A 271,733-nucleotide genomic window follows, 5' to 3' on the forward strand; every position below is an offset into this window, starting at 1 on the left:
TCTGGCCTGGAGAGTCCCATGGACTGTATAGTCCTTGGGGTTGCAAAGAGTCAGACACGGCTGAGCGACTTTCACTTTTCACTGTTCTCACCACTTGTATTCAGTATCATATTCAAGATTCTAGTCGGTGCATAAAGAAAAAGAAATAACAACCATACATTTTAGAAAAAAAGTAAAACTGTCATTTTGCATAGGTAACATGATTACTTTTACAGAAAATTCTATGGACTCTACTAAAAAACCACTAGACTTAAGAATTTTGTGAGGTTCACAGGATACAAGATCAACATGCAAAAATCAACTATTCTTACATTGGATTGGCCAAAAGTTCACTCGTTTTTTTCCATAAGACCTTTTCGGCCAACCAATACATTAGCAAAAATAATCAGATGTTGCCACCCAGCACTATAACTGAGTCTCACTGTTCTATCAAACCAACTGCTTTTAGATGGTAGAGAACATGGTAAGACCAGTGAATTCCATGAGCATAGACCCACTGCTGGACTTAATCTGCTGTGAAATGAGTTCCTTGATCAGAAGCAATACTATATGGAATCCCACAACAGTGGATTAAACATTCTGTAAATCCATGGACGGTCGTTTGGGCAGAAGCATTGTATGCAAGGAAGGAAAAATTCATATCGAAGGTATCTATTCCAATAAAAACAAAATGCTGCGCCTTCCATTGTCCAGTGTATTCAACCTGCCACCAGGAATCTGGCTGATCACCCTGAGGAGTGGTGCCATAGTGGGTGCTCAGCAATGGCCATAGTCGGGCTGGCTTTGGTGAATGGAAGTCCATGTTGTTGAACCCGTGCATAACCTCCACCCCTGCCGCCATGGCCACTTTGTTCATGAACCCATTGAGTAATTACTGGAGCACCCTGGGAAGGAAGCTGACCGATAGCCCACAGAATTATTAAAATCCTCTGCTGAGGTCATCCTTTGGTGACCTTTCACAAGGTACACAGATATTCCAACTTTTTTTCTGCCTATTCAAAGAAGTCTGAATACATAACTGTGTTTTTCTTTCTTTCTTTTTCTTTTTTCTTTGGTTTTAATTTTTTGATTGGGCCACATGGCTTGTAGGATCTTTAGTTCCCTGACCAGAGATTGAACCCAGGTCCACGGCAGTGAAAGCACTGAGTCCTAACCACTGGACTTCCAGGGATTTCCCTGTGTACATACTTCTTCCCTAAATTTCCTTGTCCCCAATTTTCCACTCATGTTCTTTCCAAGTCCCTGACCTCCTGGCCAAACTATTAACTACAGCCCATAAATCGGTATATAATCACATGCCTGGCCATTTCTTCTTTCAAGCATAGTGAGCAACCAGGTGTACTGCTTTGAGTTCTGCCCACTGGGAGGATTTCCCTTCTCCAATGTCCTTCAAAAATATTTCTGAAAGGGGCTGTAATACTGCAGCTGTCTACTGCAGCCTAATGCCTGAATATCACGTAGAACTATCTGTAAATCAGGCCTGCATCTCTTCCTTTGTCAAGTCATCACAGGGTACTCTGGATGAGGCCATAGTTTCAGGCTGGGAGAGAGATGGCAGTGCAGCAGGAGTGGGGATCATGGGCATTTGGGCCACTTCATATAACTTACTGTGCCCTCAAGGCCTGGTCAAGCCCAATCTCATATTTGCTACTTCCATCTGACAATAGAGTACTGCTGTGCACACACAACTTTCTCACTTAGTGGGCCAGATAACACCCAGTTCATGATGCTGGGCAGCTGAGGTTACATGTAACTTGGTTGCTCAGTGATAAGGATTCAGTCTCTGGAAAGGTCCAATAGCAGACCAAAAACTTTCTCAAAAGGAGAGGATTTATCGGCAGAGATGGAAGGGCTTTGCTCCAAAATTCTAAGGTGCTATGATGCAATTCACCAAGAGGAGCCTGCCAAAAACCCCAAAGAGCATATACACAACTGGCACCAAGCACTGTTGGGTCTGCTAGATCATGTGGCCAAGTGCAAGAGCAGCTTGCCCGAGACCTGTTGCAGAGCCTTCTTGTGTTCTGGGCCCCTCCCTCCAAACTAGCAGCTTTTGAGTCACTTTGGAACACATCCAAAGGAGAAATATGTTGCCTCCAAAATTCAAAGAGGCCCACACTAAGCATCGTTCCTCTTTATTGGTTGCAGAAGGGGCCAGATGCAACAACTTACCCTTCATCTTGGAAGGGATATCTTCATATGCGCCACACCACTGGATCCCTAGAAATTTCACTGAGACTCCCGAATTGTCAGATTTATTTCCCACCCTCTGCCATACATGTCTCACCAATAAATCTAGAATAGTTGCTACCTCTTGCTCACTACATCTGTAAACATTCTGTCAATGATGAGATGAACGAGTGTGATATCTTGTGGAAACAAATGACCTTCAAGATCCCTGTGAACTAAATTAAGACATAGGACTGGAGAGTTAATATACCCCTGAGGGAGCACAGTGAAAGTGTATCACTGGCCTTGCGAACTTAAAGCAAACAGCTTCTGGGAGGCTTTGTTGATAGAGAAAAAGATATTTCCCAGATTAAGAGTTGTGTGTTAATTTGCTAAGGCAATGAATCTACACCTCCTGCAGTTACAATTGGAGTGATCACCAGGTTAAGCCTATCCATTGTCATTTTCCAAGATCTGTCTGTCTTCTGCACAGACCAAATAGGCAAGTTTTATGGGATTATGCATTCTGGAACTGGGTAAATAAGCACTGGATGGGTTTGGGGAAACACTGGGCCTACTGTGAGAAGGACCTGAGCTAAATCTCCATTGATCACCTAACTTCCTACTCTGACTGGTTGGCCACAGTGATGTTTGTGTTTGATCTGAGTTTCTTGAAATTAATGTCAATTCAGAGTCAAGGCACAGTAGTCCCTGAAAGGTCTGATTATTTTCTTTTCCCCAGTGCAGTCATCCTGGTAAAAGGTTTTAGGTCTCTTTGGGGAAGGATGAAAGAAAGATTAACAGTATGAAATTTTTGGTAGTGTACCAGGGTGCTTCCTCAAGGGAAGGAACACAGCCTCCCCTTCATTCAAGTGGTCCCAAGTCTGTAAAGTAGCTCAAGTGTGGGAATTGATTGAAGGGCAATGACTCTCTGTTTTTAGGACCCAAGTTATGTCTTTGTTTGCCTTACCTAGAAATTTTCTCCTTGTACAGCTCAAGGAGGAAACTTAGTAGGCTTCTTATCTATTTCACTTCTAGGAATGTCATGGTCAACTAGCCAGCGCCGTAGGTCTGGGAGAGTCAGACTATTCAGACTGCTGCTTTGACTCTGCTATTCACTACGGTAGCTATGCCTACCTTGCCTTTGGTGTTGAGTGCTGCCACTTGGCCCCTGCCACCCCAAGATCCAATTACTCCCATCGCATTTAGGTTTCCCAGTTCAGTGACTGTAATGCCCACTGTAAGGTCTGGCCTACAGAGAAGAGTGATCACAGATTCCAAGGATTCTGGGGCTCCCTTCACAAATTTCTCATAGTAGTGTTGAAAGATCTGTCTTCTGGGGACTACCCTGGTGGTCCAGTGGTTGAGAATCTGCCTTGCAATGCAAGAGACACAGGTTCGATCCCTGGTTGAGGAACTAAGATCCACATGCCACAGAGCAACTAAGCCCACACTCCACAACTCCCAAGCCTGTGGGCTGCAACTGGAGATTTCAAGGGCCACTATGGAGGGTTTTAATATTTTTAAAAATGTATGTCTTCTGGATCCTCCCACTATGATTAAGTCTTAAATGACAAATTCAGTCTACTATTCCAGTTTCCTTAAGCCTTTGAATCCCTTTTTCTACATTAAACTAAGGCATAACTGGTTACTCTAATTTGCTCACTGTGGGTCATCTTTTGGTCCATATTTTAGACAACCCACCAAAGAATTTGTTACAATTCTTTCTAATTCCCGTTGCTGCAATATTAAATGCAGACTCTCTGCTTAGTGTGGCCCTGTCAATGAATTTGGCCTGATCCAACTTTAGATTCCTTCCACCATTATCCCACGCCATTGGTATATGTAGTTCCTAGCTTTCTGTCTGCCTAAACCAAAAAATGCAAGTAGTTCTTCTGGAGTATAACACACTTCCTCATGAGTCCACTTGTTATCTCATCTTCAGGGGTCTGCTGGGACTTGAGTTTAGTTACAGGTCCAGAAGTAAAGAGAGTGACAGTGAGTCTTGAGGAGAATCAACCTTGTCTTACACGGCGAATGCCTCAGGAGCAATCATTACAGTTTCCTCAGGCAATGTAGGATTAGCCCCCTCAGATGAGTATAAGAAGACCCAATACCACTGTGTGTGGGAAGCCACTTCTGCTGGGGGTGGGGAGGTCTCCTCACTGGCAAAGAAGACTCATCAGAGTAAGGGCTCAACATCCTTACCATCATCAGGTTTTCCCACCTATCCCCATCCCATCTTAAAGGACCCCATTCTCTCCCAATCAATGCCCCACTTTAACAACAATACTCTGCAAAGCTGGGAATTCAACTTGAGTTGTAATTCAGCTAGTCACGGAATGAAATTCTGGATTTGATTTTCAGCAGTCTCAACCCAGCTTCTCTGAGACGTAAGAGTCTCCTTTAGGGTACACATAGAAGCCTTCAGTCTTATATGTGGTGACTGAACTGAAAACTTTAATCTCGGAGCTCATCCTTTTCTTTCCATGCTGTCCAGTAGCAGGAGCAATCAGGCATTTTCATTATATTTGTTAGTTTTCTTGAAATGTTTGCCATGTGTAAAATAGACAACTAGTGGGGAAACTGCTGTGTAGTATAGGGAACTCAGGTTGGTGCTCTGTGGTGCATCCTGCCCTCTTAAGGTGGGATGGGGGAGGTGGGAAGGAGGTTCAAGAGGGAAGGGATATATGTATACAGATGGTTAATTTACTTTGTTGTACAGCAGAAACTAATAAAACATTGTAAAGCAATTACACTGCAGTAATAAAAAATTTTAACTAATAATAAAAAATGTTCGAGGTATCACATACACAGTCAACCAGCTTCTTCTTTCTCTTTTTTTTCAGTCAGGCTGTGCATATGGGATCTTATTGTTGTGTGTGTGCTCAGTCATGTCTGACTCTTTGGGACCCCATGGACTGTAGTCTGTCTGACTCTTCTGCCCATGGGATTCTCCAGGCAAGAATACTGGAGTGAGTTGCCATTTTCTCCTCCAGGGGATCTTCCCGGTCCAGGGATCCCATCCATGTTTCCTGTATCTCCTGCATTGGCAGGTGGATCTTTACCACTGTACCACCTGGGAAGTCCTATGGCATACAGGATCCAAGTTCCCCAGTCAGGGATCCAACCTGTACCCCCTGGAGTGGAAGTGCAGAGTCTTAGCCACTGGACCACCAGGGAGGTCCCGCTCCTTGGTTCTTGTAAGTAGTTGATTAGGAGTATCTAATGTAGATATTTTGCATATGTCTATTGACAGCTGACATCACAAATTGTCAGTGCTCACTTTCCTATTAGTAATAGAATCATTCTGCTAAGTCACTTCAGTCATGTCCGATTCTGTGTGACCCCATAGACGGCAGCCCACCAGGCTCCCCCGTCCCTGGGATTCTCCAGGCAAGAACACTGGAGTGGGTTGCCATTTCCTTCTCCAATGTATGAAAGTGAAAAGTGAAAGGGAAGTTGCTCAGTCATGTCCGACTCTTGGTGATCCCATGAGCTGCAGCCTACCAGGCTCCTCTGCCCATGGGATTTTCCAGACAAGAGTACTGGAGTGGGGTGCCATCGCCTTCTCCAATAGAGTCATTAGCATCTATCAATCTAATCAGATTAAAGAGTCAGTTTCAGAAACCCCAGAACCAATTCAGAACTCATCCTTAACTTTCTTTTTTTTTTTGCTATGCTGTACAGCTTGCAGGATCTCAGTTCCCCAATCAGGGACTGAATTAGGGCCATGGCAGTGATCACCTGAAGTCCTAACCAGTAGGCCACAGGAGAACTCCTTCATCCTTAGGTATGAGATTTATTATAAGATGTATTAAAATAATTCAGTACCAGTAATTTGATTATTTGTTGATTTATTATAAATAAATAAATAATTGACTCATGCAATTGTAGGGGTTATCCCACAATCTGCTTTCTGCAAACTGGAGACCCAGTCCAATGGTGTAGTTTGTTTCCAAATTCAAAGTCCTGAGAACCAGGAGAACAAATGGTATAAGATCCAGTCCAAGTCTGAAGGCCTGAGAACCGAGAGCGCCACTGGTGTGAGTTCTAGTCCATGTGCAGGGGAAGGCTGATATCCCATCCAGAAAACAGAGCAAATTCTACCTTACCCAGTGTGTGTGTGTGTGTGTGTGTGTGTGTGAGAGAGAGAGAGAGAAAGAGCTCAGTTGTGTCCAACTCTTTGCAACCCCAAGGACTGTAAGCTGCCAGGCTCCTATGCCCATTGGATTTCTAGGCAAAAATACTGGAGTGCCATTTCCTTTTCTAGGGGATCTTTTGACCCAGGGATCAAACGCAGGTATCTTCTTTGCCATCTGAGCCACCGGAGAAGCCCCTATCTTACCCTACCTTTGTTTTACTCAGGCCTCTAGTGGATTGGATGAGGCCTGCTCACGCTGAGGAGGGCAATCTCCTTTACTCAATTTACTGATACAAATATTAATCTCATCCAGAAACACCTCACAGATACACCCAGAATAATGCTTAATCAAATATCTGGATACCGTATGTCCCAGTCAAACTGACACATAAACTTAACCAGACACAAATCAAGAAACTGGATTTCATCAAAATTAAAATCTTTTGTTCTTCAAAAGACACTGTAGGGCCTCCATGGTGGCCCAGTGGTTGAGAATCCATCTGCCAAAGGAAGGAACCTGGGCTCAATCCCTGATCCGGGAAGATTCCACATGCCATGGGGCAACTAAGCCTGCAGACCTCAACTACTGAGCCTGTGCTCTGGAGCCCGCAAACCTCTACTGTTGAGCCCGTGTGCCACAACTACTGAAGCCCACGTGTTCTAAAGCGCCTGCCCCACAAGAGAAGCCCCCACAATGAGAAGCCTGAGCACCGCAACTAGAGGGTAACCCTCACTTCCCACAACTAGAGAAAGCCCTGTGCAGCAACGAAGACCCAGCACAGCCCCCAAAATAATTTATTAAAATTTTAAGAAGACACTATAAATTAAAAAGGAAGGCAAGCCACAGACTGGGGAGAAGTATTTGCCAAACACATAGCTGAAGAAAGATTTGTATGTAAAGTATTGCAAATAATCCTCATAACTCAAGAAGACAAACAACCTAATATTTTTAATTGGCAAAAATTATGAACAGATAATTCACCAAGAAGGCATGTAAATAACAAATGAACTCTTGAAATGATGATGAACATCACTAGTCACTAAGGAAATCCAAATTAAAACCACAGTGAGCTGCCACCACACACCTCTTAGAGCCAATGGAACTCTTAAACACTCTTGGTGGGAATGAAAAATGATATATTCAATTTGGAAAACAATTTGGAAATTTCAAAAAATAAATCACATCTAACATATGATTCGGAGAAGGCAATGGCAACCCACTCCAGTACTTTTGCCTGGAAAATCCCATGGACGGAGGAGCCTGGTAGGCTGCAGTCTATGGGGTCACTAAGAGTCAGGCACGACTGAGCGACTTCACCTTCACTTTTCACTTTCATGCATTGGAGTAGAAATGGCAACCCACTCCAGTATTCTTGCCTGGAGAATCCCAGGGACAGAGGAGCCTAGTGGGCTGCCGTCTATGGGGTCGCACAGAGTCGGACACGACTGAAGCGACTTAGCAGCAGCAGCAGCAGCAGCAGCAGCAGCAGCAGCAGCAGCAACATATGATTCAGAAACTCCACTCCTAGGTATTTCCCAAAGAAAATGAAAGTATATGTTCACAGAAAGATTTGTACACAGACTGCAGTGTATCTAAATAATGGAATGCCGCTTAGCAATAAAAAAGAATGAACTGCTGGTACATGCACCAGTATGGATGAATCACAAAACAATTATGCTGAGTGAAAGAGTCTAGATTTCTTAAAAGAGTATATACTGTATGATTTTGTTGTACAGAATTCTAGAGAGTAAAGGGTCATCTATGGTAATAGAAAGCTGGCCAGAGGATGAGTGGGAGTGGAACTTTTGGGGGTGATCTTTTTCTTGTTTGCTTTTTAAATTTTTTTATTGCACTCCATGTCTTGTGCAATCTAAGTTCCTCGATCAGGGATGGAACCCAGTTCCAAGCAGTGGTCTTATCCCCTGGACTGCCAAGGGATTCCCTGGGGGTGAACTTCATGTTTATTATCTTGTTTGTGGTGGTGGTTTCATGGGTGTATACATCTGTAAAATTTTATCAAATTGTATCATTTAAATATGTATAGTTTATTTTATATCAATTATACTTCAATAGGGCTATTTAAAATATAAATAAGAATATAAACTGATATAAAGTAAACATATTAATAAATCACAAAATATTCCAGATACAGACACAACTCTACCTATCAGTTCTTCCCCCCTCCTTCTTACACACACATTATAGAAGTTACTGTGTATCAATCATGTGCATTTTTAGACTTTTATAACAAATGTAAATATCCAAAAACCATATATAAATTGTACATGATATCATTTAGCACATTAAATTTTATGATTATAAACAGCATTTTTTTATGCAGTATTTTTTTTTCAACTTGCTTTTTTCACTCAACAAAAACATGTTTTTGAGACTTGTCCATCTTTGTAAGTGAAAGTGTTAGTCCCTCCGTCATGTCCGGCTCTGTGATCCCATGGATAGTAGCCCAACAGGCTCCTCTGTCCATGGGATTCTCCAGGCAAGAATACTGGATTGGATTGCCATTCCCTTCTCCAGGGGATCTTCCTGACCCAGGGAATGATCGTGGGTCTCCCGCATAGCGGGCAGTACTTTACCATCTGAGCCACCTGGGAAGCACCCCCATCTTTGTAAATGTGAATGTTATTCATTCATTTTAACTGCCCTATGGTAGTCCATTTTCCCCTTGAGAGAGAGTTTCCAGCAGTGTAACCATGAACATAGAATACATGCCTCCTTGTGCACAAGAGTAAATATTTCTCTAGGGAAGATTCCTCCAACTGAAAATACTAGGTAATGGACTATATGTATCTTCAGCTTTATGAAATATTGTCAAATTGTTCTCCAAAGTAGTTATTCTTAACATTCCCGCCAACTATATTCTTACCAACACTTACTGCACTTCTCCAAGTTTTCATCTGGCAAATGGTATGAGATGGAATCTCATTATTTTAATTTTCACTTCCCTGATATTAGAGAGATTGAACATCTTTTTAAATGTTTAGCATCCATTTGGGTTTCCTCCTCTGTTTTCCCCTTCTTATCCTTTGCCCAGTCTATTTTTGTACTGTGGTGTTTATGCTTTTTAAAAAAACTAATCTCCATGGACTTCCTTCGTGACACAGTAGAAGAATCTCCCTGCCAACACAGGGGATATGGGTCCGAACCCTGGTGTGGGGTGATTCCACATGCTGCAGAGAAATTAAGCCTGAGCACCGCAACTTCTGAGTCAACGCCAGAGCCCACAGGTCTAATTACTGAAGCCCACACGCCCTAGAGCCTGTGTTCTGCAACAGGAGAAGCCACCGCAATAAGAAGATGCTCACCACAACTAGAGAAAGCCTGTATTCAGCAACAAAGAGCCAGTGCACTCAAAAATAAAATTTAAAAAATTAATTTCTAGCAGTTCTTTATATCTTCTCTATGCTAATCCTTTATGTGGAGTGCAAATATCTTCTAGTTTGTGATTTATCTCTTTACTTTCTTTATGTTATCTTTTGATATAGAGAATTTAAGTTTTTTTAGTCTTTTACTTTATGGGTATGCTTCTTAGCTTTCTTCAGGATTCATTCCCTGGGGTTTCCTCGGTGGCTCAGCAGTAAAGAATCCTCCTGCAATGCAGGAGACTCAGGTTCAATCCCTGGGTTGGGAAGATCCCCTGGAGGAGGGCATGGCAACCCACTCCAGTATTCTTGCCTGGAGAATTCCATGGACTGAGGAGCCTGGCAGGCTGTAGCCCATAGGGTTGCGAAGAGTCAGAAATGACTAAAGCAACTGAGCACATACACAGGATTCAGTCACTATCATGTTGTCATAAAAATATTCTCCCATATATTTTTCTGAAGTAAATCCCAGCTCTGTTACTTCAGTTCAGTTGCTCAGTTGTGTCCGATTCTTTGCAACCCCATGGATTGCAGCACTCCAGGCTTCCCTGTCCATCACGAACTCCCAGAGCTTGCTCAAACTCATGTCCTTTGACTCAGTGATGCCATCCAACCACCTCATCCTCTGTTGTCCCCTTCTCCTCCTGCCTTCAATCTTTCCCAGCATCAGGGTCTTTTCCAATGAGTACACACACAGGATTCATTTGCTATTGTGTTGTCATAAAAATATTCTCCTATATTTTTTTCTAAGGTAAATTCTAGCTCTGTTACTTACTACTATGTAATCTTGGACAAGTTTCTTAATCTTTGTGAAACTCAGAGTTCTCATCTTTAAAATGAGGATGGTAATAATGTCTACTTCGTAGGGTTGTTATTAGAATTATTCATCTGTATGGGGCAGGGACACAAAGAAACAGATGTTACTTTTAAATTAGGATGATACAAGATGGGTTTATTTACAGAGATATGGATAGGTAAAGGGGAACCATAAGAGGTAGTACAATATCCTGAGCATAGTAATAGCAGTTACAACACTGAGGCCCAAATGGAGGAATAGGGTAGGTGGTGGTTATTGGAAAGATAGTGATCTCAGATCTAGGCATAGGGTAAATCTGAAGCAATTTGGCAGGGAAGAGCCTGTGAAATTGATACTCTGATTTTGCTGTCCTTCCATCCTCCAAATGTCCCTCCTCCTTCTGCACGGGCTGAATCCAGAGGGCAAAGGAGTCCACTGATGTCCATACTAGACACAGAAAAAGGTACAGAGCGGATCTGGAGAAGCAAATGAAAGATAATGACATACTGTCAACCAGAATTTATTGATTGCCAACATGAGCCAACTGTTCTAGGCACTAAAGATAGAAAAATAAACTCCATAACAAAGTCCCTAACTTTATGAGCTTACATCCTAATGGGAGCAGAAAAACAATAAATATGAGTAAATATAGTGTCAGGTAAGTGCTAGGAAAATATAAACCAAGATGAGGAGGATAGAGTGATGGGATATGAGGTGTAGAGTTGTCAGAGGAGCATCTCTGAGGAGATGTCATTTGAGTCATGATTTGAAGGAAGTAAGGGAATGTGCCTACCTGGTAGAAAAATGCAGGATCATGCTTGGCAGTCTTAGGAAACATGAAGAGGTGGTGTTGTTGGAAAGTAATGAATGATTAGAAAGGAGAAGGTGGTGATGATTGGTGGCACCCTGGATATATTTTGAAAGTAGAAGATTTTTTGCCTCTACAGGATTTGTAAAGATTTAGGATGTTGAGAAAGACAGACATCAAGGATGACTCTAAAGAATTTGACTTTAAAAGAATTGGAAGGAGTGACATCAGCAAAAACGGTGGAATAAGAATCTCCAAAAATCTACTCTTCCATAAAAGCAATGAGAACACTGGCATAATTGTCAGGATCAACTTTTCTCAAAACTTTGGAAATTAACCAAAAGTTTCCAACAATGAAGGGAGAGTTTATGCAAAAAGAAAAAGACTGAATCTCAGTAAGAACAGTGAATTATGTGGCATTTTAATTTGTCCTATTCCCACCTTCACCTTCTCCAAGCTCCATGATAACCTTGAAAACCAAAATCCTGCAACCGTGGTAAAAACCAGCAGCCTCATAGCCTCGTGGAGGGGGCAGAATGGTGCTGGAGAGCCTTCAAAGCCTCATCCTAAGAGAACTGTCATTATTCGAACTGCTTAGTGGTTCTCTGGAAGATCCACTCAAAACTATCTTTATTTGATCTGACTCAGAGCTTTCCTCGTGCAAACAGCCTATTTCCTGGAGGCATTTGTTTAAAATAATAAGAGGCAATTTTTCAACATTACAGCTGCCTGTAGTGGTGGACAGCAGTAGAGGTAAAAAATAAATAAATAAATAATAGGCTACCAAAAAATTTAAAAGGAAAATCTGAGGATTATAATATCTGCTAGGGCTTGGAATGTTCTGACATGTTCCTAGGAGTCTAGGAGGCCATGCACATTCATAAATTTGGGTGCATGGTCAGGAAAGACTAAACTTAAGGCTCTGTACAAGCAGGAAGTGAAGCTTAAGGTAAGAGTTGTGAACTGACTGGCTGAATGTTGAAGACAAACCCCAATATGAATTCAGAGTCCCTTGGCAAAGACATGTTGGTTCCAGGCATTTAAGAAAATCTCTGTCAATTAGTTACTTGACTGCTAGGCTACTCTGCAGAGGCTTCAGAAGATACACATGACAAAGAATACAGAATTTACAGAATTATTTCAGAAAATCCTCTAAAATTAACAACTATCAACACCAAGCAGCGTCAAAACAGGCCTTGGGGAAGGGGAAGAATCTGATTTTTATTGTTGCCACATTATATTAAATGTCCAGTTTTCAACATAAGATTATGAGATATTCAAAGAAACAAGAAAATACAGATTATACAAATTTAAAAAATGTAGCCAATAGAAACTGTCTCTGAGAAAGATCAGATAATGAACTTATGAGACAAACACTTTCAAGCAACCATTTTAAATATATTCAAAAAACAGATAAAGAACATGTGATACACACATACACACACACGATGGAATACTATCCAGCCTTTAAAAAGATGAAATCTGCCAAATGAAACAATATGAATGAAACTAGGAACAACAGACTGGTTCCAAATAGGAAAAGGAGTACGTCAAGGCTGTATATTGTCACCCTGCTTATTTAACTTATATGCAGAGTACATCATGAGAAATACTGGGCTGGAAGAAGCACTAGCTGGAATCAAGACTGCTGGGAGAAATATCAATAACCTCAGATATGCAGATGACACCACCCTTTATGGCAGAAAGTGAAGAGGAACTAAAAAGCCTCTTGATGAAAGTGAAAGAGGAGAGTGAAAAAGTTGGCTTAAAGCTCAACATTCAGAAAACAAAGATCATGGCATCTGGTCCCATCACTGCATGGGAAATAGATGGGGAAACAGTGGAAACACTGACAGACTTTATTTTTGAGGGCTCCAAAATCACTGCAGATGGTGACTGCAGCCATGAAATTAAAAGACGCTTACTCCTTGGAAGAAAAGTTATGACCAACCTAGACTGCATGTTGAAAAGCAGAGACATTACTTTGCCAACAAAGGTCCGTCTAGTCAAGGCTATGGTTTTTCCTGTGGTTATGTATGGATATGAGAGTTGAACTGTGAAGAAAGCTGAGCACTGAAGAATTGATGCTTTCGAACTGTGGTGTTGGAGAAGACTCTTGAGAGTCCCTTGGACTGCAAGGAGATCCAACCAGTCCATTCTGAAGGAGATCTTTGGAAGGAATGATGCTAAAGCTGAAACTCCAATACTTTGGCCACTTCATGCGAAGAGTTGACTCATTGGAAAAGACTCTGATGCTGGAGGGATTGGAGGCAGGAGGAGAAGGGGACGACAGAGGATGAGATGGCTGGATGGCATCACTGACTCGATGGACGTGAGTCTGGGTGAACTCCGGGAGTTGGTGATGGACAGGGAGCTGCGATCATGCTGTGATTCATGGGGTCACAAAGAGTTGGACATGACTGAGGGACTGAACTGAACTGAACTGTGGGTATTATGCTAAGTAAAATAAGACAGATGGAGAAAGACAAATACCATATGATTTCACTCATATGTGGAATATTATACATATATATATGAATAAACCAAACGAAAACAAACACATTGATGTAGAAAGAACAGAGATGGGGGTGCTGGGGGACAGAGAGCAAAATGGGTAAAGGGGGTCAACTCTATGGTGACAGTTGGAAACTATACTTTTGGTGTGAGCACACTGTCGTGTGCAAGGAAGTCAAAATATAATGTTGTACACATGAAACTTATATAAAGTTGTAAACTAATGTTACCTCAATTAAAAATAAATAAAATACATTCAAAGAGCTCAAATAAACCATCTCTACAGAAATAAATGAAAGAGAATGTCTAACCAAATAGAGAATATCAGTAAAAACATAGAAATAATTTTTTTAAGAAGCAAATAGAAATTCTGGTGTTTAAACATGCAATAACAAAAATAAAAACATTCACGAGAAGGACTCAACAGCAGATCTGAGCAAACAGAAGAGAGAGCAGTGCATTTGAAGGCAGGTCAATTGAAATGATCCAGTCTGAGGAACAAGCAAAAACAATGAAGAGAAATGACTTGTGATATGCCATCAATTCTACTGCAGGATGAGAGAAGAAAAAAATTACAGAAAAAAAATTTGAAGAAATAATCACCAAAAATTTCTCATATTTGATGACAAAACTTAATGTACATATCCAAGAAATTCCACAGATTCCAAGTAGGAGAAATTCAAACAGATCCTTACTTACACACATCATTACCACACTGTCAAAAAGCAAAGACTGAATCTTGAAAGCAGCAAGAGAAGAGTGACTCACCACATACGTGGAATTCTCAATACAATTTCTCATCAGAAACCTTGGAGGCTAGAGGCAGTAGGGTGACATACTCAAAGTACTGGAAGAAAAAGACTGTCAAACAAAAATCTTACATTCAGCAAAGCTTTCCTTCAAAAATGAATAAGAAATTAAGACATATCCAAATAAACAGAAGTGAGACTACTTCATCACTAGCAAGCTTGTCCTATAAGAAATACTAAAGGGAATTCTTTAGGCTGAAGTGAAATGTCACTAGACAGTAACTCTAAGTCACGTGAAAAAATTAAAAGTAGCAATAAAGGTAACTATTGCTACTTTTACTATTTACCTAAAGGTGCACCCCACTCCAGTACTCTTGCCTGGAAAATCCCATGGACAGAGGAGCCTGGTAGGCTGCAGTCCATGGGGTCACTAAGAGTTGGACACGACTGAGTGACTTCACTTTCACTTTTCACTTTCATGCATTGAAGAAGGAAATAGCAACCCACTCCAGTGTTCTTGCCTGGAGAATCCCAGGGATGGAGGAGCCTGATGGTCTGCTGTCTATGGGGTCGCACAGAGTCAGACACGACTGAAGTGACTTAGCAGCAGCAGGTAAATGTAAAAGATGGTATAAACATAATTTTAGTTTGTAACACTGTCTCTCCTATAGTATTTAAAAGATAATTAAATAAAACAATAATCATGAATCTATATTAATAATCATACTAATGCTGGCAGTGAAAAGCTAGAAGGACCTCAGTTCTCGTCTTCTTTGAAGAAAGAATTCAGCAAAGAGACCAAGATTGTGAAAAAGATAAAAGTGTTTATTAGAAGCATAGTGTGTGCGGAAGAACACATGGACAGACTTGGAGTCAGTTATCCACCATAAGGGCAGCTTAGATTGCTTATAGGGGGCAGTTTTCCGGGTTGTTTCCAGCCAATCATTTCCATATTTGGTCCTGGTGTGCATGCTAATCTCTCAGCTAAGATGGATTCCAGTAGCATCTTCTCCCTCCTTTAGTCCTTCCCCTAGACTGAGGGCCTTCGCTGAGCATGTGTTGGGCTGGAAAATCCACAAGAATGCACCCAATCAGGACCCAATGCTCCCACTGTTACACTATCTTGAAGCATCAGCAGGAGACCAGCTATAGCGGTTCAGCCTGGGGAAACTAGTTGCCCTGTTTGGCCTATCTATCCCCTACCTCAGTACAATGTGGAGAGATGTAATTTGTATGACAACAACAGCACAAATAGAGAATATCAATGAAAATGTATATGATTACAACAACAAAAGGAGAAAGGAAATAAGAGCAAAGCTACATAAGAGCAAAGATTTTGTTTGCTATTGAAATTAGGTTGGTATCCATCCAAACTTGATAGTTATAAACAAATAACCCAATTAAAAAATGGGTAAAGGACTTGAATAAACATTTCTTTCAAGAAGATGTATAAATGGCTAATAAGCACATGAAGCAATGTTTAGCATTATTAGCCATTAGGGAAATGTAAATCAAAATTACAATAAAGTACCATTTCACATCCACTAGGACTGGAAAAGGTCAGTTTTCATTCCAATTCCAAAGAAAGGCAATGCAAAAGAATGCTCAAACTACCGCACAATTGCACTCGTCTCACATGCTAGTAAAGTAATGCTCAAAATTCTCCAAGCCAGGCTTCAGCAATACGTGAACCGTGAACTCCCTGATGTTCAAGCTGGTTTTAGAAAAGGCAGAGGAACCAGAGATCAAATTGCCAACATCCGCTGGATCATGGAAAAAGTAAGAGAGTTCCAGAAAAACATCTATTTCTGCTTTATTGACTGCCAAAGCCTTTGACTGCGTGGATCACAATAAACTGGAAAATTCTGAAAGAGATGGGAATCCCAGACCACCTGACCTGCCTCTTGAGAAATCTGTATGCAGGTCAGGAAGCAACAGTTAGAACTGGACATGGAACAACAGACTGGTTCCAAATAGGAAAAGGAGTACATCAAGGCTGTATATTGTCACCCTGCTTATTTAACTTCTATGCAGAGTACATCATGAGAAACACTGGACTGGAAGAAACACAAGCTGGAATCAAGATTGCCGGGAGAAATGTCAATAACCCCAGATATGCAGATGACACCACCCTTATGGCAGAAAGTGAAGAGGAACTAAAAAGCCTCTTGATGAAAGTGAAAGAGGAGAGCGAAAAAGTTGGCTTAAAGCTCAACATTCAGAAAACGAAGATCATGGCCTCTGGTCCCATCACTTCATGGGAAATAGATGGGGAAACAGTGGAAACAGTGTCAGACTTTATTTTGGGGGGCTCCAAAATCACTGCAGATGGTGACTGCAGCCATGAAATTAAAAGACGCTTACTCCTTGGAAGAAAAGTTATGACCAACCTAGATAGCATTTTCAAAAGCAGAGACATTACTTTGCCGACTAAGGTCTGTCTAGTCAAGTCTATGGTTTTTCCTGTGGTCATGTATGGATGTGAGAGTTGGACTGTGAAGAAGGCTGGGCACCGAAGAATTGATGCTTTTGAACTGTGGTGTTGGAGAAGACTCTTGAGAGTCCCTTGAACTGCAAGGAGATCCAACCAGTCCATTCTGAAGGAGATCAACCCTGGGATTTCTTTGGAAGGAATGATGCTAAAGCTGAAGCTCCAGTACTTTGGCCACCTCATTCGAAGAGTTGACTCATTGGAAAAGACTCTGATGCTGGGAGGGATTGGGGGCAGGAGGAGAAGGGGACGACAGAGGATGAAATGGCTGGATGGCATCACTGACTCGATGGACGTGAGTCTGAGTGAATTCCGGGAGATGGTGATGGACAGGGAGGCCTGGCGTGCTGCGATTCATGGGGTCGCAAAGAGTCGGACACGACTGAGCGACTCAACTGAACTGAACTGAGGATGACTAGAATCAGAAAGATGAATAAAAAAGTGTTGGTGTTAGGATGTGGAGAAATTGGGATCTTCATATAGTGCTGGTAAAAGTAAAATGTTGCAATTGGTATAGCAGTTTCTCAAAAAGTTAAACATAGATATAGATATGACCCAGTAAGTCCATTCCTTGGTATATATCAAGAAAATTGAAAACAATGTCCCTGTAAAAACTTGTAAATGAAAAAAAAAAAAAACTTGTAAATGGATGTTCAAAGTCATATTATCATAATAGCCCCAAAGTGGGAGCAAACCAAACATCCATCAGCTGATAAATAGATAAACAAAAATTGGTATATTGGGGACTTTGCTGGTGGTCCAGCAGTTGAGACTTCGCCTTCCAATGCAGGGGGTGTGGGTTAGACCTCTGGTCAGGAAGCTAAGATCCCACATGTTTCTCATCCCAAAAAACAGAACATGAAACAGAGACAATATTGTAACAAATTCAATAAAGGGTTTTTTTTAATGGTCCAAGTGAAAAAAAAATCTAAAAATATTGGTATATTCATTCGATAGAATATTACTCAGCCATGAAAGATATAAAGTACTGATTGATACACATTACAACAAGAATGAACCTTGAAAACATTATGGTAAGTGAAAGAAGTCACAAAAGGCCACACATTATATTCTTCCATTTATATAAAATGTCTGTAACAGGCAGATCCACAAAGACAGAAAGTAGATAGCAGACTTGTGGTTGCCAGGGTCTGATGGAGGTGATGGGGAGCAACTGCTAGTGAGAACAGGGTTTCTTTGGGGAGTGATGAAAATGGTCTAGAATTAGATATTGGTGATAGCTACATAATTTTGTGAATATACTAAAAATTACTGAATTGTACACTTTATTTTTGAAATATAGTTGATTTATATGTACACTTTAAAAAGATGAATTTGGGGAGTTCCCCGGTCGTCTAGTGATTAGGACTCAGTGCTTTCACTGCCATGGCCTGAGTTCAATCCCTGGTGAGGGAATTGAGATCCCACAAGTTGCACAGTACAGCCAAAAAAAAAGATGAAATTTATGGTATATGAATTTTATAAAATAAAAAAATACAACTGGAATGGTAACTTTTACTAAGACAGGGAAGATTAGGGAAGAGGCCCATGTGGGAGAGAAAGGAAGACTTTGTTTGGCACATGATAAGTTTGAAATACCAAACTTAGACATCCAAGTCAATCTGTTAAGTGCTGCTGCTGCTGCTAAGTCGCTTCAGTCGTGTTCGACTCTGTGCAACCCCGTAGACGGCAGCCCACTAGGCTCCCCCGTCCCTGGGATTCTCCAGGCAAGAACACTGGAGTGGGTTGCCATTTCCTTCTCCAGTGCATGAAAGTGAAAAATGAAAGTGAATTCGCTCAGTCATGTCTGACTCTTAGCGACCCCATGAACTGCAGCCCACCAGGCTCCTCTGTCCATAGGATTTTCCAGGCAAGAGTACTGGAGTGGGGTGCCATTGCCTTCTCCGAATCTGTTAAGTAGGCAGTTGGAAATATTAGTCTGAAATTCAGGGGAGATGTATGGATTGGAGATATACATTTGGAGAAAAATGAATACATGTAATACACATAGAATGGTGCCTGGAACATAGTAAGATCTATAAACATTAGCTAATATATTATTTTGTATGTGTAATCAGTTGGCCTAGCATAACTTGTGGAATACCTTCTCTGATTGGTAATGCCACCTCTGTTATACATAAATCTTCCATATACATTGAGGGTCTGTTTCTATCACTGCATTCCTTTAAGCAGGAATTGTTTTAGGATAGAGTAGATTGAAAGCCAGAGCTTCCCTGGTGGCTCAGTAGTAAAGAATCCACCTGTCAATGAAGGAGATACAGGTCAATCCCTAGGTCAGGAAGATCCCCTGGAGAAGGAAATGGCAATCTACTCCAGTATTCTTGCCTAGGAAATCCTATCGACAGAGAAGTCTGGTGGACTATACAGTCCATGGGAGTTGCAAAAGATTTGGACATAACTTACTGTCTAAACAACAACAGATTGGAGCCAAGACTACTCTCAACTTTTCTCACTTCACACGAACACAAGTGACTGTACGTTTGTTTCACCTTTGTTCAGTTGCTAAGTCATGTCTGACTCTGCGATCCCATGGACTGCAGCACACCAGGCTTCCCTGCCTTTCATTATTTACTAGAGTTTGCCCAAATTCATGTCCACTGAGTTGGTGAAGTCCCCCAACCATCTCATCCTCTGTTACCCCCTTCTCCTCCTGCCTTCAATCTTTCCCAGTGTCAAGGTCTTTTCCAATGAGTCAGCTCTTCACATCAGGTGGCCACAATATTGGAGCTTCCGCATCAGTCCTTCCAATGAATATTCAGGGTTTATTTCCTTTAGGATTAACTGGTTTGATCTCTTTGCAGTCTAAGGGACTCTCAAGAGTCTTCCCTAGCAGCACAATTAGAAAGCATCAAATTTTCAGCCTTCTTTATGGTTCAACTCTCACATCCATACATGACTGCTGGAAAAACCATAGCTTTGACTATACGGACCTTTGTCAACAAGGTGATGTCTCTGCTTTTTAATATGCTATCTAGTTTTGTCATAACTTTTCTTTCAAGGAGCAAGCATTTTTTAATTTCATGACTGTAGTCACCATCCATAGTGATTTCAGAGCCTAAGAAAATAAAATCTGCCGCTGTTCCCATTTTTCCCCATCTATTTGCCATGAAGTGATGGGACTGGATGCCATGATCTTAGTTTTCTGAATGTTCAGTTTTAAGCCAGCTTTTTCACTTTCCTCTTTCACCTTCATCAAGAGGCTCTTTAGTTCCTCTTCGCTTTCTGCCATTAGAGTGGTATCATCTGCCTATCTGAGGTTACTGATATTTCTCCTGGCAATCTTGATTCCAACTTGTGATTCATTCAACCTGGCATTTCAGCATGATGTACACCACATAGATGTTAAATAAGCCAGGTGATAATATACAGCCTTGATGTACTTCTGTCCCAATTTTGAACCAATCCATTGTTCCATGTCCAGTTCTAACTATTGCTTCCTGACCTGCCTATAGGTTTCTCAGGAGGAAGATCAGTTGGTCTGGTATTCCCATCTCTTTAAGAATTTTCCACAGTTTGTTGCGATCCACATAGTTAAAGGCTTTAGCATAGTCAATGAAGCAGAAATAGATGTTTTTCTGGAATTCCCTTGCTTTTTCTACGATCCAATGGTTGTTGAATTTGATCTCTGGTTCCTCTGCCTTTTCTAAATCCAGCTTGTACATCTGGAAGTTCTCGGTTCACTTACTGTTTAAGTCTAGCTTGAAGGATTTTGAGCATTACGTTGCTAGCATGTAAAATGAGCACAATTGTACAATAGGGAGAAATTACCTGGATTCTGTCTACCTTTCAGAGGCTAGGAAGATAAATGAGATCCTAGGCATGAAGTTCAGAAATTTGTGTAATATACAGCCGCAAAAGGAAGTTTGAGAGAAAACAGATTCCATAGGTAATATTTTTTGAGTTAACTCTCTTTATAATTACATAACATTTTAAAAGTTGTTTTTTTTTTTTTTAGTTGTGGTTAAAAAAAACCAACACAAAAAAACTACACAATATAAAATTTACCACCTTGGTAACAGCATGAGAAAATTTTAAATATAGCCTTTACATTTGATGCCACAGCTGTCTCTTCATAGTTCAACTCAGTACAAAGGTTACTTCTTCAATGAGGTCTCTCAATACAGAAGTAAAGTTGCTTTCCTACTCTTGGTCACTTTCTGTCTCATTACCTTAAAGCATTCTTCACTAACTGAAATATTTATGTTTATTAACTGTCTCCCCCTCCCCACGGAAGGGCTTCCCAGGTGGCTCATGGTAAAGAATTCGCGGGTTATAACCCTGGGTGGGGAAGACGCCCTGGAGAAGGAAATGGCAATCCACTCCAGTATTCTTGCCTGGGAAATTCCATGGACATAAGAGCCTGGAGGGCTACAGTCCATGTGGTCTCAAAGAGTCAGATGTGACTTAGTGACTAAACAACAACAACCTCCTCCCCGCTAAAACTGTAAATTCTACCGGAGTAGGGAACTGGTATGTCTACTCTTCTTCCATGCCTAGTTCTTTGCACACAGTATGTTCTAAGTATTTGTTTAAATACTTTCTGAGTAATAAGTATAGTGCCTTTTAATACCAAACAAGTTTCATATAGCTTATCTCATTTGATTACTACAACTCTGAGTAAAATGGGATTGTTGGCCCCACTATAAAGATACTCAAAAGAAAACGATAGAACTCCCCACCTCCATATACAGCAACACACAGAACAGAGACTATGGCTACGGTGATGCTATTCTAAGTGCCAAGAAGAAAATGCAACTACTCGACTGTTTGGAACACTGAATCACCTTGTGTAGCTGTCTCGGGTTTTCCCCCACTTTAAAAACGATTTTTTAAAAAAAATGTTTTTTTTTTTTGGCCGTCCCGCAGGGCTTGCAGGATCTTTGTTCCATCCCCAAGGGTTGGAACCCGTGGCCCCTGCAGTGGAAGCGCGGAGTCCTCACCACTGGTAGGCCAGGGAATTCCCTTCCCCCGTTCTTTAAAAAAAAAAAAACAAAACCAGCTTTATTGAGGTATATAAACTTGTCTTGTTTTTAAAGTGCGCTCTTTTGTAATAATCTAATTCTTTAGTATGAGAATACTTTGGATCTCCATTACTACAGGCACTTGTAAGCATTCCTTCTTTTTCTTTTTTTCCCCTTACACTCTGCAGTCGAACACGTGCGACCAGCGCCTCGGGAACTCGCTCAGCCTCCCACCCTAGTCCTGCCCACCGAAAGTCCCGCCCCTTCTTTTTCCGGAGCCCAGCCCCTCGGCTTCTTTCCGACCTGGCTCGGCGGATCTCGCCCTTCCTCCAACCCCTCTCTACATCTCGCGAGAAGTGAGAGCGCCTGGCCGGACGAGAGAAAAGTATCTGCTCCGCTGAGGGGGGGAAGAAGGAGCTGGAGATAGATTGTGGGACCGATCGCGGGCGGGCGGGAGGCGACGGAGCTACCAGAGGGTGAGTCCTGTTAACATTAACTAGTCCATGACCTGACGGGCGTCTCCCCGTCAACTCTGGTCAATCCCAGCGTCCCAGACCGGGGTCTCCCCTCCCAGTATGTGTTGGACGGGGGCGCTGAGGCGGTGGCCGGGCCCTGTCTGAGGAAGAGGGTGGGGCATGGACTAAGGCCGACCAATAAGAGAGAAGGAAGCTACGATTGGCGGCGACGAGCACTAATGGGAGGTCATCTTTACCTTGCGGAGTGACGCCCCTCTTCTCTCCCTCCTCCCGCCTCCTTCCTTTGGGGGGGGAAGGCGGGGCCAGAGGCCTGGAGTGTGGGGAGAACTTGGGGTAAGTAGCCCCGGGGGGCACAGGGCGTGGCAAGGAGAGGGGAGTTGAATCCTGAGGGAATGGAAGTCTAGTGGAGCCTGGAATGGGGTGGAATGGGAGAAAGGGGAAGGGTACTAAACTGGTTGAAGACGCTGGACTTCTCCAAAGAGTGGGGTTAGAGGCTTGGCATTGGAAGAGTTAGTGGTAATAGGCAGGAGGTAGGGTTGAGTAGGTGAAAACATAGCATTTGGTTTTGCTGGGAAGATAGGGAGGAATAAGTGTAAGTGAGAGCGTGGCATTCCGATTGAGTTATAAGAAAAACTATCAGGGACAAGATATCAGAGGAAAAGTATGGGTATGAAGAAAATTAAGTGAATGAGTTTAGGAAGATTTACTAGGGATGGGTGTAGTGGCCAAAAGGCATCACTTTGGGTAGGGTATGGGGGAATCCAGAGGGGTAGGAGAGGTATTTGGTTGGGAGACGGCTGATAATGGACAGGTGTTTAGCTTAGGTATCAGAAGAAGTCTGAGAAGTGATTTTAGAGCTTTTGGTGAATATGGCATCCAGTCTGGTAACCAGCCTGCAAGAAAGCTATGATAGTGGTAAAGAGAAAAATAGAACACTTTCATCACTTCTACTCTGATTTCCTTTCTCCGTCTCTTCCTCTTCCCGACTTCATCTGTTCCTCAGCTCAGGGATGGGTGCTTGGGACTTCGGTGGCCAAGTCAAAGCCCCATGGGGAGTTATATGTTGCTCTGAATTGCTTGTTATGTTCTCTGACTTGGGTGTTTACTGCCCAGGGCACCTCCTACCCAGATTCCCGCGTTGCTACTTTCCTGACTCTAAAGTTTGTTTTCTACTTACCAGAGGGTGTTTTAGTACCTCTGAGGGTTGTGTCATAGTAAGTGTAGTTTTGTGGGGGTACGCAGAGTTTTCTCCACAATCTCACTTGATTCCTATGTTTAAAAACTTTGCAGTAGTGTAAGTAATTCTTGCAGAGACATCGGTTTTTTAGGTATTCTAAGCACAGAAAAATGTACTATACTGAAGTTTGTTTTGTTAATTGTTTCTTTCCCACTTGAGTTGCTAAATGGATGGTTGCAGTTAGTTTTAGCTAGCTTATGTTTTTTTTTTTTTTTAAGTGGTGTAAATAAAATGGACACGTATTTCAGGAAAGTGAAAAATTTTCAGTTTCTTCTTTTGTGTCCAGATCAGAAAGCTAAAGATATGTCATAATATCTTGGGGGCAAGGGTTGGGGAAATCAAACACAATTTGTGCTTAAACATGGAGGATATAAGGTAAGTGGAGACTGTTGCGAAATGTAACATGTCAGTAATAAAAGAAGCTAAAGAAAAGTCTGTCAGCTATACTAAGTAGTCTTACCAGTTCTTAATTCTGTACAAAAAAGGGACAAGTCTTTGCCCTTTGTTTGATATTTGTTTATTATTTGGTAATGAGGTAGTACAGTCAATTAATAACCTCTTTGCTGTTGCATAGATTTGTCTTTTACATTCCTTTTCTTCTTTTACTTTTGGAAGCAAAATGACATCTGAAATACTAGTAACAGTGTTATATGAAGAGAAACCCAGAGTGTGTTGCTTCGTATTAACTTTTGGTTTTCAGCAACCGTTTATCCTCCTGGCCAGGAACTTACCCCTACAGCACATTGAGACTAATTAATTACTGTCCTTATAGCATTAATTACTTAATTGGGTTCCAGTATTTCACATTCAGAGCATTGCTATTGGATATTCAGACATTTTCACAGTTTGCCTGGCAGTAGCACAAAGAAATATCCAATGAGAGGGCAAAGTTCCTTGTTTTATTCTTCCATTCTAGAATTTGTGATGGCTTTGACTTGAGCACTGTCTCATTAGTGTTACCACCTAGCAGAAGGCTAGAGAATAATAAACACTGCTCATCTTTAAACTTGTGGATCAAAGGGTACAACCTGTGATAGTTTCAGTGTTGTAACTTTTAAGCATTTTTGCTTACCATGGCTTTAAAATGTTGATAGATACCGTTGTATATCTCCGTTCTCTTCCCCGTCCCTTTCCTCTCCCTCTTTCTTCGCCTTTCCTTTCTTCCAGTTCAAAATTAAATTTGTTTTTTCAACCAACTCTCAAACTGCTGCTTTAAGTCCCTGGCTCTGCCTGAACACAGCTGCTCTGAAATTCTCACAAGTTATTGTTTTGTACACGTCAAGAATGAGTTTTTCCTAGGCTGCAGTTGAAGGGAGTCAGTGATACAGCAGCCTCCTATCCATGTCTGAGAGGAGGAACCTTTTTGAAAGGAAGTTTTAGGTGGAGCAAATAGTATTGCCATATAAATGTCTAATAAAAACAGCTCTCTTTTTGAAACTAGTTGGCAGGCTGGCATACAATTGTCCCTTATCCCATGATAAAGGTACATAAGTTACGGTGCATATGTTGTTTCTTTGAGAAAAACAAATGCAGCATTCATTTAAAAAGAAAAACATTATTTCTTTTGTTGTTGGTTTCTCTGATTGTGGTACTGTGATTTTAGAGTTCATGGGAGAAAGTCTTCCATTTCCAGAAACATGACAAAATGATTTTTAATATTCTCATTTTTGAATGTTGCCTTCCCCTGGCAGGCCTATTTTTAGGATCAAGTATATTCTTGAAATGTGGAAATACATCATTTTTGAATGTTTGGCGGATGATCTTTTAACTTCTGAATGCTGTAAGGAAGCGATCCCTACTTCATAGATACCCTGTTCCATTATTGGAGCTCTACTTTTAGAACATTCTTTACATTGTGGTGCTCTTTACTCCTGCCATCTGAAGCTACAATAAATAAACCTAATTTCTTGTCAACATGGTAGCCCTTCAGATGTTTGATGACAGTTATGTCCTGTTAAAACTTCTCTCTTGCTGGGGTAAATATCGCATATTCTTTCAACCATTCCTTAAGTTACGTTTAATAAAGTTCAGCCTCCTTGTCAACCTGCTTGAGTTTTTAGAATTTCTTATTTAGATCTGAATATAACATTTGATATAATCTGATCAATACAAAGTACAGGGGCAAGTAGGGCTTCTTTTTTCACTGCACTCAATAGTTCCTTTTTAAAAAAAACACACAACATTGATTTTATTTATTTATTTGGCTGTGTAGGGCCTTAGTTGTGTGAGCTCTTAGTTGCATCAGGTGGGATCTAGTTCCCTGACCAGGGATCACACCCAGGCCCCCTGCTTTGGGAGTGAGGAGTCTTAGCCACTGGACCACGAGGGAAGTCCCAATACCTCTGTTCTTAAAGCCTAAGATCCCATTAATTTATATAAGTAATTTTTAAATTTCAGTTGAGGAATTTGCATTTATCCCTGTCTACGTTTTATGTTTGAAATAAACTATAGCACTTGTGAAGAAAAAATGTACACATACATACACATATATATGTATATTGTTGTTTAGTTACTAAGTCGTGTCCAACTCTTTTGCGACCTGCATGGACTGTAGCCCACCAGGCTTCTCTGTCCATGGGATTTCCCAGGCAAGAATACTGGAGTGGGTTGTCATTTCCTTCTCCAGAGAATCTTCTGACCTAGGAATCGAACCTGTTGTTTCTTACATTGCAGGTGGGTTCTTTACCACCGAGGAAGCCCATATATGTAAATACATATTTAAATTGCAGTCTATTAGTATGGTGGTTTAAATTTGTCTTGCTATGTTCTGTAGGTAAAATGGTGCTTATAAATGAGATAAAACATCAGAAGACATCTCTAGGGACTAAAGACTTTATGTTGGTAGCCAACAACTTTCTTGTGTGTTAATTTTAGCCTGATAGTTGAATTTATGTTTGAGCAATTTTAGCTGATAAATGCAATTTTAAAGCATCTTCCTCTTTTGGGGTTTTAATTTTTACTTTCATTTTTAGCAAATTGCAAATTCTGTATGGAAATGTTTGTGTGGAATAAAGTAGCATGCTGTTAGGGACAGAATACATTTTCTTCTGAATACATTCTCATCCATCTAAGACTGTAATTATGAATTCTCCTAGAAAGCAGAAATATGGACTTGATGACCCCTCAAAGTCCTTTCCAGCCCCAAAATTCATAAGTAGAGGCTCAGATCAAGGAGCTTAGTATTGAAGAATCAAGAAGAAAAATAGAATGTAAAGAAAACGAAGTTGAAATGGTTCTACTGACCCAGTGGGAATGGATAAACAAAAAGCAAGGAACATAAATGACAAGAAATAATGATTCCTTTGAGCTGAAAGCAAAACAAAAGTCATCAACAACAAATATTTTGCATTGGGGTCATTTTATGTCTTAAAATATTTTATCATGACATTTTCTCTTCAGAATTTCCCTGGTGGACACTGTGTTGAAAGAATGTGGTTGGTTTTGTTTTTTTTTTTCTTCTGTTAAATCATAGTATTTTGTTTCCTTTGGTTCTCTTGTTTGTCCTTTTGTTGAGAAACTTAAGGGAAAAAAAATCTGAGTAATATATTCACTGCCTGTATACAGTGAAGGAAATTTCAGTTCAGTTTTGAAAGTAAACATAAACTCCATGGCTTCCTTGGAGAGGAAGGATGAATGTTAAAATACAGGAGAGGTTTTATGAAAAGACAAATTTACTATTCAGTTTTTAAAACTTTTTAAGCAGACATCTAGGAAAGATTCCCAACTAAACCAAAGGTGAGCTACTACAGTAGTGTCATGATGGAAAACAAAACTCATTACAAACTCACAACTTTGTTAGCTTCTTCTCATCTTTTGGTGAATTTAATCCTAAATGTTTTCATGTATTTGAAACCTGACTGTGCAAAAAGTTTCTCTAATTCAGTACTGCATTTATCCTTAATAAATATCAATTTGTGAAAGTCTAACAAGAGCCAAGATTTAGCTTGAGAAGTTACTTTGTGAGTTTATGTCTTGGGCTTCCCTGGGAATAGATTTGTTCTGCCATAGTCTCACCTCCTCACAAAACCCAACTTGTTTTCTTTGAGTGAAGTTATTTACTAATATCTTCTTATCTGGTATAGTGCTTCTTTCTGACCTAGCAGACAGAGATTTATGTTCTAAATTGGCCAGTTTTATTTGGGGCTTAAAATTTACCATGCAGGAGAAATATTACTTTTTTTCAGATTAAAAAATAGAGTATAACCATTCTTTTTGAAATAGGAATATGCCTGCCTTTATTATAAAAACAGGATGATTTATTGAATATAACACGATTGTTATAAATGATTTGTGTTGTCACCAAGTTTCTTGCCAGTAATTTTTATTTAAGCTTTATCAAACTTAAATAAAACTAGGATTTAACATGATTTTTCTGGTGTTTCTGGTACTAATATGTCTTTCATAGCACCATTTAAGTTTTGGTCAAGCAGTAGTTTGCTAATATTTTACATATCTATGTTAGGGACTTTTGAAAGTCATTGAACATTGCAGTACCCTAGATAGGTAACTGTGTTGCCGGTATGTGGACAGTATTAGAAAATAGATTTTTTTCTTGAGAACTTTTGAGAGTCTCCATGATTATGATTGTGGGATATTATAGCTATTTCCTATCTGGGACCAAACTCATACTCAGGTTTAATATTAAAGTCTATCAGATTTGTTATTTGCAGCCTATTTAAGTCCATGAAGATTTAAAATTTATCCTTAAAGATCAGTGTTGGCCCTTTGATTGCTATTGCTTTGTTGTTTCAGGGAACACACTTTATCTGAAAATGAGTAGGAAAACAAAACACAACACCAGATTTTTGACAGTCTACCAGTTTCCAGGAATTTTTTTACTTCTAAAATCTTATTGAGGCCAAGCATAGATAGGTATAATGTTCTCTAGTTGTTACTACGGAGAAGGCAATGACACCCCACTCCAGTACTCTTGCCTGGAAAATCCCATGGACGGAGGGCCTGGTGGGCTGCGGTCCATGGGGTCGCTAAGAGCCGGACACAACTGAACGACTTCACTTTCACTTTTCACTTTCATGCATTGGAGAAGGAAACGGCAGACCACTCCAGTACTCTTGCCTGGAGAATCCCAGGGACGGGGGAGCCTGATGGGCTGCCGTCTCTGGGGTCGCACAGAGTCAGACGTGACTGAAGCGACTTAGCAGCAGCAGCAGCAGTTGTTACTAACTCCGCTTCCTGCTATCACTTTAGCAAGTTACTTCTTCTTTGTTTTTGCTTTATTAACCTTCCTGAGAGTAGCTCAGAATAGTTCCTTGAATCCTCCAAAAGCCTGGAGAGGCTTTTAAAAAGTTCTAGTCTAGTTAATTGCCTGTATGAAGCTGCTTCCATATAGCTTCTAAGCTTTGACCATGTGTTGCCTAACTTATGATTCAGCCTAATTCTCACTCCCATCTGTTTTCAGTCATTTGCTACAAAACTATTTGGTCTATTTAAACTGGCTCCTTTCTTTGAAACCTGTCGCTGCATGTCTGAGCCTGAAATCCAGAAATTAATTTTAACCTTCTCTTTGATCAATTCAGGGCACTCTACTGTTTATTTCTCAAACTGTGGGTCTCAAACTGCTTTTGGTCTTAGTACCCACTCCTCTATACTCTTAAAAATTATTGAGGACTCCAGAGAGTTTTTGCTTATTGTAATTGTATCTACTTGTATTTACCATATTAGAAGTTAAAATGGAGAAAAATTTAAAATCCTTTATGTACTTATAACAGTATAAATGTATCTATAGTTTTAAAAAGTTGGGGAGAAGAACATCAAATGTCTGGCTGATAGAAAACATCTGTATTCTCATATCTGCTTCTGCATTCAATCTGTTAACAATATGTTGTTTGGTTGAAGTATCTGAAGAAAACCTGTGCTTACACAGATATGTAATAGGAAAAGAAAAGATTCTTTTCAGATAACTGTTGATAATCTTTCTTCTTTGATACTACATCAAAATCTGAAAAGTGATAGCTTCTTAAAAGTAGGCTGTTGTATAGAATCTGATACCACATCTGTGAACTTTTAACACCCAGTCTTATGTTGCGCCTTAAACAGGTCTTTTGCCCATGTATGTTCTGAATACCCATGAACCCTCTGAAAGGGTCTCAAGGACCTGTAAGGATCCCTCGAGCCCTCTTTGAGAACCAGACTTGAAAAATACAGCTGTTTATCATGTAGGAGGAATATCCATCCATCTTAATGCTTCTCAAAGGGTGGGTTACTGACCACGTGCATCCAAATTATGCAGGGTGTTTTTTAAAGTGTCGATTTTTGGACAACAAAGCCAAGAGAATCCAGGGGGCCCGGGGATCTGTATTTTTACAGTGTCTGCATGAATATGCTAAAGATTGAGAACTGTGGAGATAGCTTAATCATATTTTAAGAAAATCTATTTTCTAAATTTTAAGAAGTCAAATAAAAAAATTGGTACTTGAATAGTCCTAATATAAGTCCTTAGTATCAAGCAGTCTGACATTTGTCATATTTGGGATATCTTAACCTTGTATTTTAATTAATAATAGTTATCATAATACCAGGAGCTTGCAAACTAAGGCCTCTTGGTAAATACGTTAGGCTTTGAAGTCATGAGGTCTCTGTTATAGCTACAGCTCTGCCACTGCAGCACAAAAGTAGCTAGCCAGAGACAACATGCAGAGAATAAGCATGGCTGTGTTCTCATAAAACTGTTTATGGACACTAAAATTTAAATTTCATAAAATTTTCATGTCACAAAATTTTCTTCCTTTGTTTTTTTCCAGCACTTTGTTTTTTAAAAGCACTCATAGCTGTGGACCAGAAGAGACCGAGTGGCAGGCTGGGTTTGGCCTATGGGCTGGAGTTTGCCAGTCCTTGATGCATACTGTGACTGGTTTATGAGTTTATAAGTTATTATGATAAAACATACTTATTGTTAAAGCCATAAGCATTATTTAATTTTCCTAGACAAAAATAATGCTCCAAGAAACTGTAGTCCCTCACAGTCATGTTTCTGGACATTCATTTATATAAGAAACACTTGTGTGTAAACTTGGAAATGTGCTATTCAGTTGAAAGTAGTCATACAATATGCAAGTTACCATACAACTTTCAGGTATTACAGAAAGATACAGTGTCCATTTTTATATCTTCTTTGGGATGTGTGAGAACAGGTTACTAGGATTTAGTCCAACTTCAACTACTTGACTCATCTTTTGCCAATTTTTTTTTAAAATTCTCTACCTCAGTTTTCCAATTTGTTAGCGAAGTGCCTTATAAAAGGCTAATTAAGTTTATAGAAGTATACATGCTTTTTATGTAATCCTTTTGGGGCATTTGGTTTACCTGCTAATGAAATAATGTGTTAAACTGTTGTTATGCTAAATAATACAGTGGAAAATGAACCCAGATTTTATGAACAGAAATTTCCCTTCCTAAATAATCTACTGTCTAGTTAAACTTGTCTTCTGTGGTGTCTGGGGTTAACATACCTTCACTATAGTCTCATATGTTTATCGGAATCTTTTCCTTAAGTCAGTGTTCTAGGTGTAATTCGAGTCATAGCAACACAGTATCCTACTGTGTGGAGAATAAAATGTTGAGACTGCTGTGGTGGACCCCTTCAGTGTTTGTGCTCTTTGCTTAGCAGCAGCTAAATTATCTTAGAATCTGAAACTTAGTAACCAGAGTTATGTTCTTAGAAGAGAACTGTGTATAATTTTTTTCTTTTCAGTATCATAGGGGCACAGAGCCTGTAGAGCTCTGTTTGGGTGTCTAAATGTTTTCGCTTGTTTGTAGCTCTCTGAAAGATATTCAGTACCTTGATTTCAGCTCTGTTCCCTTTGTGATTAATGGTTGGGCAATTTCTAGGTGTTTTAATATAAGTACTACTTTTTATTGTTAGGCAGCATTCGTGGGTTTCTGAAAATGGATCCTTGAGGGTAACAAAGAAGGAATTATCTTGAAATGCTTGATTTACCCTGTGTATCAATCTGAGTTTCTACCACATCTATTTCTATTGATATATGATGCTGTTAGTTTGTATTTTTAGAAAGCTTTTTTGGTAGTCCATTTTGAACTTACCAGTTGATTCTGTGGTTCTGTTGCTTTGTAGTGTAGAGTGAACAACTTTGTATGATTTTTAAATACTATACTGTTAGTGATTTAGAATAGTCTAGCAGATACAAGCCTTTTTAAAAAAAAAACTCAGACACTTTTTAGTTGTGCAAATCAGTATTCTTTTTGTTATTAAATTATATTATTATTTGATTAATAGAAGCAATCTATGATCATTGTAAAGACTTTGGGAAACACTGCAGGTAGAAAGAAGAAAATACTATCATCTAGACTACTACTGTCCAGAGATAACCATTGTTAACATTTGATGTTACTTCCCTCATCTTGTTCTGTGCTTATTGTTTTGTTTGCTCTTTTATAGATTTGGAATTATGGTGCATGTGCAAGTTTGTATCCTAGTTAATGTATAGCACTTAATGTATAGCATTTTCTCATGTTGTTAAATAGCTTTAAGAAATGTTATTATTAACAACTTATATATATTATAAGACAGTGTTTCAATTTATATTTTTCCATCCTTTGTAAATATTTTGTTTAATTCCTTTTCCTTTTTTTGTTATAAATAGGACTGTGGTGAACATTTTCATATATAGATTATCCATGTTTCTGGCTTTAGCCTCAGAATAAAGTCCCAAAAGAAGAATTATTTGTTCAAAGGATATAAAACATTTTAAGACACTTAATATAAACATTGCCAGATTGCTTTCCAGAAAGACTGTCCAAATAATGTACTCCCCAAAGTCTCATGTTAAGGTTCCCTCTCTGCTGCATCCTTGATTAGCAAGCATTCTTTTATACTTGAAAATGTATCTTAAAATATGTGGTCTAGGTTTTGTTTTCAAGGGTCAATTAACTTGATGAATACCTCTCTTCTCCCCATTTTTAACACTCTAAGCAAAAACTGTAGAACTTCTTCTATGTTATTTGTATGATAAGAACATAGAATTTATTGGGTGTAGTCACATAAAGTTCCTTAGGCACAAGGTAATTGTAAGTATGTATTTAAGATAATGTCTTAAATATATATTGCTTTAACTACATAAATAATCTACATCGCAGTTGTCTTATGAACCCAGCAGCTTTCTGCAAAACTTGGAAAGATAAGTGTAAAATTTCAGCAAAGTATACTTGAATATTGACTTCAGATTAAATTAATAAACATGTATTGAACATCAACTGTGTTAAGAAAGGAAAGGCTTCCAGAAGTTTTAAGCTGGATTCTATATTCTACCCCATTTTCCTTAGGTCACAGATAACACAGCCATTTCGTTTTTATTCATGAAACTAAGTAGTCCACTCCTTGTTACTAACACAGTACCATTGCATTTCTTTTATAGCAATTATCTGTTATTAATGTGAAATTATTTTTGTGTTTGTTTCATCTTTGTAGACTCTTAAGTAAGCACTATGAGGGCAAGTATTTTGTCTGACTCATTGTTGAGTTTTGGAGCCTAGAGTGTGTGTTAGGCACTGAATAAAGGTGTTCAGTGAATTAATGAATTTTTTAATTTTAAAAGTAAATTTAATGTATAAATTTACTTTTTGATCCCAAAGATGAATCTTAGTTACTAGTTTCATACATCTCATTGTCAAATATTTTACCAAGACCTAACCATCTCTTTTGTGCTCATGTATACTCTGCAATTGCTAGCAAAATAATTTGATAAATGATCTTAAGGAATAGAAGAAATAAGAGATCTAATATGTACACTGATCAACCTATGACTAATTGAACTTGTAAATTAAGCCATCATTCTTATCTTAACTTGGCATGTTTCATGCTAGATAATAGGATTCTTTGCCTGGCTAAACTTTAGTCAGGCTCCTGAACCTTCTTTTAGGCCCATCTCCCTTGTAAAATTGAATTTTAGCAAGAACCTTGCTAAGTCAGTTTACCAAAAACCCCTTCCCCCTCAAAATCTGTTCACCCTTACATCTGATTAGGTTCTTCATCCTCTACCATCCCTCAGGTGATGTCTGATCACCTTGGCCTGTCTTCAGGAAGAATCTTGTTAGGTTAGTTTAACCAGACTCTTCCTTATCCCTTGTGTTTCCTCTTGGTAATTTTCTAGTCACTGACCCCCACCCTATACTTGGCTATAAATTCCCACTCACTGATGATATATTTAAAACTGAGCCCAGTTATGTACTGAAGTCTCTTAGCTTCTGTTGCAGTGCTCCTAAATAAAATCTGTTTTTTACTGCTTTAACTACTGTCTGGTAGTATAGTCACTAAGTCGTGTCTGACTCTTGCGACCCCATAGACTGTAACCTGCCAGGCTCCTCTGGGATTTTCCAGGCAAGAATACTGGAGTGGGTTGTCATTTCCTCCTCCAGAGGATCTTCCCGACCCAGGGATTGAACCCGGATCTCCTGCATTGCAAGCAGAATCTTACCTACTGTGCTACGAGGGCAGCCGTAACTACTGTCTGGTTCTGGGTTTTTTTCACACAGATGAAAGATTCTTTTTTTGCAAAGGACTGTTGTCTTTATTTTTATGTCTACTTTGCCTGGCACTTAGTAGTTTCTTAGTAATGTTTTTGAATGAATACATGATAGTTAGTCTGAACTCCTTCTAGATTTTCATGAATCTTTGATGTTTATGGTGTATATGCCCTTCTCATTTTTTTGTACTTAGCAATATCTGCTTTTTGTTATTAGGAACCTAAAACAGGCCCTTGGGTGTGTTTGTATGTGGCTTTTATTCCTTACCATGGCTTGTATTGCTTACCTAAAGTTGGGGCATCTTATTAACATCTGTTGGTTACTAAAGAAATGATCATATTACCACCAGTTCCAGAGAACTGACTTTGTAGACTTCAGTGACAAACTCCATCCTCATTCTATTTAAAAAAAGAATAGAAAGATATACATATGTATACTTATGTATATACATTTTAGGGTATATTTCTGGCTCTGATAAAATTATGTAAGAAAGATTCTATTAAATGACCCCAGTCATTAAAAATCATTCTCTAAACCTAGGATTTTCTTCACTTTTTTCTCTGTCAGCATTCAAATAACTTTCTCTCTTTTAAGTGAATACCAGTTGTTATCATTCGTGCATTGTGGTGAATCTGAGTGTGTGAGCCTTTTTCTTGGCCCCTAGGACAGCCCTTTTTTGCATCTTTGTTTTCCTGTTTGAGATCTCCATTGAGAGCGTTTCACTTTTCCTTGGAAATGTTTCTAAATATGTGTATCCTCTGTCTGTTATTTATTGCTTAGTTCTGTAAAATGCTTGAGTTTCATCCTGAAGAATAGATTGAGAAACAGACCACAGACTTGAGTGCCATGCCTGGACACGTGATCTACTTGTCAAGCAGTACAGTTACAGATGGGCTGTGAGTTAAATTCTAGTGAATGACAGCATCATCATTCAAGAGTTCACCTTTTGTCTCAGTCTTTGTACTACAGAAATGTGTTGCTGTTTGTTTTTTGAGAGGGCATCAGTTTGACCTTTCATAATTAGAGATTTAAGTATCAAAGAGGAATAAGCAGTGGCATTCTTTATGTGCAACAGTTGATACAGCAGATTGGGAATGAAAGAGAAATTTTTTAAAGGATGCTAACTGGAAATTCTTTTTTAAGTGGGGAGACAGATTATTATTGTAGTTAAATATTTCTGAGAGATATCACTTTAAAGCTAAAAGCAAGAATGATGGAAATGAAAGAAGGCAAGAGACTGAGGGAATGAATTGTAGGGGGATTTCCCTGGCAATCCAGTGGTTAGACTCCATGCTTCCAGTGCAGGCGGCGTTGGTTCGATCCTTGATCAGGAAACTAAGATCCCACATGTGTTGTGTCGCAGCCCAAAAAGAAGAAGGAGAATTGTAGGTATTTAAGAGAGAGGGCCTTTTTCCTCCCATTGTGGTCTCCCTTTGGTGAAAATGGCCAAACAAAAGCCAGCAAAATGGGAAGGAAGCAGGAAATCCTAGTTAGTGACTGTCAAATTTGAGTATTTAAGAGGCGTGAGAATTCTTGCTTCTGTTACATTTTAATGCTTTTCCCCCAAACTTATTTTGCCCTTTTCCCCACTTTTAGAAAATCATAGTTTTTCATCTCTATTTTTTAGTAAGGGTACAATGAAATAAAACTTGAAAACCATATATTGTGATGTGACTGTGCAAAATCAAAAATTTTGAATTCTGTGGTTTGAGGAAAACCATTCCAGTACTGTCCCATTCCTCAGCCAAGACCCTTTTTTCCCTCTAAATCGGTAGAAAACTGAGAAAACTTAGCCTCCGAAAACAACCAAGGTAAAAAATTAGGAATCCTGCCTGGTTCTTTATGTTATATCTATTCTAGACCTTGTAGTTTGCTTCCTAGTTAAAAATATGTTAGAGGATCTTGTTGGAATAAAATTCTCCTTTAGTGATTATATTAAGAAAGCAGGTTCTGGGACTAAGAAGTAGAATTATCTCTAGCATAGCAGTTGTTAGGGATTTTTCCGGAGATCAATTGCTTTCCAGAAATGTTCTGAGTTTTCAGCCATAGTGGCATTGGTCTTTGCATTTATTTACGGATATATATTGATATCTGTATTTATTTTTTGCACTATGATGTAGTTGTAGAAAGTGCTAAAAAATCATCATGTATTTAAAATAAACAAACAAATCAGACAGCCGTCTTGTCCTGGGGCTATGTGAAGAATAAAGCTCTCATTTTCCCAGTACCCAGTCATCAGCTTGAACTGGCCTCTCCCAGGAACAGAATTTATTGAAGCAATTTATCCTGGCTAAATGTGATATAAATCTGTGTACACCTGTGTACATGCAGGCTCTTTTCCATTACAGCAGTGCTGCAGCATCAGTTTCCTTCATGCTTAGACCCTGTTCCTATCACACTGAAGGATTACTAAGAAGCCCTTTCTATTTTATGGGGCACCCCACAATTTTAAACACCGATTCGTTGTGGAGTTACTGATCAGACTACCAGAAATATGGGCTTCCAACCCCAGAGTGAGTCTTAACAGAGTAGGAGAGATGGTTCCACTCCCATCTGAGTTTGAAGCGTGTTTTTAAGTTTCTGATTGTCAGATTCCATCTAGCACTTTAATATTTTATTTTGATGTAGACCTGACTCAGGTTAACCTGACATTTTGGTTTATCTTCAAGATAAAAATTCAGAGTTTGGCTATAGTTCTGAAATTTCTGAAATCGTTTCTAGGCATATTCAGATTATAGTTCTTCTCTTTCATCTTCCCTTGTTCTTGTTCTTTCATACAGCTTTCTCTCTCGTAGAAGGATGTTTGAAAATGTCATTTAGGGGTTTTATTTTAAAAGACTATTTTTGTGACCCTCCCTTTTTTCTCTTTTACTCCTTCAAAATATGGTATATCTTTTAGGAATATTTTTACTGTGATTTACATTTCTAATCTATCCATCTCCACCTCTCTTTTTATTCCTAGTTAGGATGTGAGAAACTTCCCCCAACCCATTCATTTGAAATTATTCTTTGACAAAGAATTTTGATCAACATTTCAAGAATTTAGCTCCAATAATTAAAAAGCAGCAACAGTATAAACCCTGTTAATTCTTCAGAGAAACAGAGAGGATAGATGGTGATGCCTTTTAGTGCCATTTCTTTTATCCCCTGCAGCAGCTCACATCTGTTGGCTGCAACAGAGCAGCCCAAGAACTCTGGCCGAGAGCAGCACAAACAGCCGGAACATATTCACCCAGTAAACCCCCAAAGAGTCGACATTTGTTTTATTGCTGCTTTTAAAAACCTAGCCATAAATAGAATCAGGGGGGAAGGGCACCGATATTTCTCCATTTGCCACAGATGATTGGTGGGGGGAGAAGGAGGCTCCCCGTAGGGAGAGAGAGGTTTTATTTTTATTTTTTTATTAATGAAAATCATTTCCCATGTAGCCCAATAGGATGGGTGCTTTGTTTTCTTTGGCAATAATCTGGGATAAACGGCCCTTGCCAACAGTCTCATAGTTTATACACTAGGGAGCCAGATTATGGCCCTGTAAAATGGAGCACCCCTCCTATAATCCCTTAATTAATTAAATGACAAATTTTGGTCTTCTCTAGTTCAGAAATATGGCTTCCGCATCAGGCGTTCAGTGGATTTATTGACGTAGGAAACTACACTGGTTGTAATTCAGCAGACTGGAGAAGTGTGTTATATACTGTAGCAGAAAGAGGGAAAATCTAGCAAAAGGTTTGAAATTCCTTGACTCTTCAGGTCTACATTTTCCTAATTAAAAGTTTCAGTTGAGGCACAGTAGATCATAGGCCACCTGTCTAATGGGTCTCCCCAAAGTAGCCTGTGTTTACAGCATTGATAGACAGCATTCTTGGAACACCTGTTTCTGGGCTTGATATTTTTGAAGCACTTTTTTTTTTAAACTCCAGCGTATTTAACATAACTTTTCCCCCTACCTCCCCCTCCTCAGCTCCGCTCTGCTCTATGAAATATGGGAGACGACAGACCGTTTGTGTGCAATGCCCCGGGCTGTGGACAGGTACGTTTACAATATACTTTATTGTGAATGTCTCGTTGTGAATCAAAGTGGCTGTTTTATCACTAAGGCAAAGAGTTTAAAGCCGGTGTTTTACGTGATCACTGGAGGTAATCAGATCAGAGGATTTGCAGTGTGTAAATCCAAGTTATGAGGAAGTGTAGGCTCTCTACTGTAATGAAATCTGCCGTGCTCTCTTCCATATTGTTATTCTACTGGTGATTGTTTCCCAGTACACTGTGTTTAGGAATACATGTTGCTCTTGCACCCTTTCTAAAGCTGTTTGTATAAATACAAAGCAAGTTTAGAAATATCTTCTCTTCAGCCTTCATGAATATAAAAGTCTGTTCAACATATTTGGATAAGTAGCTGAAAATGCACCCATTCATTGTGAACCTCTATTTGGCAGAGCCTATTTTGGATTTTGTAAATAAGGAAAAAATAGTTTCTTTTGATTGTTGACCCAGAAAATCATTGTTAGCAGCTAAGGCAAATACCTGTCCAGGAAAGACAAATCCAACATAGAACCCAAGCTCTCACAGCAATATATAAACACAGGGTTTCTCAGCCATTTTCCCTGTCTGATGTTGTTAGATGCTTCCTATGTGTTAGCTGCCATGCCATGGTTTGTATGAATAGCATTATGTATCAAATAGTTTTTCATCATGTACTTTTTAAATAATTTTGTTGAAACTGCCTTTTTTTTTCCATTTTTGTATTCAATACCTTCTTAACTCTTATTCCTAGACCCTCCCCTTCTGCCATGTTCCATAAAGGATGAAGAAAGGAATACAAAGAAAGTCTTATCAAGAGAGTTTTATTTCCCTCATGAGTTGATTTTCTGGAGCCTGAAGGGTTGAATTTCTGTTCAGTTAGGAATATGTCCAGAGTTTCCCTGATAACTAGATTGTAAATAATCTGCCTGCAGTGCAGGAGACCCAGGTTCAATTCCTAGGTCGGGAAGATCCCCTGGAGAAGGAAATGGCGACCCATTCCAGTATTCTTGTCCAGAGAATTCCACAGACAGAGGAGCCTGGTGGGCTACAGTTCACGGGGTCGCAGAGTCAGACACGACTGAGTGACTAACACACACAGGAATATGTCATGTGACTGTCCAGTGACACTTACAGGTGGTATGTGAGATTGCAGACTAGTTCTTGTAAACATTGTAAATACTTAGAAAAGTATAAAAAGAAAAGAGTTAAGTTCCAGAGGTTCCTAAGAATTAGAATTTGAGAGGGGGATGGGGTGCGTTGATAACAAGAAATAGTCAGAAGGGCAATTCCAGATTCCAATAAATGCTAAAAATTTCATAAAAGACTAAGAAAAACCAATATATTCTGAGTATTTATCATTGTAAGGTTTATATAGATAAATATATAATTTTTTTTCAATAGAAGTCACTTGGAAAATTAGAGTAAATTTGTTTCGCTTTTCAGATGGCCTTATTGAAGTACACACCTAAATCTGATTTATCCAAATTTTTGTGTGTGAATTTGTTGATAATTGTACTTACTGTGACTCCCATAATTGATACCTGGTACCTTTTTTTACAGTACTTCTTTCACTTGCTTTAAAAGTCTGCACTTTTGATGAAAAGATTATTTTTCTTCACTGACTGTTTAAGCTGCTCAGTGCCCACGTAGATGTTGTATGCTTAGACTACCCAGACAAGGACTTTAATAAATAAAAATGGAAGATAAAAATAAAGGAATACATAGGAAGAGCATCTCTTAAACTCTCTAAGAAAGAAAATATAACAATAGGGTTTCTTCTGGCTGTCTCATCAGAAAAAAGTAGTTTGCACTGAGATTTGTGAGATCCCAGAAGGGTTTTTTTTTTGTTTTTGTTTTGTATTATTTTTGAACTAGGGGTAGGAAAACAGAGACTCTTTACTTTAGTTCTTTCTTGTGTTGTCGGGTTCTGTTTACCGTAAGCCTTTTCCTTCTCTTACTCCTCCTTCCCATTTCTGAATTGTTTGTTGGTATTTGGGTTATTAGGATTCCTGTAACCTCTGGCATAGATTCTGAAGGCTTTTTTTTCCCCCTCAGTGCATGTCGAACTGAGGGAGATTGCTACCTTCTTTCGGGTTCAAGTTGCTTGTTTCATAGAAACAAAGGATAGAAAGCTGTAACTTAAGGCTTTGGGGTAGCGTGATTCATCCTTTACCTCCTTTGCGTGTCAAAACTGTGTAGTCATGTGAGACTGCAGTTCTGTAGTTATGTTTCGTCTCCTTTCAAGTGTCCCCCAATATGTAGTAATAACTCTAGAGAGGTCTCTGTAAGATTTACTGTGATTGCTTTATGTTCTATAAAATAGTGAAAATCTGGCAGAGAAGATAAATTTGGTAAAGTGAACTACCCTTGGCTCGTTGTTCCAGCTTCCTTGTATACCTTGAAAATGGTTTCATTCTGGAGCCACCTTGAGGCCTTCAAGCCTATTTATAATCGATCGTCATTGATTCAAAGTTGTTACTCCAGAAATGGAAGAATAATAAAAACGTTATATAAGTCCCAGGAGAGGTAATAAGGACCATGGTAATTTTCACAAGGCATGTTTAGAACTCAGCAACCATAGAAACCTCAAAAATCAGTGGCTTCTACCAGTTAGAGGAAGCAGGAATGAAAGCAAATTATAATTCAAGAGAACTATGCATAAAACAAAACTTGTAGGAATCTTGTAATTATTTAAATACCTGCTCTCTGCCCAGGTTTTACCCTGTATACCCCTAAACTCAGAAATCATCTTACACTTTAATATTAAGGGGAGGTGAAAGGAAAATTCACCTAAAATAGACTAGTGGATTATGCTGTCCACCATATAATCAAAACCACCGGGCCTTCAGTGGATACGTAAACATGTTTTGGTTGCTAGGTCTTTAATGGCTGTTATTTTTGGATTCTGTTCATGACCCACTTCCCAACAGTAAGTCTGATGTGGCACAGCTGAGTTCTAAATGCGCTACACGTGCTTTTTAAAGAAAGATGGTTGCTGAAGGTTGTGTTCTTTGCATTCTTATCTGAAAGGACAGGTGATAGGGTTTTCTGAGCTCTCTCATTCCTCTTCTCCTAGAGAGTCTCTGTTTCCTCTGAGCCCTCATCACCCTCATGAAGAGGAACTTGGGAAAGTAATATCCCTGCTAATATCTCTCTCTCTGGAATGTGGTAACAGTAATAGTTAGTAGAACTGCCTTTAGAGAATGGGTTAGTGTTGTTAAGGCAACAGAGCCCCAGATACTACTCTGTGGTAAACGGCTGGTTGAATTTGAGGTGTATGGGTCTTAGACATGTTTATAAGATAGCATCTATTTTAAAATTCTGTAACTGTAAATAGCTTTGCCTCTGTTATTAAAATAATAGGAATACAGTTTGATGCTGAATCTAGGAAGTCTTATAAGTTTTTAAAGCTTTGAGGGGCACTTTTACTTGAAAGTGGATTATAAAATTGTTCTTATTGCATGTGGAAGCAGGAAAAATTACTACTGTGTCAGTAATCTTGAATTTGAGGTGTTACTTCACGTGGATACGGTTAGATAACCTAACCTTTTGGATACTTTCTGTCCACATTTTTTTTTTTTTCCCCCATGCCTGTGGGATTTTAGTTCCCCAACCAGAGATTGAACTTGGGCTCTTGGCACTGAAAGCATGGGGTCCTAACCACTGGATGCCAGGGAGTTCCTAGTCCAATTTTTTTTACCAAATGTCAACAATTTCTGTATTCCTATACCTCCCTCTCAGGCACATGACGCTGGTTTGCAGTACAAATTATGCAGATTTAAGTAGCCTTTCCCGTCACCATAATCAAGTCTTTGAGCAGAACCTGGGAATGTCTGTTTCCTTAAGAACAGGAACACAGTTCCTCTGAGAAGATATATTAGTGGATAATTAGTATCATCCCATTATTAGCCATTGAGAAAGGTTTCTATCATAACCACTCAGTATCAACTTTGTCCTTTTAAGGAAAAATCCTTTGATTGTTTCTCTGTCCATTGTGACCCTGAGGAGCTGTATTTCCCGCCCCCCACCCTCCTTGAGGATATCTACTACCAGATCTTTTCTTCTCCCAGAGAACATTTAAGTACAGGTTGAGATTCTGTTCATATCTTTCTGAGACATGAAATGTATAACTAGTTCATAGACCTCCAGGGCTTGCTTTCTCTTTCTGAGGCCAAGGGTAGCAGCAGAGCCCTAGTTGTGGTGGGATGGAGGGCTGCTTCTTTACCTCCTTATCTTGTCATATAATAGGAATAATGTTTATGGTGCTGTAGTCCTGGCTTCACTTGGCATTTAACCAACCTCCAGTGCTGTTTATTGCTTTGTATCCTCTGCCTCCATGAACATTATCCCTTAAATCTCTATTGCTTTGTAATATATGAGGCAACAAATAGCTTCTATGATTGGTTAAATGCTGGCATGCTACAAAGGTGTGTATTTTATTGCCTATATAACCCACATCTATAGAGATTGTTCCTGTTATCCCAGCCCTCCCATTAAGTGGGCCCTACTGGTACTATGGGACTCTGGATTTTTAATTCTATCCCTTTGGCAAGTTTTCCTATTAACTGGCATTGGCACAAAAGAAAAGCAGGGAAGAATGACTGGTGCTGTTTATTAATTCTTTATGTTAGAGGAGCATCTTGAATTAGAGAATAATATAGGAAAAAATAGCTCTGGTACATAAATACCATTTGTGGTGATACGTGCTATCTTTACATGCTTCGACAGGTGAGGACAGTTTCAGGCAAACAAATAAGCCTTTTTTTCTCACCCCCTGCCAAGAGTTTAAAAAAATTCAAATTTTTATTTAATAATTCATATTTCATTCAATAATTCATCCAGTTCCCATCTGGTAAGAGTGCCTGCATGCTGTCAGGCTGCTGAAAATACACTGCATTATACGCAATTAGACCAAATGCTAACCTTGTTTTTTGTAATAATATGTTGATTTTGCAGTAACTTTCAGTCCACTCTGAGAATGCTGCAGTTTTATGTAATCTTGTAATAGAAGTAGACCACTGTTATACATAGTAAAGAAGAAAACTGGGACTGGGATGAAAAAAATGTAGACATGTTAGGAGCAAGAAATTAAACCCTAGATTTTTCATGTCAGATCTGGCACTCTTGACACTTGCCCTTAGAAACAAGTGGTTGGTTATTTTAGTTTTTTGTGTTATATTTGTTATTATGTTACTAAGAGCATAGTGAGTTAAAAGCATCCCTGTTCCAGTGTGCCAAAAAGAGAGAATGTTGTATGAATCTAATTGGAGCTATATTCAAGAATTAAGGTGAAAATTTTCAGTTACTCACTCTTGTTTTTCCTTGGATATGACTTAATATTTGGAATGGGAGCCCAGAAACTGCTCTCTGAATGTTCCTGGGAAAAAAAAATCCTCTGTCTTTGCGTCTCAGTTCATCCTTCGTCAGGAGAAGGGGCTGTTTCCTAGTCCTTTCTTTTACAAACTGCTGAGTTTAAATACTGCCTTCTAGATCTGAGAGCCTGTCTTTCATTCATCCCTCTTTTGCCACCCTGCAAAACCACATACATATTGCTAGGTTGTTAACTTAAAAGATTGTCAGCATTATATAGAATTCTTCATTCTTTTATCAAATACTCTTCCAGCTAATGAGGCAGATTGAAGAACAGTCAGTGTGCTCCCTCTGGTTAGCATGTTTCTTTAATGCAGATTGACTTGCTCAGCAGTTGCATTTTGTCTGAAACCCTTGTTAAGGCCTACCCTGTATGTGGATTCATAACACATCTGTGTGTACATCTACAGTGCTGTATAAATAATAATGAGTAATCACCAGATGGCCTATAACTGCTCCTCTGGACCCGCTGGGTCTCTTGAAGCTGTTAGGAGAGTCTTCTGGCGTTTTGCTGGAGAAAACTTGTCATAGATTTATTTCTAAAAAAATTCAAACTCACAACTGGGTGTTTAGGACTAGCTATTGCTGTCTGTGTTGTAAATATTTAACAGGCTTTGTACAATGACAAGTAAAAGCGCCATTACTAACCACGCACAGTGACTGTGGAGCTCTTCTTCCCTCCCAGCCATTTAGAAAGGAAACGAAATGCTGATAAATTGTGCGTTATGAACAAGGTGCAGGAGATGTTCTTTGAATGCTTTTTCGTAGGAGAAGATCTGCTCAAAGGGTGTAACTGGGCAAACTTAAGCTTTTTAACCTTATGCTGGTGACGTAAATGAAACAAAATGCCCCTTTTAAATTCGACTTTATATACAAGCAAAGCCCCTTCAACTGAAGTTCGGTCATGGCCAGGTTTCAGTCTTAATTATCTTTATAACTAAATGATAAATCCCTTTGAAAGAGTTATAGTTGCAAGTGTTAGTAAATGCTTAGCATTTAGCTAAAATTTTAGACTTTGGGTTATGTCTAAAATTTAAGGCATATGTTGTTTGTCCATATTATTTATAGAGCAAAACATTTTAATTTTTGTCCTCTTCCTTTTTCTAAAAAGGGTTATGTATTTTGTTGGGGGGAACATATTATTCTGGTTTAGCCTGCTTATAATTTTCTATTCTATATCTTGTTATTACTAGTCCCCTTCCTCCAGTATCTGTTCTAGGGTACTTGCTCAGTACAATAATGCATGTTTTTGAAAACCAAAATAAAACTGATTACCTCTAAACATTTATGTTTTTAATCTTGTCTTACCATAAGGTAACATAAAAAAGGTTTTTTAAAAATTGGATATCTTTTAACTCTTCAGCTTAATTTTTTTTGGTCTGTTTAACCACAGAGGGAATTCCTATGAATTAGCACACGTGGCTGTTACATTCCAGTTAGTATGTATAGAAAGCTTTTCTCTTTTAAAAAATCTCATCTCCAAGAAGTAACATACAAATTGTAAGCGAGAAATGCTGCTATCAATAGTTTATTGTAGATAGATTTTGCTTTTTAAGTCTTCACATAAAATTATCAGGTTAAGGAAAGGATTTCAAGAAGGAACGCATCATGGAGAAAAGATGGAAGTTTGGGGATTTATCTCTTTGTGTTTTTACTTTCAAGTTTGTTTGTGCAGTGAAACATGCTACCTAAGATTGTGCTTTGGTAAGAATCTGGACTATTTGCAGTTGTCATGTGAAAGTACAGAGGGAATGAGAATGAATTTTGTGAAATTAGCCCATTCCCAGTCTGGCACACCGTGTGCCCTGTGTGGCTGCCGATTCTGCTGGCAGATTGAAGAGCTGAACCAACTTCTGCTCTAAAGACTAAAATTGCCAGCCATCATTCCAGCTTTTAAATCTTGTTGTTCCCATCGATGATGTCAGAATTGGAACACACATGGTTCTGTCTTTAGATACCAGGTGAAATTTGAAATTCCTTGGATTGGAAGGAGAGAGTTCTTCCTTTTTTGCCTTTGAAAAACTTAAGGAGCTTTGCAAGGAAAGTCAGCAGAATAAATCTGCAGCTTTGCCGTGTCCTTTGAGTCATTGTAGAAAGCTGAGTACTCTGTGCGGCATTCAGCAGATTGGCTGTCAGTGTTGCGGCTCTGCTTATCAAATACATAATCTCTCTGAGACCCATTTATGTTGTTCCGGAGAGAATCATCCAGTGGCAAAAGGAACGCCTCTTTTCTCCTCCCAAGGGTCAGATCCTGTTTCTCTAGTGGTCAATTACCCCTTGATTTTTCCTGAAAAACACCTCAAGCTACTGTAAAGATTGGCGCTAGCACAGGCCACAGACTCGGTTACAATGACAAGCTCTGATTTCTTAGCCACAGGGAGAGGCCTGAGGGTGACACTTGTAAGTATGCCAGAGGCTTAATGGTGGTGGATTTTCTGCTGAGAATCTCAGTCCCCTGTATAAGCTTGGCTTCTCTTCGCTCTCTCTGAGGGAGATAACATTTGCTTTAGTGTTTTGCACACCAGTCGCTATAAAAGTGCTGCGAGAGTTGTCTTTCTCAAGTCTCTTTCCTTGTCTTTAGTTATTGTCCTCTCCAGTTTGAAATCAAGCACTATAGTCTTAATTTTTTTACGTTTTTGCCTTCTTCTTTTACTGCTTATCTTAGCTCTTATTAGCCATTGTACCTGACGGGGATTATTAACCAATGTTTCCTCTAACTAAGAAAAATAAATAGGCTTTATTTTTTTAGAGCAGTTTTATATTTACAGAAAAATTGAGAAGAGAGTAAGGAGAATTCGGGTATATCCCCACATTGTTCCACCCCCAGCTTTCCACATCTTGTATTAGTGGGGTAGATTTGTTACAACTAATGAGCCAGTATTGATACATTCTTATTTAACCAAAGTTCAAAGTTTACATTAAGGTTCACTCTTTGTGTTGTACTTTCTATAGGTTTTGACAAATATATAATAACATTTACCATGTCAAATAGAATAGTTTCACTGCCCTAAAAATCCCCAGTTATTCCACCTATTGATCCACTACCCCATCCCAGACTCTGCTAATTACTGATTGTTTTACTGTCTTCATGTGAAAGTGAAAATGTATAAGTGTTAGTCACTCAGCCCTGTCCAACTCTTTCGAACCCCATGGACTGTAGTCCACCAAGCTCCTCTGTCCGTGGAGGTCTCCAGCAGGAATATTAGAGGGGTAGCCTTTCCCTTCTCCAGGTTATCTTCCCAGCCCAGGGATCAAACCCAGGTCGTCTGCATTGCAGGCAGACTCTTTACCGTCTAAGCCCAGAATGTCATACAGAATCACGCCTTCCTCTGATTTTTAAGTCGTGAGCAGATAACCATATAATTTGGAATAGCTGGGAAACGAAGGAGAGAAAATTAAGCCATGTGAAGTCATAGCTTTGAGGTCTTTCTCAAAGTACAAGAATCAAATCTAGGGAGCTTTACATGGCCAGCTGTACTGAGAGTCTCTCTGATGTTCAAGACTTGGCTTGCCTGGTGACATATTTGGACTGTTTGGGGGGTCAAAGTATTAGGGCTGGGCAAGGTGACAGGAAGTAAAACCTTTTCGTTTGTTGAAGTGGAGAACAATAAAATCTCTCCTCTCCCACTGGCAGCCTTATTTGGGATTGGAAAAAATCAGTGTAAATAAACTCCTGTACTTTTAAATTAATTAAAGATTCATGTAAGTAAATATTATTTAAAAACATGGGAGCTGTCAATCACACTTAGTTTAACAAACACAGTTGTAATATTGGCTACATAAAGTAATAAAGTGAAAGTCACTAAGTCGTGTCCGACTCTTTGTGACCCCATAGACTATACAGTCCATGGAATTCTCCAGACCAGAATATTGGAGTGGGTAGCCGTTCCCTTCTCCAGGGGATCTTCCCAACCCAGGGATCAAACCCAGGTCTCCTACACTGCAGGTGGATTCTTTTACCAGCTGAGCCAGAAGGGAAACCCACGTTAGGTAATAGATGTTTTTATTTGGGTTAAGGGTTAGTAGATGAGAATTGGCTTTCCTGGTGGTGCTACTGGTAAAGAATTCGCCTGCCAGTGCAGGAAATGTAAGAGATGTGGGTTCAATCCCTGAGTCAGGGAGATCCCCTGGATTAGAAAATGGCAACCCACTCCAGTATTCTTGCCTGGAAAATCCCATGGACAGAGGAGCCCAGCCAGCTACAGTCCATGGGGCCACAAAGAGTCACAAAGACACGACTGAGCAGATGAGAACTGGCTTAGGAGGAATGGCCCCTGAGCAAAGGAGACCTGGCAACTTATGAGGATGTCAAAAATAAACAGATTTACTTGTTAGCTTTGTTTGGGCTATCTCGACTTCCTTCTGCTAGATACTAGTTGAGAAGTAAAAATTGTGTGTGGGGGGGGTGTGGGGGGGATCATGATGCATGGCTTGCAGAGTCTTAGTTTCCCGACCAGGGATTGAACCCTGGCCCCAGCAATGATAGCACCAAGTCCTAGCCACTGGACTGCCAGGGAATTCCCAGGAAGTATAAATCTTAAGGCTTCCCTGGTGGCCTTAGTTGATAAAGAATCTGCCTGCAATGCTGGAGACCTGGGTTTGTTCCTTGGGCTGGGAAGCTCTGTTGGAGAAGAAAATGGCAACCCACTCCAGTATTCTTGCCTGAAAAATCCCATGGACAAAGGAGCCTGGCAGGCTACAGTCCATGGAGTTGCAAGGAGTTGGACACGGCTTAGCAACTAAACCACCGCCACCATAAATCTTAGGGGCACCAATAAACATTAGAAACAACTTAATTCTTTTTTGATAGAGACATTTCCTGCTTGTCCTGGTTTAGAAATTTTATTTATTACTATTATTTATTTATTTTGGCTGTGCCTCCAGGTTTGCAGGATGTTAATTCCCTGACCAGGGATTGAACCTGTGTCCTTGGCAGTGAAAGCGTGGAATCCTAACCACTGGACCACTAGGGGATTCCCATGGACATTTTAGATTGATAAAATATGGGAGAAATGGAGTGACCTGATTTCTTTAGTTCTGGGATTCAAGTTTCCTGTCACTTAGAATGTTAACTCCATAGTATTAGGTAAGATCTCTTTTCATAGAGATACTGACTCTTTACCTTTTAGATTTGGCTATATATGAGATTCATTCTTTGCCTCTGCTGCTGCTGCTAAGTCGCTTCAGTTGTGTTCGACTCTGTGTGACCCCATAGACAGCAGCCCACCAGGCTCCCCCGTCCCTGGGATCCTCCAGGCAAGAACGCTGGAGTGGGTTGCCATTTTCTTCTCCAATGCATGAAAGTGAAAAGCGAAAGTGAAGTCGCTCAGTCGTGTCCGACTCCTAGTGACCCCATGGACTGCAGCCTTCCAGGCTCCTCCGTCCATGGGACATGCCAGGCAAGAGTACTGGAGTGGGGTGCCATTGTCCTCTCCGATTCTTGGCCTCAGTACTTATTTAATTTCCTTACTTGTTGAACGGAGATGACTTAATGGTAAAAATGAACACTAACCTAGGGTAGGCTCTAAAGAATAATGTTCAGAGTTAACATCAGTTAGTGCAGGGCAACATCGTATGTATGCATACATACATCTACAACTTAGAGGAAATATTGTGTTTATATAATGTACAGGAATTATGTGGAGATCATGTGGGGGGAATGGGAGAGAACAAAAGCAAAGAAAATGGTTTAACTTTATCCATGTCTAATGACAGCAGAATAATAATAACTAAAGCTAACTGAGCTCTTACATACTGTGCAGAAGTAGTTTATAGATATTATTTAGCCTAGAAATCCCCTGAGGGACAGTATAATATTATCTTCATTTTACAATACAGAGGAGAAAATTAAGGCTCAGAGGAGTTAAATAACTTGTACAAGGTCATATAGTAATTTGTGATGGAGCTATAAGGCCAGACAGACTTCAGACCACTTTTACTAGGATAAATTGCTTCCTTATTCTTTCCCATAAACATGTAAATATGCACACCTAGCACAGAAGAAGAAAAGAAGTGGTGGGGGTTTTTTTGCACTGGTCCAAATGCAATCTCTTAAGTTTAAGTCCTAGCTGTAGTTAGATAGACATCTGGCTGCCATACCAGAGAGAGCTGGATTAACAGCTGAGCTCTGCCTGTATGAAGAGATAAGAGTTCTTACTAAAATGAAGACCAATCTCTGCAACTGCCTCAGCCTTGTTAATCTGCATTTTTTATCTGCCAGGGAATGCTGCTGAGATATATCTAACTCTCTGTGAGGCAAACAACCACTGTTTAGTAGCAGGGGCATGATTTTAGGATGGGAAAGAAAACCAATTCTTGACTAACCAGAAATGTAGATAGAACTAGAAAACTGTGACCTAAAAACCATAGCTTCAGCCTTCTCCACTAATAGGCCCAAAGATACACTGTGGTGTCATCTTTGTGACTTGTAGACTTAGTCACTTCCTGTTTTATATTCCCTTCTTTCCCTTCTTAGTTTTATGGCTATAAGATGCAGAGGATGGTATCTGGGTGTCTTGCTTTATGTAGTGCCATGGAGCAGTGGGGCTTTTGTCATTGTGGCTGTAGTACTAATTGGTAACAAGAGGAAACATGACTAAGGTAGAATTAGGGTATGATTTGGAGTGTATTACCAGTGTAGTATCAGTCAGTAAAGAATCTGCCTGCGGTACAGGAGACCCAGGTTCGGAAGATCCCCTGGAGAAGGAAATGGCAACCCACTCCAGTATCCTTGCCTGGAAAATCTCATGGACAGTGGAGCCTGGTGGGCTGCAGTCCCTGGGGTCTCAAAGAGTCAGGCACGACTGAGCGACTAATACTTACTTACCAGTGTAGTGAGATATGTGATCTGCCTAGTGGTTGATAACGCGTTTATTTTCTGACTTTCTGGAGGTAGGATTGCATGGAAGGTCTTAACTTGTTGACTAGTAGAATTCGTCTACACTCAGATCTCACTTTCTTTCCTACTTTGACTTCAGAACAATTCCATATATCTACTTTTTCCTTTTCTCTTATGAACTGTGGTGTGTTGATGCAGTGGACATTTTATCATTGGAAGTGGAATTACATAACCCAAGTAGATACATGAAATATTTATGTGAAATAATTTGTGATTTAAAAAATATGTACATGAACATATAAAGGATCAAAAGAGATCGGAGAGTCTTACAGTTGATATTTTTAGCAAAGGTATTCTTTGTATGTTTTGCCTGAATGTCTTTATCCTTTACTGGAAAGTTGCTTAAAATGTACATTTCCTTCTTGATTCTGATAGTGATTCATTATATAACTGTGGACTATGTGAAGCTAACTCTACATTCAGCTACAGGATATATCTGATTGGAGTCTTTTCTTTTCTACCTCTGACAGTGAAGTCAAATTCTTGGCTTCAGAGCTGCGAATGCCTTCCTTAATGGGCAAGGTCACAAACTATCAAAATGATAACTCTGGATGTCCAAAGATCTCATTTGTTTATTTTGTTGGATACCTCTGACAAGCCAGTTAGTTGTGTGTGGATGTGTGTGTGTGTTTGTCTGTCTGTCTGTCTGTCTGTCTGTCTCCTGCCAGGAGTTTCTGTAAAATTGTAAATAAAAGGAGAGGTGATTCAGAGCAACAACCTATCAAACAGAAACTGCAAGCTTGGCTCCTAAGAGGTTATCAGGTAGACAGTGACAGCTTAGCAGGATAGATGATTATTTTTTTTAAAAGAGAAAGGCCCTACATTTTAATGCTAGCCTTAGTTACCTCCTTTTTGTATCTCTGTTCTCAAGCTTACTGATGAAAACTAACAACAGCAACAAAAATCTTTCACTGCCATAAGTTATTTGACTCAAGTGAAGAGAGTGGTTGAGATAGTTTTAAAGATCTGTTGTGGTGTGAAGGTGGAGATAACTGTATAATACTAGAGTGGGCAAATAATATTACAGACACTTGTCACTTAAGTGAGCATCATTTTTTTTTAACATGGTGGCAATCTGTGTGCATTAATTTTTTTCACTGTGTTACGTTTATTCAGTTTCTGGTATTTCTTGGGATTAAGGAAGAGACTGCAGTCCACTTAAAGTGTGTTGAAAGGGAACAGTAAAAGTAGTTACTCTAAAATTTTCTGGGGTCTAGATGTCTGCATATCTTCTGTAGGGCATCATGTTAGATTCAGTAATTTACCTATTCCCTCTTCAGTCTTTCTTTTTCCTCCCTTTTAATTTTTACCTAGATAATTGCAAAAGTGAAAAGGGAGACCATTTCATCATTCTTTTAATTTTACTTGATATGCATTTAAAGCTACAGCCAGACAGGGCTTCTTGGAGGCTTGTACTTTCGGTTATGCATGTGACTGCTCAGAGGAGAGAGTTGTGTGCGCGCATATAGCAGCTCATGGCAGAGCAGTGGTTAAAGGTTTGAACATATTGTACCTTGCAGTCCTAAGGGAGGCATTTTGCTCCTCCATAGACAATAATCGGCTTGTCAGAGTCGAATGGCTTTTTGTTTTTTCTTTATCTAGTAAAATGCAGTGGGCTAAGCCTTTCTGGGAAGCAATTTCTTCCTCCACCACATGGACAGAAGGTCGTGGATGCTGTCTCTGAAACAAAGGGGAAGTGGTGATAGAAAAATCAGTGGCTAGGGCATAATTAGATTGGAGCTCTGTCATAGAGACAACAATTCTTGTTTGAAAGCTGGACTTTTCTGCTATGCCATGCTTTTCTGTCTTCACATTAGAAATATAAGCAATGAGTGTTCATTCTACTTCAGGCTTAATTTTTCAGGCTCTTTTCTAAGCACTCTGAGAATAAACTTGGAACAATTTACTTTTCTTGGTGGTTTCCAAAAATATTTAAGATTGCTTTCCAGCAAAATTGAGAGGACGGTACAGCGATTCCCCATATACTCCCTGCTTCCCTACAAACGTAGCCTTTCCTGTTGTCAGCATACCCCACCAGAGTGGCATATTTGTTTCAACTAATGAACCTACACTGACACACCATAATCACCCAAAGTCCACAGCTCACCTAAGAGTTCACTCTCGTTGGTGTACATTTGATGGGTTTGGAAAACATATAATGACATATAGTCATCATTATATTATCATACAGAATAGTTTCACTGCCATAAAAATCCTCTGTGCTCCACCTATTCGTTTTCCCCTCATCCCCCCCGACTCCGAGCAACCACTGATCTTTTTGCTGTCTCCATAGCTGTGCCTTTTCCAAAAAGCCACATAGTTGGAATTATGTAGTATGTAGGTTTTTTCAGATTGCCATCTTTTACTTAAAATGCTTAAAATTCTTTCATGTCTTTCCGTGGCTTGGTACCTCAGTTCTTTTTAGCAATGAGTAATATTCCTTCGTCTGGATGTACCAGTTTATTTATCCATTTACCTACTGAAGGATATCTTGGTTGCTTCCAAGTCGTGGCCGTTGTGAATAAAGCTGCTGTAAAAATCCACGTGCAGGTTTTTGTGTGGACGTAAGTTTTCAAGAAGCTGCCAAATTGTCTTCCAAAGTGACTCTGTCCTTTTTCATTCCCACCAGCAATGAATGAGAGTTCCTTTTGCTTCACACCCTTGTCAGTAATTGGTGTTGTCAGTGATCCAGATTTTGGCCAGTAGGATAGATGTGTGGTGGTATGCCCTTGTTGTTTTAATTTGCATTTTGCTGATGTCATACGATTTGCAGCATCTCTTTATAGGTTTTTTGTTTGTTATCTGTATATTTTAGTGAGATGTCTGTTAAGGTCTTTGGCCTGTTTTTAAATTTGGTTGTTTGTTTCCTTATTGTTGAGTTTTTGTTTGTTTGTTTGTTTTTTGCTGCACTGGGCAGCATGTGAGATCTTAGTTCCCCAACCAGAGATCAAACCCACACCCCTGGCAGTGGAAGTGCAGAGTCCTAACCACTGGACCAACAGGGAAGCCCCATCCTTATTGTTGAGATTTAAGAGTTCTATATGTATTTTGGATAGCAGTCCTTTATCAAATGTGTCTTTTGCAAATACTTTCTCGCAGGCTGAAGCTTGCCTTCTCACTCTCTTGACATTGTTTTTCATAGAACACAAGTTTTTATTTAATGAAGTCCAACTTATCAATTATTCCTTTCATTGATCATGCGTTTCGTGTTACCTCTAAAGTCATTGCCAAACCCAAGATTATACATAGGTTTTTTCCTATGTTATCTTTTGGGAGTTTTATAGTTTTGTGTTTCACATTTATGTTTATGATCCATTCTGAATTAGTTTTGAAAAGGGTTTAAAGTCTATGTCTATATTCACTTTTTTGCTTATGGATTTCAAGTTGTTGAAAAGCACTATTTCAGAACTATTTGTTGAAAAGATTATCGTATTGCTTTTGCTCTTTTTTTTTTTTTAAATGAGGTGTAATTGACATATAACATTATATTAGTTTTAGGTGTACCGCATAATGATTTGATATCTATATATACTGCAAAATGATCACCACAGTAAATCTAGTTAACATCCATCATCTTACATAATTACAGAACTTTTTTCCTTGTGATGAAAACTTTCTCTCTTAGCTACTTTCAAATATGTAATATATTAACTGTAGTCACCATACTGTACATTAAATCCCCATGACTTATTTATAACTGGAAATTTGTGCCTTTTGACCCCCTTCCCCTGTTTGATCCCCCTAACCCCCTTCTCTGGTAACTACCAACTTGTTCTCTATAAGTTTGGTGGGGTTTTGTTTTGTTTTAAGATTCCATGTATGATTGACTCTCTGTATCCATGGATACGCAATAGTGTTGTTCAGTATCTTTTCATGTATCAGTTGGCCATCTATATGTCTTCTTTGGAAAAATATTCAGATCCTCTGCCATTTTTAATTGAATTGTGTGAGGTTTTGCTATTGAATTGTATGAGTTCTTTATATATTTTGGATATTAACTCCTTATCAGACATATGTTTTGCAAATGTTTTCTCTTATTCAGTAGGTTTTCTTTTCATTTTGTTGATTTTCTTTGTTGTGCAGAAGCGTCTTAGTTTGTTGTATTCTCACTTGTTTTTGTTTTTGCTGCCTTTGCTTTTGGTGTCAGATTCAAAAAACAGTCACCAGTATGGTTGGCAAGGAGCTTATTGCCTCTTGTTTTTTCCTTAAAGAGTTTTATGGTTTCAGGTCTTACATTCAAGTTTTTAATCCATTTTGAATTTTAATATTTGTATTTGGTATTAGATAGTGGTCCAGTTTTTACTCCTTTGCACGTGACTGTCCAGTTTTCCCAGCACTGTTTTTTGAGGAGACTCCTCTTTCTCCCATTGTATAGTCTTGTCATAAATTAGCAATATGTGCATGGGTTTATTTTAGGCTCTCTTTCATTGATATGTATGTTGGTTTTTATGCCAATATCATACAGTTTTGATTAGTATAGCTTTGTGATATAGTTTGAAATCAAGGAGCACGATGCCTCCAGGTTTTTTCTTTCTCAAGGTTTCATTGACTATTCAGATTCTTTTGTGCTTCCGTACACATTTCAGGATTGTTCTTTTTGTAAGAAATGCCATTAGAATTTTGGTAAGGATTGCACTGAACCTGTATATTGCTTTGGATAGTATGGGCATTTAAACAATATTAATTCTTCCAGTCCATGAACATGATTATCTTTCCATTTATCTGTGTCGTCTTCAGTTTCTTTTGTCAGTGTCTTAAGAGTTTTCAGTGTACAAGCCTTTCACTTTTGTGGTGATATTTATTCTTGGATATTTTATTCTTTTTGATGTAATTATAAATGGTATTGTTTTCTTAATTTTTCTTTATGATAGTTCATTATTAGTGTGTAGAAATACAACATTTTTTTGTATATTGATTTTATATCCTCAGCCTTTGCTGAATTCACTTTAAGAATTTTTTGGTGGTCTTTAGGGTTTTCTATGTATCATCTGCAAATAATGACAGTTTTACTTCTTCCCTTCCAATTTGGATTACTTTTATTTCTTTTTCTTGCCTAACTGTTGTAGCTAGGACTTCCAATACTGTGTTGAATAAAAATGGTAAATGTGGTGTTTTGTTTTGTTCCTGATCTTAGAGGAAAACTTTAGCTTTTCATTGTTCAGCATGATGTTATGGGCTTGTCATGTGTGACCTTTATTACACTGAGGTATGTTCCCTCTATACTCACTTTGTTGAGCATTTTTATCGTAACTAATGTTGAATTTTGTCATATGTTTTCTGCATCTAGTGAGATGATGGAATACTTTTTACCCTTCATTTGGTAAATGTGGTGTATCACATTGATTGGTGTATCGGATGCTGAACCATCCTTGTATCCCTAGAATAAATCCCATTTGACCATGGTATATGATTCCTCTTAAGGTATTGTTGAATTCTATTAATATGGTGTTGAGGAATTTTGCATTTATGTTTATCAGGGATATTGGCCCATAATTTTCTTTTCTTGTGGTATTCTGGTTTTGGTGTCACGGTAATGCTGGCCTTGTAAAATAAGTTTGTAAGTATTCCCTCTTCTTTAATTTTTGGATGTTTGAGGATTGGTGTTAATTCTTTGAATGCTTGGTAGAGTTCATCTAGTCCTGGACCTGTGTTTGTTGGGAGGCTTTTGGTTACTGATCCAAACTCCTTACTGGTAAACAGTCTGTTCATGTTTTCTATTTCTTCATGACTCAGTCTTGGATACTTGTATGTTTTTAGGAATTTATCCATATCTCTTAGGTTGTCCACTTTGTTGACTTACAGTTGTTTCTAGTAGTCTCGTATGATACTTTGTATTTCTGAGGTATCACTTGTAATGTCTCCTCTTTCATTTCTGTTTGGTTTTTCTTGTTGCTTTATTTAGTGCTCTCTTCTTTTGGTGATTCTAGCTAAATGTTTGTCAATTTTATTTATCTTTTCAAAGAACCAGCTCTTGGTTTCTTTGATCTTTTAAATTAAATTGTCTTTTTAGTCTCTAATTCATTTATTTCTGCTCTGATCTTTGTTGTTTCTTTCCTTCTCCTAACTTCAGGCCTTATTTGTTCTTTTTTAAGTTCCTTGAACTATAAAGTTAGGTTGTTTATTTGAGATTTTTCTTATTTCTTGAGGTAGACATTTATTGCTCTTAGCTTCCCTCTTAGAACTGCTTCTGCTGAATACCATAAATTTCAGTATTTTATATTTCCATTTTACTTTGTCTCAAGGAATTTATTTCTCTTTCAAGTTCTTTGTTGACCTATTGGTTGTTCAGTAGCATATGTCATTTCCACATATTTGTGAATTTTCTAGTTTTCTTCTTGTGACGAATTTTCTAGTTTCATACCATTCTGGTCTGAAAAGATGCTTGGTATGACTTCAGTATTCTTAAATTTATTAAGACTGTTTTGTGGCCTAACATGTGATTCATCCTGGAGACTGTTTCATGTTCACCTGAGAAGAATGTTTGTGTCTTTGCTCCTTTGTTAAAAATAAATTGACTATATTTAGATGGGTCTATTTCTGGACTTTCTGCTCTGTTCCATTGATCTTTTAATCTATTCTTTCACCAATACTAAGTCTTGATTCAGCTCAGTTCAGTTCAGTTGCTCAGTCGTGTCCGACTCTTTGCGAGCCCACGTCTTGGTTACCCATAGCTTTATAGTATATCTTGGAGTTAGGTACTGTTGGTCCATCAACATTGTTCTTCTTCAATATTATGTTGGCTATTTTGGGTTTTTTGCCTCTCCATATAAACTTTAGAATCAGTTTCTTGACATTCACAATAATTTTGTGGGATTTGCTGGGATTTTGATTGAGATTTCATTAAATATATAGACCAAGTTGGGAAGAAATTATATCATCTTTACAATAAATACTGTTTTAGTTGTTCTTTGATTTCATTCATCAGAATTTTATAATTTTCCTCATGTAGATCTTTCACATATTTAGATTTATACCTATGTATTTAATTTGGTGAGGTACTAATGTAAATGGCATTGTGTTTTTAATTTCAAATCCCACGTGTTTATTTCTGGTATATAGTAAAACAGATGATGACTGTGTATTAACCTTGTATCCTGCAATTTTGCTATAATTTATTCATGGAGTTTTTTGTTATTTCTTTTGGATTTTCTACATAGATGATCATGTCAGCTGCAAACAGTTTTCTTTTTTCCTTCCTGATCTCTATGACTTTTATTTCCTTTTCTTATCTTATTGCATTAACTAGGGTATCCAGTACAATGTTGAAAAAGAGTGGTGAGAGTGGGGGATGTCATTGCTTTGTTCTTGATTTTAGCAGAAAAGCTTTGAGCTTTTCACCATTTAGTGTTAACTGTAGGTATTTTGTAGATGTTCTTTATCAAGTTAATGAAGTTCCCATATATTCTTAGTTTGCTGAGAGTTTTTATCATGAATTCATGCAAGATTTTGTCAAGTGCTTTCTCTTTATCTATTGATATGGTCATGAGATTTTTCTTCTTTAGCCTGCTGATGTGATGGATTGCATTCATTAATTTTTGAATGTTGAACAAGCCTTGCATACTTGAAATAAATCCCACTTGGTTGTGGTATATAACTCTTTCTATACATTTTTGGATTTGATTTACTAATATTTTGTTGGGGATTTTTGCATTAATGTTCATGAGAGAGAATAGTTTGTAGTCATATTTTCTTGTAATGTCTTTCTCTGGTTTGGGTATTTGAGTAATGTTGGCCTCATAGAGTAAGTTAGGAAGTTTTCTCTCTGCTTCTGTCCTCTAGAGGAGACTGAAGAAAATTTGTATAGTTTATTCCTTAAATGTTTGGTAGAGTTCAGCAATGAATCTGGGCCTGGTGCATTCTGTTTTGGAAAGTTGTTAATTGTTGAGTCAATCTGTTTAAAAGATACAGGCCTTTTCAGATTGTCCATTGCTTCTTGTGTGAGTTTTAGCAGATTCTGTCTTTAAAGGAATTGGTCCATTTCATTTAGGTTATCAAGTTTGTGGACATAGCATTATTCATAATATTCCTTTATTATCTTTTTAACATCCATGCAATCTGGAGTGATGTCCCTCTTTGATATATGGTACTAGTAATTTGTGTCTTCTCTCTTTCTTGGCCTGTCTAAAGGTTTATCAACTTTATTGACCTTTTCAAAGAATCAGGTTTGGGCTTTATTGATTTCTTGTATTTAATTATATTTTATTTCTGTTCCGATTTTTATTAATTTTCTTCTACTTACTTTGGCTTTAATTTGTTCTTCTTTTTCAAGTCCATTGTGATCTGAGAGCAGATAGTATATGATTATTTGTTAAGGTCTGTCTTAGTGAATGTTCGTTCCATGTGAACTTGAGAAGAATGTGTAATCTGCTATTCTTGGATGAAGTATTCCATAGATGTCAATTGTATTCAGTTAACTGATGGTGTTGAGTTCAGCTGTGTCCTTCCTGATTTCGTACCTGCTGGATCTGTCCATTTCTGATAGAAGAATGTTAAAGTCACCAACTATAATAGTTGGTTTATCTGTTTTTCCTAGCAGTTGTGTCAGTTTTGGGGTCACATGTTTTGATACTCTGTTGTTATGTACAGACATATTAAAGAATTTTTTTTTGTCTTTTTGGAGTATTTATCCCTTTATCATTATGTATGCCTCTCTTTATCCCTGATGACTTTCCTTGCTTTGAAGACTGCTCTGTCTGAAATTAATATAGCTCCTCCCCTTTCTTTTGACTAGTGTTACCATGGTATTTTTATCCATTCCCTTACTTAAAAATTTTTTTATTTTAATTGGAAGATAATATTTAAAATAACTTTACAATATTGCAAAGAAATAGAGGAAAACAATAGAATGGGAAAGACTAGAGATCTCTTCGAGAAAATTAGAGATACCAAAGGAACGTATCATGCAAAAATGGGCACAATAAAGGACAGGAACGTAGGTACGAACCTAACAGAAGCAGAAGATATTAAGAAGAGGTGGCAAGAATACACAGAACTATACAAAAAAGATCTTCATGACCTAGATAACCATGATGGTGTGAGCACTCACCTAGAGCCAGACATCCTGGAGTGTGACATCCAAGTGGGGCCTTAGGAAGCATCACTATGAATAAAGCTAGTGGAGGGGATGGAATTCCAGCTGAGCTATTTCAAATCCTAAAAGATGGTGCTGTTAAGTGCTGTACTCTATATGCCATCAAATGTGGAAAACTCAGCAGTGGCCACGAGACTGGAAAAGTTTTCATTCCCATCCCAAAGAAAGGCAATGCCAAAGAATGTTCAAACTATCACCCAATTGCACTCATCTCACACACTAGACAAGTAATCCTCAAAATTCTCCAAACTAGGCTTCAACAGTACATGAACCGAGAACTACCAGATGTTCAAGCTGGATTTAGAAAAGGCAGAGGAACCAGAGATCAAATTGCCAACATCTGTTGGATAATAGAAAAAGCAAGAGAATTCCAGAAGAATATCTACTTCTGCTTCATTGACTACGCTAAAGCCTTTGACTGTGTGGATCACAATAAACTGGAAAATTCTTCAAGAGATGGGAATACCAGACCACCTGACCTGCCTCCTGAGAAATCTGTATGCAGGTCAAGAAGCAACAGTTAGAACTGGACATGGAACAACAGACTAGTTCCAATTTGGGAAGGGAGTACATCAAGGCTGTATATTGTCACCCTGCTTATTTAACCTATATGCAGAATACATCATGTGGAATGCTGGACTGGATGAAGCACAAGCTGGAATCAAGATTGCAAGGAGAAATATCAGTAGCCTCGGATATGCAGATGACATCACCTTTATGACAGAAAGCAAAGAGGAACTAAAGAACCTCTTGGTGAAAGTGAAAGAGGAGAGTAAAAAAGCTGGCTTAAAACTCAGCCTTCAAAAAACTAGGATAATGGCATCCAGTCCCATCACTTCTTGACAAATAGATGGGGAAACAATGAAAACAGTGAGAGACTATTTTCTTGGGCTCCAAAATCACTACAAATGGTGACCACAGCCCTGAAATTAAAAGACATTTGCTCCCTGGAAGAAAAGCTGTGACCAACCTAGACAGTATATTAAAAAGCAGAAACATTACTTTATCGACAAAGTCTGTATAGTCAAAATTATAGGATTTCCAGTAATCATGTATAAATGTGAGAGTTGGACCATAAAGAAAGCTGAGCACCAAAGAGTAGATGCTTTTGAACTGTGCTGTTGGAGAAGACTCTTGAGAGTCCCTTTGACAGCAAGATCAAACCAGTCAGTCGTAAAGGAAATCAGTTCTGAATATTCATTGGAAGGACTGATGCTGAAGCTGAAGCTCCAGTACTGTGGCCACCTGATGCGAAGAACTGACTCATTTGAAAAGACCCTGATGCTGGGAAAGATTGAAGACAGGAGGAGAAGGGGGGCGACAGAATATGAGATGACATCACCAACTCGATGAAGATGAGTTTGAGAAAGTTCTGAAAGTTGGTGATGGACAGGGAGGCCTGGTGTGCTGCAGTCCATGGGGTCACAAAGAGTGGAACACCATTGAGCAACTGAACTGAACTTAAAATATTGTGGTGGTTTAACTTTACAATATTGTAATAGTTTCAGCCATACATCATTATGAATCAGCCATTAGACATATACTCGTCCCCTCCCTATCCCATACTTTGAATCTATATATGTCTTTATACTTACAGTGAGTTTCTGGTAAACAACGTATAGTTGGGTCTTGTTTTATTTATTTATTTAGTTAGTTAGTTAGTTTTGGCTGTGCTGGGTCTTTAATCCTGCACACGGGCTTTCTCTGGTTGTGGAGAGCACAGGCTACTCTCTAGTTGGAGTGTGAGGGCTTTGCAGAGCACAGGCCCTAGAGTCTGCAAGCTTCGGTAGTTGCAGCCTGTGGGCTCAGTAGCCGTGGCTCGTGGGCCCTAGAGCACTGATTCAGTAGTTGTAGAGCACGGGCTGATTTGTCCCGTGGCAAGTGGGATCTTCCCTGACCCAGAATCAAACCTGTGTCCCCTCCATTGGTGCAGATTCTTTACCACTGAGCCACCAGGGAAGTCCAGGTCTCATTTTTTGATCCACTCTGATCATCTCTTTTAATTGATGTATTTAGACTATTGACATTTAAAGTGACTATTGATTACTGATAGTTGGTTTAATATATACCATATTTGTTATGCTCACAGTTCAGGTGGCCAGAAGTCCAAAATCAAGGTGCAGGCAGAGCCACACCCCCTCTGGAGGTTCTCAGGGGAATCCTTTCCTTACCTCCTTACCTCTTCCAGCTTCTGATGACTGCCAGCATTTTTTGGCTTATGGCCTCATCATTCTAGTCTCTGATTCTGCCTTCATATCACCTTTATCTTTGTCTATAAGCACCTCTCTTATAGCGGTGCTTGTCATGCATTGAAAGCCCAATTGTATAATCCAGGATAACCTCTTCATCTCAAAACCTTTAATATAGTCATCATATAAGGTAACATTTATGGGTTCTAGGAATTAGGACATGGGCATATTTTGGGGAGCTTGTTATGAGTTGAATTATGCCCCTAAATATACATGTTGAAATCTTAGTCCCAAGTACCTCAGAATGTGACCTTATTTGGAAATAGGATCATAGATGTAATTAGTTGATAATGAGGTCATACTGGAGTAGAGTAGGTCTCCAATCCAGTATAACTGGTGTCCTTATAAAAAGAGAAAATGGGACACAGATGTATACCCAGGGCATAAAAGATGGAGTTATGCTGCCACAAGCCATGGAACATGGGTTGGATTCTCCTTTACATCCTTCAGAAGGCGCAAGCCCTGCTGACATCTTGATTTCAAACTCTGGCCTCCAGAATTATGAGACAATAAATTGTTATTTAAGCCCACAGGTTTGTGGTACTTTGTCAACTCTAGTGAGCTAGTATGGGAGCCATTATTGGCCTACCATGTTGTGGTAGTGGTTTGTTGCCAAGAAGTGGAAACTAGGACCAGAGTCTTATTAACTCCTTCCTGACACCCATTGGTATGCTTAACGGCTTTTATATTTATCCTTTCTCTCCTGTCTTCCCCTAACTGAGGAATGGACATGCTATAATGGGTTATGAAGGGTTAAGAGGATCCCATTACCACCTGCTGCTGGTTTGTCTCCATTCTGTTTAATGGGAGGTAGGAATGGATGGAGGTTCTATGTAATTGGAGCAATTTGTTATCATTTTAAACCACAATCAAAAATTGACTATTGGTTTTCACAAAGGTCTCTAGTAAGAGACTGTGTGCACAAAAGAGATCCATTGTTAAAATCAAGGCATTTCCCTTTGTGTATTTTGCTGGATACCTCCAAACTTGAGTAAGTCTGGGAACAGGTTTACAGAAACTAGTCAATGAATAATTTTCTCAGTTTCTTCAGATCTTCTCTTTAGCTTTTGTGGATTCAATTTAATTAAAAAAATTTTTTTGAATATCTGCAACGTGCTCGGCATAACACTAGATACTGTGACAGAAAGATGTGTAAGACATCAACATATTCACTGTCTCATAGGGGAAGCGGACATAAAAATGTAGTTACTTGTAAGTATTCACAAGTATTGAGAGGTCTATTAGACATCAGGGAAGGTTTCATGGAGGAAATGATGCTTTAACTGGTTTTGAAAGATAAGTAGAAATTTGTCAGACAGAAGGTGGATGAGTATTCCACACATAAGAGAACAGCATATACAAAAAAATGAAGCAGCATGTCATGTTCAGAGAAACTGCATATAATTTTATGTTGCTGGAGCACAAATTGTGATGCAGAGCAGCAGAAGATGAGCCTGGAGAGGTTAGCAGGGGCAGCTTCCCCACTACCTGATGTTGTTGCTATTTTGGAGCACTCTGAAAGTCAAGTAGCATAGATTCCATTCTTTTCCTCTGCCTGCCTGTGTTCTTTTATTATAGACATCTATTCAGTGGCCAGCATTCTAAAATTTATCTCTAATGTCTAAAAAGCAAACATTCAAAATTTAATAAGTTTGCCATTTGCCTGGTTTTATTTAAAAACTATTTAGACACAAAAATATGTGTGTCTAATGTGTGTGTCAGCCAAATATGTCAACAAATTGGGGTAAGAAGTTTTTGCTGCATTAAATTAAGGTGGCAAGGCAGAATCAGTATACCTGTGTTGCAGGAATGGGGACCCTTCTGGGGCCCAAAAGGTTAACACTCGGAAATGAATTACCCAGGGAGATACATGAGCTGACAAAGCAAGAGACATTACTGGGGGTGCCGGGCGGAGAGCAATAGGGTAAGGGAACCCAAGAGGACTGCTCTGCCACATGGCTTGCAGTCTTGGATTTTATGGTGATGGGATTAGTTTCCTGGTTGTCTTTGGCCAGTTGTTCTGACTCAGTCCTTCCTGGTGGTGCATGCATTGCTCAGCTCAAATAGATGCCAGCAAGAAGGATTCTGGGAGGTGGTAGGACACGTGGCGTCTCCTTTTGACCTTTCCCAAACTCTTCTGGTTAGTAGTGGCTTTTTAGTTATGTGTTCCTTACCAGGACCTCCTGTCATAAAATAACTCACTCAGATGGTTACTATGGTACCTGGCCAGGGTGGGTGGTGTCAGTCAGTGTGCATCCCCTAACAACTGTAAGATGGTTTATTCTAGAGGCTGCCAAACCATTTGAGTCTTTGTCTTTGCCCATTTCTTTATCAGCTTGTAACCTCTTCTGTGGTTGCTAAGGCTCTGGGCACTTAAGATTTGATAGTTTATTTAAAACAAAAATGCATTGCTGTGTTTTGGAATTATTTAGAGTAAAGCATTGCTGTGTTTTGGAATTATTTAGAGTAAGTGAGTGTAATCTTGTAAGCTCGCCCCAACAATCTAAGCACACTTTCAGAGACAGATATCTCTCTCCTTCTTCTCTCCCCTCCATCTTTCTCTCTCTCTCTCCCTCAGCTTAATTTTTCTTTCGGCTTAACTGTTACAGTAGTAAGTTCTATATGCCCTTACAAGGCAGGGTTTTAGTTATTGTATACTCTGTTCTGTGACTCATATATGCTTTGCTCAGCTTATTGTAAGCATTCAGAATCTCCTGTATTTACAAGATGTGTTTCAGTTGGTTCAGTTCAGTCTCTGTCGTGTCCGACTCTTTGTGACCCCATGGACTGCAGCATGCCAGGCTTCCCTGTCCTTCACTGATTCTTGGACCTTGCTTAAATTCATGTCCATTGAGTCGCTGTTGCTATCCAACCATCTCATCCTCTGTCTTCCCTGTCTCCTCCTGCCTTCAGTCTTTCCCAGCATCAGGGTCTTTTCCAATGAATCAGTTCTTTGCATCAGGTGGCCAAAGTATTGGAGCTTCAGCATCAGTCCTTCCAATAACTGACTATTCAGGACTGATTTCGTTTAGGATGGACTGGTTGGATCTCCTTGCAGTCCAAGGGACTCTAAAGAGTCTTCTCTAACAGCACAGTTCAAAAGCATCATTTCTTTGGTGCTCAGCTTTCTTTATGGTCCAACTCTCACATCCATACATGACTAGTAGTCATGTATGTAGTCTAGCTTTGACTAGATAGACCTTTGTTGGCACAGTAATCTCTCTGCATTTTAATACGCTCTCTAGGTTAGGCATAGCTTTTCTTCCAAGGAGCAAGCATCTTTTAATTTCATGGCTGTAGTCACCATCTGCAATGATTTTGGAGCCATTGTTTTCCCATCTATTTGCCATCAAGTCATGGGACGGGATGCCATGATCTTAGTTTTTTGAATGTTGAGTTTTAAGCCAGATTTTCACTCTTCTCTTTCACTTTCATCAAGAGGCTCTTTAGTTCCTCTTCACTTTCTTCCATAAGGGTGGTGTCATCTGCATATCTGAGATGTGTTTAGGTGTGTTAGAGTATTCTTTTTTCATAATGAAATTTTTTGCACCCCAAGAGAAAAACACAGTATAGTAGATTTTCTTAACTTTAATGGTTAAGGTCCACACTGTTCACACTGCATGTTTGTCCTTCCACCCATATGTGTGAGTCCCAGGAATGACAACATTTTTTTTCCTGTTTAGAAAATTAAAAAATAAAAGTATTTGATGTTTTTTAAGAGCTCATAATATCCTAGTGAGAATTTGGGAAGAGAAATGAGATTGAAAAATAAAGCTTGTAATGTCAGTAAGAACTTAATAGGACTGTGTGGTAATCATTTGACCCAAAAAGAAGCTTTCTTTGCTTGGTTAAGAACTAAAGCTGTTCCTTAGGGAACTTTAATGGTACCCAAACTAAGTGGCTACATCTGGAAAGTAAAATACTAAAAGGTCTACCATTAGGCAAGAGCTATGGAGAAAGCAATTAACCATGTAACTGACACAGGACCTAGCCCTGCTGAATTGTCCCTGGGATTTCTGTGCTCTTAGACACTGGTCCTTTAAAGTTTGTTGAGCATTTAATCTATTCAAGTAAGTAGCTGCCATCTAAAGAAAGATAATGGATCTACTGTTGTTAAATCTTCAGCATAGTTCCCAAGAGTACCCTGGTGTTTAATGAAGAGCCAGCCATCAAGTATTGAGGAAGAGGGGAAGCCAGGAATAAGAAAAGATGTGGTTCAGACTCAACCTCCATACCTTAGTAATCTTCAACTGCTTCAGTTTCAAGAGCAGCATCATAGGTAGCCTCACTCTTACTGTTATGCCCCTTCCCAAAGCCCAGACAATGTGTAGCCATTGTTTTTAAGGAGCCTGGAAGGCTATAGCTGATGATGAGATAGAATAATGTATTTGGTATACTGTGTGAAGGTGAAAATGGAATTCTGCATTAGGGTACAATTGATAAATATTCTTGAAGACACAGAGCAAGATATTTTAGTGCATATTCCATATCCACATTCCTTAAATAGAAAATGAGGAAAAATCTATATCCTGAAAACCATTATGTATAGGTTAGGAATGGTTTCAGTTGCTGGTACCTAACAGTAACTTAAAACTTTATAAATACATATAACACAAGAAATCTAAGAATTAAGGTGGAGCAGTTAAGCAAGGTTGTTGAAGACAGCTCTTTCTGCCTCTCTGCTCTGCCCTTTTTAAGCTATTTTACCTTTCAGTCTCAAGTTTTCTTGCCTCACTGTCAGATAAGGAAGAAACAAGGACTAGCACCAGAAATTTTCTTCTTTTAGCTTTCCCTTTTGTAAGGAAGTAAATGCTTTCCCAGAAATGCAGTCTTCTACCCCGACACACAGTAGTTTTCTGTGTCTCATCGGCCTGAGCGGTATGACAGATTTAATCTTGGCTGCATGGGTATCTGGAAAAGTAAGTACCTGGCTTTTCAGCCTTTGTGATAGGCGGCAAGGAAGAAGCATTGGAAATAAGGGCTGAGTTTTAAAACTAAAACCTATCGGGGTTTAGAAGCTAATAAACCTACTGGGGAGTAAACCTACTCCCCAAACCTATTGGCTGTCCCCAGACACCATGCCAGCGCCCTCAGTTCAGTTCAGTCGCTCAGTTTTGTCCGACTCTTTGTGACCCCATGAATTGCAGCACACCAGGCCTCCCTGTCCATCACCAACTTCCAGAGTTCACTCAAACTCACATCCATTGAGTCAGTGATGCCATCCAGCCATCTCATCCTTTGTCGTCCCCCTTTCCTCCTGCCCCCAATCCTTTCCAGCATCAGAGTCTTTTCCAGTGAGTCAACTCTTCGCATGAGGTGGCCAAAGTACTGGAGTTTCCGCTTTAGCATCAAAGAACACCCAGGACTGATCTCCTTCAGAATGGACTGGTTGGATCTCCTTGCAGTCCTACCTTCCCCTAAACAATCTAGTATGCAAGGCATTAATTGACGACAGTCTTTTCAGGACCAGAGAAGCCTAATAAGCTATGTAGATTTCCACTTTTAAAGCCATTGGACATAGAATTTAGTTTATGGCCTTGCTGCTGCTAAGTTGCTGCTAAGTTGCTTCAGTCATGTCCAACTCTGTGCAACCCCAGAGACAGCAGCCCACCAGATTCCCCCGTCCCTGGGATTCTCCAGGCAAGAACACTGGAGTGGGTTGCCATTTCCTTCTCCAATGCATGAAAGTGAAAAGTGAAAGTGAATTCGCTCAGTTGTGCCCGACTCTTCACAACTCCATGGACTGCAGCCTACCAGGCTCCTCCGTCCATGGAATGCTGAAGTAGAGTGCCATTGCCATCTCCGCCTTACTAAAAAAAAAAAAAGTCACAAAAATATTATTAAAAAGAGAAGGAGGGATTCTGGAAAGGTGGCAGAGTAGAAAGGAGCAGGAATCTGTTTCCCACTGTTTCCCCGCTTATGCAGCAGTTGCACAGGCAGAATCTGTCTGATGTAACTATTTTAGAACTTTGGAGTCTGTTGAGGGCTTACAACTTCCAGGGGAAGAATTGAAGGGTAAATTGTGGCTATTTCTGTCAATTTTGGCTGCACACAGTAGCAACTACCTATCCTCCCACCCTTAGCCAGTGCCAGGCAGCTGTGCATGCAGTTTGTACACGGAACGTGAGGGAGCTAAGATGGGCAAGAAGAACTCTTTCTTCTAGGTATCAGGGCTGTATCTCAGGGTGCTGACTGTTGCTCTGATCACAGAGGGGTAAACAGGTAGCCATTTTGTTGAATTTCCTCATATTGTTAAAGTTTAGGACATTCAAAATATGTGGAAAGTTAGAAAGTGATTGTGCATGCCTGGGGAAAGGATCAGAAAAGACCTGAGAAAACATTAAATTTACACCTCAGGCTGATCCATGACACAAAGACACTCTACAACAATCATAAAAACAAACAAACAAAAAGCAAAAATCAGCAAGTTCTGGGAAAGAGGAGAAAAAAATCTGATTTCCAGAGTTACTGTTTTATTAGATTCAAGTAACCAGTGTTCAACAAAAATCACAAGGCATACAAAGAAACAGCAAGGTATGGCCCATTCAAAGGGGGAAAAAAATCAACATAAACTGTCCCTGAGAAAGACCTGATGGCAGATCTGCTAGACAAAGACTTTAAAGCACCTGTCTTAAATCTCAAAGAGCTAAAGGAAGATGTGGAGAAAGCCAAGAAAACAATGTATGAACAAAATGGAAATATCAATAAAGAGATAGAAAACCTAAAAAGAAATTCTGGGGCTGAAAAGTTCAGTTACTGAAATGAAAAATTCACTAGAGGGTTTCAAAGGCAGATTTGAGCAGGTAGAAGAAAGAATCAGTGAATTTGAAAATAGGAGTTTGGGGAATTTCCAAGTTGACCACTGGTTAGGACCCAGTGCTTTCACTGCCAGGGCCTAGATTTGATCCCTGGTTAGGAAACTAAGATCCCACAAGCTGCATAGCATGACCAAAAAAGGAAAATTGGAATTTGGAAGTTATCAAGTGTGAAGGACAGAAAGCGAATACTGACAAGAAGCAAGCAAAGCCTAAGGGACCCCTGAGTTACCATCAGGCAGACCAGTATATGCACTGTGGGAGTCCAGAAATAGAGGGAAGGAGGGAGGCAGGAAATAAAGAGGACAGATCGGAGAGAAACATTGAGGAAATAATGTTTGACCACTTCCCAACCAAAAATCTCAAACTCCAAGAAGGTGAATTCAGAGATCCACATCAAAACACATTATAAGCAGATTTTCAAAGTCAAAGAATCATAAGAACAGCAAAAGAGAAATGAACCATTACATACAAGGAATCATCAATAAGATTATAAGCAGACTTCTGATCAGAAATTTTGGAGGCCAGAAGACAATTGACCAAATGTATGCAAAATTCTAAAAGAAAGAAACTGTCAATCAAGAATCCTATATCCAGCAAAATTGCCTTTCAAAAATGAGAGAGAAATTAAGACATTCCCAGAGAGGTAAAAGCTGAGGGAGTTTGTGACTGCTAGACTTGACCTGAAGGAAATGCTTGGGAGTCCTGAAAAGTGAAATGAAAGTATACAAGACAGTAACTCAATGCCATTTGGAGAAATATTAATAAGAATCTCTAGAAAAGTAAATACATGGGCAATTATAAAGCTAATATTATTACTACAAGAATGAATGACTTGTAATTGCACTTTTTGTTTTCTGCATGATTTAAGACAGTAATGCATTTAAGGAAAAACATTTCTATTGTGAAAGATAGTATTACTGTAACTTTGGTTTGTCACTTCAAATCTTGTTTTCCATGTAATTTAAGAGATTGATGCATTTATAAGGATTATTTAAGTTTTGGGAGTTTGCAGTGTATAAAATTTTAATTGTGTGAAATAAGCAATGGAAAGAGATCATCAGAGAAGTGTAAAGGAGCAGAGTTTTTACTTATTATTGATGTTAAGCTGGTATAAATTCAGATTTGAGTATTAAAACTTTAGCATGTTGAATGCAATCCTCATGGTAACTACCAAGAAAGTAGTTGTAGAATATACACAAAAGGAAATGAGAAAGAAATTTAGACTTTTCACTACACAAAATCAACAAAAGAAGATAGTAATGCAGAAAATGAGGGGTAAAAAACTATAAGGCATGTTGAAGACACATAGACAGAAGTAAGTTCCTCCTTATCAGGAATTACTTCAAATATAGATGGGTTAAACTCTTCACTCAAAAGATAGAGATTGGCAGGATGGCTAAAAACACGTGATCCAAAAAAGAATAAATATTGCCATTTGCAGCATCGTGGGTGGAATAAATAAGACAGAGAGACAACATGATATCATTTATATGTGAAATCTAAAAAATAATACAAATGAATCTTTTACAAAACAGTAACAGACTCACAGACATAGGAAACAAACTTATGGTTACCAAAGGAGAAAGAAGTAAGGGCATAAATTAGGAGTATGGGCTCAACAGATAAACACTACTGTGTATGAAACAGATAAACCACAAGATTTACTGTATATTGCAGGAAACTATGTAATATCTTGTAATAACCTATCATTTAAAATAATCTGAAAAATATAACTGAATCACTTCCTGTACACCTGAAACTAATGAAATATTGTAAATAACTGTACTTTAATAAAAACAAAAGAAGCCCACATGATCCACATGATCCAACTATATGCTGTCTATAAGAAACTCACTTGAGACCCAGAGACACAAACAGATTGAAAATGAGTAGATGAAAAAAAGATGCTCCATGCAAGTAGTAACTGAAAGAGCACAGTGATGAGTATACTGATATAAGAATAAATAGATTTTAGATCAAAGTGAAAGTTTAAAAAAAAAGTTACAAAAGATAAAGAAGGATATTATATGTTAATAAAAGTTTCAGTGCAGTAAAAATATGTAATGACTGTATAGAAAACTCTTATTAGAAAAATAGGACAAACGCTTCATGATACTGGATTTGGCAGTGATTTCTTGGAAAAAACACCAAAGGAGCAAGTAAGAAAAAAATAGATTGGATTTTATTTAAGTTAAATTTTTTTTATACATTTGAAGACAGTATCCACAGTAAAAAGGCAACCTACACAATGGGAGAAAATGTTTGCAAGTCATAGATCACATAATGGATTAATACCCAGAATGTATAGAAAACTTCTAAAACTCAACAACAGGTCTTCCTTAGTGGCATCCAGTGGTTAAGAATCTGCCTGCCAGCACAAGGGATACCAGTTCAATCCCTGGTCTGGAAAGATCCTACATGCTGTGCAGCAACTAAGCCTGTGCACCGCAACTACTAACCCTGTGCTCTAGAGACTGTGACTGCAACTACTGAAGCCTGGGCACTCTAGGGCCTGTGTTCCACAAGAGAAGCCACCGCAGTGAGAAGCCCACGCACCACAACTAGAAAGTAACTCACGCTCAGCGCAACTAGAGAAGGCCCTCACACAACAGTAAAGACACAGTGTGGCCAAAACAGAAAATAAAATTTAAAAATACAAAAAATAAAACTCAGCAACAACAAAGCAACCAATTAGGAAATGGGCAACACTCTTGCCACTGTTATTCAGCATAATTTTGGAAGTCCTAGCCATGGCAGTCAGAGAAGAAAAAGAAATAAAAGGAATTCAGGTTGAAAAAGAAGAAGTAAAACTCTCACTGTTTACAGACAATATGATACTATATGTAGAAAACCCTATAGGTATGATCAGAAATTACTATAGCTAATCAGTGAATTTAGAAAAGTCACAGGATACAAAGTCAATACACACAAATCCCTTGTATTTCTGTATACTAACAATGAAAAATCAGAAAGAAAAATTAAGGAATCAGTCCCGTTCACCATTACAATAAAAAGAATAACTAGGAATAAACAAAGAGACAAAATAAATAAGGAGACAAAAGAGCAGAAAACCATAAGACACTGATGAAGTCAAAGATGACATAAACAGATGGAGAGATATACCATGTTCTTGGATTAGAAGAATCAATATTGTGAAAATTACTAAATACTACCCAAAGCAATCTACAGATTTGATGCAATCCCTATCAAGTTCTTGCCTGGAGAATTCCATGGACAGACCATGGTGTCGCAAAGAGTCAGACACAACTTAGTGGCTAACACTTTCACTTTTCGCTTTCTATCAAATTGCCAATGGTACTTTTCACAGAAATAAAACAAAAAATTTCACAATTCATATGGAAACACAAAGACCCTGAATAGCCAAAGCAATCTTGAGAAAGAAGAATGAAGCTGGAGGAATCAGTTTTCCTGACTTCAGACTATACTACAAAGCTACAGTCATCAAGACAGTATGGTACTGGCACAAAAACAGAAATATAGACCAATGGAATAAGATAGAAAGCCCTAAGGTAAACCTGCGCACCTATAGGCACCTTATCTTTGAGAAGGAGGAAACAATATGCAGTGGAGAAAAGATAGTCTCTTCAGTAAGTGGTGCTGGAAAAACTGGACAGCTATATGTAAAAGAATTAAATTAGAACACTTCCTAACACCATACACAAAGATAAAATCAAAATAGGTTAAAGAGTTAAATATAAAACCAGAACCTATAAAACTGGTAGAGGAAAACATAGGCAGAACACTCTTTTGATATAAATCACAGCAAGATCCTCTATGATCTACCTCCTGGAGGTAGAAATTAAAAACAAAAATGGGATCTAATTAAACTTAAAAGCTTTTGCACAGCAAAGGAAGCCATAAACAAGATGAAAAGACAACCCTCAGTATGGAGAAAATAATTGCAAATGAAGCTACTGACAAAGGATTAATCTCCAAAATACACATGCAGCTCAGGCAGCTCAGTGGCAGAAAAACAAACAATCAAAAGATGGGCAGAAGACTTAAACAGACATTTCTATAAAGAAGCTATACAGGTGGCTAATAAACACATGGAAAATGCTCAATGTTGCTTATTATTAGAGAAATGCAAATCAAAACTACAAAGAGGTATCATCTCATACTGGTCTGAAGAGCCATCATAAAAAGAAAAAAACTACCAGTGGTAAATGCTGGAGAGGATGTGGAGAAAAGGGAACTCTCTTACACTGTTGTTATTTAGCTGCTGAGTCGTGGCTGACCTTTTGCAACCTCATGGACTGTTGCCCACCAGGCTTCCCTGTCCGTGGGATTCCCCAGGCAAGTATACTACAGTGGTTTGCCACTTCCTTCTCCAGGGATCTTCCCAACCCAGAAATTGAACCTGCATCACTGTCGTTGGCAGGCATTGGGAGGCAGATTCTTTAGTGCTGAGCCACCAGGGAAGCCCTGGTAGTGCACTGTTTGTGGAAATGTAAATTGATACGGCCACTATGGAGAACAGCATGGCGATTTCCCTAAAAACTAGAAATAAAGCTACCATGTGACCCAGCAATCCCACTACTGGGCATATACTTTGAGAAAACCACAATTCTAAAAGACACAGGTACCCCTGTGTTCACTGCAGCCCTGTTTATAATAGCCAGGACATGGAGGCAGCCTAGATGTCCATCAACAGACAAATGGATAAAGAATTTGTGGTACATCGATATACAATGGAATATTATTCAGCCATTAAAAAGAACACATCTGAGTCACTTAGTGAGGTGGATGAACCTAGAGCCCATTATAGAGAGTTAAATTAAGTCAGAAAGAGAAAAACAAATATCATATATTAACACATATATATGGAATCAAGAAAAATGGTATTGATGAACCTATTGCAGGGCAGCAATGGAAATGCAAACATAGAGAACAGACTTGTGGACACAGTGGAGGAAGGGGAGGGTGGGATGAATTGAGAGAGCAGCATTGGAACATATACATTTCCATATGTAAAACAGATAGCAGCAGAAATTTGCCATATGATGCAGGGAGCTCAACCTGGTGCTCTATGACGACGTGGAGGTGTGGGATGGAATGGGAGGTGGGAGGGATGTTCAAGAGGGAGGGGACATATGTATACCTATGGCTGATTCATGTTGATATATGGCAGAAGCCACCACAACATTGTAAAGCAGTTATCCCCCAATTAAAAATAAATACTTTTTTTTAATGGGCAAAAAGCCTTGAATAGACATTTCTCAAAAAAAGATATACAAAATAGCCAACTGGTCATGAAAAAATATTCAATATCACTAATCACTAGGGAAATGCAAATTAACACTACAGTGATAACTACTTCACATCCATTAGAATGCATGCTTCAAGAACAACAACAACAACAACAAAAACCACCCAGATGGTAGCAAGTGTTGTCAAGGATATGGAGAAATTAGAACCCTTGTGCATTGTTGGTGGGAATGTAAGATGGTACAGCCAATGAGGAAGACAGTATGATAGTTCCCTCAAAAAATTAAAAATAGAGTTACTATTTGTTGATATATAATCCAGCAGTTCCACTTTTGGATATATACCCGAAAGAATTAAACGCAGAGATATATATACCACAGTAGTTAAAATATAAAACAACCCAGCTGTCCATTTACTGATAAATGGATAAACAAAATGTGGTATATATACATACAGTGGGTTTTCATGCAGTCTTAAAAAGAAATTCTGCAGTATTCGACAGCATGGATGTGCTGAGTGAAATAAGTCACAGACAAATAACACATGATTTCACTCACATGAGGTTCTTGCTGCTGCTGCTGCTAAGTTGCTTCAGTCGTGTCCAACTCTGTGTGACCCCATAGACAGTAGCCCACCAGGCTCCCCTGCCCCTGGGATTCTCCAGGCAAGAACACTGGAGTGAGTTGCCATTTCCTTCTCCAATGCATGAGAGTGAAAAGTGAAAGTGAAGTCGCTCAGTCGTGCCCAACTCTTAGGACCCCATGGACTGCAGCCCACCATTCTCCGTCCATGGGATTTTCCAGGCAAGAGTACTGGAGTAGGGTGCCATTGCCTAGTAGTCAGAATCTTAAAGACAGAAAATATCATGGTGGTTGCCAGAGAGTCGGGAGGGGAAAATGAAGAGTTACTTTTTAATGGGTATAGAGGTACATTCCTACAAGAGAGAGTTATGGGGGGTGGATGTTGGTGATGGGTGCACAATAATATGAATGTATTTAATACCACCGAACTGTACAGGTAAAACAGCTTATATGATAAATTTTATGTCATGTGTATTTTATCACAGTTTAAAAAAAAAGAGCAAGAGGAGGAGGAGGGAAGATTTACACTTCCTGCTTTACTGTGATACTAGCGAATCCATAGAAGTTGAGATGACCAGGACTTTCTAAGTACATTGAAACCTGAAGTAAGATTATATTTCTCAGTCCCATAATAAGTAACATTCATAAATAAAGTAAAAATAAAATACCTAATTTTATTCAGTTATAAAACTCACAAGAAATTATATTTGCCATTCCTTTTTCCACACTACCCAGTCCCTGGTTGGGGTTGGCCTGTATGACCTTGGGAGCTCTTTTCCTTTCTGCTGTGATTTATTAGGCACCTGTAACTTACTTGGCAAAAAACACTACCCATGGGGCTCATGATTTTTCACATTTGTCATAAATAGGAGGAGGGAACAGGAACAAAAATAAAAATGAGTGATCAGGTGTGGCTAAGCATTTAAAACTTTGCATCCTTTGTCTGGATGTTATGAATAATGTGTTAGTGTTAATCCCAGATCCTAACAGTGAAGATCCAGCAATTCAGTGTTGACGATAGGTTTGAATATTCTTTTTCCAAATGCCAACTGGTTTGTCAGTTTGATTGTAATGTATCTTTTCTTCTTGTCAGATACTCCAGGGCAAACATTGTAAAGGGAGGAATCCAGTTCTTGACATGGCTTGACTTCTGTGTGTTGCTGATATTCTGCCCAATAAAATTCAAGTAATTGGGATCCTAAAAGAAAATGCTTAAAAGGATGTGTTTAAAACTACCACTGGTGGTTTGGGGAGTGAAGAAGGAAAAGGTTGCTGTTGATGAATTGATATTTTTTTTGCACAGAGCATTTTAGTTGGTAGTAAAGTTCAGTGAGGCCTTCCCAGGTGGCTCAGTTGGTAAAGAATCTGCTTGCAATGCTGGAGGCCCAAGTTCAATTCCTGGGTGGGGAAATCCCCTGGAGAAGGAAATGGCAACACACTCCAGTATTTTTTGCTTGGAAAATCCCATGAACAGAGGAACCTGGTGGGCTACAGTCCATAGAGTCGCAAAGAGTTGGACATGACTTTGCAGCTAAACTAACCAAAATTCAGTGATGGAATCAGATACCCAAAGACAGTAAATTGATCCACAAGCCATGGCTTGAATGCCCTTTCATACAACAACAATATAACCGCAGTTACTGAAAGTGTCCAAAATGCCTTTCTATAATAAAGGGAACCTGGTATCTAACAAAATAGTAGGGGGATACATTGATTCTCATTTATTTGCATAGTGAAATATACTTTGGAAATGGAGATGGAAAGGAAACAGATCATTCTGAAAGTGTACCTGTTAAAGGTCTTAGAATCTAAAGGTGATAAAAGCTTTTCAACTGTTATACCACTGTATAAAACGACCTAATCACTGTGTGGATCACAATAAACTGTGGAAAATTCTGAAAGAGATGGAAATACCCAACCACCTGACCTGCCTCCTGAGAAACCTATATGCAGGTGAGGAAGCAACAGTTAGAACTGGACATGGAACAACAAACTGGTTCCAAATAGGAAAAGGAGTACGTCAAGGCTGTATATTATCACCCTGCTTATTTAACTTCTATGCAGAGTACATCATGAGAAACACTGGGCTGGAGGAAGCACAAGCTGGAATCAAGATTGCCGGGAGAAATATCAATAACCTTAGATATGCAGATGACACCACCCTTATGGCAGAAAGTGAAGAGGAACTAAAAAGCCTCTTGATGAAAGTGAAAGAGGAGAGTGAAAAAGTTGGCTTAAAGCTCAACATTCAGAAAACGAAGATCATGGCCTCTGGTCCCATCACTTCATGGGAAGTAGATGGGGAAACAGTGAAAACAGTGTCAGACTTCATTTTTCTGGGCTCCAAAATCACTGCAGATGGTGATTGCAGCCATGAAATTAAAAGACGCTTACTCCTTGGAAGAAAAGTTATGACCAACCTGGATAGCGTATTAGAAAGCAGAGACATTACTTTGCCAACAAAGGTCCGTCTAGTCAAGGCTATGGTTTTTCCTGTGGTCATGTATGGATGTGAGAGTTGGACTGTGAAGAAAGCTGAGCACCAAAGAATTGGTGCTTTTGAACTGTGGTGTTGGAAAAGACTCTTGAGAGTCCCTTGGACTGCAAGGAGATCCAACCAGTGCATCCTAAAGGAGATCAGTCCTGGGTGTTCATTGGAAGGACTGATGCTGAGGCTGAAACTCCAGTACTTTGGCCACCTCATGCAAAGAGTTGACTCGTTGGAAAAGACTCTGATGCTGGGAGGGATTGGGGGCAGGAGAAGGGGACGACAGAGAATGAGATGGCTGGATGGCATCACCGACTCAATGGACATGGGTTTGAGTGAACTCTGGGAGTTGGTGATGGACAGGGAGGCCTGGTGTGCTGCGATTCATGGGGTCACAAAGAGTTGGACACGACTGAGCAACTGAACTGAACTGAATCACTGGAAAAGGAATTTATTGAGTACCCGTTGTGTGCTCTCTGCCAAGTTAAGCCCCAGATAGGATTGGTTGGAAGGGTAAAGAATAAGTATGGGGAATTCCCTGGCGGTCCAATGGTCAGAATTCAGCGCCATCACTGCTGGGGCCTGGTTCAGTCCCTGGTTGGGGAACTGAGATCCTAAAAGCCACTTGGCATGACCAAAAAAATAAGTGTAGGATACATTTTTAACCGTCTGGTAGTTTATAGTCCACTTTAAAGGATAAAACTGTGAGAGCATGTAGACTAGAATTCTAAATTATATGGTGCAGATTGTTCAAAGTACCATACAAGTTCAGGGAAGTTAGACTGCTGAAGGTTAGAATCATTAGAGAAGCTTTCAAAAAGCAGCTGGGTTTCAGCTGAGCCTTGGAAGGTTATAGTATTTAGATAAACTGAGGCGAGAGAGAAAGGCATGTCTGAGAGTAGAGGGATTGTGTGTAGGCACAAAATTGAGAACAAGTGGATTTTGCAGATCAGGAGAGACTCACCTGGATAGAAAGCACTAATGGAAGAATAGGAGAAAATAGTTATAAAAATAAAAGAGGTCCAGAAAACTATACATTTTACATTCCTTTAAAATCTCCTTTGGGAACGATTTCAGCCCCCTCACCCTCAGAGTCGAGAAATTCTTCCCAGTGATTTAAATCCCTTTTGCTGTTGTTTTGACCTTTTCATGTTGTCTTAATTCTTGAAATTCAATTTGTTTCTTATTCTAAGCTCCTCCCATTAGGGTATTCTTGGTCCTCACTGGGCCCAGCCTTTAGTTCTATAGAAAAGATCTAATGTTTATAATAATATCAACTCCCCTTTTGAATATTGATAATGAAAATACTCCCACCATCGTACACATGAATAAGAGTTTTCTAAGTTGGGGGTGCTTTGTCACCCTTAATGTGCTATGCTGCTGCTGCTGCTGCTGCTAAGTCGCTTCAGTCGTGTCTGACTCTGTGCGACCCCATAGACAGCAGCCCACCAGGCTCCCCACTCCCTGGGATTCTCCAGGCAAGAACACTGGAGTGGGTTGCCATTTCCTTCTCCAGTGCATGAAAGTGAAAAGTAAAAGTGAAGTTGCTCAGTTGTGTCCGACTCTTCACGACCCCATGGACTGCAGCCTACCAGGCTCTCATCCATGGGATTTTCCAGGCAAGAGTACTGGAGTGGGGTGCCATTGCCTTCTCCTATGTGCTATGCTAGTTGGCATCTATTCAACAAATGTTTATTAAGCATCCACTGTGTGCAGGTACTGTTCAAAGTGCGCGTGGTACTTCCACAAACAAACAAATGAGGATTCTTGCACTTGAGGGGCTTGTATTCTATCAGATGGCTTCTCTGCCAGGCCAACTTTCAAATAATGTCTCTCCTCTAAAAGTTCTTTCTTTTTCCAATGGACTAATTTAGTCAGCTGCCAAAATCTTCTCTTTAAGACACTCAAACAGCCTTTTCCAAGCAGAAAATGTCTCAATCCACAGACAGAAGGATTTTCTTTAGGTACAGTTTGTTGGATTTTTTTCCCCCTCCCTTCAGTTTATATCGTTCATTCCCCTGACAACATTTTTCTCTTAGAATATTTTGGGAACAAGTTTCCTGTTCTTATTTTTCCTCTATAAATTACCTTGCTCACACATGCAGCCTGTGAGCTGCTGCTGCTGCTGTGGTTGTATTTATTTGTTGAACAATCCTGTGCTTTGAAATGATTCATTCAAGAGCCATGAAGCATTCAGAGCAGGATATGTGACTCATTTCATAAACAGCAGCATCTTGAAGTAGAAAGCAGGATCCTAAGATTGACTAAGGTGCAGATGAAAGTTATGTTGGATTGAGGTGTGTGTGTTTAGTCCCTTCCCTTCTCCCTTTCCCCGCTTTCCCAAACCTAAATGATATCTTGCATTGGGAACAGAAGTTCTCCAGTGAGGGTGAGAAGCATAAGATCTCCCAGTTTGCTCTTTCAGAATACGTGATCAGTTGAAGTGATTAAATAGTGTTTTCAAAAAGGTCAGCTATTCTTTCCACCCTGCTCAGCACCAATATCACTATATTCTAGAGCTTTCTACCTATAGTTATCAGTTTTCTCCTGCTTTTTCAAACTGTTTTCTTTCATCAGGATATGCCGGAGTGTAGATATTATAACAAAAGAAAGCTATTCTGTTCATGAAGTGCTGCCAAACCCACAAACTTGGGAGAAGAGTATGGTTAGGTTTCAGCATAAGTGATTTTTCAGACTATCACAAGTAGAAACTCAGTTCCCTGATAGTTTAGGTATCCAGGACTCATTTCCTAGTAACTCAAGAGTTCTGATTTGTCTCCTTCCCCCAGTCTACTCTTCTAAAACAAGGAAAGGGACGTGAATTAATCATAGGTCAGGATATAAGAGCATTTTAAAATGTGAGGCAAATCCACATGGAAACTGGAGCTGTGGTGGCCAAAAACAACATTTCAGGAATGAATTTGGCTAAGGGTGGAGCGCATATTGCACAGAAATTTCATTGGTCACAAAAATTTACCAAGGACTTAGCTTAAAACTGCTACATTTCTAATGCCCATATGCTTATGCCTGGCTCAAAGTCAGTAGACAAAAATTTATCTTTAGTTTGGGCTAAGCTCTCATTGGCCCTGAACCTTCTCTTCAATTCTGTTTAGTGGTGCAGTTTCAACAAGTGTCTGGGAAACTTGTCTTAACGGGATTAGGAAAATAACTCTCTCTGCATTGACTTACTTAGAGTTATTCTACAAAGAAAAGCTAATTTTTAAATATACCTGTCTACCTTAAGGTTTAAAGAGGGAAAGAGGGGAGAGCTAACTGAATATATACTGTGTGCCAGGTACTAAGTTTTATATAACTATTTCATTTAAAACTTTAAGAAAAGTGGGGTATGAGGGTTCCTTCTGGGGTGCCTGAAATGTTTTATATCTTGACCTGGGTTGTGATTACAGCAGCGTAGACTTCCCTGTGGCTCAGACAGTAAAGAATCTGCCTGCAATGTGGGAAACCTGGGTTCAATCCCTGGGTCAGGAAGGTCCCCTGGAGAAGGGAATGGCAACCCACTCTAGTATTCTTGCCTGGAGAATCCCATGGACAGAGGAGCCTAACACAGTACAGTCCATGGGATCGCAAAGAGTCAGGCACAGCTGAGCAACTAACACTTTCACTTTATTTCTTTTCATACGTACATAAAAATTCATTGAGCTCTACACTTGAGATTTTTGCAGTTTATATACATTATACATCAACTTTTTAAAAATTTAGGGCTTCATTCACTGACATGTATTCCTGATTTCCAGTTCCCACTGTGCTTGTTCTTCAAGCCATTCCTAACTTTTTACTTAGTTCTTTTAGTTTATTAGTTTATTTAGTCAGTTCTTCTTAGTTTATTTAGTCAGTTTGCTAGTAGGTGGGAGTCCAGTTTCCTATTACAGGAGACTGGGTGAGAATGAAACTTCCTAGAAATGGAAAGTATTTTTTACCGAAACTATACCTTCTGTGCCCATTCTAATACTAATAACACTTTTCAGATTGACTTCCTCATAGTCCTGTAGTCTCTTTTATGTTTTTTAAACTAAGAAAATTTCCTTTCTTGATATTTTTTTTTCCTCTGTTGAGGAGTGAAAATCCGAAATAGCCAAAAAGAAAAATAGCCGATTTGCTTTTTTGGTCCCCAGAGACGGGGGAGCCTGGTGAGCTGCCGTCTATGGGGTCGCACAGTCGGACACGACTGAAGTGACTTAGCAGCAGCAGCTTTGCTACTAACAAGGCAGTGCATGAGAACTGCATTTAGTCTGTTCTTCTCCCAATTACAGTGCCTTCTGTCTCATCTTCCTAATTTCCCTCTCCTAAGTATTTGCAGATTGGCAGTACATCAGCCATTTTCTGAAATGAGGTTGCGAGTTTTCTGCCTGTGTTTTTTTCCTTCCAAGTTTCACATCCAAAAACATGTGTTTGGCAGTTTGGCAAAGGAAACTAAAAAACAGCCTTTTTGTTTGTTTGTTTTTTCTTTTCCCTGTTATCTTGAAGCAGAGTTTCTCAGCAGACACAAATGACATTTGGGGTCAGATAATTTTTTGTTTTAGGGAGCTGTCCAGTGCATTTCCCAGGCCTCTGCCCTCTATAGTTAAGTAGTAGCGTTCCCTGGGTTGTAATAAGCAATTGTTACATTGCCAAGTGTCCCCTGGGGGGCAGAGTTGCCCCTATTTGAGAACCACTACCAAAGAGGGTAAACTGTATTTAGAGGAAAAGTGTTTGAGGGGAAAGAATCAGGTTTGGGACTTCACTAGCAGTCCAGTGGTTAGGGCTCCTTGCTTCCACTGCAGGGGACATGGGTTCCATCCCTGGTGGGGGAACTAAAATCCCACAAGCTGTGCAGTAAGGCCAAAAAAGTTAATTTGGAGGGAAAAAAAATATCAAGTGTGGCACATGATTAAAATTCCTGTTAGATCTTCAGGCATGTTATCTAGATCAGAGCTCTCCAAAAGAAATGTATTGCAAGTCACAAAATGCAAGCTATATAAGTAGTATTGAATTTCCTAGTAGCCGCATTAAAAAGTAAAAATAAACAAGTGACATTAATTTTGATAATATATTTTATTTAAGCCAATATATTCAAAATATCATTTTAACATATAATCAAAATAAAATTGAGATATTTTACATTCACTTTTTCATTTTTCATACTAAGTCTTCAAAATCCAGAATGGGTGCTAAGTCTCTTTAGTCGTGTCCAACTCTTTGCGACCCTATGGACTGTAGCCCACCAGGCTCCCTCTGTCCATGGAATTCTAAAGGCAAGAATACTGGAGTGGGTTGCCATGCTCTCTTCCAAGATCTTCCTGACCCAGGGATGGAACCCATGTCTCCTGTGTCTCCTGCATTGCAGGCAGATTCTTCACCCACTGAACCACCTGGGAAACCCTTGTGTGCACAGTACAGGACAGTACATCTCAATTTGAACTAGCCGCATTTCAAGTGCTCAATAACCACATGTGGCTGAGTGAGTGAAGTCACTCAGTCGTGTCCGACTCTTTGCGACCCCATAGACTAGTACCCTACCAGGCTCCTCCCTCAATGGGATTCTCCAGGCAAGAGTACTGGAGTGGGTTGCCATTTCCTTCTCCAGGGGATCTTCCTGACCCAGGGATCGAACCCGGGTCTTTGGATAGGGCAAATCTAAGTCATCTTGGTCTCTAGCTATGGTAACAAATTAGCACATAATACTTTCCCTCTCCCATTTATGCCAAGAGGCTGTCCTGATTCATTTATTTGGGCAAATAAGACTCTCAACTTTATTGTGTTACTATTTACATCTTCTCCCAAGGCATATAAACTGCCTTCGTGATCCAGTATAACTTAAATTCTTCAGTCCAATTTTGAATAATATCAACCCTCAGTTGTCTTGGAGATGGTTAATATCTACACATTTATTGAAAATTATCATTTTTTACTCTACAACCAAAGTGAATATTCCCTAAGTTGAGTGGCTCTTTGCCAAAACATTAGTAATAGGTAAGAGCAAAGAACAAAGGAAGACTCACTAACTGTATTAACAAATGAGAGAGCTGGATTTTTAAATGGGCAATAATTCAAAAAGGAGATCCTTTTAAGGAATCCCTCTACCCATTTTAATTAATTCAATAGAATAATCTATTTTTAATAAGGTCAAATTTTTATCACTTAATAATTTTAGACTTTTTAATTGAGAAACTGCTTTTAAAGGGATGGTTTCCTTAAGCGTGTGGTTCAAGATTCACCTAGAGGCTTCCCTCATAGCTCAGTTGGTAGAGAATCTGCCTGCAGTGCAGGAGACCTAGGTTCAATCCTTGGATCAGGAAGATCCTCTGGAGAAGGAAATGCAGACCCACTCCTGTATTCTTGCCTAGAAAATCCCATGGACAGAGAAGCCTGGTGGGCTGCAGTCTATGGGGTCGCAAAGAGTCAGGCACAACTGAGCAACTGACACTTCACTGCAGAGAATTCTTGAGTTAACTCTTAAATATAACAAGAGAGAATATAAGGAACAATGAAAATAATAGCCAGATTGACATTCACTTTGATTTTAAAAAAATCCCTGGTGGTGTGGCAAACAGGAATATACCTGCCGATGCCGGGAACATGGGTTCAATTCCTGGTCCGGGAAAATGCCACATGTCATGGAGCAACTAAGCCCTTGCATCACAGCTACTGAGCTGGTGCTCTGGGGCCCTCAGGCCATATCTCTAATGAGCCCCTGGGCCACAACTACTGACCCCGTGTGCCTGAGGCCTGTGCTCCACAGCGAGAGAAGCCCGTGTACCACAACTAGAGTAGCCCCTACTCTCCGCAACTAGAGGAAGCCCGTGTGCAGCAACAAATACCAGCACAACCAGAAATTTAAAAAACCGCAACACTCTTTCATTAAAAAAAAAACTTTAGTAAACTTTTATTCTCTTCCTCACTCCGGCAGGGAGAGATGACTGGAGCCAAAGCATGCCAGTGTCCTGCTTCTTAAGCTCCTCCTCCTGTCATTTTCACTCCTCCTCTGAAGCGTACCATCTGATTTAATTCAGAAGGATTCTTAGTTTTTGTAGTGTCATAACCCACAGTGGCTGTCTGATGAAGCCTGTGATCCCCTCCTTAGAATAATATTTTTAAATCAGTAAAATAAGACATAGGATTACAAAAGAAGTGATTATTTTGATATACAGTTACCAAAATACTTTTAAGATATTTGATAACACGTGTGCTTTTTTAAGCATAATACTGTCTGTAAGTTCTAGTGGCAGGTCTGGTGACTATCATAATTTTGAAATAGTGATGAGTAGAAAGGCTATTCTGAGATACCTATAATAACTGTAATGTAATATGAGAATATGTGCAATTTCTGATGAATTAGGAATGCTAAATTTCAGAATTTAGTGAAAACGAAGATGTAATTTTTTTCCTATGGTCACAGTTTTCAAAACCCTATGAGATGCTGATGGGTGGGAGATCCCTTTAGCCACGTTCAGGTCTCTTCAGATACCAGCTATTGGTTTGGAAAAAATAAACCGCTGAAAGAGGAATAGGGTGATATGAAGGGAATGGGGTTGTGTAGCAGAGAGAAACAAGAACTAGAGAACAAACAGATCACAGCTATGCAGAGAAGTTGTAACAGGAAGGGGAGTTGCCTTTTAAAATACTAAATGATCCTAACTAGAGCAAAGCCTGGAAATTTAAAATCTTTCTCCAAGCAGTTCTGGGTAAGCTAGATTTCTGATAGTAGAAAAGGACTTTTCTGCTTGAAAGTCATTCTTGTGTATTCTAGAACATTGTGCCAAATTTTTTAGACTACCTACAGAAAATTTCCTTGAAGTACCTATAAATGTATTTTTGAAAAAAAGATTGTCATAACATCACCAGTACATTTTGAAAACATATACCCTAATCTGCTACTCTTCCTGTCCCTGTAAAGTGATTGTTTTTCCTCTTTCATAGACTAGTTCTGCTCATTTCCTTTTACCAAATACCCAGCAATCCCAAACCTTCGGCACTGATTTGTTTAACCTAGAAATGTCATACCCATGGTTAAAAGACTCTTTCCCCCGTTTCCCACTCTCTCCATCCTTTCCTTAGGGAAAAATCTGTGACTGAAAAAGTTGATGCCTATGATAACTAATCAATGTCCATGTTGCCTAAAGTTAACCAACAATGGAGAAAACTAAAGTTCTTGGCTAAATATCCACACACTCTATTCAGTTTTGTCCAGGATCCATTGGAAACAACTAAGGCAGTCTTCTTTTGACTGTTTTACTTCTTGAGTCTTAATATGTTTAATTGAAAATTCCCTTTACCCTTCAGGCTTGTAGGCCTAGCCTGGAAGGATTTTAGGTCTCAAGCTTCAGTTATGATAGAGCTTAGAGAAAATATGGGGAAAGCTGCTTTTAGGTAAAATAAAGAAATTTAAATAGTTCAGTTTTGCTTTCTTGCCTGGATAGGTGCTAGGATGGAGCCAACTCCTGACTGGTTTGAAGTCAAGAAGAGCTGTGGATAGACAGCCAAAGGAGTAGTTTTGGTGGGAAATGTGTATCCAACTAATGGGATTGAAAAAAGAGGACTAACCAATCATTATTTTTAGAAACAAAAAGACAAATAGAACCATGTTTCAGAGCCTGGCTAGTGAAAGAGCTGTGGAAAACTGCAGCATCCAAGCTGTTACTGTGTTGCAGGCATGTTTTAATGAAGGAACATGGCCAGGCAGGCTCAAAGGGAATTTTGAGGGTATCATTCTTTTGAATTACTGCTGTTCATCTGTTCTCTTCACTACCCCCTTCTAAAGAAAGGGAGGAGCATAAATTACTGTCCAATAACCCTGTCTTACTTAGTCATAAACTGAGGCAGACCTAGCCTCACATTTTCATTGTCCTTTCACCAAACCCCTAAATAAATAAAATCTCCATACCATCTCCTTTTTCCCTTCCCTCATCCTGCCTACAGGCTTCTCCCTACCCTAACAAACAAAAAAAAAAATTTTTTTTTTTTTGCTTGCATTTTTATTCTACCATTATGTAGTCAACAGCACTGCACTGGCCCCTTTATGGCTGATGGAGCCCAGGCGGGCTGCCCGATGAAGGGAGACAGCATTTGGCCGATGGGGCTGGTGTGTGCCATTACTTCTGGCCATTGGGCCTCTGTCCTCTACAGCTCCATCCTGGCTCATTAAAACCCTCAGCCAAATAGCTGGGCAGGCGCCTGCTGCAGCACTGTAGGGGCCAGGAAGTTAAATGGTTCTCCTAATCCTGCATAATTTATCTCTCTGTTAGCCCCCTCATAAATAGTCCAGTTCAGCCCTACCATGGAGAGCTTCATTCTGAATTTTCTATATTTTCGTGATGACCAACTAGTACCCAGCCTTTCTCTTCTCCTTTCTTTATTGTCATTATTAAACATTATTTTCCCCTTGCTTGTTACGAGCTAGCCTTAATGTTTTTTTCATTTGGAACCTCCTGCCTGGATCCCACTTCACCAACAATCTGTCCATTTCTCTCATTTGGACCTGGTATTACAGAGCAGTTGGTGCTACGGTCTTCCCCTTCCCCTCTCCTCCAGATTTCTAGTGCTTCATTTCTCCTTTCCTATTTTCTCTATTTTAATGCATCTCCTCTCCTTTTCCATCATTTCCATTTTTTTCTTCTTCCCATCCCCTCTCCAGTCCCTCTTTCCAGGGACCAACCTTACTGTAGGATGTTTGGTAGGACATTTTAAAAAGGGCACTGAGTCACTTTTTTTTTTTTTTCACATCTCTGTTTCTGTTTCGTTTCAGAGATTTACAAACGAGGACCACCTGGCAGTTCATAAACACAAGCATGAGATGACATTGAAATTTGGCCCAGCCCGAACTGACTCAGTCATCATCGCAGGTATTTGCTGCCCCAGAAGCCACGTGCCTTGATATCACCAGACAGTTAAGATTAATACCAGGGACCAGATGTACTGGGAGCTGTACTCCCCTTCTCCCATTAAGAGCCCTTATGTGATCTGCATTTAATCAGGAGAAAGGAACACTAAAAGCTCCCAAGTTTCTATTGTGCCCTCCACTCTCTCAGGTTTTAATATAAGATTGGGTTCTGCGGTTTTTGAGGTGGGTGTGTTGAAGTTTTTGTCTTTAGCTGTTTTCAGTCTATTCCCTCCTTGCCTTCTTTTTAAGACTTTGGAAGATTTGCAGACAAAAGATGCCTTTGACATTTTTCCCTACCCACAGTGAAGGGGTGAACAAAAGAAAGCAAGGAAGCTGGCCTAGCCTGGCTGCTTCTCTTCCACTGGGCGTCAGTTTTCCCCCAAGCAGGCGGGTTGTCAGTTCGTGAATTCAACTTCCCTTTGTGACTGCGGACACCACTGAGGGCAAACAGGACGCTTAAGTCAGTGGGACTTTTCTAAGGCAGTTCGGGTGACCTGGAACCTCTCACTGGTTGCTCTAGGTACTGTTTCGCTTGCCTGTGCCATTCTCAAGGGAGCATTCTCAGCAGCTCCTCTCAAACAGTGCAGTAGTTCTCTCATGCCGTTTTCAGCTAGACAGGCAGACAAAGTGGGCTCTTTCTTTTGATACCACGAGGGGTTCTGATTTAGCCTGAGTTAAGCAAGCTTATCTCAACGTTTAACCAATGGAGAATTTAGTGATGATTATTGTATTGTATCAGTTAATAATTCAGGTAAGGCACAATTTCTCTAAGTGTGCTTGTGTTCAGTCATGTCCGACTCTTTGCAACCGCATGGACTGTAGCCCGCCAGACTTCTCTGTCCATGGAATTTTCCAGCCAAGAATACTAGAGTGCGTTGCCATTTCCACCTCCAGGGGATCTTCCCAACCTGGGGATCAAACCCACATCTCCTACATTGGCAGGTGGATTATTTACCTCTGCATCACCTGAGGAGCCCAATCTTTCTAAGTACTACTAGCCAAAGTGCTGGTTCTGTACATGAAGGAAGGGGCTTGCCCTATAGATCTCCTGTACCTTATTATTTGTTGAATATCTACTGTGTGTACCAGGCACTTTGCTGGGAGCTTGTGGATTGTAATTCCTGGAAAAAGACTTAAGTTGGGGATATTGTCATTAATGATCCTTGAGAAAGCCTGGGGAAGGTCCTTGGAAGAGTGGAGAGGACATAAACATGTATGTGAGCAACACATACTTAAATTTATTGTTGGGGCCTATATATATGGAAAAAATTTTAGTATTTTAAGTCAAGTATAAGTGAATAATAAAAACAGTATCGGTACTCAGAGAATTATTATTAAGTGAAATTCATCGAAGAAGTTTATGAAAGAGGTAAATTTGGGGCTCTTGAAAGTCCCTTGGACAGCAAGGAGATGAAACCAGTCAATCCTCAAGGACATCAACCCTGAATATTCATTGGAAGGGCTGATGGTGAAGCTGAAGGTCCAAAACTTTGGCTACCTGGTGCAAAGAACCGGCTCATTGGAAAAGACCCTAATGCTGGGAAAGATTGAGGGCAGGAGGAGAAGGGGGTGACAGAGGATGAGATGATTTGATGGCATCACCGACTCAATGGACATGAGTTTGACAAACTCTGAGAAATAGTGAAGGACAAGGAAGCCCAGCATGCTACAGTCCATGGGGTTGCCAAGAGTCAGACACAGCTTAATGACTATACACACACCAAATTTGGGGCAGAGTTATCAAGCTGGACAGGTTATTCCAAATGCATGGAAATGCCTATGCCACCCTCCATGAGTAGGGAGAGAAAATGATACAGGACGGTCCCAAAGAGATAAAATGTTTCCGGGTTATTCTTTGCCTTCTGTTTCAGAGCATTCAGAGCATTCATTGCACATTTCAGCTATCCTATCTAGTCTGGTGATTCTCATATCTCCAAATTAAGACCTGGTACCTCACATGTATTTCTGTTTTCAGATATTCGTGTCAGTGACTGTCAGTTAAGAAATTCCTTGTCCCCAAAACCAGCTCCTCCGCTTTGATATTCAGTGATATCAATATTCTCAAAATCTTATATTGTTTTATTCTTTCTTCAATTCTGACTGTTGTATTCCTTTCTGTGCTTCCTGCCATCCACCATCAGTGTGCTTGAATTCCTCCATAGTCTCCTAGCTGGCCTCCTTGACTGGTCTCTCATTCTAATCCATCTTGCATTCTGTTGAAAAGCCAGACTTGGTGAAATTCTTGTCCTCTGCTCAAAATCTGTCGTTTTCTTTCTATTTTCTCTTACTTTAAGGCTATTTTTATTTGGGTTTTCAAGCTTTCTATAACCTTGCCCTGTGGTATTTGCCCATCTTTAAATGCAACTTATTTCCCTAACATGACTGTCTTTTGACCTGCGCATACCTTTTTCTCCTCATCTATGTATTGGTGCCCATACCTGCTTCTCTCTGTGCCTTCACCTGCCTGACTCCTCTTAGCCTACTAATCTTCTCTCTCATCTACCCTCTGAAGCCATTCTTTAAGGCCCAGCTCAAGTCCCACTTCTTGAAATCTTTCCTAATTGCTCTGCCATTAATTTGTCTTTATTTCTGTAACAGTTTTATTCTCTGCCATACATGGCAGATATCTTTTGTATACTGTAATACTCTCTATATAAATTAATTTTATTTCCTCAACTAAAAAGCATCCTCTTAGTTCTCTATGGCAAGAACCATATCTTCTTTTTGGCCCAAACTCCTATACTTCTATCTCTCCCTCTCCCCCTCCCCTAAACGTACACACAGTTTATACATATAGCAGCAAAACACAGAAAGCATTCAATAAACACCTGTTGATTTCTCTGGAATCATCAGAGTAAGCTAAGGGTTTTTTATATACATTTTCTGGCTGTTTGTTCAAGAATGGAAAAAGTTTATATGAGCCTCAGATCAGAGATCCAAAAGGCCCTCTTCTGCTGTAACCATGCCCTTAGCTGCCCCGTCCTGTTCCACTTGAGTTGTGATTTTTTATGTGCCCTTACTGAAGTACTCGTTAAGCATAAGGGAATATTACCTCCACTCACCCGGGGATGGAGGGAAAGTGGCTTTATCGTTGGCCAAGCAAAGCTGCCAGAGAACCTTTTAAAACTATTTTGGGAGGTTAGTGGTAAGTTTTCCAAACACTCTGATTCAGAAGGGGTTTTGTTTAAATTAAAAAAAAAAAAAAGTTACGTTGTTTCCATGGAAAATCCCACTGGACTATTCCCAATTGATCATGCTAGGAAGAGTGATTTTAGCCCCAGGTCTCACTCCTTAAAATATTGTTTAAATATCATTCTATCCCTATCATTCGGTTTAGTGGTTTGGAATATGAAATGAATCCCCGAGGTGATTAGCACCGCAAGGAAAACCATCATAATCGAGTTAGGACCAGAGAACAAGAATCAACTGACCTAAAAGAGAAAAGGGGCTTCCCAGGTGGCACTAGTGGTAAAGAGCCCACCTGTCATTGCAGGGGACATAAGAGATATGGGTTCAATCCCTGGGTCAGGAAGATTCTCTAGAGAAGGGCATGGCAACCCACTTCAGTATTCTTGTCTGGAGAATCCCATGGACAGAGGAGCCTGGCGGGCTACAGTCCATAGGATCACAAAGAGTCAGACATGACCGAAGCAACCTAGCATGCAAGAGAGGAAAACTAGAAAAACAGGATGGGGAGAGAGAAGCTCAAATCTAAAATTCAAGTCGCTTGAAAACTTCCCGTGGGTTACCCAGAGCCTTCCTCTTCCCAAGGGCAGAGGCAGTGTGCTGAGGAAAGATTTGTGCAGCCTCTGAGAGGATATTTTGGCTGGCAAATCTAAATCCAAATATCCTGGTTTCCGGAATTTGCTCTCCATGCAGGTCCCACGTGCATGGTCCCAGGTCTCCGTGCAGTGAGGTCTATTGTTTGCAGTTTCCTTTTCTAGCTCACGATCTTGCTGTCTTGTTCCCCAGCCCCTAGATGTGCCTGGAATGCCTTCAAGAAGGTAGCAGACTCTTACCTTAGTGACAACTGAAAAACAAGGCCCCATTTCTTACTTGGTAGCTTTAGCAAGTAGACTCAGCCATCTGATCCTCAGTCTCTTCTCATCAGATTTTAGTGTCCATCTGCTTACACCTACTCACTTCAGACCTAGCAGAGAATAAGTGTAAAGAGAAAATGTCTCTTAACCGTACTTGATTTTCCAACCTAAAAGTTTCACAGACTTCACCTGGGTGAGCAGTTTTGTTTTGTTTTGGGGGTGAGGGAGCTGAAACCCGCCTCTGAGAGAAAGGTGGTTACATAGATAGTCACACAACGAAACATTGTTTTGTCGTCCCTCTGCTGGCCTTGAGGCAACACAGCACAGACACCCTCTGGTGGCCTAACACCAATCTTTACTGACTAGTGCTCCATAAAAGCAAAATTTGCCTGAACACAGAGATTCTTTCCAAACAGAAGAATAAAAATGTGTTCTTGATGTGCTCTCTAGTTTTAATTTCAGATCAAAGCTAAAATAAAGGTTCCTTTTCTTTTCATGTCTACAGATCAAACTCCTACTCCAACTCGATTCCTGAAGAACTGTGAAGAGGTGGGACTCTTCAATGAACTAGCTAGCTCCTTTGAACATGAATTCAAAAAGGCTGCAGATGAAGATGAAAAAAAGGCAAGAGGCGGGACTTTTGCTAAAAAACTGGTGGTGTGCAGATCTAGGCAACTTGCACTGTGCCCTGGGATAATTTGCATAATTGGTTAAAACAACAAATTATGGGCTTGGTTCTATAGAACCAGATAATACTCACTTATCCTTGTTAGCTATTCAAGTCTTTAGGGGGTCCAGGTGATGGATAAGCACAAGTGTTGGGTCTTCATCAAAAACCAGTTTTCTTGCCCTTCTAGTGGACATTGTTCAGTAATCTATTTTTTAAATTATTTTTGTTCTGAATATGTTACTCAAATTTTGTTATATAATGGGTTTTGTTTCCAAATCCCACTCTTTTCTGCGCTAATCAGACTTCTTACCTGGATTGTTTTATTCAGTCAGCCAATCAGTAGACATTTACTGAATTTTGACTCTTCTTTGTTTCAGTATATGTAACTCCTACCTCCAAGTAACTCTGTAGTAATAGTCAAGACATTAAGCTTAAGAAAGGATGTTCTTAAAGGCCTTTCAAAGGAGATCAGACAGGATGGTGAAAGAACCAGAAATTAGGTCACTTTGGGAACATTTAAAGAAACTGCTATTTTTTATTTTTATTTTTTTTCCTGCATACACATGTATATATTTTTTATCGCATAGAAAGGATCATACTTGTCTCCTGTTTTATTTTCTTATTTTGATTTGGCCCCACCCAATGGCATTTCGGGGAGAAGGCAATGGCAACCCACTTCAGTACTCTCGCCTGGAAAATCCCATGGTGGGCTGCAGTCCATGAGGTCGCTAGGAGTCATGACTGAGCGACTTCACTTTAACTTTCCACTTTCATGCATTGGAGAAGGAAATAGCAACCCACTCCAGTGTTCTTGCCTGGAGAATCCCAGGGACAGGGAGCCTGGTAGGCTGCCATCCGTGGGGTTGCACAGAGTCAGACATGACTGAAGTCACTTAGCAGCAGCGGCAGCAGTGGCATTGGGATCTTAGTTCACCAACCAGGGATCAAACCCGTGCCCCCTGCAGTGGGAACATGGAGTCTTAACCATTGAACCACCAGGGAAGTGTGAAAAGAAATCTTATTGGAACAAAATTGCAGTCTTCAAATAGTTGAAGAGTTTTGTGTAAGAGAGGAGTTAAACTTACTCTCTGTGGCCCAGAAGTAGAAATAGGACCAGGATAGGAAGCTATCACAAGGTATGTCCAATTATATGGAGGTCTCTTAGGATAGATATTGTGGAGAGGATTAAACTATTGGAATCACTTCAGATTCTGAGATGCTGTGATCCTGATTTTAACCTTTATATTCAAGATCCCTAGAGAATCCTTTAATTTGAAAGATCAGAGGAAATAGTTCAAGAAGCAGAGTCAAAGAAAAGTAGTTCCCATGGAATAAGGGGTTTGGGGGCAAAAGAAAAAGTCAAAGTTTACTCTATTTTAGAATTATAATTCTGGGTTATTAGTCACTACTTAAAATCAGATATGTGTTCCATAATAATTCAGAAAAAATTCTAATATCTCTATTTCAGAACATATACACATTAACATGTGTACCTCCCATAATTGCATGGTGCAGTGAGACGTGGAATCCCATCAGAATATAGGAAAGCCAAGACTTAAGAAAAAATTTCCAGGGAGGACTCTTTCCCTCTAAGAGGGAGATAGCAGTGAGAGAGCTTATTCTTAGGTAGGTTGATAAGGAGGCCAGGGCCCTTGAGGAAAGCTCTGAGTTGTCAAGGCAACAGTCTGCTTCTACTGAAACCAGCTTTCTTTAAGTCCAGAGCTAAGGATTACACAACAAAACAGCATATCTTGCTCAATGGTATGTTTTTCCTTAAGCTCTGTATATAGTATATAATTATTGTATAACAACAAAGTATCTTTCTTGGAGACATGTTTCTCATTAACAGAAACCTTCTGACTAATCCTATTATTTTAAGATTATGTTGTGGTAGTGGGTCTGATAAGACCTTTACAACCTTAAGATACTCTTTTGATCTATTGTTGGTACCAGTTGAAGAAGTATATAAGTTCAGTTCAGTCGCTCAGTCGTGTGCGACTCTTTGCGACCCCATGAATCATAGCACGCCAGGCCTCCCTGTCCATCACCAACTCCCGGAGTTCACTCAGACTCACGTCCATCAAGTCAGTGATGCCATCCAGCCATCTCATCCTCTGTCATCCCCTTAAAGCCCCACCCAAACTAGTGATTGGGGCACTCATTGCCCACTTCTGATGTCTATGTCAGAAGCTGTCTCTTTTCACTGTAATAAAATTTCTGCTACACAAAAGCTCTGAGTGATCAAGCCTTGTCTCTGGCCCCAGATCGAAATTCTCTCCTCTGGAGGCCACAAATCCAACACCATTCGCTATAAGCTATCAGCAGGTAAATCAAAAGAGTTTGTGCACAATTTTTCCATCCATCTTAAATTATAAGAATGAAGTGTTCCTATCACTGGGGGTCTTTCCAAGTTCTATAGCTTTCTCTCATCTTCATTTCCTGTTATCTCCCACATATTAAAAGAAAGTGGGGGGAAACTCAGTGGCATATATTTGTAGTTCTCCTTTCAAATGGCAGAACTTGCCGTGGTCTGTTCATCATTCTTTTTATCAATCAGTTGCTTACAATCTATGTGGTATAATTTTATCTTACAGTTTCTCTATTTCATCCCCTCTGTCATTTCTTCCTCACCCCAAACAAAGAAATCAGTCCAATTGTTTCCACCAGGTTGTGAAGGATTTGAAACCAAACTCATTATCGGGAAATTCAAGAAAATTAGCCTCCTTTTAAAGGCTCCAAGTCTTTTCCACTGCCCTTTTAGCTCAGTTGACATAGTCAGGCCTTTACTCACTGGGCATCTCTTGGTCAGGAGTGGTCTTCACCTCTTCTTGATGAGAAGCATAGGCTCTGTGGAAAATTATCCCCAGGAGTGTTTTATGAGCCCAAAACTTCTCTGAACCACAACTTTTCTAGGAGATGCTTCTAGGAGATTTTAAACTTGTGGTTGTATTTACTTAAGAGGCCTCTCCTTCCCACCGCCCTCTGACTACAGGGATCCAAGAATTAGCCCACTTGGACCTGACATCTGTGTAGAAAAAAATGAGGGCAGAAATTGAAACCATCTTTGCTGTTGCTCATCCTTATCAGATTGGAGAGAAAGAACCATTACCACCTTCTCAAATGTAGTAGATACCAGATTATCTTCAATTCACTCAAATACCAGGATTTCTGTTGATTAAAATAGCAAGGGATAAATTAAAAACAAGCTCCTCTTTCACTAAGAAGCCTAGGATGTGGGAAGAATAGAACAAAGAATCCACTTTGTCATGAAACTGAACTGCAATGCCAGCTTCCCTGTTGTGCAGTATCAGGGTCATCTTAGATGGTTTATTGTTCTCTTCAAAGCCACTTACGGCTCCCCAGTTCTGTGAGGTGATTGCACCACTGCCAGAAAAGTACTCTTTCCCTTCTAGTTTTCTCCAGTCCTGCCCCTAGGACCAAGTTCTAGTTTCTTTCATTGATCAAACGATTAGCCTTTCCTTTCTTTGTTACCCCAAAACCCTATCCTCCTAACTTCTAGCCTTTAGCACCAGATTTGGGGGTGAGAACACCATCAAGCATATAGAGTTCCCCAGAAAAGATATTCCCTCTTTCATTGACAGTACTTTAATAGCCAATTTTATTTAATTTGCTTTTGATAATTGGGTAATCTAGTCATTCTGATGGGCAGAAAAACTGTTCACCGCTCTCTAGTAGCCAACGGAGCTGGTTGAGAATAGGAAGGCACTGGATTCAGGAATCGTTGTGCTTTCCTGAAAAATAATCATAGTATTTGATGGATAAATGACAGCTTTTTTAAATTTTCTCCTTTCAGGGTCTTCATAGGCATTTAAAGGTTTTTTCCCCCTCCTTTCAGAATCTTTATCAGTGTGCATCCATGGTGAGACAGGTGTAAATAACTTCATTTTATAGTTGGGAAACAGAAGCCCTGAGAAGTTAAAGGATTTGGCCGGAGTTGTTTGGAAAACCTGGGTTCCACACTTCTTTGACTTTTGGTTTGGTGCTTTGACCAAGGATTGAACTTCTTAGAAGTATATTCCCTCATCTTTTAACTGGGAAGATATAAATTAAACCTGAAGGGAATCATGGGATTGAACTATGCTCATTTCTCTCTTTTAACAGGCTGCTTCTGGGCCCCTTGACATGTCTCTGCCTTCTACACCAGACATCAGAATCAAAGAAGAGGAGCCAGTGGAGGTGGACTCATCCCCGCCTGACAGCCCTGCCTCTAGCCCCTGCTCCCCACCACGTAAGGAGAAGGTAAAGCTGCTCACCAAGAGTCATCTGAAACTGTGATGGATAGATGATGCCTTGATATGATAGTTGTATAAACATAGTGTGATACAGAAGGATTGATTATGTTTAAATAAATGTTCGTTGTTTAGAGGATTTATATAAATTACACCTATTCTCTGACCCAGCAACTCCACTTCTAAGTCTGTATGGAAGAGAAATCAGTGCATATATCCACCAACAGAAGTATATAAGGATGTTCATAGCAGTTGTATTCATCAGTTCAGTCACTCAGTTGTGTCCAACTCTGCGACCCCTGAACTGTAGCACGCCAGGCCTCCCTGTCCAACTCCCTGATCAACTCCCAGAGTTCACACAAACTCATGTCCATTGCGGAGAAGGCAATGGCAACCCACTCCAGTACTCTTGCCTGGAAAATCCCATGGACAGAGGAGCCTGGTAGGCTGCAGTCCATGGGGTCGCAAAGAGTCGACACGACTGAGCGACTTCACTTTCACTTTTCACTTTCATGCATTGGAGAAGGAAATGGCAACCCATTCCAGTGTTCTTGCCTGGAGAATCCCAGGGTTGGGGGAGCCTGGTGGGCTGCTGTCTATGGGGTCGCACAGAGTTGGACACGACTAAAGCGACTTAGCAGCAGCAGCAGCATGTCCATTGAGTCGGTGATGCCATCCAACCATCTCATCCTCTGTTGTCCCCTTCTCCTCCTGCCCTCAATTTTTCCCAGCATCAGGGTCTTTTCAAAGGAGTCAGCTCTTCACATCAGATGGCCAAAGTATTGGAGTTTCAGCTTTAACATCAGTCCTTCCAATGAACACCCAGGACTGATCTCCTTTAGAATGGACTGGTTAGATCTCCTTGCAGTCCAAGGGACTCTCAAGAGTCTTCTCCAACACCACAATTCAAAAGCATCAATTTTTCAGGGCTCAGCTTTCTTTATAGTCCAACTCTCACATCCATACATGACTACTGGAAAAACCATAGCCTTGACTAGACAGACCTTGTTGACAAAATAACGTCTCTGCTTTTTAATATGCTGTCTAGGTTGGTCATAACTTTCCATCCAAGGAGTAAGTGTCTTTTAATTTCATGGCTGCAGTCACCATCTGCAGTGATTTTGGAGCCCAAAAAACTAAAGTCAGCTACTATTTCCCCATCTATTTGCCATGAAGTGATGGACCAGATGCCATGATCTTAGTTTTCTGAATGTTGACCTTTAAGCCAACTTTTTCACTCTCCTCTTTCACTTTCATTAAGAGGCTCTTTAGTTCTTCACTTTCTGCTGTAAGGGTGGTATCATCTGCATATCTGAGGTAATTGATATTTCTCTCGGCAATCTTGATTCCAGCCTGTGCTTCTTCGAGCCCAGCATTTCTCATGATGTACTCTGCATGGAAGTTAAATAAGCAGGGTGACATACAGCCTTGACATACTCTTTTTCCTGTTTGGAACCAGTCTGTTGTTCCATGTCTGGTTCTAACTGTTGCTTCCTGACCTGCATACAGATTTCTCAAGAGGCAGGTCAGGTGGTCTGGTATTCCCATCTCTTTCAGAATTTTCCACAGTTTATTGTGATCCACACAGTCAAAGGCTTTGGCATATTCAGTAAAGCAGAAATAGATGTTTTTCTGGAACTCTCTTGCTTTTTCGATGATCCAGCAGATGTTGGCAATTTGATCTCTGGTTCCTCTGCCTTTTCTAAAACCAGCTTGAACATCTGGAAGTTCATGGTTCATGTACTGCTGAAGCCTGGCTTGGAGAATTTTGAGCATTACTTTACTAGCGTGTGAGATGAGTGCAATTGTGTGGTAGTTTGAGCATTCTTTGGCATTGCCTTTCTTTGGGATTGGAATGAAAACTGACTTTATCCAGTCCTGTGGCCACTGCTGAGTTTTCCAAATTTGCTGACATATTGAGTGCAGCACTTTCACAGCATCATCTTTTAGAATTTGAAATAGCTCCACTGGAATTCCATCACCTCCACTAGCTTTGTTCATAGTGATGCTTCCTAAGAGCCACTTGGCTTCACATTCCAGGATGTCTGGCTCTAGGTGAGTGATCACACCATCGTGATTATCTGGATTGTGAAGATCTTTTTTGTACAGATCTTCTGTGTATTCTTGCCACCTCTTCTTAATATCTTCTGCTTCTGTTAGGTCCCTACCATTTCTGTCCTTTATTGTGCCCATCTTTGTATGAAATGTTCCCTTGGTATCTCTAATTTTCTTGAAGAGATCTCTAGTCTTTCCCATTCTCTTGTTTTCCTCTATTTCTTTGCATTGATCACTGAGGAAGGCTTTCTTCTCTCTCCTTGCTATTCTTTGGAACTCTGCATTCAGATGCTTCTGTCTTTCCTTTTCTCCTTTGTTTTTCACTTCTCTTCTTTTCACAGCTGTTTGTAAGGCCTCCTCAGACAACCATTTTGGCTTTTTGCATTTTTTTTTCTTGGGGATGATGGTCTTGATCCCTGTCTCCTATACAGTGTCACAAACCTCCATCCATAGTTCATCAGGCACTCTATCTATCAAGATCTAGTCCCTTAAATCTATTTCTCACTTCCACTGTATAATCATAAGGGATTTGATTTAGGTCATACCTGAATGGTTTAGTGGTTTCCCCCACTTTCTTCAATTTAATTCATATTCATAATAGTAAAAAAACTGGAAGCAGTCCAAATGTCTTTCAACAAGGGAATAAATAAATAGTGGTATATTTCTAAAATGGAATACCACATGGCATTAAAAAAAGAATAGACTAATGATATACAGCAATGTGGACATTATGTTGAACAACAACAAAACAAATTTCAGACACAAAAGTACATACCATGTGAAGCCATTTACATCAAATTTAAGAAGAGGCAAAACTGGGACTTCACTGGCAATCTATTGGTTAAGACTCTGAGCTCCCAATGTAGGGAGCATGGGTTTGATCCCTGGTTGGGGAGCTGACATCCTACATGCCATATAGCCAAAAAGAAAAAGTAAAGAAGAGACAAAACTATGTGAAGACGATAGAATTCATCTTCAACTCTTTAGCTCTTTTTTTTTTTTTTAATTTATTTATTTTTAATTGGAGGAAACCCTTTACCTCTTGAGGGAAGGTATGAATTAGGAAGGAGCACAGGAGAATGTTCTGGGGTGCTAAAAATGGGCTTTGTTTTTATTTTACATATGTATTTTTGTTTTATCCTTTAAATTTATATACTTTATGTATATTGTACTAGATCATATATGTTGTACTACTTCAATTAATAAGTGAAAATGAAAACTCACATGATTCATAAATTGAACATTAAACCATTTAGAAAAAAATTCTTCCCAGAGGAACATTTTTAAGTGATTCAAAGGGAATATTTATGAGAATTCTTAGTGTTACTTTTTTAAAGCAAACACTTTGTGAGATATCATTTTTTATAAATTTATTTAAATATAGTACACATACAGAAATGCACATAAATTGTCAGTATACAGCTTACTGAATTTTCACAAAGTTTACAGTGTATGTAACTAACACTTTGAAAATATTATCAGAACCTCAGGAGTCTCCTTATGCCCCCTTCCAGTCTCTACTGTGCTACCTGTGGTTATTATTTAGTATCCACTGTGGATAGAGCATCTGTACCTCATCTTAACCTTCCTCCAAAACTAGTTTGCTAACATCTCAAAACTATCCCCTCCATAAACATTGTAGCTATCCTCCCCTCCTCCTCTTTCCAGCAGCAGCCAGGTCCTAGAGGCTGCTTAGAGATGTTTTCAGGGCCACTATGGGCACTGGCATTCTAAGGTCCTAATGGGTTAACAATGGGAAGCAGTTTGTTTTATCACAATATGGTCATTATTCAAACTTCCGTAGTCCTTTTTTTAAGGGGTCTATAGGAGATACCGGATCGCCTTATCACCAGTCTTATACTTTTTTCCCATTAGAGATCAGTAGACACTTGAGCATCAAGTTTAGGATGAAAGTACCTGGATTATGAAAAATTATATCGCTCCTGGAATTTCCCTTTTGGTCCAGTGGTTAAGACTCCATGCTTCCACTACAGGGGATGCAGGTTCAATCCCTGATCAGGGAACTAAGATCCTACATGCTGCACAGCATGGCCCCAAAACAAACAAAAATTATATCACTCCTTAGAATTTATGTGATACTGTAATGCTTCTACAGAGATTTCAAGTGGTCTTCCAACTGTCATCCCACTCATATTGCCATTATCCCTGGAAGGGCGATAACCAAAGGTCTTAACTCAGCATTCCATCTGAATGGGTTAGTGAGGTGTGAGTCCATGATCACCATGGAATCAGGTCACAATTTACCTTAGCAGCCTGAGTGCTCTTTCCAATAAATTTATACTGAATTTTACCAGCCCTGTATTTCCCTATAAGCAGCCCGTTAAAGCATTTTGTGATCTGTTGGTTCTTCTCGCCAGGATGTTGCCCCAAAGCCTGTTGTGATCTCTACTCCCACGCCTACCATCGTACGCCCGGGCTCCCTGCCTCTCCATTTGGGCTATGATCCACTTCACCCAACCCTTCCTTCCCCAACCTCCGTCATCACACAGGCTCCCCCATCCAACAGGCAACTGGGGTAAGTATAGAGAGCAGGGAGAAGCAGCAAAGCTTGAATCTATTTGCTCTGTATGAAATTATTTTATAAAATAGAGACTGTTTCTGAATTCTCAAGGAAAATAAGTTACTGAGATTGTGTCTCAAAATGAATTTTTTTAACCCCATAAACAGAATCTTCTTTACCTTTTTAGTAGCCAAGCAAGTATTTATTTGAGCGTGTACTTCCTTAATTTGGAGGTTTAATACTTATTCAGCCTAAAAGAAGAATCCTTTGAACTTTAGGCAGTTCATTATAATGGTTGAGGTCACACAGGGAAGTATATATTTAGTTCTTGGCCTCAATGTTATAGAAGTTTATGGAGGAACTACTGAATGAGGGGCTGAAACCCAGTAAGTCATCTTTTTTTAAGTCTGGTTGTTCCCCTCAGTCCCAGTTAAGGCTCTTGGTCTTTGCTATTCCTAATTTTGTCTGTCTATTTGTCTTCACTCCTAGCATGGCCCATGCAGATTTCCTAATGGGATGACTTAAGATCCTGTCTCCAGGTACCCATGGGTTAAGAGGTTGTTGTCAGGCTTCAGCCTCTGAAAGCTTATTGTTCTCTAGACCCATTAAGAAAAATACAAAGGGCTGGCTTCCTTCTTAGACAGTAGAACAAAACATGGAAAGGAACAGGAGTAACTTACTCAGATTTGGCTATCATATGACATAATTCAGCCTTACAAAATGGCAACTTTGGTAGAAGTAGTCCTTGTCTAAGGTAGCACAGAATTTATACATGCCAGTGGTAGGAATGTTTATTTATTTGTTCTAAACTCAATAGTTAGCTTCCCACCCACTTGAATTCAGTGGTGTTTGCTTAATTTGCAAGGTGTAAAGGTCTTGCCATTTCTCTCCATCTATAAGGTAAGGTAAGTAGCATGTCCTGCTTTATCTGCCATCATGAAGGTGTCAACATTTTACAGTGTTACCATAACTAGAAAAGACTGGCAAATCTGCTATAATTACAGGAGGAAGATCATTGGCAAAAGGGTCTGTATTGTGAGCATTTCACTTCGCGTCTCCTCTAGGTCTCCCACCGGCTCCCTCCCTCTCGTCATGCATCTTGCTAATGGACAGACCATGCCTGTGCTGCCAGGGCCTCCAGTACAGATGCCTTCTGTTATATCGGTGAGCTCTGTAGTTGGGGCAGCCAACCCAGCAACACACGAACCCCTCCCTTCCACCTGAATGCTCATAAACACACATGAGCCCCAGGGAAGCAGGGGCTCTGGTCTGTATTAGTTGAGCGTGGCAGCCTGCCCATACTTTTCACTAACCTCTGCCAGTCCAGCACTATGGAACACTAGACAAAGGCTCATCTGGACCGTTGGCTCCTGGTCTAGGAATTGATCTTGCCAGCCTGCTGATTGGCTTATTTCACTTGGCACTAAGTACCTCACAAATTGCCCACCACTTTCCTCAAGATACAGCCTCAGCCTTTCCCATAGAAACTGTCACAGCACTGAAGGATTTAGATCCCCTATCCTGTAGTGCTCCATGAGGGAAGGTATTTCCCAGACTTTCTGCATGGGCAGGGTGCATAGAACAGGCCCTAATGTGCCAGCCTCAAAAACACTTCATTTGGGGAAACTGTTGCCCTACTAATAGCATTATGTCCCCTTCTGATTTTTCTTCCTTCTCTTGATCTAGCTGGCCAGACCTGTGTCTATGGTGCCCAACATTCCTGGTATCCCTGGCCCACCAGTTAACAGCAGTGGTTCCATTTCTCCCTCTGGCCACCCTATGCCATCAGAAGCCAAGATGGTGAGTACATCCCAACCTGGAGCAATGCTGGCCCTTCTGAAAGAAGTGGTATCTTCTGGGGCTTGCAGAGCTAAAAGACCTACCCAGTTGCGGGGTCTGGAGAAGAATAGACCCTGATTCATGACTCTTATCTCCTCTCTGCCACCTTTAGAGCCTGGTACACAGGCAATAGCAGTGAAAAGAAGCAGCACAGATTGTTTGGATGGAGCTCTTGCTGTTTCAGTTCCAGGGTGACAGATGGAGGGTGGATGAGTGGGCAGGAGAGCTGGCCAAGAGGTGAATAACTGCGTAACCAGCCCCTGGCCAGGTTCCAGGGTAGAGCTTTCATCTGGACTCTATCGCTTCAACAACCCCCACCCTCCAACTGTGCCCAGGATGATAGTGAGGGAACCGAGTAGGTATTTTAGGGGTCATGTGCGCTCTTTCTCTCTATGTCATTTTCTTTTAATCCCTTTGTTAAGGGAAAATCAGTGTGGGAATTTTGTCTGTAAGGCCAGTAATAAAATCTAAGCCCACTTTTCTCACCGTTAATAAAATCTCACCCTTGACAAGCTATTTTTTCTTATCTTTTACCACAGAGACTAAAAGCTACCCTAACCCACCAGGTCTCCTCAATCAATGGTGGCTGTGGAATGGTGGTGGGGACTGCCAGCACCATGGTGACAGCCCGTCCAGAGCAAAGCCAGATCCTCATCCAGCACCCTGACGCCCCATCCCCTGCCCAGCCACAGGTCAGCAGACCCTTGGATGGGGGCACCAGCTTGTCGCTATTACTCTTTAAGTCATGTCTGTTTTTTCAAGGAGCAGGGAAATGAAGGAGGAATGGATTTCAGCCTTCTGGGCTTCAACTTGTACTTTGTTTCTTGTTGACAGTGTGACAGTAGCAAAATGCACTCTGTTTTATCCATCCTTTTGTTAGACAGAGTGCAAGCAGACTGGGTAATGCAGAACTGCCACAGAGGAGGTCTCAGTTTCTGTTTTCTGCTTTTTTGTTATTTCTACATGTGAGTGCTCTATCTGCAGTGCCCTCTAAAATGTGACAGAACCTCATTTCAAGCTACTTTATACAACAAAGTCTCTAGTCTCTCCTGTCTTAACCCCCACCAACCCCCAAAAAACTTAATTGATTATACAAAAATCAGATACTAACAATATATTAATAAAATATGATGTCACAGCATTAAGATGGCTCAGTAAACAAACACATACCCTGAAAAACACTTTTTCCTTATCAATTTAATCTCTTTTTATCAGGAGAAATTAAAGTCTTAAAAAAGCCAGAGAGATCTACTTTAGAAGCCCAATTCTTTTGTTTCAAGGAGACCTCAGTTTTACTAAGTTTCGTTGGAAACCGAGTAAGCCTTGGTTTCGTATTGTCTGTACTGGTTAGGTGACAACAACCTGGTATCAGTTTGTAGAGTTACATCTTTGGCCCATCCCCTTTTCCTGATGTCATCACCTGCTTCATCAGTTACCACCACATGTCCTAACATTTAATGACCATATGCTGCCTTAAAGCTTGGCCAACAACGAAAGCTTTCATTTGAGTTTTCTTGTTAGAAGCTAAGCCTGCCCACCTTCCTGTAACCCCTTCTGATGCCAGTCCCTTCTAAAAATGGTAAAGCAGCAGCCCCCTTGCCCAAACTGTGCTGCTTCCCCTTGAGGAAATGACATGACTTCATTTTTAGTTACCACTAAATCCTTTCCTCCTTATTCTTCCCAAGTTTCTCTTGGTCTTTTCTCTTACCTCCGTTCCCTGCATGTATTATTAAGTTGCCTATAAGAGAATAGGAATCCATCGTTTGCTTTTCCCCATTCTCCTCCTCAATCACCAGTCTTTACGTGTGCACCAGTGAGCTCGGGACAAAGAGCAAGTTGAAAATCACAAGAGAATCTGTGTAAACTTCCTTTAGTACAGTGAGAAGCAGCAACCCCAAGGCCTGTAGCTCATTAAAATGAGTTTGAAATTTCTTCTCCACTTTTTTTCTTTTGGGGGAGAGACTATTAATCTGAATAATTAAAATTATCTCTTCATTATCTATATTACTGGAGACTATGATTCAGTAGGGCCTGAAGTAGAATAAGATTCTGTTTTCTTATGAGTTTATGTTTATCCTCATGCAACTGATTTGAGCTCTGGCATTTGGAAACTACCAGTATAGATGTTCTCTAATAGCAACAGATTCAGGAAGAATTCATTTTTGGCATTGTTTTACATTACATAGTTTCTTTTATACAGATGGCTGACCTTTCTATATTTTAATTTTGGCCATTATTATAAGATTGGTCTCTCTTCTTTGAATACATACCAGCTAACAGAAAAGGAAGATGATTCAAAAGTGCTTTAGAAACAAGAGACATCAGCCTTAAGTTTAAAAACAAAAGATAAGGGCTTTCCTATTGGTCCGATAGTTAAGAATACACCTTGAAATGCAAGGGACACCAGTTTGATCCCTGGTCTGGGAAGATCCCACATGCCATGGGTCAGCGGAGCTCGTGCACCACAACCACCGAAGCCCGAGTACCCTAGAACCCATGCTCCACGAGTGAAGCCACCATAATGAGAAGCCCTCACAAAGCAACTGGAGAGTAGACCCCACCACCACAACTAGAGAAAGCCCACGCACAGCAACAATGACCCAGCACAGCCAAAAATAAATAAATATTTTTTTTAAAAAAAAGATGGTCTCGAGGACTTCCCTGGTGGTCCAGTGGTTAAGACTTCACCTTCCTATGCAAGGGGTGCAGGTTTGATCCCTGGTCTGGAAGCTAAGTTCCACATGCCTCGAGACCAAAGAAACATTTTTTAAAAAAGCTAAATTGTAATAAGTTCAAGAAGAACCTTAAAAAATAAAAAAAAGATGGTCTTAAATCACCAATTTGTAAAGGGATTTGAAAATATTTTTCTCTTGAAAGACAAACAGAACAAACAAAGCAGGAAGCAGGGCCATTGTTGAGGATGACTAATAACTGATTATAAATAAAAAGAATATACTAGGGGTTCCCTGGTGGCCTAATGGTTAAGATTCCAGGCTTTCACTGCCACGGCCCAGGTTTAGGAAATGGCAACACATTCCAGTGTTCTTGCCTGGAGAATCCCAGAGACAGAGGAGCCTGGTGGGCTGCCATCTATGGGGTCGCGCGGAGTTGGACACAACTGACGCGACTTAGCAGCAGCAGCAGCAGCACGGAACTGAGATCCCTCAAGCCTCGTGGTACAGCAAAAAAAAAAAAAAAAAAATGCTAATTCATATATCTCCATGATAGCTCGTATCTCATTGATGGTAAATTCTCTTCTCCTTTTCTGAAACTTATAGCATGCAGTTGTTTGTCTATTTTGCTTGGCCAAATCAGTAATTCTCCAATTTTTCATTCCACAGTCTCCCTGAAAGTTCCCCTGACACTTCTGATTATAATTTCCCTGCCCACCATATTTACTGTTAAGAAACAAAAAATGATCCTAGTTTCATTTTTGTCTGTCTGTCTCAGAAATAATCAAAGTTTCCAACTGAACTGTAGTTTGTCTAAGTATGGAACTGAGAAGACTGAAAGGAAACAGGGGGCAGAATGAGGAACTACTGCAGAAGAGAAGCTAAGGGACATAGCGAGGAGACTTGCTGTGGTGACAGAGGCTGGTAGATCCTTTAACCAGATCTTTGCCAGATCTTACGTCAGGTTTAATTTGGAAAGGATTGACATTCCCTTCAAGTAACTCCTCTTCCTTCTGGGCAACAGGTCTCGCCAGCCCAACCCACTCCTAGCACTGGAGGCCGACGTCGGCGCACGGTTGATGAAGACCCAGATGAGCGGCGACAGCGCTTTCTGGAGCGCAACCGGGCTGCAGCCTCCCGCTGCCGTCAAAAGCGGAAGCTGTGGGTGTCCTCCCTAGAGAAGAAGGCTGAGGAACTCACTTCTCAGAACATTCAGCTGAGTGTGAGTGGGTCCTGGGTGCTTATTAGCATTGTTGAATCTGGAAAGTGATGTTGAATCATGAGAAAGTGGGACAATATAGTAGAAGATGATAATTCTTTAAATTAAGATGGATTCAGAACATATGCCAGGAAGAATACAGAAAGAGTGTCTTACCAGTCAGACTTGAAATCTCTTCCTTGGGGACTGGAAAGAACACTCACCATCTAATCCCAAGTCTGCTACAGAATGAGTCATCCATAGACCCTTTTGGATGAAGGAAAATAAATGAAGTGCCCCAGGGTGCTCTCTTAAATCATCAGTAAAATCTGACTGGTAGTGGAACACCTAGAGGGAAAGTATTTGTCCAGATAATGCAGCTTAATAAAAGAAAGAAAGAAAAAAGGCCTCTCTGACCTTCTGAGATGGCCTAACTCTGCCTATGAAGTGTGTTTCTTCCCCGAATGAGCTTTCTTTCACTTAAAAAAAGAAGAGAAAAAACCACACAAGTACAAATAGAACAGTTATAATCCAGATATTTTCTTGAATATTTTTCCCTTCTTCTGATTTTTAAAAAATATTCAGTTCAAAGGTAATATATTTATATAACATATATGTAGTGTACACATACATACACACACAGAAGTATAGATTAAAAATAAAGTCTCTCTACAGTATGTCTTTCCCAGTCTCATTCTGTTTCTTGTAGATAAGTTTGTACCTACCAGATCTATATATATTTCCAATATTTTTTTCATTTTTCAGCTTTTGTAGGGGAGCCATGGAGGGACTATATATCTGTTTTAACACAAAGCAGTTATCTTCTGGAGATCTAGTCATGTATACAGAGAACCTACCTCATTTTTTTCAATAGCTGTACAGTGTAGCATTCCATAGTTTTGTTATAAGATCCAGATATTTATAATGTTTTTAATTTTTTGCCAGAACAGCAGTGCTGCAGTGTACATTGTATGCACTTGAGTAAATAGCTCTGTTAAATAGATTCCTAGAAGTAGGCTTATGTATTATTAATTTTTGTGCAATCATATTTACCCTACAAAGGAGTAATTTTTCTGTGTAAAATTCCTACTATCATTGTAAGCAGCTTCTGTCAATGAATTTGTGGCCATATTGGCCCTGGGCTGTCTGAATCCTTGCTGGATCTTTTCTAGATGTGAAGGAGAAAATCCAGGCAGCCTTCTGTCCTCACTCTGAGGATAGTCACTGGGGCTTCAAGAGTAGAGCATGAATTTTCTTCATATTCTTTTCTTACCTTCCTCCTCAGAATGAAGTCACATTACTACGCAATGAGGTGGCTCAGTTGAAACAGCTACTGTTAGCTCATAAAGACTGCCCAGTCACAGCACTACAGAAAAAGACTCAAGGCTATTTAGGTGAGTGGCTCACAACCTAAACAATGTCAGTCAGTCAGTAAACTGCATGTAATGAGTGTCTCAACTGTTTATAATTTTACAACCCCATTCTGGATGTTCGGGGGGGCCCAGACAAATGAGTGAGCAGCCTTTGTGGGACAACCAGTCTTGCCAAAAAAAATTCTTGAGAACAGTGTAGTTATCCTAATTATCTATCCTTTTGGAGATAAAGGGTAGCAATATATATTGGGTACCTGTTTTATATGAGGCACTGAACCATCTTCCCAGTTCTCTCATGAAATAGATATTACTTCCATTTATACTCACTCATATTAGTCTCTTACCTGAAGTTACACCGCTGGTGCAGTGGCAGACCCAGGATTCACATCCAGCTCTTCCTTATTCCAAAGCTACCATCTTAGTCTAAAGAGGATATAACAGCAGATGATACCTTGGGGTTTGTCAAGCATTGAGATTTGGCGGTATGTTTCTAATGACAGGATAATGTTGGTTTCTTTTTGTAATCTGTGAACGCATAATAAAGGGCTAGGAAGAGCTGGTCACAGTCATGCTTGGGATAAGCACAATCCGGAAATTAAAATTACTGTGAATAATTTGCTTATGGACAGTAAAAACTAATCATTTCCCTTTACAAATTAAATTCATAGAAATGTTGGCTATCAAATTTTGATATATTGAATTATTTTTCCACTAACTCTCTTTATCATTTCAAAGATAAGTTCCCATAGAAAGAGCGTGACCACATCACCAATTTTAAACATCTCTATTTAAATTTAATTTAAATAAAAACTCACTGGAAAAGACCCTGATGCTGGAAAAGATTGAGGGTAAGAGGAGAAGGGAGCGACAGAGGATGAGATGGTTGGGTGGCATCACCAACTCAATGAACACGAGTTTGAGCAAACTCTGAGAGATAGTGAAGGACAGGGAAGCCTGGTGTGCTGCAGTTCATGGAGTCACAAAGTCAGACACGACTTAGCAAATGAACAACAATTTTAATTTTAATGTGTACCTCAGAGTACATTCATTCATCCAGCAGATATTGATTGAACCTGTTCTAGGTGCTGTTTTACATGCTGAGGGCGTAATGGAACCAAATAGATTAAAGTCCCTGCCTGTAAGGGGCTTATATTTTAGTGGGTGAGACAGACAATAAACGAGATAAATAGGTACAATATATTATGTCAGATAAGAGTAAGTGCTTAGAAGAAAAAAATAAAACAGGAAAGATGAATATGATGCAGCAGGGTTGAAATTTTAGACGAGGTGTTTTTAACTTGGAATTGAGAGAGCTAGCCACACATTAATACGGGAGAAAAGTACTGCAAGCAAGGGCAGCAGCAAATGCAAAGACCCCAAGTGGGAGCATGATCCACACATTCTGGAATCATCAGGGAGGCCAGTGTGGCCGGATTGGAGAGAGGGGACTGGAGAGTATTTGGAGATAAGGCAGGAGGGGTCACGGAGCCTTTTTCTGGAGGGCCTCATCGATCATAGAGGGGGCTTCAGGTTTCGCTCTATTTTGGGGACCCACTAGAGGGTTTTCAGCACAATAGCAATATGACTGGTCTGACTTAGTTTGAACAGGGCCAGTCTGTTAGAGAATGAGGAATGAATGGGCAGAAGCAGGCAGTCTGCTTAAGAGGCTTATCACAGTCATGAGCAAAAGGATGGAGCCTTGTACCAGTTGGTGGTAGTGAAAGTGGTGAGAAGGGATTTAATTCAGGATATATTTTGAAGTTAGAGTAACAAGGTTTGATGGTGGCTAGATGGGACAGTATATGTGAGGAAAAAGAAGAATCAAAAATTGCATCAAAAAAAAAAATTGCACCACATTGTTTGGCCTGAGCACCTACAGAAACAGAGTTGCATTGATTGAAATGGGGCAAGTGTAGGAACAAGTGCACTGGATGGTGTATTAGGAGCTCAGATTTGGAAGCCTCTTAGGCTTGCAGGTGGTGCTGTCAAGCAGGCATTTGCATGGGTCTGCAATTCCAAGGAAAAGCTGAAGGCAGTCAGCAGAAGATGGTTAGTTTTTAAAGCCGTGTAACTGGATGAGATGCTATTGTCAAGACAGAGTGCATAGGTAGAAAAGAGAAGTTCCAAGACTGAGCCCAGGGTACTCCAACATTTAGGGGTCAGGGAGATGAGAAGGGACCCATAAAAGACACTGAGAATGAGCAGCCAAACAGGTAGGAGGAAAACCAGCTGAGTTAGCTGGGTGTGGTGTTCTGTAAGCCAAGATAAGAAAGTATTTCAGGAAGTTTAGTGATTAGCTATTTCAAATCCTTTTGATGGGCGAAGGAAGACAGTTCAGTTCAGTTCAGTCGCTCAGTCGTGTCCGACTCTTTGTGACCCCATGAATCGCAGCACGCCAGGCCTCCCTGTTCATCACCATCTCCCGGAGTTCACTCAGACTCACGTCCATCGAGTCCGTGATGCCATCCAGCCATCTCATCCTCGGTCGTCCCCTTCTCCTCCTGTCCCCCATCCCTCCCAGCATCAGTCTTTTCCAGTGAGTCAACTCTTCTCATGAGGTGGCCAAAGTACTGGAATTTCAGCTTTAGCATCATTCCTTCCAAAGAAATCCCAGGGTTGATCTCCTTCAGAATGGACTGGTTGGATCTCCTTGCAATCCAAAGGACTCTCAAGAATCTTCTCCAACACCACAGTTCAAAAGCATCAATTCTTCGGTGCTCAGCCTTCTTCACAGTCCAACTCTCACATCCATACATGACCACTGGAAAAACCATAGCCTTGACTAGACGGACCTTAGTCGGCAAAGTAATGTCTGTGCTTTTGAATATACTATCTAGGTTGGTCATAACTATTCTTCCAAGGAGTAAGTGTCTTTTAATTTCATGGCTGCAGTCACCATCTGCAGTGATTTTGGAGCCCAAAAAAATAAAGTCTGACACTGTTTCCACTGTTTCCCCATCTATTTCCCATGAAGTGATGGGACCGGATGCCATGATCTTCGTTTTCTGAATGTTGACCTTTAAGCCAACTTTTTCGCTCTCCTCTTTCACTTTCATCAAGAGGCTTTTTAGCTCCTCTTCACTTTCTGCCATAAGGGTGGTGTCATCTGCATATCTGAGGTTATTGATATTTCTCCCAGCAGTCTTGATTCCAGCTTGTGTTTCTTCCAATCCAGAGTTTCTCATGATAAGCAGGGTGACAATATACAGCCTTGATGTACTCCTTTTCCTATTTGAAACCAGTCTGTTGTTCCATGTCCAGTTCTAACTGTTGCTTCCTGACCTGCATACAGATTTCTCAGGAGGCAGGATAGGTGGTCTGGGATTCCCATCTCTTTCAAAGTTGTCCACAGTTTATTGTGATCCACACAGTCAAAGGCTTTGGCATAGTCAATAAAGCAGAAATAGATGTTTTTCTGGAACTCTCTTGCTTTTTCGATGATCCAGCGGATGTTGGCAATTTGATCTCTGGTTCCTCTGCCTTTTCTAAAACCAGCTTGAACATCAGGGAGTTCACGGTTCACATATTGCTGAAGCCTGGCTTGGAGAATTTTGAGCATTACTTTACTAGCGTGTGAGATGAGTGCAATTGTGCGGTAGTTTGAGCATTCTTTGGCACTGCCTTTCTTTGGAATTGGAATGAAACCTGACCTTTTCCCGTCCTGTGGCCACTGCTGAGTTTTCCAAATTTGCTGGCATATTGAGTGCAGCACTTTCACAGCATCATCTTTCAGGATTTGAAATAGCTCCACTGGAATTCCATCACCTCCACTAGCTTTGTTCGTAGTGATGCTTTCTAAGGCCCACTTGACTTCACTTTCCAAGATGTCTGGCTCTAGATTAGTGATCACATCATCATGATTATCTGGGTCGTGAAGATCTTTTTTGTACAGTTCTTCCATGTATTCTTGCCACCTCTTAATATCTTCTGCTTCTGTTAGGTCCAGACCATTTCTGTCCTTTATCGAGCCCATCTTTGCATGAAATGTTCCCTTGGTATCTCTAATTTTCTTGAAGAGATCTCTAGTCTTTCCCATTCTCTTGTTTTCCTCTCTTTCTTTGCATTGATCGCTGAAGAAGGCTTTCTTATCCCTTCTTGCTATTCTTTGGAACTCTGCATTCAGATGCTTCTATCTTTCCTTTTTTCCTTTGCTTTTCACCTCTCTTCTTTTCACAGCTATTTGTAAGGCCTCCCCAGACAGCCGTTTTGCTTTTTTGCATTTCTTTTCCATAGGGATGGTCTTGAGCCCTGTCTCCTGTACAATGTCACGAACCTCCATCCATAGTTCATCAGATCTAGGCCCTTAAATCTATTTCTCACTTCCACTGTATAATCATAAGGGATTTGATTTAGGTCATACCTGAATGGTCTAGCAGTTTTCCCTATTTTCTTCAATTTGAGTCTGAATTTGGTAATAAGGAGTTCATGATCTGAGCCACAGTCAGCTCCTGGTCTTGTTTTTGCTGACTGTATAGAGCTTCTCCATCTTTGGCTGCATAGAATATAATCAGTCTGATTTCACTGTTGACCATCTGGTGATGTCCATGTGTAGAGTCTTCTCTTGTGTTGTTGGAAGAGGGTGTTTGCTATGACCAGTGCATTTTCTTGGCAAAACTCTATTAGTCTTTGCCCTGCTTCATTCCGTATTCCAAGGCCAAATTTGCCTGTTACTCCAGGTGTTTCTTGACTTCCTACTTTTGCATTCCAGTCCCCTATAATGAAAAGGACATCTTTTTTGGGTGTTAGTTCTAAAAGGTCTTGTAGGTCTTCATAAAACTGTTCAACTTCAGCTTCTTCAGCGTTACTGGTTGGGGCATAGGAAGACAAGGACTGAGTGTTTATCAGTATGAAGTCTGTATACAGTAGGGTTTCTATTCAATCCCTACAAGAACTCTGACAGGAAGTTAGTCTTTGAATTCACTTGTTACAGCAAAGATATATTTAGTTCCTACTGGGTGGTGTGGACATTGCAGTGAGTGCCTTACACAAGACCAGCGAGACACTGTCCTGTCTTTGAGAGACTCATAGGTCCCCTAGACTGGGAACTTCCTGAGGACTGGAAGCCTGTTTATTCTTTGTATACCCCAGTGCCTGGCACACAGCCAATACTTGGTAAATCTTTGCTGAATAAATGAAGTATGCTCTGAAAGCACAAACGATGAAATAGTTAAATTTCCTGAGCATAACAGAAAGAAGGTTTCACAGAGGAGGTAATATTTAATTTGTGAAAGAAGACCCAGGGATTTATCAGGAGATCAAAAATACAGCCAACTGTTGGAATTTTCCCTTACTCTACACATCTGTGTTTAAAGAGCCAGAGAGGCTATCCAGTGCTTAATGAAACTCCCTGACTGTTGAGCAGCATGTGGATACCTTTGTATGCACCTCAGACACTTGTGTTTAGTAGTAAAATGTTATTGTCACTTTACGTGGCGTGGTATAACTCAGAGTAAATGTGTTAAATCATTAATGCCTAGCTAGTTGACAGTCAGGAGGGTCTGACAGACCTCATGTACTTGGTTGTTAACAACCTTGGCCAAGGACTGGTCATTCATAACATGATTTGAGTGTAGCTTAGTATTTATTAGGTTTATCTGTAGTGCAACTTTATGCTAAAGGAATGAATATTAAAAATAATAGAATAATTGCAGTGCTGTGAGCATTAATGAGAGGATAGCTTAAAAAGAGAGATTTATTTCAAATCACCTTTAAAGACATGAATAAGAGGAAGAGTGTTCCATCGGGTTAATGAACTATGCAGAGACCGAGAAGCCAGGTAGTGTAATTAACATGTTGGGGATTTGGTTTATTGGGATGAATAGGTTAATTTTGGCCTAGCTTACTTCCCTTCTCACAACTAGTGGTTTCTTAGCCCATTTGTGCCTTAGAAGCCAAGATTCTAGGAGGTTTCTTCCACTAAAAATAAGGGCTTCGTTTTCTTTGGGGTCCGTTAGAATTATGGGGAAAGGCAGTTCTGCCTACTTCCACATTCTGTTTCCTAACCACTTGCTCTGTTTTTGGCCCTGCTTCCTGACAGAAAGCCCCAAGGAAAGCTCAGAGCCAACGGGTTCACCAGCCCCTGTGATTCAACACAGCTCAGCAACAGCCCCGAGCAATGGCCTCAGCGTTCGCTCTGCAGCCGAAGCTGTGGCCACCTCAGTCCTCACTCAGATGGCCAGCCAAAGGACAGAACTGGGCATGCCCATACAGTCGCATGTGATCATGACCCCACAGTCTCAGTCTGCGGGCAGATGATGCCTCCCCTGGTGGAGGGGTCCCCAGCCAGAGCTCGCCCGCCCGAGAGCCAAGAGAGATGTCATCTTATCCTCTCCCGTCTGCCTTGGACACGGTGATATGGGGGAGGGAACTGCGTGTTGTGAGTAATGGTCAAATGTGGGGCTTTTCTCACACAGTCATCTACGTTGACACCTGTACTAGGAGCCTCCCAGCCCCAGAGCCACATAGATCATTCCCCAAGAGGGAAGTTTCTGATGTACCCACAGCCAAAGGCCTTCATGGATGGTCTGAACAATCACCCTGCCCGTGCACGTGTACCTGTTTCTTAACACTAACGCTTGCACTTCTGGGATTCAGTTTCTCAGTTGCCTCTCTTCCCACCCAGCCGTGGATGATACCTTCTTGATGCTTAGCAGCATGCCACTTCCTGCTCGGTAGAGGGAGGCTAGAGTTGACAGCATATCACTGCTGACCCGTCCCTAGCCACCCCGTGGACTCAGGACTTCGTCTCCCAGTAGCTGCTTATTGGTCCCATTTTCCCCTTCATAAATTCTAGTTAAAACATTGACTTACGGAGAATGTAAGGTTACCTCTGATGTATGAAATAGCAGTATTTCCCAGCTCTTCCATAAACTTTAGCCCTTCTCCCTACCAGCCACCAAAAACAAAAAGAAATGAAATCTTAAAAGTTCTAGTACTTTCTCATTTATTTCAGAGCTCTTTGGGTACCTCATTTTCTCTCTTGAGTTTTCCCAGTCTAGTGGTGGGGTCTTTTCCACCTCCCACTAAGCCTTAGCAAATTCATCTTGTGGCCTTATTAGATACGGCTCAGTAGTGAAAAGAGAAAACGCCCAGGATCTGACTGGCTGATTCCCTTCCCCTCCCTGCTCTATCCTCCAGGACAGGCAGGAACAATGTAGTTTTAAAGCTTGTTCCATCAGGTTACTGGATTGATTATGTTTTACAACAGTATATCAGCCAAAGCATACATACTCCTTTTGGTCATCTTTACACTCCTGTGTCTCTCTCTGTCTTCGTCCCCCTGCCTGCATCCCTGCCACTGTCTCTCTTCTGTAATTAGTTCTGATGCAGCCCTCTGGAGGCTGTCCTGTGGGAGACTTCTGTGCTCCCTCACTCCCCTCACCCCCATCTCCCAGCCTCACATGCCCGTCCTCTTTTATGAGCAAGGGTCTTACATGCACGAACAAGCCTCACTGATCTACCTTCTGTCTCTTTCGCGACGCCAAGCCTGGCCTCGAGGCCTCCTGGTTCTGTAGTGTTTCTTACGCTCTTTTCTGCTCTCTGCCCCCTGGATGTGATGCTTCTCTGAAGTCTAAGCCCCAGGACTCCAAGGCATCCTAGCCAAGGTACGGAGTGGGTTTTCTCGAGTATGAGGTAGGTTGGAAGGAGGCGCAGGAAGGGGAGGTGGAATACTGATGTCCACCAAAGAGCCCTGTTTGTTGAAAGGTCCAACCTGCTGGGAAATTAGTGACTATTGCTCTCAGCCATTCTTACTTTGAAAAGTTGGGTTGCAGGGGGGACATTTTTATCCCTCTTGCCCCTTCCCCATTAAGACTTCTCGTCTTCCTTTGGCTCTGAGCTATGCAATTTCTACCAAGGCCATAGGAAGCAGTCCAAAGCCAGAGGCCTGTGGATAGATAGGTCAGCTTTAATAGCCCTTCAGTATGAATCCCTTCCAGTTGTCCCAGAGCCACTTTCTACCATCTGCCCATGCCAGTAATGTCCCTTTCTCTCTGTCTCTCTCTCTCTTTCCTACCTCCATCTTATACATGCATACAGAGTAACTGCCAGCTTCCTTTCTTATCTTCCAAAATTGGCTGTCAGAGAGGAATGAGGAAATGGTCTAAACTACAAGATCCCTGTCTCCTCAGACTGATAAACTGGTGAGCCAGCCAGATGACATGTTTACTGCATTTGTTTTTAATTTCCCCTCCTGTGTTCAGAGCTGGTGCTGAAGAAGCCACACCTGGTGAAGAGAAGGGAGAGAAAAACATGGTTCTCATCCTCCCCCACCCAGGACCCAACAGGAACAGCCCCTGAGGTGACTCAGACTAGCAAACGGCACGACAGATGGTCAGGATGCAGGTTACCACCTCCGGGGACTCTGCTTGCCTTTAAAACTTCCCAGCCATACTTATGCTCAGGACGTTTCCTGTAGATGGTTGCTCTCTGGGATTTTCTCCCGCCTTAGCTGTGTTTCATATTTTGTTATCTTGATTGCCCGCTAGTAGCCTTGCCCTAAAGCTTGACTGTGTTTATGGCTCCTAAGGAGCCTTCATAAGACCCCTGGCTGCTATTCTTCCCCCTTTAGTCAAGTGTCCTTCAAGTTAAGAATCAGGTTGGCACTGCACCTGTGTGCTGCCTCACCACTTGACCTTGAGGGAAGTTGGAGTCCCTGCTGGTCTTCCCTGGGTAGGATGTCTAATTTACGGAGAGGGTCTTAATTTCTTAGTCCCCATGCCTAAGTAAGTCCTTATTTTATTTTCGTCAGTGGGAAGTTAGTCCTGGGGACCTGAGAGGCATTGGCAGAACCTTAGTAGAGCAGCAGCGAGATGGGGAAGGGACACAACAGGACCTCCCCCACCCATACAGCTCTCTTGTTGGTCCTCGGTCTCACTGAGAAGGCAGAACAATTTCTTGCGCTGAAGCCTCTCCTGTAGTCAAGGAGAATGACACTTACCTTGTTACTGCGGCCAGCTGTGTGGACACTCACCCCGCTCCTTGCCTTCCAGACCCATCTGAACCAGAACAAACATCATGAAGCGTGTCACTTATTCCTTCTTAAGGACCATGGCCTTTCTATGGGCCTAAGGGCTGGGAATGGGCTTCCCTGGTGGCTCAGATGGTAAAGACTCTGCCTGCAATGCAGGAGACCCAAGTTCCATCCCTGGGCCAAGAAGATCCCCTGGAGAAGGGAATGACCACCCATTCCAGTATTCTTGCCTGGAAACTTCCATGGACAGAGGAGCCTGGCAGGTTGCAGTCCGTGGGATTGTAAACGATTGGACACAACTGAGCGACTAACACTTTCTCTTTTAAGGGAAGACATTTTCTGAAAGGGCAATACTGATGCCTTGGGACTTTTCTAAGTGAACACAGGAGTCAGTCCTCCCACTCACTCCAAGGACACAGCTGCTAGAGATGCAAGGCCATAGAGGAAGGGGCCAGAACCAGGTCTTCTGGTTCACAGACGTTATGCCACGTTGTCTTAAAGCTTGTTTAGAGTTGAAAAGTCTGAGAAAGCCTCCCACTCTATTAGGAAGGACTAGAAGGAGTAGGAGCTCCTTTGCTTCATCTTTCCCTGTTGGTTGTACGTCCCAAATCTGGCTTCCTTTGGCCTCTGGCCCTCTCCTTGGCCCTAAGCCCTAGACTCTACACTCTTGGTGGCAGTAAGGAGGAGATGGCCTGACTGAACCACGTTTTGCTGCCTTCCCTGCGCCTGTTCTGTTGTTCCGATTCCTTTCCTGATTTACTGCCCTCCAGCACCACTCATCCCGGTAGACAGGGTGCTTAACCATAACAACGCCCCAACTACAGCCTGAACCACCAAGCAGACACCAAAGTGTTCCTCCCCTGTTTGTTCACACTGAGAGGCTCCTTGAAAGGTGCTAGCCCTGAGACAGCTCTTTCCCACAAAGATCCCATTTCTTTCCTAACTTCCTTCTCATCCCCAAGTCATTATTTTTCAGTAATATTATACATTGTATACACAGGAAGGAAATGTACTCTTTTTTTTTTTGTTAATGTCATAACCAGTCTGTTTAGAATCCAGTCCTTCTAGCTGTATATCACATATGCCTTTGTTGATACGCTCTTTCTGCTTTCTTTAGACTTTTGTTTGACAGGGGTGGAGGAAAGAGCAGGACAAGTGAGGATCCTAAGGCAAATTAAAGGATCCTGCCCCACAACCCTACTTAAGCCTCTCACAACCCTAATCATTCCCGTCATCGTAGAGAACTGATTTCTCTGCTTCTGCATGCACACTTGCAGGCGCACACAGGCCTAAATGCCACACTCCAGGGCGGTGACCCGGCAGGAATGAGCAGCGATGGTTGCTGGCCAGCATTCCCTCCCTCCAGACCAGCTCATTCGTTTCTGTTTGGGGTAAAGTTCTTCCCCAGAATGAGAAGGGGCTGGAGAGTGTAGGGCAGCTTAAGGCAGCTTATGTCCTTGGCAGATGCAGGTTTGTATCACAGCTGCTAGAGTTTCTCTTTTTAATAGGGGCTGGTAGCCTAGAGCTGTCTCATCAGCATTAACTTCTGGTGAGTGACGTTTTAGCTGTAGGAAGTGGCTATGAGCACTAGTTTCACTGACTTTCCCTTCGGGCAGTGGTTCTCAGTGTGGTCTGGGACCAGCAGGACCGTCATCTGAGAACTTGTTAGACATGCACGCTCGGGCCCCATTCCAGACATACTGAATCAGAAATTCTGGGGATGGGTTCTGACAAGCACTCAGAGCCGTTCTCAGACACACTGAAGTTTGAGAACCATTGCCTTAGGGGCAAGCTGGGAAGTCCCTGTAGGGTGTCCCATCCTCTGCCTTAGCACTAACATTTTTCCATTTTGTCCAGTCCCTCCCTCCACTGCTATTAAAACAATAACAACATCACTCATCTCAAAATCTAGATTTGTCTTCCTCTACTTACCCCTAAAACCTGTCCTGCGTGGATCCGGACAGGAGTTGGCCCATACTCCCTTGCAGACGGATTACGTCATGTTCTTTGTTACAGGAAGGACCAGCTGTCCTGTTCTCCCACCCACCCCACCCCCCAACACACCTTTCAGGCCGGGAGATGAGCCTCCAGCCCCAGCAGTGGAAGCTAGTCTCCTGACATAGTACCTGAAAAGAAAGCGGTGTGTATCTGTGGTCCTGTCTCTGTTCATCTGTATATCTTTGACATGTAGCAGCACCTCTCCATGTCATTAAGGAACTTGACTCTGGGTCTGGGTTTCCCCGGGCCCCAGTGGTGGACTTTGACAGGCAGGAGGATGAAGTGCTACAGGCTGTTTTGTTACAAAACTGTCTTCCTTTCTCCCCCCACCCACTTCAGCATGATCCCTGTGAGCAGGTTCTCACAGTCTCTGGGACGGGGCTGAGGCAGAGGCTTCGCTCTATTCTCCCTTCCCGTCCCTCCTCCTCTCCCCTCGCCACATAGCAGTTACCCCGGCCATGCCTTCTCCCTCTCCCAACCTTGCCCTGACATATATTGTGCCTTATTTATGCTGCAAATATAACATTAAACTATGAAGAGAACCACTGTTCTGTCTGATGCTTCAATCTACAAGTCCCGTTCTCTCTGGGAACTCACTGGGCTCTCATGCCTGTGATCTTCACTCTCCCAATTCTTAGGACGGAAAGAGCTGGCATTCTTATTCCTCCTTTTTATGCAGGGGAAGACACAGCCTAGAGGAGGTGGGTGGTTTGTAGGAATTACATAACACACCAGAAGGCTCAGCTCTGTGCACTGCCCTGGGGACAAGGGCCCTCGGCATCATGAGAGCCCGCGTAGAAAGAACTTGGAGATCAGACGATGTTGGAAGGCAGGTGAAGTGGGAGCCCGCCTAGAAAGAACTCGGAGATCAGACGATGTTGGAAGGCAGGTGAAGTGGCCTCTTAGCCTTTCAGCATTTTGTCCCCACTTCCCACAATTAGAAAATAATAAGCCCTACCCTCAAGAAGCTAGGAGTGCACGGAGACTTAGAGAAGCATTCTGTGATTCTGTGAGTCTGCGGGTGTGGGAAGAAGAGAATCTAGAAATGAGAGGTGGAGTTTCTTAAGCAGATAAGATAGTTCACAAGAAAAACAGGTAGTGCTCAAGAACTGTGAGGAGGTGTGGGGCAGTCACTACCAATGTCTTGTATCTATGTAATCCTTGATACCACAAATGAGGAGGGTGAGCAGGCTGAAGAAGCTGACTGGGAGATAGCCAGCTGCCTCCAGGGGAGTTTCCAGAAGCAGAGGTGATTTACATGCCATTCGTGGCTGATGTTTGGTACAACTGACATAAACAGGGAGCTCCAGTCTCTGGGAGACCAGGAAAGGCAGTGTGGTCTTCACTGTGGTCAAGAGCACAGGAGAATCCAGAGAATGGCAAAGGAAGTTGCTGGAGGCCAAATACCGAAGCCACGATTGAGAGGCTTTGGAGGCAGAGATGAAACAGCAGGACAGTTTCCCAAGTTAAAAGAATTAACCCATTCTAACTTCTAGCCAAAGGAGAGACCCATCACCTCCATCCTGGACACAGGAAGCCCCTAGAACTGCTTTCTGAATCAGCCTCAGTTCAGATCCATCTGTCAGTGGTGATCAGAGAAATAACAGGATAAAGGTGTTTGGTGAGCCCCTCTGCTTGGTGGGGTGCTAGGTGCTTTGCGTTCATCACGTCACTTGCCGTTCACAAGCGCTCTGGATAACAGTTGCCTTCTGTTACGGATGACAAGGTGTAGGTTGAGACCCTCGGCCAAGGCACACGGTGAAGTGTTAAGAGCTGCATTAAAACCTTTCGACCTGGAGGCTGCTCTGCAGCGCCCCACCCGCCTCAGACCCTGCTCCTCTGAACTTTGTCGGACAAGGACCTCAGTATGGTGCACGATCCCTTTCCCACGGAAAACCATCTACCCGTGGACCTGGCGCTTCAAGTGGTGAAACTGTAGGATACGATGACGATGAATGTCAGGCTCTGTGCTTGGTACCATCCAGGAGACAGACCTCACAGAAAGGTGCACCCTAACAGTGTATGGATAGAAACGAGTGTTAGGCCATCCAGACCAAAACCTGCTCTCAACTACCGTTCCAAAGTGTGAGTTGGTTCCTGGATGCCTCACTTTAAAGAACGTGAATGCTTCCCAACTCTACAGAGGAGAAGAATCCCAGTCTGTCTTCGAACATGGGAAAGGCTTGTAATGTGAGTGATGACAGGTCCACTCAGAGTGGGGCAAACCAGAACCCCTGGTGGAGGCCACAAGATGAAAGCTAACTCCTTGCAAGGATGATTCTGTCTGGACTTCTCAGGAGATGGAAATTCCCAGGGACCCGGATGTGCAAAGACAATCACAGCTAGTGTTTTAAGGACCCCTCCTCTATGCCAGGGTTACCAAAAGCGTCTCAAACAATGTTCCCCTTTGAAAGTGCTTCTTTTTAACACTGCCATGTTTTAAGTGAAGAAACTTCACTTACAGAGAGCTAAGCATCTTGCCCAAAGCTGATTCATAGGCCCTTTATGTCATGACACCTCTCTGGCGTCAGCTAAAGAACCGCACTGGTGGGGGTACTGAGGAAGGACTAGGATCAGAAGGGTGACTTTGAAGGGAATACTTCCTGAGAGGCAGTGACTGATTTTTCCTAAGGGGGATTCTAGGTACCTGCCCCCAATCAGCCAGAGGCAGAGCCAGGAAGAGGCTGGACTGCCTAGAGGGAGGTGGACAAAAACAACAATCTAAGCCCAGGATCCTGCCCCTGCCTTTCTGGGACTCTGATGTCAGGGCCTTAGGACCTCGCCTTCATTGAACTCTACTCCAGAGAAGAAATGGCCAGGCCGACCGTGCCCGGCCGTGGCCGCAGGGGGGCAGCAGTGCCTCGGTGCTCTCGCAAAGTGGGGCTGGCCCAGAGAAGTGCTGGTGAAGACGGAGTCTGTCTCCACTTTCTGGGGGCTCTGAAACTTGTCTCCCGTACCTCACTTTTCTCTCCACAGGCACATCTCAGAGTAGTGATTCCATTTTTAACCCTCCAAGAGGCATGTCCACGTGGGTGTAAATGGGCCAGGAGGCCCTGCCTGCAGCCTCCCCAGTCCCCAGACGGAATCACCCTGACTCTTTCCTCCTTCCTTTCCAGGACATGATGCCTAGCCTGACAGGCCTTTCTCTGTATTTTATTTTACAAGCTAGCTAAGAGAGAAGGTGATCCATTGGCGCTCTCCAACCTGTAGAGGGATTGGGAGTTCTTGAAGGCCCCCCAGGGCTCTGACAAAGCATCTGCAATTAATGATGCTTCTTGAGCTCTGGAGACAGGATTTATGCATCTAATAAAGTCTGTAACTCCAAGCTTAGGGGCTGGGGCCGGAGGCTGAGAGCAGGAAGTCCCACGAGGGCCGGGAAGGGGGGTCCCAGGCGGCTGTTAATGGAGCTGTGCACTTCCATTGCCTTCTCTAGATTCCCCCTCAGGCGGCTGTGGGAGGTGAGGAACAGGGGGACAGCAGGTATAAGAGGCGGGTGTGGCCACAGCAAGGCAGACGGCAGCATGGACGCCAGGCAGGCAGCATCACTGCTGCTGGTGCTGCTGTTAGTAACAGACAGGAGCCATGCTGAAGGACCGGGGGGCTGGGATGGAGGAGACCAGATCTTCACGGTAAGTGAGCATGCCTGTCCCCGTCTCACCATTTTCTCGGACCTCGGTTTGAGACTTCTAGAGAAAGGAATGGCAACCCACTCTAGTATTCTTACCTGGAGAATCCCGTGGACAGAGGAGCCTGGCAGGCTACAGTCCATGGGGTGACAAAGAGTCGGACACGACTGAGTGACTGAAAACAACAGCTTGACACTTACACTCCAGGTTCAAATACTCTGGCTGCCTGGGTCACTGGGTCCTCACATCTGAGGAAATGACTCCTTAGCCTCCTACAACTTGCCCTGGAGGTCACTCCCTTCCCCTTGTGATCTAAATCCCCAAGGCCCTCACCCATCTTCCTTCCCGGATGGCTCCATACCACAGGGGGAAGACAGTGGTGCCCACCCACCACAGGATGCTCAGACCCCCAGGTCGCTCCTGCGCTCCCTGCTCCAGGCCATGCAGAGACCTGGCCGGAGTCCAGCCTTCCTGTTTCAGCCCCAGAGGTGAGTCTAGGAGGGACAGAGGCAAGGCCAGGGCTGAAGGGAGAGGAGTGGGAGGAAAGGGGGGATCTGGAAGGACCCATAGCTGAGGGTGGATCTCTCCTAAGGTTTGGCAGAAACACCCGGGGCTCCTGGAGCAACAAAAGACGGAGTCCCCGAGCTGGAGAGGGGCTGAGTTCCCCCTTTTGGAGCCTGGCTGCCCCTCAGCGCTTCGGGAAGAAGTGACATGTCATCTGAGGTTTGCATTCAAGGCCCACACCCCAAACTGCCATGTGTCCCCTGCAAATAAAGCTGTCTGGCTTCTGAATCCGTGTGCACGTGTCTGCATCATGAGACATAGGAGGGAGTCCCAAGACAAGAACCACAGCCTCCCCCACCACCACTAAACCCAACTCTCCAGGAACACAGGCGATGGTGTACCCAGATGTCAGTGCACCCACCAGAAGGGCAAACATGGGGACGCGTGGGGAGCAGAGTGGGAGGCACACCGGGGACGTGACCTGGCGCTAACCCCCTCCACTGCTGACCACTCAGGGAAACAGACCAGGACTAAAGAATCCAAAAAGCAGCACATTTATTTGGGGCTCTTAATGGGAAAGCCCCCAGTTTCATTCCCCTTGGTCATCACCAGTTACATGACGGCAGAACCTGAGCCAGCTGAGGCCCTGTGGTCCCTGGCTCCTGGCCCTGTGCCTTCTTCAGCCTGCAGTCTGTGTCAGAGGTAGAGGTGGCACCTCCAGGGGGTACCAGAGCTGGGCAGGCGCACAGGCCGGGCGCAGGAAGAGCAGGGAGCAGAGGATGTATTTCATGAGTCCTGCCGTGGCTTCACTTGCTGCCCGCCATGATCTTGAGGTACTGCAGGGCACGGCGCGCAGCCTCGCCACGGGCTGCCTCCCTGGTGGCTGCAGAGCCATGGCACACGGTGGCCGGCTGTGTGGACAGCTCCACCAGGCACTGGCAGAGCCCACTCAGGCTCAACTCCTCTGGAGACCGAGAGAGAAGAGGGAGGCAGTGTTGGGCAGGAAGGCAGCACTGGGGCGGGTCCATGTCACTGTCACGCCCTCCCAAGCCCTCATTCCCATCCATACTTGCTCTGGTCTAGTCCCCACCGTCCCCCGGCCCCCCGACTAGCCATACCAATATCCAGGTAGCTGACATGGAAGGCCTGCTCCTCAGAGAGCTCACTGAGGACACTGCAGCAGGCAGGGCCCAGAGCGCCCAAGGAGCCCAAGGAGCAGCTGCGGAGGGACAGGATCCTCTCTCCCACCGAATTCCGCAGAGAATCCCAGGTGCAGCCTGGGCCCCGGTTCCGAAGTCCATCTAGGCGGGAGCCCACACCCTGACAAGACAGGGACGGGGGAAGGATGCAGCCAGGGGCTCTGAAAACAGGCCCTGAAGAGACATTCCATGCCCAAGGAGAAAAGCCCAAAGAATGCTTCCTCCTGTTTGCCTCCCACCTGCCAGTCAATCCCTGGATTGTTTGGTCTCTAAGTCGTGTCTGACTCTTCTGCAACCCCACGGACTGTAGCCCACTAGGCTCCCCTGTCCATGGAATTTTTCAGGCAAAACTACTGGAGTGGGTTGCCATTTCCTCCTCCAGGGGATCTTCCTGATCCAGGGATTGAACCTGTGTCTCCTGCTTGGCAGGCAGATTCTTTACCACTGAGCCACCCGGGAAGCCCAATCCCTGTGTGGCCCCTTCTAACTACTAGACTGTGGACCAGATGGTCAGGCAGCCTTTCTATTCCAATAACAGAAGCCTCAGGTCCCTTGCCCTGGGCCAGCTCCCTTCCCCAAAGCACTCACCACGCAGGCCTACAGCTGAGGCTGAAAGGGGGCCCACGGATCCCTGGGTCCAGAAGGAAAATGGGCAGAAGGAGGTCTGGGGCCCAGGAAGCTCACTTCCACGTCACAGACCTGAGTCCTCCGTGCCCTACCCTGGCATGGAGGATGGAGCACGGGGCATGGCCCAAAAGCCACTCACAATGGAAAAGTGATCGTCTTCGGGCTCTGCCTCGTTCCCGTCCCGGGCATCCAGAGGCACTGTGTGCACTCGAAGAAGCATTTTGGCCGCTGCGTTACGCTTTGCCAGCTTTTTGGACGTGCCACTGCCTGCACAGGGGAGAGGGCTGCTGAATTATGGTTCCCAGTAGACCCATTGCTTCCACCCAGCTTAAACTTGGGCTGAGGGTCCCCTCAGTGGCTGTCAATTGAAAAGGGGAACTCAGGATCTGCCAGGCACCCGAGAACCCGGCTGGCCAGAAGAGGAGGGCAGGAAAGGGTGCAAGGAAGCAGCAGCCAAGCCAGGGTCTCAGCCAGGAGCGTAGAGAGAAGCTGGGAGCTGCCCCTGGCCAGGGCTGGAGTGCTGCGGGGTAGTCACTACAAGCACTCCCCTCCGCCCAGTTACCAATCTCAATGAAACGCTCCACTCGGCAGGTCATAGTAAACTCTTTGCGGTGGGCTGGCCCAGACTCCTGGGTCACCGTGTACTCAGGCAACCGCCAGCCTTTCTGCACCACCAGCTCCTTGGAAGGGAGAAACAAGGGTGTGCAAGAGTGTGTGAGAGAGGAGTCCTCACATCCCCCCCACTCCTGTCCCGGAGTCTCAGGTTCCAGGTTAGAGGAGGAGTGAAGGGAGGTGGGTGGGGAAAGCCCTCAGAACAGGGTACCCGGCCCCCATCAGCTTCCCCCACAGCCCCAGGTACAAGCGAAGGCAGGCAGGCATGGGGAATGAGGATGCAGCCCACCTGCAGGGCGCCGACCGGGTTGCACTCAGACTGCTGAGGAGAGACCGGGGGCTGCGCCTCCATGGGGGAGCTCCTGAAGGAAAAAGGGCCCAGGGCCAAAGCTGAGGGGGCTGGCTCCTTCTGCAGCTGCCCAGGAGTCCTCCGCCCTGCTCTTGTTTTCCCCACTGCCAGCTCCCTGCTCCCCACCAGGCAGACAGCTGTCTCTCCAAACATCAAGCCCGCCTCCTGCCCCCTCCCCCCGCAACGAGGTCTCCTCCAGGTCCTAGGCTCATTTCGATTTTCTGGAACACTTGATCATCACCTAGATAGGACACTAGAGAGGAGGGTATATCCAGTCCCCAGAAGCACCTGATGGGACTCAAACACAGGACCATCATGCGGCCAATTCAAAAGAAAATGGGACTAGCAAGACCTTTAACGTGGTCAAATACCATCCACATGGTACTGCCAAATTATAAATTACCTCCTGTCTCAAAAGCTTACCACCTGGTGCAAATTCTTCAAACTGTGGTCCCCAACTATTCCATTCTCTGTTCACTCTCAGACTTCCTCATGCCTTACCAGCCTGGGTCTAAGGGCTGGGAGGCCAGGAGCCAGGACCCCTCTCCACCCTCCTCAGGCAGTCAGGAGAGACAAGATACCTGGTTGGGACAGCAGATGGAACGGGAGTAGCAGCCGCTGCAGCTGTAAAAACCGGCACGTCCTCAGGCAGTGAAGAGTCTAGGGGAGAAAAAGAACTTCCCGAGGGGAAGGGGGCCTTTGATTCACACCCACATGGGGTGGTGGTGGGGAATAAAAGGTGGGGGACCCAGGTCCTCCTGACCTGCCCTCCCCTAAGAAAATCTCTTCCCACCGAAGCCAAAAACTTAGGGTAGCTCAACCACCAGTTCCACCTGAGATCTTCTGGTGTCAAACACTTGATCAAAAATACTAAGAAAAGTGGGAGGGGTGTTTCTTCCTACCCAAGAACCGTGGGAGCAACCAACGCCAACCTGAGTGCAGAAGAGGGAACAACATCTTGCTGGAGAGGAGAAGTATGTTGGGGAGCAACCCCCTCCAGCCTCAGCCTCCACCCCTCTCCCTCCCCAGGCCCAACCTGGGACCCAAACCATAGCCACAATCCCACACTGCGGCTGGCCACTGCCTCCCAGCATCCCTCACAGCAGCAGGAGCCCTGGAAACATCCTGCTCAGGTTTCAGGGGAAGCTCTCAGGAAGCAGCCACGTCAAGGCAGCTCAGTGTCACCAAGCGAAGCCTATGGGGCCGAGGGGCTGACGCAGGGGCCTGGGTTCCTGACAGAGCCTCTAGGATCCTCGGCCGTTCCTCCCTCACCTGCTGTCCTCCAGGGCTGGCTCCAGCATGCTCCCCCCTTTGAGGTGTTTGAGGGCCACCTCAGCTGCCTTGTGCTTGGCTGCTTTCTTGCTGGGCCCCTGACCTGAGAGAGGGGATGTGGGCAATACTGGAGGTCACTAGAAGGATGGAAGAGAAACCAGCATCCCACAGCCTCTCTCCTCACTGCCAGAGGGAGTCAACCAAGCCCCATCTCACCAACCTCCCCTTGCCCAACGCTGGAAGTATTACTCTAAGTGCTGGAAGGAAGGGCCCTTATCTTTCCACAAGTTCCCCAAATCAAGTCATGCCAGGTAGAACTGTCCTTGAGGTTAGCCACCTGGAAGTTTTTTCTCTGCCCTACTTTCCTCTGGGGAGCACTTTCTTTCAATAGAGATTGCTGGAAAAATAGAAAGAGTGTAGGCTCCAGACTCAAAACCTGGTTCTGCCATCTACTAGGCATGTGATCTCGCCCCAGCCATTGAATATCTCTCTTGGTTTCCTCACATTCAACATGAAAATACTACCACCTACATCACTGGATTCCGCCAAGGTTTAAGATTAAGTGGAACTTGACTAAGCACCTGGAACAGAGTCCAGCACAGCAGGCACTCACTCCCCTAAATGCTACACTGAGATTTCGATTTATCTCCTTTTTCCTCTAGGATGACAACGATCCACCCGATCACTGTACCAGTCCTGCTTGCTCCCCTAACTCTCCTAAGTCCTAGGTACCTCCTCACAGACCTGTTCTCCCAATCCAGTCAGTGATTTTTCCCCTAAAATTTCTCCTTCCCTCACTGGTCTTGAGGAAGAGGACCGTGAAGAGACTCCAAGCAATAAAGCCAATGGGGCCCTGTGAATGCACACCCCAGCCAGGCTGCCCAAGCCTTCCTCACCAGTGCAGCTGGTGTCGCCAACGGTGACCCGGAAGGTGAAATTAGGCTGGTGGGCTTGGCCCTCGGCTTTGAGAAGGTCGTACACGGGCGTCTTCCCTATTCTGGTCCCATACTCCTGCAGAAGGCTGATCGGGGTCTTGCCCGGGTTGGCTGCCAGCATTTGCTCTATACTGGGGGGAGGGGCACAGACCCTTCATCACATTTCCCCTCTCTGCACCCACCTGGCCAAGCACTACCATTATCAGACCCATGCACACTATGGGGGACACTGGGTCCAGGAAACCTCAGGCAGCCACTGGCTGGGGTCAAAGTGGAGGAGAGGTGCAGGCTGGGAAAGCAGGGTCCACTGCCCCAGGGCAAGCGGGGAAAGCACTGTTCCTGTCTCAATTAGGGCGGGGGATCCTGTACCCCAGTGCAGGTTGGAAGTGCATGTCCCCTGACACAGTGCAGGCCAGGACCCAGTACCCACCAAATGCACTGAATGTCGGGGGCATAAAGCCCAGTGCCCCAGTGCAGTCTGGGAACCGGGCCAACCCCAACTAGCTAAAGCTGGAGGCAGTGGCCACTGCCGGGGTGCATGCCGGGAACCACGGCCCACTACCCCAGTGCTTGCCGGGAACAACCCTCAGGCCAGGTGCATGCTGGGGCCGCGCCGCTACTCTCTCCGCACCGCGCCAAGCTCTGCGCCCTGCAGGGATCGGTACCAGGCGGCTCACCTGGGCAGCCCGCAGCCCGTGGTAGTGCCGGAGCCTCGCTCCTCTTCACTCATTCCCTCCTCCGTCCCCGCAGGCGCCACCGTGACTGCAGCCTCCACGCGCCCCAATACACCGCCGACGAGCTAGGGCCGGGGCCAAGCCCCAAGTCGCGGCCGGTCGGGCCCGCCGCGGGGCATGCTGGGATATGGAGTCCCCCGCCCACCGGACTCTATGAGTCTCCATCAGGAGGGGAGCTATCCGCCCCACAACCCTCCGCGTGGTTCGTTCAGGCAGGCAGCACCGCCTTCTGGGAGGAGTGGACCCTTCCACTGTCGCTTCCCGAGTTGAGGGTGGTTTTTTGTTTTTTGTTTTTATTTTTAACGACGACCCGCCTCCTTCCTTCCGCGTCTCCTCGCCCCTGGCTGGGACTCGGGGCATGCGTACCAGCAGAGTGGAAGTGGCTGGGGGCGGGGCAGTAAGGGCGAACTCGAGCCTAGGAAGGTGGGGAAGGATGCTTCGGGTACCGAGAAAACTACAGAACCCAGGAGCTCGCGCGCCATCTTTGTCGCAGCTGGGAGGCAGCATGCGCGAAAAGTTTCGCGGCATAATTGGCTAGTCCCGATTTTGCGTGCTTGCTCCAGGTGGATTGCGATTGGTTACCTCATCTAAAGGGGCGGGGACAAGGGGAGAATCAACCCTCTTGACTCCGCCTCTTTCTTGAGAAAAGGTTGTGATTGGCCCAGGTGAGAGGCCACTGTCGGTTGCTGACTCTTTGCAGTCTAGGAGGGTGGGCCCTGCCTGGACGCGGGAGGCGACTAGTCTCTGCCCCTCTGAGCTGGGGCAGTTGTAAATCCTAGTGCACCTCAGTCTCAGTTCGCCCTCAGCCTTTGGCCTAGTCCTCTGGCTCTCGGGCCTTCGTCTTACAGAACTTGCTTCTTTTTCCTGTGTTGTCCTTCACCACCCTTCTCATTAATTCTCCAGGCTGTCGATTTCCGCTTATTTTCTAAAGCCTTTTTAGAATGGACCTACACCTTTCCCCCTTACTCCACGAGATACCCTCCGGGTCCTGAGAATCAAGCTGTAAGGGACAAGATTAGAAGGACTAAGGCACACAGTGGTCTCATTCGCTCTGCCATGTGTCCCGGGTGTCAGCTAAAGAGAGGGCAAGAGAGAATTCTGGCCTCTTAAGATTAATCGACTAATTTGTGCGGAACAGAACTCGTATTTTTGGGTCCCAGAGTTCCATTTCCTCCTCGCCAAAGTCTCACAGCCACTGGCGTAAAGGTGTAGGGAAATTTTTGTGACCTTGGAGAGAAAGAAATCACGAAAAATGTCTGTCTGACTCTAGAGTTCTGGGAATGGGTCAGAGACGAGATGGGCTTGCTCCGTGCGGGGCTAGAGGTCCGATGGAATCTTGGAATAAAAATGAGGGGTCATCCAGGAACACTGGAAAGGGACGGGGCGTTAAGCTGAGTGGATTCCAATTGGTGGACCCGGAGTGGTGGCAATTAGGGAAAAGAAGACAGGCAAGATCGTTTGACAGGGGGAGCGATGCAAGAGCGCTGAGCGGAGGAGGGGGTTCCCATCTGAGGGGTTGCTGTTTCAGGGTATAGGAGGGAGCTTATAAGACCAGTCATAGGGCTTAAGGTCGGGGGTGGGATCGCTCCAGGTCACCGCCAGCAGGGAGGTGCGAGGACCAGACCGGCCAGGGACTAGCCTGGAGCGTGCCGGATGGCAGCAGCGGGCTCCTTTAAGAGGCCGTGGCTCCAGCGCAGCATCCCCCGCTCAGGGCGTGTCCGTCCCGGGGGGCCTGGGGCGGGGGCCTCGGAAGGAGCGGGAGTTCAAGCCGTGTGAGGACGGGGTTTGGGGTCGGGGGGTGGGGGGAGAAAGCTGGAACTGACACACCCGTGCACCCGGACACCTCACGAGCATCGCCTGTGACGGCGCCCCTGGTCCGGTCGAGGGCAGCGGGGGGAGGCGGGAAGGAGGAGGAGAAGGAGGAGGAGGCGGGAGCAGCATCCGGAGCCGAGCTGCAGCAGCGCCGCCTTTTGTGCTGCGGCCGCGGAGCCCCCGAGGTGAGAGCCGGGCCGAGTTGTGGAGGGTGAGGGGCAGGGATGGGTCTGGGTCCTGGGATCCAGGTACCAGAGAGGGTCGGGACGCAAGATGTGGCGGGGTGTGGGGAGGGTGGCGCGGGGATGCTGAAACGGGATGGAGGAACTGGAGGACCTGGACCCGCCGCCTGTGGGGATGGGAAGGAGGGGAACCGAGCCGAGGGACGCCGCGGCCCAGCTTGGAGGCGAAGGGCCTCCAAAGCTGGAAAGGAGTGTATGGGGTGGGGGTGGGGGGGTGGTTGGGGGACAGACTTAAAGGACAGCGGGCAAGAGAACATCTTCCTCTCCTCCCACTCACCCTCAGGAAGAGGGAGACGCAAGGGGGAGGAGGAAGAGTTTCGGCCCCACAGGGAAGGAGAGGAAGGACAAGGCCTCATGGGCCCCTCACTCCCCCTCCCCACCCCTTGCGCGCGCACAGGCACACTTTGCAGGCTGGACCTGAGGATTATAGGCAGACAGCACCTGTTCCTGGATGCCCAGGTGATGGTCATCTTCCCCTCCCCCATCCTTATATGGCTTTCTCCCTTCTCCATCTCTCCATTTGCTCTGGCTCCCCTAACCCATTTCCCCACCCCAGGCCTTTCATGAACCTCCTCCCTTTTCCCTACACACTCCTTAAACTCCTTGGCCTAAAAATAACCAAGAATCCTTTCCACAGAGTTAAAACTCCTCTAACCATGGCCTTGGCTAAGGGGTCAGAGTGTGCATAGACAGTGGAAGGAAATAGTGGGGTGTCCCTTAGAACTGAAGGAAAGTCCCACGGTTTAGCTCCCTCTTGGGAGGAGAGTGGGTCAGGGCCTTAGGAAGGGGTGCACACGAGGTCTCTCACTCAGGGTCCTCTCAAGCCACAGTCAGTGCCTCCCTCTAAACACCATTTCCCTTCCAGCTCACAGAATGGACTCCATGGCTTTGAGAGCTCTGATTTTTCAGCCAGACGGTCATACCTAGGGAAGGCAAGTAGGAGGGATTCGGTAAGGAAAGGACCTGAGTAAAAGCCCTGGGTCTTCCCCCCCAGATACTGAAGTTTCTCTGAAGCTTTAGGGCCTGCTCTCTCCTATCTTACACTTAAGGGTGGAAAAAAATTTTGCCCTCTCCAGCCGGGCAGCCCCTCCACTCACTCACTATAGGGACTACGGGACGCTGGGAAGACCAATGGTGTGAGATACTAACTCCAGCACTTGTGAAAACAAGCAACTAAATATCCATCCTGTAATTCAACCCAGTTACCGGCAGGAGAGTCAAGAAGCTTACATAAAGAAGTGGCTCAGGACTTCCTGGGTGTCCTTTCAGCTACAGAAGGCAGAACCCATGTAAAATCCGACTGCGGTTTGTAGGTTCCTCCCTGAGAGGTGATGCCTTGCTACTCTGGCTTTGCCAGGAAGAGGACCCTAAATTCTAGTACCCACTACCCTGGCCTCGCCCTGCGACTTAGACAGGCAGTCCCTCCTTGCCCTGCTGGGCTGGGAGAAAGAAAGGATTAGGGAATCAACCCTTTCAGGAGTCCCTGTTGGGGCAGAACAGAGGATAGTGTGGAAATGACACCAGCAGGGGACACGGGAGCTTCACGATGGCTGGCCACAGACACTGGTCTGTCTGCTTCATTTGCTCCCAGAAGAACTAGGGGCAGCTGTGTTGGGGAAAGGTGATGAGGAGGCAGGGGCGCTTACTCCAGAGTAGACTAAGGATCTTCCTCTGGTTCCTTCTCTCTCCACTCCCTTTTCTATCCCCTGTGTTTACCCAGCTCCCTCTGCATCTGTACCATCCCCGCTGCCTCTTGCTTTGAGGAGGCAGACGAAAGAAGGGAAGGGACACCGTTTATAAAAACCTACTGCTGCTTGTTAGGTGCTTTCCATATACTGATGTTTATAGGGAGCTTCCTGTATGCCAGGTAACAGGCCCACGAACTTTATTTGGATTATCTCAATACCACTCATAACAATACTGAGAGGCAGTGTGATCATCATCTCTATTTTAGGGATGAGGAAACTGAAACTTAAAGAGGTTAAGTAATCTGTTCAAAATAAAAAAATCAGTGGCCAAAGAGTTTAGGATTTGAATCCAGGTCTGTCTGACCCAGAGCCTGAGTTCTTACCCACATAATAGCTTGCATTGCCACCGTGTAAATTAGTGAGCACTGTCCCCATTTAGAGATGAAGAAACTGAGGTTTGTTAAGTCTCAGGCAGGGACTTTGCAGGCAGTCCAGTGGTTAAGACTCCATGCTCCCAATACAGGAGGCACAAGTTCAATCCCTGGTCAGGGAACTAAGATCCCACATGCCTCATGCCACATGGCCAAAAATAAAGTCTCATAGTCCAGGTCACCCAGCTGGAGACTGCAGTCAAGAGCAGAGACAGGACCTCAACCAGGCCACTCTGCTTCTCAGGTCGTCCGTGCCCCCTCCCTATCTTGCTGTCCAAGGCTGGGCGACAGAAATCTATAATATGCATTCTGCAGTTTTCGTTTCTTCAACGTAAAATAGGTTTTTAAATTTCTTAATAAAAATACCCACAATTCCATCTACTTAGCAATGGTTATACCCTGGTATCTGTCCTTCCAGATCTTTTTCAATAGCACCCAGCTCAGGAACAATTTGTTAAAAATACACAGAACTTCTTCCAGGCCCACCTGAAGTCCTGAGTAGCAGGGACCCCTGTGAGCCACCATACCTTGCTCCTTGCCTCCCTTTCCCCTCACATCTTAACGGTAGGGCTGAGGGGTGATCCTGGGCCACGAGAGCCGTGGGGTGAGGACAGGGTGCAGAGAAGGAGGCCTTCCCCCTCAGTTCAGAGGAGGTGGGATGTAAAGGACGGGGGGCTCTAGCACACCACTGCCATTGGGACTTGGTTCCCCTGGGACCTGAAAACAAGTTGTGTCCTGGGGAAACAGAAGGTTGGAGACCCAAGTCTCCCTTCTGACCAGAGAGAAGAGACGGCCTCTCCAGACTCCAGAAGCTACAGAGAAAGACCTGGTGTCCAGCCAACCGGAAAGACAAAGCCAGGAGCCCGGCACTGTGCTCATGGCATTCCCTACATAGTCTTACTTAGCCCTCACTACCCCATAAGGTAGGGTTGGGAGTCTCAGAGGGATTATGGTCCTTAAACTAATCTGTGGCAAAACCAAGATTCTAGTTCTGATCTCTCCAAATCCAAAGCTGGTTCCTTTTTCCCTAAGCAGTACTGCCCCCTCTCAGCCCTTTTGGTACCCACTCTACTGGAAGAAGTGGTGCTGGCTAGAGGTTTAGGGGCTGGACCTGCATGAGGCTGAGGGCCTGGAGTTAGGGGTGATCTCCACTTTTACCCTGGCTTTCAGGGGAAGGCATTCCCCCCTCAGGAGGACACAACGGACAAGCTGTGTAGTTCTTTCCAGCTGAGAATAACCCTGGGGCCAGGACCATGGATTCTGTAAGAAGCAAAACAAAAGCTGCAGCCAAGTGGCCAGGAGCCTTGGCCAGGAGGGGTTAGAGTCCTTTATTCTCTCAGGATCTCAAAGCCTGCATTGAGATCATTCCCAGTCCCGAGCCTTGGGTCTCCTTTCCCTGGGAAGACATTCCTTACACCCCCACTCAAGAGAGACAGGAAATCTTCCTCCCTTTCCTGAGTGCAAAACAGAGTCCAAGACAGTGGCGAGGGCTCGTTACGGGAGCCCAAGACTTAGACAGATGGCCTGGCCTCTCAACTGAGCCCCCAAGACAGCCAGCCAAGCAGCCTGGCATTGACATTCTGCTGTTAAACAGGAGGGAGAGAGAAAGGACTTAAAGGGTTGCCTTGCCACAGGCCTCCAGCCTTTCAGGCAGGAGAACCAAGGTGGGGGTGGGGGGTACTCCCTGCTCCCACAGTACCACCAGCAAACAGAGAATCTGGTACCTGAAACTGATTTGGGGCCTCTTGGACACAAAGAGCCTCTTCTGCATAATTTACGGACCACTCTGTCCTCATACCCAATCTGAAGCAGAGTTCTGCACAGTGAGCATTTGATAAATATGGTTGACAGAATGACTGACAGATCCACCCGCTCCCGTCACATCCCAGCCCTTCCCCCATGCTCTGCATAATTGATGGCCAGGGAGACAGTTCCCCTCCCCCAGGGTGACCGAGTGTCTGGGCCAGGGGCTCCTGGCCATGATATCCCCCTCCAAAGCCTCAGCGCCAGGGCCCAGCTGGGGGGCAGTGGGACACAGCTGGCAGGTCAGAGAGAAAGGGCACAGAGAGAGGGTGTGTGCGGGAGAGAGGAATCTCTCCTTCACTAGAATTCCCTGGGGCCTCAGCTGGCCACCTCCACTGCCCTCACCACACACACGCACACTCACTCCTTCAGGTCAATCTGCAAGAGCTGTCAGTAGCCTGAGAACGGGGAAAGGGTGGGTTGAGCCTGGCTGGGTTCTCTCCCTTTTCTTTGGTCCCATCCACTACTTCCTCAGCTTCTTCCACTGCCCGAAAAGACAAACAGGTGAAATGGCTTCTCTCTCCCCAGCTGCCGGCCCTGGATACAGGAGGGGGGCCCCAGGGGAGGCCTGGGCAGGTGGAGGGAAGATCGGCTTCAAGTGTCGTGGACCATGTCACCCTCTCTATGCCTAAGCCTCCTGGTTGCCAAACACCAGATGAAGGCTGAAAAATTCCTTCACAAAGCCAGGTGTTGTACCTACTCAGAACTCAGCTTCTCAATAGGAAAGGAATCGGGGAGGGCACAGATCTCCTGTTTTTCAGTCCCCTTTCATTCAGCTCCTTTTTCCGAGTCCTTTGCCTCCCAAACCAGCTTTTCAGCCCATCCTTCTTAGGACTGCCTCTCCCTGCGTTTCACGCCCTTCTTGTTTCTCAGCGAGACAGGCCCTCCTTTTCTGGTCTGCCTTTCGCCCGTTCTCCTGTCCAGTCTCCCCGTTTTCCCATTTCCTGCTTTCTCTATGGCACCGCACCCCCAATGCCGACCCAAGTCCCCTCTCTTCACCACCACAGCTCTCCCTCCGCTGCACTCGGGGACGGGGGTGGACATGCGGAAGACGGGACGCACAGGCGGTGGGTGGCTGGGGTCGGTGGTCCCTGCCTGCAAGCCCGCAAACCAGCACGTGGGCCAGCCCAGGTCAGGGGCGGGGCCCTGGCGCGGCCCCACCCCCGCGGTCGCCGCTCACGTGACTCCGGGCTAATCTTGTCCCGGTGACTTCACGCGCCGCCTCGGGTCCAGTCGTCATGGTTACGCCGCAGCGCCCAGCGCTTCCCCCAACCCGCTGCGTCCCCTCCCGGACCCCTTCCTCTCACGGCCGGGCCCCCGCCCCGCCCCCAGCTCCGCTCCACGTGACGGCCGGGAAGGAGGTCGGGAAGGGGGAGGGGGCGCTGGGGCCGTAACCCCTTCCTCTCCACTGCGAACCACCCTCGCTCTGGCTTCTAGCTGTCTGAGCGCCCCAGTCCCGCCAGCCCTCCCTGCAGACCCGCCTGGGCGGAGTGTCGGGAGCCCCAGCCTTCGTTCTCAGCGGCCCCAAAAGGGCGGCCGGCTTGAGAGGGCACAGGCAAGAGCCCCCGGGTCCTCCAGCGGACGTTCTCCAGCGAATTGGCACGTTGCTGGGCCTGTCGTTTGTCTTACTGTGTGCATCTCACTTCTTGAAGCCGCCGTTATCTCGCAGGATATGTTGGGGGTCCGGAGGCTGGGATTTCATCTTTCTGAGCCTCGGTTGTCTCAAGAGTGTAAAGAGACCTATAATAATACCTCCTTCCCTGGAGAGTTCTGAGGAGTGAGGGAACTAATGCTTTCGTGGTGTACATGTGGTCCTTAGGACGACCCTCAGATGCATAGAGCAGTGGTTGCACCTAACCGGGCACCTTCATGCGCCCTGGATGCTGTTGGAAGCCCTGGGATCCCGTGTGGCGTCGTCACTCTCAGTGCAGGCTCTCAGGACGCCCGACCACACTGTGCCTCCAGGATCATGGCCATCACGGGGGAAGCACAGCTGAGACGGGATGCTAACTCAGAGCCTGGGGGTGGGGGCACTTCCAGGATGAAGTGAAACTTGGAGGACAACAGATGGCGTGTGAGAAGCGCCTTTCTGACTGAGAACGACTGGACACTGAGCTGGAGCCTCATCCTAGCTGAAGTACTTTGGGCAGGTTATTTAAGACCTCTAATACCTCTGTCAAATGAGAGTAACTTACACGTCTAACTCAAGAGATTTTAGGATTAAATAAGCTAATGGACCTATAACAGGCTAATGTGGGTGGTGTGAGCCTGGCCCAAACACCTGATGAAGCCTGCGAACAGTCTCAGTTCAGTAGGCCTGGGTATGAACAGCAATGGAAGATGAGACTGGGGAGGGGCCAAGAGCATGGAGGTGAGGCCACAGGGCCAAGGAGGGACTACTAGAGGGTTTGAAGAAAAGGGGAGCACAAAAGGCCAATTTGTGCTTTAGAAAGATCCTTCTAAAGGGTGGGTGGAGAATGGGGTGGAGGGGGATCTTGGGGCAGTTGTCCTAGGTCAGGTGACAGCTACTGAGGGCTGGATTAAGGCAGTAATGTGGAATAGAGGAGAAACTAGTAAGGCATTGGTTCTGGTCTTTACTGATGTGCCAGGCATAAGAATCATCTCAGGTGCTTGTTAAACACTTAGGTATTTGAGAGGCCTGGAAATTGTTACAAGAGCTGAGCCCATCAGAGGTGCCAAGCCTCTCTGTGCATACATCCCCACCCAGGGAGTCCTTTTTATTGTAGATTTCCTGCCACCCCTCTCCAGAAGCTCTGGTGCAAGGGGTCAAGGAGGGACCCTACTATACTTAGTAGTTGTTGGGAATTTTGGCCTCCGAAATCCCTACCTCTCAGAATTTGGTAACTGGTAAGATGTGGTGGGAGATGGAAGATGAGATGACTTCTGCGGTCAGGGTGAAAAATCTGCTGCGCCTGAACGATAGCTAGTCTGTCCCTTTGTGCAGTTGGAGAAATCAAGGCCTAGATACAGCTTGGCTGAGGTCAGCTATCAATTGGGACAAATCTCCATTGATTGGAAAGCTAGGTAGTAGGGGACAGAGTAGTGAAGAGGAAAGGAGATGGGCCCGTCTCTAAGTGAGCCCTGAGGGAGCAGCTGGGCCAATGGGAGGGATAAGGTGGGGGGAGGGTGGAGAGGGGGGACGCAGCCCTGACAGTTTCTGCATACTCCTTGGACAGTTCTACCTTTTCCCCCTGTGTCTTTGCTGGGCACAGAGCTGACCAGCTGCCGCTCGGATCAGCCCAGGTGTGTAGCTGTGAGCACCTGAGAGACCCAGATGTGTGCCTTAGGATAAGACTCGGCAGGATCACGTGTCAAGTACATGAGTGTGAAGCCCAGGTGTATCACATGTACGCGGGAGGGCGGGAATGTCATCTGAGAGTGCCTGAGCGGCAGAGTCTGAGCAGTGTCGTGTTTGCGTCAGCGCGAGGGAGGCCTACACGTTACTGTTAATGTGTGTAAGATTGAGACTCAAAGTAAAAGTTGTGCGTCTGAAAGACCCTGATACAACACATGTGTGCGCGGGAGCCTCAAGTGAAAGAAACTTGTTTTCCAGAGGTGAGTTACAGTACTCTTACAGGGAGAAGGGAACTAGTCTGTTACCACACTTGAGATTGGGGCATACTTCCCCAGTATCTACCTGAGCAGGGCTGTTAGCTGTGTCCGCCTGAGAGTGATACTTAGGTATGTGGCCTATATACCTGAGTACGGAAGACTTACGTTACTAATAGATGCTAGAGAGGAAGCCTGTGTATCAGGTTCCCCAAGATGGGTCACAGCTGAAAACTGGAGGTAGATGGGTACCTGAAGCTAAGATATGTGTTACTTCTAGGAGTGTTCTTGTGTGCCCAGCTCCCCAGCTCGTGCCTCTGCCTCTGTGTACCTGAGCTGGGCACCTGTGGCTTTGACAGCTCCTCCCTCTTCTTCCACAGGGCCCACCGCTTACCACCACACTGGGGCCCAGAGGCGATGGCCTGCCTCCATGAGACCCGCACACCCTCCCCTTCCTTTGGGGGATTCGTGTCCACCCTAAGCGAGGCATCCATGCGCAAGCTGGACCCAGACACTTCCGACTGCACCCCCGAGAAGGACCTGACGCCTACCCAGTGTGTACTCCGAGACGTAGTGCCACTTGGGGGTCAGGGCGGGGGCGGGCCCAGCCCCTCCCCAGGTGGAGAGCCGCCCCCTGAGCCTTTTGCCAACAGTGTCCTGCAACTCCACGAGCAGGATGCAGGGGGCCCAGGGGGAGCCACTGGGTCCCCTGAGAGTCGGGCGTCCAGGGTCCGAGCGGATGAGGTACGGCTTCAGTGCCAGAGCGGCAGCGGCTTCCTGGAGGGCCTCTTCGGCTGCCTGCGCCCTGTCTGGACCATGATCGGCAAAGCCTACTCCACGGAGCACAAGCAGCAACAGGAAGGTAGGCTGTGTGCATAAGGGGGCCCTTTCCTGTCTCCCTGAGCCCGAGATTTGTTTGGACAGCCTGACCAAAGTCGCGCGATGACCCTTCCCCCCCCAGAGCCCAGCCCCCGCCCTTTATTTGTCCATCAGCCGCTGGCTCCCCAGCTTTATTTTGGGCCACCTCTTCATTTCCTCCTGTCCCCTCAAACCTAACCTTGGCCCGTTTTAGCCGCTTTTCTGCCTCACCCTCCTTGAGTCAATTCAGCCAACCCCAGGCTTTCCCCTATGCCTGACCACCCCAAGGGCCAGAGGGTGGCTCTCTGAGCCTATGGCACTGTGCCTCCTGTCCACAGACCTTTGGGAGGTCCCCTTTGAGGAAATCCTGGACCTGCAGTGGGTGGGCTCAGGGGCCCAGGGCGCCGTCTTCCTGGGGCGCTTCCATGGGGAGGAGGTGGCTGTGAAGAAGGTGCGGGACCTGAAGGAAACTGACATCAAGCACCTACGAAAGCTGAAGCACCCAAACATCATCACCTTCAAGTAAGGTCCAGGGCAGGGGCTGTGGTACTCTGCCCTCAGCGCACTCTTTTGAGGGCAGAGACCTACTTGGGTAGCAAGGGATCTTCTGAAGTGGGTATCAAAATGGCACAGTTGGGAAGGGGGTACCAGGTGTGGATCAGGGGGCTGCTGGGGTGGCTGAGGCCTTCATCCCACTGTGTTCGGCCCCCAGGGGTGTGTGCACCCAGGCTCCCTGCTACTGCATTCTCATGGAGTTCTGCGCCCAGGGCCAGCTGTACGAGGTGCTGCGGGCGGGCCGCCCCGTCACGCCCTCCCTGCTGGTCGACTGGTCCATGGGCATCGCCGGTGGCATGAACTACCTGCACCTGCACAAGATCATCCATCGGGACCTCAAGTCCCCCAAGTGAGTACGCGGGCGAGCAGGGAGGAGCGCCTGCGCAGTCTCCCGTAGGTGTCCCCACCCAGAGCAGCGTGGCCATCTCCCTGCTTTCAGACCCTGTCCTAAAGTCCGCATGGCCATGTCAGAAACCCTTCCCAAGTGACAGCCCTATCTTGAGAGGGCTGTGGTAAGCCCTCCATTTCTGGGTGTCCCAAATGACTTCAAGCAGTAAGAGTTGCTGCAGCTAGAGGAGGCGCGTGGAGGGGCGCGGACCCCAGCTGACTACACTCTTTACCAGCATGCTAATCACCTACGACGATGTGGTGAAGATCTCCGATTTTGGCACTTCCAAGGAGCTGAGTGACAAGAGCACCAAGATGTCCTTTGCAGGGACAGTAGCCTGGATGGCCCCTGAAGTGATCCGCAACGAACCTGTGTCTGAGAAGGTTGACATCTGGTGAGGGCCAGGTTGAGGACTGAGGGTGGCAGGTGGCCAGCGGGGGGTGGGGAGAGGGTTGTTCCAGGGCCTGAGTGCAAGTGAGATGAGCCTGCAGTGAGCAGGGCCTCTGGAGGAGGGCATGCTCCCAAGTGCTCTCCCCTCTCATCCCTAGGTCCTTTGGCGTAGTGCTGTGGGAGCTGCTGACTGGTGAGATCCCCTACAAAGATGTAGATTCCTCAGCCATCATCTGGGGTGTGGGAAGCAACAGTCTCCATCTACCTGTGCCCTCCAGCTGCCCAGACGGCTTCAAAATCCTGCTTCGCCAGTGCTGGTAAGGACCACCTGGGAAGCAAGGGAGTATGGATGACAGTTAGCCAGCACCCAGGATCCGGGCACCCAGGCCCAGAGTCCTCAACAGGGAGAGGGGAACCAGGCTCCCAGATATGGCTCTCCAAGACCCCAGGATTCGGAGTGTGGATCGGGGCACTGGGATAAAGAAGTGAGAGGAGCTGGGGAGACCAATAGTCTGCAGGGGTGTGTGTGACCTGTTTCCTTATCTGCAAAATAGGGACAGCAGCGCCTGATAGAGAGGGTGCTTATCAAGTGCCAGTGCAGGCCCAGCGCAGCCGCTGAGCATGGCTGGCTGGACCTCGAGTAGACTGCCTCAGGACACTCCCTGGAGGGCCAGGGCCCCGCATCCTTGTTTGGAACCTAGACCTGGAGGAAGGTGGGAGATTTCTGATTTTTCATTAAGCATTTCCCGAAGTGCTTTTTTAATGGAGTTACTCAAAAAGGTTTGTTTTGGCAAACAAGTTGCAAGATAGGATTAAATAGGTTTCCTTACTGCAGGACTTTGACATACTACAGACAGCTTGTAACATGTCCTGCCTAGTTGACCAGGGAATCCTTTTGTCACAGCAAACATTCTAGGGTTGGATTCTCCAGGACCAGGACACACTATGGGAAAGGGTGCTCTAATTCCTTCCTAAAATGCCTCTCTCCCCCCAAACTTTGTTCCATCTAGGAACAGCAAACCACGAAACCGCCCATCATTCCGACAGATCCTGCTGCATCTGGACATTGCCTCAGCTGACGTACTCTCCACACCCCAGGAGACTTACTTTAAGTCCCAGGTGTGCTGTGGAGAGGAAGACGAATGCCCCAGTTCCCTCTCTTTGCTGAGATAATGATACTCTTTGAGGGGAGGCTGGGAAGAAGGGTGGCTGGGATGGGTAGATCAGCTCTTGAACGGCTGGGACCTGACTTGGTTGATCCCGTGCCCCAGTCCTTTTTGCTCCCACACACAGTCTGCAGCAGCTCAAGCACCTACAGGTTGACAGGTAAAGGGATGTCCCTCACTGCGAAATGTCTCTCCACCCCCAGGCAGAGTGGCGTGAAGAGGTAAAGCTACATTTTGAAAAAATTAAGTCAGAAGGGACCTGTCTGCACCGCCTAGAAGAGGAGCTGGTGATGCGGAGGAGGGAGGAGCTCAGGTGTGTGCCCGTGTTTGGCACGGTGACTTCACCAGCTGCAGGGCCGGTAGAACGGTTCCCAGAGACTGGGATAAATGATGGCAGCAGGTGAAGCCAGCTCACCTCTGAACACTTCTACCCATTTCAGACATGCCCTGGACATCAGGGAACACTATGAGCGGAAGCTGGAGAGAGCCAACAACCTGTACATGGAACTTAATGCCCTTATGTTGCAGCTGGAGCTGAAGGAACGGGAGCTACTCAGGTAACCACACACGCCCTCATGCACCAGTTCCCATCTTCTGAAGCTGTACCTGACTCCCACAGTCTACTGAGCCTTGGCCCAGCTCCCTGCTCACATGCCTAAGGCGTTTTGTCTTTAGGAGGGAGCAAGCTTTAGAGCGGCGGTGTCCAGGTCTGCTGAAGTCACACCCTTCCCGGGGCCTGCTGCACGGGAACACAATGGAGAAGCTAATCAAGAAGAGGAATGTCCCACAGAAACTGTCGCCCCACAGCAAAAGGTAGGACCAACTAGAGTTGACAAGTGCCATGGTTCCAGAATGGCAAGGGGATGCTGGAGAGACAGGTGTAGGGCTCAAGAATGCCAGGAAGACGATACTTAGGTGGGAGAAAGGTGCCTTTTACTGCCTAAGTAATGTGTTAAATCTCCAACTTGCACTTTCCCTCTCCCACCAGGCCAGATATCCTCAAGACTGAGTCTTTGCTACCCAAGCTAGATGCAGCCCTGAGTGGGGTGGGGCTTCCTGGGTGTGCTAAGGGCCCCCCCTCACCAGGACGGAGTCGCCGTGGCAAGACTCGTCACCGCAAGGCCAGCGCCAAGGGCAGCTGTGGGGACCTGCCTGGGCTTCGTGCAGCTGTGCCGCCCCATGAACCTGGGGGACCAGGAAGCCCTGTGGGGCTAGGAGGGGGACCCTCCGCCTGGGAAGCCTGCCCTCCCGCCCTCCGTGGGCTCCACCATGATCTCCTGCTCCGAAAGATGTCTTCATCATCGCCAGATCTGCTGTCAGCAGCATTGGGAGCCCGGGGCCGGGGGGCCACAGGGGGAGCTGGGGATCCTGGCTCCCCACCTCCAGCCCGGGGAGACACGCCCCCAAGCGAGGGATCAGCACCTGGCTCCACCAGCCCGGATTCACCAGGGGGAGCCAAAGGGGAGCCGCCCCCACCAGTAGGACCTGGTGATGGTGTAGGGCTGCTGGGAACTGGAAGGGAAGGGACGGCGGGACGGGGAAGCCGGGCTGGGTCCCAGCACTTGACCCCAGCCGCACTGCTGTACAGGGCTGCCGTCACCCGAAGCAGCCAGGTAAAGTACAGGGAGCTGCCTGAGCTCTTCCCCTTCCCTTCTCCCCACTGTACCTCCCACTTATGTTGTCTCAAGCCATTCCTAACACTTTATGTAACCATGTTTCCATGTCCCGAGTTCTTGATTTCTTTGCTCCTCTGACCAGTCCACTCATCTTTCCTGCAGAAACGTGGCATCTCATCAGAGGAAGAGGAAGGAGAGGTGGACAGCGAAGTGGAACTGACCTCAAGCCAGAGGTGAGTGATGGGATTAGGGGGTAACGGCATTCTTCGCTTTCCCTGCGAGGTGCAGTCAAGCTGTAACCCTGGTGGTTCCCACTAACAGGTGGCCTCAGGGCCTGAAAATGCGCCAGTCACTATCTACCTTCAGCTCAGAGAATCCATCGGATGGGGAGGAAGGCACAGCTAGTGAGCCTTCCCCCAGTGGCACGCCTGAAGTTGGCAGTACCAACACAGATGAGCGGCCAGATGAACGGTCTGATGACATGTGCTCACAGGGCTCAGAAATCCCACTGGACCCACCAGCTTCTGAGGTGGTTACTGGCCCAGAACCCAGCTCCTTGCCCGTCCCACACCACGACCTACTCAGAGGGGAGCAGGTATGTCACACCAACTAGGTACTGACCAGGGAGTAGACAGCCTGATCATTTGAGAGCTACTGGGTAGACAGATGCACAGGCAAGGAGAGAGGTACTTAGCCTCTATGTCACTCTGTAGCTGAAGCTGTTCCCTCTCATACTGAAGAGCAAATATTCACCTGATAGAATCTGGGAGGTTTCAAGTACTTAGTAAGGTTGCCTGCATGCTACCTATAAACTGCAGCCAGGGGGCAATCTTGAAAGTCTGGTGCCTTGGAGAATGGCCTGAACAACTGAAATTTAGAGACAGTAAAATCACTAACTTGCTACTACAAAGATCTCAGTGAAGGATTCTGAAGGACTCTATCTGCCAAGAGATGCTGCATCTCACCTCCCTGCCTTTCTGCTCTTTTTACAGGGCCCTCCCAAGGCTGAGGACTCAGACTGTGACAGCACTGACCTGGACCCCAGCAGTGGTGAAGCCTTGCGGCCCCCAGCCTCCCTCCCTCCATGAAAGCCACCCTATCCCTGTACATAGAGAAATATTTATATAAGTAATATATATGCGCCACATAATCAATAAAGACAGGGCTGTCCCAGCCTTAAGTTGGGCTCGAGGGAGACTGACCCCCTAACCAAGTCACCTGATAACTCTCGGGACACTGGCAGCTGTGGAAATGAAGGATGAACACTGCCCTAGAGACATGGTTAAGGGCAAACTGGCCCCTTCCTGCTTTGCCCCCGTGAGTTCAGCCAGTGGTGAGGCAACATGAAAGCCCAACTTGCCTATGTTCCTTTACTTTTTCTGCCCAGACCCTAAGGAGCAGGAAAGGGAGCCATTTAGACTGCACTTTTTTTGGTTTTGTTTACTCTGTTTACACATTTTGCACTTGGGAGGAGGGAGGCTAAGGCGGGGTCCTCCCCTCTGAGGTTTCTCAGGTGGCAGTGTAATTTCTTTGTCCCTCCATTTCTCTGCCCAAGCCCTGGCTTAGGGCCTAGGGGAGGCCAGGAGATTGTGAAAGCATGTGATGGCTCAGGCTGAAGAACTGGGGTATTGTTTTAAGTCCCTACTTTTATCTTGGTGCCTGACTGGGTGGGGACTGTCATATTGTAACCCCTGTGAAAAACCTTGAAATATAACCACTCCATGCAGGCCCAGCTGTTGAGGGTTTTCTTGGTGAATGAATGGGGTAGCTTGCATGGTTAAGTAGGAGCCGTGGGCTTTGGAAATTACCTAAAATGCTGAATGACTTGCTCCTTTTATGCTTTAAGTGATGCTAACCACTTAGAGCACCAACCTAAAACCTGCATAAACAGGTCTATCTTTATAAAGGATTGCACTAGGACAGACCTTAAAAAAAATCCATCCTTATTAAACAGGAGAGTGATGTCTGGACAAGGGTGTAGGTATTCCCAGGAAAGTGAATCCCAGTGAGACAAATTCTGCTGCTTCCATGAGTATGCGTGTGCACCCTTCCAGTGGGAAGTGCTTGCTTACACTTTGCAGACACGTCTTAGAAAACTGTAATCCCCATTCTTTTGGACCAAGGGCACAGCCAGCTTGCTATAGCTATTATTAAGATCACTCTGCAATGCAGGCTCAAGGGCTACAGAAAAAGATGGGAGTGGTAAAACAGAAGAAAACATCTTCACTGGAATAAACACTTATATTAAAAACCCAAGCAGGGTCTTTATCCTTTTGAGGGATAAAAGGTGCAAAAATAACAGCAAGACACCAGAATAAAACCCACATGAAATCACTGTGGCATCCAGTTTCTATTCACAAAGAAAAAGCTCCAGTCCATCTTTTAATTTTTTTGAAAAATTCCTGACATTACAGAACTAAACTGAAATGTATTAATATTCCACTCTTACATTTCCATGACAAACAAAAAAAAATTCATGAGCCAAAAAAAAAAAAAAACAGGGAGAAGCTTATAAAACTAAATATGGATCTCAGCATTAACAGCTGAACAGAGAAAGGAATTAAAACGCTTTAATTAAAAAATCACGAGTGGATGATAAAAGTGTGTAGAAACTGAAAATTTACAAACTATTTAAAACCTGGAATCGCTGACTGTTCAGAAACTACACAGATGGATCATGGGTGGTGGTGAACAGCAGAAAGGATTATGGATGAATCTGCATTGTTCTAGCTGCTCCCCATGCCACCCGTCTCCGAGGAAAGCCTGTAACACACACACAAAAAAAACTCGAAGTTAGTTTCCTGAGTGCCCGGCAGTACTTCACCTCCAAAACTTTTAGTCTGGTTGATAAGATGTGAATGAGCACGTTTCCGTATCAAGGGAGACATTGATTTTAAGATTTCTTGGGTTAACCAGTACCGTGGTCCTATATAACCCCTGCAATCCAAGCTTCCTAGGCCAAATTACCTAAACCACCATAGTTCTCCCTCAAACTATGCTCTTCATAGTATCTCTGTGGGATACGTTAAGCATTCTCTCAAAAATACACCACACACACAAAAGCCTCCTCTTACGGGGTCACAAAACACAGAAAGTTTACTGCCCAGCTTTATTTTGGCTTCTTCTAAGCTGACAGAGCAGTCCTGGGTTTCTGTATCAATGTAAAGACTATTAAGAGATACCAGTGTTTTAAAAACTAAGCCATGTTAAAGAGGGAACAAGTGTAGTTAAGTTTGGGTTAAGAATTATACTCAACCTACAATTTTTAGGTCTAGTTTTCAAGACTTGGAGTGGAAGTCAAAACCATTTTCAGCAACTCCCTAGCTTGCTCTAAGGGGCTCCCCAATTTGTGGTCTTGTTAGGCCAAACTCTCCATTCAAACACATCTGGCAACAATGCCTGTTTCAAATAGATCATTTGAAGTCCTGGAATCCAGTGTGGGGCTTTGAAGGAAAGGTCTTTAGGTGTTCAGTGATCAGCCTGCTTCTCTGATATTATTAGGTAGGCAACAAGACTTGGCTCCCATTTTGAACAGAGCTAAATGTCTAAGCCTCAGTCTCATTTTTACCCTTTTGTTTTGTGGGCAGGTGGCACACTTCAGGGCTTCCCCGGTGGCTCAGACAGTTTACGGTATCTGCCTGCAATGCAGGAGACCAGGGTTCAATCCCTGGGTTGGGAAGATCCCCTGGAGGAAGGGATGGCAAACCACTCCAGTATTCTTACCTGGAGAATCCCCATGGACAGAGGAGCCTGGCGGGCTACAGCCCACAGACACAACTGAGCAACTAAGCACCTACTAAGCACGGCACACCCTCACCTTGGGGCATGTGGAACTTCTCCATGCCCTGTGCAAAGAAGTGTGGAATCTGAACCAATGGACTACCAGGGAAGCCCCTCACTTTACAACTTTATTTCATAAAGATTTTAAATGTAATGGCATTCCTTGTCAAGAGGAACATGAATACTTCCCCACTTGAATCTCTTCCAGAATAATGCAAATTGAAAAACTGGCCAGGAGTAACACCAGAAAACACACAGAGCTCCTTCAATTACAAACTGCATTTAGTTTCAAGTCAAAAATGGTATTTTGACCTCAGTATAAAGAACAGTTGATTCTTAGTAGGGGACAGATCCTTGCCAACCTCAAAATGGGATGATCTAGGGCAACATAAAAACAGTCCGTTAATCCAAGACTTAAATGGGAACTGAAGGTTCAGGAAAGGAGCTGCTGCAAACAGATCTAGGACTTTAAAAAATCAGGAAGTTCACACAAGAAGGTAATGGCACTCTGACACCAAAAAGAACTCAAAAAGAACTGTCCAGAATTTGTACCCAGTCTGGGCAGGAATTGGGTGGGCAGGGAAAGAGAACAAAGAAAAGGGAAAACCCAACTAAAATATATTAAGGACTCTACAAAAGAAAGACCACATGGGGGAGCTGTAGGCTGCTAAAAAAATTGAACACCAAGGACCTCTGGATTTTAGTCAGCACTTAGGAAAAGAAAAAACCTCCGACTTTCTTCCCAGCAATCCTTTAGGGAGTACTCATTAGGTAAAGAACTAGGTAAAAATTTAAAAAAAAAAAGTTTCTGGGGAGAGATGGTATCAGCAAGCTATTAAAAAGGCTTACTAAGGGGCACTGCGCCACATGATAAAGCATCATCTAACAACCAACTAAACCCCAATCTGGACGATGAAACTCACCCCCCTAGTCCTTCATGCAGACTTTGTTTACAGCCCCAATCTTAAGGGCAACAATATATTGTAGTTAATATACTACAATATAATTAGGTTTTTTTAAACCATGTAAGCCAAAGGGGGATGTGGGAAAAGGTAACCGGGGGAAAAAAAAAATCTCCAAACTGGTTCTCATAAGCCCCGAGAGCACTGTACTTTCATTACCCTGGCAATATACATTCAGGCTGCTGCTGCCGCCGCCAAGTCACTTCAGTCGTGTCCGACTCTGTGTGACCCCACAGACGGCAGCCCACCAGGCTCCCCCATCCCTGGGATTCTCCAGGCAAGAACACTGGAGTGGGTTGCCATTTCCTTCTCCAATGCATGAAAGTGAAAAGTGAAGGGGAAGTCGCTCAGTCGTGTCTGAGTGGAGACTATCAGAGGCCTTCCACCATTTTACTTAGGGCATCTCTACTCTTATGGAGAGAGAACTGTCATCTTGGGATACAAAAAAGAATAAGGCTTTGGAGAATTTAGAACAATCTTAAGTGGATCAATGAGTTAAAGTTGATCTTACAGGTTCCTTCCAAATCTAGGTCTTTAATCTTCTAAGTATGACAGGGTTGGTGGCGAGAGACAGAAAGGTTGGTGGGGATAAAAGGGTAAAGGGACCCATTTGAGTAATCAGGGTTGATTTAGGATAAACAGGCAGGATCTTGCCAAATTTGAGGCAATGTCACTGGTTGGTTGGTTGAGATTTAAGTAATACTAGTTCAGAGGAATGCAGACAGAAGCTGGCAAACTTTATTAGAACTTTTCCCAACTTGCCTCCCCATTCTGGGTGAAGAAAAAACTTCTTTCCTACACAGCAGTCAACTAAAGTTCTTACTGTGGCAACTTTATTACAACTAGAAACACAAATCTGGCCAAGGAGGACAGCTGATAACTTAACCATGAAATAATTAAAAGAAAAAAAAAGTTAACGGAGAAATTTTTATTCATTAACACAGAGCCTAACACATTGTTATATTGCAAGGCAGAATAAAGCTACAAAAAGTAACAGAATGAGAAAGAAGAGCAAGAACTGTGGCTCTAGATAAAGAATTCAACAAGTCAGACTCTGAAACAGGCACTCAGCAGAAATGGCCTAAACCTAAACACAGTTTACCATAGCCCCGACCCCCACCCTGTCATCCCCCCAAAACAGTAAAAAGGAAACGGTCACAAGCTCACAATTATTTGGTTCTCACCAATATTAACAAAGGGGGAAAAAAAACCATGAAATACTTGAGGGGGTGCCCCAAGACAAATGCCATCAGTAGGGAGAGAATCTCTGTTTCTCGCCTTTCAGTTTGTTAGTTACACATGGCACAGCAGAGGTGGTGGTGGTGGTAGCTGAAGCCCCGGTACCCTTAGCAGCAGACACAACATTTAGAGCCAGGAGAGGGATGGGTTTCATGCCAAGCAGACTGGAGACACAAGGGGCGGTCGGAAGAGGGTTGGGGAGGCTGGAGGGTGCGTCGGAGGTCCCCGCTGTGGCGAGCGAGGGGGTGGTGGTGGAGGAGGAAGAAGAAGAAGAAGGGGTGGAGGGTTGAGAGAGGTTGATGCTGAGGTGATCGGGGATCGTGACGGAGGCTGCCTGGGAGGAGGGTTTAGCGTTTTCTAAACTGTAACAGAGGAAAAAAAGGAACAAAAAAAAAAGGGTGGGTGGAAGGGAAGACCACAAAAGGGAAAAGTACAGGACAAAATCCGCTTCAGTTATCAGTAAGTGCCTCTGGTCGCCAATTACGAAAACTTACATCAGCTTGTGACAAGCTTTTATTCTGTGTCCCACCCTCTAAAAATATATACTTTGCCAAATTCCATTCCAATGCTATCGAGAAATTCTGACTGAGAAAAGACATCACACACTTTTATGTACCTGACATACTGATCCAACCCAAAAGGCAGGAAATGAAAGAATACTCATCAATTTCCAAACAAATAAATGTTTCATCCACCAAGCACTTGTGAAGCTTTGGGACACTTAACCCCCGGAATTTTGCAAATTGTTTTTTTTCCCCTGTAATTAATATCAAAATTTGCTTCCATTGCCAGTCAACTAACTAATATATCAGGATGAAAAGGGACAAGAGCCCAAAGTAGGTCAACTCATTTCAAACTCTGTAGCATTTTCAATGAAAAATGCTGGAAACAGAAGCACAGATAAGCCTTATTTCTGGTGATGGGTGAGGAGAAAAGAAGGTTCTTTTGTTTAACTGACCATGCTTCTTACACAGACTTTACAAACTAGAGAAACTTCATGCACTGCTGAAAAATTCAGTTTAATGAACTAAAAACATCACTTCTACTTCTAAAATGAGCTCTAAGTAACAGGGATGACCTGTAGCTCCCAATGCCTGCATGGGCCTATGCCAGAACTGCAGGTATGTGCTGAAGTCTGTTCGACAGAATATGGCACAAGACTAACTCTTTCAAGGCAGGGAGGCTCCTCAAGACTCCCATTTTGTCTACCTAAATCCAAGGACAGTTGCAATCCATAAAAGCTGCCAGAATTAGCAGAAACTCTCAAAGTCCATTACTAAAAACAGAGAAATCTTTCTTGCCTAGTATTCATAATAAAATCAGTTTGCTTCCTGTGTTCAAATTGGGCCACTATGAGAAAATGAGTTAGCTGCGTGCATACATAGTCCTTGCTTGGTAATAAATCAAGTTTTTTTTTTTAAGTTTTGACCCAAATCCACAGCTTGGGCAGTTTCATGTAAAAAGGATGGTCCTGAAAAGAGTGACTAAATCAAGAAACCAAGGTGGACCCAAGTTCTGCTTCCTTACGACTCAGCCATTAACCTAGTAGAGGGGTCAGGCAAGCAGGTTACATGGAAACACTATCTGACAATATTCAGTGCACATCTACTCAAGCAGAGACTTCCAGCTTCTAAGAACGTAATTCTTACCTCTTAACAATACAGCACCATAATCAGAAACAGGGAAACAAACCCTTACAAACAGCAAGAAGATAGAAAGCAGATCTAGGTACAGAAATCTTTTCTACACAAAGACAAGAAAATACCTCAAGGCATGAAGAGATATGATACAAGTTGGAACCACTACTGGGAAACTGATAAATTCTTACAGGGGATAAGAGACCATGGAATATATGGTCAGCGTAAGAATGGCAAAAAATAGACCGCATACCATACTTATGAATTCCTTTGCCTTGCACTAGATTTAGGAACCCATAAAATCTGTCTATACAACAGAGACCAACTAGTTGTGACAGAGATAAACAACTTAGGTAAAAGTCTACATAAAAGGGGTAACTAAGTCCCTTATGGAGTGGGCTGCTAATACAGCTTTAAGATGTTAGTAAGCAATTAAGAACATGACTTAAGCACATGTGCTGAGAAAGCAAGAAATACAAAATGCCCTGCAGGATGCCCACTAACTGTAACAGTGCTGCTACAACTGTTGTGTGTTAACATTAGCTACCTTTGGATAAGAAGTTAAAAAAAAAAAAAAAAGTAAAACCTCAGCAGGTCAATAAGGGATGAGATGAGATGGTGGGGGGGTAAAGAAAATACTAAGCATTTCTAGAAATTTCCAATACCTGCACCTCTCCATTCACACAAGCTCTAAACAATGGAACACAATGGCACAGATGGATGTGTTCAGAATAAACAGTAACGACTGCTTCAAAGAAACTATCTTGCTGTCATTATCCTTATTTCACTAAAGGGTGCTTGGGAGCCTAAACCCAGTGAAGTATTAGTCTGTATGACACCTACAGTGAGACCTACATTTGGTTTTAAGTCAGTATGGGTGCTCCAGCCAGAGCAGTCCTACACAGTGAAGACATGCTCCATACCTTCCATTCCCCAAACCGACAATAAGTCAAATGCAAACAATCCACTTCCCTTCCCCCAACCCCATGCAAACTCATTAGTCTGGTTACTTTTTCCCCTATACTAAAGGATGAGAAGTAGAGCTAGATACTTTTTCTTTTGCAATCTCTACCCTTCCCATTTCCAACCCCCAAAGAATCCCACACTTAATATTATAGTGTAACTTTTCCCAACACACACATTACTTGTGTTGGCATCAATTTAACACAAAAGATAGGGAACCCTTACCTGACATTGATTAGATATTGAGCCAGGCTAATGCTGGCAGCAGATCCAGTGATGGTAACCTGCCTATCAGTAGATCCTTCCACTGGGTTCGCAATTTTGATCTGCGCCCCAGACATCTGACGGATCTCATTGATTTTGGCGCCTTGACGCCCGATTATGCAGCCAATCAACTTAAAGAAGAAAAACAAGGCATACCAAATTAAGAGTTGCATGGCTAGGTCCCCGCATTCCAACCCACCCCTCAGGCTTCTGTACCTCTGGCCCACAAACATGGCATTCAACTCTGAACTGAATGACTCCTAGGACCATTAGCTCATTTCTTCAGAGTATTAATTCCAAAGACAAAATAAAGCAGTGCAAAGATGATGATAAACCTCCTTTACCAGGGCTAAATGTAAAAGTATATTCTGTTTTTGCCAATAAAGATGCCGTAACTCATCCTGCCATGATTATTACTTTATTATAGTGACAAGGATTCTGGCTAATTTCTAACGCTTTTGCCTTGGAAAAAAGTAAACAGCTGGTCAACATTTGCACTCTCCAATACTGTAGACACTAATAATGTCGTTACTGAACACTGATGTGGCCAGTGAGACTGACAAACTGAGTTTATCATTTTATTATTCTCAAACAGCTACACATGCTTTAGTGACCACCATGTTGGACAGCACAGATAACATCCAATGGCCACTCCACTAGGGATTAAGTATTCAGACTCTACAAGAAGCAAAAGCAAATGGGAATTTCTATTTGAGACATAAAGTTTCCTTCTGGCTCAAGATAACTCACACAATAAATTTCATCAATCTCCATCAGTTTTTATTTGAGATTTTACAATTTTAAGAATTTTAGTGCCTATAACTCATTTTCTTCCCCAAGGTGTTAAGAGTAGCATAACCTCTATTTTTACTTACATCGTTTGGAATGGTGAGTTCATGAGAAGTAGTCTGAGCAGATGCATCCAAACCTGCTAAAAGACAGAAGATAGCAAAGAAGTTCAAGGCACAGCGTACAACTCCCACTGATTTGCACATTAACCTAACAGAAGGAAAATGAACTGGAAACCCAGCATTGGCTGTTGGGATTCATCTCTAACTTGGAAGCCTCCAAAGAGGAAAGAATGGGAGAGGGGTGTAGAAATAATGCTGGAAAGGTTCCTCTGTATCAACAAAAGAGGCTGATTTCATGCCATTTCCTGCAAAGCCCAGCCTATTAGGGTCTAAGGGGGGTGGAAGCATGGGGCAAGGGGATGTGGTATCCTCAATTCTCAGGACCAAAATCTAACCAGGTACTTCTGCACTTCTCCCCTTTTCTGGTTGGATTTCCTATTGTTGTATCCCAATTTTACCTCACCTGATGCTATCACCAGCACCACTACCATGCCTGTTACTGGGTACCATGGACTTCTGGCACACATGCAGAGTTGCTTTAAATATACCTATACCAGATTAACCAATCCCAACACCCTTACCCTAACCTACACTTGAAGGTCAGTGAGAAAGAAATGGCAGTAAGGTGTGGGAATTTCATTTCTCCAAACTACTCCCTGTCCTTTGCTCAATAATTTATTCTGGTTTTTGCTTTCCAAAGAAAAAGAGAAAAAAAAATCCTATCAGCAAACACCCATACCCGTCTATATGACACCTGGGCTAGACAAGGCCAGCTGGCTGACTCGTAGTCCAGTCCTGCTCTCAGCTGTGGCTGCTAAAACGCATTTTTAGAAGGGGGTAGGCCAGATCCATCAAGGGACCCTCAGGGGCACCAGGCCCACCCCCGCTTTGCTCTCTCAGCTCCTTTTTGCCATGTGCATGTTCGGCTGGTATGTCATGGGCAGTGAAACAAGACTCCCACCAGTTTATTAATATAACAGTAGAATACTACAGATTTTTTTTTTAATCATTACCCCAATAGCCTTTCACCTCTGGAGAGCTGGATTCAATGCCTGTTAAGATACAAGTGAAAATGAGTTTGGTGGTCTCATCCTAACCCTATCGGACAAGTTATTCCTTATATAGAAAAGCCCAAAAAAACAAAACAAAACAAAAACACACTACACAAATGGATTGTTTCTACCCAGATCTATGAATAGCTGGTGGAGAGAAAGGGGGTGCCGATCAGATCAAAGGGGCAGCGATGAGGATGGGTTAGAAGAAATATCAGCCTACCCTTTGCCTGACAAGCATCCCCAGACCTCACCCCAAACCTTCCAAGGGCCTTTCTTTTTTCTCTTTTAGAGTAACTCACCCCAAATGAAAACCAAGTTAACAAACATATTACCTCCTTCGGTTTAGCCATAGAAACAGGCAAGTTTAAGCCAGCAGGATGCTGGGTAATGAAGTTTGTTTTAAACAGATGTCAAATGGAGACCTTGGGGCTGGCCTCTGTCTTGTACTACACCTTACAAAAAGCGACACTGAGGTATCCATACCACTGAATCCGGTGTTGCCATGCGTCATGGGAAAATGAGACTGTTGCATTGCCAACTGGTGCAGCTTGGTCAACTGCAGGAAGGAAACAGAAGAGACTGACATTAGGAGAGTAACACAGCCAAAGCTCAAGCACATTCAAACTGGAAAATGTAGAGCTCCTGATCCTCAAAGTTGGCTACTCCTCAAACTACGACAGAGGCTAAGGAATGGGGCTGGTATCACAATCCTGGGGACGGGCACAAGAAGGTGAGGGTTAGAAATAGAAACAGTATCAGTACAAAGAGAATATGTGCGTTTGGGGTGTGTGAAAAGCAGCAGCACCACCTGACAACCACCCCTTGTGGGCTATTTAATGAAGGTGTTTGCAGCCATTGCAACAGTTGCCCCAGGGACAAGCACAGACAGGCTGGGTAAACAGACTGCAGTGGTGCTGGGGAAACACACCATGCAGGGCTCCGTCAGTACCGGGAGGAGGGGAGGAGGTGAGGGGCAGGGAGACTGCGAGGAGAGGTTAAGGCGAAACCAAACTGGGTCTAGCAACCCTGACCCTAGGATTTCTACAGCTATTTTTCTTCATCTATATACACTGTTCCGGCTGTCGTAAAACCATCTCTCGTCAAGTCTGCTTCTCCTCCGGGGGCCTACCACTAACCAAAAGCCAAACTCCAACTTTTCAAATCTAAAGCTCAGCACCTGAAAAGGTTAGTAAGGGCAGAGATTAAGTGCAGAAGGAAATGCCCTTAAAAGTCTAAATACCAGCACTTTTTAAATTGGAGTTTTTAGTGACAAGGAAATTCCACTGAGTTGAATCCAAATATTTCTCTCCCTAACCCTCCCTGTGCAATTAAGTCCCTATCCCACCCCTCCAGATGCTTTTTACATTACCACCTCAGACTGAGTACACAAAAGTGAACCCAACCTCCCACCCCCTCACCCTCCCTCCATAGAAAGGACTTCATGCAAAGATGCACAGTCCACTGTGAATTTACATTGTGCCCTGGGATAACCAATGACGGTAAACAGTGGAACATTTCTCTTTCAGAGTAATCTGTAACACGGGAGAAAGTAGAATATAATAATCTATTATAATTTCCAGGGATTGAATTTCTAAACAAGGAGCTCTTTCCTGATTAAAGATTATTTAAGGGCCAAAATACAGAGTTCAGCTTGTGAGGGAAACAATACTGCAAATGTTTGAGACCAACTCACTTCTGCCTACACGGAGAAAGGAGTGAGACAATTTTGGATGGGAGAGGGAGCTTTTCAAAACAAGTGAAAACAAAACTTACATCTGGCTGTGGAATGGCATACTGTCCTTGAATGGTATAGGCCTACAAAAGGAGGAAAACAGTTCCTATTAAAAACCAATCACGGACAGCCACCCAGTGGGGGGGTGGGGGGCTGGGGGGGAGACAGATTTCAACTAGCCAGGAAGCCAGAGTTGAACTAGAAATCGGGAGGCCAGGGGTTGAGGCAGTAGATGGTATCTCACAAATACAGTCAGACCCGAGTTGGCCTTCTTTAAACCCTAAATATGATGGCTTATTTCAGGATGCCTATAAAGGGAGCCATGTTCCCTGCAATCAAAGACAAAATATAACACATCGGTTTCTTAACGAAAATATGGGAGGTAGGATTAAACAATGCCTTGATTGCCTGAGCCCCCTTCTTTCTCCCTTTGTACAAGATGGCCTAGGAGGAAAATGATTTTTTTCCTCAACCACCCCAACCCTTCTACCAATCATGGTGACATGTTTTACATCTGCACAGACCTACACGGCATGTTAAAACAAAACACTTTCGTTTTCCTATCTTTCTTTTCTCTACATCTGCCTAATGACCTTAAGCGCACTGGAAGCTAGTTGGGTCCCTAGCACTAGGGAGCTGACCATAGGAACACATATTAAAAAAAAAAAAAAAAGAAAAAATCTTATGTTCTAGGTCCTGCTTTCTCCCACCTCCCCTCCATAAAAGGCACTTGCAGCTCCCACTACGCCCTCCTCCCCCCACACCATACCTCCCAAAAAGGGAGCTGGGTCTTTAGGGCAATAGGGTGGGGGACAAGGAGAATCAGGAAGGGAAGAAAGGAGCAGCTGGTTAACAGGATGTGAAGCTTCTCACATCACAGTGGCCAGTACCCCCAAAAGTGTACCCAGGTTGGGGTGGGAAGGTGAAAATGGGGTAGGAGGAATAGGAGGCAGGGAAAGGGGGTTGAACAAAAAAAGAAAAAAAAAAGGGGGGGAAAAAAAAAAAGAGAGTTGGTGTTACCATCTGGTGGGCTACGCAGCCTGTGTGAAATGAGGTGGGGGGGTCAGTCCAGGTCCCCGTGGACAGGTGGTGTCCACAGCACAAAAATCACCAGCGCCACTGGCCCCCCGCGTGTTGGCAGTCTCGGCTGAGGCGGAAGGATTGAGTGAGCCTTGGAGACTGAACATCCCCTCTCACCTCTAGAGGTGGTCCCTCCAGGTCAGGGTTGAGGCACATGGACGGGGTGGTGTGGGGAAAGCTCGCACTGTCGCTGCCTGTGCTGTACCTGTCCTGTGGATAAATAGAGGATTTCAGTCTCCAGGGCTGTCAATCCGGCACCTTGTCACCAGCATGAAATTCACACAAAAAAAGTTGTTTAATTTTTTCTTTTCCTTTAAAAAGGAGCTCACAACACAATTTGAAACGAGCTGCAATCAGTGAATTAAAAAAAAAGGTTACCTATAGTGGCAGATTTCACACTGCACAGTTGGACTATTTTCAGTAAGAATGAAGGAGTGGGGCAACAGAGCTGATGCCAGCTCCTGGTCAATGTGGGATTAAACTGCACCCCTATAGAGCCCACTTTGTCACAAAGGAACAAAAGACACAGGTTCACCTGTGAACAATGCATAAACTGGTCTATTTAAAAAGGCCCATGGGAATAATCCAAAACAGGGCCACTCATGGAAGAAGCAGCTGCAAGCTTTTAGAGTGGTCAACTGAATAAAGGGGAGGGAGGGAAGGAAAGCAAAGAGGTAAGAAGGGGGAGGTGGGATGGGGAAGGAAGGAAAGGGAAATGAAGGCAGAATTGTAAACAGAGAGGACTGCTGCTGTGCGGTATGGACTCTAGATAATCCCAAGTGACCGGGGAAGAATCCAGAAAAGTAGAACTTGTAGTTCCAGGGGAGAAGGGAAAACACCTGAGGCTAAACCTCCCTGCTACTCTAACTCTGGGCCTTTGTTTATCCGCCTAACTACCCAGACTCACAAAGCACACTTAGACCAAATCAGTTGTACAATGCTAGTATTAAAAGGTACAAAACTGTGACATGAGTAACTTCCTATGAAAGCTTCCAGAATTACAAGACAAACTAAGTTCCCCAAAACTTGTTCAGTTTTATGACAATTCAATAGAATGGGAATGAGATGGACTCTAAGAGCTCTCCCAGTTTAAATACAAGATGGAATTAGGTGAGTTATCTGCGTTTGTTAACAGGTCAGCCCCACGTAGGAAAAGGGACACTTGTACTTGTTTAGGCAGCTACCAAAATGAAGGTCCACTATTTCAGCCTGAATCCCAATTATTTTAAAACTGACCTACCTATGCCTCAAACACTAACCAAAAAGCATAAAACTAACATGGTGCTAATCAGTGCCTTTTGTCATAAAACTCTAACTTCAGAATAAACCATGTACCAAGGATCCAGAGTTTAGGCTGGTGAAGGAGGAGAGGCCAAGGGGTGCTTTGGTGTTCTTACTCTAACACCAAAGGTCACAGCCCAACATGCTCTCCCCCCTCCTAGACACTGAACCCTTACCCCAGCTGATTTCAGTTATGCCATGTGGGTTCAAACCAGTGTTTGAGGTTAAGAGCCCAGGGACAACACACTCGAATTTGGGAGTGAAGGGGTAGGAGTAGGGGAGGTGAGGTGGGGAAAAGGGGAAGTTTGTAGGACACTCAATTTCAGGAGCCCCCAATTTGAGACCACCATCCAAGAATCTATTTCAGAGGTCCAACTCCTTATTATGTTTTATTTGGGCCTCTAAAGAACAACCCACACATGAAAAAACATGGATGGGGTGGGGGTAAGGAGAGCAGTGACATCAAAGCAATTTTATCTTTTCTTCTAACCCAACCCACCTTAAATTACTAAGCAGATCACCTCTTCCGAGTGCCTACAAAACTCCCAATGCCTGCTAATAAATAAGGTGGCATTCATAGCTTTCTTCAGTACAAAAAATAAAACTGAAAGCAGGTCAAACTATGGCCAGAGTACAGGTTTCAGCAAGCATGCAGAGTGGCCTGGTGTGCTGCTGGCAAAGTTGACATTTCAAATACAATCTTGTTCACCTTAGCCCACCAATAAGAAACTTCTTACCTGACCACCTGCAAAGATGACCGGAGAACTGGACGGCTTGGGCCGGTACGGGATGGTCACGCCCTTCGGGGGGGACTGGGAGAGAGTCAGAGGGGAAAAAAACAAAAAGAGATAAGGTTTCAAAGCTGCTTCAGCTGTGTGGCTTAAGCTCACACAGGTCAGTTAAATTAAAAACTTTATTATTTCCACCCTCTCACCTACCAACTTTGTCTCTGGCTAGATCTAATCTCAAATCATCAGCAGTTATTTGCCTTTAAAACAGTAAGATGGTCCGTGGACTACACAGTTCACACTAATTCTCATCAAGGCAGATTCCCCTGTAATAATTTAGGCATTATTTCCATGTGTTCAAATTGTTCTAATTAACACAAAAAAACTGAAACCTCTAGATGTACCCATGTACCTTTGAGTGGGTAATTACATTTTGGCCTGAATAGGAAATAAAATCAAATAGGAAATAAAGCTCCCAAACTTTTTATCTACGGTAATTCATGACTTCCCATTAATAGCTGAATGATTCAATCAATAGTTTCCTAAACTCTACTTAAAAGTTCTACTTTCCTTTCTCACCAATATGGGACCAATTCCCTATGACAATTCTAGAAAGGTTTAATTCTCCTTAATTTTATTATTCTTGTTCTTACTTGAACAGCATCCACCAGGACCTCATAAGTCATTCAGAAACACTATTATAGATATTTTCTGTTATTATCGGTCATTTTGAATAATCCTGTCTTATAACATAGAAATTAATTTAAACATATCAAAGTTGCATGTAGCCAAAATACTGTAACCTGAAAGGCAATTTAATTAACTTAAGCTTCTCAAGACCCCAGATACATCTTTTGTCCTCAAATTCCAAGTAGCAAATCTTCCCCCTACCAACCCTGCTAAAATTGCTATAAACCAAATGATCACTGCTGCTTAAGTTTCTATTTTTGCTTGGACTATAAGAAAAGTCAAAGCTGGGAGAAGGAAAAGATGAACTCAGGGAACCTCTTCCCCACCCCCATGTGAGGCTTCTAACAGCCTCACCTAATTCTAGTCTTACTAAATATAGATCAGTCTGTCTCCCTAAATCACCCTCCCCCCATTCTCAGCATGAGCCTGAGGGCTTACCTCCAACATAACCACGCAGATCTGTTTCACACACTCAATGATGGATTGCGGAATGCCAGCAATAGTGATGGCCCGCTCAGTTGAGTTGGGGAGCATATCCCCTGCCACTTGGACCTGAGCCCCTGTACTCTTTGGGGTAAAAAGAAATTTTAAAAATCAGAGAAACAGATCATACATACCATTTACATCTCCCTGCAGAAATTTTGCAGTCTAAAGCTCAGTAAACATTTATCCCATCTCCTATCTAACTCTCTTAATCCTCCCTCCCCTCTCTTTCCTTATTCCAGATAAGATTGTTTAATCACAGTTATAAATAAATTAGCCTCTGAAAGCTGAGAATAAGCCTGAATAACAGCCTAAATTTAACCTGCTCTTAAGAAAAAGGTTGTTCTAGACAGTTTCCTCTCATTTAATGATAGCTTTGTGGGTCATCAAACAAAATATTCATAAATATCACCCACCTTTTATTCAGCAAATGTTTATATTAAGCCCATTCTATGTGCCAAGCACCATCCCAGGTACTTGAAATATATCAATGAGCAAAATAAAAATCCCTGCTCACATAGTAGCAGTATAATAGGCTCCCAGATAAGTCCAATGCGAATAGGAGCCATTCAAATTTCATCCCAACATCCAATTCAGTAACTCCCAGATATAAATAAAAGCTCCCATAATTCACCATTAACTTTCATAATTTTGAAGGGAGAATTACAACTACATCCCAATATACCTTCACTTCCTCCATGCTATTTAAGAATTTGGCCAAGAAAAACACTTGATATTATTACATATCAAATTATAAGTTCTTTAGACATAAAAAAGGATTAGGTAGCCTCGTGGAAAAGTCACCAACAGGTCACATGCAATAGTTGGAAATTCTGGTTAACTTTTCTGATTTACTGTTGTTGAAATATATAAAATATAAAAAAAATATGCATATCAACCAAATTATAGTCTTCTAGGACTATTACTTTAATAAAAATCTCAATAAATGCTAACTTTTCCTAGATAATAAAAGCTAGTAGAGGAAGCTAATTTAAAATTTACACTTCAAAAGGAGAGAAAGAGCACAAATTAACCAACCTCTCGTATTTCCTTGATCTTGCAACCACCTTTCCCAATGAGAGAGCCGCACTGACTAGCAGGGACCACCAGCCTCAAGGTGACTGGGGGTCTACTGGCAGCTGTGCTATTGGTCATAGAGCTGCTGATGTCCTACAAAAAGAAATTAGTCAAAACACCACAAGAATATACAAGTTTAAACAGATCCCTGGGAACCCCTAATTGCCATAGAAGAACCTTATAAGGGACATATTGTCATGATCTCCACCAACATTTAAACATTGCTCCTGCCCCAAACCTTATTACTAAAAAATAAAATGGCCTACAAATATCCTCAGATTTAGCCTTAAATATATGTTCTTTCATGCCAGAAGCAGTGTTCTTAGTAGAGAGAAAACTTATTTTGTTAAGTAAAATAGGAAGTTTTCTGAGCAAAATAAAATACCGGTGAAGTCAACATTAAACATGAAAAGATGAGACAAAGCAACCCAAATTCAAGTGACCAATTTTGTCCTCTTAAACTATGTAGAGATTAAAAAATAGTGTACTTTTATTTATCCTTGTTTTCTTGGTATGAAATTGAAGCTGAGTACTTACCCCAATCACATCTGAAAAGTTGTAGATTTTAAACTAAAAGACTGTATTGGCTTCAAAGCCCACAGTCTCTCCCATAACAATATGATGTATCTTCTCTATAAACTACTTGAATTTAGCCTTCTGATTTAGCCTAATCTCTATGTATATAGTATATATGTATTTAGATAGACCTGGGAATTCCTCAGACATAAGCCCCTTAAGTCAAGACCATGTTTCTTATTTGTTAAAGTATGAATAGATTTTCTGAATTTTTTTAAAGCTACAAGCTCTGGATTAGCAAGGTCTCACAGGTCAAAAAGATAGCATTTCTGATCTTGGCAAGCGTAAGATTTCAGGCACCATTAAAAGGCATTAGCAACAGCCCAGAAGCTCTCCTCTGCCTGCAGTATCAATTGCATTATTAGCAGCATTACTACAGAAGCTGGGAGGCTGAAAACTGGATGGACCGAGGGGCAATGATTGTTCAGCACTGTAAGGCTGAGAAAGTTTAATGAACAGAAAAAAATTCCCGCTACTGATATTTTGCTTCTGATAACTTACAAAATGTATTCCCTCCCCTCCAAGTATAGCTCTGACAGTTACCAGGCTTTTTTTTTTAAATTGTGTAACTGCCTACCTGTATTTATGGAGTATATTAGTGTTTAGCAAGGCTCCTAACAAAACCATATTAATTTAGTTCACTCAACTAAGAATCAGGGGACATAATTATGAACACAATGGTGGCATACCTTCAAATTGTTGGTTAAGAAATAAAAGATGCTGTTTTTTCACATTTTTTAGAGTCCCTAATAACAAACTATTTGGGGTTTTTTTGTTGTTTTTTAAATTCAAGCACAGTCAATGTACACTCTGATTTCAGGTGTACACGTACTGTTTTGACATTTAAATTTATTACAAAATGGTCAAAGAAAGTCTAGTAACCATTTGTTACCATACAAAGTTATTACAGTATTACTGACTATATTCCTTATACTGTATACATAAACCCCCAGTGACTCATAATTGGGAAAATATGGAATGCTTCACAAATTTGTGTATTATCCTTGCACAGGGGCCACATCAATCTCTTCTGTATCATTCCAATTGTAGCACATGTGCTGCCAAAGTGAGCACTCTAACTATAGCTGGAAGTTAGGGGTGCTGGCCCCCCACCCTAGTCAAAAGTCCAAGTATAACTTATTCATAGTTCCACATTCATGGATTCAACCAATCGCTGACTGTGTAATTCCACAGTACATATTCTATACTACTGTAATACATTTTTATTGGAACAATCCAAGTACAAGCAGACCAGCATAGTTCAATTTTATGTTTTTCAATGGTCAATGGTATTTTTCTAACCAACTGAAGTGACTTTTTAACTATAAATGGTCCGATTTGGGGGATGCTGAATGGGAGTAAAGAACTCATTTACAGAGCTTTATGATCTAGTCTGTTCTTCAATTTTAAAAGCTCTTGGAAATCACTAAGCTATCAAGAGGCAATAAAAAATAAAGAATGAGGGGCAGGGAACAACAAACCTCTTCCAGTTTGTCAATGATCATAGCAAAGGCTTTGAAGATGGCATTAGTGGGTCCAGCCAAAGTGATAATCCTTTCAGGACAATTCCCTTCTGAGATGTTTATACGTGCACCACTCTGGATAGAAACAGAGCCAAAAGGTTAATAGACAAAAAGATCTAAGCACAGACACACAAATATATAAATAACCCCTCTTAAACAAGATGGGCAAGAGCTGCCTATGTACATGATTCTTACAAAAGGCACCATCAACATTATTTTAAATACAGCTCCATATTTATCCTCCAACAAACTACAGAAGCTGTTTAAGTCTTAAATGCAGACTTCCTAAAACTACAATTTCCCAGCATACTATTTGTCATTACAAATAACCCAGGCCAGAAAAATACCAGCTTCTTCTATTAAGGTCTTCCCTTTTCTGGGACACTTTCCTGGTGGTTCAGTGGTTAAGACACCATGCTTCCACTGCAGGGGCATGGCTGCCCAGGTTGGGGAACTAAGATCCCACATTCCCACAGTGTAGCCAAAATATTAAAAAAAAAAACAAAAACAAAAAACTTCTCCCTATCAATCTGTCATTAAACAGAAACTTTGCTTTTGTTTTAGAAGTTTCTAACTTCCCAAGTTAACAGTCCCTATCCCTCTCCATCCCCAATAACTCACCTCCTCGCGCATCTTCTTAACTGATTCTCCTTTCTGAAAGAGGAAAAGTCAAGAATGAGTTTCAATTATTATTTAAACCCAGGTTGACTAAATAGTAATTAGAGTTGAACTGGTGTCTTACCTTTCCGATGATACTGCCAACTTCCTACAATGGAGAATACTAGTGTCAAATATGAGGAAACTTGAAGCATTGGTTATCACAAAAAGTAATTTTTAAAACAATCCAAAGCAATGGAAAAACTAGGATTCGTTGGGAAGGGGAATGGAAAGGCTTCTTATTTTCTTGCTCAAAACATAAGGGAAGCTATCAAAGAATTGTGAAGAAATAGTAGAGTAATAAAGTGCTGTCTTTAATATAAATTATTTTTTAAAATATCAAATACCAGTTCACCTTAAAGTTACCCAAAATTGTTTGGGCAGTGGAAATCTACCTATCACAAGCTATAACAACATCCATGAGAAAAATCTTATCATCCAGATAGTTTTGGCTCTAGCCTTTGGTTAAGCCTTTCCTGCTCAGTGGAGCTTCCTAGTAAAGTCTGTCCATTTTCCCACTACACTCTCATCTAGTTCACCAGAGGAGGAGTACTAAAGCCAGACTTCCCACAGAGCTAATCTGATGAGCTCCAAGATCCATGCCCTCTCTTCCTGGCCCCTCCTCTAGGAGTTACTATGACCCAATTTTCCCAAGCTGTTGCATACCTTTCCATGCATAAGTAGCCGGATGGTGAGAGTGACATTTAATCCACCTTCAATCACTCCGGTGTCCATGTCGAGCAGTGTTCAAGGAGCTGGACTTTGAGTGGTCAAGTCTTTGGTCACTGGTGGGGGTGAAAGCCAAAAACTGAAATGCAAACATGACCAAAATCAGAGCAGGAAAACAACAGAAACATTTCCCAATGTTACTTTAGTCATTATCAATGTTTTCTAGCTGACTCTTTTCCTTAAATGACAGCGTATCAGTCCGCAGGCTTGTATACATCCAGCACAATTGCATTAACAGCTCAGATTCTGTTACAAAGTATATAAAGCAACTTTCCAGTCTACTCTCATTAATGATAGGGTTTCCGCTGACTCTCAGGATGTGAAAGATTTCTTCAACTGGCACTAGTTCTAAGGGAACTGCTGAACGTGCACCAGTTGTCCTTCAGCAAAATAAGCTTCAAAAGAATACAGAAACACCTGGAAATCATGAGGGCAAACCTCAAGCTAACTATACACTGAGGGCTATGACTTCTGCTTCCCTGTTATGAAGCCATTCAGGTTGAAAGCTACAAAGGACACACATAAATGTTTTTATTGGCAGCAATTTCTAGGTAAAAAAATTAGAATGTATCTTCACCTTAAAATTCTGAATGTCAATACATGTCACCAAATAATTTTTTAAAGATTTAAATCAACAACCTCACTGAAAAAGGCATTATCTGAAATGCCTTCCATGCAGGCTGGGTTCCACATTCCCCTTTGGGAAATGACTCAATACATTAAGTGCACCCTGAGTCCTCTTTTCCCAACCAAACTTGATAGTCACTCAAGATCTGAACTTACCTCCTTGTTTCCACATTAACCTGTTACTACTCAAGTCTTTATTCAAATTATTTAATCTTAAATTTTCTTCCAAAGGAAACAATCAAAATGATAGCTGGTATCGCTACAAATTTATTGTGTGGTTGTTTTAAGCAACAGCAGCAATGAGACTTTCCTACTGAGGCCCTTTCCCCACGTAAGCACTAAAGCAATGTTACTAACATTTCTGCTTTAATTGATAAAGAATGTTTTTGAATATACGTCAGCCTACAATGCTTCCTTAGGACCTAACAGTGTTAGTTTTGAAAAGGACCTCCCCGAAGTGGTGAAATTTCTCCAGTGACATTTTTAGTATCCACCTTTTCAAAACATCAATGATCTCTCCTACAGCCAGTCTTCCTCCTTCACAAAACCAGCCACCTTTTCAACTTTGCTCTAACACAAAGCCACATCCTAAATATCCTAAAAGTGTTAAGTGGCTGCCAGACCATCCTGTATATGGCAAGCTGCCCCATGGCTACCTCAAGTGTGTGATTACTTAAAAGAAGGGCTTTGCATCCCCAAAGCACCTCATTCCCCCATTTCCAGAATGTAATTGCTGAAAAAAATCCCAGAATTCAACACTTTTCACTCAAGGGAAAACAACTGTACTGGGGGTAGGGAGAAAATAGGAGTTGGGTCTGTAAGAACGACTTTAGTAAGACATAGAAAAAATTTGGTAGTTTAATCCCTTATCCTCACCCACAGAATAAGAAGCACTTTACAAATACCATGACAAAAGCAAATTCCAAAGGGCAAGAAAATTGGAAACCTATTTGAAGCCATTTCTTGAGGTATGGCATTTCCAACACCAAACCACTCAAGAAATCCCTGTCATGTTTCTCTCCTGACTAGGAGAATGTAAGTGTACCCAATCCCAGGAATCCAGCTGTTAATCCTGCATCCATTACCCCTTCTCCTATAAATAGCTCGGTCTGGGTCTATAGCGGCAGGCATTTTGTAATTTCAAAATTCGTTACCCCGAGAAAACGTCCTGAATAACTCGGTAACTGGGAGCCCGTCTACCCTTTCTTTAACTCCACAGCCCCCCTCCCCTTGGCCATCCAAGCATTTTCCACTCAAAAAATGTACCCCCCCATCCCTCCACTAGAAAAAGAGGAGGAAAAAATAAACGGTTCGGTCGGGGGGGGGCGCTGCGATCCAGGGGGAGGGGCCAGACTAATAGCGCCTCCTCGAGTGGCTGCGCCAGTGCCTGACCCCCGCGGGGAGCCGCGCTCACCCGCCCGGCCAGCAAGCCGGCCATCGCCTCCCCCACCCCCCTCAACCAACAAATCCACCGCCGCCCCCCCCCTACCGCGCGCGCGCCCTCCTTGACTCCTGCGCAGCCGCCACCGGGAAAAGGCGGGGGGAAGGGGAGGAGGCCTTGCGCGAGGCCTACTAGGCCTCGTCGGAACCAGGGCCTCGCGTGAATGGCCGGCCAAGCAGAGAGAGGGAGCAGGCGCTCACGCGGGACTACGCGAGGCCGAGGCTCGTGACGAGGACCGGAGCCCGCTAAGAAAGATGGCAAGAGTGGAAATAGAGCCATACCCGCGGGCGGAGGGAAAAATTTGAAGCTTACCTGCAGGCGCGAGGCGACTGAGGGGAAAAGGGGAGCGGGCGGGAAGGGGAAGGGCGGGAGGCCGGGGGCGGAACAATAGGGGCGGGCGGGAAGGCGAGGGGGGCCCCGCGGGCGGGCGGAGGAGGAAGGGGGGGGTGGAGGAGGAGGAGGAGGAAGGGGGAAAGAGACCCCGGGACGGGTGGAGGGCGGCGGAGGGCGGGCGGGCGGGCGGAGGGCGGGCGGGCGGGAGAGGGCGCAGGCTGCGGCTGCTCCGGCTGCTGCCTCTGCTGGTCTGGGAGGGGGACGGGGCGGAGCGGCCCGCTTTCAACCCCGCGCACCCTCCGACCCCGGAAGCGCTAACCGCCCCGGGGGCCGGCGAGGCGACTGCGTCGTCCAAACCTTCCCCACGCAATGCGGACGGCCTCCCAACAGCCTAGAGCGGCTCCGTGGACAGCGTCGGCACCAGCGAGAGAACAACCGGTAGCAAATGGCGAAGAGCATGATAGAGCGGCAGCGTGGGGGCAGGGAGGAAACTAGTGTCCCCTAGCGGGCTGGTTCGAAAGCCCAGACGTTTAAGTGCGGAGAGAGTTGGCAATCGCCACGGATAAACCAGACAGGAAAATGGGATGTGTGAGGAGAGACTACTGGGACAAACCCCTAGTCTATAGTAATACAAATGGGAAAAAAAGCTAATTTGCCACCTTGGAGGTCACTTTTACACCAACTCTTTACTTTGAAAATTGGTAATTAAAATGAAAGAAGCACCTTTTCTTTTAGGAAGAACTGTAGTTCATCTTTAGTCAACAAGGGAAAACTTTTTTTCAACAATTCCATATAATGAATGTAGAGAAATTGAAAAATTAGAACATCATTCATTCTCCAACCCAAAATGAAATAATTGACTTAAGCAAGTGTCATCAATCATCAAAACTTTAAGGGGAAATTTGTTAGGGAAAAGGATACTAACCTGGTGACAAATATCACATGATTATTTGCAAAATAAAAATTAAAAAGGAACCCAAAAGTTTTAAATGGAAAGATCAGATACATCACCAGCTTATCCAAGTGATCAAACCTTGTATCACTAATAGTACAACTGTGACACAGTCCTTGATGAGATGCAGTAGGTACATAGCATCATCTATTAAGTATTCTTCTCAAGTGTTTAATCTTAATCTAATTAAACCTTCAGACCCAACTTGCAATTTACAGGAAATTTACAAGGGATCAAGGAAAAAGTTAAACATATCATAGAGATAATCAGCAAATCCAGAGTCCAAGACATTCAACAAGACAACTAGCCTGTTCTCATCAAAATGAAAATGAAATAGAACAGAGGGGGAGGAAAGAGAGGATAAATTCAAAAGACAATAATAATCAAATATAACGTGTGGATCTTGTTTGGATTCTGGTTTGTTTTTTTATAGCTATATAAGACATTTTGGAGACAGCAGAGGAAATTCAGACATGAATATTAGCTAATATTAGGAGGTATTGTTAATTTTCTTAAGTGTGGTAATGGAATTATGGCTGTGCAGGAGAAATGCTGTTCTAGGAGGTACATAATGAACTATTTAAAGTGAAGGGTCGTGATGATGGGAACAGACTTTCAAATATTTCACATGGTTAAATCAATAAAGCAAATTTGGTAAAAATGTTGACAGTTGTTGAGTATAGATGGTAGGTTTATAGGTGATCATTGTACTGTTCTTCAGACTTTTACAAAATAATTTTCAGGGACTCGCCTTTCGCTCCAGTGACTAGGACTCTGCACCTTCACTGCTGTGGCCCAGGTTCAATTCCTGGTCGAGGAACTAAGATCCTACAAGTTGTGCGGCATGCCCCAAAATAACAATAATAATTTTCATAATAAAAATTGGAAAAAATATGATATGGAACGGAACAAGACTAGCAAAGTGTGGGACTTCCCTGGTGGTCCAGTGGCTAAGACTCCACGCTCCCAGGGGGCCCAGGTTTCATCCCTAGTCAGGGAACTAGATCCCACATGCCACAAGGAAGACCCTGTGTGTGGCAACAAAGAACCCATATGCCACCAACTACAACCCAGCACAGCCAAATAAATGAATAAATAAAGCAAGGCACTGCTGGGTCATATTTTTTAAATGCTTTAAAAAAAAAAAGTCTCTGTGCTTCCACTGCAGGGGTTTCAGGACTGATCCCTGGTTGGGGTGTGTGAAACACACACACACAAACCAACCAAACAAGAAAAGATGAACAAACTGTTAATAATTACTGGAGCTAGGTTATGGGAAATCTGCTTTCCCTACTCTTGTACATATCTGTAAGTTTCCACATTAAAAATTTTGTTCAAAAACTAGAGAACTCTGAAAGAGAACAAAACGAAATTTTTAAAAAGGCTATTGAAAGAGACAGCTACTATAGGGTTATTGTTTACCCACGTTCAAGTTCTTTGGGTGTCAGTTCTGGCCTTTATATTCATCAGGTTTTATTGGGCAACTTCAATTCAGTGGAGTTATCTGAAGAGAGATAGCTTTCTGAAGTGGAAAATAAAGCTTGGGGGCGCCAACGTCTTTCCTGCCACCCTCCAAATGATAGGTGGGCATTAGGAACAGTGTGAGAAATAAAAAGAAGTCTGTCATTTAACAAAGGCAAAGGGCAGAGCAAATATTGAAAGAGAGTAAAGGAAGTAGGAAAATGTCAGGACACCCAAGAGAAAAGCAAACCAAACAGCAGGCTTACTATGAGGCCTGGGCTGCTCAGTCACTTCAGGTCTGATTCTGTGACCCCAGGGACTGTAGCCCACCAGGCATCTCTGTCCATAGCATTCTCCAGCAAGAATACTGAAGTGCATTGCCATGCCCTTCTCCAGGGGATCTGCCTGACCTAGGGATCGAACCCGCGTCTATTGTTGCTTTGCAGGCAGATTCTTTACCCACTGAACCACCTGGGAAGCCCCAGTGAGGGCCTGGGCTGAAGGTCAAATTAACCTCCAGATTTTGCATTTGGGTCATTTACACCCCAGGGGGCTCTAAGAGCTGGAGTAAAAGTGAGTGGCAAAAAAAATAAAGTGAGTGGCTATCCGTGAAGTCACCTCTAATAATGGTAGACAAAACAAAGATCAAATTGAAAGTTGATAAAATAACACGACTTAGTGACTGGACAACAAAAGAACAGAACGTGACTCTGTTAACAATAGCCTGGCTTCTGCTGGAGCTAGCCAGCAGTTGCAGCCAGCTTTGAAAAAGATGCAGCCAATAGAATATGCAATGGTTTTATGAATAAATAAATTCTTCTCAGGAGAACCAAACTAGTCAAGAGAGTGAACTCATCTATGACTACAAAACACCCTGATACAGGGAAATGATTCCAGAAAGACAGCAAACATGATTCATCCCATGACTTACAGTCCTCAAAGTTGAAGTGTCAATTTGTACTTTAGATTTAATGGGTTTCCTATCCTTTCCCATTTTCAATTAATTGTATGGAACTCTTACTATACTCAGTTTCTAGTAAGGCCAGAATGGTAGAACTCCAGATCCTCTCATGGGACATTGGGCATAAAATAAAAACATTTGAGAACCAGTATCTTTAGAGTCTTATACTGATGCACAAAACAGGGCGCACCAACCCAATGCTCTGGAGAGCCAGGCAACTAATGTAACTTGCCTGAAGAAAGGCAACAGGAAGCTGAAAGGACGATTAAGACTGGAGAGCATGCATGCCTGCCTGCTAAGTCGCTTCAGCCGTGTCCGGCTCTTTGCGACCCTATGGACTGTAGCCCACCAGGCTCCTCCGTCCATGGGATTCTCCAGGCAAGAGTACTGAAGTGGGTTGCCCTGCTCTCCTCCAGGGGATTGAACCCAAGTCTTTTGTGTCTCCTGCATTGGCAGGAGGGTTCTTTAACCCTAGTGCCACCCGGGAAGCCCCTGGAGAGTATAAAATCCATCTATAAAGAAGGATCAGTAGTGGTTCAGAAATTTCTGTCTTCAGAAACGTGAAATCTGAACCTTTATTGAAAAGGTATGATAATTAACAGAGTAGTCCCTCAAAAAAAAAAAAAAAAGTCCATAGCCAGAAATAGCCATGAGCAACCAATGTTGCAACCTCTGGCAAAGATATACATACCAAAATTTCCCACAGCAGTTAAGTGTATAGCAAAGATGGAAACATTTTAAAATTCCAGCATAAAAAGATTGAGTAAAATGCTGTTTAAAACAATGTTACACACACACAGATATGGAATCAACTCCAAAATAGATAATTAAATGGGAAAATGTTAGATCCAAAAGAGGGCTCTCATTTGATATAAAGTGGGCTAGAAGCAATAGGAACATGTAAGGTAGAAACAGAGGGGATGTTTACTTATGTGCAGACCAGCTCTGAAAGTTTACAAAAGAATTTAGTAGTCATAGTTGCCTTTGGGGAGTAAACTAGAAATTTGCTATGAGAACCTTACTTTTCTGCTGAACATCCTATTAAAAATGTTACATCCCTCCCCCCCTCCCAGGTACATGTATTACTTTTAGCTTTCAAAAAGTTAATGACTTTTGAAGAAACAAGGATAGCAAAACAGCAAGATGCTGTTAGAAAAAGAATAGGAAGGGGAAATGGGCTGTTTATGGTTAAAACTGGGGAAGGAGGTGGGTGAATGTTCTCCCTAACTTGTTTCTCTGTGTTCTCTCCCTGGAGCCATTTCTCATTGTCTCTCCTTAATTTGTGGTTTATTTTTCAACACTGTTTTTCTTTCACCTCACAATCCCCTTTGGCCCACCTTTCCCTTCTCCTCCTGGAAAAGGAAGTGCTAATAAATAAATGAAAACAGTGTTACAGAGGAAGAAAACCTTAGAATGGCCCCAAAATTCAGGACACTGGAAAACAGGTCTTGGTGCTCAGTCGTGTCCGACTCTGTGACCCCATGGACTGTAGCCCGCCAGGCTCCTCTGTCCATGGAATTTTCCAGGCAAGAATACTGGAGTGGGTTGCCATTTCCTTCTTCAGCTTGGTCTGGGATTTCCTAATAAAATTAGAAGCTAGATCTAATGTATTAAGCATGTATTTCATATATCTCACCCCCAGGACAAGTCATAGATGAAACCCAGTCAACTAGAAACACAACTTCCCTGTTCAAGTCCCACGCTTAAATCCCTAAACCCTGTGGGTCCCACCTAAGAAACATCGCTCAGGTCCACTCCTCCCTGCTATCAGGCTCTGATATGGTATCTTAGGCTCAGGAATTCCTGAACGTCCATCCTTCACCTTTTTACAAATCTTTGCCTCTGCAAAACTGCTTCTTCTGCTGGAAACCCACTGGGTTACAAGCACAGACACAGAACCCACACTGCCCAAGTTCAAATCCTGACTGAAGTTTTCTTCTTCCTCAATTTGGGATCAGTAGTACCTACCTCACAGAGCTGCCATGAAGATGAACACAAGTTACAAATGCAAAGCGCTGAGTGTCTGGGGCATAATGAACGTGGGGGGTGTTAGCTTTTGTTATCTGTAACAGGGAAATCCCTATGCATCCTGAGGCCCAGCCAGGACCTCACTCATTTCCCAGTGGCACTGTCACTCCTTCCTTTGCTCCCCCACTGCTTGATCCCTGCCTCATTCACTTTTACAATACTATAATAACCTGTTCATATATTCACACGACCATCTGCTTCATTAGCTCTCAAAGGCCATGAAGGGCAGAGACTGTGTCATTCTAAACCTTTGTACCTTCAGCCCCAGAACACAGTATTTCCTCAATAAACACTTCTAGCCCCACTGGGATGGATACCTGTGATTCCCAAACATGCTGTGGAGCTTTAGACCCTGTTCCTAAGCACATGCCTTTCCCAGCTCCTCTCCACCATCCGCTTGATAAATCTATCCTTTCATTTTTTTCTAGGGCAGCAGAACTAGTAGAAGGTGCTAGGCCCAACCAAGGTAATGGTACAGGTGAACAGAGACCAGGAGAAACAGCTTTATTTGGACTGAGAGTTGGAGAGTGAGAGGAGGGCCTGAGACAGCATACTGAGTGAGAGAACAGAGATTACTTTTCAAAATGGCAGTTAGAGCTCATCACCCAAATGGACTCGACCTGCCATCAGCCTTGCAGTGAGCGCCATCAATAAGAGGCCTGCTGGGAAATGTTTATTTGCCACTGAATCCCCCAAGCATGCTACAATTATAAGAATGGTACAGGTCGCTTTTCATTTCCATAACTCAATGTCCACAGCATCTCCTCAATCATAAGTATTACAAGAGAAAGTTAAAAAAAAAATCACATTTTACAGATCTTAGACTTGTCTTTAGTATTTTAGCTCAAACCTTACCATCTTCAAAAAACAGTTCTGTCAAACTCATCAGCTAAAAGTTCTATCCAAGCAGTGAGAAGATGGCCTTTGTTAGCCCGTGGCAATTCTTTTCTGATTTGTCCTAGCTAGTTAATGCTGAACAGCAGAATGAGGCTTAGATTGCAGGGGTTGAGGGGAAGGGGTAGCAAGAGTTACTTTCCCCCAGTACAAGATGGCATCTGAAGCTTGATGGGAGAGCTGAACTGGAGAGACTTGAGGAAAGGGTCCAGGCCCTGTATTCAGTCAGAGTCACTGCTGGAAGAGGAGGAGGAGGAGGAATGCTGCAAGGGGAAAGGGGAAAGGATACATCAGATCCAAATGATTTTTGTTACTTCACGGGACATTCTTGGGTGCCCTATACCTCCACCCCAGTGCCCTTTGCTTTCTAAGAAGGTCAGGAGTCTTCAACTCGACTGTCCCTTAAACAGCAAAAGCAAGGATTTCCTTCAGCAGTGAGCATTCAGGAATGGATGAAACCATCCTAAATCATTGCACAGAATTTAATATACTGCATTTGGAGAAAGTTTCCAATTTTCTTTACCTGAGCCAATGCCTAGGCAAGGAATAAATTATAGGCACTAGAGTAGAACTGTACAAGGAAACAGCTGCTCCCTTATAGTATTTATTAGCTGCATGGACATTCCTAGTGGCTAGGAGACTAAGAAAAGCGAGTAGAATGAGTAGCTGTGTGTGCATCTATCTCTACTTTTTCCTAAGTCCCAACTGGGAGAAAGTGAGGAAGGCGGGAGAGGAGGCTGGGAGAGTCCTAGTCAAGGTTCTTACACATATACTCCCATCAAAACTGTCATCAAAACCATTTTTGAGTGTCTCCACTCAAGAACCAAAGTGGAGAACTAGAATTAGCATCCAAAGCCATAAGGCAAATATTGGGCAGAAAAATGTAAATTAAGGCCTCCTCAAGATCAGGGTTGGTTCACTCCTTCCAGAGTTTTCCTGAGAGCTACTTTTATCCTTGCTAATGAACAATCCTCTGGGGTGAAGATATTTAGCCTTGGGGCTGAGCATGAAACTCAGGTTTTGTTAGAGGCTGAGAGTCACTGACTGCTCTCATCCTCAGTTTCCCTACTGAATAGTAGGACAATGGGGCCCATGTAACTAAAACAACACCCTGAGAACACTGAAGGAGAAAAAGAAACTCCAGGACCTAGGGCCAGATTATTACAAGTTAATTATTATTTAAGACTTTGCTTTGTCAAAGGACTGACTCTATTACTTGATGTTTGACCACCTCAGTGGGTGTGTCCAACCTGCTAAAACAAGCATGGTGTGGAGGTGGGGTGGGGAGGTCTAGGAAGAGAAAGGCAAACTAGAAAGACTTTTGATGCTGACATCCATTCTGTGGCTCAGCCTAGCACCTCCCAGATACAAGGCCTAATAAGCCTAATAAATTTTTTAGGATTATCAGATTCTTCCCAGCGGGAATCCTTTACACAGTCACTGTCCCACATCCTCAAGACTTCAAAATCCCCATTCCTTGCCCTCCCCCTGCCTCCTTAGTCCTTTTGAAGGGGCACCCCTTCCCAGCTAGGCTCCAGGGGCACTTACCTTGCCATGCTTATGGTGTTTCTGCTTCTTTTTATGAGCTTTCTTCATTTTCTTGTGCACCTTCTTGTCAATCACTATTCCTGGTCCTACTACACCAGGAACCAATGGATTCACAGGACACATGCCAGGGCCAGGTGGTGGGTATGGAGGGGGGTAGGGACCTGAGGGCTGGCATCCTGGATATCCTGGCTGTGGCACAGGATGACAGGGCCCACCAGGGGGAAAGGCTGGATTCCCCTGGGGTGCTCCTGGGGGAGTGGGAAAAGGGCCTGGAGGAAAGGGAGGGTTGGCAGGTGGTGGATGGGCAGGATTGCAACCTCCAGGATACCCAGCGTTAGGCGGGTGTGGATATGGTCCTGGCTGCCCTGGTGGAAGAAACAAAGAATAATTTAAGATTACAACTTCCCAGAGCCTCTGACAACAAACAACAACAAGAAGAATTATTCAATAGTTAAGGGCAAATGGGAAGGTGAGGAAAGAGAATGAAGGGAAGGGGAGGCAAACTGACAGGAAAGAGAGAAAAGGGAAGGGCCCTGGCAGGGCGGGGGAGAAACAGAGATAGTGAACTCTTGGGAAAGAGGAGAGGATGGGTCAGCGAGGAAGGACTTTGCTTCTGCGGGCTAGAGGAGAGGAGGAGGCGAAACTGACACAGAATCCTCCTGTTGTGGCCCATCTGAAAAGGGGCTGGGGCAAGAGAAGCGATCCCCCAAACACCTACCAGCATTGGGATTCCACATGTTCAGATGTTTCCTTCAGCCTGAGGAAAAAGAAATGAAGGCAAACAGCTGATGGCCCACAAGTGGATGGGGGTTTTAGAGACCAAGCCCCAGGCCCAACTCCAACGACTCCGGCTCCACTCTATGCAGTCCCTTAGAGAACTTCCACGACCTCCACGGAAGAAATCTTTCTTTCCACCCATTCTTTCGCCTCCAATACCTAATTCCATCCCTAATTCCCTAGTCACAGGAACCTAGCTCCCAGAGCCCCTCCACCTTGCACTAGCTCTGGCCGCGGCAAGGGGCTTCTAACTCGTCGGGAGAGAGGCTGAGTCCGCGAATCTCCCTAAACCTAAACCTAAACTCCCTATAAACTCATCTGCTTTTCCGTGACCGAGTCCGGAAGACTTTAACCACCCAGAGGCTGCGGAAAGACCTTAAACACTTTACCGCTCCCGGCGGAGAGTGACGGGGGACAAGACCCCCCACCCCAGGCTAAGAGAAGGACCTGACTTGAGGCGAAAGGAGTTAGGAGAATCAGGAAAGATCCTCAAATGCTTTCACAGTAGACACACACCCCTCCCCTACCCCATTCAAAAGGACAAATAAAGATCCTGACTCCCAGCTGCGAAGGGACTCCTCACCCAGGAATGGAGAAAGAGGAGGACTGGGGTATCCAGACGTCCGGTCACCCTTACACCACTGCCTGGGCGGACTTGTCCTCCTTAGCCTTCACTCACTTCCTGATAACCCTCCCTCCGTAGGCTTCAGCATCCGCCCCTGCTACCGACTAATTGGTAGTATGTGTTCATTCTGCGTTAGGATTGGAGAACGTACTCGTCAATCACTCCATTCCTCTCTAGGCTAGAAGCCAAGGGTTTCAGTAGGGGCGGAGCCAAGGGCTTCAGGGAGAGGCGGGTGCAAAAGGGCAGCCGGAAATCCCCGTGGGCGGGGCTCAGAGAAATAAGCTAGGGGAAGGCTGGGGCAGTTTCAGGGCGAGGTCCCCAAGTGCCTAGAGGAAATTCGACCCTTGACTTCTAAGCTGTTAGTCTAGTGGGTGCCACACCCTTCCAATATGAATTTACGTTCAAGTTGTGAACTTTCGAAGATGTGAATGTGCGTGTGTTCACGTGTCCAATTAGGTAAGTTGGTTCACGCGTCTGGCGTACACTGTCACATGCCGCTTGCCCTCTGTCTCCTATTGCTGACGAATCCCTCCGCTCTACCCTCTGCCACCCCTTCTCCTTCCTCCAGTCAGTAATTTTTCTTCCCTGTTTTCTTGATGCCAGCTCCTGTATGTACTGTTGTACTACTGTATGCCAGCTTCTACCACTACTGTGTGCCAGCTGTACTGTACTACTATAATTTTCAAGGTACTTTAAGATTAAATTTATTTTCCTTATTTTTTGTATGTATTATTTGTGTGAAAAGTATTATAAACCTATTACAATACAGAGACATCACTCTGCTGACCAAAGTCCCATATGGTCAAAGCTATGGTTTTTCCAGTAGTCATGTATGGATGTGAGAGTTGGACCATAAAGAAGGCTGAAGAATTGATGTTTTCCAATTGTGGTCCTAGAGAAGACTCTTGAGAGTCCCTTGGACTGCAAAGAGATCAAACCAGTCAATCCTAAAGGAAATCAACCTTGAATATTCATTGAAAGGACTGATGCTGAAGCTGAAATACTGTGGCCACCTGATGAAAAGAGCCGACTCATTGGAAGACACCCTGATGCCGGGAAAGATGGAAGGCAGGAGGAGAAGGGGACGACAGAGGATGAGATGTTGGATGGCATCACCGACTCAATGGACATGAGTTTGAGTAAACTCCAGCAGATAGTGAAGGACAGGGAAGCCTGGTGTGCTGCAGTCTATGGGGTTACAAAGAGTGGGACGTGACTTAGCAACCGAAAAACTACTAATATAGCCTATTGTGTTAGCCTATATAGCCAAAATTAGTTAGGTAACCAGGCTAACTTTGTTGAACTTACAAACAAATTGGACTTATGAACACACTCTTGGAATGGAACTCATTCTTTCATAGGGGACTTACTGTACTGTGATGTGTTGTACAGATATACATACATACGCAGAGGGCTTAAGGAATGGCAGGGAGATGCTCTCACCCATTACCTCAATATTTGCCGTTGCCCTCTTAGTCCCCTTAGAAAGCAAAGAAACATTCTTGGGGGAAATATAGATGTCTAATATGAAGAAGGCTGAGTGCCGAAGAATTGATGCTTTTGAACTGTGGTATTGGAGAAGACTCTTGAGAGTCCCTTGGACTGCAAGGAAATCCAACCAGTCCGTTCTAAAGGAGATCAGCCCTGGGATTTCTTTGGAAGGAATGATGCTAAAGCTGAAATTCCAGTACTTTGGCCACCTCATGCGAAGAGTTGACTCATTGGAAAAGACTCTGATGCTGGGAGAGATTGGGGGTAGGAGGAGAAGGGGACGACAGAGGATGAGATGGCTGAATGGCATTACTGACTCGATGGACGTGAGTCTGAGTGAACTCCAGGAGTTGGTGATGGACAGGGAGGCCTGGTGTGCTGCAATTCATGGGGTCGCAAAGAGTCAGACCCGACTGAGCGACTGAACTGAACTGAGCTGAATCTCTCTTAGGATTTCCTATCTCAATTTCATATATCTTGGCAACCCACTCCAGTATTCTTGCCTGGAAAAGTCCATGGACAGAGGAGCCTGGTGGGCTGCAGTTCATGGGGTTACATGACTGAGCATGCGTGCATGAGGGTGGAGGGAGATGGGTTGCTGGCAATAAACTGGTAGAAATTTAAAAAAAAAATTTTTTTTTTTAAATTTCATGTATCTGGCATCTGGCAAATTGCATAAACCAGAAACCAAGAAAGTCATCGTTAATGGCTCTCTCCACATTCCTCCCATCCCCCTCCAACATCAGGAAGGGTCTGTTTTGCTTCCCAAATAAATCTGGAATCCCTATACTTCTCTCCATCTTCTCTGCTCCTAGCCTACCATCATCTCTTAACTGGACTGCTGCAATGGCCTCAATTTTTTTTTTTTTTTTTTTAGTAACCCAGTTAACAAGCTTGATTTAATAAACATGTAGAACCATTCACCCAAAGTAAAAATTACTTATCCCTCTTAAGCATACGTAAAACATTTATAAAAATCGGTCTCAACAAATGCAATTCAAACTTGAGAATTGTGTAATACATACTGTATTCTTTGACCACAGTGTAAAATATAAATACAAATGAAACTGATCGGGGCCCCACAAGCTTTTTCCTGGTCCCCTTTTCTTGTTTGTAGGAAAATGGATTCAACTTCCTAGCATGCGTGCTGAATCACTTCTGTCACGTCCGACTCTACGACCCTATGGACTATAGCCCTCCAGGCTCCTCTGTCCCTGGGATTCTCCAGGCAAGAATATTGGAGTGGGTTGCTGTGCCCTCCCCCAGGGAATCTTCCCAACCCAGGGATCGAACCTGCATATCTTATGCCTCCTGCACTGGCAGGCGGGTTCTTTACCACTAGTGCCGCCTGGGAAGCCCTCAGCTTCCTAGACTGTCCCTGAATTCCAAAGGGCAGATTCAAACAGTTACTAATCAGGGAAGAGAGAGAATGCAGAAACAAAGGAGGAGCTGTTAAAAAACAATAGTGCTGTCATAAAGCAGAGCCCTGGTTTCTCCTCAAGGGAAATACATAACAATTTATTTTTTAGTTTTTCTATAGGAAATAAGCCCCCCAACCTTTTTTAGTTTTTCTATAGGAAATAAGCCCCCCAACCAGGTAAAGAATGGTAACTGTCTTCTGAGCACAACATTCGTGCAGTACCATCCTGTTACCTCACCACCAACCAATCAGGCCTAGCCCCCAATTTTGCTTATAAAAACTCCTCTCCAAAAACTCTCACAAAAGTTTGGGTTTTTTGAACACTAACCACCAATTCTCCTTGCTCAGTTCAGCAACATACCTTTCTCTGTTCCAAACTCCAATGTTCTGGTTTATTTGGCCTTCACTATGTGTTGGACACATGAGCTTATGTGCATTCAACAAAACAAACATATATTTGGAAGTTAAAAAAGCGAAAGTCTTCCAAATAACTCTGAGTCAAAGAATAAAATAGTATGGAAATGAAATACTTCAAACCATAATGAAAATATAACATCCCCAATTTGTGAGGTACAAAAATATGAAGATAAATCTTATGCTGAGTTTATTGTCTTGAACTAAAATTGATAGACTTTTAATTTTTTAATTAAAAGTTTTTGCTATATATTTTATTGAAATACACTTGACATACAATACTATGTTTTGCATAACCATAGTACATTTTGATATATTTTTATATCAGGCTTGTACTAAGTATTTAAGATGAATTGGAACTTTTTAAAAAGGCAATTTATATCTGATTTTTTTCTTTCTTGAAAGATCATTGAGTTTGAAGAAATTATGGATATGTCTGTATGGGCATGATTCCTCTTAGAATGTATGATTTATTTATTGTATCTTTTTTGGTTGCACTGGGTCTTTGTTACTGCGCACAGGTTTTCTCTAGTTGTGGCAAGCGGCGGCTAGCCTTCACTGTGGTACACGGGCTTCTTATTGAAGTGGCTTCTCTAGTGGAGCGCAGGCTCTAGACACACAGGCTTCAGTAGTTGCAACATGCGGGCTCAGTAGTTGCGGTGTGTGGGCTTAGTTGCCTTGCGGCATGTGGGGTCTTAGTTCACCGACCAGCAATTGAACTTGGTTCCTCTTCATTGCAAGACGGATTCTTAACCACTGGACCACCGGGGAAATTTGAAAACTGTCTCTTATTTAAAGTAGCTTTATTGAAATATAGTTCGTATACCATACAATTCACCCATGTAAAGTGTACAGTTCAATAGTTTTTAGCATTTCATGAGCTTGTGTAACCATCGCCATTATCTAATTTTAGAAGATTTTTGTCCCCCTTAAAATAATTTCATACCCGTTAATAGTGAATCCTCATTTGTCTCCTTACCTCTCCCTCATTTTACTCAAGCCCTAAGCAACCACTAATTAATATTTTGCTATAAATTCTTATTCTATATATTTCATACAAATGGAAAATTGTATATGTGACCTATTGTGATTGGCTTCTTTCACTTAACATAATATTTTCAAGGTTCACCCATGACGTAGTATGAATCTTCATTGCTTTTTATAAAGGAAGTACTGACTAGGATGCTACTCTTTGGCTATACCACATTTACCTATCCATTCCATTAGTTGAAGAACATTTGAATTGTTTTTACATTTTTGCCTATTATGTACATTGGTGCTGTGGACATTCGTGGACAAGTTTGTGTGACCATATGTTTTCTTTTTATTATCCACACAGAAATTTATTTGAATTCAAGATTATATGGTTATATTTAGAATAATGTAATAATTATCTAAAGCACGTATCATTCTTGGCTTTGAAATAGTTCTAAAGGTATCCTTTTGAAGTCAAAACTATGTAGTAAGAATGTACAAGGAAGCAAATATATAAAAAACAAGCTTGCTAAGTATTGGGAGTTGTTACAAGAGGGACACACCAAGATAAACGTAACAGAGTCCAAATTATATAACATACAGCAAGGCATTCTCTTGCTTTATCAACTCCTAGAAAATAAATCAGTAACCTCAGTAATGCATCATCGTTGACTCAATGGATATGAGTTTGAGCAAACTCCGGGAGATAGTGAAGGACAGGGAAGCCCGGCGTGCTGCAGTCCATGGGGTCACAAAGAGTCAGGCACGACTGAGCGATTGAACAGCAGCAGCAATGCAAGAACACTGTAACGGGGACAGACTTTCTGAGGGACATAGGGCATTCACTATACCTTCCTTTTTTCTAACTCCTTCTCTCGTGGCAACTTCTTTTCTTCCCTCTAAAATGGGTTTTATTGTATTGGAAAAAATAGGTTTGATTTGTAAATTGTAGTAATTGAAATATGCAACAATTTACTTAAAGATGCTCAGGGATCTTTTATTTGTTTGATTATGCTGGGTCTTCGTCCCCGCACTCAGGCTTCCTCTAGTTGCGGTGAGCCGGGGCTACTCTTTGCTGTGGTGCACGGGCTTCTCATTGTGGTGGCTTCTCTTGTTGTGGAGCACAGGCTCTGGGTGCACCGGCTTCAGCAGTTGCAGCACATAGGCTTGGTAGTTGTGGCACTTGGGCTTGGTTGCTCCGCAGCATGTGGAATCTTCCCCGACCAGAGATCAAACCCGTGTCCCCTGCATTGGCAGGGGGATCCTTATACCACCAGAGAAGTTCTCAAATTTTTGAAAAAGCCAATCAGCTAGTTAGCAAGGGATCATTAGTGGCTTACAGGGGAAAAAAATTCAGGTATTACATATTTGCTAAATAGATTTAAAAAAGAATAAGCAAAAAAAAAAAAGAATAAGCAGCTAAAAATGGGTGAAAAAAAATCCCAGGGTTTACTGTGACCTAAACAATTGAAAACAGGCTGACCTATTTACTTGCAGAGTGAGCAAGATAAAGAGGTTCCGAGATAGAGTTTGGTTTCCAATGCTGTCCTGAGCTCACATTTAGGATTTTGGCCAATAGTTTTGGGTCAGGTCCTAACCTGATTCCCAGATTCATAGCATCAGCAGTTTCAAATCATACCAATAGCTAACAGTATGTTGTAGCAGATCCTCGGAGCCTGCCCAGGCCCACGGGCTCCACAATAGCGCGCACTGGAATCCTTGCTCCCCAGCAACTCTTGGGCAACCCACCTAAGAGACATAAGAGACACGTGGAGACATAAGAGACACGGGATTGATCCCTGGGTCAGGAGGATTCCCTGGAGTAAGAAATGGCACCCTACTCCAGTATTCTTGCCTAGAGAATCCCCATGGACAGAGGAATCTGGTGGACTACAGGCCATAGCGTCACTAAGAATAGGACACGACTGAAGCAACTGAGCATAGCACACTTCCCGCCATAAACGTGAGGTTCCCAGACTGCGCAGCTTCCACACCACCAGAAACGGGGCAACCCTGAAAACTGCTCCCATTTTCTCAACTTCTTTGGCCAAATCTTCCCAAACTAGGATCAGTAGTACTAGCGTCTGTTAGTAGTGAGCCTTGCTGCTGCTGCTGCTAAGTCGCTTCAGTCGTGTCCAACTCTGTGAGCCTTACTTGCCTTTTTTTGGAATCCCATTTGCTCCAGAATAAGCTTCTATTGCATTGATACTAGTGGGCAACATTGTAATAATTCCGTCCTTGCCAGCTACATCTGCGGGAGAAGACACTACCTGTTCACTTGCATCTAGAAATTCTCTGCATGCATCAGGAAACACATCATAAATAACAAGAAATGGCACCCCACTCCAATACTCTTGCCTGGAAAATCCCATGGATGGAGGAGCCTGATAGGCTGCATTCCATGGGGTCGCTAGGAGTCGGACATAACTGAGCGACTTCACTTTCACTTTTCATTTTCATGCCTTGGAGAAGGAAATGGCAACCCACTCCAGTGTTCTTGCCTGGAGAATCCCAGGGACAGGGGAGCCTGGTGGGCTGCCGTCTATGGGGTCGCACAGAGTCGGACACGACTGAAGCGACTTAGCAGCAGCAGCAGCAGCCATGTCCATGGGATTTTTTTTTTTTTTTTTTTGCCATGGGATGCCCCATTTGCCTAGTCCAGTGAATCCAGCTGGAGCCATTGATGTAGAACACACCACTGCAAGGCTGGCCCTTGCCAGCGACTCCAGTAGGGAGGCTAGAGGCACTCCACAGAGCTATAAAGAGGCTGCCTTGCTGCCCCAGCTCACCCACTAACTGCAAGGGTGCAAGGGACATGAGCACTGACATATGTTTTCAATTCTATTAGGTATTTACTTATGAGAGGAATTGCTGGGTCATTTGGTAACTCTTTGTTTAACATTTTTGAGGAACTGCCAAATTATTTACCAAAATAGCCACACCATTTTATATCCCCACCAACCATGTATAAGGGTTCCAATTTCCCCCTATCTGTGCCAACACTTGTTACTGTCTGTCTTTATTGGTATAGACATTCTAGTGCGTATGAAGTGGTGTCTCATTGACTGTCCTGTCAGCATCCACTCTGGCCCTCTTTCAATTCATTCTCCACATTTCAGCCTTGGAAATGGTCTTCTAAAGCCAACTCTGACATCACCCTACTACTTAAAATTCTTCAGCGGCATTGCATTATCCTTTAGACAAAGGTTGAAACTATTTTTACATGAATGTATTCATTTTTGTTGAATAGGTAATATGTTAGAAAACCAAAAAGGACCAAGTGGTATAAAGGGAAAAGTCTCTCTTTCACTCCTGTTCTCCATTTACCCAACCTTCCCAACTCACATAACACACATAACCACATAATTGGTTTCTTGTATACATTTCCACAGTTTCTTCATTATAATCAAGCAAATGGTGACATAAATTTATATCCCCTCTTTTAAATATACAAACAACAAACTATGCAGAGTTTAGTTTGCACCTTTTCTCCCCCACTAAATATATCTTGGAGATGTTTCTATATCAGTAGAGAGTATGTCCTCACTGTTTCTCACAACTACATTTTATTCTTTTCTATGGTGTACCATAATCAGTTTAACCAACCGAGAGAGATTTGTGTTATTTTCAATCTTCTGCTACTAAAAACAATGCTGAAATAAATAACCCTGATACATCATTTTACATATTTTGGCTTTTTATAGATATTGATGAATTACCCTCCCTAGAGGTTATATTTATTTACTTCCCACCAGGCTTCCCTGGAGGCCCAGACGGAGAAGAATCCGCCTGCAATGCAGGAAACCTGGGTTCCAGCCCTGGGTTGGGAAGATACCCTGGAGAAGGGAATGGCTACTCACTCCAGTATTCTTGCCTGGAGAATTCCATGGACAGAGGAGCGTGGCGGGCTACAGGCCATGGGGTCACAAAGAGTCGGACATGGCTGAGCAACTAACACTTTCATTTTTCACTTTCACCTTCTCACCAGCTCTGTGAGTGTCTGTTTCTTCCAACTTGTCAAACCTGAAAAACTCAGCATCTTATTACTGCGATGTCTGCGGTGGTCTGACCCTACTGCCTCTCTGCTCTCCTCTCATACTGCTCACCCCTCGCTCTCTGCTCATCAGTCCCTAGGCCTCTTTCTTCCCTGCAGAAAATCTTGGTTCCTTTTGCAGGAGGGCTTTTGCACTCACTTGCTGCCCCTGCAGCCTGGAATGCTCTCCCCATTTCTCTCCACTTTTCCTACTTAACTCCTGCTCATTCATCAGCTCTCAGCTCTAGGATCACTTCTTCAGGGAACCCTCCTTGCTACTCTAGTCAGGTAAACCCCTTTGTTGTAGCCACTAAGTAGATCCTTGCCTTTCCTTTAAGCATATCTATCTCAGCTTATAATCATGCATGAATGAGTAATTACTTTATGTTAGCTTTCTGCATTCAACTGTAAGCTTCTTGAAAGGAAGGACACTTCACAGTTAACAGTTCACACAGTGCCTGGTACATAAGAGGGTATCAATGAATGAACTGTTAAATAACTACATGAATGAATGAATGAGCAAATGGAGGAATAGAGCATGATGGTTCTGGAGTCAGTCAGACAGACCTGGATTCAAATCGTAACTTTGACACTTAGGTGTGACCTTGAATAAGTTAACCCCTTGGATCATCAGTTTCCTCATTTGTGAAACAGTGGCAATTGTACCTGCCTCATAGGGTTGTGATGAGATAATTGTGTATCTGTCACATAATAAGCACTTATATGCTACCATGTAGTAGTATCATGATTCTCATTTATATTAAGAACTATTACTGTTAGATTCAGGTGATTCCCAGTATTCTTCGGCTTCCCTTACGGCTCAGCTGGTAAAGAATCCGCCTGCAATGCAGGAGACCTGGGTTCGATCTCTGGCTTGGGAAGATCTCTGGAGAAGGGAAAGGCTACCCACTCCAGTATTCTGGCCTGGAGAATGCCATGAACTGTATAGCCTGTGGGGTCGCAAAGAGTCGGACGCAACTAAACGACTTTCACTCAGGATGATTTTTAATCTCCCTGCAGGGCCCTTATAGATTGCCAGTATCCTCGATACCTCTCTTCACTTACCTGCTAGTTGGGAAATTCTTCCTCAGATTGAAACTCAGATTTCTTTCTTCTTCTTTTTTTTTTTGACTGCACTGTGCAGCTTGCGGAATTTTAATTATTTTATTTATTTTTGGTTGTGGTGGGTCTTCCTTACTGCATGGGTTTTTCTTCAGTTGTGGGGGGTTGCGTGGGGTCTGCTGCAGGCTTCTCATTGCAGTGGTGTCTCTTATTGCAGAGCACAGGCTCTAGGGGTCCCAGGCTTCAGTAACTGCAGCACGTGGGCTCAGTGGTTGAGGTTCCCAGGCTCTAAGCACAGGCTCAATAGTTGTCGTTCCTGGGCTTAGTTGCTCTGCAGCATGTGGGATCTTCTGGACCAGGGATCGAACCCGTGTCTCCTGCATTAGCAGGCAGATTCTTTGCCACTGAGCCACCAGGGAAGCCTAGCTTGCAGGATTTTAGTTCTCTGATCAGGAATCAAACCCATGCCCCCTGCAGTAGAAGTACAGAGTCCTAACCACAGGACCACCAGGGAATTCCCTAAACTCAGATTATTTAAAAAGCATTTAAATAATGCTTTTAGAGCTCATATTGCTCATTCATTAAGTCTTAAATGATTTACCATGCTTCTGTCATTCATTCATTCAACAAATACTTCTCAAGCTAGCCAGGTACTGGGGACAGAGTGAAAACACAGAAGAAAAAATCCTTGCCTTCATAGAGGTAATATCTTGGTGGTAGAGGCAGAATATAAATACATATATAATAACATTATTATATAATTTATGAAATTGCTATTATTATTATTATGGCTACTGTATAATAAAAGAACAAAATAGAGCTGATTAAAGTGAAGCAGGGAACCCAGTTAGGAGGTTGCTGCTGTGGTCCAAGGGAGAATGGTTGTGGCCTGGATGGAAGTGGTAGAGATGATCAGCAGGGTCAGACTCTGGGTGGTGGTGGTGGTGTAGTTGCTAAGTCATGTCCAACTCTTGTGACCCCATGGACTGTAGCCCGCCAGGCTCCTCTGTCCGTGGGATTCTCCAGGCAAATACTGGAGTGGGTTGCCATTTCCTTCTCCAGGCGATCTTCCTGACTCAGGAATCAAACCTGGATCTCCTGCATTGCAGGCAGATTCTTTAGTAACTGAGCTACAAGGGAAGCCCCCAGACTCTGGGTATTTTTTTTTAATTGAAGTATAGTTGACTTAGTGGGTTCTTTTTTTTTTTTAAGGTAGAACTTAGCAGGCTTGGACTGGATGTAGAGGTGAAAGAAATAGAGAAGTCAAGAATAAACCCAAGAATACTGAGTGGGAAATAATTGGTGTCATTTTCTGAGATGCAGATGGGGGAGGCACAGACGTACGTATTTTTGGACAAGGTTAAGTTTCAGAAGCCTATCAGATATCCAAGTGGAAAGGTTGAGAAGGCAGTTCGGTGCTCGGGAAGAGGTCTTGTCTGAAGAGAAAGCAATCCAGAGTTAGTGGGATATCTAAAGGAGCTAATAAGGTCGGCGAGGGGGCATGGGTAGCCAGAGTAGGAAAAAAGGCCCAGAACTTGAACTCCGGCCTGCCAGTATTTAGAAGCTGGCAAGAAAAGTGAGCAGAGGATACAGAAAGGATACAGATTCTCCCCTTCCCCAGTGAGTAAGTGGGAAATCTGAGGAAAAGTATGAAGCAAGGATTCAAGGAAGAAGCTCTCAAATGTTTAAATGCTGTCGATAAATTGTGTAAGAGGCAGACTGAGATCTGGCCGCTGGATTTTGAAGAATAGTGAATTTTTTTTAAGAGTGGTTTTAATTACATTCTAGGGATGAAATTTTGCCTGCCACAATTTGACGAGAGAATGATACGTGAGAAGGTAGAGGCAGCAAATAAAAGTGATTCTTCCAAGCAGTGTTAGTAGGCAAGAAAGCAGAGAAATGGAGCAGTAATCATAAGAGGATGGGGGGAAAAGAAGAGGACGGGCAGTCTGGGAAGGACTTTTTAAGATGGGAGAATTTAAAGCATGTTTTTAAACTGATGGGAATCATTCAGTAGAGAGAAAAATGAAAAGGATAACTGAAGGAGCAAAGTTCCTAAGTGACCAGGAAAAACGGGGTTCAAGTTTACAGGAGAAAACATTGACCCTAGATAGGACAGGTCACTTAATACAATGTAGTGGTTGAAAGAATGACCCTTGTGTGTGTGTGTGTGTGTGTGTGTGGTGTAAGGATGTGTTCTGACTTCATTGATTTACATGCGGATGTCCAACTTTTCCAACACACTTGCTGAAGAGACTTTTTCCCATTGTAGTGTATTTCCTTTTTTAAATTTGATTAAATTTATTTATTATGGGGTGTGCTGGGTCCTCGTTGCTGCGCATGGGCTTTCTCAAGTCATGGCGAGCAGTGGCTATTCTCTACTTGAGGTTCTCGGCCTTCTCATCGCAGTGGCTTCTCTTGCTGTGGAGCACAGGGTCTAGGATGCATGGGCTCCAGTAGTTGTGGCACACAGGCCTAGTTGCTCTGCGGCATGTGGAACTATCCCAGATCAGGGATCGAAACCTGCCTTGGCAGGCGGACGCTTAACCGCTGGACCACCAGGGAAGGACCAAGAACGAGTTCTTGTTACCTGAAAACTGGGTTCACCTCTTGGTAGGTGTCAAGCCAAAGGAGACAACCAAGCCGAAGAAAGAAGGATTTATTGCCTGCAGCAAGTAAGAAGAACGCTGGGAATCTGTCCCAAAGTAGTGTTTCCCTGAACAGCAAAACTGAGGAAGTTTTAAGCTCATAGTACATGCATATTCATGAAGGGGTGTGAACAGAGGAGAGTTCAGCATAGAAGTGGGGCAAAGGTTGACAGAGTCCAGGCTTTAGTTGGTTGAAGTCATAAGGGTCAGAAAAGGTCAACATCATTAGTCCATTCTCCACCTTGGTGGGAGCCGGCAGAACTCAAAGCTGTGTATCAGATTGTTATGTATGCCCCTTGACGAGGAACTGGGACTCTGTTTTATCCCTGGATTATTGTTTCTTTTTTTTTTTTTAATATTTATTTATTTGGCTGCACCAGTTCTTAATCATGGCATGTGGGATCTAGTTCCCTGACCAGGGACTGAATCCAGGCCTCCTGCATTGGGAATACAGAGTCTTAGCCACTGGACTACCAGGGTACTTACACCCTGAACTATTGTTTCTTGACTGCTTTTCTTTCATTCCTACATTCCCTCACTTCCCTTAAGAGAATTGAATACTGAGACCTGTTCAAGGACAAGCACTGTGGCCAAGGTTAGATCACAAAATGGCTTAGGCCAAAAAGGACTTCTCTTGTGTCAGGAAAGTCATGCTTGGTTCTCTTTCTCCAGGGATCCCCCTACCCTATCTGCTTATACTCTGAATCCAGAATACTTTCTTTGTAACCTTGGACAAGGTAATTCAAAAGAAATTTCCCTGTTTCAGTTTCCATCTCTAAAGTGAAGGATAATAATACTTAATTCATAGTGAGGATTAAGTGACTTAATATATGCAGGACTCTGAACACTGCTGAACGTATAGTAAGCCCTAGACTACTGTTGTAGCCCTGTAGCCCTGTAAGCCCTGTTAGCTGTTACTGTTGTTATAGGAGGGAAATCCGAGCCCACAGATCTAGGTGTAAATACATTGGTAGAGTTGGTGAGGGGGGAAATGTGACTCTGCTGCTTGCTCCTGACCTTTTTTTTCTTCAGGGAAATAAGCAAGATTATCAGTTGAGAGTGAGCTGGAGGAAGAAGGTCAGAAAGAGTGATCTCATAAAGTGTGCAAATGAATTAACTAGGGTGCTGTATTAGGATTGTCGGTCAGTATGGAGGGCTGACTTGAAGTCTATAGGCCCCATGTAAAGTGAGACTGGTCAGCACAGGTGGTAGCTTCTTCCAGTTAAACACCAATGCTTGGGTACAGCTGTGAAATAGGAAGAGAACTGGATTTAACTTGGGATGGGGTTTGCCTGCAAAATATAAAAGACATGGAAAGAGGGGCAAGACTGTTGAGAGTGTAGCGATTATGATGAAAGACCATGGAAGATAAACTGAACAAAGAAGAAAAAACATAAGATATGAGATGAACAGTGAAAGAGTGACAGGGTGAATGGATTGGATGTGCCAAGTAACTGAGCTGAAAAGGCAGGAGTTAGTACCCAAAGAATGGAATGCTTGAAACAGATTTGGTGGCTAAGGTGGTAAAGGACAATCTTGTTGGAAGGAAAAAGGTGAAGATGAAAGGATTAAGTAGATTATCTACATAGTGACTTAAGTCACTAAGAATGATGATAAAAATAATGAAAAGAAAAAGACTTTGAGCAAATACTAAAATATTCAACAAATACACGAGTGACCAGGAGGTCTGCAAACAACCACAACAAGGTAAAGTAGCAGATCATGTGGTCTGACGGCATGCATTTCAGAGAAGCTTGGATTTTTAAGGAGAAAGAGAAGTGGTCTAGAAGCAGCAACAGAGAGGAAGGAAAATATCCACCTTCCTCCAGCGTATGTGAAAGAAAAAACAGTTAACACTCCAGGAAAAGCAAGGTTCATTTTAACGGGTGGGGGAAAGAAAAGAGGACATTCAGAGAAGGAGTTGAAGACATAGAATATCTGTAGTTGTTTTCCTAGACCTGAGGAAGGCACTGTTGTTGCTGCTGCTGCTGCTGCTAAGTCGCTTCAGTCGTGTCCAACTCTGTGCGACACCATAGACAGCCCGCCAGGCTCCCCTGTCCCTGGGATTCTCCAGGCAAGAACACTGGAGCGGGTTGCCATTTCCTTCTCCAATGCATGAAAGTGAAAAGTGAAAGTGAAGTCGCTCAGTTGTGTCCGACTCTTAGCGACCCCATGGACTGTAGCCTACCAGGCTCCTCCATCCATGGGATTTTCCAGGCAAGAGGACTGGAGTGGGGCACCATCACCTTCTCCGGAGGAAGGCACTGTAAAACTATAAAGCAGCAGGAGACATCTGTTGCTTGCTCTCTAAGAACTATAGGTAGGCAGGCCTATGGCAGTATATGAAGGCATTAAACCATGGCACAGGACAAAAGCAAAAAAGGTGGCTGGGGCCAGGGGACTTCCCTGTGGGTCTAGTAAAAACTGCGTTTCCAGAGCAGGGGGCATGGGTTCAGTTCCTGGTGAGGGAACTAAGATCCTGCTTGCTAAAAAGGGAAAAGTGGCGGGGGGGGGCAGGGGGGAGGAGAAATGGCATATTGGAGATTCCACCCTAGTTAGTGGCAGATCCAGGTTAGGAACTCAGGACTCAGGCTGTGTCCTGAGTCCGAACTGGGTGCTATAACAAAACCAGAAAGAATATAAACTGTGCTCCTCCATGCTCTCCATGCTTCCCATTACAGACTAGGTGAGAATATGACAGTGACAAATGAAACAACTTCAGCAAACAGTGTATCGATAAGCACAAAATATGCTGCAGATCATGTCCATTAGAGCCAAAGGAGGGCGCTATAAGTGACCTGTGGGGTTTTTTTTCCCTAAGAATTTTTTCTGGTGATAGCATATTCATTTACATATTTTTCCTAGATCCTGTAAGGAATTCATAAGACTTAAAGAAAACTTGGAAAACACAGAAAAGTAGAAAGAAAAAGAAGACTACTTTTGAGGTCCCATTACCAAACAGAATCACTAGTTATTATTTTGGAATATTTCCATCCAGTCTTTTTTTTTTTTTGGTTAGGCATAGACATTTTAAATTAGTAAGAAATAAATAAATAAAGTAGTAAGTAAACATGTAATTGTAATATACAAAATATGCAAAAAAATTTCAAAATTCAAGAGGTTAAAAAAAGATAGTAAAAATTAGTCTTTTTCTATCGTTCACAGCCCCTGCCTTCAGCCACACGGCTTCCCTCCCGTGAGCCATCCTAGTCATAGATTTCTGCTTCTAAGTGTATAAGAAGTGTATTTATTTGTATACTGCATCTCCATGAGTATGGAATCACTAATCATGGCAATGGCATACTAGTTACATACTGCATTTGGTGAAGTAATCTTTAAAACTGGGACTTTAATATTTTATCATAGAATCGTGGAATTATAGGGTTAGAAATTACTTGAGAGAATCATTCATTCAAGTTCCTGAGAAAATTAAATAAATACAGTCTTTGAAGAGTTAAGTTAGAAGAGCCAAGCTTATAATCTAGGTTTTCTGAGTTTTCTGTTGGTGACCCCTCCAGGGCAACATATTACAGCACACCCACTCAAGCACCTTGCAAGCAAACATCGCGATGCTTACGACAACCTCCCCTTGTTTTTTTTGTATTTATGGCCTCTCCACAGTTTTGAAGCAAGTCACAGTTTTTGTTTTTTTAAATAAGCTTTATTTTTTCAGAACAGCTTTAGAGTTACAGAAAAACTGAGAAGGTAATACAGAGTTTTCATATTTGCCATACCCTGTTCCCCTATTGATAACTCTTACGTTAGTATGGTACATTTGTTACCCAAATAAGCCAATACTGATTCATGATTATTAACTCCATACTTTATTCATATTTCCTTGGTTTTTACCCAACGTCCTTTCTTCTATTCCAGGATTTTAGCCGAAAGGTCACGTGTCTCCTCAGGCTCCTCTTGGTTGTGCCAGTTTCTCAGACTTTGTTTCTGATAATCTTGACAGTTTTGGTTGGGTATTTTGAAACAAATTGGTATTCTTTTGCTTTTCTTGTGATCATAGGTTTATCTTCGTTTTAACATAACCCTAGGCTTGTCGACATATGTTCATATAATATTATCTGTTTCTAATTACTTGTGGTGTTTCCATAAACTTCACCTTTTTATTATTTTAATTGGAGGCTAATTACTTTACAATATTGTGGTGGTTTTTGCCATACATTCACATGAATCATGGGTGTACACGTGTTCCCCATCCTGAACCTCCCTCCCACCTCCCTCCCCATCCCATCCCTCAGGGTCATCCCAGTGCACCAGCCCGGAGCACCGTCTCATGCATCGAACCTGGACTGGCGATCTGTTTCACATCTGATCATATACATGTTTCAATGCTATTCTCTCAAATCATCCCACCCTCGCCTTCCCCCCCCCCCCCCCCCGCCGAGTCCAAAAGTCTGTTCTTTACATCTGTGTCTCTTTCGCTGTCTCACATATAGGATCATTGTTACCATCTTTCTATATTCCATATATATGCATTAATATAGTATATTGCTGTTTTTCTTTCTGACTTACTTCGCTCTGTATAATAGGCTCCAGTTTCATCTACCTCATTAGAACTGATTCAAATGCATTCTTTTTAATAGCTGAGTAATATTTCATTGTGTATATTTACCACAGCTTTCTTATGCATTTATCTGCCGATGGGCATCTAAGTTGCTTCCATGTCCTGGCTATTGTAAACAGTGCTGCGATGAACATTGGGGTACACGTGTCTCTTTCAGTTCCGGTTTCCTCGGTATGTATGCCCAGCAGTTCTATTTCCAGCATAAACTTCACTTTTAATGGCTGAAAATCCCTTCTTTGTTATTTAAAGTCTGTATGACCTTGGACACATTCTAAACGTCTCTGAGCCCTTGGTTTCCTCCTCTGTAAATAGTGTTCACAGCATTGTCATGAAAAAGCCAAGTGGACTGTTGAACAGAGGCAAGACAGAATGAAACTTAGGTTTAAAGATTATTCAAGGAGTGCTGTTGAAACTAAATTATGGGGAAAATAGGTGGCTGCCAGGGAAGTCCTCTATGCAGAGCACATCATGTGAAACGCTGGGCTGGATGAATCACAAGCTGGAATCAAGATTGCCGGGAGAAATATCAACAACCTCAGATATGGAGATGATATCACTCTAATGGCAGAAAAGTTAAGAGGAACTAAAGAGCCTCTGATGAAGGGTGAAAGAGGAGAACGAAAGCTGGCTTAAAACTCAGTATTCAAAAAACTAAGATTATGGCATCTGGTCCCATCACTTCATGGCAAATTGAAGGGGAAAAAGTGGAAGCAGTGATAGATTTTCTTCTCTTAGGCTCCAAAATCACTGCAGATGGTGACTGCAGCCATGAAATTAAAAGATGCTTGCTCCTTACAAGGAAAGCTATGACAAGCCTAGACAACATATTAAAAACCAGAGACATCTCTTTGCTGACAAAAGTCCATATCATCAAAGCTATGGTTAGTTGGACACGACTCAGTGACTTCACTTTCACTTTTCACTTTCATGCATTGAAGAAGAAAATGGCAACCCACTCCAGTGTTCTTGCCTGGAGAATCCCAGGGAAGGGGGAGCCTGGTGGGCTGCTGTCTATGGGGTCGCACAGAGTCGGACACAACTGAAGTGACTTAGCAGCAGCAGCATGTATGGATGTGAGAGTTGGATCATAAAGAAGGCTGAGCAAGAAGAATTGATGCTTTTGAACTGTGGCGCTGGAGAAGATTCTTGAGAATCCCTTGGACTGCAAGGAGATCAAACCAGTCAATCCTAAAGGAAATCAGTCCTGAATATTCATTGGAAAGACTGATGCTGAAGCTGAAGCTTCAATACTTTAGCCATCTGATGCAAAGAGCCAACTCACTGGAAAAGACCTTGATGCTGGGAAAAATTGAAGGCAAAAGCAGAAGGGGGCAGCAGAGAATGAGATGGTTAGATAGCATCACCGACTCAATGGATGTGAATTTGAGCAAACTCCAGGATATAGTCGGAGAAGGCAATGGCAACCCACTCCAGTACTCTTGCTTGGAAAATTCCATGGATGGAGGAGCCTGGTAGGCTGCAGTCCATGGGGTCACTAAGAGTCGGGCACAACTGAGTGGCTTCACTTTCACTTTTTACTTTCATGCATTGCAGAAGGAAATGGCAACCCGCTCCAGTCTTCTTGCCTGGAGAATCCCAGGGACAAGGGAGCCTAGTGGGCTGCTGTCTCTGGGCACAGAGTTGGACACGACTGAAGTGACTTAGCAGCAGCAGCAGGATATAGTGGAGGACAGAGGAGCCTGGCATGCTGCAGTCCATGGAGTCGCAGAGAGTCAGACACAATCTAGCGACTGAACAACAACAAACACAGGTTCTACATAAATGCATATTTACACAGAAGTCCAGGTAGGTTGAGGATTTCTGGAAAAAGGGCCTTGCTGAACCATGAAGTAGCAGGCACTCAGCTGCAGCCTACTGGGGAGAATGGCAGACGGGAGGAGTGGAGAGATGGTCTTCCAGGCAGCAAGGTGAGCAGTCCTGCGCACAGCCCTCAGGGAAGGGGTGGGCCTCCTCAGGAGAGGCCAGGGCAGCCAGGCGCTTCTGTACACACTCAGCTGTTAGCCGTGCTTCAGGGTCTGCATCCCAGCAGTCCTCCAGGAGCTCTCTCAGGCCTCCAGGGTCCTGGGAAGAATGACCGGGAGGCAGGCTTTACTTCAGGACCCTGAGTGGCCCCAGCTTTAAAAGGCATCCTTGATGGCCCAGGTCTCAACACTCCTCTACTGTTCCTTCCTGGAGCCTCCTCCCTCCCCTTCACCCAAATCACGCCTTTCATTTCCTCTCTTATGAGAAAAGTTCTCTCCAAAGAGTCCACCTTTTCCTTTGAGATGCTAGTTCAGACTCATTAATGGTTTAACTGTTCCTTTCTCTCAGGCAACCAGGGTCTTCTGCAAACAATACCCGGGCCTTTGTTACCAAACCCAACAGACACTTGTGCAGTGGAAACCAGATCAGGTAGCAGGGGAAGGGGCCTCATGTAAGGAAACTTTTCCGCAGAAACCCTGAAATTTCACTATTCAGGCACTGCTTTAACCCTTATCCCTAGATCTGGCTTTAATTGGGTCATGACAGAAACACAGAGGTGTAAGACAGAATGAGGAAATTATTGGATTAAATATTGGGCTTCAGGGGACTTCCCTGGTGGTCCGGTAGTTCAGAATCCGCCTTGCTATCCAAGGGACATAGGCTTGATTCCTGGTGGGGGAATTAAGATGCTACATGCCTGAGAATCTAAGCGCAGAAGCCACATCTACTAAGCCTGTGTGCTCCGGAGCCCAAGAAACAGCTACAGAGTCTGTGTGCCCCAGTGAAAGATCTCGCATGACGCAACAAAGACCCCATGTGCCACAACTAAGACCCGATGCAGCCAAATAAATAATAGATATTTTTTAATCTATTCTTCCCTGGTGGTACAGTGGTTAAGAATCCACCTGCCAATGCAAGGGACACAGGTTTGATCCCTGCTCCAGGAAGACTCCACATGGCATGGAGCAAATAAGCCCATGCATCACAACTAGGGAAATCCACGGGCCCAGAGCCTGTGTTCCTCAACAAGAGAAGCCACCGCCATGAGCAGCCCACGCACCACAACTAGAGAAAGCCCAAGCGCCCCAGTGAAGACCCAGCATACACAAAAATAACAAATAAATGAATACTTTTTTAAAAATGTTGAAAAACAAATATTGGGCTCCAGTGTACAGAGGAAAGCAGCCATCTTGGGGGCAGAGCTCAGACCAGAAGCAAAGCCAAGGAGGGCTTCCTGGAGGAAGGAACTGAGGAACAGGGCAAACTGATGATGGAGAGAAGAGGGATGGACAAGGCAAACCTGAGCAAGAGGAAGGTGTGTGTCTCAGGAACGGGCTATGTGAGGCTTACAGTGGAAAGGGAAGTACTGGAGTATGGAGCAAGTTTGCCCAGCTCCAGCTGAACATGAGCCAGGAGTGGTGGGAGATGAGAAGGGATAGGAACAGGTAGGCTGTCCTGGTGCATAGGTCCTGAAGCCCGTGTCGAGACTGTCCAGGTCCCAAGCCCACCAGCCTGCACCCTCTTACTGTGGTAAAGCAGCACCAGGTAGATGGAACGTGAGGGCGCCTCCTCTCCTCCACTGCCAAGGTCCACAGCTCACAGGTGGTGGGGGCGCTGCCCAGTTCTGCCTCATAGGCCAGTTGAAAGGGTGGTGGTCTGCTGTCTGGGAAAAGGCACATGAGGCTAGGCGTCAGGTAGCCCAAGGGGTGCCTTCTTGTAGAAAGATCAAGAGGGAGAAGGGTAGAGCTTCCTGGGTCAGGAGGTAGGTGAGTATAGAATGGGCAGGTGGGGCACGGGGGTGGGGGGCGGGGAGGGGGCCGCTGTCACACCCAGCCTCACCAGGTCGCAAATCTGGGCATCGACTCATAATCTCCCACAAGAGCAGAGCCAGAGAGTAGACATCAGCTCGCCGCAGGGCCGTGCCCCAGTCCTGAAGGTCCAGAGTCTTGTCCAAGAGCTCCGGTGCCATGTACCGCTGGGTGCCAGCCTGGACGGCAGGGATCATCTCCATGGCAACCCTCACCGCAACACTGGTCCGCGCAAGCCCAGGACTAGCCTCAGCAGCACCCCGTACACTGTCGGTGCTGCTGCACTGTCGCTGCTTCGTCATCAGCACCACCACCACCATCCTGGGTCTCACCCTCCTCCAGAGTACTGACCTCCATGATGGCAGCCGGGCCTCGGGGTTGACTAGGGGCCCAGGTTGGGGGCTGGGCGAGGCCAGGGAGCACCAAGGCGAGGCCCAGATCTCCAATGGCGCATGACCCATCGTCCCGAATGAGCACATTCTGGCTGCTCAGATCTCGGTGGGCGATACCTGGTTTATACTGGCCTGTGGGAGAAGCCAGGCTGAAGGGGCACGGACCTTCTTCCTTTGTCTTTTTGACCCAATCCTTCCCCTCCAAGCTAAGGGAAAATCAGAAACAGCAGCATGGCTCCTGACTCCCATGGCTTCTGGCCCCCAGCTCACCCACCATCCTGCCAACGTTCCTCATGGAGAAACGCCAGGCCCTGCGCCAGGGACAGTGCCATCCGCAGGGAACTGCCCCAGTCACTGGTGTGCTGGGTCAAGTAGTGGCACAGGGAGCCCTGGGGAGAAGCAGAGAGAAGAGGGGGACACACAAAGCTGGAGGAGGCTGATTCACCCCAGGGAGCAGAGATCAATTGTCAGACTTCCCTCCGCGTCTCCCAGCAGACTTACACACAACACACCCAGAGCAAGGCAGTAGGCAATGCAGGAGTGAGGGTGTACACCACTCAGATTGACAGGAAAAAATAGTAGCTCTAGTTTAAGTGTCCTGAGCACTTGGCACGTGCCAGGCCTCCTGTAACCCTCACTACAACCCTGGGAGGTGGGTACTCCTGTCATTCCTGTTTTATGGATGAGGAGCTTGCTGGAAATCCCTGGGCGAGAGAGCCGTACAACTTGACCCCCCAGCAGTCTGACTGCCAACATCACTCACCTTTAACCACCTTATACTGCCTCACAGGACTTGGGATAAAGACAGAAGAGGCAGAGTAGGCTAGGTAGGGGCACCCACATGAGTCACCTGGCCTGGGGGGTCACCCCGTAGCAGGGCGTGGATGGGGAGAGCTGTTGGGTAGGGGAGCAGCTGGGAGGAAAGGAGCAGTGGAGTCCCTCATTCTACAGACGTTATTGAGCGCCTTCAGTGTGCCCGGAAAGTTAAACAAAACCAAACAAGCTGGGCTGTGAGGTATATGGTCAAAGAAGAGACTTCTCAGTACTCAAGATTTCAGAGGTGGAGGAACTGTAGCTGATGATATCCCAAGTCCTTAGAGGCCTACAGGGCCGGTGCGGTCTGGCCCCTGCCTATCTGTTTCTCTTCATCCTTTTCGCTCATGACCCTCCCTTTGAGTTACGCCTCCTCAGTCTTTTCTTATAGGGCCTTTTCAGCACTTAATTCACTTGACTCTTTACATTTCTTTTTGTGTTTGCTTGATCCCCTTCTGTCGCCCCTACTACTCTGTAAAATCTGGGAAGGGTAGGGGCTGGGTGTGTTTTTTCCAGCAACATATTGTTCATAAATATTAGTTGAATGGATAGATGAATGAATTTGGAAGTCTATGCCCAGAGATCTGTCTTTAACATTGGTTTTCCATAAGGTTGGGGATATGAATTGTTTTGATTTCTCCCTTTCCTTGTCTATATATTGTAAGTCAAAAATATTAGCAAGTACTGCTTATAATAATAAAAAGAAAAAAATTAAAAAGCGTATTTAATGTCCTAGGGAAACGGCAATCTACAGCAAAGGAACAAGCCTGAACAGGGCCTAGCTGCCACCACTCCCCGCCCCGCCTTCCCACACACATACATTCCTCAGTCCTCACCTTGGGGTGCAGCTCTAGTACCAGCAGGGGCCCACAGGGCAGGGGGCCAGGGCTGCCCCTGCTAGCGGTGATAAAGCGGACAATGTGGTCATGCTGTAGGCCGGGCAGCTCGTACAACGCTCTCTCAGCTTGGAACTGGGCCAAAGCCCTCAGGGGGAAGGCCTTGACGGCTACCAGCTTGCCTTGCAGCTGCCCAGCCCACACCACTGCATGACCTCCTTCCCGTATGACCTGGTGGGGACACGGTGCTGGGTTTGGATCTCGCCGAGTTCGCAGGGGCCGGGCTTCCTCTCCAGCACACTCTCTGGGAGGGCCCAGAGGCCCCCTCCCCACCATCCCTGGGCACCTGGGAGAAGCGTAGCTCAGGCAGCTCCGGCAGCTCAGCACTCCAGTCCCTGCCTGAATCTGACTCTGGCACTGGCTCTGGCCCACCTCGCACGCGGCAGGCCTTCCGCTGCAGCAGGGCTGGAGCAGAGAACAGCCTTAGGGTCAGGGTACCCAGGCATGGAGACTGGGAAGTGATGGGGGTCAGGGGAGCCTGGAGAGGGGTCAGAGCGCTGGGGCAGTACCTTGGGGGGATCACTAGGGGGGGTGGGGCAGAGTAGTACCCAAGATGATGCTGCTCAGCAGTAGCAGCAGCAGAAGCAGTCCCAGCAGCAGCAGCGTTATCCAGGTGGACTCCCCTGGAGGTTAGAGCAAGAAAGACTGGGTGAGCCCTGCCCCAAACCTTGCTCTCTGCTTCTCTCACTCCTCAGAGAACTGCTTCTCTACCCACCCCCACCCTGGTCACAAGCCCCCTTATCTCCCCAGTCACCAGGGCAACCAACTTCTCAAGGCCAGGAGGAGGGAAGCTTAGGACAGCGGTAGGGTGAGAATTGGCCCTGGTTCTAACCTCTCATCTAACCTGGGCCCCAGCCCCCACCTGGCTCCAGCACCTTGGGTGGCTACCTGGGATGGCCTGGGGGCCCTCCAAACCAGGTGTCCCAGGGCTCCCCAGAGGAGGCAGATGGCTGTAATTGGCATTGCAGAAGTCAGCGCCACAGGAGCAGGTGAAGAGAGTAGAGCTGGGGCGAGGATGGGCTCGGGGACTTGGGTCACAGCTGGGGGACTCACAGCCTGGCTCATCGCTGTCTCGGCATCCTGACACAGAGGGGTTGGGAGGAGAGAAAGGGAGGGACAGAGTGTGTATGGGTCTGGGAACACAGAGGGCATCCCTTCCATCTCTCACAGCCTTTTCTTTCCCTCCACACATTCCATTGCTCCTGCCCTCCTCAGCGGCCACCTCCACCCAGGATAAGCCTCTCTCCCACCCGGGTATGCCTGGCAGATGCTGCGCCATTCACCTTGCATCTCCACCTGTGCCTGGTCTTGGGTCAGGTTCCAGATTCCAAAGCAGCAGTGGCTGTAGAGGCAGTGGATAACCCTGAGGGGGCCCGGCCCTGCATCCAGCAGCTTCCCCAGGTTCTGTGTGCTTCCCCGCACTCCAGGGGCCTCGAAGAACACACAGGTCCGCCTGCTGGGGGGTGCTGCAGGCCAGGGTAAGGGGAGGGGAGGGGTCAAGATGGGAGTGAATGCAGGGGCAGACAGAAGCCGGGAGAGAGACAAAACATGTTTTGTATTGCAGAGCTAGCCTGGTAAAGCCACAGGAGGAAACAGGGTCAGCAGAGGCCTGGAACGTGACCCCCACCAAGGGAACACCTGGCTGTACCCTTCATCCTCACTCACCCACTCAACTCATCACTCTTCAAGTGCTCCCTCCCATGATGGGTGGCTGGAAAGACCCTGCTTCTCCCTGTAGACACTTACCTTGCACAGCTGTAGGAAGCAGTGCCCAGAGCCCCAGGACCCCCAGCATCATGCTGGAGGGGGCAGCAGGAGCCAGCACAGCTGTCCCTGGCCAGAGCTTCCTTCAGACACAGGGCACCGTGGGGCTTCTGATCCTTCAGCCCCCAACTCCACCCCCTCCCTCTTCCCCGTCTCTGTGGGGGAGACGGCTGCTGTGGGGGAGAGGATGGGTGTGGGGAAAAGCAGGGAGAGAGAGGGAGGAGCAGAGAACCAGTCTCGTATCTTCCTCTGTTCAGCCACCTCCTCTTTTCTCTGTAAAGTGGGAGGAGGGGGCCTTAGAGTTCCCACTGAGAACAGAGTGATCCAAACCTCTGCCCTTTGCTGACCCTAGGAAAAAGTGCTGGCTGCTGTCAGCTCTTCCCAGGCTGGAAACCCAAGTGAGGTTAAGTGCTCAGAGCCATTCACCTGTTCCCAAAAGCCCTTCTAGCTCTTATTTTCTGGGCTCAGATCTGCAGTTCCCTGGGCACAGACAGGCTTCACAGCCTAGACTTCAAGTTGACCTCATTTTCTAAACTCAACGGTCAGGAAAGCAGCTGTGTAAAGAGTTTTTTAAAAATCACATTGATCACCATTATAGAAAAGGTAACAAACTTTATTGAGCACCTATGTGCTAGGGCACAACTAGGGCTATGAATTTTACAATCATCACATCTAATTCTCCCATTGAGTTATTATTATCTTCACTTTATAGGTAAGAAAGCTGAATTTAGGTAACTTGACCAAGGTCACTCTGTCAGGAAATAGCAGTTAGGATTGGACCTAGTAAGTCTGATTCTAAAGCCCAAGCCCTGTTTTGTTTTGTTTTGTTTTTTGCATTATGGCTATGATGCCTGAAAGAAAATACAAAATTCAGCAGTAAAAAATATTTTCTTTTAACACAGTATTTGAATATGGACTGAGAAAATGTGTACCAATACCTGTCAGCTGACCACTATAAAAAGATAGTACAGTTCAAACTATCACCACCAGAGGCCAGCAAACATAGGAGAAACTTAGGACAGTGAGGGGTCAGAAAGGGCCTCCTGGAGTGACTCATACCCACAGTGCATCTCCCGCGTCTATGAAGCTACAGGAACTGCAGACTGTGACGGGAGGGCTTAGAGTGTTTAGAGGGAACGTCAGCGTGCAGATGGAAGGAGAGCGGTGTAGAGCTCGTGCCGCAATCGAGAGATAGGAGTCCAGCTCCATCAGATTACTGCCCAGAAGAAACTAGAACTGGCTCTCATGAGAATTAGAGCCAGAGGAGACTGGTTCCCTGTTTTCCTAGCCTTCTGTTCTGCTGGTGCCCACCTGGAAACCCTTTCTAGGGACGATCTGGCTTAGATACAGGATGATTCTGGAGTCTGTCTTCTGAGGAGCTTGCATGAGGGTGTCAAAGCCCCAGTAGTGTGAAACAGCAGCTAGAGGCATGGCCAGGGCTTTGAGGCTGATGGACAGCTGCCCATTCCTCCTTGGGCTCTTCTAGGAGTCCAGGCAGGTGGAATGCTGCACTCAACTATCTTCCTTTGCCAGATCTAAGTCTGGGACTGAGAAATATCAATAACCTCAGATATGCAGATGACACCACCCTTATGGCAGAAAGTGAAGAGGAACTAAAAAGCCTCTTGATGAAAGTGAAAGAGGAGAGTGAAAAAGTTGGCTTAAAGCTCAACATTCAGAAAACGAAGATCATGGCATCTGGTCCATCACTTCATGGCAAATAGATGGGGAAACAGTGGAAACAGTGGCTGACTTTATTTTGGGGGGCTCCAAAATCACTGCAGATGGTGATTGCAGCCATGAAATTAAAAGACACATACATTATTTTGTCAAAAAGGTCCATCTAGTCAAGGCTATGGTTTTTCCAGTAGTCATGTATGGATGTGAGAGTTGGACTACAAAGAAAGCTGAGCCCTGAAGAATTGATGCTTTTTAACTGTGGTGTTGGAGAAAACTCTTGAGAGTCCCTAGGACTGCAAGGAGATCCAACCAGTCCATCCTAAAGATCAGTCCTGGGTGTTCATTGGAAGGACTGATGTTGAAGCTGAAACTCCAATACTTTGGCCACCTGATGTGAAGAGCTGACTCACTGGAAAAGACCCTGATGCTGGGAAAGATTGAGGACAGGAGAAGGGGATGACGAGGATGAGATGGCTGGATAACATCACCGACTCAATGGACATGAGTTTGGGTAGGCTCCGGGAGTTGGTGATGGATAGGGAGGCCTGGCGTGCTACAGTTCATGGGGTCACAAAGAGTCAGACACGACTGAGTGACTGAAGAAGTCTGGGACTGAGGGGGGATTTGAAGGTAAAAGAGCTTCTTGCATCAGGAGTATCAGAGGAGAGCAAGGTAAGGAGCAGGCAGGAAGGCAGCCTCCTCACCCACAGCCTTGAATTAACTACTCTCAAGACAAAAATATTGTCTCTCAATATAGAAACGTTCCAGTCAGGTTTATGGGAACTCTACATGCTCTGGGCAGAGTTCAGAATTGAGATGATGAGGAAAGGGGTAAGGATCTAAGAGCTGGGGGATCCGGAAGGTCCTGAGAAAGAACTTCAGCAAAGGAAGGAGGGCTTCCTGGATTCCATATACACAAAGCTCTTCATTAGGATCCCCTGATTAAAGTCCGTAGCGGGCCAATAATTTACTTTTGACCCCAATGATGACAAAGCTAAAGTGAGTTAGATCCCAGTCTTAAAAAAGGTATTTCATTAAATGCTGAACCTACAAAATACATGTGATTCTTGCCCTCCTGGAACTCAGTCTAGAAAAGCAGGAGAAAATACCAGTAAGCAACCGGAAAATTATGTCTAGCTAGAGGGTATGAACAAGGAGCTACACAACCAGAAAGATCAAATAAGCTAAAACTGTGTTCAGGGCAGAGAAGACATGGGAAGAAAGGTGTCCAAAGGTTTCACACAGAAAGGAATATGTAAATTGTCTCAAGGTAATCACACTGAAAACAAATAAAAGGAGGGTGATTATTGTAGCCAAGGAACAGCAAGAACAAAGGCAGCAAGAATACAGGTATAAACACAAAAAGTGTGTTGAGGCCAGGCCATGGGGGAGGGGCAGAGACTGAGCAGGAGAAAGGGGTAGGAGACAGGAAGCTGAAAATCACAACTAGAGATAAACTGGGACCAGACTGGAAAGGTTAGACTCTTCCTAAAAGCAAAGGATTTTAGGCAGGGGTCTGGTGGCAACGTGGAAGACGGACGACTGAGGCTCAGGGAGATCAGTTACAAGACCTAAGCAGTAGCGAGGCTGAGTGCAAGGACAGTGGAATAAAGAGGGAGGGAATTCCCTGGTGGTCCAGTGGTCAGAACTCCAAGCTTTCACTGTTATGGGCCTGGGCTCAATCCCTCGTCGGGAAACTAAGATCCTCCAAGCCATACCCCAGAGGCCAAAAACAAACCCAAAAGAAGGAAAAAAATGGAGATACACTATTAGTAATATTGACAGGATTAGTAATCAAATGAATGTTGACAGATGAAAGAGAATTAAAAGATGATTCCGAAACTTCAAGTATACATGATCAAGAGTAGCAATAATGTCGTGAGGTAGGAACACAAAGGATTATTTTTCTTCCTTACATGCTGAGTGAGTTATCTGTGGGACATTGAGATAAAAATGTCCACAAAGCAGGCTGCCAGGTTGAGAAAAAAGTGAGGGCTTTTAATTTAGGTGTCACCAACATGTATGTAGTAGCTAAAGAGGGAATGCAACTTGTTCAGAGGTGAAAGAGTAAGGAAAGGACCCAGGATGGGGAATGCCAGTATTTCAGGGACAGAGGAAGAAGTGGCTGTGAAGGAGACTAAAAATATAAAGGTTGAAGGAAAACCAGAAGTGCCTCAGTTTCGCACTTCATGGGAAGAAAGCACTAAGACACACACTGCTGGAAAGAGGTCAAAGAGGCTAAGGACTGGAAGAGCATTGGAGCAGGCAACCAGCGTGCTGCTACTGATAAGCGACTTGGTAAACAATGGCCAGACAGGTGGATAAGAGAAAAATTACACTACTCTAACTTTGGAAATGGAAAGAATTAGGTTAGCAGCTTGAAGCAGCAGCAGAGGCTTTTCAAAATGGGAAACGTGGGCAGAAAGGCAGATTTTAACATGGTTAAAAAGTGAAAGTGTTAGTTGTTCAGTCATGTCCAACTCTTTGGGACTCCATGGACCATAGCCCATCAGGCTCCTCTGTCCATGGAATTCTCTGGACAAGAAAACTGGAGTAGGTGGCCATTTCCTTCTCCAGGGGATCTTCCCAACCAGGGACTGAACCCGGTTCTCCCACATTGCAGACTCCTTACCTTCTGAGCGACCATTATAGGCTGACAAAAGGTCTCTCCAGGAGAGACTTAAGATAAAAGAAAGTACTATTGAAACAAAGAACAAAAAGAAGTCAAAGAAAATGAGGTTGAGAGCACTAGTGGCAGGGTTGGCCTTGCAAAGGAAAAACACTTCTCTTCTTAGGAAAAGGGGGTAAATTGGTATTGGTGAACACGTAGATGTTAGAAGAGAGGAAGTTTGAGGAAATTTGATGGGAATTTTGAGGAAATCTGATGGGAAATTGGAGGGAAGTTTGATGCTTCTGTTTTCTCTGTGAAATAAGAAGCAAATTATCTGCTGAAAAATGGGGTCAAGACTGGGAAACTTGCAGTTCTACATTACTATGCCAGACTATTAAGTATTTGATAGCAAGGCCTGTCTTGCTTCATTTTTTATCCTCAACCTAGCACATAGTAAGGGCTCAATAAATGTTTGCTGACTGAATAGCTGACAGAACTATTTAAAGGCCCACGTAAGACTCCAAAGCCAAAAAACATACAGCCCCTCCTCATAAAAACCCCTCCAATGAAGCCAAACATTAAAATGTTATATTTCAAATAGTTACATAAGAAAATCAAATGGCTGAGTGATTTGATGAAGTGGACATAACGGGTCAAATGAGCAGAAATAATCAAGAATGCTGGTAGTTACAGTATAAACCATCAATCAAGGATTCTTAGATAGGTATGAAGGCAAGTAAAAGCACAGGCTGACTGACGGGAAATGGGAAAGGCTGTCAGCGTAACTTCAATTTCAGTTTCAAGGGGCCATAATCCAGATTCAGTCATTTTAGACACAGGTTGGTATTAACTGAACGTAAAATATGTTGGAGCTAGATCTTGGCTTCTACCATTTTCCAATAAAAAGAACGAAGGCTCCTTGGAGAAATGGCCAATCTAGGGCTGGGGCAGGGAAAATACAGTATGAGCCTGAAAAAGTGCTCAAGGAAAAAAAAAAAAGAGGATGTAGACATATCAAAGGGACACAGAAGTCAAAAAGCACTTCCAATGTTCAAAGCTGCGACAATGTGAACAACAAAAATATTGTATAATTGGATTATAACCACCCACTTATAATAAAATAAGTATACATGAGTACTTGCTAGTTTAAATTAATAAAGAAGAGGCAGTTTCTTCACAGAAGCTTAATTCCCACCAACCCCATTAAGGGTGGGCTAGACTCACTTCCAAAGAATAGGAAGTGAAGAAACCAGGCAAACACTACCTTAACCAGGTGAGAAAGGGTTTATCATCCATAATGTCACATGGCTATCACACACCCCTTGATAGGATATGATTAGGGCATTTCACCTATGTAGTGCTTTTTTCTCCCCCCAAAACCTGTAAACTCAGTCTAATAATGAGAAAAAAATCAGACAAATTCAGATTGGGGGATATTCTACAAAACATGGCCAATACTCTCAAAGACTGTCGAAGTCACCAATAAGAAAAGACTTAAACTGTCGCAGATGAGACTAGGGACACATACCAACTAAATGCAATGTGGTATCCTGCAACAGATCCTGGAACAGGAAGAGGACATCAATGGATAAAGCCCACAAAGCCTAGGATTCAGCTAATGTGATGTACCAATGTCAGTTTCTTAATTTCGACATTATATCCTGATAATGTTAACAACAGAGAAAATTAGGAAAGGGGAATATAGAAACCCTCTGCACTATCTTTGCAACTTTCCTTTCAATTTAAAAATATTTCAAAATAGAAGCTAATTTAGAAAAAAGAGTTGGAACTGTCCCTGTTCCTCTGGATCTGCTGCATTTCTGTGTAGTCCTGGCACACTGATCTGGTCATCAACTGTTTACCTGGGAGTTAAGTGTAGGACAACTGCACTGATTAACATGTATTAACAGTGTAGCTAGAAAACTTAATTTGGGGTTTAATATATGAAGTTATAACCTTATTTTCCCCAATCCCAACCCTCTCAACACACCAGAGACATGGCTTTTTATTAAAAAAACTTTTTTTTTAATTGGTTTACAAAGGAGCTACAGACTACATTGAACTAATCTTTGTACAAAAAGGCAAAAAAAAAAAAAAAAAAAAAAAGCCCCAAAACACCCAGAGACAAAAGGCAGGGGAGAGACAAGAAAGTAAGATACAAAAGAGCAGGAAGAAACTAAGACAAGAGATTAGCATCATACATACACAAGATCAAGGGGGAAAAAGAGCAAGAAAGATGAGAGAGCATTTAAAAGTATTTCCCCACAGCCCAGGCGATAATCGGATTGAAACCAACAACAAACACAGCACGAGATTATTAAGAAGTTTAAAAAGGCAACAGTGGTATGGAGACTGGTTATTGCCAGTGTTGAGAGAGAGAAATAAACTTGTTTTAGGCACCAGAGACCGGAGCACTGCCCCTTCCTCCCAGAGGAGGACAGACTCTGGAAGAGGAAGCAGGCCCTAGGGCAGCTGCCATTGGTATGTGTAGGAGTCTCCTCAGACCAATCTCAGCATATTTTCCCCAAAATCTTTGCGCCTTAGATTCCAAGTGAGAGCTATAGGATGCCACTGGGAGAAAGGGGTGATCAGAAATACGAAGACTTGCCCTTGTGCACACTGTTCAAGAGCAGCTGCCAGGAAAGTGGGGGGCTGGGTAGAGAATCCCATTCCTCTGTGGAGAAGGCACAGTGTAATTCCTGAAGGTGAGGAAAAGAAAACACTCCCCCCAGGAGAGGTATCAACAAGGTCCTCACCACCCACAGCAGCCTCACTTTAGCCCTATTTATGTTGTTGTTGCTGTTTTGGATATTAAAGGGAATTGAGGGACAGATCATGCCTCTTCTTGCTCAGCAGGGACAAGGCAGGCTGGGGTCGCGATAATGAGGAAGGGAGAATATGGGACAAGATATTCATTTCCCTCATATGAACATTGTGGAGGCAATCTTTCTGGGTTTGGGGAAATCAAACTGGAGAAGACCTAGGAGGTGAATGAAACCAGGGACTCCCATTATTTTCCCCCTTTCCCAGACTCCGATCTAAGGCAAGTGAGCTAAACTGGCAAGAGGGAGTAGGAATTTAAGCTTAAGGCTGCTTAATGTCCTCCTGGGAGCTGGTGTTTAGGGAAGACAGACAAAGAAAAGAAACAGGTCAACCTCAAAGCTGGTCTCCTCATCCTCCTAGATGAGGTCTGTACCCCAGGAGTAGAGCCAAGAGAGGCACCGCAGAGCACACAGGCTCCTAAACAAAAGTAATAACCTACCCACAGTTTATCAGCAGTTTTCAAAAGCAATGTTTTCCGGGGTTGGAGAAGTGCCATATCCTCCTCCCTTTCCCCAAAGCTACTGCTGCCACCTTTCATCCTTTCACAATAAGTTACTGGCTCTCTTCTAAGGGAGATGAAACTCTGAGATTTCACATTCCTCCTCCCAACTCCAAGAGGGTACTTGAATAGGGGGAAGGAGAGCTATGCAAAGGGCCCCTCACTTGAGGCAGCTAGACTATCCTCATTTTCCTTGGTACCTGGATCAGAACTCCTTTGATCTGATCCCAAGGTCCAAAAGGCATCAGGGTACTTAAAACTGAATGAAAACTTTAGCACCAGAGCTCCCCCAAAGCAAAACAGGGGCCTGATTAATACCCCCAGAAGAACCCCTCAGAAAGTGTATAAATTTATTGCATCCTAGCAAAGATCTGCAGCTTCCAGTATTCACACAATGTGAAGATATTAACAATACAAAATATATTCTGAAAGTCAAACATCTGCAGTTCATAGTGCTTTCTTAGATTTGTTAAAAAAAAAAATACAATGCTTAGTTTCCTATATAGGATATACAAAAGCAAAAATATATATATGTATATAGTAGAAATCAACCAATCAGCCATAGTAATTTACAGCCTTTGTCTCTAACCCTCCCCCAGTCATAATCTTTACCCAACACTTCAGTCTGTACATTCTGGGATCAAGAGTTCTATTCTGAATTCTTAGAAATATCTGTTAAACTGCATTCTACATGGCACCCATAAACAGGGTGCCCGCTGGGAAGTCCCTGAAGGAAGACGATGTGGGTTGTTACTGCTCTGGGTAAAAAGTGAGACAATCAAATGATAAGCAGATACATGTGAACAGGCAACCTGAAAGGACAAGGAAATAATATTATCACTTCTCTGGGCACCCCCAACCCCACAAGGTTTGGTCATTAGAAAGTTACATAAAAGAGCAACTTGTGAAAAAAAAAATTAGAATCAATATGCCTGTCAGTTACACTAATTTCTTCCGGCAAAAAGTTCAGGAAAAGGGACTTTCAGCAATAAGCTCCTGACTCAAGGAATGTGGGTAACTTCCTGTGGAAAAGACTGAGTGACTTACTGCTGCTGGGAGACAAAAGCAGTAGCGGCTTTCGTTTTAGGGCCAAACAAGATACTGAATCTTGAGCTTCCTTGGTGAGAAGGAACTAGGACAAGTGGAAAGGACTGGATATAAATTTGCTTGTGCTAAGAGCTGGGGGTAAACCAGCATTCCATCCCAGAGAAAACCATCATCAAATAACCTGAAAGTGTGTAAGCTTCAGCATCATTAAGCTAGGTTACATCTAGTAATTTCATTCCGGGGAAGATTCCATTCCTTGAAATGTTCTATCAAAACACTGCACACTCCAGTGAGTTATCTTGCCCCTTTCCTCCAGAAGATGCCTATGTACATGATTACAGACATAAAATAACATGTTCAGAGTTCTGCCTTTCAGTGGGAACAAAGGGTGTGATAAGTGGCTGGGCAGATAACTTTTACTTCAGTATTAATGCAATTTTGTAAGGGGAAAGTTCCTTGCAATAGCTTCTGTGTCAAAAACACTATTAAGTCTGCAGAGAAAGGACCAAATGGAGTGAGCTTTTGTTTAGAATATTAACAGTTATTGTATTTCAGGTTAAACAACAACATAAACTTACCCAAACCCTAATTTGGATAGATTTTATATAAAATATATAGTAGAATCATGGCATCATCTATTTATAGTCAAGGTAAATAGAATTATGAGAGGAATTAGGACTCTGCTATAGATCTGGATGTTGGTTTCACTTTCAAACACAAAAATAGTTTCTTCTTTTAAAAGTGCAGTAGAATATCCCCCATTCATAATTGTAACTAGTTTAGCAAAAGCAAAGCAATGACCTCAGGAACATACCCAGGTTTTAAGATAGATTTCTAGGTAATGGGCCTGAAAGGCATTTTGATCTGAATTTGATTTATTTTCCAACAATTTCAAATATAATTTCTCATCTGTGTGTAGATATATACAAGCACGAACACACATTCACACACGGTCATACACAAACACTTCACTTTCTATCAGATTAGGGTAATCTTTTATTGCAGGTCTCTTTATAGTATTGGCTAACAGAAAACCTATCCCCAATCTAACAGATTACACACATACACACAGCCATTTCCACACTTCCTCACAGTGAAAAGCTCTCTGACGAGGTACCAGAAAGTCAAGAGAGACAATGTTTTAATGGCTGGGCCTTGAGGACAACTCTGGTTGCATTTAAATCTCAGTGCCAAATGCACTAAGAGTTCCCTGCCGCTGTAATTTTTGGATCAGTCTCTTCAGGAATCAGGCCATGGAGAAAAGCAGGATGGTTTTCCCTGGTCTCCCCTATAAGCCACAGTGGTAAGACAAGATTTCTTTTTGTTCTGGGCTATCATTCCCATGATCATGAGTGCTTCCTTTCCCCTCAGGAGCCACCCTAGGAAGAGCTAAGGGGAAAGATCAAAGAACCATTGCCTTGCCACTGATCCATGCTCTGGAGTTCTGCAGAATGGAAATCCAGAACAGTCACTGGCTGACACTCCGTAACAACATAATGGGAAAGCAACTACTGGAGATGTTCAAAAGAGGAAGTGTATTTCCTTTCAGAACGTGAACTCAGAAGCCCACACATCAAAGCTTAGAGCTACCTTGGAAGACAGTTGCACAAAGGTCCAAATACTCCACTAACTCCTGAACTGAACTACTTGAGTCACTTCCACTTCTGAGCACATCATTTTCCTATTGAAAGCTCCTACCTATTATTTGACCATCTTTTCACAGTTTGCACAAACTGATCCCAGACTATAACTTTCAAAGGTCTCTTGTACAATTCCATAGAAAGACTTCTGATTCCTGATGCTTAGAGCAGCTAATGAAGAGAGAGGTGCCTTTGACTCTCCAGCACCAAAAGGGTGCCTGCGTCAGTAGTATTTTGAACACTCTCTTCACAGCTACCTCAAGCATTCGCCTGAGCTTCAAGGCTTCTCCATTCTGCTGCTGGGACTAAGGACTTTATAAAAACATGACAGAAGTGCCTCATCCAGGGACCACTACCAAAAACAAAACATGAAGTGATCAGGTGAGAGAAGGGGAGACAGAAAGGGTTGAGTCAGGGAAAGAGTGCAAGAAGCTGATCCCAAATTAAAAGACAAAATTAAGAAAGGAAAACATTATCTATGTATATATAAACTAAAAGCAGAGCATATAAATGCTTAATCTGGTGGGAAGCCAAGACAACATCTATAGAAAATCTTGATGTGTCACAACAAGGCTCAGCCATAAGGAAATAAGGCAATATAAAAAAATGACCAAGGTATTTTGGTCACCGAATGGTCTCCTTCCTCCTCCCAGCCAACCCCTGCAAATGCATCTCTATATATCTTTTATATATATATATATAATATAGAATCTGTTTTTGTTAAAAAGTATTTCAATGATCATATATATTTATCAAGGCATGATGGCTTTAGGAAAGGGGGGGATCCATCATGGGGGAGCTGAGAAGGGAAATGCAGGAAGGGGAGGCTGGGGTAAGAAGTGTTAAGAAACTGTTTGGGGTCAAACAAATGCTCATCAAAGGTGGCACCAACAGAATTTTCACTATGTTTCCCACTTTAAGAAGGTACTGATGATACAGGTGGGTGCCAGGACCCCATCTCTTCTTTTGTATCCCACCCCCAATTCTTCCCACCACCATGCATTTTTAATGCCTCATGGCTCACTCTCCCACACGTCTCTTGGACCCATGCTACCTTGCATCCCAGGGTTGATGGGTATGGCCCATATGTCTCTGGCCCCAGGTGCCTGACCTCAGAAGCCATTGCCACTGATATTAATGGACTGCAGATCTGCCACCTGCATGACATTGATGCCACTGTTGGCAAGACGGGCAATACCCTCCGGACAAATGGCCTCCATGGCTACCATGTTGGTGGTAATAAGGGCTGAAGGGGTGGCAGTACCACTGCCTTCTGAACCTGCCCCACTGTCCAGGGGCAAAGTGCCCACACTCAGGGCTACACCCGGGCCTCCCTTCTTATTCTGGTGGGTCTTGATATGCTTTGACAGGTGGTCACTCCTCATGAAGCGCTTGGGACACTCAGGGCAGGCAAATTTCTTCTCACCTAGGTAAAGGAAGAGTAAGAAGATGAGACAATCACATCTTAGGAAGTAGGGGTACCTTGTTCAGTTCATTCCCTTCAAACTATATAAGGCAGAATAAGACTAATCTTAAAGGTGATTAAAAACAAGAAAATTCTGGTGATTATCTTTTGTCTTTTGGGGGGAAAAAAAAGTAAAGATTAGAGAGTCCTCAGAAAGGAAGAAGTATAGCAGGAAAGTAAGATAGGACCTTCAGAACCCTTATTTCTTAAGGGTTTTCAGATTAACTCCAATGCCATTTATGATCCATACATTCAATTTCAAACATAAGTTGCTGAGAAATTTTAGTTACTTCCGAGGTATATTTTGTCTTTTCATTCTGGTCCATTACTACTTCTCCCTTCCCAAGTTCCCGCTCACCTGTGTGTGTGCGTTTGTGCCTCTGTAATTCATCTGAACGTGTGAAGCGTTTCCCACAGAATGACCAGGTACACATGAAAGGCCTCTCGCCTGTATGCCAGCGCAAGTGTGCCCGTAGGTGTGAGGTCTTGCCATATACTTTGCCACAGCCTTGCATGTGACAAATGTGCTGTTTCTTCTTGCCAGGATCCCCAGAGCCCCTGGAAATGAAAACACAATTATTCTTTGTTCATTTTAAAGACAAAATTAGAGTCATAAAGTACCCATAGTAATTACTGGACCCACTCAAAACTAATCCAAGTTTTTATTAAAAAAAAAAAAAAGGAATCTGCCTGTCAACTTAGGAGACATAGGTTCGATACCAGTTCCGGGAAGATCCCACATGCCACAGAGCAACTAAGTCCATGTGCCACCACTACTGAGCCTGTGCTCTAGAGCCCAGGGGTTGCAACTACTGAAGTCTGCGGGCCCTACAGCCCGTGCAATGCAACAAGAGAAGCCACTGCAATGAGAAGCCGGTGCACCACAACAAAGAGTAGCCCCCAATCACGACAAAAGAAAGCCCACAGAGCAACAAAGACCTAGTGTAGCTATAAATACATAAATAAACATCAAAATGTGCACTTAGATATGTACAGTTTACAAAAAGAAAAAAGACTTCTCAACACACACACACACACACACACACACACACACACACACACACACGCCTTCATTTTATTTTTTTAAATTTGTTTATGGCATGCAGGATCTTAGTCCCTGGATCAGGGACCAAACTTGTGCCCCTTGCAGTGAACGTGCAGAGTCTTAACTACTGGACCACAAGGGAATTCCCAAAAGCCTTCACTTTTAATATCAACAGCTAAATCTTTATAGTCAATTCCAATGTGTGATGTCATTTTCAAGGTGACTTGTGAAATCTATGAGGCATTTTCCTGTATTTTTCTGGATGTTAAGTCTCAATACACGCATTTTCCATGGTAGCCACTGTGAATATGGTGATGTGGTGATATTTTTGACTGGGAACTTATTAGTGAACAAAAGGTCTCTCCATTAAGCATTTGGTGGAGAACTTTAAAACATAATATTTTACAACTACAAAGCTTTCCCTTCTCCAAAATAAAGGTCAAGAGCCCAAAGGTAAAGATTAAAAGCTGAAAAGATAGAGTACTATGAGAGACATCAGTGGAAGAAGATGGGACGGAAAAAAGTTAAAAAGGGGAAAAAAGGACCATAACTAATTCAAGGTATGTTTAAAAAAAAAAAATTCCCTATATGGAGCAAATCCTAAGCTCCTCTCAGGAAATCAGTTCTGAAATGTTTTTGCCAAACCAATTTGTACCATGTGTGATCCATTAGTGGGCACTATGGAGATTTCCAAAAGAGATTTGCCTTCGGTTTTAATAGTACACATTAGCAGAGGAGCAGGGAAAAAAAACATAACAGAAATGAAATCACACTTAGGTGGAAATCACAGAATTTCTTTCAAAAACTTAAATCCACTTGAAGCTTTGTGAGAGGGAAACTCTATTGTACTCAAGAGCTTTTTTTCCTCTTTTAATTAAATTTTGGGGGGTGCTATGCAACTGGTAGGATCTTAGTTCCCCGACCAGGGATCGAACCCATGTTCCCTACACTGTAAGTGCGTAATCTTAACCACTGGACCACCTGGGAAGTCCATGTACTTAAGGGTTTTTGATTCGGGTTTTCTCCATAATGTAGAGTAACCTACAAAGAATTCAAATTGTTTTTTGTTTTCGTACATTTCTTATTTTTGTGCTTATTTTTTTCTTAAGTCCTTTTTTTAAAGAAATGTAATGTCTTTACTCTGGCTGTGCTGGCCCTTCGCTGCGTGTGGAGGTTCTCTAGCTGCAATGCGCAGGGGCTTCTCCCCAGCTGCAGTGGCTTTTCTTATTGCAGGGCACGGGGCTCAAGGGCACAGGCTCAACAGCTGTGGCACCCGAGCTTAGCTGCTCTGCAGCATGTGGGGTCCGCCCAGATCAAGGACTGAACCTGTGTCTCCTGCCTCGGCAGGCAGATACTTTACCACTGAGCCACCAGGGAAACTCTGTGCATATTATTATTATTTTTTTTTTAGTATTTATTTATTTACTCAGCTGTGTCAGGTCTTTAGCTGCGGCATGTAGGATCTTTCACTGCGACACATGGACTCTCTAGTTGTAGCATGTAAGCACAGTTGCTCGGCAGCCATGTGGGACCTTAGTTACCTGACCAGGAATCAAGCTGAGTCCCCTGCACTGCAAGGCAGATTCTTAACCACTGGATCACCAGGGAAGTCCCCCGTGCTTATTTTTAATGGGGCAAAACTTAAACAGACTTTTTTCAAAGGCAATTAGAAACCTATATGACTTTCTATTCTCTTTCAAAGTCAGTGACTTGAAGAAAAAAGAAATAACCTGGAACTCTTCAGAGATAATATTGTATAGCCAGTACACTAATGCGAAAATCTATCAGAAGTCTGTTTTGTAGGAGATATTAGATTATTTGATTGAAGAATTTTCTACCCAGAATAAGTAGTTTTATCTATTTTGAGGAGGAAAAAAAAACAAACTCATGATTTTCACACAGTCACTGTAAAATAATCATTACAGTAGGTATGTTTCCGTTTCTTTGCCAGGCTGTTTTATAAGCTATCTTGTTAAAACCATCTCACCAACAGAATTTTTTTAAAGAGTAAAAACAAACATCTCAAAACAGACATAAAGTAACACTCATTTGACCATTTGGCTCCATGTGACTTCCTTGTCTCTAACAGAAAGCAGGCATCTCTGAAGGTCCAAGGTCTAAGAGTTGATGAAGGGACCAGAGTTGGAGCCAAGACCACATGTGGCCTAACCAAATGCACTCTACTATCTCTGATCCCTGTGTAACCCTGCCAAGTCTTAAAGTTAAGACAAAACAAACAAAAAAAAACCCACTTATTTTTCCCTCCTAATCTACTAATTTTTCATCCTTACACTCTTAAAGAGACCGGCTGAATCAACTTACCTTCCTTCACTATCTTTACAGTAGGGGCAAGTGCATGCTTCCCGCCGGGTCCTCCGACCAGCTTGGGGTTGGGGATCTGGACTGTTCTCTCCTTCCTCTCCACCTGTTGGGTCATCATGTATTCCATCACCACCAGCCCCATGGAGGCCAAGCTGAGCTCCATGATCACCTGAAATTAAGAGAGTACAAGGGTCAAAGTGGGAAGGTCATCATAACCACAGGTATCACCACAGCCACAGTGACCCTTGACTTTTACAGCACTATTTCTTCAAAACTTTGCAGTCACCTTCACTGATATTGCCTGTACTTGAAATCTCAAAAATCAGCACTGCAGAGACAAAGAAACAATAAGTCTATGAAAACATGCTCAGTCTCAAATTTTAAAACACAGTTCTATTTGACTTTTAGGATTGTTCTAGCCTACCAGGTTAAAAAGGTAAAACTCTAACAATGCACAGCACTGGCAAAGATACAGGGCTTCCCAGATGGCTCAGTGGCAGGTGGTGATAAATTAGCACAACCTTTTTTTGTGGGGGGAGAGTGCACCTGAGCTGTGTAGCTTGTGGGATCTTAGTTTCCCAACCAGGGACTGAACCTGCGCCCTTGGCAGTGAAAGTGCAGAGTCCTAAGCACTGGACTGCCAGGGAACTCCCTGTATGATCTTTTGAAGGCCAATGTGGCAATATCATTAAAAATTTAAATGCACATCTTCAAAGAAATTTCACTTCCAATCACAATGTCCTAAGGATGTATTCATGAGAACACAAACATACGTGACAGTAAAGTTTTCTGTAGCCTTATAACAAAAAACTGGAAAAAAATCAAAATGTACACCACTGCTGAACTTGTTAAGTAAATTACAATAAACTTATGTGGACTACTATATATGCATTAAAAAGAATGAGATAAAGTTACACACTGTTATAGAAAGAGGTTACAACAAATCTCTTACTCATTCCCAGAGCTAATGTATTATGGAACCAACAAAATGGAAGTGACTAAAAATAAGACTTTACGGGACTCTAAACTAGAAACTGTTCAAAACCAGAAAGGGGAAACTTCCTGAAATGAGCAAAAAATTGTTCTGAATATTCAGCAGGAAACAGTACATACATATTACAAATTTTGACATACAGAGAAAATGAAAGAGCTGAAGTCAAAGTTCATTCTTTTTTTTTTGGCCATGTGGAGCAGCATGTGGGGTCTTAGTTCCCTAGCCAGGGATCAAATCCAAGCCCCCTGCAGCAGAAATACAGAGTATTGACCACCAGGAAAGTCCTCAAAGTTAATTCTGCGTAGCTAGCAATATACATGCCAGGAAGGTTTTGGTTTGGGATTAGATGCTTTTCAGAATGCTACAAAAGAGAAGAAAACACCATACATACATTCTGTTAGTTGATGTCATTTCCTTTTAAAGATAAATTTGTCTTAAATTCACTATAATTACTCTCCTGGTAAAATTAAAATAGATAAATTCTACAAAGTTCCAGGACAGTGTTTTTCAAGTTTTTCAAACTTGCAACATACAATAAAAATATATATATTTGACAATGTAATCTAGTATATATATATATAACTGAAACAGCAGTTTCACAAAAGTGTCTATCCTTATGTTAAGCAGTGTATTCTAAAATTTTCTAGACTCTATTTTTTTTTCTTAATGCTGGTCATGACCCAGTATATTGATTTTATGAGTTACTAATGGGTCACATTTGATATTTTCAAACACTGCTCTAGGCCAATAGACAGAAACAATGGTTTAAAGGAATAGCTAACATTCTTCTCTAGCTTTCAAATCTACTATCAATAAGCATTCACCTATGAAAGCATTTTGCAAACAAGTTAAAAACCCTATATCCATACTTAAGATTCTAATAAATGGGGAGTGTTGAACTAGCCTGCTTTATCTATTTTATAAAGAAGGAAACTAAATAAATGGGGTAGAAACTAAATAAACATCTAGAAGCAAGGCTTCTGACTTGTGTGCCTCACTGCGACTCTTTTCAGCTGATCACCAGGACTCAGTCGCAGCAGCTAGTGGGCAGCTCTCCCTGCGCTTCTCACTCTGCCGCTCCCCAGCACCAGCTCACCACAGTGAGACAGACTCGATTTCAATATTCTGAGACTTCCATGATACTGGCAGAACGAAAGCTGGGAAGTACTGGAGCACAAGTTAAAAACCAGTTTAGAAGTAAGACAGACCCTAGATATGAGTCCCTGCACTACGTACGATTAGCTTTTTTGGTAATGATCAAATAACTTCTCTGGTTATCAATTTCCCCATCAGTAAAGTTCGGATGAAATATTATCAATCTCATAAAGTTACTGTGAAAAACAAATATGGACGTTGCTGAGCATAACCCAGAAAACACTGGGCTGCTACACAGCACACGTTCAGTACTCTGCATCGATCACTACTGGGGAAATACCCTGTGGAAAAACACAGTGAGAAATCACAGAACAAGATATGCCAATAGTTCATTCTGCTTAAAAATTATGTGCGGCCAAGTGGAAACTCCCTCTAGTGGGGATGGAGAATTTATCCTTTAAAATAAGCCCTAACAGCTCAGCAGATAAGGTAGGATTCTAGTTAGTACTGCCAATGGTTACCTACCAAAAATTACCTTCAGAAGAGAAATTTATAAAACTATAGATCCGACTATCTATAATAGGTCTTTAGAAACAAGATAAAATTGTGGTGCATATAAGCAAATCATCTTCTTTGATCTATTTTTCAAGCTAAACTAACTCCATTAAAATTTGAGAAGCAACTTATCAATCCTCAAAGTTCTCCCTTGCCCCAATCAACTCAAAAGAAGCAAACCTTTCTCCATTTTATTGAAACATAAGAATAAAATGGACTTCCCTGGTGGCTCAGACGGTAAAGCATCTGCCTACAACGCGGGAGACCCAGGTTCGATCCTTGGGTTAGGAAGATCCCCTGGAGAAGGAAATGGCAACCCACTCCAGTGTTCTTGCCTGGAGAATCCCATGGATGGAGGAGCCTGGTAGGCTACAGTCCATGGGGTCGCAAAGAGTCGGACACGACTGAGCGACTTCACTTTAAGAATAAAATACTTAGATATCAGAATTACTAAAACTAAATCTCTAACCCTCTTTCAACTCTTACAAAATGGACAGTCAAAAATTAATATCCTCCTGGACCCCTACAATGATTTCAATTTTTTCAAACTAAGAAAATTGAGAATGGGGTTAAATAGAATGAACAATTTTTAATTTCACTTCACAAAAAGAAGGGATAAAATGTCAACAGAGTATCAACATCAGACCAGAATCTGTTTCCTGCCTCTTTAATAACAGTTTTAGAATAAGAACAGTTTTATCTTAAAATGTGGTACTGGTTAGGCAATGAAATAAATTAAAGATTTTCCTTTCCATGATTAAAATAACTAGTAAACCAAAGGCACAGCTTAATGACAGTCTTGCCCAACTCAGTGGTTGCCTCTAGCATCAGTTTCTGAAATACCCATGGCAGTTACACACTTTTTTAGTTTCCTCAAAGTGAAGAAGTGTGCTGAAATTATGAACTTTCAAGACCACCACCTAGCAAGTCAAACACCCTCTTCTTCTCTGAGAAAAAAACTTGGGTAACACTAAAATAAGATGAAATAAGAAGCTTCTCAATAATTTCCAAAAGGGTGGTTCCCATACACTTCCTTATTTATCTGCTTTCTGAAATGACTTTGGGAACACTGGGTTCTTTAATTCGTTAAGTATTAATACAGTAAGACTAAACTTTAGAACGATACCTATATTAAGCACACACCGGGTTTTCTCAATGTTTCATTTTACACAACAGATTTAACTCAAAGAAGAATATCTCAGACCACAAAATGTTTGTGTCTTTTCAGCTATGTTGAAACAGAATACTGGTAACAATACATGAGGAACAAGGTAACCAGAATAAGGCTCCAAATCAAGAAATACAAACCTCCACAGTGTAGGATTTCCCTGGTGGTACAGTGTATAGGAATCCATTTGCCAGTGCAGGGTACATGGGTTCGATCCCTGGTCTGGAAAGACCCCACGTGCTACAGAGCAACTAAGCCAGTGCGCCCCAACTGCCGAGCCTGTGTGCTGCAAGCACAGGAGCCCGAGCACGGCAGTGAAGAGCAGCCCCCGACGCAGCTGGAGAAAGCCTGAGCGCAGCAGCGAAGGCCGGGTGCAGCCAAAAATAAATAAATGAAGATTTAAAAAGAATGGAGAATGGGCACCAGAAACTTAATTTCCTTCTGTTCCAGAATGCAAGCTCTTGTTAATTCATCAGTAAGTTATGCTCTATAAAAATTCACATAGATATATATATCTTGCTTCTAAACTTAATTACACATTAAATATTTCCTGTTACTTAATCATCATAGCATATTTTATACCCATAGACATGTATAAATGATCATTTATAGGGTTTCCTATATACAAACTTCTTTAAGACCTTATCCCTACAGTGCCATGTGGACTCGTTAACTGCAATCTGTAAAAGTGTTTATCAACTGTTTACTGTCTACTGATCCAGGTACTACACTAAGCTCTGAAGATTCAAATAGTTTTCACTGTGGAAGAGCTTGCAGTTCATTAGAGAAGAGAGAAACAGATAATTTCAAAATAATGATATAAACCTTATACTAAAAGCCATTCAGATTTTCCAGAACTGAAAAGGGTAATTTCTCCAGTTTAGAATTTCAGAAAAGGCTTGTTTCCTAAAGGAACAGAGATTTAGGCCGAACTTCAAAAAATGCACAGGAGTTAGCCAAGTGAGGAATGGTGGCAAGGGAAGGGTAGTTCCAGGCAAAGGGAAGACTACGAGCAGCGTAAGGAATGTAGTGGAGTGTGGGATGGCGGAGGAGTAGGAGGATGTAGGTGAAGAGATGAACTTCAAAACAGATGATATTATTAGATGCAAGACAGATATTTAAATGACTGTTTTTAAAGGTGATGGTAGAGAAAGTATGGACAGATAAGCACTTTCATACATCAGCCAGGGAAACAGCACATTTCCTGTGTGTGTAGGGCACACTGGCAATATAGGGCAGGTCTTTAAGATGTGACTAATACTTAACCCAACAAATAAGGACATGTGCCAGACACTGTAAGCTCTGGAGAGACTCCGATATAATCCTGGCCATTGAAGAGCTTCCCAGCTTCATTATCTCACTTGGGAAGACACAAAATGAAACCAACAAATATAATATCTGTCCTATAACTTGTATAATGAAGCGATAATAAAACACTCTATTAAAGGAAGTATTAGAGTTGGGAGGGAGAGTGTTGGAAGGGGAAAAATGGAATATACTGGTTACTCCATTTGATAATAACAAGAGGTAATAAAAGTCTAAAGTAGGGCAGTGGTTCCAGTAAAGAAAAAGGCATGGGTAAGAAAGTATTTAGGATTAATGGGACTTCCCAAATGGTCCAGTGATTAAGAATCCATCTTCCAATGCAGGGGACGTGGGTTTGATCCCTGGTGGAGGAGCTAAGCACACCACAACAAAGACCCAGCACAGCCAACAACAACGATTTATTTGGGGAAAGGTCAGAGTCCATAAAAATGCTCATCACTGAAAAAAATCCAACTATGGAAAATGTCAGGTTTCCCAGGTGGCGCTAGTGGTAAAGAACTTGTGTGCCAATGCAGAAGACCCGATCCCTAGGTCGGGAAGATCCCCTGGAGGAGGAAACGGCAACCCAATCCAGTATTCTTGCCTGGAGGATCCTATGGACAGAGGAGCCTGGCAGGCTACACTGCAAACAGTCAGACACGATGAGGCAACTTTGCAAACACATGGAGAGTCATCTGAAGAGACAGTCATCAAATGATTTACAACAGCAATACAAGAAATGGATTAAAATGTAAATAAACTGTTCAAGGAACCAGATGGACTACTAGGCAGTCAGCAAAATTATGATTAACTGAACTCAGAATAAATGCTTATACTATATTATTCTTTAATGATAGGGCCATATATATTACAACAACCTAAAAAAATGCTTATGCTACATTATTACTGAACAAACCAAGAAACATATAACAGGCATACTAAGAAAGTTATGCTAAAAAACGCATACATTAAAATTTATATCAAGTAGAGCAATTTGGTCACACCAAATCGGTGACTGCAATGGGCAGTGCTATTAGTTTGTTTTTTTCCCCTTTCTCTTTCTCATATTTTCTATAGTATAACTCTGTAACTTTTATCATTAAAAACACCTATACAGCAGGAAAAAAATTAGTCTATGCATCTTCTCATTTTTTGGTATATTAACAGTGTTCAAAAAGTATGAAGATAATTCCTTAGTGAAAGTGAAAGTCGCTCAGTCCTGTCTGACTCTTTGTGACCCCATGGACTATACATTTGATGGAAATCTCCAGGCCAGAATACTTGAGTGGGTAGGCGTTCACTTCTGCAGGGGATCTTCCCAACCCACAGATCGAACCCAGGTCTCCTGCATTGCAGGCAGATTCTTTACCAGCTGAGCCACCAGGGAAGCCCCAGAGTACTGGAGTGGGTAGCCTATCCCTTCTCCAAGGGGATCTTCCCGACCCAGGAATTGAACCAGGGTCTCCTGCATTACAGACGGAGTCTACCAGCTGAGCTACCAGGGAATCCCTTAATTCCTTAAGTACAGGGCAATCTACACAAAGATGGCAAAGGCTTTCACCAGTAGGTGTCACTGTAACTAAGTGATAGATGTTTTAAAAGCCCACCCTCCAAGGACAGAGGTTTAAGAAGAAACAAAGATGGGCATGGATGTGCAGTATATGCACAAATTTGAAATGCAACCATTTAAAAAACTACAATTCAGATGGCTTTCCATCAACCATCATGATTCCAAAGCTACAGATTTCCCTATTTTTCATCTCCAAGAAAACCAAGGATTTGAAATCTGATTATTAGTAAAATAGTGAAGTTCTTGTAAATTCCAAGACTTTCATCTACTTCCCATCTCTGTCAACATCATTCCATAGTGAAAACTGTTTTTCACGACAAAGAAATGAACAAGAATTGTCTTACCTTTCCTCCCAGCTCTCACCATACTGATATCCTGGGAAAGGGGATTCACTTTAACATCCCTCCCAAACTAACTATAATTACCTATTATTATTCAGATTGTTATGATTAAAAATTCATTTAGGGAATTTCCTGGTGGTCCAGTGGCTAAGACTCTGAGTTCCCAATGCAGGGGGCCCAGGTTCCATTCCTGGTCAGGGAACTAGATCCATACGCTGTATCTAAGAGTTTGCATACCTCAACCAACAGTCTGAATACCACAACTAAAGATCCTGCATGCCTCAACGAATATGGAAGACCAAAAATTCCAAGTGCTGCAACGAAGACTTGCCGTAGCCAAGTAAACAAATTTAAAAATAAAATTCATTCAAATATATATTAATATATACCAGAGGAAAGCTGTGGAGGAGGAACACAAAGGTTAAGAGAACCAAGCTGGGAATTCCCTGGAGATCAGGGGTTAGGACTCTGCACTCTCACTGCTCAGGGCCCGTGTTCACTCCTTGGTCAAAGAACTGCAAGCAGTGCGGCACGGTGAAAAAAAGTTAACACACACTTTAGATGAACCGACGGTCCAGTGGTTAAGACCCCACACTTCCAATGCAGGGGGCACAGGTTCGATCCCTGGTCAGGGAACTAAGATCCCACACACCAAGCAGTAGAGTCAAAAAACAAAAACAAAAACAGATAAACACAATTAATTCTAACTGTTCATATTCAACAACTGACATTTTAAATTACTGAGAGCCTCTGATGATTAAAATTAATAAGGGCCATTACATGCACTGTACATGGTACAACTGGACAAACCTAGGTATGACTCCTGGTTTCATCACTTTCTGTCAAGGAACTTCTCTGAGCCTTCACTGGCAAAAAGGATACTGAGATAACTACTGACATTACCTAGCACTGTTCCTGGCACTTAGGAGGTGCTCAACAAATCACTATATATTAAGAAAATGAAAGAAAGGTTAAATGTGAATTTTAATGTTGTTTTCCTCCCATCTATACATATACCCTTACTATCCACAGTATGTTCTTTTGAATTTATGTAAGGGAGTTATAACATCAAGTTCAATCATTAGTGTTTAAAATAGCAACAATAAAATACTATAAAGCCAAGAATAAAATGCATAATACTAACCTAACATTTTGTTTCTACTCACTGGATTTACCACTGAAAAAGGATAATCATATTGAAGTCTTCAAATTATATATAATTCATTAATTATGATTAAAACTCACTTGGGGTTGATTAGTAATGCAAAAATAACTGTTCTGAATGCAGTGTAGTTTTGAAAAGAAAAGTGTGGATAAAATTTCATGTTTTCAGAAAACTTCCTAGATAAAATATAGCCAGGAGATGCTGTGTGACAATAAAAGCATGAAAGAATGCTGAAGCAAAGCAGGTATATACACAGTAGAGAGAAGTATCTCATACTCAAATATCCTAGAGGCTCTCAGTAACAGGACCAAATTAATTTCTCTAGTCGGTCCCGAAGAAAAATTCATAATAGTAGCTATCTACCAAGATCCCCTGGAGGAGGAAATGGCAACCCACTCCGGTATTCTTGCCTGGGAAATCATGGACACAGAAGCCTGGCGGGCTGCAGTTCACAGGGTCACAAAAGAGTGGAACACAACGTAGCAACTAAACCACCACCACCATGTTCTAATAAAATTCCTTTTTTTAAGCTTTTTATTTTATACTGGAGTACAGTTGATTAACAATGTTTTGACAGTTTCAGGTGTACACCAAAGTGATACAGTTTATATCTACATGTATCTATTCTTTTTCAAATTCTTCTCCCATTTAGGCTGTTACATAATATTGAGCAGAGTTCCCTATGCTATAGAGTAGGTCCTTGTTGGTTATTTATCTATTTTTTTTTTGGCCGTGCCACATGGCATGTGGGAACTTAGTTCCCTGACCAGGGACTGAACTCACAGCCTCCACAGTGGAAACGCAGTCTTAACCACTGGACCACCAAGGATGTCCTTGGTTATCTATTTTTAAATACAGCAGTGGGGGATTTCCCTGGTGGCGTGGTGGATAAGAACCCGCCTGCCAATGAAGGGGACATGGGTTTGATCCCTGGTACAGGAAGATTCCACATGCTGCAGAGCAACTAAGCCATGTGCCACAACTACTGAGCTCACGCTCTAGGGCCCATAAGCCACAGCTGCTGAATCCCACACGTGGCAACTACTGACTCCCATGTGCCCAGAGCCTGCGCTCTGCAACAGGAGACACCACAATGAGAAGCTTGTGCTTCACAACTAGAGAGTAGCACCCGTTCTTAGCAACTGGAGAAAAGCCCACATGCAGGCAATGAAGACCCAGCACAAGCAAACATAACAAACAAATCATAAAATAAATAAATACAGCAGTGTGTTCATATCAATCCCAAACTACCCACAATCCCTTCCCCCCCTTCTCCCCTGTGAATAAGATTCTTAAAAATACAAGCAGAATAGTAATAATAAAGTACTATTAACAGTGGTGGTCATTTAGTCACTTTAGTCGTGTCTGACTCTCTGTGACCCCATGGACTGTAGCCCACCAGGCTCCTCTGTCCACGGAATTCTCCAGGCAAGAAAACTGGAGTGAGCTGCCGTTTCCTTCTCCAAAAAAGGGGGTGAATATATCAAAAATTCTACCATCCCAACAAATTATTATCTTTTTCCATCTTCCCCTCAACTACTACTTATCTGCACAAATAAGCTTTACATGTAATCATAATACAGTAGCTTTAAGCATAAAAATCTGAACCGATATTAAGAAGTAACTCTTTAGAGGACTCCTGGCGGTCCAGTGATTAAGATGCTGCACTTCCAAGGCAGGGGGGTGTGGGCTGGATCCCTGGTCAGGGAACTAATATTGTACACGCTACATGGCACAGCCACACACACAGAAAGTAACTCCAGATCCATACTATCCTGAGATGCCTGAAGTGAACATGTAAATAGGCACTTACATGTTGGGTACCTTTTAATGATAGGGCTAAGTTTATGCATGAGTAATGCCCACAGTATAATTATATAATATGATGTAGTACAGCTGATATTTTAACACTCCCCACCATAAACTGCAAGGTAACTTTTAATATAACTAAATTTCCCTTCGTCTTAATTTGTGCACATTACTAGATAAGTACTAAAAGCAAAAAACTCTCATTTACACCTAGTGTTACAGGAACACATCACAGCTTTAAACTGTCAATGACAGTATGAGAAAAGGAAAAAAGACAGAAAAGTTACTCCATGAAAATGCACAGATGCTCATTTATGCATCTATGTACTCCTTTTCCTAAATGGTTTCCTTCAACTTTTGCTTACTATGGCAATGAATAATTTAGATGTATGCATTTTATTCAATATATTTTGAGCTTTCTGTTCTCTGTTCTTTTAATATTGATTATATAATGAACCAATCAGCAAACATACTCCTAAGGAATATTCTTATTCTAAGAAAATGACTTAAAATAAGAAAACTATGCTCTATTATATTCTATATTAAAAATATAGAAATTTTTAAACTACTTGAGTATTTAATATGACAAAAGAGAAATAAGCTGTGGCAAACAACTTGATAAAATATTACACAGTAATTTAAAATCACTCCTCTGGAAGTGAAATATATAACAAGGATCCCTACTATTGTGATTGTTATTTAACAAGAATGAAATGAGGTGTAAATATCAGCAAGGAGTAGGTAAAATTATTTGTAGTTGACATGACAATATACCTGGAAAATCACTAAAAATTACTGAAAGCAGTAAGATTGCAACGTAGCCATTATAAAATGAACACACATAAACCAATATTATTGGCTGAATAATGCTTCATCAAATGGATAGACTACTTTTGCTTACCCACTGGACATTTAGGTTGTTTCTACCTTTCAGCTATCATGAACAGTGCTGCTATTTCTGTGTGGATGTGTGTTTTCATACATTTCTGTGTGAATGTATGTTTTCATTTCTCTTAGAAATCTACCTAGGAATAGAATCACTCACTTAATAAAATTTTAATCTAAAAAGTATAAACAGTGATGTTCATCACAGCATTACTTGTAACAATGAAATTTTAGGGTGAAAAAGAAGTACATCAGTAGAGTTAAGCATATCCTAGTACTAACATCGGAGAAGGCAATGGCACCCCACTCCAGTACTCTTGCCTGGAAAATCCCATGGACAGAGGAGCCTGGTAGGCTGCAGTCCATGGGGTCGCGAAGAGTCCGACACGATGGAGCGACTTCACTTTCACGTTTCCCTTTCATGCATTGGAGAAGGAAATGGCAACCCACTCCAGTGTTCTTGCCTGGAGAATCCCAGGGACGGGGGAGCCTGGTGGGCTGCTGTCTATGGGGTCGCACAGAGTCGGACATGACTGATGCGACTTAGCAGCAGCAGCAGCAACAGCAGCTGCAGTACTAACATACCATGAAATTTCCATACAATCATTTAAAATGATGATGATGTTTATTATTTATGAAAAATGTATATGATATACTGTTCAGTAAAAATAATATTATGAAGGACTATAAAGAGTATAATACTATTTTAGTATTAATAAAATATATAGACTTCTTTGTAAATTGTACACAAAGGTACAAAAACATGGCTGGAAGGATGATCACCAAAATTTCAACAACGATTATCTTTGAATAGTTAAAGTTCAATTAATTTTTACTTTATTTTCAGAATTATTTTTATTGTTTAATGTTTTTACCAATACCACTTAACCAAGTTATTTAAAAATATATTTAGGGAGTTTCCTGGTGGCCTAGTGGTTAAGATTCCAAGCTTTCACGGCCTTGGCCTGGATTCAGTTTCTGGTTGGGGAACGAAGATCACACAAACTGAGCAGCGTGGCCAAAAAAAAATTAATTAATTAATTAAAAATATTTTTTCCTATCATCAAAGGTAATGCTCAAAATCCTTCAAGCTAGGCTTCAACAGTAAGCGAGCTGAGAACTTCCAGATGTACAAACTGGATTTAGAAGAGCCAGAGGAATCAGAGATCAAACTGCCAACATTTGCTGGATCATAGTGGGGAAGGAAATGGCAACCCACTCCAGTGTTCGGAGCCTGGTGGGCTGCCATCTATGGGGTCGCACAGAGTCAGACACGACTGAAGTGACTTAGCAGCAGCAACAGCTGGATCATAGAGAAAGCAAAGGAATTCCAGAAAAACACCTACTTCTGCTTCATTGACTACATGAATGAAGTCATGTGGATCACAAAAAACTTTGGGAAACTCTTTAAAAAAAGATGGGAATACCAGACCACCTTACCAGTTAGAACTGGACATGGAACAATGGAGTGGTTCAAAATCTGGAAAGAATACATCAACACTGTATATTGTCACCCAGCGTATTTTATTTAACTTCTATGTAGAGTATATCATGCGAAATGCCAGGCTGGATGAATCACAAGGTGGAATCAAGATTGCCAGGAGAAATATCAACAACCTCAGATATGTACATGATACCATTCTAATGGCAGAAAAGGAACTAAAGAGCCTCTTGATAAGGGTGAAAGAAGAGTGAAAAGGCTGGCTTAAACTTCAACATTCAAAAAACTAAGATATGGCATCTGGTCCCATCACTTCATGGCAAACGGAAGGGGAAAACAAGGAAACAGTGACAGATTTTTTTCTCCTTGGGCTCCAAAATCACTATGGATGGTGACTGCAGCCATAAAAAGATGCTTGCTCCTTAGAAGGAAAGCTATGACAAACCTAGACAGTTTATTACAAAGCAGAGACATCACTTTGCTGACAAAGCTATGTTTAGTCAAAAGCCATGGTTTTTCCAGCAGTCACGTATGGATGTGAGAGTTGGACCATAAAGAAGGCTGAGGACCAGGACCAAAGAATTGATGCTTTTGAACTGTGGTGCTGGAGAAGACTCTTCAGAGTCCCTTGGAATACAAGGAGATCCAACCAGTCCATCCTAAAGGAAATCAACCCTGAATATTCACTGGAAGGACTGATGCTAAAGCTCCAATACTTTGGCCAACTGACGTGAAGAGCCAACTCACTGGAAAAGACTCTGATGCAGAGAAAGACTGAGGGCAGGAGAAGGGGTGACAGAGAATGAGATGGTCGGACACCAGCATCACCCACTCAATGGACATGAGTTTGAGCACACTCCAGGAGTAAGTAAAGGACAGGGGAGCTCGGCATGCTGCATGCAGTCCATGGAGTTGCAGAGTCGGACATGACTAAATGAATGAACAAGTTTTCTAATTTTAGCTCTAGAGAGCTCTATAAAGTAAATGCTTTGAATTTTTCCATTTTCCATACTGAACTGTAATTTACCTAGCAGTCCTTTGTGAGCAACCAGTGTTTTCCCTTTAGATAAGTTATTCTGTATCCATAGGTTTGTGCTACCAAACATGCTCTGTATAAAGAAAAACAGAGGTGGTTCCTGCCCTGTTCCTGTAGGCATTTAAGATCTAGAACACTGACATACCTAAAACTGCACAAAGAACAGCTACCAAATGTCTCAGATATCTGTATGTACTACAGATATCTACATTAAGAATCTACATTACCACAAAGAACTGAGAAGAATATAATCATCATCCTTGCTCTGTAGATGAACAGAAGTCAAGAAGTTCCAAAATCACTAACTTAAGTTGGTTCAGCCCTAACCAGTTTCTCAATTTTCTACTCTGCTTTTGCAACAGAAGATTGAAACAAGTGAGTTTACACACACAATCAAAACAATCATTAATTGATAAAACCACACAGTTTAGCAGCAATTTTTTATAATCTTAAGAGGGCAGACAAATTTTGTGAGTTTTAATATTTGTAATATATCATTTTGTGAACTGGGATAGGGGTAAAAAAAAAAAAAAATTCATTGTACTATCCTTCAAACCTGCCTAGATGTCCTAAATCATTTCACAATCATTTTTGAAGGGGTGGGCTTTTTTGGGGTGAGGGGGTGAAATAGGTGAGACAGGAATTAGCTGAGAGTAAAAAAGAAAGTAAAACAGTGATTTAGTAAAACCAAGTTCTAGAAAGGTAAAAGGAAAAAATAAAACTGTCTTAATGTATAGAAAACCAAACAACTCAAGAACACAGGGACAGAAAAATAACTCATTGAAACAAAAATTAAGAAACCTAATTATCATTAGATGGAGAGTCAACAAAGTGTTCATCAAGAATGTTTTTCTAGCAAACAGTCTGCACCAAGGTTATAACTAAGCCAACAAGAGATAAAGAAACAGAAAATTTATAGGTAATCCAACTACTGCTTTTACCAGAATGGTTTATGAAAGAACAAAGCATACTGGCTGGAGTTTATTCCCTTTGGCAGTTATTGTAGTTTAATGACTACACCAATGGTCAAGAAATATAATGGGCAAGAAAGAACGCAAAGATCTTAGACACAACTTTAAAGAGCAGCCTTCAGCTAAGTAATCAAAATCCTACTTTTAACTGAATGGGAGGACAGAACTTCTATTGAGATATGGGCACTAATGTGTGTTGAGGATCAATATTATGTTATCTGCTGCTGCTAAGTCGCCTCAGTCGTGTCCGACTCTGTGCAACCCCATAGACGGCAGCCCACCAGGCTCTGCCATCCCTGGGATTCTCCAGGCAAGAACACTGGAGTGGGTTGCCATTTCCTTCTCCAATGCATGAAAATGAAAAGTGAAAGTGAGGTCGCTCAGTCGTGTCGGACTCTTCACGAACCCATGGACTGTAGCCTACCAGGCTTTTCCGTCCATGGGATTTTCCAGGCAAGAGTACTGGAGTGAGATGCCATCGCCTTCTCCATTATGTTATCTACCTCATTTAATCCTAGTAATTCCATGGGGGTATCATACTAACCCTCTAGTATAGAGGAGAGGATGAAGAACTTCCCCTAAGTCACGTAGCCAGTTAAGCAGCAAAGCTATGATTTATCTGGATCCTAGTATGTCACTCCCCTGTCCATACTAAGTATCTCCCTCAGGACACACTTTTTCTTTCACAAAGGATTTTCAATTACTGCTAGTTTCAGAACTGGACTTACTTCATCCAGCTAAACTGTTTCACCTTATACAACACAGGATGTGAGATGTGTTCATCTTCAAAAACAGTATTTCAAACAAAACCCCACAGTATTTTGGCTCTAAGATCCCACTTATAGTCAGTCATCTATTTCTCATCCAAAACAGTACTAACTAAACAGAATAACTTTCCAACAACTGTTCCCAATCTTTCAATAATTTTGTGGATTTTTATATTGTACTTTCAAAGAGTCATTTCATTTTCCCTCCTAACAGCATCATAACAACAACAAAAAAAGAGTTCTCTTGAGCAAGCACCTGAGTTTGTTCATAGTACCATGTCTCACAGGAGGTTGGGAATAGAAATAGGGGTAGTGGGGAGGGGATATAAGAAAACAGGAGACAGGACACAATATGACTCATTCATAAACACACCTATTCATGTGCAGCGGTAGGTTTCATCACCAACTTCCATTTCAGGTTTCAGAATGCAACTGCAAGGGCCGGATGGTGCTGTTTGAACCAGAACTAGAAAAAGCCTCTAAACCTGACTTCTGAAACAGAAGCTTATGCTTTCCAAACATAACCTTTAACTGGGTTGGCCAAAGTTTGTTCAGGTTCTTCCATCACATCTTATGGAAAAACCCGAACAAACTTTTTGGTCAACCCCAAATTTTGGTTTCCTCTACGTACAGTACTGTAGAGCATACTGAGCACAATGCCAAGTATGTCCAAACAATCTTTACAGTGGCCCTGGGATGTCTTCCTTTTATGAGGGGGTTTTCAGATAATGCAACATTAGTAATCCTTCAGTGACATTGTTATCAAGAGAATCATTCTGGACAAAGTTATCTATAAAACTGAGGTTTTATGGGGCTTAAAAAAAAAGCCTGCTATAAGTTTGATGCTTAGCTTTTTGGAAATGGACAAATCTCTTGGCTGGTACCACTTTTATTTAATATTATTTTTAAGAACATTTATTTGGCTGTGCTGAGTCTTAGTTATGGCACATGGGATCTTTAGTTGCAGCATGTGGGATCTAGTTCCCAACCACAAATTGAACTTGGGCTCCCTGTCCTGGGAGTGTAGAGTACTAACCTCTGGACCACCAGGGAAGTCCCAGTACCACTTTTATTTATTTAATAAATATTTACTTATTTATCATAGCACAGGCTCGAGGGCAAGTGGTCTTCAGCAGTTGCGGCACATGGGCTCAGCAGCTGTCGCTCCTGGGCTCTAGAGCACAGGCTCAGTAGTTGTGGCGCATGAGCTTAGCATGTGGGATCCCCTCTGGATCAAGGACGGAAGCCATGTCCACTACATTGGCAGGTGGATTCTTTACCACTGAGCCACCAGGGAAGCCCCAGGACCACTTTAAACAGCATCAAATTCCTTTGCAAGCGAAGTTATGATTAAAACCAAACAGTCCATGGAGTAATAATTTTCAGTACTAAGAAAGTAGTACTGGAAAAAAAAAAGAAAGTAGTACTGGAAATGAAGGTGCCTATTTCATATAATCTCTATTGCATGTGCCTACTTCTTAAAAGTTTAAATAAATACCTAGTTCTTAAATTTTAATGGTAAAACACATCTAGATAATGTAATAGAATAATATTTTATAATACCTCCATCCTGGTTATTCTAATAAAATTTTAAGACTTAAGTTAATTAGTCATCATGATGTTTTCAGGAATAAATCAAAGACCTATTAGTAATTAAAGTCTGGATGCATCTGAATTTCACATTTCAGTTAAAAATAATACAATGTGATCATATGTTAGTGTTTTTATTAAAGATAGCTCTGATCGGGTATTTGACTAAAAGATTAATTACCACTGCACCAAGACACCTGGCCATGCTACAATTTCCTAAACCTCTATATGAGCTAGAGGAGGATATCCAATATGGGATAAAAGGACAATTTGTCATTTTCTGGGGCTCAGAGGGGTCAATGAATCAATTCCAAAAAGGGAAATGCTTGCCAGCAACCAGCCATCTTTGTTTTCTGTGGTCATTTGTATATAAGGAATCAAAATAAGAAGGTAAGCAATTACCAGTTACCTAAGCATGATTTATCTTTAAAAGTACGCTTGGGACTTCCGAAGAGGTCCAGAAGTTAAGACTCTCTGCTTCCACTGAAGAGGGCCCAGGTTCAATCCCTGGTCAGGGAACCAGATCCCATGTGCTGCAACTAGGAGCTCACATACTATAACTAAAGATATCACGTGCTCCAATGAAGACCTGGAGTAGCCAAATAATAAATATTAATAGATAAAGAAGTGACTTTTTTTAAAAAGGAAGGAAATCCTGTCACATGCTACAATATGGTTGAGCTTAAAAGACATTATGCTAAATGAAATAAGCTTGTTGCAAAAAGACAAATACTGTATGATTCCACTTGTATGGTATACCTAAAGTAATCAAATTCACTGAAATACAAAGTAGAATAATGACTGCAAAGGTCTGGGAAAGGAGGGGAAATACAGATCTTAAGAGGTATAGACTGTGTTTCAATTTTGTAAGATGAAAAAGTTTTGGAGATCTGTTGCATAACAACATGAATATACCTAACACTACTGACCTGTTCACTTAAAAACGGTTAAGATGGTAAATTTTATGTTACATGGTTTTTTTCCTAAAAATAATTACTTAGGGACTTCCCTGGTGGTCCAGTGGTTAAGAATCTGCCTTCCAACTCACGGAAAACAGATGTGATCCCTGGTTGGGGAACTAAGATCCCACATGCCACGGAGCAATGATCCCGAGCACTGCAATGACAGGGCCCATCTGCCACATCTACTGAGCCCACGCACCGCAATTATAGAGTCTGTGCGCCTCAACGAAAGATCCCACATGACTCAACTAAGATCTGATGTAGACAAATAAATAAGAAAAAAAAAATCAGTTAAAAAAAAAGCAAACTATATTGCCTTGCATATTCTTTCATTTTAAACAATTTTCCCCTAAAACGACATAAATGCCAGGGATTTAACAGTGACCAAAGAAAAATATCATTAAGTACATCACAAAATTTATACAAATCTCTTCCCTCTTGCCATGGATCTGCTTTTACAAACTTGAGCCAAAATTATAGGTAAAAACAGTTTAAGTATTTAAAGGGCATGGCAACATTTTTATTTAAAAATTAATAACCTGACAATACATGACACAGTACAAAGACTAATTTAAATCCAAAATACTGTGGGGCCTATTATCTCATTTACTTTGCTTTAACTCTCATGATTAGTTGTGGAAACTGCATATATGGTTATTTGTTCAGTCATATCCAACTCTTTGTGATCCCAACGACTGCAGCCCACCAAGCCTCCTCTGTCAGGCAAGAATACTGGAGTGGGTCGCCACTCCAGTGGGATCCCCTGCTTCTCCAGGGGATCTTCCCAACCCAGGGATTAAACCCAGGTCTCCCACATTGCAGGTGGATTCTGAACTGGTCCCCCTTAAAATGCACGAAGTGTAGGTAACTATAGCACAATAGCAACTGGAGCTCCAAGAAGGCAAGAGACAATATCATCTGTTCAATGAATTCCAAGAGCCTAACACATTTGATATACAATAAATGCTCAATAAATTTCATTAAACTTGTCTATGAACGAAGCATCAAAGTTAGAACCCACTTCCACTTAACACTTTTGCATCTAATTCTTAAGCCTTGTAGGGAGCAGTTACATTACTAAGTATTCTGATGTTAGTTAAATGCCTATGTAAGTTAACTGAACCATGAGTATTACTGCATTTCTTAACAATATTTAAGAATAAATAAGGAGGCCATTCAAAACGTAATAATGCCAACAGATAATCCTTTAAAAGAATACCAAAAGAAAAAAATTTCTTGACAATATAAAAAATTTTCAAATAGTTTTCAGAGTTACAGGCTTTTTACCTTCTTTAAGACAAATGGGATGAATAAAGATTCAAAAAAAAAGAAGACAAGTGGTCTGTATACATTTAAAGTACATTTTTCTTCACAAATGCAAGAAACTGCCAAAGAATCCTAAGCAGATTACTTTCAGATGTATCACCAGTAACTGTAAGAAATATTATGCATTGTCTGTCTAGGGCCTGGACAAAATCAGGCCCTATACAGTTTCTCCAAGGTTTTTTTAGGACTTCGCTGGTGGTCCAGTAGTTAAGAATCCGCCTGCCAACCCAGGGGACATGGGTTCAATCTCTTGGGGAACTAGATCCCACATGCTGAAGGGCAACTAAGACCATGCACCACAACTATTGAGCCCCCAAACCCTAGAGCACAGGCTCCACAACAAGAGAAGCCACCACAATAACTTGCACACAGCAACCTGAGTAGCCCCACTTGCCGCAACTAGAGAAACCCCACACACAGCAACCAGCACAGCTAAAATACATAATTTAAAAAAAAAAAAAGGTTGTTAAACCATATCCCCTAGTACATCAAGAGATATACATATACTATTTAATCAGAAATATGGGAGTAGAAGGAAGGCACTGAAAGGAAATTTTCAGAATAAAATGGAAAATAGTAGGGACAATAAGGAGAAAGTTTGCTATAAAAAAGTCTCAAATCCATCAAGGAAAAAATTAGGTACAATCAGGGAAACATATCACATCTTCCTAGTAAGGGAAAATAAGGAGGGCTGGGTAATGTGCTGTGCTGTGCTCAGTCGCTCAGTCGTGTTCAACTCCGTGGCCCAATGGACTGTAGGCTGCCGGGATCCTCTGTCCATGGAGATTCTTCAGGCAAAAATACTGGAATGGGTTGCCATGCCCTCCTCCAGGGGATCTTCCCAACTCAGTGATCGAACGCAGGGTTCCCCCACTGCAGGCATATTCTTTACTGAGCCACCAGAATAACTCTCACGCCAATATAACAGCGGACCTTCATGCTTTCAAAGAACTGATTATGAAAATCTCTGACTTCTTTTTTACCATCTTGCTCCTTCCTTCCTTAATGTACTCATATCATTGATTATTTACATTACATTTAATTACAGATTAAATAAATTCAAATTAATAGATCTGGTTGTAACAATTCTGATCCATAACAAGGTTTATAAAAAGGCTGTTGATTTAACCATGCTTTTTGCTTCTTTTTTTTTCTATTTTTTGTCTTAAGTTACAATTTAACTCTTCAAAATAACTGAATTGGGTCAAAAAACAAATCCATGCTTCTACAAGAGAGTAGTAGTGTGGTGGAAATGATATTGATCTGAAGTCAAAAGATCTGTCACTGTAAATTTTGTCAATGACCTCTGACAAGTTACTGAATCTTTCCACACCTTAGGTTTCAAAAGAAGAGTATTGGAGGGAATGAGGGTTTCCAACTCCAGCAATCTTCAGTTTAACTGCTATTAACATGGAGAGTCTGGTTTAATTACAATATGTTTGCAAAGAGCTATAACTTCTAAGCAATCCAAACAGTGTCAAGTTAATGAAGAACACATGGAATAATCTGAAAAGCTCCATCTCAATAGCATTTTACCTTATCTGGATTACTTGCAGCAGACATTTGATTTACTATGAAAACCATTAAATTTTTTTTTCTCAGAAATGTAGATTTGTTTGCTTTGCTTTTGTTTTGGTTTGGCTGAACCTCGAAGCATGACCAGTGATTGAACACAGGCCCACAGCAGTGAAGGCCCTGAGTACTAACCACTGGACCTCCAGGGAATTCCTGGACATGTAGATTTTTAACTGATTCTCTCATCTCATAAAGGGCACGTCTTTGTCTTGACCTGGGTATTTTATATTTTAACCCCTTCTTCGAAATTGTTAAATTATTATTTATTTTGTACATGTTAAATTATTAATTTTGTATACAGGTATAGGGTGAGAAAGATTCAGAATAAATCAGATAGGTATACCCAAACTTGTCAAACAAGTAATATTGCCAGAGCTTAAAAAACACTGGAACAGAAGTACAAATCCAAATTATAGTCCAGATTTGCAACCAATTCTGAAGGAAAAAACTTTCTTCAGAAACTTTTTCAGGGTCTTCTAAAAGGACCAATTCTTAAAACCTAGCATGGCATTAACAATGTAGTCACAGTATGGACATGTACCTTTTAAATAATGCTGCAGATCTAGTATAATAATGTTAAATGTTAGGGATACTATTTTGACATCAGATCTAGTATGATAATGTTAAATGTTAGGGATAATACTATTTTGACATCAGTTCAGTTCAGTCACTCAGTCGTGTTCGACTCTTTGCGAACCCATGAATTGCAGCACGCCAGGCTTCCCTGTCCATCACCAACTCCTGGAGTTCACTCAAACTCACATCCATCAAGTCGGTGATGCCATCCAGCCATCTCATCCTCTGTCGTCCCCCTTTCCTCCTGCCCCCAATCCCTCCCAGCATCAGAGTCTTTTCCAGTGAGTCAACTCTTTGCATGAGGTGGCCAAAGTACTGGAGTTTCAGCTTTAGCATCATTCCTTCCAAAGAAATCCCAGGGCTGATCTCCTTCAGAATGGACTGGTTGGGTCTCCTTGCAGTCCATGGGACTCTCAAGAGTCTTCTCCAACACCACAGTTCAAAAGCATCAATTCTTCGGCGCTCAGCTTTCTTCACAGTTCAACTCTCACATCCATACAGGAGACAGGGATCAAGACCATCCCCATGGAAAAGAAATGCGAAAAAGCAAAATGGCTGTCTGGGGAGGCCTTACAAATAGCTGTGAAAAGAAGAGAAGCAAAAAGCAAAGAAGAAAAGGAAAGATATAAGCATCTGAATGCAGAGTTCCAAAGAATAGCAAGAAGAGATAAGAAAGCCTTCTTCAGCGATCAATGCAAAGACATAGAGGAAAACAACAGAATGAAAAAAGACTAGAGATCTCTTCAAGAATATGAGAGATACCAAGGGAACATTTCATGCAAAGATGGGCTCGATAAAGGACAGAAATGGTATGGACCTAACAGAAGCAGAAGATATTAAGAGGTGGCAGGAATACACGGAAGAACTGTACAAAAAAGATCTTCACGACCCAGATAATCATGATGGTGTGATCACTCACCTAGAGCCAGACATCCTGGAATGTGAAGTCAAGTGGGCCTTAGAAAGCATCACTACGAACAAAGCTAGTGGAGGTGATGGAATTCCAGTGGAGCTATTTCAAATCCTGAAAGATGATGCTGTGAAAGTGCTGCACTCAATATGTCAGCAAATTTGGAAAACTCAGCAGTGGCCACAGGACTGGAAAAGGTCAGTCTTCATTCCAATCCCAAGGAAAGGCAATGCCAAAGAATGCTCAAACTACCACACAATTGCACTCATCTCACACGCTAGTAAAGTAATGCTCAAAATTCTTCAAGCCAGGCTTCAGCAATATGTGGAACCATGAACTTCCAGATGTTCAAGCTGGTTTTAGGAAAGGCAGAGGAACCAGAGATCAAATCTTCAACATCTGCTGGATCATCAAAAAAGCAAGAGAGTTCCAGAAAAACACCTATTTCTGCTTTATTGACTATGCCAAAGCCTTTGACTGTGTGGATCACAATAAACTGTGGAAAATTCTGAAAGAGATGGGAATACCAGACCACCTGACTTGCCTCTTGAGAAACCTGTATGCAGTTCAGGAAGCAACAGTTAGAACTGGACATGGAACAACAGACTGGTTCCAAATAGGAAAAGGAGTATGTCAAGGCTGTATGTTGTCACGCTGCTTATTTTGACATACCTTCCACAAGAAATATGAAAAATACACTTGTTCTTCAATTAAATGGCAAACTGAAAAATTTCAACTACTTATTATCTATTAATGTTTACCCAATCAGTAACTTACAAAACATTATGTAATACAGCTTTTCTACAGGTGTTCCTCTTACATTTAAAATATTTTCAAGGAGGGACAACAAAACAATTAGAACCAAGAAATGAGCAGAACTAGATTTTTAGTGCCAACATTTATATGCTACTTTACAATGTAGAATAAAGAGAAAGGGAGATCTGAGAACAGAACAGACACTAAATTTTTCCAAAACACTAGGCACCCTTGTGCTCTTGTTATTTAATTAAGAACTAAAAGGACCACATTACACAATGCAATGATATTTAACAATGACGTCATTGACAGAAAGCCACTGGAATAAATAAATAGGAACAAATGAAAAACTCTCAAGACTGTCTTCTCAGTCTTTCCAAATCAATCAAGGCACCTAGATTTTAAAGATCTTTTCTTACACTGAACTCATTTAAATTACACTTATAAAATCACACTAAAGAAAGCAAATGATGCTGAAACATTTGATGTTATAGTCAATAGAAGTATATTATTTTAAAATAGAAAATTCTCTTGTATGACCCTTTGCACTAGAATGATAATTCTGGACACATTTAAACCAACTAAACCTACTTAACACTTATGTTCAAATGAACTAGTCTAAAATACAACTCTGTTAACAAAACAGGTCTCAGCAATCTGACCCCAAGTTTAGTGACACTGTTGGCAAACCAACTCTGGTATCGCATTCAACTTAACTTCTAAGAGGAGACATTTTCCTGACCCCAATAAAACTAAGCAGATGTGAAATTTTTATTTTTAGTGTCTGAAATTTGCTTCATGAGTCAATTATAGCTATCAAGGAAATATGTTTTATTCTCTTGCCAAAGCCCAGTCCCGCACTCTTTGTTAGGCAGAACTCCCACGAAGTCATCCAAACTAAGTCTTTCAAAATTGGCCCCTCCTCAACCTTGGGGAAGAGTTTTTTGAACTTAGCCAGGGCTGAGAAAAAAGTCTGAAGCTTGAAGCTTAAAAAAGAAAAAACAAAACCCAGAACCGAGATCAGAGCGTATAACTACCAAATGAGAGGAAAAGAGTGTTGATAAAAGAATAAAGGGGACAGGGTGTTAATTTTTTCAAAAAGGAAAAGCTGCTCACTTAAAAAATAACAACAAAAACTAAGAGCCAATAGATCATTCCACATTACCGGGTGGTCCCTACTTCACTATCACCCACCAGTGGGAGAACTGTGAAAAACAGGAATACAGAGATGGGTGGCTGATTTGGGGTCTAAGTTTGTGCCTTTGCCTGTATATTCAAGCAAACAAATAAATATAATGAAAGTCAACAAGAGAACTTAGAAAAGTTTTAAAAGATGACTTTTAAAAATAATAGATGTGGAAATTCCCTGGCCGTCCAGTGGCTGGGACTCTTCAATTTCACTGCTAGAGGTGGGAGGTGGGGGTGTAAGGGTTCAATCCCTATTTAGGGAACTAGGATCCTACAAGAAGCCATGCGGTAGGGCCAAAAAAATAAGACTGAATCTATTAAGTGACACAGAAGCTGCAGTCTTCCACAACCATTTAAAAATAATGGCTCCCTTTGCAGAATGCTATCTACTTACCTATCTTACAACATGAGTTCATATTAATCGCTCTTTCCACTACATCATACTGCCAAGAGGCTGAATTTTTCTAATAAAATAACTATATACCAGAAAAAGGGGTAAAATGAGAGACTTTGTAGCAGCCAGGCAACAGCTAAAGAGCACTAAGCTTCCAGGAAATGACTGCATTATCTTTCATTAAGGCTGAAGTCAGATCAATTGAAGGGGGAAAAATGTTGCACAACTATGACTAACCAGAAAGGAGGAAACACATATCTTCAAAACCACTATTAACAAAGCAATCTCAACTCTCACAAAATGGCCTTTCAGAGCTTCATTCTCTTCTTAGTGAATGTCAAGCTGCTACTATCTTATAGAAAGGCATGCGTTTTCTAGAGCTCAGAGACCATCAATAACAGCTAGGAAGGTAGCCCTATCCTATGACAAAGTAAATGGCAGACTTCCCCAGACCATGATTTAGCAATGAAAGTGCCTCATAACTGTTCCTTGGAGCTCAAGTTATCAACCGTTTACACATTGCAAGGATCCAAATTAATACTATCTGCAACAATCTCAATAACTTAAGACCAAAGAGAAAACAAACACACAAATGTAGGTTACCCAGAAAGTGTCTAATTTTCAAAGCTGTTAAGTTCAGTTTTTATAAACTTTTCCTATTTCTACTCACATAATTTTTAGTCTATAAACACTTGCCAGCTCTCTAGCCTTAAATTTCAAACTAACAAAAGATATATTTTCCAAAAGATTTTTAACAATTTAAAGCATGTCCCAAGTTGAAACATGACATCTCTTGTCCCAAGTTAAAATTAATAGGTAATGGATGCGCCAGACTAGAACTAACAGCGAGTAGTCTCATAACATACGTGCTTCCCAGTATCTCAAAGTCCTTATCGGGAAAAGAAGGCAGGAGTATGAGATGATTCCTAAGGTCTCTTTCAGCTCTAACCTTCTATTTTAAAAATTCCAATTCACTAACAAAATTTCTGTCTGTTAAGGCTCAAAATGTAGTAATTTTAAACATACAAGACTGTAAGAAAGCAGTGAACTTGAGCAGACCTCCCCACCACAGATTTTCCTAAGCTGCAGGAGGCAGGAAATATGGTTGCCTATTTGTTACCCTCTCTTACATAAGAACCAATCTAAACAGAATGAGAACTCTATAATAAAAGTAAACAATTAACAAATCCACAGATACACCATCAGAAGTAGAAGTTCAGTGGTATTAAACTACTTCTCATCATAATTTCTATATATCATGCCAGAATATAAAGATGCATATGTATCCTAATGTGCTTCATTAAAGATTAGTTCTATCAGCATGAAATTTAAAATGATAAACTCTAAATAAATTCTCACCGTTTTAAATAGAGGTTTTAAATTTCAAATTAACCAATACTAGTAAAATACAGTTCAAAATAAATGACTGAATAGTAGTGTCAACTGATTCAACATACATTCCAATATATACATCCCCTTCCTTGACAATTCTCTTTCCCCCTCAAAGTTCTTACTTCTCAATTCCATCTCCCCACTCCACTCTGTGCCCCACTTCTGTTCTCTTCCACCTTTCAAACATACCCTAGTTTCAAAGCAGTCTAGAAAGTGGCTCTCTAATCTAGAAAGTATTAGAATCACTACCTAGGAGGCTTAAGAAACAAAACAAAAGAAAATCACCTAGGAAGCTTATTAAAAATATACATTAATACTTTCAAGCTAAGTAGGAGTTGAAAAAATTAAACCTCAAAGGGTAGCTCTTCTGGTTAACTAAAAGATTAACCAGGGAACTTAGTTTGTTGAAGTCCTTTGGAATCCATCAGTTTTCCCCTGCTTACAGTTTGTGAGAAATATCTGATGATTTAATAACTACCCTACAGATAAGTTTATAATCCATTCCTATCAGCAGAGAAGAACCCTCAAGCCAAATAAAGCCCTCAAGGTAAGAATATTTTATATTTTTAAAAGGTTGCAGAAACAAAAAAGTACACATAACTGAGAACTTATGTGGCCCACAAGGCCTAAAATATTTACTATCTGGCCCTTTAAAGAAAAAGTTTGCCCACTCTTGTACTGTAGTACCAGGCACTGAAAGTACAGAGACCCCAAGGACACTACCCAGAAATGCTCCTTTCTGGACAGATTAACTGAAGAGGAAAAAGTTCTTATTAAGTCAGCTCTAAATGACTTAGAATCATTGCTATTTCTCTAAATGACTTGCCCTCAGAAGCACTACCCTCAAAAGATTCTACTCCCTCTTCTTTAGACTCAATGGTTTCAGCTGAGATGCTAAGTAGCTCTAGAGATAAATGCACAAGATTTCAAGTCTTACCTGAGGCATTTGCTATCGCCAAGGGCAGGCTTGGAAGCTGGTGGACCTGGATTCCTGAAGCACCCAATGCACTGAGGTTAATGGTCTGGAGGCCAGGCATGGAGGAGAGCTGAGCAGCATTCACAGTGACTGTGCCGGCAGGGATGGAGGCAGCTGAGGCAATAGGTGTAAGGGTGGTATTGCTGCTGCTGGTCTGCCCCAAAGAAACACCCTGCATTGGGGCCAAGGTGATTGTCTGGGCTTGTGGGTTCTGAACTTGGAGGTTCTGCAGCTGAAGAGTCTGCCAGCTGACCTGTCCATTGGGCCCCACTGTTGGTGTCCGGATGATGATGGGGCCAGAGTTTGGAACAGCCTGAAGCTGAAGGTTCTGGAGGGTTTCCTGGGAGATAGCTTGAGTTGTAAAGGTCTGCCCTGACAATGGGGCGGCTTGGAGGGCCTGAAGAGCCTGTCCCCCTTGAACCAGCTGAGGCTGGATGAGAATTTGTTGTTGTTGCTGTGTCTGCTGGTTTTGCTCTCCCTCTTTTTGTTGACTTGCTTGCAGTGAACCTCCAGATGTCTGGTTCTGCTGGATGTTCAGAGTATCAGATCCCTGCAGCCCGCTGACCCTCTGGGGTGTCTGGCTCTGAGAGTTGGTCCCTGCTGATCCGCTGGTGGTGAAGTTCATAATTCCCATGTTGCTGGTGGTAGTAGTTGTTGAGTAGCTATTGGCATTGGTGAAAAAGGAGCTGGAACTGGCTTGTGAAGATACCAAACTGGCAGAACTGATGGCAGTCCCTGAGGTGACAGGCTGTGAGCCACTCTCCTGGGACCCAGAGCTGCTGATCGTGACTGCCTGAGAGCTAGGAGTCAAGGTAGCTGCAGAAACGCTGTTGACAGGCAGCAAGGTGATATTCCCATTCAGGGCCACTGGTACGTTGGTCACATACTGAGTCTGTCCTGAGAGTACATTATTAGCCAGGCCTTGAAGGGGGACAGCCTGCTGGAGTAGGTTTGGCATAGCAGCAATGATGTTGCCTCCACTTCCTCGATTTGTGATGATCTGTTGGTTTGCACCTGGTATGATCTGTATCTGACCTGAACCATCCTGCTGCACTTGGGCCCCAGTGGCAGCAAACTGCAGCTGTTGCCCATCAACGGTCTGGAACTGCGGGATTACTTGATACTGAATATTAGGCATCACTCCAGGTAGTCCTGTCAGGACTTGCTGGTTCTGAAGGTTGGAAGTGGCAGCCACAACATACTGCCCACCGGAGACCGTGCGATTCTTCGAAGACTCACTGCCATTGTTGCCGTTGGTACTGCTGCCACTCTGTTCCTTCGAGGTAGGGGTAGCCCCAGAGGAGGAAGAGATGATCTGCCAGCCATTGGCACCCTGGGAAAGTTGTGTGGCTGTGAGGTCAAGCTCACCTGTGCCCCCTGACTGGCTTGGGCCCTGGGAGTTGTTGCTGTTTTCATTGGGTGACTCAATTCTGCTGCAAGTTGCTGCCAGCAGAGCCAAAGGGGATGGCTGGGATTCCTGGCCAGAAATAAGGGAGAGGAAAGGAGTTACTTTAGTGATACCCATTTGCCAGACCAGGGGGCAGTGTAACAGTGCAAAAGGGGAAAAAAAAGAAAAACCCAACCAAACAGAAAGTTGGATCTATCTATACTGTTGAAACTCTCATTTAGGGGGATCTCCAAGTCACTTGTCTCTCTGTGCTTACTTCCCTATCTATAAAATGGTTTAGCCCTTCCCCAAAATTTTTTCTGTAAAAAGACAGTCATCTACAGTCATCTAAGGATATTTACAGCCTCTCAGCACCTTCCCCATTCTGTCAGGATCATCACTCACCTGCCCTCCTCCTCCGCTGCTGCTGTTACTGCCTGCGCTGCTGCTTCGAGCCTGAGAAAAGGCACCACTACCATTTCCATTGCCCCCGTTATTGCCACCAACTCCTTTTTCAATCTTCACCACTGCTGTCATTTCATCCATGGAGTGATCTTGGTCTAGAAATAATTTTTAAATAACTTAAAATTGGATAAAGCAAACTTAAAAAGTGAGAAAGGATAAAAGAGGCTGTGATGAAACAAACGACTAACAGGAAGGTGAAAGGCGCCAGTATTAAAACAAGGATTCGGGGAGAAGGAACAGTTGCAGACCAGTAGGATGTGATCTAGGCTCAGTGATGCCAAAACTGGACCTCAATTCTCCCTTGCACAAAATTAAACTCAGAAACCATTGAAAAGGTGCTTTTGGTACAGGAAATACGAGGGTCGGCGGGCATGTTGAAAAAGTAACCTAGGGGGGAAAAAGGATAGATAAGGCATAAAACATGTGGGTGGATGGAAAGTTTGCTAAAAACTAGGGTCAAAGGAAATGGAGAAAGAGAAAAACTCAAGTGTAAAAAGTAACAAAAGGAAAGGAGGAGAAAGGGGAAAAGAACAGATAAAAAGTTTGGGTGGGGAAACATTTATAAATACTAATAAGGGGCTAAAGAGGTCCAGGGATTAGAAATCAAGCGATTCGGGGAGGCTAGAGGGCGGGCCCTAGAGGGAAAGGGCGGTTTCGGGGTGTGGGGCGTGGAAAGGGCGGGACGGTAGGGGGGAGGGGTAATTTACGGGGGGAGGGGTAATCTACGGCAGGGGGGGAAGGGAGGAGGGCCTTGGGGCCGGCGGCGACCAGAGGGCGGACCAGGGAGGCGGTTGGCCCGGGCGGGGCCTGCTCTGCTCGGGCCGCCCCCGCGGCTCCAGCCCCCGGCAGGAGGAGCCTCAGGCGGGCAGCCGAGTAGTGGGGGGTAAGGCCCGTCCCCCGTGGCCGGGGCGGGCAGGGGGCGGGCGAGGCCACGCTGCCCCCTCCCCCGGGGCGGGTGGCCCATCCCCCTCCTCCTCCTCGGAGGCCCCGCCACTGCCCCTTCTCCCTCCCTTCCCTCCGCCCCGGGCGGGACCAAGGCCGCCGCCGCCGCCTCCCGCCCGCCCCCCCTCACGGCGGGGACCGCCCGGTCAGCCCTCGCGCGCGCCCCCTCACTCCCCTCCCACCCCTAAGCTTGGAGTGCACTCATCCTTACCGCTCATGGTAGCAGCTGAGGGACGAGCTCAAGGGGGTCCTGTCCGGGGGGGTTGGGGGGGGCCAGGAAAAACGCGGACGCTGACGAGGCAAGCGAACCCGGACCGGACAGGGAGGGGGGGGTAAGGAGGAGGGAGCAGCGCGCCACAAGCCCGGCCTAGGCCCCGCCTCTTTACTGCTGCCCCGCCCAATGAGGGAGGGAGAAAGGAGGGACTTGCAGAAGAAAGACGGGCAGATTGCCCAATGCCAAGGCTCGCTTGCTCTCTCAGGCGTGTAAGACAAAGTTGCGTGCGTGGTGTCCGCCCCAAAAGATCGGCCTCTCAGTTTTAGAGGCCAATGAATGAGGCAGGAAGTGAAGGTGGGCAGGAACTAAAGATGATGGGCTTGGTGAAGAAGCCAGTCAACTGCCAGGCGGGCTCCGTGAGTAGGAGGGATTGGAAGAGCTTTCATTGGAATGACAGAACAACAACCAACCAGAAGCTTGGACGTGCCTGGGCAAAGTCCTAGTGGGAGGAGGTAAGAAGTAGACAGGAATGGGATAGGATGAAGCAGATCAAAACCAATCAGAAATCAGGCGGGCAGCCAGGAGAGTTATGATTGGATTAACACTGAAAAGAGACGCGATGGGACGCAAATTGACGTATATAAAAGCCAATCCAACGCCGCCTGAGCTCTGAGGGCAAGAACCTGGAGTGGGCAGAGGAGAATTGGCCTCTGCCTCAGTCGTTCGGTCCAATGAGGTGGCGCGGGGGGAAGTCAGCCACCGCCTCCACTTGGCCGATGGGCGTTACCAGAGCCGGGAAGAACAGGGCTGTGCCAAGAGGAGTCCGTCGCCATTTTGGCCCTCCTCTGGGGACGTCTTTACAGTGATTAGGTAGCAACGCTTCAGCTGAATCGTGCAGCTCAACAAGTGTCAGGCCGAGCCTCTCGGCGCAAAGTTTTGCTTTGACACCAAGGCTCCTTTGAGTCTTAATTTAACCGCTCTTAAAAGTACTTCTCGAGTCTCACCCCTTTAGGGGTGGGCGGAGAGGCAGGCGGATGCCTCTGAATGTGGTGTAAGCCCTGTGGGTAACAGGCGCAAGAACTCTGGTGAGAGTTCTCACACAGCCAGTTAATGAGGTGACCGATTTGTGAGGTCTTTGTGAGACTCCAGCAAACGCCATTTTATTAAATTCTCCCAATTTGTCTGGTGCTGGCTACTTAAGGCGGGTTAACTTTTCAACAGCTTGCATTTGGAGCTAAACTATGTTGGAGAACCTCCCATAATCAAGGTCCTATAAGCCACTTTCCGCTGCCGCTGCCCCCTTAATTGTAAATACGCTGTAAGCCAAGCAAAGTAGCAAAATTAAGTTCTTGCTTTTTGCAAGTGCATAAAAGGATTTTCCCTGAATTTCTGGCCTCCCATTCTGCCTTTCCTTTATCCTAGTTTTTGTGGCAGCAGCCTGGGTGACTTGTCAATAACGTGACAAGGTCATGTCTTTTCTCACTTGTATGTTATATGTTGTCACTTTATTATCTACAGTTAAGCACTTAATATGTTTTAAAGTCTGGATTCCCCGAAACTGAGGCTTCATGTTTCTCTGGGCAAGGCCAGAAGGTAAAAGCCTACAGAGTTAGGTGCCTAGATCAGCTAAGTATCTTGCATTCCTAATGTCATTCTCATGAGGAAGTTATTAGTATTAGAGGCTAGTAACTATTTTGTACGTTGAGATAGTAGTATTTTTTAAGTTAAGAAATTGAGGCTAGGAAGTGACTTCCCCAAGATCACAAAGCTAATGAGTTGTGCCAAATTTCAACTCAGAATAATCCCACCGGAAGCCCTATACGTTCTTAAATGAATAATGCCTGTATAACCATTTATAAAATTGAGCTTAATTTTTAAAATGGGCTTAAACTTTTTTTTTAAGAAAAGCTTTTTGTTACCTTCTAGCTCTTAAAATCCTGCACGTACTTCCTGGATAGCTTACATGGTATCATCTTCTTTTATAACTTTATTACAAAACATCACATTACATTTCTATTACTAGCATTTCTAAGTCAAAGTTTCTCAAAATAGAATATCAGGGAATCTTTATCTATCCTCTGGACTGCTTTTTTTTAGAAAGGTAGATTCCTAGACCCCATCTTAGGCCTAATAAATGCTAGTCTCTGGAGAGGGACAAGAGAATACAACTCTTTCAGGTGATTAGTCCCTAAATCACAGTTTAAGAAGCACTAAAGGAAGAAACTTGAGAGAAGAAACTTCCAGAAGGAAAGAAACTTCCTGGAGGGAAGAAGCTGCATTGCTCATCTTTGTAAACCAAGCTCTGGAGATTCCAACAGCTGTTTAGTTTATTTAGCAAAAGACCACACCCAAACTTGCTGAGGCGGGAGGAGGGAGGAGGAACTAAAACTGTGGCGTAGTCCTCTGAACATTTCTAATTTAATCCTTTCAACCAATGTAAGAAATTGTCATGCTCTTCTCCAATACTTTAAATTATGACTGTTTTGGTTAGTTTCAAAGCTTTTTTTTTTCTTTTCCCAGTAGTTCTAAGCTAGTCTAAGCCAGAAATGGGAACTAGGGTTTGGTTTTATTCCAGGTAATGAGAAAAAAGACCTAGCTTTAGACCCAGAAATTCAAGAGCCACGCTCCTTTACACAATACTCTCTCTTTGCTTCTCCAGGACGAGACAGAATTCAGAACCTGGCCTGTGAGGGACGTCCTCAACATAAGCTTGTTTAATAACAGTTTCTGAGAGCAAATGGACATGTTGTCCAATTCGTCTGTGAAAACCTGAATAGATTTTCTTTCGACTAAACAAAAAAAAGAATAAACTTGTTTCAAGTTTGTTTTCATAACCGTTGGTGAAATCATTTAAATAACTCCTAATGACTGTGTTTAAAAAGAGCCATGTGGATTGAGGGTTGTCTTCATTCAAAACCACTCATAAGAACGCAGGCACCAAGTGCTGACGCTCCAGTGTGGTAATCGGCCTGCCTTGCACCTATTCAGGCTCATCTTCCCTGTCTACTACACTCTGAGCCTTCACTTTGTTCTTTGTTGAAGTTTTCCGCTAAAACATGCTTTCTTGGGTCTCCAAAATTTAAAAGTACAGTTCACTGAGCTCGTCCTCCTTCTGGGCTCATAACTCTTATCTTTGATATAAACGAATTTTAATGCAGTCTTTGCTAACTCCCCCAGTTACGGTAAACTCTATCCACCATGCTCTTTTTACATACATCCATTAAAGGTATCTAAATATCACATCTCCAGTCAGACAAAGTAATCTTGAGGGCCGGGGGTGATGCCTTTTCACTATGTGTCCTCAAGGCCTAGGATATAGTTCACAGTAAACACTTGATAAATGAAAGGGGAAGCCCAGTCCCCCAAATCCTGAATAGGTCTTCAGATAGTACAACGCCAAGGATTGATTCTCAGCCTTGGGTTGGTTGCCTTTTTCAAGTTAAACCTGATTTTGAAGATACTCTTTGAGTTTAGCGATTTCCCATTTAGCAATCTGGTAACAGGAATATTTTACAAATTAAAATATACAAATGATTCAAAACTCTTCTAACGTCATTGTAAACTTTCAACAACAGCTGTTAAGAACAAAACACACTAAAATTCTGTTTACCTGTCGTACCTACTCTAAGATAAAGAAGCTTAGGAAAGAAAAATAATCCCTGACAAGAAAATAAATTCTCAGAAAATCTTTATTTTTCACATCATGCACATTTCAGGTCATTTACAAGATAATTGGTGACTGGAGAAGCTAAATGGATCATCACACATCCCTAAGTCTTTTCAAGACCCTGAAAACGCAGGTAACTAGTCAGGTTTCTTTGAGAAGCTCAGAAACTGTTGATGAGAAATTCAGGACAGGCTACAGATATTCTTTACTATTACTATTTAAAATGACTCATTCTGCATCTTTGCTGGGTTTGTTTCCTTATCTGAGAAGCATTCAGGTTCATCCCTGCCTAGAACTAAGGCAACTAGAACCAGTGCAACTAGTCCTGGTCCGTGGCTCTGGTGGTCTTGAAGGTGCTGGAGAATAAAGAAAGGCTGGAGGTTAGGGTTTCTTTTTAGAGCTGAGTGGCATCGGCAAGAACACTAGTTATTGTTGGAGCTGAACTCTGGCCCAACTTTCTGGAATATTCTTTTCTGAAGACTGCAAGAACACAGGCCTGACAGTAAACTCAGTTCATGGTCCCTGCAGCTTGAAGACCTTTCGGCAAATAAAAGCGGAGGTGGTTTAAGGGATGGTGAGAAAGAGGAAGAGAGAAACTGTCCAGAGACACGATCCATCTGCATTCTTGAGAGCTAGAGGAGGCAAGCTGGAGGAACCCAAGAGGTTCAGAGAGGGGTCTGGACCCCACTGTGAAAAAGCCGCTTCACTGAACAGTTAAATCTGACCCCTAGGGGACTCCAGCTTAAAACAAACATAATCAAAACATATCCCTCACTCCAAATATCTAACCTTTTCTGGCTCCTCTGCTCACCAGTCGGAAACCTGTGCTTACTGCCAAGTTACCCTCACCAGTTACCCCCACCCCCACTCGGCTTCGGACTTCTGCACCCCAAGGGTGAGTGGGGTCCTGCCTGACAGCATTAAAAAAAAAAAAAGTTCCCTTTTTAACCAAAAATGAAGCAGCTTCCTTTTCTCCTTCCTCTCCTGGGACAAGAAGCTCTGCGTTCTCTCCAGAATCTAGAGCTGAGGAAAGAGCTAAGCCACCTCCCAGCTTCCCACTCCCAGTAAGGAGACTGGCCCCGACTGGCTCAACAGGTCTATAAAAAGGACTTGCCCTCCACGGGCATCCAAAGCCCAGACTGGAGGAAGGAAGGGGAGGGGACCGGAGGGGGCCGGCCTGGGGCTCGCCTGGTTTCCCCCTCCCACGGGGCCACTCTGAGGGCGGGCGAAGGGCCGGGCTGGGGGTGGAGGGAGCTGGATACATAAACAAACCCGCCTGGCCCACGAGGTGCCCAGAGGAGCGGGGTGGGGTTTGACGGCCTCTGGGACCCAGTCTGGAGCTAGAAGACAGGCGTGGGCCGGGCCTGGGCCTCTCCACCCCCAGCTTCCGGCTAGGGGTGGACCAGCTGGCTCTCCCCAACCGCAAACCCCTCCTTCCTGCTTTGCCCTCCCTCCCTCGGGCCCCAGAAGTCCGCAGAAGCTCCTAGAGGCTTAACACCTGACTTTTTCTCTCTTCTTCCGGAAGCTTTCACTGTCCCCTAGGCAAGTGGGTGGTTCCTGTTGGGGAAAGGCTCTGGCACTGCCTGTTCATGCCTTTTTGGGGTGCCCGGAGAGATGGTGGAGAGGGCCGGAGCTTTGCAGGCTTTTGCTTCCAAGAGACATTTTCCCACCGCTACCCTGAGGCTTGATACCCAGCCTAGAAGTAACCTTTACCACAGCCAGACTTCTCTCTGCATTCCCCTCCTGCACCATTGTAGGCGATCAGAGGTTCCTGGACAAAGGTCCTTGGGCGTCTTCCACGAAGAGCTTAACCTTCAGTCACTCACAGCTAGTAACTGATACTTGTAGATAGTATAGTGTCTCTTGTGTGTGAGTCACTCAGTTGTGTCCAACTCTTTGCGACCCCTTGGATTGTAGCCTGCCAGGCTCCTCTGTCCATGGAATTCTCCTGGCCAGAATACTGGAGAGGGTAGCCTTCCCTTCTCCCAGGGATCTTCCCACCCAGGGATCGAACCCTGGTCTCCCACATTGCAGGTGGATTCTTTACCACCTGAGCCACCAGGGAAGTCTCTTTCTTACTGATTGGGAAATAAATTTAAGACTTAAGAAGTGTGTCCAACCAAGGTCTCAAGGCAGAGCGAGGTGGGACTCCCTGATGCAAATTTTTCTCTAGCATTTCTTTCCCAAAGTGTGGTGGCAGTGAACATTTTTGTATGTTTTCTTTTAATAAATTTTTAGAAAGAAATTGAACTACCTATGAAGCCTGTCATTTCACAGGTGTTATTGTTTAAGATGAAGAAAAAATAAATGGTATACTGTGGAACAAGGGTGGAGAAGGCAATGGCAACCCAGTCCAGTACTCTTGCCTGGAAAATCCCATGGGTGGAGGAGCCTGGTAGTCTGCAGTCCATTGGGTCGCAAAGAGTCCCACACGACTGAGTGACTTCACTTTCACGCATTGGAGAAGAAAATGGCAACCCACTCCAGTGTTCTTGCCTGGCGAACCCCAGGGGCGGGGAGCCTGGTGGGCTACTGTCTATGGGGTCGCACAGAGTCGGACACGACTGAAGCACCTTAGCAGCAGCATGGAACAAGGGGAACCTGATCATGGTAAAGATAAGAAGGTGGCATGTGATGGATGGACCTAGAGATTATCACATTAAGTGAAATAAGCCAGACAGAGAAAAACAAATATCATATCACTTCTATGTGGGATCTAAAAATATGGTACAAATGAACATGTTTACAAAACAGAAATAGACTCAGAGACATAGGAAAAAAAAAAAAAACTTACGGTTACCAGAGAAGATAGTGGTGGGGGCAGGGGTGGGGAAGGATAAATTAGAAGTTTTGGATTAACATATACTCACTACTATATATAACATAGATGAACAACAAGGACCTGCTATATAGCACAAAGAACTAAACTCATCTTGTAATAACCCGTGATGGAAAAGAATCTGAAAAAGAATATATGTATATAAAACAGTCATTTTACTGTACACCTGAAACTAACAAAATACTGTAAATTAACTAGACCTCAATACAAATTTTAAAAAAAGAAGAAGAAAGTAGAATGTGAAGGACGACTGGAGAACTACATGGTAACAATCCTGGTCTCACCGCCTTACTGCAGCTGTTTTTAAGAAGGATAAGGGAGAATGAGGATACTTGAGTGAGGGGCTAGTCCGGATGATCCACAAGGGTTCTTCCAGCCCTGACATTTTAAACTTTAAAATCAGTCAAAGCATATTTAAAGCAGAAACTGCAGGTTAGGAGATAAGAAAACCTGAGCTAACAGAGGCAGGAATTTTCTGACCCATACCACCACCACCACCGCCACCAAAGATTCCAGAGTAGAAGAGGACGCTTCCTGCTCTCCACAGTGGAGAGTGCAGGACACGGTGAACAGGTCTTGAAATGGTTTTTCTCCCCTCAGTCCTGGGGAACTCTGCCTGGTTAGTCTCCTCATTTCTGCAAGGTACACACAGCAGGGCTAAAAGGAAGAACTGCCGGTGTGGTATCCCTGTCCCAGAGGATGGGGCCAGTCCAGGCTGCCAGCATCAAGCTGATGATCCTGAGTGGCTCCTCCCTGACTTCAACCCACGCTGTGTTGCCAAGGGCAGCAACCACGGAGACTGGGGTCCAGTGGGAGCTCAGCCTCCAGATCCATAGATGGTTAACTGCCTGTATCCCCTCAGGCTTAGCTTCCCCCCAGCTAGCTTCAAAAACACAGAACCCCAGACCACCAGCCACGAGCTTTATGCGGCCCTGATGTAAGGCAATAAGAACGCTGCTCCACCTAACAAATATTCTTCCCTGAATCTAAGGAATTCTTTAGATCTAATTTCCAGTTTGCAGAAAATGTGGGGGCTGGAGGAACAAGGTAAGTGAAAACACAAAGAAACTAATTAGAAAAATTCCAAAGGCAATTTGGGGTGACTGTTTCTTCAACAAGTCAATGGCATGGAAAAGGAGGAAGAGCTGCTCTTACTTAAAGGAGACTTAAGAGGCAAAACAGTCACAAGCAATGTGATCTTTGAACAAGACAACAACAGTAAAAAGATCTTTGGGGGATAGTTGGGAAAATTTGAATATGGACTATTAGGTCATATTAGGGAATGATTAATGGGAAAGACTGAAGGAAGGAGGAGAAGGGGACGACAGAGGATGAGATTGTTAGATGGCATCACCAACTGGATGGATATGAGTTTGAGCAAGCTCCGAGAATTGGTGATGGACAGGGAAGCCTGGCGTGATGCAGTCCATGGGGTCGCAAAGAGTTGGACACGACTGAGCAACTGAACTGAAGGAACGATTGTTAATTTGGGGGGAAACGTAAGAGCGTTGGGATTATATAAGAACAAGTTTTTATTAGCAATGCATATTAAAATATTCCAGGATTTAACTCAAAATGTCTGTAAATTATATTAAAATACTTTAAAAAAAAAAAAAGAATAACTGAGGGAATTCACTAGTGGTTTAGTGGTTATGACTTTGAGTTTCCACTACAGGGGCCAGGATTTGATCCCTGGTCAAGGAACTAGGATCCCTCAAGCTGCGTGGTGAGGCCACACACAAAAAATAATAAGTAAATAAATACTAACTGACCTAAATGTGGCAAATATTAATATAATTACTTTTTGACCCCCTCTTCCCAAATAGTAATAATTGTTAAGTCCAGATGATAGTTATATCAAATTCATTTTCTTCACCATTCTGATTTAAATGCTTTTTTAGTAATACAAATAGTTTTTAAACTAATTAAATAATAATAAAATTCCCAATTTCAAATGTTTATTATTTAGTTGTGTCAGATATTAGTTGTGGCACACAGGGTCTTTTTAGTTTCAGTATGTGCGATCTGGTTCCCTGACCAGTGATTGAACCTGGGCCCCCTGCAATGGTTTTTCAAGTAGTCACATACGGATGTGAGAGTTGGACCATAAAGAAGGCTGAGCGCTGAAGAACTGATGCTTTTGAACTGTGGTTGTTGGAGAAGACTCTTGGGAGTCCCTTGGACTGCAAGGAGACCAAACCAGTCAATCCTAAAGGAAATCAACCCCAAATACTCATTGGAAGGATTGATGCTGAAGCTCCAATACTTTGGCCACCTGATGCAAAGAGCCGATTCTTTGGAAAAGACCCCGATGCTGGGAAAGATAGAAGGCAGGAGAAACAGGAGATGACAGAGGACAAGATAGTCGGATGGCATCAGCAACTCAACGGACATGAGTTTGAGGAAGCTCCGGGAGATGGTGAAGGACAGGGAGGCCTGACGTGCTGCAGTCCATGGGGTTACAAAGAGTTGGACATGACTAAGTTACTGAACAACAACAACCCCTGCACTGGGAGCATGTACACTGACCACCAGGGAAATCCTCACTTCTCCTTTTATGGCTGAAGTCTCAGGCCCATGATCTCCTTTCCTTACTGCAGGAGCTCACACTTCTTTGGTTATCCTCTTTTGCCCCTGCTTTACCAGCCTATGGCATAGCACCAAAGACATGTCACCTCTGGCCATGTCTCTCTCGCATTTGTTGATTTAGAAGAAGGGAGTAGAAATCTGAGGCTCCTCCCGTGGTGCCTTTTTAGAATCCTTTTCTGGGTGGTGGTAGTAGAATTTGGGGAAGACACTCTTCCCCACACAGCAGCCACCCATGTGTGAGCCAGTCAGCATCACAGCATCTATCACACACTGTGGCTAACCCAGAAAAGTAAAGAACTCAGGGGGAAAAATGGAGTAATTTCCCGAGCGGCAGGCTTCTGACCAAAGCTGAACAGGGAGGCACTAAGCTGGAGAACTTCCTGCCTCCCAGCTTGTGTGATTATCCCCCACCAAGGAATTTCCTAGTGGTCCACTGGTTAAGACTTATCTGTTTTCACTGCCAGGGTCCCAGGTTTGATCCTTGGTCAGGGAACTGAGATCTCAAGCAGCCAAAAATAAAAAATAATTGTATCCCCTACCATTCCTTGCTCCCCAAATGAAAGCCAGTCTCTCTGCTGTGCACTTTTATTCAGAGTTGAACATTTCTATACAAGATAGGGCTATAGACACTGGGGAAAATAAAACAAAGGAGACACGGTCCTCCCTTAAGGAAATCATGGCTTAACAGAGGAGGCTGACTCATACTCAGCTAATTATAACATCCTGTCTCAAAGGCGTGCTTGCGTGCATGAATGCTTAGTCCCTCAGTCATGTTTGACTCTTTGCGACCCCATGAACTATAGCTCTCCAGGCTCCCCTGTCCATGGAGTTCTCCAGGCAAGAATACTGGAGTGAGTTGCCATTTCCTCCTCCAGGAGATTATATCCTGTCTTACATGCAATGAAAGAGATAGGTATACAAAGGATCCTTTTTGGGGGGCCTACCTGTGCAGCTTGTGGGATCTTAGTTCCCCTACCAGTGATTGAACCTGGGCCCTTCACAGTGAGAGTGCAGAGTCCTAACCATTGGACCACCAGGGAATTCAGAAAAGGATTCCATTTTAAGGGATCTTGTGCTCAGTTTTCTCCCCAACAAACTTGTATTCTCTCTTCAGACCTCCACCATCCTCAGTCATTGAGTCTCATCTTCTATCGTCAGTCACTGAGTCCCATCAATCTTACTCCACAAGTATCTCAATTTCATCCCTTCCTCCTTCTCCATATTCTTAGCCACTATCTTAGTCAGGTGAACCCAACATTGTTTACTTGTTACTACAGACAATAGATTCCTTATCTCCAAGTTGACCCTCTTCAAGATAGGCCCCAGGGAGTCTTATATTGATAACAAATAGCTCATCATCAGTTCAATTCAGTTCAGTCACTTAGTCTTGTCCCACTCTATGTGACCTCATGGGCTGTAGCACACCAGGCTTCCCTGTCCATCACCAACTCCCAGAGTTAACTCAAACTCATGTCCTTCAAGTCAGGGATACAATCCAACCTTCCCAGCCTCTGTTATCCCCTTCTCCTCCTGCCTTCCGTCTTTCCCAGCATCAGGGTCTTTTCCAATGAACTGGCTCTTCACATCAGGTGGCCAAAGTATTGGAGCTTGAGCTTCAGCTTCAGCATCAGTCCTTCCAATGAATATTTAGGACTGATTTCCTTCAGGATTGACTGGTTTGATCTCCTTGGAGTCCAAAGGACTCTCAAGGGTCTTCTCCAACACAACAGTTCAAAAGCATCAATTATTCAGTGCTCAGCCTTCTGTATGGTTCAACTCTGACATCCATACATGACTACTGGAAAAAACGTAGCTTTGACTAGACAGACCTTTGTCAGTAAAGTAATGTCTCTGCTTTTTAATATGCTCTCAACTGGCCAGAGTGCCCCCGACCAGTAAGGAACAAGAGACTTTATTGACCTCTCTCTCTTTCCTCTACTTAACCCTTCTTATCCTTCCCTGTTTTTCTGGTCCCCCGGTCCTGGATGCAGGAATCTGGTTGAAGGGCCCTCAGCCTGAGCTGAGGATTGGAGACTGATCACCTCCTCTTGGCAGAGAACTTGAATTCTGGTTCTGGTCTGGTCTGATTTCTGGCAGGGCCAAGTTCCAGTCCTTCCTTCTCTGGAGGCCCAGGGAAAAGTCCCTTAACGCCTGGGTATCTGTAGGTGGCAGGAGACGTCTGTAAGGCCACCCCTTTTGACCCCCTCTCCACCTCCTCCCCCTCCTTCTTTCAACCTGGCTCCCTTTCCTCCCTTGAAATCTTTGATGTTAGTACTTGGATCTGAAGTTCTGTGTCTGTATAGGAGGTTATCTGAAAGACTGTATTCTTGTATTTAAGGGCTTCCCTGGTGGTGCAGAGGTTAAAGCATCTGCCTGCAATGTGGGAGACCTGGGTTCGATCCCTGGGTCGAGAAGATCCCCTGGAGAAGGAAATGGCAACCCACTCCAGTATTCTTGCCTGGAGAATCCCGTGGACGGAGGAGCTTGGTGGGCTACAGTCCACGGGTCGCAAAGAGTCGGACACGATTGAGTGACTTCACTTTCACTAGTAGGTTGGTCATAGCTTTTCTTCCAAGGGGCAAGCTGCAGTCACCATCTGCAGTGATTTTGGAGCCCCCCAAAATAAAGTCTGTCACTGTTTCCATTTTTTCCCCATCTATTTGCCAGGAAGTGATGGGACCAGATGCCATGATCTTATTTTTCTGAATGTTGAGCTTTAAGCCAGCTTTTTCACTCTCCTCTTTCACCCTCATCAAGAGGCCCTTTAGTTCCTCTTTGCTTTCTACCATGAGGGTGGCGTCATCTGGATGTCTGAAGTTATTGATATTTCTCCTGGCAATCTTCCAGCTTGTGCTTCATTATCAGTACAAGTCAATCAAATCTTTTCAGGACTAACCTTTCACCTAGAGAGCAAAGCTCTCCCACTCAACTATCATTCATAAAGTAGGTCAAATGGTTTGCTCCATGCCATCCTATTTACACACATACAGATGTGTGCCTGCAGTGGCCTTCCTTGTAGTAGTAGTTCAAGAACTCACTTTCTGGGAATTCCCTGGTGGTCCAGTGGTTAGGACTCTGGACTCTCATTGTCAAAGGCCCAGTGGAGAGAAGTGAATTGGGTCTTGGAGCCACAGATCAAAGCTCATATCCAGTCTTAGAATGTATGTAACTTGAGGCAAGTAACTTTTTGGAGCCTTAATTGCTCATCTATAAAATGAGAATATTATTACTTATCTGGAAGAGTTGTAGAGAAATTAAGTGGAAATGTAGTCAATCTTTTTTGCTTTTATTGTGGGGGTGGTTTCTTTCTTTCTTTCAGTCTGCTTGGTTTTTGCTTTTACTACTCAAGTAATACATGACATCAGGTCTTTGTATAAGATTTGAGACAGTCAGTTTGCTCCCATCATGAACCTACCCCCCACACATAATAGATAGTAAATATCTGGCCTTTTAATTTTTTACTTTATACTGCAGTATAGTTGATTAAGGTAACTCAGATGGTAAAGAAACTGCTGCAAGGCAGGAGACCCGATTTCCATTCCTGGGTCGGAAGATCCCCTGGAGAAGGGCTAGGCTACCCATTCCAGTCTTCTTGGGCTTCCCTGGTGGCTCAGTCAGTAAAGAATCTGCCTGCAAAGCAGGTTTTGATCTGGGTTTGATCCCTGGGTTGGGAAAATCCCCTGGAGGAAGAAATGGCAACCCACTCCAGTATTCTTGCCTAGAGAAACCTCACGGACAGAAGAGCCTGGCAAGCTACAGTCCATGGAGTCTCAAAGAGTTGGACACAACTGATCAATTAAGCACAGCACATGGCATTTAAGACAGCGGCGAGCTGTATAGCATAATGGTTCAGAGTACAGATTCTGGAGACAGGTGCTAATCCTGGCTCTGTAGCTATTATGACCTTGGGCAAGTCACTTAACCTCCTTTTCTTCCTTATCTATAAAATGAGGAAACAAGAGTATTTAGTGGGTGGAATGGTTGAAGTATGGTAGGAATCCCAGCACACAGTTAAGTACATGTCAGTATTATCAGTATGAAAGTAAGTGAAAGTGTTGGTAGCTCAGTCTTGCCCCACTCTTTGCAACCCCATAGGCTGTAGCCTGCCAGGCCCCTCTGTCCATAGAGTTCTCCAGGAAAGAATTGCAGAGTCAAGACATATTTAAAATTTTGATACATTGCTAAATTATCTTCCAAAAATATTTCTAGTTGCACTCATATCAACACTGTGAAAGTGAAAATTTCCTTGAATTCTCAAACAATTTTTAAAATTGCTGTTCGGACTTCCCTGGAGGTTCAGTGGTTAAGACTCTGCACTTCCAGTGCAGAGGCCAGGGGTTCCATCCCTGGTTGGGGAATTAAGATCCCTAATGCCTTTAGGCTAAAACATTACAAAAAAAAAAAAAAAATTTGTCAATCTAACAATTCCATTACTGAAATTTGTTTTTTCCTGATTAATTGAGATTTACAAGAACAGGCGTCCTCTGTTACTGTGCATTTGTGTTTTGTCTTCTGTGAGTTGTCCTTTATGTACTTTGTCCATTTTTCTATTGAATCCTTTGACTTAAGCTCTTACGTATATGCCATATTCTTTGTTAACAATATGTCAAATATTTTCTCCCTGTCAGTTGTCATGTTTTTGTTTCCTTGCTTTTGAGATAGAAGACAATCAACTTCAGTGAGGTATAATTTTTATACAATAAAATGCCTTCATTTTCAATATGCATCTGGATGAGTTTAGACAAATGTATATATCCATGTAACCATCACAACAATCAAGATACAGAATATTACCCTAAATAGTTCCCTATGCCCCTTCCCTTTGAACAATCCATGCCAACTCCCTTCTTGCCTCAGTCCCTGAGCAGCCACTGACTTGCTTTCTGACTTCTAAAATTGATTCTAGAAAAAATTATATTTATCTTGTCTAGGGTTTCCCCAGAATATAGTACGCTATGTACTTTCTTTTTTGCCCTAGCTTCTTTCTTCAACATAATGGTTTCAGAATTCTTCTACATTTTCAGGTGTATCAGTAGCTTATTTGCTATTATTACTTAGTAGTATTATGGTGGAGAAGGCAATGGCAACCCACTCCAGTACTCTTGCCTGGAAAATCCCATGGACAGAGGAGCCGGGTAGGCTGCAGTCCATGGGGTCACTAAGAGTCGGGCACGACTGAGCGACTTAGCAGCAGCAGCAGCAGTATTATGGTAAAGATATGTTTGACTTTATAAGAAACTGCCAAATTGTTTTCTAAAATTGCTGTCTTTTATTTTGTTTTAATCTAATTTATTTATTTATATTTATTTTTGGCTACAATGGGTCCGCGTGACTACACTGGGGCTTTTTCTGGTTCCTGTGAGTGGCAGCTACTCTCTAGTTGCGGTGCATGGGTTTTCATTGCTGTGGCTTCTGTTGTTGTAGAGCACAGGTCTACAGCGTGGGATTCAGTGGTTGTGGTGCACAGGCTTAGTATGCCCCTTGGCATGTGGAATCTTCCTAGACCGGGGATCGAACTCATGTCCCCTGCATTGGCAGGCGGATTCTTAATCACTGGACCACTGGGGAAGTTCTATTTTACATTTTTAAATATACATAAATACTAGATACTAACCCTTTAAAAAAAGTATTAGACATATTTTCTTCTATCAGTTGCCTTTTACTTTTGTTATTGTTATCTATGCAATAGGACCTATTTTTTAACAGATCAAATCCATCTTTCTTTTTGTACTTTGTGAGTGTGTATTCAATCACTCAGTCATGCCCAACTCTTTTCTGTCTTATGAACTATAGCCCACCAGGCTCCTCTGTCCATGGGATTTTCCAGGCAAAATAGTGGAGTGGGTTGCCATTTCCTATACCAGGGGATGTTCCCAATCCAAGAATTGAACCCACATCTCTTATGTGTCCTGCATTGGCAGGTGAATTCTAAAGGTCCATCTAGCCAAAGCTATGGTTTTTACAGTAGTCATGTGTGGACGTGAGAGTTGGACTATAAAGAAAGCTGAGCACCGAAGAAATGATGGTTTTGAACTGTGGTGTTGGAGAAGACTCTTGAGAGTCCTTTGGTTGGAAAGGAGATCAAACCAGTCCATCCTAAAGGAAATCAGTCCTGAATATTCATTGGAAGGACTGATGCTGAAGCTGAAACTCGAATACTTTGGCCACCTGATGTGAAGAACTGACTCATTTGAAAAGACCCTGATGCTGGGGAAGATTGAAGGCGGGAGGAGAAGGGGACGACAGAGGATGGGATAGTTGGATGGCATCACCAACTCAGTGGGCATGAGTTTGAGTAAACTCCAGGAGTTGGTGATGGACAGGGACACCTGGCATGCTGTAGTCCATGGGGTCACAAAGAGTGGGACACAACTGAGCGACTGAACTGAACCTGGGAAATCCTTGGGTCATATTTACCAAATATCACCAGCACCTGGACGTGCTGGAGCAAAAAAGACCCTCAGTTAGTGTTTACTGGATGACGCAACAACAGTGAGAAGTTACACTGCCATTCTGCAGGAGTCAGTAAATACAGTTCAATTCTAATCCTTTAGCTAAGGCAAACTAGTCACAGAGGATGGATTTAATCATCAGTAAAAGACTACAAGAGGAAGATCCCTGGAAATAGGGAAGGGCAACCCACTCTAGTATTCTTGCCTGGAAAATTCCATGGACAGAAGAGCCTGGTGGGCTACAGTCCATGGGGTGGAAAAGAGTCCAACAGGACTGGGCACACAAGACCTTGCCAGTTGTTGCCCTGCTGCACATCATCAGTGTGAACAGACTCCAAGATATCATCTGCAAAGGAGAGGCTGATAAGATTTGGGAACACCCAAATCTAATCTTGGCTCCACTGTATATCCGCGGAGAGTGTTCTTTAAAAAGTTCATCTGATTATACTACACTCCCTTGCTTAAACCTTTTCTAGGCCTTCCGGCACCTTTGGGATAAAGTCTCCCAACTTTAACTTGGCCTCTAAGTCTCTGAGTCAACTAGGCTTCAAGTTTGGCCTCCATTTCCCCCTTCCCGCCCATACATGTTTTCAGTTCTTCGCACATACCATGATCTTCCCCCAGCCATTGTCCTACTTCCACTACTCCTTCTGCCTGGAGCTCTCCTCTCTCCCTCCACCCGCAACTAACTTCTAGTGTTCTTTCTGCACTCAGTTTAACTCTTAACTCCTGGGGAAACCTTCCTTCTCCAACTCCTGAAACAGGAGTTTCTATAACCCTGTAATTATTCATTCAACTTTTGTCTTCCTCCCAAATTGTAAGCTCCACAAGAGAGAAGACTGTGCTCCTCTTACTTGCTTCTTTGTCTCCACTGTCTTCTAGAGTGCCTGACTCATAATAGACACTTGATGAAGATTGAATGGATAAATGCATTAAAGGTGAGCTGGGAGTAGGAGGAGTTGTAGGATTCATTAAGAAGTTTGGATTTTATCTTGGGCGGTAATGGAAGTCATTAAAAGATTTGAAGCAGAAGAGTAAAACATAAAAGGCTCAATCAGTCCCACTAGGCTGAGATGAAATATTCAGATTACTGAACAATAGAAATTGCACAGTGATAGAGCTGAACGCTGAAGAATTGATGCTTTGAAACTGTGGTGTTGGAGAAGACTCTGGAGAGTCCCTTGGACTGCAAGGAGATCCAGCCAGTCCGTTCTGAAGGAGATCAGCCCTGGGATTTCTTTGGAGGGAATGATACTAAAGCTGAAACTCCAGTACTTTGGCCGCCTCATGCGAAGAGTTGACTCATTGGAAAAGACTCTGATGCTGAGAGGGATTGGGGGCAGGAGCAAAGGGGACGACCAAAGATGAGATTGCTGGATGGCATCACTGACTTGATGAATGTGAGTCTTAGTGAACTCCAGGAGTTGGTGATGGACAGGGAGGCCTGGCGTGCTGCGATTCATGGGGTCACAAAGAGTCGGACACGACTGAGTGACTGAACTGAACTGAACTGAGAGTAAACACATAGAAAGTGTTAGTCACTCAGTGTTAAAGTGTTAGCCCGATTCTTTGTGATCCCATGGACTATAGCCTGCCAGACTCCTCTGTCCATGGACTTATTCAAGCAAGAATACTTGAGTGGATAGCCATTCCTTTCTCCAGGGTATCTTCCTGACCCAAGGATCCAACTCAGGTTCCCCATAGTGCAGACAGATTCTTTACTGAACCACTTTTCACTTTCTTTTTCTTTTCTTTCAGATAATTGGACAATAGAAATTCCACAGAGATAAACACATAAGGGGACCCTAATCTAGCCTGGAAACCCTGAACTGAGTTGGAGTTCATGATTCTTAACTTACCTGTGGATCTTTTAAAAACTGGTCATACATGACCCCACTCCATTCCAGTTAAATCAAGTACCTCTGGGGTTGGTTGAGGCTCAGATATCTATACATTTTTTTCAAAGTTATTATAAAATATTGATTATATTCCCTATGCTGTGTGTTACAATCCTGTGACTTCTTTATTTTATAGCCAATAGTTTGTACCTCTAGGTATCCTTCGCCTCTGGCAACCACTAGTTTTTTCTCTGTACCTGTGAGCCTCTTTCTGTTTTATTTACTTGTTTTGTTTTTTCAGATTCCACGTATAAGTGAAAATATACAGTATTGGTCTTTCTCTGTGTCGATACATTTTTAAGGCTTGTAACATCATTTCAATGTGAAGCCAGAGTTGGAAACCAGTTATAAGGATATTTCAGACAGAGCAAAGGCAACATAGCTAAGTATTGCTAGACACTTAAGTTCTAGATATAGAGAGACTTGGACTTTATCTTCTAGATTATGGAGAATTTTGAAGTATTTTAAATGGGAAAATGAGAGTCCAGAACGTATAATTATTAACTTTTTCAATCTAGGTGCAAAGAGTCAATAAGTTAATCATATTTTTTGGTTCATAGTGAAATAGGAGGGAAGACAGTAGGGCACAATCTTTAAAAGAATGACATATTATGGCTATGAGGTTAGAGATATGTTGTAGGAAGGGGGACCCCTTCCAGGGCCCCAAGAATTGTCCAAGGAGACATGCTTGCTGACAAAGCAAGAGACTTTATTGGAAAGGGCCCCCTGGGTGGAAAGCAGTAGGGTAAGGGAGCCCAGGAGAACTGCTCTGCCTCGTGGCTAGCAGTCTTGGGTTTTATGGTGTTGGGATTAGTTTCTGGATTGTCTTTGGCCAATCATCCTGACGCAGGGTCCTTCCAGGTGGTGCACTCATTGCTCAGCCAAGATGGATGCCTGCAAGGATTGTAGGAGGTGATCGGACACGTGGTGTCTTCTTTTGACCTTTCCCGAATTCTTCCGATTGGTGGTGGCTTGTTAGTTCCATGTTGCTTACAAGGACCACCTGTCATAAAATAACTCACACAAATGGTTACTACGGTGCCTGGCCAGGTTTGGCAGTTTCAGTCAGTGTGCTTCCCCTAACAGCTAGATGGGCCCCTGGCTGGCCAGCGGATGTTTGTCAAGTGAAGTAAAATTGAAGCTTTGTTCTCACCCAGACACTTCAAGGACAAAGCCAGTGGCAGAAGCTGAGCTCTGCTGGAATGAATAGATACGATGAGCACTCCTGAGATCAAGGAAAACTTCCCTGTCTACACATACTCAGGAAGGCTCCTTGAGGGGTCAGAAAGGGAGGCAGTGCAACCCCATAATAAGTGTGGACATACCCACAGGCCTCTGCAGTAGGATCCATTTTAACAAAAAGTTGCAAATGTATACTGGGGAGAAATCCTAGAACAGATTAGGTGTGCAAAAAGAAACAAGATAATTGACCAAAGGTAAACAAAAACCTGGCAGGACTATTTTATATAAAGGATTTTAAAAAATATTTTTATTTATTTATTTGACTCATCAGGTCTCAGTTTCAGCAGGCCAGATCCTTTAGAAGTGGCATGTGGAACCTTGTTCCCTGACCAGGGACTGAACATGGGGTCCCTTCATTGGGAGTGCAGAGTCCTAGCCACTGAACCACTCAAGTAAGTCCCTATAAAAGAGATTTAAATCACTTCTCGGGCTTTCCTGATGGTCCAGTGGCTAAGACTGCACTCCCAACGCAGGGGGCCCATATTCAATCCCTGGTCAGGGAACTGGGTCTGGCATACCACAGCTAAGTTTCCACACCCTGCAACTGAGATGGAAGATCTCACGTGCCGTGACTAAGACTCAGTGCAGCCAAATAAATAAAAAATTTTTTTAAATAAATCACCTCTTTACTGCACTCCACCTCATCAGAGAGGATGCCCACACATTTCTCTCTGGATGTGTACTTCTGCCTCGCTTTTTACTTAATAAAACAATCTTCTCAGTGTGCTGCCACACTTGTAATGTGTCTCTAATGATGAAGCTTTTACAATTTTTGCCTCCTTGAAACATTTTTGCTTTCAAACAGGAGAAAGAGCCAGGGCCACTTTGCTTCTAGCCTCTAGCCCTTGGTGGTTTAGTAGCTGGGATTCCTGAGTTTCATTGAGGCTACCCTTAGTTCCTGGGCAGGGAACTAAGATCTCTCTTCAGGACTGCTCACTGTAGTTTCTTCAAGATCAATTAGAACCAAAGAGGTTCAAGATAACAGAAGATTTAACATCTAGCAGACCTTAGACCTCATTATATACTCATTGTAATACATTCCTGGAGAAGGAAATGGCAACTCACTCCTGTATTCTTGCCTAGAGAATCCCATGGACGGAGAGGCTTGGTGGGCTACAGTCCACGGGTCACAAACAGTCGGATACGACTGAGCGACTTCACTTTCACTTTCACTGTAATACATTTGTTGTTGTTGTCTTTGTTCAGTCGTGTTGGACTCTTTGCAGTCCCAGGAACTGCAGCATGCAAGGCTTCCTTGTCCTTCACTATCTCCTGGAGTTTGCTCAGACTCAGGTCCATTGAGTCAGTGATACCATCCAACCATCTCACTTTCTGTTGCCCCTTTCTCCTCCTGCCCTCCATTTTTGCCAGCATCAGGGTTTTTTCCATATGCAATACCTTTTAGCATATGCTAAATGACACACCCATCAGTGGCATGACAGCTCTGAGGCCAACCATAAAAGGCCAAAAGTGGGTGGTGGCCCAATTCCTAGAAATCTCCGCCCCTTCCCTGAACTAACTGGAATAATCCTCCCACTCAGCCTGAATTCTGGCTGGGTTTGAGTTCCGGCCCCCTGGGTTCAGGTCCCATTTGAGGCGCATGGTTTTTCAGTAGTACACTATCCTGACAGTTAGTAAAGAGAAACCTCATTCAAAATGGAGTCTGGAAGTGAGAAGAGGGAGCTCTCACACCCTACCACTTACTATTATCAGCAGGAGGAAGAGTTTCTCCTTGCCCAGCAACAGCTCAGTCAATGACAAGCCACAGCACTCAACTCCCAGGGTCCCTCAATAGACTCTTTGTAACAGGCGCTCTATATAAAGTAGGGCTCCTCTCCTTCTCTGTACTTACCTGTGGGTCACCATAGATTGCAGGCCACCATAGACTGCTTGTCCTGAATTGCAATTCTTTGCTGTTTCAGAACAAACCTATTTTGATGGTAAAATAACTATTTTATTGTTTTAGGTTAACACGGTCATCATTTGAGTTCATACAAGACCCCTCTCCATTTTATTTTTTTTCCCATCTTCATTCCTAGGCCCTCTCCCTCCTCCTTATAAGCATCACGCTAATGTATTTCCTTGTCCCTGAATATATATACATGTTTGTTTTGTGGATGTGTTTAATTTGCATGTAGAATTTAATTGTGTTGTAAGTGTAATTGTTTTATCACACAAGACTTTAAGATTTATCCATGTTACAATAGATATGTCTAGTTCATCACTTCTGTTGCACAAGCTTCTCTTAGGGATAGAGAAAACAGCTTCCCAATACCAAAAGGCTTTCATGAATATCCTCACACATGTTCCCTTTTGTTCCTGGCAATATTTTCTCATGGTGATAGTTTTAAGATAAAAATGTGGTTGAAACTTCCATGGAGGTCCAGTGGCTAAGATTCTGCACATCCACGGCCCAAGGCACAATTCAATCCATGATAGAGAACTAAGATCCTTGCTTGAGGCGCCACCGAAAAAGGATAAAGGTATGGGGGGGCGGGGAAGAAACGAACAATACTTACCTAACTGATAAGGTATTTGTAAATATCAAATGAGTTACTGCAGGGGACGTGCCACTATAGCCTGGAAAGAACTGTGAAAAAACAATTGTATTGCTAGACTGTCTATTAAGGTTTTTGTTTTTTTTTTTTCTTCTCACAGCAAGCATGTTTATTTTAGCTAGACTTTGAGAAAATGAAAGTGAAGTCACTCAGTAGTGTCAGACTCTTTGTGACCCCATGGACTGTAGCCTGCCAGGCTCCTCCATCCATAGGATTCTCCAGGCAAGAATAAATACTGGAGTGGGTTGCCACTTCCTTCTCCAGGGGATCTTCCCAACACAGGGATCAGGGATCGAGCCAGGGTCTCCCACACTGCAGGGAGACTCTTTACTGCTTGAGACTTGAGAGGAGTGGTGTAAAAATGTGGGTGTTAGGGACTTCCCCAACGGCCCAGTGGTTAAGACTCCATACTTCCCCTGCAGGGAGTGCAGGTTCCCTCCCTGGTGGGGGAACTAACATCCCACATGCCTCATGGTATGGGAAGCAAAAAAAAAATCTGTGTAGTAAGGAGTGGGCAGTCCACCACAGATGGACTCGGTATTGATTGGGTATCCTGAATGAGAAGGCCAGAGGTAAGGAGGGTCAGACTAGCAAGGTTTAGAGCAGGAAGTATGGGGCCCTGCCCTTTTATCTTCTCAACCTCTGCAGGCTTCATGAGATAAGAGGTCAGGCCTTTATTTATTTATGTTTCATTTATCTTTGTTATTTCGTACAGTGTTTGAAATGTTTGGGGACAACAGAGGATGAGATAGTTGGATAGCATCACCATCTCAATGGACATGAGTCTGAGCAAACTCTGGGAGTTGGTGATGGACAGGGAAGCCTGGCGTGCTGCCATTTATGGGGTCAAAAAGAGTCGGACACAACTGAGTGACTGAACTGAACTGAGCTGAACAATGTTTGAAAGAGGCTCAGAGTAGGTACTCACTAAATGCATGTTGATTCCTGGAGAGAATCCAGATTACATCAGCCTGAACTCCAGACAGTAACCCTTTTCCATGTCCCAGTTGCTGGTAAACTAGAGTGTGCATTCATCCCCCCAGTTTGTCCATCTACTCCTTCTCTGGGAATCTCCCTCTATCCCAACCCACTGATACCTCTTCTCCCCCCTTACTCTCTAAATCTTCCACTCATCCTTCAGCTTTCAACCCAGAGGTCACCTTCTCTGGGTGGTGACCTCTGGGTAGAAAGTCTCCTCAAGAGTAAGCTGGGTACTATTTCCCTAGTGTTTAGCACTGATAATAAGAGTTATGTGAGTAGTGAGTGCTTAGTCTTGTCCGATTCTTTGTGAGCCCGTGGACTGTAGCCCGTCAAGCTCCTCCGGCCCATGGGATTTCCCAGGCAAGAATGCTGGAGTGGGTTGCCATTTCCTTCTCAAGGGGATCTGCCCGACCCAGGGATCGAACCCATGTCTCTTGTGTCTCCTGTCTTGGCAGCCAGATTCTTTACCGCTAGCCCCGCCTGGAAAGCCCCATAAGCTATGTGGCAGACAGTGAATTTTATTTCTTTTATTTAAAAAAATTTAGGCAGTGAATTTTTATATAACATCTTTTGGGTCTTCTATGAGAGTCATTTACTCCCATTTTGCAGACAGGCAGACTGAGGCTTACAGAATTTGCACAGTTAGCAAGTGGTGGAACTTGAATTCACACCTAAGTCTGTCTGACATTTAAGACAGCCACTTTTACTACCCCAGACTGCCGCCATATCACAGAAGCATGGATGTTTACCAGGTTTCCTTCTACTAGATTGCACATTTCCTGTAAAGTGCTATTGTGGACACTTCTAGCACATGTCTGGCACATAGTAGATGCTCAGGGAATGTCTGTGAAAGGCTGGTGGGCTGGTGGGTGGGACAAAAAATAGATCCCTGCTTGCTGAATTCTGGCCTAGGAATCTGGACACTTTTAAACCTTTGACAAGAGTCTTGCCTTCTCTGAGTCAAGACTGGGGGAGAAGGTGCAGAACCAGAACCAGAACCCTCTGAGGATTCTTCTCACCCCAGCCCTTACCTTGGCACTGGCGACTCTGCTGATGTCACCTGCAAAAAGCGACAATGCTCTGGCGGTGTGAACAAGCCCTGGAGAGTGGGAGCTAGATCGGGTCACTGGGCAGCTCACTCCTGCCACCTGGTGGTACTGAGCAAACTTGAACCCTCTTCTTTTAGACCTTAGGATCTAGAAGTCTGAAAAAGTCTAAAAGCTATTTGCCTACTGCCCTTAGTACCAAAGGTCTTTCTTTCATTGGAATCCCTTTGCATTTGCAGAACACACTGCGCTGAGTTGGACGGAGTTAAGACTTTAAAGATCCTAAGATCCAAAAAGATTACGGTACGGTGTACCTCTCTAGCAAAATGGCTTCAAGATACAAAAAAACACTAAGTAGGAGTAAGGGTGTGACACAAAATTCTGGCTTCTCTTTTGATGACCACTTTAATGCTTTTATTTTTAAAATGACAGATTGTCTCAAAATTTCCATTTATTTCAGTGTCCCTGCTTTGCTGCCCTGTGTACTAAGCACTACTGGGTACTGCTAGGTACTAAGGTAGCACCCCACAGACCCTACTTCAGAAAAGAGAATCTTCCTAAAAGGTAACACACCGTGGCCTCCGCCTTGGAAAAGAGACGAATTTAAGCCTGTGAGCTACTCGAGGATGAGGTTTTTGTATTTTAGACATATTTGTCTTTCCTGGGACCCCACAGTCCCTGGGAGGTGATAGGTCTGTGCGCTCAGTTGCTCAGTCATGTCTGACTCTTTGTGACCCCATGAACTGTAGCCCACCAGGATCCTCTGTCCATGGCATTTTCCTGGCAAGAATATTGGAGCAGGTCCCCATTTCCTACTCTGAGGAGTCTTCTGGACCCAGGGATCCAACCCGAATCTATTGTGTCTCCTACATCGGCAGGCAGATTCTTGACCACTGTGCCACCTGGGAAGCCCCAGGATATAATAAAAGATACTAACTAATGATTTTTTTTTTAAATCTTTAATTGAAATGCAACCTTGGCTGGCCTGTTGTCAGGACACTTGGGAGACCGTCTCTACGTGGTCGCAGTCTATCTGGGTGTTTAATACCTACCTGCCTATCTCTCTGCATCTTTAATTTTTCTCTTTGCAAGTCAGAACCCTCCTTCCCCACTCCAAGAAACCTGATCTCAGTTCAAACAAAGGATTTCAAAACCCTAGGACTTTAGAGCTAGAAGGACCCAAGATATTAATAAACCCCACCATTTGTTGAACACAATTTTTTTCAAGTGCATTTTATTAAGAATAGTCATTTTTCAGGGACTTCCCTGCTGGTCCAGTGGTTAAGAATCTGCCTTGCAATGCAGGGGACACTGGTTTGATCCCTGGCCTGGGAAGATTCCATGTGCCAATGCGCAACTAAGCCTGGGTACCTCAACTACTGAGCCTGAGTGTTCCGGAGGCAGTGTGCCACAATAGAGGGTCTAAGGGCTGCAGCTAACACCCAGTGCAGCCAGATAAAGTTTTTTTTTAAAAAAAGAATAGGCATGGGGTGGGGACAAAAAAAAAAAGAAAGAATAATCATTTGGGGGGACTTTTCCTGGTGGTCCAGTGGTTCAGACTCTGAATCCTAAGATCCCACATTCTGCACAGTACAGTCAAAAAAAAATTTTTTTTAACTATCATTTTGCTTTTTAAAAAAAATTGAGGGGAGAATTTTTATTTTTTCTTAAAAAAATGTTTTTAACAATAGCCATTTTTAATTTTGTCAAATGTGTTCTTTAGTTCAGTTCAGGTCAGTTGCTCAGTCATGTCTGACTCTTTGCGACCCCATGAACTGCAGCACGCCAGGCCTCCCTGTCCATCACCAACTCCTGGAGTTCACCCAAACTCATGTGCATCTAGTCAGTGATGCCACCATCCAGCCATCTCATCCTCTGTCGTCCCCTTCTCCTCCTGCCTCCAATCCCTCCCAGCATCAGGGTCTTTTCCAATGAGTCAACTCTTCGCATGAGGTGGCCAAAGTATTGGAGTTTCAGCCTCAGCATTAGTTCTTCCGATGAACACCCAGGACTGGTCACCTTTAGGATGGACTGGTTGGATCTCCTTGCAATCCAAGGGACTCGCAAAAGTCTTCTCCAACACCACAGTTCAAAAGCACCAATTCTTCGGCGTTCAGCTTTTTTTATAGTCCAACTCTCACATCCATACATGACCACTGGAAAAACTATAGCCTTGACTAGATGGACCTTTGTTGGCAAAGTAATGTCTCTGCTTTTCAATATGCTATCTAGGTTGGTCATAACCTTCCTTCCAAGGAGTAAGCGTCTTTTAATTTCATGGCTGCAGTCACCATCTGCAGTGATTTTGGAGCTCAGAAAAATAAAGTCTGACACTGTTTCCACTGTTTCCCTATCTATTTCCCATGAAGTGATGGGACCAGATGCCATGATCTTCGTTTTCTGAATGTTGAGCTTTAAGCCAACTTTATCACTCTCCTCTTTCATCAAGAGGCTTTTTAGTTCCTCTTCACTTTCTGCCATAAGGGTGGTGTCATCTGCATATCTGAGGTTATTGATATTTCTCCCGGCAATCTTGATCACAGCTTGTGGAGAAGGGAATGGCAAACCACTTCAGTATTCTTACCTTGAGAACCCCATGAACAGTATGAAAAGGCAAAATGATAGGATACTGAAAGATGAACTCCCCAGGTAGGTAGGTGCCCAGTATGCTACAGGAGATCAGTGGAGAAATAACTCCAGAAAGAATAAAGGGAAGGAGCCAAAGCAAAAACAATACCCAGTTGTGGTGGATGTGACTGGTGATAGAAGCAAGGTCCGATGCTGTAAAGAGCAATAGTGCATAGGAACCTGGAACGTTAGGTTCATGAATCAAGGCAAATTGGAAGTGGTCAAACAGGAGATGGCAAGAGTGAACATCAACATTCTAGGAATCAACGAACTAAAATGGACTGGAATGGGTGAATTTAACTCAGATGACCATTCTATCTACTACTGTGGGCAGGAATCCCTTAGAAGAAATGGAGTAGCCATCATGGTCAACAGAAGAGTCCGAAGTGCAGTACTTGGATGCAATCTCAAAAACGACAGAATGATCTCTGTTCGTTTCCAAGGCAAACCATTCAATATCACAATAATCCAAGTCTATGCCCCAACCAGTAACACAGAAGAAGCTGAAGTTGAACGGTTCTATGAAGACCTACAAGACCTTTTAGAACTAACACCCAAAAAAGATGTCCTTTTCATTATAGGGGACTGGAATGCAAAAGTAGGAAATCAACTCATACCTGGGGTAACAGGCAAATTTAGCCATGGAATACAGAATGAAGCAGGGCAAAGGCTAATAGAGTTTTGCCAAGAGAACACACTGGTCATAGCAAACACCGTCTTCCAACAACACAAGAGAAGACTCTACACATGGACATCATCATATGGTCAACCCCAAAATCAGACTGATTATATTCTTTGCAGCCAAAGACAGAGAAGCTCTATACTGTCAGCAAAAAAGAAGCCCGGGAGCTGACTGTGGCTCAGATCATGAACTCCTTATTGCCA

The 271,733-nt window shown here is 43.0% G+C and overlaps 8 protein-coding genes, 1 long non-coding RNA gene, 1 other non-coding gene and 1 pseudogene across 33 annotated transcripts; 4 read left to right on the top strand and 7 right to left on the bottom strand.

The window, feature by feature from the left end:
• Positions 1 to 22,385: 22,385 nt before the first annotated feature.
• On the top strand, positions 22,386 to 118,995 carry LOC128047338 (cyclic AMP-dependent transcription factor ATF-7). The gene is made up of 12 exons (XM_052639482.1): positions 22,386 to 22,507; positions 38,206 to 38,274; positions 86,734 to 86,830; positions 91,414 to 91,532; positions 95,701 to 95,838; positions 100,262 to 100,419; positions 101,469 to 101,568; positions 102,091 to 102,204; positions 102,783 to 102,935; positions 105,940 to 106,137; positions 107,399 to 107,507; positions 113,524 to 118,995. Exons 2-12 carry the CDS (start codon positions 38,227 to 38,229, stop codon positions 113,739 to 113,741), a joined length of 1,452 nt encoding a protein of 483 aa, XP_052495442.1. The 5' UTR covers positions 22,386 to 22,507; positions 38,206 to 38,226; the 3' UTR covers positions 113,742 to 118,995.
• A 2,981-nt stretch (positions 118,996 to 121,976) lies between these two features.
• Positions 121,977 to 122,791, top strand: NPFF (neuropeptide FF-amide peptide precursor). The gene is made up of 3 exons (XM_052639483.1): positions 121,977 to 122,084; positions 122,448 to 122,569; positions 122,674 to 122,791. Exons 1-3 carry the CDS (start codon positions 121,977 to 121,979, stop codon positions 122,789 to 122,791), a joined length of 348 nt encoding a protein of 115 aa, XP_052495443.1.
• Positions 122,792 to 123,130: 339 nt separating this feature from the next.
• Positions 123,131 to 128,403, bottom strand: TARBP2 (TARBP2 subunit of RISC loading complex). Of its 4 annotated transcripts, none has more exons than XM_052640254.1 (9): positions 128,257 to 128,403; positions 127,541 to 127,710; positions 126,645 to 126,747; positions 125,954 to 126,049; positions 125,313 to 125,385; positions 124,974 to 125,091; positions 124,551 to 124,678; positions 123,704 to 123,905; positions 123,131 to 123,549 (listed from the first exon to the last, which is right to left on the bottom strand). In XM_052640254.1, exons 1-9 carry the CDS (start codon positions 128,307 to 128,309, stop codon positions 123,392 to 123,394), a joined length of 1,101 nt encoding a protein of 366 aa, XP_052496214.1. In that variant the 5' UTR covers positions 128,310 to 128,403; the 3' UTR covers positions 123,131 to 123,391. The 4 variants fall into 4 exon arrangements, with proteins under 4 accessions (XP_052496214.1, XP_052496216.1, XP_052496215.1 ...); XM_052640256.1 differs by having other exon boundaries at positions 127,541 to 127,705; positions 128,257 to 128,359; XM_052640255.1 differs by lacking the exon at positions 128,257 to 128,403 and adding an exon at positions 128,010 to 128,100.
• A 9,873-nt stretch (positions 128,404 to 138,276) lies between these two features.
• Positions 138,277 to 144,461, top strand: MAP3K12 (mitogen-activated protein kinase kinase kinase 12). Its single transcript, XM_052640325.1, has 14 exons — positions 138,277 to 138,413; positions 138,513 to 138,721; positions 139,056 to 139,239; positions 139,430 to 139,621; positions 139,896 to 140,054; positions 140,209 to 140,367; positions 141,061 to 141,169; positions 141,420 to 141,529; positions 141,657 to 141,773; positions 141,892 to 142,029; positions 142,205 to 142,829; positions 142,995 to 143,065; positions 143,154 to 143,427; positions 143,825 to 144,461. The coding sequence occupies exons 1-14, from the start codon at positions 138,277 to 138,279 to the stop codon at positions 143,918 to 143,920; spliced, it is 2,580 nt and encodes an 859-aa protein (XP_052496285.1). The 3' UTR covers positions 143,921 to 144,461.
• A 702-nt stretch (positions 144,462 to 145,163) lies between these two features.
• On the bottom strand, positions 145,164 to 166,668 carry PCBP2 (poly(rC) binding protein 2). 19 transcript variants are annotated; one of them, XM_052640342.1, is made up of 15 exons: positions 166,520 to 166,667; positions 164,077 to 164,218; positions 163,496 to 163,519; positions 163,375 to 163,407; positions 162,712 to 162,828; positions 160,616 to 160,747; positions 159,533 to 159,661; positions 158,414 to 158,488; positions 156,513 to 156,605; positions 155,357 to 155,398; positions 154,067 to 154,139; positions 153,542 to 153,580; positions 152,553 to 152,605; positions 151,639 to 151,808; positions 145,164 to 145,595 (listed from the first exon to the last, which is right to left on the bottom strand). In XM_052640342.1, the coding sequence occupies exons 2-15, from the start codon at positions 164,143 to 164,145 to the stop codon at positions 145,559 to 145,561; spliced, it is 1,086 nt and encodes a 361-aa protein (XP_052496302.1). In that variant the 5' UTR covers positions 164,146 to 164,218; positions 166,520 to 166,667; the 3' UTR covers positions 145,164 to 145,558. The 19 variants fall into 19 exon arrangements, with proteins under 19 accessions (XP_052496302.1, XP_052496301.1, XP_052496304.1 ...); XM_052640341.1 differs by having other exon boundaries at positions 152,553 to 152,608; XM_052640328.1 differs by lacking the exon at positions 145,164 to 145,595 and adding an exon at positions 148,488 to 149,175 and having other exon boundaries at positions 152,553 to 152,608; positions 166,520 to 166,668.
• On the bottom strand, positions 162,198 to 162,304 carry LOC128049110 (U6 spliceosomal RNA). Its single transcript, XR_008199479.1, has one exon. It is a non-coding gene; the product is annotated as a U6 spliceosomal RNA (small nuclear RNA).
• Positions 166,669 to 172,431: 5,763 nt separating the features above from the next.
• PRR13 (proline rich 13) lies at positions 172,432 to 175,829 on the bottom strand. The gene is made up of 4 exons (XM_052640174.1): positions 175,745 to 175,829; positions 175,103 to 175,141; positions 174,385 to 174,749; positions 172,432 to 173,099 (listed from the first exon to the last, which is right to left on the bottom strand). The coding sequence occupies exons 2-4, from the start codon at positions 175,119 to 175,121 to the stop codon at positions 173,058 to 173,060; spliced, it is 426 nt and encodes a 141-aa protein (XP_052496134.1). The 5' UTR covers positions 175,122 to 175,141; positions 175,745 to 175,829; the 3' UTR covers positions 172,432 to 173,057.
• Positions 175,830 to 181,569: 5,740 nt separating this feature from the next.
• Positions 181,570 to 191,394, bottom strand: LOC128048088 (3-hydroxyisobutyrate dehydrogenase, mitochondrial-like; annotated as a pseudogene).
• Positions 191,395 to 194,277: 2,883 nt separating this feature from the next.
• Positions 194,278 to 200,095, bottom strand: AMHR2 (anti-Mullerian hormone receptor type 2). The gene is made up of 11 exons (XM_052641141.1): positions 200,044 to 200,095; positions 199,581 to 199,763; positions 199,186 to 199,377; positions 198,846 to 198,920; positions 198,584 to 198,702; positions 198,238 to 198,468; positions 196,863 to 196,977; positions 196,548 to 196,720; positions 196,228 to 196,375; positions 195,915 to 196,051; positions 194,278 to 194,487 (listed from the first exon to the last, which is right to left on the bottom strand). The coding sequence occupies exons 1-11, from the start codon at positions 200,093 to 200,095 to the stop codon at positions 194,278 to 194,280; spliced, it is 1,635 nt and encodes a 544-aa protein (XP_052497101.1).
• Positions 200,096 to 206,368: 6,273 nt separating this feature from the next.
• Positions 206,369 to 245,024, bottom strand: SP1 (Sp1 transcription factor). Of its 3 annotated transcripts, none has more exons than XM_052639566.1 (6): positions 244,946 to 245,024; positions 243,733 to 243,887; positions 241,902 to 243,273; positions 215,194 to 215,362; positions 212,185 to 212,384; positions 206,369 to 211,787 (listed from the first exon to the last, which is right to left on the bottom strand). In XM_052639566.1, exons 1-6 carry the CDS (start codon positions 244,950 to 244,952, stop codon positions 211,474 to 211,476), a joined length of 2,217 nt encoding a protein of 738 aa, XP_052495526.1. In that variant the 5' UTR covers positions 244,953 to 245,024; the 3' UTR covers positions 206,369 to 211,473. The 3 variants fall into 3 exon arrangements, with proteins under 3 accessions (XP_052495526.1, XP_052495524.1, XP_052495525.1); XM_052639564.1 differs by having other exon boundaries at positions 241,902 to 243,417; XM_052639565.1 differs by lacking the exon at positions 244,946 to 245,024 and adding an exon at positions 243,981 to 244,106 and having other exon boundaries at positions 241,902 to 243,417.
• On the top strand, positions 244,561 to 247,736 carry LOC128047387 (uncharacterized). The gene is made up of 3 exons (XR_008199339.1): positions 244,561 to 244,675; positions 245,214 to 245,460; positions 247,608 to 247,736. It is a non-coding gene; the product is annotated as an uncharacterized LOC128047387 (long non-coding RNA).
• The last annotated feature ends 23,997 nt before the right edge of the window (positions 247,737 to 271,733 follow it).

Source organism: Budorcas taxicolor, chromosome 5 (genome assembly GCF_023091745.1).
Source record: "Budorcas taxicolor isolate Tak-1 chromosome 5, Takin1.1, whole genome shotgun sequence".
Taxonomy (NCBI): Eukaryota; Metazoa; Chordata; class Mammalia; order Artiodactyla; family Bovidae; genus Budorcas; species Budorcas taxicolor.

Bases quoted from the DNA above. Each gene is read 5' to 3' on its own strand.
- MAP3K12 (XM_052640325.1), top strand. From the start codon at position 138,277: ATGGCCTGCCTCCATGAGACCCGCACACCCTCCCCTTCCTTTGGGGGA. The intron at 141,170-141,419 runs GTGTGCTGTGGA...CTCCACCCCCAG, and splicing joins AGACTTACTTTAAGTCCCAG to GCAGAGTGGCGTGAAGAGGT. The intron at 143,066-143,153 runs GTGAGTGATGGG...TCCCACTAACAG, and splicing joins GAACTGACCTCAAGCCAGAG to GTGGCCTCAGGGCCTGAAAA.
- AMHR2 (XM_052641141.1), bottom strand. From the start codon at position 200,095: ATGATGCTGGGGGTCCTGGGGCTCTGGGCACTGCTTCCTACAGCTGTG. The intron at 199,764-200,043 runs GTAAGTGTCTAC...CCTGGCCTGCAG, and splicing joins GCTTCCTACAGCTGTGCAAG to CACCCCCCAGCAGGCGGACC. The intron at 196,721-196,862 runs GTGGGTGAGCTG...CTTCTCCCACAG, and splicing joins TGAGGAACGTTGGCAGGATG to GCCAGTATAAACCAGGTATC.
- NPFF (XM_052639483.1), top strand. From the start codon at position 121,977: ATGGACGCCAGGCAGGCAGCATCACTGCTGCTGGTGCTGCTGTTAGTA. The intron at 122,085-122,447 runs GTAAGTGAGCAT...TCCATACCACAG, and splicing joins GAGGAGACCAGATCTTCACG to GGGGAAGACAGTGGTGCCCA. The intron at 122,570-122,673 runs GTGAGTCTAGGA...ATCTCTCCTAAG, and splicing joins TTCCTGTTTCAGCCCCAGAG to GTTTGGCAGAAACACCCGGG.
- TARBP2 (XM_052640254.1), bottom strand. From the start codon at position 128,309: ATGAGTGAAGAGGAGCGAGGCTCCGGCACTACCACGGGCTGCGGGCTG. The intron at 126,748-127,540 runs GTGAGGAAGGCT...CCCCTCTCTCAG, and splicing joins TGGCGACACCAGCTGCACTG to GTCAGGGGCCCAGCAAGAAA. The intron at 125,386-125,953 runs GTATCTTGTCTC...TTTTTCCTTCAG, and splicing joins CCATCTGCTGTCCCAACCAG to GAGCTCCCCCATGGAGGCGC.
- SP1 (XM_052639564.1), bottom strand. The intron at 215,363-241,901 runs GTAAGACTTGAA...TCTTAATTTCAG, and splicing joins GGCGATAGCAAATGCCTCAG to GTGATCATGGAGCTCAGCTT. The intron at 211,788-212,184 runs GTGAGCGGGAAC...TCCTTTACCTAG, and splicing joins GCACAAACGCACACACACAG to GTGAGAAGAAATTTGCCTGC.
- LOC128047338 (XM_052639482.1), top strand. From the start codon at position 38,227: ATGGGAGACGACAGACCGTTTGTGTGCAATGCCCCGGGCTGTGGACAG. The intron at 38,275-86,733 runs GTACGTTTACAA...GTTTCGTTTCAG, and splicing joins ATGCCCCGGGCTGTGGACAG to AGATTTACAAACGAGGACCA. The intron at 107,508-113,523 runs GTGAGTGGCTCA...GCTTCCTGACAG, and splicing joins AAAGACTCAAGGCTATTTAG to AAAGCCCCAAGGAAAGCTCA.
- PCBP2 (XM_052640326.1), bottom strand. From the start codon at position 164,145: ATGGACACCGGAGTGATTGAAGGTGGATTAAATGTCACTCTCACCATC. The intron at 158,501-159,532 runs GTAAGCCCTCAG...TTTTCCCCTCTG, and splicing joins TCTGCGTGGTTATGTTGGAG to ACTCTCTCCCAGTCCCCCCC. The intron at 153,581-154,066 runs GTATGGATACCT...GTATCTTAACAG, and splicing joins TGGCAACACCGGATTCAGTG to GCATTGAATCCAGCTCTCCA.
- PRR13 (XM_052640174.1), bottom strand. The intron at 173,100-174,384 runs GTAAGTGCCCCT...TTCCCCTTGCAG, and splicing joins AACACCATAAGCATGGCAAG to CATTCCTCCTCCTCCTCCTC.